The 288358-nt window shown below is 48.1% G+C and overlaps 1 protein-coding gene, 1 long non-coding RNA gene and 1 other non-coding gene across 7 annotated transcripts; 2 read left to right on the top strand and 1 right to left on the bottom strand.

Annotated features, from left to right (window-relative positions):
- Positions 1-74833: 74833 nt before the first annotated feature.
- PHACTR3 (phosphatase and actin regulator 3) lies at positions 74834-280949 on the top strand. Of its 5 annotated transcripts, none has more exons than XM_059892575.1 (13): positions 74834-74897; positions 193230-193391; positions 197132-197209; positions 203367-203549; positions 210820-211032; positions 213629-213803; positions 214610-214857; positions 242210-242363; positions 271124-271179; positions 275391-275452; positions 276473-276613; positions 278090-278166; positions 280248-280949. In XM_059892575.1, the coding sequence occupies exons 2-13, from the start codon at positions 193235-193237 to the stop codon at positions 280261-280263; spliced, it is 1560 nt and encodes a 519-aa protein (XP_059748558.1). In that variant the 5' UTR covers positions 74834-74897; positions 193230-193234; the 3' UTR covers positions 280264-280949. The 5 variants fall into 5 exon arrangements, with proteins under 5 accessions (XP_059748558.1, NP_001095489.2, XP_059748561.1 ...); NM_001102019.2 differs by lacking the exon at positions 74834-74897 and adding an exon at positions 90871-91396 and having other exon boundaries at positions 280248-280946; XM_059892578.1 differs by lacking the exon at positions 74834-74897 and adding an exon at positions 92717-92973.
- Positions 126295-126354, top strand: MIR2285BZ (microRNA mir-2285bz). Its single transcript, NR_162315.1, has one exon. It is a non-coding gene; the product is annotated as a microRNA mir-2285bz (primary transcript).
- LOC112449313 (uncharacterized) lies at positions 253489-256222 on the bottom strand. The gene is made up of 2 exons (XR_003037839.2): positions 255402-256222; positions 253489-255316 (listed from the first exon to the last, which is right to left on the bottom strand). It is a non-coding gene; the product is annotated as an uncharacterized lncRNA (long non-coding RNA).
- Positions 280950-288358: the final 7409 nt, after the last annotated feature.

Here is a 288358-nt window from a genome sequence, read left to right as displayed (position 1 = left end):
GCTGGGGGCCCCAGTCTTTGTCCTGAGATTTCCCGAAAGTCAGATGACCTTGGATGTGGCACATGATCATTGCAGATGTGGCAGGTGGGCTGGGTGAGTCGTCAGCTGCTGCAAGTCCTGGAGAAAAAGCGAGGAGGAGCCAGAAAGACTGAGCAACAGGCTTGGAGTCCAGGGGGAAGGGCCCCCTCCCCTGGAAAGCATGGCCTGTAGCCTTTCCCAAGACTCTGCAGCCACACAGAATCATGACTGGCTGGCTGGGCTGCCGAGGTGGGGGCTTATGCCCAGCTGGACCCAATCTTCCCTCGGCCTGAAATGTCCACATGTAGTTTCAGCCTGTTTGTGAGCTCCCAGACCCCAGCTCCCCACATGGCCCGCACCGCCCCCCCACCTCCGCCTACTCTTTCGATCCCCCCCGAGAAGGCTTTAGGAAAATGAACTTGGACATAAACCCAGGCTCAGTTCCCATCACTGCCTCTCGCTAGTTCTGAAAACTTTTAAATGTACTTAACTTCTCTGAGGCCCTGGCTCCTTGCTTGGGAAACAGGGCTGGCCTCAGGGTCCTCTGCACACGGACCTGGCAGAAACTGGGGCCAAGGGAACCAGAGCTCAGAAAGGGAGGGGGCACTGTTCCCAACCTGCCCTGCCGACCGCAGGCTAAGGTCCTGCTTTTCTCACTTCGACTTCTCTTGGGCTCTGGTTGCTATACATCCCCTCACCCCTCACCCTGGCCCCTACCTCGAAGACACAAAGCATGGCCCCCACACCCGGGAGTCACTCCATTCACTCATTCAGGGGGCACTTCTCCTGCCCCATTGCCGTCTGCACACCCAGGGAAACAGCCTTGACCAAGGAGACAAGCACCTCGATGAGGCTGTGTGTCTGTGGGGGAAGATAGTGAAATGACACGAGTTGGTGGGAGGGACAGTGGGGGTGGTCTGGCAGGCCACCCAAGGAGGAAGTGGTTTTGGAGCTGAGGGTGGCAAATGGCCATCAGAGGAGAGACCCTTCTGGCTGGTAGAGGGAATGGCTGGTGCAAAGTCCTGGTGGCAGGAGGGAGCCAGGCATTGTGACCATTGGGTACAAGTCTGGAGAAGGGGAGAGGAGTAAGGAAGATGGGGGGCATGCAGGCAGGCCTGTTTAGGGCACAGCCAGAGGGGTCAGGCAGAAGGGGTCAATCTGTCTGGGGATCATTTGACAAATGTGATTTCTACTTCAGAAAGAACATCCCTGGGACTTCCCTGGTGAGCCAGCGGTTAAGATTTCACACTTTGACTGAAGGAGGCACAGGTTCGATCCCTGGTCGGGGAGCTCAGACCCAATCAACATGCCAAGAAAGGAAAAAAAAAAAAACTGAAAGAAAGAATTGCTGCTTGGGGCTGGAGAAGGAGCTGCAGGAGCAGACTCACGAGAAAAGAGGCTTTCCATCACCTCTGCTGCCCTGTACTGGGGCGAATGGGGCTTGTTTCCTAATTTCAGTTCTAGTAAATTAAACTAGTTTCATGGGACCTAAGAATTAACTGGAGGTCCGACGACCGCAATGCAGCAACAGACAGAACCAGAAAGCCCTCGCATGGAGATCATGAAAAATGCTTAGGGTTGGGACCTACTCATCCTCAGGGGGGCTTAAAAAAACCAGCACATTGGGGACTCCGTTGTAGTTCTCTTTCTCGAGACGACTCCTTCTATTGAGAAGTGTGGGGTCTCCTGGAGCTGTTCCAAAGCCCCTTCCTGCTTTATCACGTTTCCCAGAAGTCCCTCCTAAGCAAAGCCACAACTCTTTAGGGGAAGGGGCCCACAATTCCATTACTGAGAATTGCTCTAAGACTCGTGTTTGTCCTCACATTACTGAAAAGCGATCATGGTCATAATGAGGACCGCGTGGGTGCTGGGTCTAATTAATAAATCATTAAATGGTTTTATAATTCCTATTAGCAACCTCGCCTAGAAGGTCAGATGAAAAAAGGCAAAAGGACGTTTTTTTGTTTCTTTTTCACTCCAACATTTTCACTTCTCTCCATACCCTTCGCTCTAGCCCAAGGAATGGCAGAGTGGGGGCCAGGCTGGCACAACCAGGTGCCCAGGGTTGGCCTTTGTGGTTGGTGGGAGCCTGGAAGGATGTAACTAAGATCCCTGACAGCTGGAAGCAGGTCAAGGGTCTCTGCTGGGCCCGACTGCTGGTGAGAGGCACTCTCTGGGCCAAGTCTGGGTGCCTTTTCTGATTGGGCCTTCTTGTCTGCATCTTATCCTTGGATCTGATCATGAACCCTCAGGCCCTCCCAGCCCTCCCCTACCTGCTTTCGTTCAAATCCTCCAAAAGGCCAAACAGAGCAGTGAAAGTCAATCTTGAACACAATGTCAATGTTGAACAATGTGCCTGAAAGGTGTTAGCACTCCAGCCAAGGGGGGCTGCAAGTTGCTTCACTCCTAATATAGTTGAAGGGCTTCCCAGGGGGCACTAGTGGTAAAGAACCTGCCTGCCAATGCAGGAGACGTGAGAGACGCGGGTTCGATCCCTGGGTCAGGAAGATCCCCTGGAAAAGGGAATGGCAACCCACCCAAGTATTCTTGCCTGGAGAATCCCATGAACAGAGGAATCTGGCAGGCTATGGTCCATAGGGTTGCAAAGAGTCAGACACAGACGACACCACTTAGCACTCACGCACGCACCTGGCCTTTCCCTCCGAGCATCCTTTTAAGTAGTCTTCTTTGCCCCCTACCCCCGTACACAATATATTCCATCCTGCTTCTCAGGGAGATGATTCTTTGGTGGTGTTTCCTTTTTCCTCTTACTTACTGTTTATCTGGACTTTCAAATTAAGATGGAACATGTAAACAGCAAAGCTCACAAATCTTAATTTTTTGTCTGTATGGATGAACCCTTATAAGGCATTAAACATTTCCATCCTCTCGGAGATGCTCTGATGTTGCCTTCCCGTCAGTTTCCACCCATGTGTCACCATCCTGATCTCTAGCATCATAGCCTCCTGATCTGCAGCAGTGCTTTATCTCAGAGACACTTTCTCGTTTAATTTCCCAAACCCTCTTGGAGATTATTTAGATCCTTAGGAATCATGAACATCTTAAATGAGAGAAATAAAGATAGAACTGTTTTAGATAACTCTGGACTCTGGCTGTGACAAAAACACCCCAAGCTGAAAGGATATCTGAGTCTTTCCAATTGCGCAAGATGCTTTCCTGTTTTGATGATCCATTTCTACAATGAGATACTCGCTTCTTTTACAAGATGCTTTCAGGGATCCGGAATCATATATTTTTTGAAATGATATATTATTTTAAACGATCTTAATTGTTTCATTAACATGAACTTGATATAAAGTAACCTCTTGAAGTGCATTGCTAAGGAGGGAAGGGAGATTAATAACCTAATCAAGCATTTAGAAACAACTGACATGCCCCGTGGAAAGGGTACTCTAAAAATTTCATTTAAAAATGTAATTATACTGATTAGAAAGACATATTCCTTTGTTTTAGAGAGAGGATCTTATAGTTTGAGAGCATTTAGCTGAATGGATAGGATTATATTTAAAATGCTCTCTTCTTAATTGTATAAAATTTCCAGGCTTTTTAGTACAGAATAAGATGGATTTCTGGAGTTTTCTGCCATGTTAATGTTGATTTGGGGGTGACTACTAGGGGTACAGGGGATCAAAACCATAAATATGAGAGAAACAGAACGTATCTAATTTAATACATTTTATTTTATTTATTTATTTATTTTAATTTAATACATTTTAATGTCAGAACCCACCTTGCTCTAGGCAAGGTGGCCACGGATTTGCAGGTTGGGTGGGCTTCCCAGGTGACTCAAGTGGTAAACAACCACCCGCCAATGCAGGATACGCATTGGTTCCATCTCTGGTCCAGGAAGATCCCCTGGAGAAGGAAAGGGCAACCCACTTCAGTATTCTGGTCTGGAGAATCCCATGGACAGAGAAGCCTGGGGGGCTACAGTCCATGGGGTCACAAAGAGTCGGACACAACTGAGCATGCAAGAAATTACACAGGTGTGCAGGAGTGGGCCTGTGTGGGCAAGAAGAAGGGCCCTCTGGGGTGGGGGGTCTCTGAAAAGTGGGCTCCCCCAGCGAGCCTGAGCCCCTGTCAGCACAGCTTTTCCTCTGGGAAACCAAGAACTTGGCACAATTTGAAAATCTTTGTAGTGTCATATTTACATTCTTTGAGTGAGGGCTGGATTTCTTGATCTAAGTCATTAGAGCCAAGACCAGTTAGTGATAAGCTAGGAAACTAATGCTCTGAGATAAGCTAGTGGACAGTAAAGTCTGTTCACAAGGTCCTGAGGCTGACTTTCTTGTGTGCCTTCAAAAGCTCACATCCTTTGATCCTAGGCATCCTCTTTTCTCCCAGTTATTTTTCCCAAGGAAAAAAAGAAAGTACTTTAGAGGGGAAAAAATGCTGTCTGCATGAAGGTGTTCGAACACAAGAGAATCATAGCTGAACAAATAAACAAGCAAGAAAACCAAAAACAACCTAGGCGCCTCTGGCCTGTCCCGCCAGAGCTCCTGTGTCCAGGAGCCCCGACGTGGACATTGTGAAAGCTGCCCAGACATACGGAAATGTTTATGAGATAATGTGGGGGAAAGCCCGAGAACCTACAATTTTTAGGTACCCTCTGCTGTGGGAAAAAGGGAAATGGCTATTGTGTCCGGGTAGCACAATTCTAAGGACAGGACTTCTCCCCTCATTTGGGCTTAAAACTGTGCCTTTCTGACAAATAGGCAAAGAACAAAGAAGAGAGTCCAGGTAAAGACTAAAGCAGGTGCCACTCTAGCAGAATTCTGAAGGAGCAATGACAGCATTTCAAGCAGTGATGTGTCCCTGTTGTTATTGTTCTGTTGCTAAGTCATGTCCGACTCTTTGCAACTCCATGGGCTGCAGCAGTCCAGGCTTCCCTGTCCTTCACCATCTCCCAGAGCTTGCTCAAACTCATGTCCATTGAGTCAGTGATGCCATACAACCATCTCATTCTCTGTCATCCCCTCAATCTCCTGCCCTCAATCTTTTTCAGCATCAGGGTCTTTTCCAATGAGTAGACTCTTCGCATCATGTGGCCAAAAAACTGGCACTTCAACTTCAACATCAGTCCTTCCAGTGAATATTCAGGGTTGATTTCCTTTAGGACTGACTGATTGGATCTCCTCTGTGGAGATCCAGAGAAGACTGAAGAAGACTCTTGAGAGTCCCTTGGACAGCAAGGAGATGTGTCTGTAGATTGTAAATAATTTCTTTAGGTAAACATAGTGGAAGGAGGTCAAAGGTGTTTGGCAGTAGATGTTTTTTACACTGCTAACAATAATAACCAACATTTGGAAAGTCCACAGAAAACCATTCATTTAAAAGCACGTGTTTGCTCCATAGTCGTTTGCAAGCACTGGCTTGCTCCGTACAAGCCAGTGAGGGCATCACCATAGACAAGGGGGACAATGGGTCTAAGAAGGCCATCTGTGTTGACTTTGCCAGGGTCCAAGATAACGTGATGAGGCTTCGCATATGGAGCCCAGTGTCCTGGTCAGAGGCGTCATCAGAGAGAAATGGATGTGAGGACACTCCAGTCGGCTCTGTCCTCTGAGATAAGGAAGCTCTCTCATCCACACCCCACTGGCTTTCCAGTTTTGCCCAGGATTGGCTCCTCAAAATGCCTGGTTCCTGTCTGATCTGATTGTCCTTGGAGGTGGAAGATGAAACCTCAGTTCCAGGCCACAAGCTCACAGGCTCCGTTCCCTCAGAGGCCAGAGCTGGGCTGAGAGTCTTTCCTGTTGTTTGCGAAGTGCACAGAAATGCGGTTCCTTCATTCCTCCATAGAGATGTGTTTTCTTCCATTTCTTGCTTGAAACATGCAGTGCTCTTGATTTATCTGTACCCATTTTTGATGGAGACTATGATCAGGGGAAATATTTCTCTAATTTGAGGAAAATACCCTGCAACTAAGTGATAATTGGCAAGGAAAATAGCCTCAGGGAAACCACAGGGCGTGGTGGAGGATGTGGAAAAAACAGCTGCTTGCTGCCATGCTTAGAAGTGGGTCCCTTGCTGTTACTTAGTCTTATTTTCAAAGGGAGCAGGAGACCTGAATATTTATGTAAACATCTCCCCATAAATGGGTTTTAACATTTAAAGACTAAGAGTGGTTTTCATTTTAAAGAATTTCAAGAAATCACATCAGTTTAGGGTCTTGGTTTGGGTTCCGCCAAAGAGCAGACTCAGAGATGAGGATTCAAGGGCAAGCAGTTCTGTGGGGGAGGGAGTCCCAGGAAACACCCAGAGATAAATGGAAAGGGAGGTTTGGAGGGTTGGTGCTTCTCTGGGGGATAAACTCCACTTGCATCGGTGGTACCTTGCTTGCTAATGCGCAGCTATGGGCTTCCTCCCCTCCATCTCTCATTCTCCATCCTCTTTCGGTGTTTCCCAGAATCACCTTCCAGATCAACTACTTGCATTTGAGTCCCTGTGTCAAGGTCTGCTTCCGGCAGAAGCCGACATGGGTGACATGGGGCATTAGAGCCAGCATGGGTCCACGGATCATCTGCCCAGAGCTGCCCAACCTGCGGTGCAGCTGGGTGTGGCGTGTCATATGTGTCACCTTGGGGTCACAGCATCTCAGAGGCAGGTTTGTCTTCTCATGGTCTCCTCTGCCCCCGAGAGCTGGAGGGGAGGGAAACAACCAAGATGACACCAGAACACAGAAGGTGTGGGTGTCAAAGCCAATGCCAATCGGAGAGTAAAACCATCCCACCAAACGATTCAACTGTGCAGACACACCTGTGGGCAAGAAGCAAATTTTGATGGACAGACATCACTCAGTATTGCCTGGTCTCAGGTAGAGTTCTCCAGAAGCAATTGTTGAAATGGAAGTGTGAGATGGTCATTAGGGACTCGCCCTTGTGAAAGGAGGAGGCAGAGATGAGCAAAGGGGAAAGCAGAATTAACAGCCCGTTGGGAGTCCCCCAGACCCAGCTGATCCAACAGGAAGGAGTATGAGAAGCTGTGCCCATCAGACTGAATGGCCAGGCCTCCAGGTCCTCCCCTTACCATTGCCGGATGGGTATTGGCTGTCCCAGGAAAGGAGTGATGCTGCTGAAACAGCTGAGGCTGCCCCAAAAGGAATGAGAAGCTCCAGGCTGCCTGCTGCCCACCTTTCCTGCAGTCCTGCAGCTGTGAGCCAGTCCCTCTTTGATGGGGGCCCTGGGAGCTTCTATCAGTAAGCAGAAGGGGCATGGCTGGTGGTGGGAACATGGGTGTGCTTGAACGCTCTGTCCTGCCTGCACCATTTATGCGTTATAGTGGCTACTGTGGTGCCAACTTAGCCCCGTGGTTTGGTGGAAAGATAGCTCCCAATGGATAGTCATGACATTGTGTTTACACGATGTCCTGTGGTTAGGCATTCCATCTCTATCAGGAATGGAATTTTTAACACACTATAAACCATTCTGTTTAATTAATTAATGTATATGACATTCACGCATAGTCTAAAGAAAGCATTGGGCTTCCTTGGTGGCTCAGTGGTAAAGAATCCACCTGCCAATGCAGGAGCCTTGGGTTCCATCCTTGGGTTGGGAAGATCCCCTGGAGAAATAAATGGAACCCCAATCCAGTATTCTTGCCTGGGAAATCCCTTGGACAGAGGAGCCTAATGGGCTACAGTCCATGGGGTCCCAAAGAGTCAGACGCAACTGATCAGCTGAGCACACACATGGTGTTCAAAACTGAGGCTTGTTATTTACTAAAGATGGATGTGCATTAGTTTCATGGCCTTTTTGGTGTACCGAGGCACTTTAGGACCTGTTTTCCACCAAGTGTGGGAATCTCCAGTGAATTCTCTCCTCACCACTAACACCTCCAACCCCGTGGCATTTGCTGGATTGTGGGGCCCTACTCTGGGACCCACTTGAAGCTAGCAGCTCCATATAACCAGGATATGAAGACTAAGTACCCAGGTGTGACCCACCAGGAGCTGTACTGCTGCCTCCACGATTAGGACAAGGGGTCAAGATTCAACACTGTCTCCTACCTTAGGAAGAGCGTCTTGGCATGCCTCTGACTGTGGGAACCCTGAAGGTATAACAGGCCCTGCACCTCTTTGTGGGGCCCATCTTGAGCCCCTGAAGCCCGTGTGTCTTCTCATGGCCTTGGCACACTGGCCACCTCTTGCACATTTGGCCTGATTAATGTCATATCACCACTGTCATGGACCAATGGGACTCTCTGAGGATGTCCAGATTGCCCAGATTTCATTAGGAGAGAAAGCGGGGAGGGTCACTCACCCTGGGACAAATCTGCGGGTATATCTTGCTGTCCATTCCAGATGCATTTGTGCAGTCTGGAAAACCATCTCTGGACCTCTTTTCTGATTGGGAGGGAATAGAGCTCAACTGTCCCTTCTGTGGTTCCAGACCTTCACTAAGTTCCTTCACAAGGATTCCACGCCTGGCAGAGAAACTGATTAGGGATCCTTATGAACAGTTATCCACAGTTACCCTCCAGGAATCCTCGTGATTCTGTGAGGGCTGGTTAGACGAATCCCAGCAATATGATGGGAACCTTGTCCCTGGATTTTTTAGCGCTTTTAAGAGTGATGCTCGGACTTCCCTGGCAGTCCAGTAGTTAAGACTCCGAGCTCCCAGTGCGAGGGTCACAGATTCAGTCCCTAGTTGGGAAACTAAGGTCTCACATGCCACATGGCATAGCCAAAAAATTTAAAAAAATAAAAGGGACGCTGACCACATCTCTTCCTGGAGTATGATATGTGGGCTGGAGGGGATGAAGTTCCCGTTTCCACTTGACTTTCTCCACTGATATGGCTTTTATCTTACAGAACAAGGATCAGCTGCCCAGAACAAGAATCCTAAATATGCACCCAGGAATCAGAGCAATGGCCCCCGTAGGGGTGGGGGATCCATGGGCCCTGTGGGCCCACGATACAACAGAGTTTTGCCATGACTCCATTTATGATCCAGGACTCAACTCCCATCTCTGATCAGGAGGGAACCTTGATGAGGTCCCTGTGGTTTCTGAGCATTATCTCAAACGTTGATAAAATGGAATAACCGAAGTGTTTCCTATAGCATCACTGACTATTGCTGTATGCAGGGGAAACTGACAAGATAAGTAGCCTGTGGAGAAGCAGATCCTTTGGCTAAGGGATATAGTTCATGCTCCGGGCTCTCGTTGTGCCATGCTGTGCTAGATTCTCCCTGCCAGCATCCCTCTCTGGACATCTGCCTCCTGACTCTGGGCAGTGATCTATGCTGACAGGCTAACATCTAATCAGCATGTTTGAAACAAGGGGTGGATGTGCTCAGGGTTTGGAAAATCCAAGGCAAAGGTGTTTTCCAACCCTGGAGGGAAAAGGGACCTGATCAGTCAGGTGGGATGAGGACTGAGGCAGAGGGAGAGGTGACCACTGGCTGGAAGATGTGGAGAGTGGGTGGGTGGGAGGGAGGGGGTCCCTGAGGAAAGAAGGTTCCCAGGACATTGTGAAGACACTAATGTCAAGAGGCAGAGAATTCTCTTTGTTCAGGCTTTAAATCTGATGTTTCTGTTCCTGCATGGAAGACACATGAAATTGTTTTTTTGATCCTCTCAGAAATACAAGAGCAAAGCCTGACAACCATAAGGCCCTTCAAATGAGGCTCTGGCTAAAGGCACACAAGATGTCTGTGAAGGGGCTTCAGAGGAGCTCCAAGTCCCCAGGTCGGCTGTTCCTTTGCAGAATCGGGCTGTTGGGACATAGTAGTTACGATCACTGGAAAACCAGCTCTCAGGATGACAGCTCCCACGCTCTGGGTGTATTTGACAAAGCCTATTATTTAGATAAACCGAGCACCCTTTCTGTTCTGATTCTTTGACCAAGCTCTAGTGGAGAAATTGCCTGGGGTGAAGCCCTCAAGATCTTATAAATAATTGAAAGTGACAGCCCAAGGTGGGGTTTTCTGAGTTTTTTTTTTTTTTTTTTTCCTCTCCATCTTCCTCTACCATCAGCATCTTTTTCACCCAGGAGTTGTACTGGAACATCAAGCTTCTCAGGACCATTAGCATCTACCATTCTGAAAAGAAATGGAAATGAACAGACGTCTCATTTTTGTTCATCCCACAATCTGATTAAACTGGCCACTCGTCCAAGGCCCCAGCAGTGGCCCCAGCCAACAAAAGCCACCCACACCAATGCAGGACCACTCAGCAGTAACTTGCACATCTGTTTCATGTCTGATCTCCTGAGCCACTCCTCACGTGTCCCTTCCCTTCATGCGTGTGTCATTATGTGTCAGAATATATTACCGTGCTCAGCCGTGGATCTAAGCTATTCTTTTTCAGTTTAATTACCAAGCTCAAATCACTGACCCCGTGTCTGTTTTATTAAGATGTCACTGAAGATAATGAGTAATTTGAGAGGGGAGAAATTTCAATTTCCTGTCGAGTTGCCTTCGCTTGAGGTCCTTTCCAGGATGGTAACCGCACTCGCGTGGATCTTGTACTCAACCTGTCTGACCAACTCGCCCCAGCCTGAGCCTGTCACCTCCTGTTTTGTGGGCTAAGATAAAGTACTTCCCTTGAAAGGTGTTTATTATTTCTATAAAAACGTCGAGAAAGCTACTGGAACCAAGTCACCTGCTCTGAAGATCAAAAGCCATCACACCAGCTCCCTAGGAAATGGAGTTGTCCCAGCCCTGGGGGCTTGGAAATAGAAGTAACTGGTTCTGCCCGGTTTTTGAAAGGAGGGTAATTCCTCCATGGACTCTGAGAGAGTTTGTCTCTGCCTCAGGGTGCCTGCTCCCCATGGAGTCCACAATTCCATCATGAGAGTGATTTTATGGCTACCCCAACCTTTTTCCTGACAGCCAACTCCACAGCAGGCATGCTGGATGCAATAAATACTATTCCCATGACAGTCCATCCCTCGCTGGGCACTCGGGCTCCGTTTTGACACTAATAAAGTTAGTGCATGGAGATCCGATTACGAGAAGGAGCAAATGAGATGTTTCATGAAGTGAGTCTGTGATGGTCCATTTCAGCTGGGAATAATTGTATCTCCCAGTGTATCCTCAAAGAGTTTACCAAAATGTATTCATTTACACAGAAGGCAGGAGGCAGGCATGACTGCTTTTATTTCTCCAGTTAAGAAACTGGAAAACCTGGTGCGGGGCTCTAGGGAGCTTGTGCACTGTAGATGTTTGTCTTTATTTGGGGGCCGGGATGGGAAGCAGGTGGGAAAAAGAAGAAGTTGAAGGGAGGAGATGGAATAGATCTGCACACTTCTGGGCTTCCCAGTTGGCGCTAGTGGTAAAGAACCCACCTGCCAATGCAGGAGACATAAGAGATGTGGGTTTGATCCCTGAGTCAGGAAGATCCTTTGGAGGAGGGCATGGTAACCCACTCCAGTATTTTTGCCTGGAGCATCCCATGGACAGAGGAGCCTGGCAGGCTACAGTCCTTAGGGTCGTAGAGAGTCGGACACAACTGAAGTGACTTAGCAGGCACACACACTTCTGAGTCCCGCTGACATTTCTACCCTGCTTAACTGCAGAGAATTTTCCCCAGGGCTTTAGAGTCATTGTACATGGCGGGGAACCTAGCATCCTTTGGGTTTTCTGGTTCCACGAAGACCCCTCTGACCCATGCCTCTCCCTTCCCTGCTCTCATCAGCTCCATCTCTTCCAGCCTCTTCGCTTTTAGCTCCTCACTGACCTCTTTCTGACACCCTGCTTTGCACTTTTCCTTCGCCTCTTCTCTTCCTGTCCCCTTCTTCCACTCTGAAGTAGCCCTGTGGCAACCAGCAGTGCACACACTCAATAAAAATCCCTCAAACAGAACTGAACTGTTAGAGCAAGAAAGTCTAGCTGCTTTCGACCTGGTAGCCAGCCCAAGTCCAGAACAGCAAATGCAAGAGCCGGCTTACCCCTAATCCGTATTTCAATACAGTTCGCCTAGTTCAGTTCAGTTCAGTTTGCCTAAGGATAGGGTTTAAACCTTCATTAAAAAAAAATAAATTGCTTGTTTGGTTGCCTAAAATAGGGCCCAGAGATACTAACTAATGAACCCTTGGTAGGCAGATTCCTCCTTCCAGCAAAGACAATGTAGCTAAGACACCCAGCTTCCCTGGTCCATAATACTGTACTCTTAATGGTCGAGACCTACCCACTTCTCCCCACTGTGTTTCTAGTGTGTCCTTTTGTTGATTACAATTTGCCAGGTATGGCTAAGTGCAAAATGGTGCCCACAGAAAGCCATCAAGCCACATTTTTCTACCTTGGACCAGACGTCTCTCCATGGAGGGCGTCCCATGTGTGAAGCAGCATGTCTGGCCTCTACTCCTTAGATTCCATCAGCATCTCTGCCCGTCCCCACCAGAATTCTAACAATGGAAAATGTCTCTAGACGTTAGCCAATGCCCCCCGGCTGAGGGTGAGGGTAAAACCACCCCAGTGAAGACGTAAATAATAGACACAGCTGAAATGCCAAGGAATTAAACTTTCTGATTAATTTGGCCTACTCACTCACAGTTAACGAATATCCACAAACAGCTAAACGTACTCACTGTGCCTTCCTTTGTGTTTCTAGTCTCAGGGCCAATGATCTATTTAATTAAACCTTTTTGGTTTCATCCAACTTATGGTGGTGGTTTCGTTGCTAAGTCATGTCTGACTCTTTGTAACCCCATGGACTGTAGCCTGCCAGGCTCCTCTGTCCATAGGATTCTCCAGGGAAGAATACTGGGGTAGGTTGCCACTTCCTTCTCCACGGAATCTTAGACTCCTGGGTGACACCAACGTTTGTTTTCAATTAATTTATTTATTTTTGGCTGCACTGAGTCCTCGTTACTGCCCAAGAGCTTTCTCTAGTTGTGATGTGCCAGCTTCTCATTGCAGTGGCTTCTCTTGCTGTGGAGTGTGGGCTCTAGGGTGTGGGCTTAGTATTTGTGTCTCATGGACTTAGTTGCTCCTTGGCACGTGGGACCCCAGTTCCCAGACCAGGGATTGAACCTATGTCCCCTGCATTACCAGATGTATTCTTAACCACTGGGCCACCAGGGAAGTCCTGACACCAAAGTTCTGGTGAAACCCTGACAACCCTGCTATGAGATGTGAGGCTGCGGACACTGAGCCAGGCTGGGGGCTGAGCCCACACTCCACTCACTAGCAACTGTTTGATGACTTCAGGAGAGGATGGAGACCGTGTGTATCTGAGCAAATCCATCTAAGTTCTGGTTCAAGGGAGGAAAGAGCATGGGGCGGTGAAGTGGGACCCCACACTCAGCAAACACCACTTCCCCAGCCAGTCCCCCACCACCCTGACTTCAGTCTCCTTGCCGCCCCCACCCCGCCCCCCACCAACCCAGGTGTAGACATCACTGTGCCTTTTTGTTTTTCTCACGTGGCTGCCACCAGGCTCCCTGTGGGTTATACGAAAGCACCTTGAGGAATAGAACACTTGGAGCACATGAAAGCTTTTTCCTTCTTCTTTGTCTGGGTCCCATCTTCTAGACCCTGGAAGTATACCAGACTTTGCAGATGGCATTTCCTGTTTAATCAGCAAGCTCTCCGTTTCAGACAGCTTAATGGCCTGTGAGTATAAGGAAGGTGTCACATTGCAGAAGACAGTTTATCATCTGCCACTGTTGACATCTTCCAGAGGAGGGACTGGAGGAACGGCCCCAAATACAGATCTTCAAAGTTGGACTTGAAAGTGATTTTTATGCATTGGGCTTATTGGCCTGCTTTAAAGAAAGGCGATATGGAGCTTAAGGTTGTATTTATTTCAATAACGCAAACCTTGGGAAAATATGCTCCTTTGAACCCTTTGAAAAAAAGTCACCAAACCTAAAGTTTGAATCAGTTGTTTGTGAGAGCAAGGATATTTCTCCTTACATCTATTTTCTTAAAATAATTTTCTTATTGTCAGTTCCACTGATCTTTTCATTTTTTGTATAATTTTATTTACTTTTTTACTTTTGGCTGTGCTGGGTCTTCACTGCTCTGCGGGCTTTTCTCTAATTGCGGCTTGCGCGGCCTATTGTCCAGTTGCGGAGCACGGGCTTCTCACTGCAGTGGCTTCTCTTGTTTCAGAGCACAGGCTTTAGGGTGTGTGCGCTTCAGTTGTGGCTCCCGGGCTCTACAGCACGGGCTCAATAGTTGTGCCACACAGGCTCAGTGGCTCTGCAGCATGTGGGGGTCTTCCCAGACCAGGTATCAAACTCCTCCACTGCAGGAGTGCACTGGGCCTGCAGAGATGCTGGACTGATGGACAGTTCATGCCCTCGGAAGCAGCCCTTAAGCATGGCGGTGGATAAATACCCCAGGTTCCCTACCCCTTGGATAGGGTCATTCTGAGCTGTGGCTTACAAAAGTCCGACAACTCCAAGTGTGGTCCTGGCACCAGTACTGTTTTCTGAGCTGTTTGTTACTGATCTATGATGAGCCAGGGACTGAAACTGAACGTGAGAGATTAGAAACTTTTAGAGTAATTTGATATTTTAATTTCACGACTGTTGCCATGAATAATAAGGAATATGGGGCTTGGATTTTGCACACTTTTTTCCTCCATCTTGTTGTATTTTACAAAAACATCAGCCCTCCTGAGTTTGCCAAGACGAGTGAATTCTGCATGACAGAAAGTGAAGAGCACTGTCCTGCACCGTCTCTGAGCCTCTGCTGCCCACAGAGGCCAGTGGTCCATCAGGGACCCGCCCTCGGCTGCTTCCTTTCCTGCTCTTCTCCAGGTGTTTTCTGGGACCCCATCCCCGATAAACTGCTTGCCCTCAAATCGGCATCTCAGGCTTTGCTCCTGGGGGAACCCAACTTAGCACACTTAACTGATGGGGATGAGAGCTGCTTCCAGGAACAGTGACTCTGGTCCCTCAGGGGTCTCCAATTGGAGGGAGAGGCAGCCCTTGCGGGTGGAGGTGAGGATGGGGAGAAACAGAACATCTGCCTCTAACACTCCTCGTACAGAGGACAGGCAGTAGCACTTACTGAACATTGCTCTTCAAGGCGACTCACTTAACACATGCAAATAGGTTGCCTTTTGAAAGACTCTGGCACCCCTTCCCTCCTGCCTTTCACACCCCTGGTCCCCAGGCCCCATGCTAGTCACCTGGGATTAACAGTGAAAAAGTCGCAGCTGCCCTAAATTTCTCAGTTCAATGCAGAAGGACAGACAGATTGGAGTGAATGATAAATTCATAGACCCGAGAGGGTACTGAAGACCCTCCTTTCCATGTTTTAGAATACCCATTTAATTTGAGCTTTTGTCTGCTTGCTTTAATATTTATGTATTTGGCTGCACCGGATCTTAGTTGTGGCACACAGGCTCTTCCGTCTTCATCCTGGCACGCAGGTTCTTTTTAGCTGCGGCATGTGGGATCTAGTTCCCTGACTTGAGACCCACTGGACCACCAGGGAAGTCCCTGTTTCTTTTTTAAAATTTACTTTTAGTTTTATTGAAGCATTGTTGATTTATAAAGTTGCGTTCATTTCTGCTGTGCAGCAAAGTGACTCAGTTATACACATGCATATTCTTTATCATATTCTTTTCCATTGTGATTTGTCACAGGATTTTGGATATAGCTCCCTGGGCTGTACAGTAGGACCTTGCTGTTTTTCCATCCTGTGTATAATAGTTTGTAGCTGCTAATCTCAAATTCCCGATCCATCCATCCCCCAAGTCCCTCCACCCCTCCCTCTTGGCAACCACGAGTCCGTTTTCTAAGTTTGTGAGTCTGTTTCTGTTTGGTAAATAAGTGCATTTGTGTTATATTTTAGGTTCCACATATAAGTGATACCATATGGTATTTGCCTTTTTCTTTCTGACTTACTTCACTTAGTACGATAATTTCTGGGTCCATCTACTCCACTGCCAATGGCATTATTTCATTCTTTCTTATGACTGAGTAGTACTCCTCCGTTGTGTATATGTGGCACATCGTCTTTATCCGTTCATCTGTCGATGGACATTAGGTTGTTCCCGTGTCTGGGCTACTGTAAACAGTGCTGTTATGAACATACGGGTGCATGTATCTCTTCCAATGATAGTTTGTACGGGTGTTGCTGTATCATATGATAGTTTGGTTTTTAGTTTTCTGAGGAACCTCCATGCTGATTTCCGTAGTGGCTGCACCAATTTACATCCCATTTTATTTGGAAACAAGACATCTCCAAACACTTTTTTGTAGTGAGTGGAGCCACTCACCCGTGTTCACGTATGTCTGCCTGTACCAGCAGGTGGGTGGGGCCCTGGGGAAACCTGTGTATCACAGGGAAACGAGTGGGGATTGATTTTCTCTGCCTTTCAAGAGACCTCCTGCCTCTCAAATGCAAACACAGCCGATCTCTCTCCTCCAACTTTAATAACAGTTCAGTGAAAACCCTGGGGACTCTTTCCCACGCCTAACCTTCAAACCAGATTTACAAGTCAAGGAATGTTGGAAATGAATTAATTACCTCACTAAATACAAGCGGGATGCAAATGAATGTAAAAAGGAAGAGAGAGGCTCTTAGTTCTCCTGCAGAAAATGTTACTAGAGAGATGCTCTTGAATTATTCTTCCTTCTGTCTCTTCTTCCATACTTGAATGCTGGATGCACCAACTCATTTGCATACATTATTAGAAGACTCCCGCCCTTTGCCTCTTTTCTCCTACAGACAGACACCCAACAATATTTCAACAAAATACTGAAATACATTCCTCTCTGTTGTGTTCAAGGGTATATGGGGAAAGCCCGTATCTTTCTATTCAGCAATGGACTTTCAATGGCTTTGTTGATGTAGATGTGATTTTCCTCTATGACTTCCAGCATCTGAGGAGGCAAATGTTTAGGTGAGATATGAAAGTGCCTACACATTTTGTCTCTTGAACCTCCTTTCATTTGGTTCAGCTTTGATTTTGCCCACTCCATCAGAACCATCTCTGGAAACTTCTCATGGAAATTTTTAAAAAGATAAAAAGAGGAATTTCCTGGCAGTCCAGTGATTAAGACTCCATGTTTTCACTTCTGAGAGTCCCAGGTTTGCTACCTGGTCTGGGTGCTGGAGAAGACTCTTGAGAGTCCCTTGGACAGCAAGGAGATCAAACCAGTCGATCCTAAAGGAAGTCAACCCTGAATATTCACTGGAAGGACTGATGCTGAAGCTGAAGCTCAAATACTTTGGCCACCTGATGCAAAGAGCCAACTCATTGGAAAAGACCCTGATGCTGGGAAAGATTGAAGGCAGGAGAGGGGGCAGCAGAGGATGAAATGGTTGGATGGCAGCAGCGATTCAATTGACGTGAGTTTGAGTAAGCTCTGGGAGATGGTGAAGGACAGGGAAGCCTGGCGTGCTGCAATCCATGGAGTCACAAAGAGTTGAACACAACTTAGCGACTGAACTACAACTGGGAACTAAGATCCCACATGCTGTGTGATATGCCCCCCCCGCCAAAAAATGAGAATAACAACCAGATTTTCACTGTCCATTGCCCTGTGAACTGGCCTTGCTTGGGGTACATTGATTTCAGGGGAGGCCTGTGGGGATTAAAAAAACAAGAAAATCTTCACCCCTCTCCTTTCAAGCATTTGACTGAAAGTTGCACGATAGAAAGAAGAAACATGTGAAAGACACATGCGCAGAGAAATAGGTACCGAATCTTTCCCACATCAAACTGCACTTCTAAAGTTCTGCCGTCGAAGAAATGCTAGAGAAATCAGTTTGGGACCACGAGTGATGTTATGACAACCTTGTAGACTCTGCCACTTTAGAATGAAAGTTTCAAGCTGTAACCAAAAAAAAAAAAAGTCTCTGGAGCCACGGTTTATCCAATATATTGAATCCAGATTTTGTAAACCACAAAAATGTCATCCTAGAGATCATATGTAGAAACATGTTTTCTTCAGAAGTTTTAAAGTGGAAATCAAATATACAATGAAGACAATTAGATGAAATTTGGAAAAAACCAAGCCCAGGAGATCTGGGGCAACTTCAGGCTGGGGCCAGTTTGCAAAGGGAATCTATGCTTCCCAAACATGGTGGAAGGGGAGGGTTCCAGGATGAAGAGGTAAGGGTAGGGTCGCAAATGGAGGGATACAGTTCCCAAGGCTAAAGAATCCCAAGGATTTGAATAAGTGGGAGAGAGCAGGATTTTATTTTATTTTTTAAAAATCTGCAGTGTTGCAATTTTACTGTGTAGGATTTCATTTTATCTAATCTTGGTAATTCCGTGTTGGATGATGCTGGTCTCCGCTGTGTGCTCTGCCGCCAGGCCAAGTTCAGTCCTGGTGAAGGTTTGCAGTCACACAGGGGAAGAGTGATTTCCAAAGTTTGTTCTGAACACAGATTAGCAGGGAGGCCTTATGTGAGCTCGAGTGGGGAAATGCCTGCAGTCTGGGCTGGGGCGGCGGGAGATGGGGGAACGGAGCGCTGGGGTAGCAGCTGCCGTCCATAGAGGCCCCGAAGTTCTGACTCCAGACCCACCATCTCCTTTTCTTGCTGCAGCTCCTACACGTCTGAGTCGAGATACGTTCTGTAAATGGGGAAAACGATGCCCACTTTTCTAGCATTGGTGAGGATTACAGAGAAAGGATGTGAAGTGTGTTGTTAAGAAGTTGGTTTTCTTAGCAATCACTAAGGTGATCTCTCACCTTGAACCTTGTCTCCTGAATCCTGACCAGGCCTGTCCCAGAAGCTGAAGTTTATTGAAGCATTTGCCCCATGCTAAGCACACTCCAGGGATGATCTTCTTGAATCCCCACAACAGGGTAGGGGCCACATCATCTCCAAGATGGGAAACTGAGCCTCAGAGGAGTTGAAAGTTTACACTGCTGTGATGGGGATTGGAGCATACCCAGTTGGGCTCCTGCATCCCTGGACCACCGCACCCCACTGTCTAAACCACACTGTCCTGTTCCCTGCAGTTACCACCAGCCATATGGTACAACTTACATTTGCATGAATGAAAGCTGAATTTAAAATTCTGTTCCGCAGTCACACCAGCCCCATTTCACGGGCCCACCAGCCATGCATGGTCAATGGCCGCCATATGGCCCAGCCCTGAATCTCCCCATCACTGTGGAAAGTTTCCCTGGATGGCACAAGGCCTTCCATTTCTACCTCAACCTTGGGACAGATAGCTTATAAAATGGTAAATTTGGTTTTGATTATTCACATGTAAGAAAAGAATTGTGGACTCTCCAAAGGAGCTGCCCAAATGATTTCCATTAATCAGAGGATTGAAACGTCTATTTACAGATCATTAACTGCCTGACAGATGAGGCCTTGTAGGGGTTGGGGACGGGGTGGGCGTTGGAGCCCGAGTACTGTCTCCAGCATTGGAAGATGCTTTCAACCAAGGAGTGGTTAGAAATGAGGATGGAGAAGAGCCCTCATTTGTAGTGGGTGCCACCAGGTCACTGGGCTCTGGTCACTGGCTCTGAATCTTCCTCTGCTTGGATTTCAGTCTTAAAGACTGAAAGCACTGGCTGATGCTGCCCCAAGGGTTTGATCTAAAGTTACATTATCTTCTCCCCACCTTCTCATCCTGGCTCAGACACCAGCATGCTGTGCAAACTTTCACAGGGCCTTTGACCTCTTTGCCTCTGCCTCCTCATCTAGAGATGGGAGATGGGGGTCCTCATGTAGCACCCTACAAAACTCCCTCGTCCTTTGAGTAACATGAGGTCATCATGGTTGTTAACTTCTTTCCAGTCAAAGTGTGTTTTGATTAAAATACTTATTCTCTTTTTATTTATTTATGGCTGCACATATGGGATCTTAGTTCCACCACTAGGGATTGAACCCATGCTCCCAGCATTGGAAGCACGCAGTCTTAACCACTGCATGGCCAGGGACATCCCCCCTTCTAGTATTTATGCCGGTCCCTAACTAGCCTCTGCTGCATCCTGCCCAGGAAAGACAAGAAGCCATCTGGCTCTGTCTTGAGTTGGCTGGGCCATGATAAATGATGGCACGAAGGTTTCAGGCCACACACACAGAGCAGAAAGTTGCCTCATTAACAAAGTGTATCCTCGCCTATTCAGAAACCATTCCTCCCCAAGGGGGCTGCCTTAATTAGATATATTTTCATTCAACACCAGGCTGTGGCAGGACTCTGGGCCATCTGGAGACAGGAAAGAGACACCCCATTGCCTGGTTCACCGACGTGCTTTGCAAAGCCTGCTAGTGAAGTGCCCCAGAAAGACAAAACCCCATAAAAAGCATGCGTTCTGGCTGATGCAAACTCCTCCACTGAGTTTCAAACCTAGGCTCTTGCCCTATACAGACAACACTTAGCTAATTAGTGGAAACAATCCCTTGTGACAAGACAAGGCAGTCTGGGAGACCAGAAAGAACTCTTTTCCTGCCAGACTAGAGAGAAAGGAGGCGTTTTTAAAGAGCCACTCTTGTCTTTCATGATCCAAGTGGATTGAGTCTGTGTCTTGCCATCTGAGAGCCCTCTGGCTGCAGCTTTTCCATCCTTGAAATCTCAGATGCCCCCTTGTAGCAGCCTAATTAAATATGACAATGATGGCAGTGATCAGAACGTCAGGATGTGCGCCTCTTCTTTGTAAAAGGCTGGGCGTAGAGCTGGGCCCACCCTGGTTTCTCAGGTCTGTAACACGGATACCAAGGTGGGGGGCGGTGGTGATGGAAACATCCCAGGAGATGAGTTGGGGCTGAGATGGATCTGAAGCCAAAATCCCAGCTCTTTGAGACTGACATGTACGCACTATTGATACTACGTATGACTCTTCACTGAGCTTCCCTGGTAGTTCAGACAGCAAAGAATCTACTTGCAATGCGGGAGACTCGGGTTCAGTCCCTGGGTGGGGAAGATCTCCTGGAGGAGGAAATGCAACCCACTCCAGTGTTCTTGCCTGGAGAATCCCATGAACAGAGGAGCCTGGTGAGTTACAGTGTATGGGGTCACAAAGAGTCGGAAACAGCTGAAGCGACTCAGTGTGCACACACGCATGAAATAGATAACTAATGAGAACCTATTGTATAACTCAGGGAACTATACTCAATGCTCTGTGGTGACCTAAATGGGAAGGAAATCCAAAAAGAAGGCATATAAATATAACCATAGCTGATTCACTTTGCTGTACATTAGAAACAAACACAATTTTATAAAGCAAGTATACTCCAATAAAAAAATTTTTAAATAATAAAATAAAATAATGCAAAATTTTCATGCCAAATCCCAGCTCTGCTAGTTTTTGGCCATGGGACTTTGAGTGATTCACTCAGCCTCTAAGCCTCAAGTTCCTCATCTGTAGAATGGGAATACTTAGGTCAGTCATAAGCATGCTCGGGAGAATCACTAGGTGTGCAGCATGAGCGTGTAATAAATGCTGGCTGTTGTTATTATTGCTAATAGCAATCATGTCCTGGCCTATAGTTGACGTGAGACTCAAAGGCAGAGGCCTAAAAAGATATTTTTCTTCCAGGAAAGCAGCTCATTTCGAATGTACTTTCTGGAACTTTCTCACCAGTGTGGACATTTCAGATTCTGGTCTTCACGTTGCAGCAGGGCCTTCTGCAAGGCTGTCGAGGGGATGACCCCACCTGGGAACTGGGCCTGTCTTGTACTTGGGAGAGGTTTATGCAAAGTAGGGGTCTGACTCAGTTTTCTTCCAGGAAACAGGGCCCTCACCTGGGAGATGAGCAGCCGAGAGCATCCTAGACCCAGGAGAGTGTTCCTGGCCTTTTCTGGAAGATGGAAAGGCTAAACATGTGAGAGTGACGCTCAGCTGGTGACCCCAGAGCTCAGACTTCTCGGACTCTGATCCTCCTGCTGATAAGATACAAATGGATGTTAAAAAAAAAAAAAAAAGACTTCTAGCCATCAGGGTTAAGGAGAAATCATATGTTGAGCACTTTCTTTCCCAAATGCTGGTGTCTGTAGGACTTAGAAAGTAAAATAACCTTGATTTTGCACTCCCCTGGGTTACATTTCTTCTGTCTTTGGACGCATTTCCACCTCGCTTCTCAGCTCACATATGTTTCATGGGTTTAATTAAGATGAAACCTCCCTGATTCACCACGATCTCTGGCAATGAGGAAAACGGGCACAGAAGTCAGGAGAAGACAGGAAACCACGTTTTCAGGCAGGGCTCTCTCACCTGGGGATCGCAGAGGCTCCTCTATGGCCCTCAAGAGCAAAGCGGGGGAAATCACCTTCGAGTGAAGGGCACCGAGGTCGTGAAAAGCAACCCCCTGTCCCTGGAAGAGTCTCAGCACGGTGGCTGTGGATAACAGTAGTCTGTTGTACATTTAGAGTTTGCTCAGAGGAGGTCTTAAGTCTTCACACACACACACACAGTAAGTATGTGAGGTGATGGGTGGGTCAGTTAGCTCTATTAGAAGTATCATTTCACAATAATATGTGGATCAAAGCATCACCCTGGACCCTTACATAGAAACATGCGTACCTATCAATCCTGCCTTGAGCAAGCCAGGGGAACTAAAGAGCTCCCAAGCTCACTGCCAACCCCTCCCCCACGCCCCATGCTTCTGTCCTGCTGATCCACGGAGCCCTTTTGTAAGAAGGGAAAAGCCATTAAAAACACTCCCAGAAACCCATCTAATGGGCTAAATGATTGAATTCAACCACGTGTCTCTTTAGCTGAGTTCTCTTGTCGAAACACGGCATGATGAGCATTTGTTTTTATTGTAAATGAAATATTTTCCAGGCTGCTCTAATTTGGAAGACGTGATCAATTATGAGCTTGTCCCCTTAGCCAGGCTCAGGGGTGGGGGTGGCTGTGTGGTTATCAGGTAAGTTGCCAAGCAGAGTGTCTGGCAAGTCACAGAGCCTGGTTTGAAATAGAGGAGATGCCATCCAAATTTCTTCTTCTTTTTTTAATGATTATTGATTTATTTGGCTGTGTTGGGTCTTACGGCACGCAGGACCTCTGTTGCATCATGCAGGATCTTTATCTTGTATTATGTGCTCCGACTCTCTAGTTGTGGCGTGCGGGCTTAGTAGCTCAGTGGAATGTGGGATTCTCAGTTCCCTGACCGGGGACTGCACCTGAGTCCCCTGCATTGCAAGGTGGATTCTTAGCCACTGGAACCACCAGGGAAGTCCTGCCATCCAAGTTTATAAATGATGACACCAGAAGGTAGTCTTTGGACTTGACCATTTTCCCGACCAGATCCTTTTCTTCCCTTGGAGTCAGAATGTTTTTAGGGGATTCTGAAATTAATCAAGGCACACTATTAGAATGATACAGTTTTCAGGAAACAGGCATCCCTCTTGGAGTTTAGAGGAAAGATCAACTTGGTGCTTCTTGTTATTCACTCCTGATTCTTTGGACCGGACCTTAAAGTTTTCCCATCCCTGTCCTGTGGATAAAGGACGTCATGTGTCCAGGCTTGGAGCCCCAGTGGTGTTCTCTGGGGCTCCTCCGTTCCAGAGAAGATGGATCATGGCAACGCCATTCTTGGGTGCTGAACCAAAGCTGTTTAGATGTGAAAACGTTCCCAGATAAACAGAAACAACCCAGTCATCAAATTCCCCCTTGACCACTGTGATCTAGAGGCCATAGTGTCTGGAACGGGCAGTGCTGTCGAGACCGGGGTGCCGTTTTGAATGGGTCTGATTCAAAAGAAGAGAAAGTCTGATGGAGATAAGACTACGGCCATCTTTCTGACCTAGACAAACTGATCCACGGGGTGGACTTGTCTTTTCTGTCCACCACTCCCTCCCTCTCTTCCTTCCTTCTCTCCCCTCCCCTTTCCTTTTCCCATTCCCCCCACTCTTCCTTTCCTCACTTTTCTTCCTCCTTCCTTCATTTCTTGTCTGGAACATTCCAGTTCAGTAGTTTGTATAGCTGAAATCAACTGGCTAATTGTCAGTTTTTCTCTCTGCTTTGTAGCAGGCAGTGTCTCACCTGAGCTGAATGCTTAGTCACGCAAGATAATAAGAAATACAGAAATACAGAAAACCACAGAAGCATTTTGGAGACAAACAGGTTATGAAATTGCCTATCAGGAGCTCTAATTGGAAATCACTTCCGAAAGGTTCTGCCTTTTCCCTCTGCGCACCCAGCTGCCACCCCCTCCTTAAAATTCCCAGCGCTACATATGAAATGGGAATGTTGCAAAAGGTCAAGTCCTCAAGTCTCAATTACATTCTCCTGAACGGAACAGAGGGTGAAAAACAAAGGCACCAACATGACCTTCAGTGGGGATTTTAATTAGAGACCAAAAGGCAAATGCAAATCTCAGATTTTTCCAAAAGCTAAAACGAAATTGTTTACCCAGGATACCTGTTGCTGTGAAAACAGGTCGGTGGCTGGGTTACACACACAAAGAGATATCTATTTGGCATAAGTCTGTGTACATAAAGATACTATTATATATGAGACAAAAACACATTCAAATGGGTTTTGTAACCAATGGAAAGAAAAATGTGTTATTTGCATGTCATGTTAATGTGTTTTTTTTCCCTGCCACTAATTATGCTATTTCGAGAAAATAATTGGAATTGGCTAGAAGAAATTAAGAATAGAAACTTGCAAATTATATAACCTAATGAATGTAACTTTTGGTAATGAACCTAGTTGCTACTTAACACGCATCACTAGAGCCTGCATTAAACAGAGGAGCCCTCCTAATTCTTTTAATTCAACTGAACCATTCTTAATAATTCATAATTAAGTCTGGCTCAGAAATGATAGTCTCCATGGCAATATTGATTTCTTTGCTTTTTGTATCTCTGCCAAATGTTGAAAATGACAGAATCCTGAGTCTCAGAAGGCGAGTGCCATCAACAAAGATCACAGACTTTAGGAATAACAAAGGGCTTTACCAAAAGCCCTTTCTCTCTTAACTTCCAAAAAGATGAGACAGAAAATGGGAGGAAATGGAAAGTGGGGCTTATGGGCTCACTGGTGTGGTCTGAGCGTGACCTAACAACAGCGTGTAGCTGCGGGTAGTGGAAAAATACTGTCTGTGTTACGAGAGCAAAGGTCTTCCTTCTGGTGGCTGTGGAGTCTGGCCCCGCAGACCCCATCCCCGGCTTACTTTCTGCTTGAAAGACCACCCTAGTCTGCACTTCCAGGGAACATGAGTTGAAGGAGGACAAAATGAAAAACAAAACAAAATGCCCTATTTGGTCTTCATCGTCTTCTCCTTGGGTCCTTTAATTGAATACACTATCAACTTGAAAATGTATGCTATTAACATAGATTTGAAAAACCCCAAATTGCCCTCCAACTGTGATCACTTGTTTTGCCTGCTCTTCATAAAAATGTCATTCTACTAGGGCTGAAACTCTCCCTGAGGACCCACCACCTGAACCCTGAACTCTGACCCTGAAGGAAATGCAGTCAGCGCCAACACACAGGTCAGGACATGGCACCATTATTTTTAGACCACGTGGTCATGAAAACAGTAATACTTATAATAAAAGTAACAGACTCAATTGAAGTCTATCTTCAGAGATATACGCAGGAATCATCGTATTTTAAAAGTCTAATTAAGCGCCTGCCTCTAAAGGAGTTAGGAAAAGAAACCTGGGTTACATTGTGCCTGCTCCAATGCCCAGCGTCTTGGCATTCCGAGTCCTAAAGTCAGAACTTCGTTAACTCTTGAGGATCTCCTGTTTGTGATTTACTGTGTTTTTTCTTTAATCCCTTACAGCCAGTTGGGAAATTACGTTTTATTGAATGTGAGTAAGATTTGTGTTGCATCCTGTACTAGGGACTCTTAAAAATGCCTTAAAATAGCTCACGGACAGCAACATTTTCCAAATGAAACCGCTAAAGCATCACACAAGCAGACTGGGGTCTCCCGTTAGGTGAGACCTAACCTCAAATCTTTTCGAGGCAGGTTTGGCTCTCACACATGAACCCATGCACACACTGCACACCTGTGCCCCCCAGGTGTGACCCCAAAACTGAGCGAGCTTGGCCAAGAAGTAGACAGACCTGGGTTTAAACCCGACTTGGCCAACAATGCTGTGTGATCTTGGCTACAGCCGCTGCACTTCTCTGAACCTCTGTTTCTTTGGCTGTAACACGGTGATGACCACCCCTACTCCACACGCTTTCCAGGTCACTGAGAAACTCAAAGTTCATGGGCAATGTGCGAGCAAAGCATAGAATATAAAGCAGATTGCAAACAGAGTCCCAGCTCCTTACATGTATCGACTGTGTGACATTCAACAAGTTACTTAACCTCTCTGTGCCTCCAACTCCTTATTTATAAAATGAAGATAATAGTAAATCAGTGTCTTTGTATTTAGTGATTATTAAGTGAATTAAATGAGGTGCTATAATAGTGCTTCTCGTTACTGCCATTAACAATGGTCTGTTTAATCAGCTACGCTCCAATATAAAATAAAGAGTGTAAAAATATATTTATACTGCTGATTAAAATTTGTTCTTACACTTCAACTAGTATCTGGCAAACAAACAAAAGAACAATGTTTTGTTGAAAAGGAAAGTGAAAAACAGATTGTCCGTTTCTCTCTGAGAGGGACCCAGCTTACATCCACAGAGACATGGAGCATTTATGAAGCTTCCTGGGAAGCCCCTGCAATAAATTCTGAAGGACAACAGGGCCATGAAAAATGGGGTCAATGATGTCATTTTAAAAACATGTCATTCCCACAACAATTGGAACAAACGAGATTATAACTCTCAGATAAATGCATGGCGTTGCACACGTCTGTCTCCACAGGGTCAAAACGTGAAGAAACAAGCAGTGAACTTTTGTTCCTTCCTTTAGAAGCTCGCATCTGCTGGGCTCCTCCTGGGTGTGACATCCTTGCTAAGACGGGGGGAACAGTAACAGGGGTGTCTCGGATCTTTGTGGAGCTCAGCACGTGGCAAGGAGAGTGACGACAAGAAACAAGCATTTGTCAAGAGAGCAACAAAAGGGAGGTGGTGGTGCAGGGACCCAAAGGAGGGGTGGTGGGTGCAGAGGAAGAGGGTGGGGACAGCTCAGAGCCGGAGGAGGCATCTGGCTCCAATGAAGAAGTGTCAGCCCGCATGACAGAGCACAGAGCCCAGAGGCCACCCTGGGGCGAGGAGCTGGCTCCAAAGAGCTGAGAAGTGGGAGACAAGGAGGAGCTGAAGCCCAGAAAACCGTGCTGATAGGATCTGGTGCTGTGGCTTGAGCTGTCACAGAGGCTGTACACTGGGGCAGGATGTCTCACTGATCAGTGCTCAGTCCAGGCGGTGTGAAGGTCAGACCAGGAAGGGGAGAGATGAGCAGGCGTTAGAAGTTTTGGCAAGAGACCACTGGACTGGCTGCCCCCACCTCCCACATCTCATCCTCTGATGAGAGCCCAGGAGGGCAGTGCGGGGCAGGTGCTTCTCCCCAGCATCAACGTCACCTGTGCTGGGCTGGGAACTCCAAGGAAGAGGGAGAAAGTGGAGATGAGGACAACCTCCCTGGTTGGTGTGGGAGGAGGCTGAGGACCTAGACAGGGTCTGAGGACCTAGACCCCACCCTGGGCTGGACTGTCCCTTTTGAAGACAAGGATGAAGAGGTCTGGTGTGAATTCCCTGGGATGAGATACTAGATGAAGTGGCACCTCTTACTGGACCAGTCTGGATGGTCTTAGGAAAATCACTTCCTCGCCCTGGAGAACATGCTACACGTAATGAACACTACTCGATTCAATTCACACCGAATAAATTAATTGACAAAGGGGCATATGGAGAGATGCATAAATTCCTCATTGAGATGCATCATCGAAAATAAGGAACTGATCTGGAAAAAGATTGTGTGAGCATCTTCAGTAACCCTGTGGTGGTCAGAAAACCTCAGACGCATCCATAGATGATTAGAAAACCTCCCACGTATCTCTGGTCCCTGTTCCTCTGGCTACCACTGCTGCTTCTACTTTCATTTAAAAAGCTTTCGATGGCCTGGTGCAGAGATCCCTGTTTTTCTATTCAAACAGCTTTCTGGAAGTTTGGAAAACAAAATATTCCCCTGGGGTGTAAAGAACACACACGTTTCAAGAATGAGTAACCTGGCAGAGAGAAATTAAAAAGTTGGCTGTGGGTAACACAGCTGTCAGGCACCAGGGTTTGATTATCAAGGTTTAAAACTACATGCTAAGTAAAAATTCCTTCCACTGGGGTATCAGGAGGGACTGTTAGCTCCCTCTCAGATTCAGGCTTTTTTAGCCCCTCAAACATCAGCTTCAACACCTGTTCAGCTTAATATCTTATGCTTTTCCCCCTCTCTCTCTCCTTCCTCTTTTTGAATAAGCAAAGCTCACTGCGTACTTGCCATTTCTCCTCCTCTGAAATAGCTAAGATTTCAAGTGACAACAAAATCTGAAATACAAAACAAATCAGTCACTCCCCAAAGTGCCAACAGCAAAGCTGCTGAGAGTTACCAAGGGGCCCCTCCTCCATCACCACTTGTGAGATTCCGGTGCATCGCATCAGGGGCCAGTCCGCGGGCAGCCTGGGCAAGCGGACCAGCCATACCAGAGCCCAAAACCGCGGACAACAGAGTGACACTTAGAGCATTTTTCAAATTTCCTAGGAGATGATTATTGCTCTTGGCATGGGGACATCTGGATCCCCTTTCCCTCCCGAGGACACAGTTCTGCTCAGACAGAGCTGGAATAAACGTTCAGCTGGGGAGGGAAGGGATGAATTTATGGTTTTGCCTCACACAAGATGGGAAGCATTTGTACACAGGCGGTGCGCCCCCTGGTGGTCATAAAAGGCAACTGACTGTGGAGTCAGAGGGCTCAGGTGGGAAAAGGCTTCTTCCTGGTTTTACAATTCAGAGGCCAAGCTAAGCCACCTCGGGCCTCGGTGTCTTCATTTATAAAATAGACTAATATTGTTCATGGATGCTGTCAAGATCACATGGGAGAAAGGAAGGGTAAAACCGTGGCATGATGTCCAGCCTGTTTATCCCCAGCTCTCCATTTCTTATCTGTTCACTCTTTCACTAATTCATTCATTCACTTATATGTCCTAAGATCAGTTAAGGTCAGGGTCAGAGTCAGGGTTAGAATGCAACTAACCCTGTTAGGGACCAGGCACCACAGAGGCACTGGGAAAGGAGCCATGAACAAGAGAAAAAGTTTCTTTGCATGAGACTCTCACGGCCTGAAGAGGAGCAAGAAAAAATTCAGACTGGGTTCCATCCTGGGAATAGACCACAGCTGTAGTGCCTTAAGGAGGGCTGGGCCAGGAGGAGATGGTCAAGGCCAGCGCTCTGTGGTTGGGGTCACACCCAGGCGATTTTTCAGGAGTTGAGCCCTAAAGGCAGAGTAGGCAAAGAGCATCCAAAGAGTGGAGGGAACAGCCCGAGGAACACCTGCCAGCCCAGGTGGGGCAGTTCAGGTCCCCAGGAGCAGAGGGGAGAGCACTGGGAACCAGGAGGAGATGGAGATGGAGGGGAGGCAGGCCACCCAGGACCAGGCCAGGTTACCCACTGCAACCTCTTTCTTCAGAGGTGAGGGGCAGGATGGAGCACTGGGCGACCACTGTGAGTCACGCAAATTATCGGGGCAAGAGCCGTATCTGCCCTCAGGATGCAGGCCTGGTCCTCTGGATCCTTCTGCTCCCCTCCCCCACACTTCTAGTCCTCCTTGGATCTGAAAGGACCACAAGGGGTCCAGTGTGTCGGAAGAGCCCAAGGGGGCCGCTCCCCCTGTCCCAAGCAAGCACTTTCCTTGTGTCACCTTCCAGAGGTGTCTTATCAGGATAGAGGTGTGTTCTGCCTTCGTTCTTGGTGCCCAAATGGTACCGGACTGTCTGCATCACTGGTTACATTCACCCACAGCAGAGGAGCCTACGTGTGAAAGCAGTTATGGCAGCAATGTTGCTAACAGCAAAAATATTTGGAACAACATGGATGTCCATCACTAGGGAGGGGTTGAGTGGGTTATGGCTGCGTCTCTCGACCCTGGGAATATTGATGTTCAGGGCCGGGTGATTCTCTGCTGTGGGGTGTCCTGTCAGTTGTAGGACGTTTAGCAGTATCTCTGTTCTCGGCCCACTAGATGCCAGTGGCCCCCCCTTCCTAGCTGTGACAACCAAAATGTCTGCAGAGTTGTCAAATAGCCCTGGGAGAGAAGCCCTGCTCCCCCTGGGGTTGAGACCCCCTGGATACCCTGTCACATTACACAGCCCCCCAAAGAAGGGAGAAAACCTTTACTGATTTGGAAGACCCTGAGAAGGGCCCAGAAGAAGCCTCTCTCTTGAAGTTAGGGAACAACCATGGGAAGAAGCCCCAGGCAGGCTGGATGAGGCCTGGGGGCAGAGAAGATCACCCCCTGCGAATGGCCAGCAGAGCAGACAGAGGCCTCCCAGAGAGAAGGTCCCCCTGCTGGTTGGCTCTGCAGCTGCAGAAAGCATCCAGAAAGCTGGTGAAGCCAAGAGAAGCCTCCAGAACATGCATCCCTTGAAAGTCTGCCTCCCCTTCAAGTGTGTGGGGCAGACCCTGCCCTGGGAATTCAGAGGCCGAGGGGCTGAGGGGCCGCTATTTTGCCCATCTCCTCAGGATCCAGACACAGGCCAAACCTTCCTGAGGACCAGCCCTCTTGGAGTCCAGCGGGCACCACTGGGCAGATGTCAAGCCATTTAGAACATTTAGAACTCCCCCCCGCCACCCTCCATCTCCAGAGTAATCTGAAGCCCCCAGGATCTCAGTGTGCCCAGCGGATTCCAGTTGGCGGCAGACGAACACATTTTCCCTAACAACGTTCAATATTTGCAAGTGGTCCTCATCAGCTTTATTGACAGAAACTCAGAGTGGCCCCGAGAAATGGACTAGATGAACTGGCAGAACTGTCCACGTTGGGGAAAAAAAAGTCCGCTTTTGTGGACATTGAATTGACGTCTGTGTTTCCATAAACCCAGGCGTGGGAGGAAGCGTGCTCACGGCCGCCTTGTCCATTTTCCATGCCGTGCTCTCTCTTTTTTTAACACATAAATGCGCAAAGAAAACACATCTTTCGCCTCCTGTCCTCCCCCGCCTGATGGACGGCCGGAGCGTTGCTGATTGCTGGCTCAGCGGACGGCGGGGGCCCAGGCCTTGGCCTCCTGTCCTGGGCTGCAGTGTCAACCAGGTGGCCTGAGCTCGGCTTCTTCCCTTCTGTTCTTCCCCTCCTGAAAAATGGGGAAATCGGTTCCTCTTAGGTTAAAAAAAAAAAACAAAAAAACTGTGGCTTAAAAACCGAGAACATCTGGCTGGAGATGATTGTTTCATGGAAACTTCTCCAGGAGTTCTGTGCATGCCAGACCCCCTCCAGGGCTGCTTGGACATGAAGTTTCTGCAGCCCAGCCAGGAGAGGGAGGACGAACCAGGACTCGAACTTCCAGATCCAGCCAGCACCACATCCCCAAATGGGGAGGCCAGACACCTACTCCCCTGCACAGAGACAGGCAGTCAGTGTGCAGAAATGCCATCTGAAGCTTGAGGCCCCACGGCCCCCAAACACTGTTAAGGGAGTGCAGAGGCCCATCGACCACTCTGGAGCCACAAAGACCCGGGTCTGAAGGCCACTCTCTTTCTGCCTGGACACCCCAGGTCTTGGGCAAGAGACAGATATTTTGAGGTTCTGCAATGCAGAGACCACCCTGTCCACCCACTGGGGTGACTGCAGGGAGTCCAGGAAATGTCTGGAAAGCATTTAGCACAGGGTCAGGTGTTGCTACCCTGTGACACATTGTAGAAGTTTGTGATAACTCAAGGCGGGGGCACATTGACTTGCATTCCCAAGCTTTGGTAACTCTCCCCCACTTCTCCCCAGCCTGTGAGGGTCTGGAGGGGGCCTTTCCTGGCCAGTAGGAGAAAGGCTGAGGCTGTCAGGACTCTCTGTTCCAGCTGCCTGTGGATGGAAATTTCTCGTTCTTGGACCACAGATAGAGATTTTTTCCAGCCACCACCTTGGGCAACTTATTTGTGAGGCAATAGCACCCTCCTCTGGTCAGAGAGTGGTATTTCCTCTAGAACTTTCTCTGGGTTTCAGACAGTTATTCAGTTGCTCAGTTGTGTTGGACTCGCTACGATCCCATAGACTGCAGCACGACAGGCTTCCCTGTCCTTCACTGTCTCCCAGAGTTTGCTCAAACTCATGTCCATTGAGTCAGTGATGCCATCCAACCACCATATCATCCTCTGTTGTCCCCTTCTCTTGTCTTCAATCTCTCCCAGCAACAGGGTCTTTTCCAGTGAGTCAGCTCTGCATCAGGTGGCCAAAGTATTGGAGCTTCAGCTTCAGCTTCAACACAGCTTCAGTCCTTCCAGTGAATATTCAGGGTTGATTTCCTTTAGGATTGACTGGTTTGATCTCCTCGCAGTCCAGGGGACTCTCAAAAGTCTTCTCCAACACCACAGTTCAAAAGCATCAACTCTTCAGTGCTCAGTCTTCTTTACTGTCCAAGTCTCACATCCATACATGACTAATGGAAAAACCATAGTTCTGACTATAGGGACCTTTGTTGGCAAAGTACCTATACCCCAACAGTAAGAAGACAGTTGCTGAGTTCCTGGTGGGGGAGTCTTGCCAAGGGCAGGATTCCTCCAGGAAAATAAAGGCAGCCTGGGTTCCTGCCCCCATAGTTGTGGTCATGGCCCCCTGCCTCTTGATCTTGCTCCTGAACTCTGATGATGGGGAAGGACAGGGGGGCAGAAGGGTCAGAATCTGAAGGGTCCATGGTTCACCCTCCTGGTCCTCCCCCACCCCTCTCCCCTACTCCCCCACCCCCAGCACTGACTGAGCACAAGCTCATTGTGGACTTTTGCCACCCTAGGGGCTGCCTGGACCCCTGCTGGCACTGATGCCTCCCCAGCAGGCACAGCGACCTTGGAAACTTGTGTGCTGTGTGGTTTGGAAAACTCCAGAGAGCCAGGCTTACTTGGGGTCTGTTCATCTGTCAGAGACTCCATGGGCAATGTCTGAAGAAAAGGGAAACGCAAGGTCCATCCATTTGGTGGCACCTCCCTCCCCGCACCCCTCCCCCCGCCGCCCACTCCGTCCCCCTGCCCCAGATTAGCAGGGTTTTCAGTGGCTTCCAGGAAGGTCTGAGAAAGGGCGCAGAGGTGGAAGACGTGGCCTCCACTGGCGGGCTACAGTCCATAGGGTTGCACAGAGTCAGGCACTACCTAATTGAGTTAGCACACACGCAGGCATGGTTTGAAATAAAATGACAAGTTGATGCGATATTAAAAGTCATCAGGAAAGAGGAAGGCTAGATGGGGGTGAGGATGGGGGGCGGTGTGTGTCAACGGAAGACCAGAGACCCAAATAAGGAAGCGTGAGCTGCTTGGCAGGGATCTGGGGGGAGGCGCCTCTACTGAGGAGACCAGGGCAAGTGCAAAAGCCCTGGGGCAGGGACAAACCCTGCAGGTTCCCTGCCCTGGTCTTCCAGGCCTCGTGGGAAGGGAGACTGTGGAGACCCAGAGAGAGCCAAGGCCCCACAAAGTAAGGCAAAAGCCAGCATCAGGGCTGTGGCCTCTGCCCCACCACTTGACCCTGGCCTGCGCCAACGGGCCATCACGCAGGGTCCCGGCTTGTGGGCGGGGGACCTTGGAGCCCACCTCGCCCCTCAGCCCCCTGAGCCCGAGGACCAGCTGGGATGAGCAAAGCAGGCAGGCGTTTGTGACATCGCCAGATGATACGGTGACTAACGGCTTCGCCAGGTCCAGAGGACACAAGGCAGGCTCAGGGTGGCAGATGTTTGAGATGATGAGGGAATGGAGGCAGGTGGAGGCCCCAGAGCCAGTGGCTCTGCACCCGCAACTGGCTGGACCGGCGCCTGGGGGATGGAGCCATCCTGCGCATGTGTAGGTGGAAAGGCGCGGGAAGACGGATGGATTTGTGCTCAGGCAATCTACAAAGAGGCCCCCCATCTGCTTCCCATTAACGACACAGCCTTGCTCTGTCGTAGTTGTAAACTTAACCAAAAATTCATTTTTTTTTTCTTAAATGAAGTTAATAGTTTTTAAAGCCGCCATATATCAACTTGGGTTGATCCCTTTGCAGATCCCTTTGCAGAAGTTTATGTAACCCCACCTTTTTTGAAGACCAAGCCCCAAAAGTGCCTTTGTCAACCTGAGATGAGTATATCTGAAAAGGGAGTCCCTAAAGGAGAGTGGTCCCTTCTACTTCCCAAAGAAGGGGCCCTGGGCTCAGTGGGCGGCAATCTGGGCCCACTGGGCCACCTGCTCTTTGAATTGGTTGTACATTGGAATGATGGGGGAGTTGGAACAATGCAGATGGCCCGGCCCCCCAGGGTTCTTCTGGTCCCTTGAGCCTGGGAATATGGTTGCAAAAATCTCCCTGCTGCTGCTAAGTTACTTCAGTCGTGTCCGACTCTTCGCGACCTCTAGGTGATTCTAATGAGTTTTCAAGTTGGCAAACCATGGTCCTACCTCCGAGGGCGGCTGTAAGGATAAAGCACTTACAAACTCTGCTATTGTCCTCATCATCATAATGGCAATTATTACTTTTATTTGAGCAGAGAAAATTGAGGCTCAGAGAAATCAACTGGTCCAGCCAATCTGGGCTGAGCACCTGGGTTTCTGTGATTCCAAAGCCCCATGCTACGATGGAAGCTATTTTAACTTAGCCAAAGTAAGAAAATGTGTATTATTTCTGTCCTAGCCCATAATCAGCAATCACTTTACAATTTTGTGTGTGTGTTTCAAGCAGATGACAGTTTGCAGGGTTAAAAGAATCAGAGGGAAATTAAAAGTTTTTCCCTGAATTGTGCCCCAATTCCAGATTCTGGAGCAGTTTGTGGAACCTGGAATCTGTGAAGCACTGCTGTAGCAGAAGGTTCTCGACTTGGGGGCCTGGGGGGAGAGGGCAACAGGGACCCTGCCCTGTGCACAGGTTCAGGCTCAAGGGCCTGGAGCCAGGGAGAGAGGCAGGAGCCTGCCGGAGCTTTAATGTCTCCGAGGTTGCAGGTGAGCACCCCCGGGCCAGGGAGGGAAGAACCCTGGACCTTGTGGCATGGTGATCAGCAGCCTGGGCCTCCCACAGGCAGAGGAGGGGTCTCAAGTCAGGGCTCCTGGAACTAAGAGGTGGAAGTCCAGGATTCAGGAGTCGGTCCTGGAGGCTTATAACTAGCTTTCCTTTATTCATCTTTTTACTTCTTGCTCTTGACAATTGTTACCTTATATCTGTGGTTGGGCATGCATCTGAGTCATTGGGAGGGCTTATTAAAAATAGACTGCTGCTCCTCCTCACCCTGAGGTCCTGCTTTACAACGCATCCGGGTGAAGGAGAATTTATGCCTAACCATCCCCAGGCAATGCTTGTCCAGAGACCGGTTTGAAGGCCACCATTTTGACTGACATTAACAACAGCCTTTTGAGGGAGAGAGGAAAGAGCAGACGTTCAGAGGGCAGAGGCAACGTTCTGGGCCCCGTGGCTAGACACTGACAGAGGCAGGACTGTAACACAGGCCCACTGATCTCGAACCCAGCGGCCACAGCCAGGCACCCTGCTGCTCACTCCAAGGCTGCTTCTCAGAGAGGGTCCCTGAGTCAGGGCAGCCTCTGAGGGGGCAGGCCTCAGATCAGACTGCACGGTGAAGCCCCTGGCCAGCTTTGTCAGGGCTGTCTCCATGGTTTTCAATGCATGTAGCAGTGAGCAGTAGTTTGCAGTGAGCAACGGCTAAAAGCAAGACCGTAGTTGCTTGACCCAGAATCAAACCCTGGTCATCTGGGTGGAAACCATGAACCCTAACCACAAGACCTCAGAGGCCAGTGCTGCAATCTAAGTCCCTAGTCCTTGTCTACCTTGAAAGGAGGAATCTGACAAGGAGACAGAAGGTATTGAGGGAAAGAAAATATTTATTAGAAAAGCAGAGTATATGGAGAAAGAAGCTTGGGTGAACTCTGTGAGAGAGTCGCCTTTGGAAAGTTTAAGTCCTTTATAAGGGGGCAGTCTTCTGGTTCTTGGTCTTCTTCGTGGCCAATCGTCCCATTTTGATTCCCTGGCTGCCCTGCCTCAGGCCCGTCCACTGGACGCATGCACACACCTCGGTCAAGATGGACTTCGTCGCAGAGGCAGATGGGAGGAGAAGACCAAGACGTACTCGCATCCTCTGCCTTTTTGACCCTGTGAAGTCTTCTTGCACGTATGCAGTGTCTGCCTTGCCCCAAGGATGGGAAATGTATGACCTCTTGATCTTCCAACAGGGTCTAGCCCCTCTCTGTTCCTGCCAGAAAATGTCCAGTGTCCGGTTGTCCGCCCTATTCCTGTTGTTGTTTCTTATATCCACGCAGATTTTGAAATGTAGTCAGGAGTCTGGTCATAAATATGTAGCCTGGAGCCCATTTGTCTTTTGCCTCAGGAAATGTAGATAGGGAGCTGGTAGTCAATGTCCGGCCTGGAGCCCATCCTTTTGTTACCCCAGGAAGTGTGAACAGGAGGCCAGTTGTACATGTCCGGCCTGGAGCCCATCTATCTCCTGCCTCACTCAGACCAATTCAATCCAAACCCCTGGGGTGGCACCAAGTGTCCGGTGATTCTACAATGCAGGCACGCTGGAGACCCTGAACTCCCGGGGAACCCAGGCTGCCTTGGAAGCCAAGCTGGACTTCAGGAGGGGCCAGGGGCTTCCCTGGTGGCTCAGACAGTAGAGAACCTGCCTTCAATGCGGGAGAGCTGGGTTTGATCCCTGGATCAGGAAGATCCCCTGGAGAAGGAAATGGAAACCCACTCCAGTATTCTTGCCTGGAGAACTCCATGGATAGAGGAGCCTGGCAGGCCATAGTCCATGGGCTCACAAAGAGTCAGACACAACTGAGCAACTAACATACACATGCAGGTAGCTGACCACCACCCAGCACAGGGCAGGTCTTGTACGGTCAGCTGTGCCCTCACACGAGGCTTTGGGGGCAGTCAGGCCCCTTTGGTGACCAGGGTGATAGAGGAAAGGGTCACACTGGACAGAGGTCCAGCTGGGGTTGGCAGATTAAAATACAGAATGATAGATCTGAATTTCAAAGAAACAGCATTTTAAAGAGTACAAGTTTGCCCCGAATATTACATGGAGCAATCTTCTACTAAAAAGAAAAAAAAAAAAAAACATTTGTTGTTTATCTGAAATTCAAATTGATCTGAGTGTTCAGTATTGTTGTTTGCTAAATGGGGGCAACTCTAACCAGGACCCCACTCAGAGGACGGGCCCCAGCCCCTAGGGGGTAACTGCAGAAGCAGGAATTCAGCCCCCTGGACAGCATCTGACAGTGGGTACTTCCTACCTGCCTCTGGTGTGCTGAGATGACACAGGGTAAAATTTAGTATTTTAACCATCGTAAACGTGTACTATGCCATTAGAACTATACGCCATCAGAACTACAGGTTTTTAGAAATTAGTTAATTGATTTTCTGCTGTGCTGGTCTTCGTTGCTGTGCACGGGCTTTCTCTAGTTGTAGCAAGCAGGGGCTGCTCTTCAATTGGGGTACGTGGACTTCTCTTTGCGCTGGTTTCTCTTGCTGTGGAGCATAGAGAAACCGGTGGGTTAGAATAGCATAGAAACCCTATGCACATGGGTTCAGTCATTGCAGCTGGAGGGCTCATTTGTTGTAGTGCGTGAGCTTAGCAGGTCCCCAGCGTGTGGGATCCTCCTGGACCAGGAATCAAACCCATGTCCGCTGCACCGGCAAGCGGACTCTCAACCCCTGGACAACCAGGGAAGTCCTGACAACTGTAGATTTGTAAAGGCACAGTTCTTTTGCATGAAGTACATTCACATGGTTGGGCAACCACGAATAGAACTTTTTCATCTTCACAAAGTGAAACTCTGCCACCATTAAACAACAAAAGTGAAAAAGTGAAAGTGTTAGTCGCTCAGTTGTGAATTTGCTCTTTGCGAATCCATGGACTGTAGCCTGCCAGGTTCCTCTGTCCATGGAATTCTTGAGGCAAGATTCCAGGAGAATCTTCCCAACCCAGGGAACAAACCCAGGTCTCCTTCATTGCAGGCAGACTCTTTACTGTCTGAGTCACAAGGCAAGCCCCTGTTAAACAATCATCCCCCCCCATTTCCCCCTCTCTCCAGCCCCTGGTAACCCCCATTCTACTTTCTGTCTCTATGAACTTGACTTCTCTAGGAATCTCATATAAGCAGAATCATACAGTATTTGTCCTTTTGTGACTGGCTTATTTAACTCGGTATGATGTTCTCAAAACTCATGCATATTGGGGCATATGTCCCACCTTCCTTTTAAAGGTGGGATAATACTCCACTACATGGATATACACCTTTGTTTATCCATTTATAACAGGGAGTTTGGTCCCCCATGTTGGCTGTTGGGGATAAAGCTGCTATGAACGTGGATGTACAAATATCTCTTTGGGTGCACACACAGAAGTGAAATTTCTGGATCATAGGATAATCCTATTTATTGTAAGGTCTCACCATGTTAATTTCCGCAGAGACTCCCCCATTTTGTATTCCCATCAGTAACACACAAAGATCCCAGCTTCTTCACATGCTCACCAACACTTATTTTCTGTTTGTTTGTTTTTTTTGATGAGTCACCCCAGTGGGTGTGAAGTGGTATCTCATCGCTGTGGATTTAATTTAATTTTAATTTGTGTAGTTGGAAGACTAGAATAATATTCTTCATTATGATATTCAATTTTGTTAAGATTTCATTTCACTAAATTTTCAGAAAAGCAATTTTTATATTAAAATAAACAGTTGTATCATCTAATAATTACAAACCTTAAATGTATTTTATGGGAAAACAAGGTACTTCACAAAGAATCGGTGAAAGTAGTGGCCAGGGGCTGGGAGGTGGGAGGAGTGGGTAAAAGGTACAAACTTTTAGCTGTAAGATGAATCAGGTCTGAGGATCTAATGCGAAACAAGGTGACTGCAGTTGATAGCATTATTATAACTGAAATATCCTAAGAGTGTAGAGCTTTAATATTCTCTCTCACGATAAATATACACTGTGATGGATGCTAGTTAAGTAGACGCGAGGAACCCTTTCACAGTGTAGACATACATCAAAGCACCACCGTGCACCCTTTAAACATCTTGTCATTTCACTTGTCACACTTTAGCAAAGAAGAAGAAAAAGAAACGGTGCTAATGTTAAACCCCCTTTGGCTTCTTCCTCTAAGTTCGTGTAAGAGCTGCTTGGGAAAGCTCATCAGAAATTTTCAGGAATTGTATAGGCTGCTTATTAACGTTATTAAAAATCAAAAATTTCATGGTACTTCCCTGGTGGTCTGGTGGTTAGGACTTGGCGCAAGGGGCATGGGTTCGATCCCTGGTTGGGGAAAACATCCCACATGTTGCATGGCATTGCCCAAAAATAATTAAAAATAAATTAATACAATTGTTTTAAATTAAAATTTTCACACATCGTGATTAAACAAATTATATAAAAAACAAAGAAAATAATTGCTTTAAAGCCATCACTTACTATTTGACTACACTTTAGTACGCTCTGTGTCTGTGGGCTGTCTGTGTCGGTTGCATCAGGATAGTAGAAACACTTCAAAGGTGCACATCTCTGCCCAACTCCATTTCAGCAATGTCACTTCATAGCTCTAAATCATCGATGGTGGGAGTATTTACACTCTGGAAATCAGCCCTTGTTATATTGTTTCGTTGATTGTCTAGACTTAAGCAAGTGGTTGGGAAAATGTTAATAATGCAAATTAACCTCCAATCTGTGTCTTGTCTGTGGCTGTTGCATTGTGAACAGCACAAAACGTGGAGGAAATATTCTATCCATACTTGAAAGCTATTATCTCCTTCAGCAAGGAAGTTACTCCCATCATTGTTGAGTGAGTCAAGTCTTGATAGCTGTCTCTGCTAGTTCACTTTTGTATTACTCGTTAACGTAAATGGAAATATCAACCAAAATTACGGTCAGAACTAGAGTTGTTTGTCAATGATGTGAGCCAAATTCCTTGCTAAGTCAGATTTCAATCAAGCGATCCTTTGCCACCTGCTCACCTGCCTCTGCGGTTGGCAATCAAATTTGAAAACTGACAATGGATTTTGCAAGAAATCTGACTTATACTGAAGCTAGAGTTTCATGCAATTTACAGTAGAGACTTGTAACATCATTTGTGGGTTGTTTGCTACAAACTATTCAGTAAAATTTATAACAAACATAAACATATATACGTACATATATGCACACATTTTTTTTTCCCCCTGGAAAGCCAATACTTAAGCATCTGCCAGTGAGTTATGGGTCCTGCCCCACTCCAGAGCTCACAGATAGACATCACTTTCTGCTGGTTCCAGGAAGGCATGAGAGGAGTTTGGAGAAACATAGCTGAGACCCAGGGATGCTCCTGAAGGACACAGCTACATATCTAAATCAGCCTCAACTAACAGAAGGTTCTTGGGCTCTGAGGTGACCAGCTGGTCCTAGAGCCTTTGGCTTCCTTGATTTTGGCCTGGAATGTCCTATATGCTTTTGTGCTTGTTTCCTGACTGTGGAGGGTGCTAAGTCGCTCAGTCGTGTCCGACTCTTTGTGACCTCATGGGCCATAACCCACCAGGTTCCTCTGTGCATGGGATTCTCCAGGCAAGAATACTGGAGTGAGCTGCTGTGCCCTCCTCCAGAGGAATCTTCCCAACTCAGGGATCAAACCCAGGTCTCTTTAGTCTCCTGCAGTGGCAGGTGGGTACTTTACCACTAGCGCCACATGGGATTGCAAAGTTAGTGACTTCAAACAACACAGATGTGTTCCTTTGGCATGCTGGAGGTCACTAGTTCTCAAATAAGTCTCACAAATAAGTTAAAATCATAATTATAGCAGAGCCTCATTCCTTCTGGAATGTTCTGGGGAGAATTCCTTCTTTACCATTTTGAGCTTCTGAAACTACCTTCATCCTATAGCTTCTGGTCCTTCTCCCGTCTTTAAAGCATCTCTCTCTCTTTCTGACTCAGTCCCTCCTGCTTCCCTCTTGTAGAAGCTTCTGTGATTCCTTTGGGCCATCTGAATAACACAGGATAACCTTCCTATCTCAAGATCATAAACTCATTAATATCTGCAAAGTCCCTTTTGCTGTCTAAAGTAACACATTTACAAATTCCAAGAATTAGGATGTGGACCTCTGTGGGAGCTCTTATTCAGCTAGCTCCATCCAGGAAACCCTACAATTCTGGATAAACCAGTATGGTTGGCCATCTATTAGGCCACTCCACCTTCCCCCAGAATCACTGTTCCATTAAAGCCATTTTCCTGGGAACCTGGATACAGGATGCAGCCTGCCTCTCTGCTCCCGGGACTGCCAGGAGCCCTGGATCCCAGTCGACAAGCAGGGGCAAACGATTTATCACCCAATTCTGGTGACCCCTGTGTCTTTCCACTTTGGATGTGACCAAAATGATTCATCTCTGCCTGGCAGTGTGACCTTGTGAAAATTAATTAACCTTTAGGGGCTACGATGGCCTCTATTAAATGAAAATGACAGTAATAAACCTTCACCTTTCCATCGGTGTGGGATGAAGTGGGGGAGGGCGTGGCATCCCTCACAGGCCATGGAAACTTCTAGAACACGGGGCTTGGGTTTCAATCAAATCCCCATTGTCGTGGGCTTGTTCACACACTTTGTCCTTTCAAAAAGGGCTTCTTGGCTCCTAAAGAAGAACAGCAGAACCAAGACCGGTTTGGAGCAGGAGAGAGGCTGCCCAGGGAACAAGCCCAGGGCGAGGGGTGGAGCTGGCACCCAGGAGGTCCTGTTGGTCCCCACTTGTGCCCCGGGTCTGGGCCACATGCTGGGCTCTGAGCCTGCCCCTCCAAGGTCCCTAACTCTGTGTCCCTGTGCTGGGGATTATGTAAAGCCAGGGGACAAACCCAGGCACTTTTTCATTAAAAAACTGCACGTAGAAAATCTATTTCTAGTAAAGGCTGCCACCTGGTGGACATCAGGTTACATGACACAAAGTGAAGTGAAAGTGAAGTCGCTCAGTCGGGTCCGGCTGTTTGCGACCCCACGGACTGTAGCCTACCAGGCTCCTCAGTCCCTGGAATTGTCCAGGCAAGAGGACTGGAATGGGTCACCATTTCCTGCTCCAGGAGATCTTCCCAACACAGGGATCAAACCTGGGTCTCCTGCACTTCAGGTAGACACTTTACCGTCTGAGCCACCAGGGAAGCCCCACAGGACACAAACCTGTCACAAAAAGACAATTACTGTGTGGTTCCACTCATTCATTCTTACCTGAGAGAAATGAATTAACAGAGACAGAAAGTAGAAGGGTGTTTGTCGGGGCCAGAGAGAGGGGGAAATGAAGGATTGCATCTAGTGTGGACAGAGTTGCGATTTGGAAAGATGAAACAGTTCCGTGGACAGCGGTGATGGCCGCACAGCAAAGTGAATGCAGGGGATGCAGGCGAGCTGTACCCTTATGAACGGTCAAAACCGTCACTTCTTTGGTAATTTTATTTATTTATTTATTTTGGGCTGTGCTGGGTCTTTGTTGCTGCTTGGGCTTTTGTGTAGTTGCGGGGATCAGGGGCGGGTGGGTCCTAATTCAACATGACTAGTGCCCTTACAAGAAGAGGAAAAGAGACACAGGCACACACGGGGAGAAGCCGCATGACAACAGAGACAAGAGAGGTTGGGGTGATGAGCCAGGGAATTCTGCGGACTGACCCCACTTCCCTTCCCTCCCCGCTCCCCCAGCCACCCAAAGCTGGGAGGGAGGGTCCAGCCAGGGGCTCAGAAGGAGCGAAGCCCAGCTGATTTCTGGCCTCCAGACTGAGAGACTCAGTTCTTATTTTTTTAAGCCACTCAGTTGTGGTCCTTTGGCCACCCAGGGGACAAACGCAGAGCTGCACCTTTGGGGCTGGGACAGGGAGTCAGGGTTTTAAATCCCTCCCTTCCTCCCTTCTCATGATTCCAACACAGAGTCAAGCTAAGTGCTGCCCAGGGAGTCGCGGGTGGGGAACGGGGCCCCTCCTGGGGTCTCAGTGTGTGAGAGCAAGCAAGCCATCTTGGGAATCTTGCTTATTCTTGTCATTGTTATTTTTATTCTCTTCTTTCTCTGTTGTTCCTCCGGAGATAGGTGCCCCCAGGGTGACCAGCCATCCTGGTTTGCCTGGGACCAGAGTTCCCAACCAGTATGTGGACTTTCACTGCTATGATCAGGGAAGTCCTGGGCAAACAGGGGTGAGGTGGTCCCCCCAGGCCCTCCCAGGCTCCACCCCCTGAATTCTCTCTCTCTGTAAATGGGGTGACCCGCTGTCCCAGCCTGCCCAGTACTCGCCAGTTTAAGCCTATAAGTCCCTTGCAAGCCTGAAGTGCAAGTGGATCACCCTAGTTGCAAAAGCCTGTGATGCCTGTGACCTCTTACCTGGGAGAAAGGCTGCCCTGCAGACCCAGGGGCCCAGCCCCAGTTGCCCCAGTGGTCTCCAACAAGAGTCTGGAAGCACATGCTCTGCAGGCCCCAGAGGGTGTGATGTAATAGCCCTGGGGAGGGGCCTGGGCTGCTCATTCAGATTTTTTGTATTCTTGCCTCAATTTTAATTAGGTATGTCTATTTTTAAAAAATCGTCCATTATCAAAATGTTCAAGTTTCTTGGCATAAACGCTTTCTAGTAACCTCCCGTCATCTTCTTAATGCTGACAACAGAAAGGTTCTATTTTTTCGTTCCCGATGCTGGATGTCTGTGCTTTCACTTCTCTCCCTCTTGCCTGTGTCACACTGCGTGTGTGTGTTTATGTGAACAAATGAATGGATTTTTTTTCCTCTCTGCTCTCATTTTCACCTTTTCTACTTCTCAGTTATATGTTTGCAGGTAGATTATACAAACTCTTTGGGCACATGGATCAGTGTTGTAAAACACGGGCGGTGATTTCCACCTGAGCCCACCATCTTGAGAGTGTGATGGAGTGGATGGACCAGCCTGGCACAGTGCTGTCAGGAAAACTAAGCCATTATTGTTTCAAAGCTGGCATTCAGTGGTCGTGAAGAAGTATAAAACAGAGCAACAAAAAATTAGAGGTAGGTAATAGAGAAAATTTAAAGTGAGGCAAACCAGGAATAAGAAATGTATACCTGCTAGAAGGGACCACTGATTTGTTTCTAAACCGTGTGTGTGCTCAGTCGTGTCAGACTCTTTGTGACCTCAGGGACTGTAGCCTGCCAGGCTCCTCTGTCCATGGGATTCTCCATGTAAGAATACTGAAGTGGGTTGCCATTTCCTTCTCCAGGAGATCTTCCCAACCCAGTCATTGAACCTGCATCTTTTGCATCTCCTGCACTGGCAGACGCATTCTTTACCCCTGTGCCTCCTGGGAAGCCTCTGTACTGAGCTTGATCCTAGACTAAAGGCCTAAAGACATTCTTGTCAGACTGAGGCTTGTCCTGCAAGGAGCACAGGCCACACACCAAGAGCTGGGGAACCTGCGGGATGATGTGTTGCACCTTCTGGGAATACCAGGATATGAACAGTTATGCACCGCACTTGCTCCACCCAGCGCAATTCCAGATATGGTATATGGATTATGTCTTTTCATCCTAACAATGGTGCTGTGATGTAGATTCAGCTATCATCCCAGTATTACCACTGTGCATAGACTGAGACACAGTGAAGTTAAGGTTTTCCTTAAGGCTTTAAAAATGGAACTAATGAAAACCAGAGCCAGGGTTTGGTCCCCTGTTGAGGATCTCCCAGTTCATACTTTCAATCTGTATGTACAGCCCGGTATTTACCTTCAACCTACGTACTCCGCTGCCTTGACTTTACTGAGAACTTGTATTATATGAAACCTTATTTAGAAATGCATTTTCCATGTAAAGAAAATCAGTTGTTTAGTGGAATACACACTTTGAATGCCTTTTGAAGAAATAGTGAAAATGTCGGGACTTTTGCGTCCCGCTGTCCCACGTCAGATTCCTCCACCCCTCCCCAGACCTCCTGGAGGAAGTTGTTTTTTTCCCCTTGAACCTCTGAGACACATTGACAGAGAATCTAGAAATGCAAAACTGTCCATTCTCTTTCCATCATTATGGTGAAATTTCATCCGTTCCATCAGTATTTCTGAAGCTCAAGCCAGTTTTCTTTCAGAGGCAAAGAAATTGCACCAAGCTTTCAAGGTATCTGAAGACCCCGGCTGAAATCTACTGATTTAAGAATCTCACATTAAAAAAAAAAGAAGAACCTCATGTTTCGGAGGATGGAAAATGCCTTTCAATTGTAAATGAACAATTCAACAGAGCAGATTTCTTTCAATTTGTTTAAAAAAATTGTTAAAAGATTATTACTGAAAGAAACCAGAAAATGACAAAGCATATTACAGAGTGCCCCAAAGGTCACACAGTTACAGGGTCTGCAGGACCTGTCTGAGAAATACTAGGATGCAGGGATGACACTGTCGCTCTGGATAAAGCAAATCTGATGCTCAGGAAAAATGAAAGTGGTGGCCCTTGTCAAGGTTGATGCTGTTAATTCAACCTCTTCCCTGGCGACTCCCTTGGCTGAGTTGGATGCCCTAAGTCTGTTAATTCAGTGTCACTAAGGAAGGTGGAAGGGCTGCCACCTCCACCTCCCCTACTCTTGGCAGACATCACTAATCAATCATAGCCCAACTGCCCGCAGGCCTGAGGAAACCCAGCCATCCTCTGAGATGTGCTCCCTGTAGATGGAGCCTGCTGCTCTCTATACCTACGTGATGGACACAGATGTCTGTGCTGGTTGTTGTCTGACCACTGGCAAGATTGTCTGGTTCAAGTTCAATTCCACCAGCCCCATGACCTCATGTAAAGGAATTAGCCTTTCTGATGTCAGGGTCCTCTCTCAAAAGGGGATGGACACTCCCAGTGAATGCTGGGGGCTCAGCAAGGAAGCGAGTGAGAAGCCCTCATGCTTTCCCAAAAATGGGAGCTCCTGGTTTAAAGAGGGGAGACTGGAAGCTCACCGTGGATATGAACTTGAAAGGTAAGTGAGAAAGTGAGGCCTCAGCAATGAACTCAAGGATGAGGGCCCCAGGTGGCCCCAGGGGAAGGCAGGAACCCAGATCACACCCCCCAACCCCCAGCCTGCCTACTATCTCAGGGCAGGCCCTGCTTCAGGGAGGAGGGTCACCTGGGCTGTGCACCTGTGCTCTGCAGACAAAGACCTCTTAGCCTTGGGCTACTTGGCCCCCAGGCTGGGGTGGTATAAAACCCCAGGACAAATGTGGTTCATCTTCTAACTCAAAACTTTGAAGATTAAAAAAATGCCATTATTTTATACCCAAAGAAACATGCCCATATTAGGGAGTAAAAGCTGAAATTTCCATTAATTTTAAAGCTCAAGGGGTAAAAAATGAAAGAAATTAAATGCTTTCATGCTATTACTCCAGAACCCAGCAGGGCAGATGCTGAATTCTATTTGTTCGACTTGGGAGGACTTCGATGGGAAAACTGGTGAGGCTTTGCTATAGTGCCTCTTGCCGCCTTTGGAAACATAATCACCTCCATGACTCACAGCACCCAGGGATGCGGAGCACGGCAATCTCACAGAAGCGTGAGTGTTCTGGATGGGTTTTGATTTTAGAATTGCCGCCGCTTTCCTGCGCCCCTCCTCCTAGCGTCAGCCAGGTGCCAGTACCCTTCCTCCTCCTATTGCCATGTTACCATGAGGCGGGGGTTCTTGCTTTCTGTTGCAGAGGGGGCTGTTTTCTCACCTACGTCCTGAGCTGGCCACCCGCCAGGCACTTGTGAGCTGGATTTGAGAACACTCTGGTACTGAGTTTTACCCCCACAGAGCCTGGCTTAGGTGGACAAGGGGACCGAGCACGGATGGTCCACAGAGTCTCAGGTTTGGCCGAAGTGAAGGAACTGCTCCCCGACCTGAGCCAGACAGTCAGATCATTCTAGTCACCCTTGAATGGGGCTCACAGTCAAATCCCCCATTTATTCACATGCTCTCTTGTCTTCAGGTGGATTTCAGAGGGTCACGATGGCACACAGATCAGAGCAGGTCAGGCTGGGGGGCCGTCAGGACATGAAACAGGAGAGGCCTCGGCACACCCACCCTGCACCCAGGCCTGGGCACATGCCTGGCAGGAGAGCTGCACATGGCTAGGAGCCCAGATGGGGGTCGCTGACCCTCAGGAGTCCTTGCTCCGATGCTGGGACCACCTGGAGTCAAAGGATACAATTGATGCTCCTCTATCATCCAGTTAGAGGAAAATGACATCAGTTTTCACAAACATCTCTAGGCCATGGAAGCTAAGATGTGATGTTTTCATGGATTTCACAGCATGAAGCAAAATAAATCAAAGACATTTAGGCAGTGCACCCTTGACTCAAGGGGGCCGACCTCTGCAGGCCACCTGGGAACCTCTTGAAAGGACTGATGGACCAAGAAGCCGAAAGAGTTGGCTGCAATTCCTGTAGCATCCACCAGAGGGCCATGCTCTCGCCTCCCAGGACTGAGCAGTTACCTGTGAGTACTAACAGGACTGTGGTGTTGGAAAAGACTCTTGACAGTCCCATGGACAGCAAGGAGGTCAAACCAGTCCATCCTAAAGGAAATCAACCCTGAATATTCATTGGAAGAACTGATGCTGAAGTTGAAGCTCCAATACTTTGACCACCTGACGGAAAGAGCTGACTCATTGAGAAGACCCTGATGCTGGGAAAGACTGAGGGCAAGAGGAGAAGAGGACGACAGAGGACGAGATGGCTGGATGGCATCACCAATTCAGTGGACATGAATTTAAGCAAACTCAGGGATATCGTGAAGAACAGAACAACAACAAAGAAACTATTGTCCAACATGGATACCATTTCTGTTTTCATTTTTGTCCTTTTTTGTCTTTCTTCTTCCAGTTTTATTCACATATGACTGACATACAGCACTGTATCAGTTTAAGATGTACAGCATCATGATTTGACTTACACCCATCATGAAATGATCATAATAAGCTTAGTGAATATCCATCTTCTCACGTATATGCAAAATTAAAGAAACAGAAAAGAAAATTGTTCCTTGTGATGAGAACTCTTAGAATTTATGCTGTTAACAAATTTCAAAGATAACAGGGGCAGTGTTAATTTTATTTATCATATTGTGCATTATATACCCAGTGTTCATTCATCTGACCACCTTCATCCAATTCCATTCCTCCCACCACCTCTGGTAGCCACAAATCTGATCTCTTTTCCTATGAGTTTGTGTGTTTTGATTTTGAAGTATAATTGACCTCCCACACTATGTTAGCTCCTGTTACACAACATCATTATTCCCTATTTCTATACATTTCAAAATGATCACAGTAAGTCTGGTTACCATCTGTTATCATGCAAAGATATCGCATAATTTGTGACTATATTCCCCGCACTGTACATTGCATACTGGTGACTCATTTATTTTGTAACTGAGAGTTTGTACCTCTTAATCTCCCTCACCTACTTCTTTCTTGTTCATATTTTAATTGTTAATATTATCACTGTCCTTAACAATTCCGTTATTTGGGTACCACTGCTTGCCTTTCCCCCCTCCTGCCTCCATCAGACGCCACTGATTCATTGCGGACTTCCCGCCTCCCACAGCACACTCGCACTCCCCATGGCCTGGTTCCCTCCCGAAGTTACAGGATGCTCCTCAGCCTGATCCATCACACACGTCACAGCACAAACGCACAGGCATGTGTGATCTGTGTAAATGCATTATCCTTTCTGGCCTCCGTGTGTGAGAGGAAGGTGGAGGTGCAGAGACAAGCCACTGTCCTGGCACACGATCTCCCAGGTGCAGAGCGAGCTCTCATCTAATCACATCACCTTTGTTGTGAGTTTCCAGGCTCCCTCTTCAAAGGTCAGGACGTGAAAGGAGCCGCAGAGAGGCTGGAACTCAGATCATTTCCAGGAGCCGCGGAGCAAACGTAGGGGCTGGACACCGGCGGGCTCCCAGCTCCAGCCTGGGGCCTGGGGCATGTGTGTGCTTCCTGTACTCTGCCTGTTCTGGGCTTCGGTCAAGCGCAGGGAAACCAGACACACATTTGACATCAAGGCTCTTAAAATAAAATTTAAAAAATCCGTCTTTCCTTCTTTCTTCCTTCCTTCCCTTCCATCATTTGTCAGCCAGCATCTATTGGGTTGGCCAAAGTTTCATTCTGGTTTCTCCTAAGATGTTACAGGAAAAAACAAACAAATGTTATGGCCAACCCAATATCTGTCTGTCTGTCTATCTGTCACCTACCTACCTTCCTGGCACTTTTGGTATTACAAGGAGCATCCCTATAGTAGGGAGTGCAATGTGAGCATCTTCTAAAATTTAAAACAAACAAAAATGATTATCAGAAAGGTAATGCTTGTACCCCACCACTGATGGGGCTTCTGAGGGTCCCTGGTGAGTTTGCTCTGTCCGCCTTAGCTGAACTGGAGGGAGGAGCCCTGCTGTAATCTTGCTCACAGACTCTGCTCCCTGGAGGACTTGGTGCCCAGAAGAGACAAGAAAAGCCGCTGGTCTGACTCAGCTCTTCCTGATTAATTCGCATAAATTTTGTCATCTCCATCATCTGACGACTCTTTCTTCTTCTGCTCATCCACTCCACCAGCCATCTCATGCCTCAGCCCCTGCCCACCTGAGCTGTGTCCCAGCCTCTGGGAGATGAGTAATGGTTCTTTCCTCTGGGAAACCATGGTGCCACCTTGCGTACCTATCAGACATGTATGGTATGTGGTGGGGGGAGCTTTTACATATGTTGATGATCAGTTATTCTAATTTAACTATTCTGATATGAACTCAGCATCTACATTTTCTAAAAACTCAACCCTGGGCTGTGTTTAGTCACTCAGTTGTGTCCGACTCTTTGTGACTCTATGGACTGTAGCCCGCCAGGCTCCTCTGTCCATGGAATTCTCCAGGGAAGAATACTAGAGTGGGTTGCCATGCCCCTCCTCCAGGGGATCTTCTAACCCAGGGACTGAACCCAGATCTCCTGCGTGCAGGTGGATTCTTTACCAACTGAGCTACCAGGGAAGCCTCAACCCAGCTGATTCTAACTGAAATCCTATGTTGAGAGCTGCTGTGTTAGTCACTCAGTCGTGTTTGACTCTTTGCAACTGTATCCCTCCAGTCTCTTCTGTCCATGGAATTCTCCAGGCAAGAATGCTGGAGTGGGTAGCCATTCCCTCCTACAGAGGATCTTTCCAACCCAGGGATCAAACGCATGTCTCCTGCATTGCAGGCAGATTCTTTACTGTCTGAGCCACCAGGAAAGCCTGAGAGCTGCAATACCAGGGCAAAATGTATAAATGAACAGCTCATATACCACCATCCCCACCTTGTCCTGTCCGACGGAGATCTCTAAACCAACCACTGTGATAGGCAGACTCTAAGGTGGTCCCATGATCTCTGTTGCTTGGAGTTAAGCTCTGTATAATCCCTTGCCCTTGAGGGAGGGTGGCAGCTGTGACTTGATGGTAGTCAAAAGACTACACGGCAGTCCAGGGGGTCACAAAGAGTCGGACACAACTGAGCAACTGAATAACAACAGACTATAGCAAAGGTGATGGAATGTCACTTCCTTGATTGGGTTACAGGACCTAAGACTCCATCTCACCACGTTGGAGAGAGACCCCCGCTGGCCTTGAAGAGGCAGACAGCCACATTGTGAGCTGTTCATGGAGCAAAGAACTTCAGGTGCCCCCAGGACTGAGAGCCAACAACCGGTAAGGAGCTGATGAGTCTGCGAGCATCTGGGTCACTGAGCTCTGAAGTGTCCCTTCTCCTGTTGAGCCTCAGCTGAGGATCCAGCCCCAGGACGATTCCAGCCTCGTGAGACCCCGAGCAGAGGATCCGCTGAACTCAGTGCCAGGTCTTGTGACCCACAGATCTGTGAGATACTGAATGGGGGCCTCTTTAAGCTGCCAAGATTGTGTGTATTTGTTACCATGTAGGAAACTGACTGGGCTTCCCTGGTAGCTCAGCTGGTAAAGAATCTGCCCACAATCCAGGAGACCCCGGTTCTATTCCTGGGTTGGGAAGATCCCCTGGAGAAGGGATAGGATACCCACTTTAGTATTCTTGGACTTCCCTTGTGGCTCAGATGGTAAAGACTCTGCCCACGATGTGGGATACCTGGGTTTGATCCCTGGATTGGGAAGATTTCTTGTAGGAGGGCAACCCACTCCAGTATTCTTGCCTGGAGAATCCCCGTGGACAGAGGAACCTTGCAGGCTACAGACCATGAGGTCACAAAGAGTCAGACGTGATTGAGTGACTAAGCACTGCACAGGAAACTGACCAAGTCATGAACATCATCTTCACCTGTAATAGATGAGCCCTTGCAATCTTCAAGTCTGTACTCTGGGAAGCCCATTTCTGTATATTTCAATGTGGCCTCTGAGATGACATCTGTTGATATATGTTTACTATGACAATGAATTACCACAAGTTTAGGGGTTTGGAAACAGGAATTTATTTTCTCGCATTTCTGGAGGCCAGAGCCTGAAATTGGCTGAAATCAGAGTCGGCAGGTCTGGTTCCTCCTGGAGGTTTCAGGGGACTCTCTTTCCTTGCTCTTCAGCTTCCAGAGACACCTGCATTGCTTGGCTCCTAGACCCTTCTTCCGTCTTTGAAGCTGGTGATGGACAGTGTAATCTCTCACACCCCGTCACTCTGACTCTTCTTCTGCCTCCTCTTCCTCTTTAAAGGACCCTTGTGATGACATTGGGCTCACTTGATCATCTAGGATAAGGTCCCTGTTTTAAGGCTGAATTCTCCTTTGCCACATAACCTAGCATACTCCAGGTTCCAGGGTTCAGGCTGTGGACATCTTTCATTACGGTTGGAGGGGCATTGTTCTACTAGCCAATGATTGCATTCATCTGGAGCCCTCAATCATCTTTGTGAGCAGTTGTGCATTCAAACCTGGACCCAAATAAGAGGCTTTCATCTCAATCACTTGATAGTTCTTTTCAGTTTCACAATCCATCATCCATAACCTCTTGGAATCTATCTGTTAACATAACCAGGTCAGTTGTCTGGAAAGTTTCCCACAACTTTTTGGATTTTGCTGACTGCATTCCTATGTAATCTCTCTCTCTCTCTCTCTCTCTGGCCATGCACTGTGCAGCGTGTAGAATCTTGGTTCCCCAACCAGGGACCAACCTATCCCCCCTGCATTGAAAGCACTGAGTCGTAAACAGTGGGCCACCAGGAAAGCCCCAGCGTAATCTATTGTTTCTCCCAGTGCAATCTTTTAATACACTCTTCTGTTCTCTACTATTTCTGTATTTCATGAAAACTGATAGCTAGACCTGGAGGCTTGATTAATTTCAAGTTTGCTTCATTCTTGGGGAGATGGAGGATGAGAATCTTTCATAGGTCAAGTTGTCTACATGTACCAGAAGCATATAATGTCTCTTCCTTGTCTCATGATGTTTCAAGACTGTTAGGGCTGTTGCCTAAATCTGCTATTTCATTAGGGGTTGCAACATAGCAATACTTTAATTCCATGACTTCTTTACTTATTACCTGGAGCTGAAATGCTTTATAAAGTTTGCCCAACTGTTTGTTCACCCCGTGGTATAGTTTGTACAGGGAAGGCAGGAAGTCTTGACCCTCTCTCTCTTCTTTAATTAATTGATGTTTTATACTTCCTTTTTTATTTTTCAATTTATTTTGATTATTTTAAAAATGTATATATTTTTTTACTGAAGTATAGTTGTGTTAGTTTCAAGTGTACAGCCAAGTGATTCACATATACAAGTGTATGTACATATATATTTATTCTTTTTCAGATTCTTTTCTTCTCTCTTTTTTTAAACCAATTTCCAAACTACTGAATTGGTTTCTAGACTTCTTAGAATATGACCAGTGAGGTTCTCTTTAGTGCCATGGTGATGCCGTTGATTTAAACATTATTTGAATGTTTCAGTTTATTGAAAGTGAAAGTCGCTCAGTCGTGTCCAACTCTTTACGACCCCATGGACTCTATAGCCCATGTTTATTCTTTTTCAGATTCTTTTCTTTTCTCTCTTTTTTTAAACCAATTTTCAAACTAAAGTACCTCTTGACGAAAGTGAAAGAGGAGAGTGAAAAAGTTGGCTTAAAGCTCAACATTCAGAAAACTAAGATCATGGCATCTGGTCCCATCACTTCATGGCAAATAGATGGGGAAACAGTGGAAACAGTGGCTGACTTTATTTTTTTGGGCTCCAAAATCACTGCAGATGGTGATTGCAGCCATGAAATTAAAAGACGCTTAGTCCTTGGAAGGAAAGTTATGAACAACCTAGACAGCATATTAAAAAGTAGAGACATTACTTTGTCAACAACAGTCTGTCTAGTCAAGGCTATGGTTTTTCCAGTAGTCATGTATGGATGTGAGAGTTGGACTATAAAGAAAGCTGAGCGCCAACGAATTGATGCTTTTGAGCTGTGGTGTTGGAGAAGACTCTTGAGAGTCCCTTGAATTGCGAAGGAGATCCAACCAGTCCATCCTAAATTAGGAGATCAGCCCTGGGTGTTCATTGGAAGGACTGATGCTGAAGCTGAAACTCCAGTACTTTGGCCACCTGATGGGAAGAGCTGACTCATTTGAAAAGATCCTGATGATGGGAAAGATTGGGGGCAGGAGGAGAAGGGTATGACAGAGGATGAGATGGTTGGATGGCATCACCGACTCAATGGACATGAGTTTGGGTAAACTCCGGGAGTTGGTGATGGACAGGGAGGCCTGGCATGCTGCAGTTCATGGGGTCGCAAAGAGTCCGACACGACTGAGCGACTGAAATGAACTGAATTGGTTTCCTAGGCTTCTTAGAATACGACCAGTTAGGTTCTCTATAGTGCCACGGTGATGCTGTTGATTTAAACATTATTTGAATGTTTCAGTTCATTACAGTTTGTATTCATTTCGATGCTTAAATTAGCCCACTTTGGGGTAGAGCTTATTCAAGTCAGCCCCTGAGCCTTTTTTGTACAAACTTCAGTTCAGTTCAGTCACTCAGTTGTGTCTGACTCTTTGCGACCGCATGAATCGCAGCATGCCAGGCCTCCCTGTCCATCACCAATTCCCAGAGTCCACCCAAACCCATGTCCATCAAAGTGGGCTAATTTAAGCATCCAAATGAATACAAACTGTAATGAACTGAAACATTCAAATAATGTTTAAATCAACAGCATCACCGTGGCACTATAGAGAACCTAACTGGTCGTATTCTAAGAAGCCTAGGAAACCAATTCAGTTCAGTTCAGTCGCTCTGTCGTGTCGGACTCTTTGCGACCCCATGAACTGCAGCATGCCAGGCCTCCCTGTCCATCACCAACTCCCAGAGTTTACCCAAACTCATGTCCATTGAGTCGGTGATGCCATCCAACCATCTCATCCTCTGTCATCCCCTTTTCCTCCTGCCCCCAATCCTTCCCATCATCAGGATCTTTTCAAATGAGTCAGCTCTTCCCATCAGGTGGCCAAAGTACTGGAGTTTCAGCTTCAGCATCAGTCCTTCCAATGAACACCCAGGACTGATCTCCTTTAGGATGGACTCTCCTTGCAGTCCAAGGGACTCTCAAGAGTCTTCTCCAACACCACAGTTTAGAAGCATCAATTCGTTGGCGCTCAGCTTTCTTCACATTCCAACTCTCACATCCATACACGACTACTGGAAAAACCATAGCCTTGACTAGACGGATCTTTGTTGGCAAAGTAATGTTTCTGCTTTTTAATATGCTGTCTAGGTTGGTCATAACTTTCCTTCCAAGGAGTAAGCGTCTTTTAATTTCATGGCTGCAATCACCATCTGCAGTGATTTTGGAGCCCCCCACAATAGTGGGTTTTAAAAATGTAATTCTCCTAGGACCATCTGGGACATTTCTTGCCCTAGATCTGGAATCATTATTTCTCCAGAGGTTCTGGTTCAGTTTAAAGGAGAATGGAATCAACCACAGTGTGTGTGCTTGGGGCTGTTCAACACTTGTGTGCATTGTCCAGGCCATTGTTTCTAGGCCTTTCCAGTGGACACAACTAGGAACCACACAGATTTTAAAGGTAAGATACCTTCTGAATTTCCCCTGAGACTTTCAAATCAAATACAGATTTATGTGTAGGAATTTTACTGACCTTATTGACCTTACATCTCTCCCTTCTTTCTCCTACTCCGAAAATTCCAGCTTCTGATGGCAAAGCAATCACTCTATTGCTTTCTGGTACAATACACACCAAATAAATCAAACCCAGCAAAGTTAGGATTACAGAAATCAATTTTTTTCCAGTATTTTTTTCTTTTGGTGTAGTTTACTGGGGCTATTCTGTCAAATAACTGTGTTTAAAGTCAGCAAAGAGAGTTCCTTCATGCAGCTGTTCTACCAACCAATCACTAATTAGGTTTAGTTGTTTCATCTTCATTGCAACTAGTAGGGACTGATTTTTAAAAATAATTATCCATATATAATTACATAATTATTACTTATTGTGTTAATTTTACATAGTTAGGACTAGTTTGTATAACATATAAAAATATTTGCATGGTTCCACAGTCATCTCTGTAAACAATACATCATGAGAAGTCTAGCTCCTAATCCTGTCCCCTCCACCCTGGTCCCCTTCTCTTTCTATAAGGAGACTTATATTTTTAACATTTTTGGTCTTTCTTTTTAAATTATGGACAAGTATACACACACACACACACACACACACACACACACACACACCTGCACTGCCCGTCTTCTTAGATTAATCATAGTATATCATGAAAACTTTTTTCACTTGCATTTTCAATTAATAATACATCCCAGACTCACTCCCCAGCAGTAAATAAAGACACTGCTCATTTCTTTTTCAGCTGAATGATGCTCAATTGCGCGTAGTTGAATTGCTTCCAGATGTTTGACGCTGCAAAAAGAGACGCAAGGAATAGCCTTACACGTATGCCTTTTTGGGGTTTTGCTCATGAATCTTTAGAGTAAATCCTTCAGAGCTGAGTTGCTGGGTTAAAGGATAAATGCACATACCATTTTCGCAAACAAAGAAATGTCAAATCCCCCTTCCTCGGAGCTGTCCAATTTTTCTTTCCAAATAGAAACTTATGAATATACCTGTTTCATGGTCTTGCCTACCCAGAATGGAGTCATATTTCTGGATTTGAGGCAAATTGACCAAAGAAAATGGTGTATCAATTAGTATCAATCAGCATTTCCTTTGTTCCAAGGAAACTTCAGCTTCCTTTTGTTTATTCCAGGCCAATTGCATGTCTGTTTCGGTGCACTTCTCTGCTTCCTGTTTATTGCATATCCATCCCCCTACTCTCTGGTGCAGACACCCCCCACTCCAGCACAGACCTGTCATCTATTCACAGTTGTTGGAAGGACTCACATTCTGGATCTGTGTAGTAACTTACATCTTTTGCTGTATTTTTGTAGTTTGTACGAATAGATAACTAACCCAGAAGTATCACTAGATTCAGCTTCAGTGTATGACCCAAGCATCTTGCACAGGTGGGTGCTGGACCACCCGGCACGCGATTTATCATCTCACTTTGGGGATGATGAACACACGTGGGCTTTCTTCCCACGGTGTTACCTGATTGAGCCGGTAAAATGGTCCCTGTTATCTCACTTCCTGGTTTCAATGTCCCTTGATAACTATTGCCTAGTTCCACTACTATTAGGGGAACAAAAGGATGATTTTTAAAACTCCATCATTCCTCCTAAGTATATGTTAGCTGGCATGCACGCTTGCATGCTGAGTCGCTTCAGTCGTGTCTGACTCTGTGTGACCCTATGGACTGTAGCCCACCAGGGTCCTCTGTCCATGGGATTCTCCAGGCAACAATACTGGAGTGGGTTGCCACGCCCTCCCCCAGGGGATCTTCCTGACCCAGGGATTGAACCCATGTCTCTTACATCTCCTGCACTGGCAGGCATGGTCTTTACCACTGTGCCACCTGAGCATTTTCCTCCAAAGAAGGCTTTTCCTCATTATCTATCTGGTGGCTCTGAAATATAGTCCAGTCCATACAAGACTATCGAGACCATTGTTTTATCATTTCCAGTTACGTATCAATTTTTCAGAATAACAAGATGGGGACAGTATTTAGGGACTAAACTCTGTACGCTAACAGCGCTCATTTTTAAGTACTACTGGGTTCTAGTCTTCTAAGTCTTTTTAGGAGACAGAGAAGATATCTTGCAAAGAAAATACGTGTTTATATTGATAGCTTCACTTTAACACTAAGATTACCGGGAGTTGCTCCTTTTTCTTATAATGGAGTATAGCTGATTTACAATGTTGTTTTAGTTTCAGATGTGCAGCAAAGTGAATTAGTCATACATATTCATATACCCCAAACATCCCGCATGTCCCTAGTGGGTCTGCACATGTGAATTTGAGAAGGACTGAGTTACTCAATTTTACTGTCAGATAACAGCAACCTATGCTCTCTAGAGAAATCCAGCTTCTCTATGTGGGATGGAGAAATGGCTCCATCCCACATTGTCTGCCTCCTTGACTCTTGTGATACTAGAGCATCATATGGTCTTCCCCAAGGGTACGGGGGCAGCTCACTCGTGGCACTGCAGGCAGCCACTCCCTGGAGTGGGCAGGAACAGCTGCAGGACCCCAGGGAACTCCTTGTTCTGAGGATGCGCTGGTCCCTTCATGCCCAGTTGGGCAGACCCCAGGGCAGGGTGACTCGTGAGCTCCGTCTCCTTGTGGCCTCTCTGAGCACCTGTGTCCTCTCCCGAGTGGACAGGGGCCTCCACCTTCAGGGCAGCTGTGACGTCACACAGGGTCTTCAGGAAGCAGAAGCTAATTTATAATCGCACTCCCCTTGCTAGGTGTTCGTTCACACTCCTCTCTTCTGTGGAGGGACAGAGATGGGGAACTGTGAATGAAAACAAGGGTCTGGCCATGAAATGGTCCTGGGCAAGGTTCGGGTGACCCACCGGGTCCCAGGACCAGCCACACGGGTGGCACATGCAGACTCTGAGCTTGTGACTCTCAGTGACCAGGTGGATCACCAACCGTGTGGTCTTCCGCCGGGCCTTGGGGTTATGTGAACCTGGGGTCCAAACCCCGTGCATGCTTTACCTTTAACATTTGAAAATTTTAAATTCCATTTTAATTGCTTTGACCAAACATCCCTATGTAGGCAGTTAATTTGGAATCAGTATGTAGCAGTTAATCTGGAAGCTCAGCAGCTTGGAGTATAGTATCGTCTAGTGCATGTGCACTCAGCCTTCTTCAACTCTTTGCAAGAGACTATCCTGTCAGGCTCCTATGTCCAGGCTCCAGGCAAGAATACTAGAATGGCCATGCTCTGATCCAGGGGATCTTCCCAACCCAGGGATAGAATCGGCTCTTTTGTGTCTCCTGCATTCAGCAAAAGCATCCCATCTTGCTGGCCCACCTGGAGCTCTCTGCTGGGCACTTGGCGTGTTCCTTTTGTGAGATTCTGATGCAAGCTTGCAGAATCTTGACTGCAGTCTTCCCAGCCACCACTAGAGGACAGCATGTGTATATTTAGGATTCCTACGGCTTTCTTGAGAATAGCGCAGGAGTATACATGGGCTCTTGAGAAACCTATATGCAGGTCAGGAAGCAACAGTTAGAACTGGACACGGAACAACAGACTGGTTCCAAATAGGAAAGGAAGTACGTCAAGGCTGTATATTGTCACCCTGTTTCTTTAACTTATATACAGAGTACATCATGAGAAACGCTGGGCTGGAAGAAACACAAGCTGGAATCAAGATTGCCGGGAGAAATATCAATAACTTCAGATATGCACATGACACCACCCTTATGGCAGAAAGTAAAGAGGAACTCAAAAGCCTCTTGATGAAGGTGAAAGTGGAGAGTGAAAAAGTTGGCTTAAAGCTCAACATTCAGAAAATGAAGATCATGGCATCCGGTCCCATCACTTCATGGGAAATAGATGGGGAAACAGTGGAAACAGTGTCAGACTTTATTTTTGGGGGCTCCAAAATCACTACAGATGGTGACTGCAGCCATGAAATTAAAAGATGCTTACTCCTTGGAAGGAAAGTTATGACCAACCTAGACAGCATATTCAAAAGCAGAGACATTACTTTGCCAACAAAGGTTGGTTTAGTCAAGGCTATGGTTTTTCCTGTGGTCATGTATGGATGTGAGAGTTGGCTCCTCTGTTCATGGGATTCTCCAGGCAAGATACTGGAGTGAATAGCCATTTCCTTCACCGAGGGGTCTTTCCAACCCAGAGATCAAACCCGCGTGTGTATCCTTCACTGCAGGAGGATTCTTTACCACTGAGCCACCAGGAAGCCCAAGTGGAAAGGCTGATGTCTACTAAAAATTGTATTGCAGTGTGTTCAAGTAGAGAATGTGCTGGTAAATATCCAACCTCACAGATGATGTGAAGTTCCTCCAGGTGGCAAAATGCATGCAAATTCCTCCAGGCACAGTCAGCCAGTTAAAAGATGGCATTGAGCCTGTTACATTTAGGGAAACACAACCCAGACTCTACAATGATAGCTGTGAGAAGTCAGTTACAAAGGCGATAAAGAGCCATTGTCTGTTGTTCCCACAGACACTGGCCTCATCTGCTGCCGCAGCCAACAGAGCCAACAGCATCTGGGCAACGACTTTAACGGAGTCAATTAGCTAAACTAAGCTGTCATGATGACCTTATCCCAAACCAGAATAAGGCTAAATCCTGAGTTCTGCAATAGTTTTCATCATGTATGTCAAGGGGCAAGGAAAAGGAAGAAGGCCTGGGGAAAGAGTCTAAAATAACCAGAGGCTATTATTAAAGAGGGCTTCACAGGTGGTGCTCATGGTAAAGAACCTGCCTGCCAATGCAGGAGACATGAGATGCAGGTTCGATCTCTGGGTTGGGAAGATACCTTGGAGGAAAGCATGGCAACCCAGTCCAGTATTCTTTTCCCTATAGAATCCAACAGACAGAGGAGCCTGGTGGGCTACAGTCCATGAGGTCACAAAGAGTTGGACATGACTGAAGCCACTTAGCACACAGCACATGGGTGTTAAAAGCAATTGGAGGGAGTTCCCTGGTGGTCCAGTGGTCAAGACTTCACCTTCCAATGCAGGGGGCGTGGGTTCAATCCCTGGTTGGGTAACTAAGATCCTATATGCTTCACAGCCAAAAAACCAAAACATAAAACAGAAGCACTATTGTATCAAATTCAATAAAGACTAAAAATGGTCTAAATAAAACAAAAATCTTAAAAAAAATTGGACTGGTTAGTATACAGAGTTCTGGAAAGATTAAGAAAATGTGATCGAATCTGTAAAATCATGGAAGTTAGGGTTAGTAAGAATCCAGATTCTTGAAATACATGTTCAGTCCTGATATTAGTCTGAGTTTCCTGTTGCCTCAAAGTCACTGACTACAACAAACACATCTCTCATCTTACCCTTCTGTTGCATACAGGGGCTTCCCCGGTGGCTCAGCTGGTAAAGAAACTGCTTGCAATGCAGGAGACCTGGGTGGGATCCCTGGATTGGGAAGATGCCCTGGAGAAGGGAACAGCTACCCACTCCAGTATTCTTTCCTGGAGAATCCCCATGGTCAGATGAGCCTGGTGGGCTACAGTGTTGGGGTTGCAAGAGTCGGACCTGACTTAGAGACTAAACCACCACCACGGTGACATGGGTTTAGCAGGACTGGACTCACAAGTGTGGGCAGAGCTCATGCATTCCTTCCTGAGGTTCTTGGGGGGAATCTACTTACAGCTGCCAGCGTCTGTCTGTATCTTTGGTTCCTGACCACTTCCTCCATCATCAAAGCCAGCCAGAGGGTTGGCTCCATCAGCTCAGGCTGAAATAACACAAAGCTACAGGCTGGGGACTTAAACCACAGATGTTTACTATTTCACAATTTTGGAGGCAGGAATCCGAGCTCCAGGTGCTGTCAGGGTTGGTTTCTGGGGAGGTCTCACTTCCTGGTGGCCACGTTTCCCTTCCCACTGTCCTCGGGTGGGACAGAGAAGGAAACCTCCTTCTCTGCCTCTTTTTTAATGTTTTAAAATTATTTTTTTTAACTTTTTGACCACACCCTGCAGCATGTGGGATCTTGGCTCCCTGACCAAGGATCAAACCCACACCCTCTGGCATCACAGGGTGGAGTCTTAACCACCAGACCGCCAGAGAAGTTCTGCCTCTTCTTACAAAGGCACAGATCGAAGCCCCTGCCCCTCTGACCTCATTTAACCTAATTACTCTCTTCTTGTTGTTGATCAGTCGCTCAGTCTTCTCCGACTCTTTGTGACCCCATGGACTGCAGCATGCCAGGCTTCTCTGTCCTTCACCATCTCCCAGAGTTTGCTCAAACTCATGTCCATTGAGTTGGTGATACCATCCAACCATCCAGCTACCCGCTGAAGTCCTGCTATCGTAACACAGTCACTCTACCAGTTAGGGGATCAACTTGTGTGGGAGGTTGGCACGCAATTCAGCTCATCCTGCAGGACAACTCCCTCTGATGTCCTCTTCAACCTACTCCTTTCTATTTGTAGGCTGCTTGTGCTCAGGCTGGGCTCACCCCAGAATTCATGAGCTCTCTCCACATCTGAGGTCAGCTCATTAATCACCCTAACTCATCAGCAAACTTCACTGTCCTCTGCCACGTTGTCTAACAGGATCACAGGTTCTGTGGCTTCCGGCATGGACAGCTCTGGGAGGTCACACAGTACACAGAAGTGCTACCCAGGGGTCTGGAAGCAGTGGTTTTAGGGCAAATAAATGGAAATTCTTGTTGTTGTTGTTTTATTGTGATAAAAACACACAGCACAAAACCAGACCCCATTTGAGTGTGCAGGGCAGTGGTGTCATTTCTGTGTATATTGCTAGGCATCTGATTTCCGGATATTTTTTCCCTCAAAAAACTGAAACTCTACCCATGGAGCAAGCCTTCCTCCCCCATCTGAGGCCTCAGAGTCAAACTTGCTAAGACTTTGACAGTTGTAGGTCCTCAGGGAGCGGTCTCACGCCGGGCATGTCTCGTGTCTAGTTTGTTTCAGTTGGTGCGAGGGCCACACGGCTCATCCATGTTGTAAGTAGCACAAAGAAAGGCAATGCCAAAGAATGCTCAAGCTACCGCACAATTGCACTCATCTCACACGCTAGCAAAGTAATGCTCAAAATTCTCCAAGCCAGGCTTCAGCAATACATGAACCGTGAACTTCCTGATGTTCAAGCTGGTTTTAGAAAAGGCAGAGGAACCAGAGATCAAATTGCCAACATCCGCTGGATCATGGAAAAAGCAAGAGAGTTCCAGAAAAACATCTATTTCTGCTTTATTGACTATGCCAAAGCCTTTGACTGTGTGGATCACAAGAAACTGTGGAAAATTCTGAAAGAGATGGGAATACCAGACCACCTGACCTGCCTCTTGAGAAATCTGTATGCAGGTCAGGAAGCAACAGTTAGAACTGGACATGGAACAACAGACTGGTTCCAAATAGGAAAAGGATTATGTCAAGGCTGTATATCGTCACCCTGCTTATTTAACTTATATAGAGTACATCATGAGAAACGCTGGACTAGAAGAAACACAAGCTGGAATCAAGATTGCCGGGAGAAATATCAATAACCTCAGATATGCAGATGACACCACCCTTATGGCAGAAAGTGAAGAGGAACTAAAAAGCCTCTTGATGAAAGTGAAAGAGGAGAGTGAAAAAGTTGGCTTAAAGCTCAACATTCAGAAAACGAAGATCATGTCATCCGGTCCCATCACTTCATGGGAAATAGATGGGGAAACAGTGGAAACAGTGTCAGACTTTATTTTTGGGGGCTCCAAAATCACTGCAGATGGTGACTGCAGCCATGAAATTAAAAGACACTTACTCCTTGGAAGGAAAGTTATGACCAACCTAGATAGCATATTCAAAAGCAGAGACATTACTTTGCCAACAAAGGCTCATCTAGTCAAGGCTATGGTTTTTCCTGTGGTCATGTATGGATGTGAGAGTTGGACTGTGAAGAAGGCTGAGTGCTGAAGAATTGATGCTTTTGAACTGTGGTGTTGGAGAAGACTCTTGAGAGTCCCTTGGACTGCAAGGAGATCCAACCAGTCCATTCTCAAGGAGATCAGCTCTGGGATTTCTTTGGAAGGAATGACGCTAAAGCTGAAACTCCAGTACTTTGGCCACCTTATGCGAAGAATTGACTCATTGGAAAAGACTCTGATGCTGGGAGGGATTGGGGGCAGGAGGAGAAGGGGATGACAGACGATGAGATGGCTGGATGGCATCACTGACTTAATGGACGTGTCTCAGTGAACTCCGGGAGTTGGTGATGGACAGGGAGGCCTGGTGTGCTTCGATTCATGGGGTCGCAAAGAGTCGGACACGACTGAGCGACTGAACTGAACTGAACTGAAGACTTCCTTCTTTGGGCTGATACCGTTCTCCTGATGTCTGTACCACGTGGTGTGTACCAGCGTGGTACAGTTTTCTCCTTTGTGAGTGACGCTGGGGTGAAATGTGTGTAGCGCTTTGAGATCCTGTTCCCAATTCCTCGGGCTTTATGCCCAGAAGTGGGGTTGCTGGATCATGAGGGATTGTTGCTAGAGGCAGTCTCATATGTGCAGTTTCTCCACCCAGCTCATCCACTTCTGGAGGGCTTCCCTCATAGCTCAGTCGGTTAAGAATCTGCCTGCAATGCAGGAGACCCAGGTTCGATTCCTGGGTTGGGAAGATCCTCTGAGAAGGAAATGGCAATGTCACGCCAGTATTCTCATCTGGGAAACCCCGTAGACAGAGGAGCCTGGCGGGCTGCAGTCCATGGGATCACAAGAGTCGGACAGGACCTAGTGACTAAACCATCACCATATACTTTCGGACAGACCTTGGGCCTGGAGCGTGTCGTCCCCAGCAGGAGAGGATCAGGCTCCATTGCTCTGTGTCACATGGCACCCAGCCGCCCACTGCTCAGGGGAGGGGTGCAGCCCTTCTGATGGGCACAGGAGGGCTGTGCCAGGCCAGTGGCCCTGGACGGCCTCCCACCCCCAGGGGCCACGTCCGCTGCGGAGGCTGATCCGATGTGTCTTCTCTGCGTGGCTCGGTCCAGAGCTTGGTGTTTTTTCCCTGGCGACTTGGGTACCACACAATGCCAAGGGCAGGATCGTTCAAACATCTGCTCCTGGTAACAGATGACAGAGGCTGTGACATCCTTATTTATTGATGTGGCAAGAAATACTCCATTTCTCACCAGTACACAATGACTGGGACCTTCCCCCAGACCAACAAGACTCAGCGAACTAGCCGGCCAGTTGTGCTAAGTTGCATGTGCTAAGTTGTGCTTAGCATGCATGCTAAGTTGCTTCAGTTGTGACTGACTCTGTGCAACCCCTTGGACTGTAGCCCACTTGGCTCCTCTGTACATAGGATTCTCCAAGCAAGAATACTGGAGTGGGATGCCATGCCCTCCTCCAGAAGATCTTCCCGATGCAGGGATCAAACCCGCATCTCCTGATTGGCAGGCAGATTCTTTACCACTGAGCCACCAGGGAAGCCCAGCCAAGTGGTGATGGACAGCAATATAACCTTCTATGATCTGCTGGCAGAGCCGGTAGCACCTATGTGGTTGCCAACACCGCTTGCTGTGTACACATCAATCCTTCAGGGGAAGTAGAAACTGACAGAAGGTCCTCGCATGGGCAGGTGGTTATCAGCTGCACACCTGCCAAATCTGGGGCTCCAGGTTGAGGTCTGTTCCCTGGAGAGGTCTGAGTCTGATTATCCTAATAACCTTGACAAAGTTCTGACTCTAAATGACAGACTGTGTGAGCAAAGTGCATTCTTACAGGGGTCAGGGCCCATCGAACCAGCTAGTCTCCGAGTCAGAGCAGATGGGGGTCATACAGGACCTGACAGGCTTATTTCCAGTCTTCTCCCAGGTAATGTTGGGGACATACTTATACTGAAAAGTCATTCCTTGTTTACCTGAAGTTCAAACTTAATGGAGTATTTCATCTGACAGCCCTACATGACAAAGCCTTCTCTGCCTAGAGACTAGAGAGTGGGCAGGAATTTATCTCTAAGACCCTCCTGGTAAGATGGCCAGATGTGCACTCAAAAGGGCCCTCAGGGACCATGTGGAGAGCTTTATTTAAACAGAACAAAACAAACATGTCCTTATATTAAAACAAACATGGTTATGTTTTGAATTAATATAAGAAATTAAAATAAAACTTATAAGATAAAGTGGTTTTTAAAAAAATATATTTATTGTACTCCTAAAATGTCCCCCTTGGAAGAAAATCTATGACAAGCCTAGACAGTGTATTAAAAAGCAGAGACATTACTTTGCCAACAAAGATCCATCTAGTCAATTCTATGGTTTTCCAGTGGTCATGTATGGATGAGACAGTTGGACCATAAAGAAGGCTGAGTGCCAAAGAATTTATGCTTTTGAACTGTGGTGTTGGAGAAGACTCTTGAGAGTCTCTTGCACTTCAAGGAGATCAAACCAGTCAATCCTAAAGGAAATCAATCTTGAATATTCATTGGAAGGACTGATGCTGAAGCTGAAGCTCCAATACTTTGGCCACATGATGCTAAGAACCGAATCATTAAAAAAGACCCTGACGCTGGGAAAGATTGAAGGCAGGAGGAGAAGGGGATGACAGGATGAGATGGTTGGATGGCATCACCAACTCATGGTTGGATGGCATCACCAACTCAACAGGCGTGAGTCTGAGCAAGCTCCAGGAGATGGTGAAGGACAGGGAAGCCTGGCATGCTGCAGTCCATGGGGTTGCAAAGAGTCGGACACGATAGAGTGACTGAACAACAACAAAATGTCCCAGGATCCACTGGTCACAAGTTAAGTTCTTTTGGGAAAACTTGTGACATTGTTGTGCAATCCTTCCAAATGGCCACTAGAGGGCACCATTTCATGATTCACAGCATCCCCACATAAGGATGACCTGCTGCTGCTGCTGCTAAGTCGCTTCAGTCATGTCCGACTCTGTGTGAGCCCATAGATGGCAGCCCACAGATTCCCCCGCCCCTGGGATTCTCCAGGCAAAACACTGGAGTGGGTTGCCATTTCTCTCTCCAATGCATGAAAGTGAAAAGTAAAAGTGAAGTCGCTCAGTCGTGTCAGGCTCTTAGCGACTCCATGGACTGCAGCCTACCAGGCTCCTCCAACCATGGGATTTTCCAGGCAAGAGTACTGGAGTGGGGTGCCATTGCCTTCTCCGAAGGATGACCTAGACAATGTATTAAAAATCGGACATCTAAATAAAAAAAAAAAAAGTGGACATCACTTTGCCTACAAAGGTCCATATAGTCAAAGTTACAGTTTTTCCAGTAGTCATGTACAGATGTGACAGCTGGACCATAAAGAAGGCTGAGCGCAGAAGAACTGATGCTTTCGAACTGTGGTGTTGAAGACTCTTGAGAGTCCCTTAGACGTAACATCAAACCAATCAATCCTAAGGGAAATCAACCCTGAATATTCATTAGGGGACTGATGCTGAAACTCCAATACTTTGGCCACCTGATGCAAAGAGCCAACTTATTGGAAAAGACCCTAATGCTGGGAAAGATTGAAGGCAGAAGAAGGGGGTGACAGAGGATAAGATGGTTGGATGGTATCACCGAGTCAACGGACATGAACTTGGGCAAAGTCCAGGAGTTAGTGAGGGACAGGGTGGCCTGGGGTGCTACAGTCCATGGGGTTGCAAAGAGTCGGACACAACTTAGCAACTCAACAGCAACAACAGCAACAAATTAACAGGATGGCCAGTGCTGATTCGACTACTGGAAATTGAATCTTAGCATCTTTCCATCTAATCAGGTCAGAGAACAGATTCCAGAAACCCCAGAACTGATGCAGAATACTCATCCTGAACTTTCTGCTCAGCAGCAGCATGTGTGTTAGTCAGGATCCTGCAGACCCAAGAGGCTAGAGAGAGACACAGAAGAGGAGAGTCATTGTAGGAATTGGTTCATGTAATTATGAGACCAAAGAGGCCCACGGTCCACTAATTCCATACTGAAGCCTGGAGAACACAAGGCCGGGGCTTAATTCAATGCAAAGGCTTGAGGAGGGGGCACACAGTGCCAGTCCAAAAGCCCAAGAACCAGGAGGGCCAATGCCCATGGGCAGGAGCCAGACATGCAGCTCAGAGAGAGGCATTCCTTCCTTCATTTCCATGTTCTATTCAGGCATCAGGAGGCTGTGTGATCCTCACCCACACTGGGGAGGGCACCTCCTTGCTCAGCCTCTGATGCAAATACTCACGTCTCCTGAAAGCCCCTCTCAGACACACCGGAAAGATCCTCCTACCAGCATCTGGGCTGGGCCTCCCTCAGCCCAGGCAAGTTGACGCATAGAAGCAACCATCACGCCAGAAAGAACGGGTCACCCAGACGAGGGCACTGTGGGGAGTGAAGGCAGTGATATTAACGATGAGTCCAGGCCAGCACGCACAGGAGGGGACGGTGTGAACTGGGGTTTCCGGCACAGAGCTGACCATCCCTGTCGAAACACCTGCCAACTCCAGCAGTGGAAGGAAACCAGGGCCAGAAACTGGGATGAGGGAGGGAGAGCTGGCTCTCGGAGATATCCCATCTGGGTTGATCAGAGCTCCAGGCCCCTCACCCTCCTGGGGCCCCTGGTCCAGCCTGGAGACTGAAGAAGGCTGACAACTTGTCCCCAGAGAATCAGTGTTAGGGGAGGATTTGGAGGGAAATTTTCAGTGTGGAGATTCTGCCAAAGTCTCATGGATTTTTATAACAAAAGTTTTTGTCTCTGTGTGTGCCAGAAGTTCTTCCACATCCTCATGTCCCCAGGGGGTTAGACATGACAATGACATATGCTCTCCTAGAGACCAAGAAAGGGGCTATGAGACCATCTGCTGCTCCTGCTGCTAAGTTGCTTCAGTAGTGTCCGACTCTGTGCGACCCCATAGATGGCAGCCCACCAGGCTCCCCTGTCTCTCAGATTCTCCAGGCAAGAACACTGGAGTGGGTTGCCATTTCCTTCTCCAATGCATGAAAGTGAAAAGTGAAAGTGAAGTAACTCAGTCGTGTCCGATTCTTAGCGACCTCATGGACTGCAGCCTACCAGGCTCCTCCTTCCATGGGATTTTCCAGGCAATAGTACTGGAATGGGTTGCCATTGCCTTCTCCGATGAGACCATCTACATGGCTGTAAACCCCAACCACCCTGCAACTTATGGACTAGCCAGGCTGGGGTTCTGGGATCAGGGATGTATGTGTGTTTAGGTTCTAGACCACTGCAGGGCACACCTTGATTTTCTTCCAATGTGGGTTTCAGTTCATTTCAGTCTCTCAGTCATATCTGACTCTTTGCAACCCCAGGGGTTGCAGCAGCCTGGGCTTCCCTGTCCATCATCAACTCCCTGAGCTTGCTTAAACTAATGTCCATAGAGTTGATGATGCCATCCAACCATTTTATCTTCTGTCATCCCCTTCTCCTCCTGCCTTCGATCTTTCCCAGCATCAGGGTCTTTTCCAATGAGTCAGCTCTTTGCATCAGGTGGCCAAAGAATTGGAGCTTCAGCTTCAGTATCAGTACTTCCAATGAACATTCAGGACTTATTTCCTTTAGGATTGACTGGTTTGATCTCCTTGAAGTGCAAGAGACTCTCAAGAGTCTTCTCCAACACCACAGTTCAAAAGCATCAGTTCTTTGGTGTTCAGCTGTTTTTATGGTTCAACTCTCACATCCATACACGACTACTGGAAAAATGACAGTTTTGACTAGATGGACATTTGTTGGCAAAGTTATGTTTCTGCTTTTTAGTATGCTGTCTAGGTTTGTAATAGCTTTTCTTCCAAGGAGCAAGAATCTTTTAATTTCATGGCTGCAGTCACCATCTGCAGTGATTTTGGAGCCCAAGAAAATAAAGTCTGTCACTATTTCCATTGTTTCCCCTCTATTTGCCATGAAGTGATGGGACTGGATGCCATGATCTTCTGTTTTTTAATGTTGAGTTTTAAGCCAGCTTTCTCATTCTCTTTCACTTTCATCAAAGGCTCTTTAGTTCCTCTTAGCTTTCTACCATAAGGGTGGTGTCATCTGCATATCTGAGGTTATTGATATTTCTCCCAGAAATCTTGATTTCAGCTTGTGCTTCACCCAGCCCGGCATTTCGAATGATATACTCTGCATATAAGTTAAATAAGCAGGGTGACAATATACAGTCTTGACGTACTCCTTTCCTAATCTGGAACCAGTCCACTGTTCCATGTCCGGTTCTAACTGTTGCTTCTTGACCTGCATACAGGTTTCTCAGGAGGCAGGTGAGGTGGTCTGGTATTCCAACCTCTTTAAGAATTTTCCAGTTTGTTGTGATCCACACAGTCACATAGTGACTTTGGCATAGTCAAGAAAGCAGAAGTGGATGTTTTTCTGGAACTTTCTTGCTTTTTCTATGATCCAGCAGATGTTGACAATTTGATCTGTGGTTCCTCTGCCTTTTCTAAATCCAGCTTGAACATCTGGAAGTTCTTGGTTTAGACATTAAGAATCTCTGTCTGGAGGGAAAACAGATTCTCAGTGGCCAGGAGAGAAACACACACACACACACACACACATATCCTATGATCCCACGACCCCAGCCTGACTTGTCCATAAGTGGCAGAGTCATTGGGTTTTACAGCCATATAGATGGTCTCACGGCCCCTTCCCAGATCTCAGGGAGAACGTGTGTCATGGTTGTGACTGACTCCTTGGGGACATGAGGATGTGGAGGAATTCCTGGCACACACAGAGGAAATGAACTTGGACAGGCACTACTTTGGGATTGTGCGTCCATGTAATGAGGGGAGGTTGCTCAGTGCCTTGAGCTGCTACCCAGCCTGCAAATGAAATGCAGTGCCCATAATGCACACTCTGTTAAGAGCTGCAGAATGGTGACAGCAGAGCAGTAAACCACGGACCGGCCCGTCTGAGTGTGGTGCGGGTGTGCTCAGTCACACAGTCCTGTCCGACTCTTTGCAACCCCATGGACTATAGCCCGCCAGGCTCCTCTGTCCATGGGATTCTCCAGGCAAGAATACTGGAGTGGGTTGCCATGCCCTCCTCCTGAGGATCTTCCTAACCCCAGGGACGGGATACATGTCTCTTGCATTGGCAAATGGGTCTTTTACCACTAGTGCCACCTTGGTAACTGCCCAGGTCACACACCCTGGAGCGGCTCTGGTCACAGCCAAACTGCCCTACTTATCTCTGAAACGTGGCTCGGAACAGCACGCTCTAGCACAGATCTTTAGAAGCAAGAGGAACTGGCCTGGAGCGCAGTGTTCTGGGCCAGCACTTGGGTCCTCTTGTGCCCCACCCCTCCCCCAAGTGGTTGGAGCACCTCCCTTTCCCCCATCTCAGATCCTGAGGGCCAGGTGAGCAGGTCCTACCCCATCTCCATCCCTTCCCCTGGGCCACCAGTCCTGACCAATCAGTAAACCTTCCATCCCTTGGGGATAACAATTGGTTCAGAGGCAGTCCCTGGCCATGGGTGTAAGACCAGCTACTGGGCTCATGCAGAGGAGAACAAAGGTCTCTTGATATGAACTCTTGGATCTAGTTGTGCCTCCTCGCACCCTCCTCCTGGACTCTCGTGAGCTCATGCATCCCCTTTCTGATCCAGCCTGATGCTCTTGGACTTTGGCCCCTTGGAGCTGAGTGAGTGGACTCCAGTGTGGGGCTGGACGGCTGGGCCAAGTGGATGTCCATTTGTTGTGGCTGGAGGGAGCCCCAGCTGCCCCGCCCCTCGTAGCCCTGGCCTGTCCCACCCCGCATCAGCAGGGCCTCCTGCTGCCCCTCCTCTGTTCCATGGTCCAGTCACATTCACGGACATTCCAGGCCCTTCCATTGCTACAGTCTGTGGGAGGTCCTAGGGTGTCTGTCCACTTTACCAGGAAGGGGCTGTTGCGGGGCACCTACTGCCAGCCTGCTGGGACTCTGGTCTAAATCAGTACACCTGTGGGCCCTTGTGGACGGGAGATGCTGCACACAGGACTGGTCTTAATGGGCCTTCAGGGGCCTGGGAGAGGGCTGCTGGGGTCTTAGGACTCTGGGTTCCTCACAGGGCCTGACTAGCCTATATTCAGCCTCCCAACTGCCTACAAGTAACATGTTCCGTGGCCAGGAGCGTGGGTCCCGGAGCCCAGCTCCCAGGCTTGAGCCTGGTCATCCAGGCATTAGCCGTGGGGCCTCAGTAACCTCTGTGAGCTTCCGTTTCCTGATTTGTAAGAGGGGATAAGTCGTAATCCCTTCTTTGGATTGTTGTAAAGATTAACTGGGATAAAGTGTTTAGCACGGCCGGCAGTAGGAAGTGTTCCATAAATGTGAATGATCGTCATGCTTTCCCCCGCCACCCTGTCACATGCTCTCCTGAAAGAAACTGCTCAGCCCCCGAGAGACCAGAGACCCATCCCCAGACCACAGCAGCTGGTACGGGGCATGTGCTGGCCCCAGATGAGGCTGGTCAGCTGCACTCCCTGTTGTGCAGGTTGAGTAAGACCCTGCGGTCCTGTCCTGTGGTCTGGCATGATGTCACCTGCAAAGAGATGCGAGGTGTTGAAGGCACTGGTCTGTGGACAGGCAGGGGAGCCCAGGAGCTGAGAGGGAGGGAGAAGGAGGGACAGAAGGACAGAGAGAGGGCTGGAAGGACTGGGAGGTGGGGAGGGAGGAGAGAGAAGGATATTGAGAGAGGGAGACCTGTCCTAGTACCTTTAATTTTTTTTTAAATGACATCTTTACTATTTCACTGTCAATTCCCATCAACAATATAGAAAGCTTGCAATTTCCCTACATCCTCACCAACCCTTGCCATTTATTTTTATCCCATAGTAGCCATCCTAATGGGTGAGAAGTGATGTCTCATTACAGATTTGGTTTCTATTTCCCTAATGATGCTGAACACCTTTTCATGTGCTTCCTGGCCATTGTAAATCTTCTTTGAAGAAATGTTTATTTAGTGAAATCCTTTGCCCATTTTTGAATTAGGTTGTTTCATTTTGGTTTTCAATATTAGGAGTTCTCTATATGTTCTGAATATTAACCCCTTACCAGATGTATAATTTGGAAATATTTTTCTCCCATTCTGTGGATTTCCCAAAGTACACTTTTGACTTGTGATTACGTTAAACATCTGTCTACTTACTCTCTCTTTCTAATGACTTCTTTCCCACAAAGGATGAAGTGGAAAGGAGACTGCAGGGAGTGTGACTGTAAATTCTAACCCTACATGGATCTGCCTTCAGGCAAAGCTGGATCCAGATACTCAGCCCCAGCACCTCTGGAATCCTCCCCCTTCTGTGTCTTTTCAATTTTGAAGCATGTGATGGCTCTCAGAATCCCTGATCCCAGAATCAGGGCCAGTGGATTAAAAAGGTTTCTCTCCCCACCCACTGAAAGTCTCAAGAGTATACCTCTCTGAACAAACTTTCCTGATCATCGAGGTCAGATGGATAGACTATGCTGATTGTTCAGAATGGGTCATGAGCCCACCCCTGGCATTTGGGAGGGAGGGAACTTGGCTCTACCAGCCCTGGGGAGGAAGCTTCCCAGAGGCAAATGGATTTTTTTCCCTTTTTACTAGCAGAGAAAGACAGAGGCTGCAAAACATATGCTCACTGACCCTGAGTGGGCCTTGGAAGGCAGTGACTAGGATCAACACCTGTCTCCTAGAAGACCAGCCCAGTGGGGATGGGGCAGGTATGTGGGTATCTGATGGCACAATGCCCAACAGAAAGTGAAAGTGAAAGTGAAGTTGCTCAGTCATGTTGACTTTTTGTGACCCTATGGCCTATAGCCTGCTAGGATTCTCCGTCCATGGGATTCTGCAGGCAAGAATACTGAAGTGGGTTGCTATTTCCTTCTCCAGGGGATCTTTCTGACACAGGGCTCAAACCCGGGTCTCCCACACTGCAGGCAGACTCTTTACCATTGAGCCACCAAGTGCCCAACAAAAGGTGCACTCTATGCTGGGGGCATGGACACAGGAGAACCAAGTGCATAGGGAGGAGAAACAGGGATGCTGAAGAGCAGAGGCAGTGCTAAGACTGAGCCTTATAGAATGAGTAGGAGTTCATCAGGGCATGCCCAAGTGGGCATGGCGGAGAGCAAGGGCACTGAGATGTCAACTGGGAATTGAATCCTGATGCTTTCTCACCCTAACTTCCTAGGGAAAGTTCCCTCATTTCTCTAAGACTCAGTTTCCTCCTCTAAAAATAGGCGGTGATTATTGTGCTCTCTTACAAGAGCTAGTAGATGAAGCAATAGATGTGACAAGGTCTCAGCTCTCCTGGAACTTGTATTTTCTCATCTGTAAAGTGGGGAATTGATGTTTCCAAACTGTGGTGCTGGAGAAGACTCTTGAGAGTCCCATGGACAGCAAGGAGATCAAACCAGTAGATCCTGAAGAAAATCAACCCTGAATATTCAGTGGAAGGACTGATGCTGAAACTGAAGCTCCAATATTTTGGCTACCTGATTCGAACAGCCAACTCATTGGAAAAGACCCAGATGCTGGGAAAGATTGAAGGCAGGAGGAGAAGGGGATGACAGAAGTTGAGATGGTTGGATGGCATCACTGACTCAATGGACATAAGTTTAAGCAAACTCTGGGAGATAGTGAAGGACAGGGAAGCCTGGCATGCTGTAGTCCACGGGGTCACAAAGAGTCGGACACAACTTAGCAACTGAACAACAACAGAAGTGGGGATAGTAACTGCAACCTGCTCAAGGGTTTGTCATAAAGAGCAAATGAATGTATGACTACACATCACGGTGCCACATAATGTTAGCTGGTAACTTATTATTCTCACAAAGTTCTGAAGATGAGAGTGAGTTGCCTTCCAGTGGGGGAGATGCTGGAAGCAGCCAGTTGTGTGTGTCCCAGGGAGGATGCAGATGGGTGGGACTGCTGGCTCCATCCCGGTGCCCGCAACTGCATTCAACATCCCCATGGCTGTGGACCAGGCTTTCCTTTTTGCTGCCTACCCTTCTGCATCTGTTAAATGGACCTGCTCATGTTTGCTGCTGGGCCTGAATAGGAGGACCTCTGAGGCCCTGAGCAGAGCTGCACGTGGAAAGCTCTCAGTGATGGAGATGGGGTGGAGGTGACCACCTTTGGGGCTCTCAGGACCTATGCCTGTTACACTGAGTGAGTCAGTCTGATGGCTTTGGTGCTGACGCGGTCCCTGAGCCCATTTCAGGCCAGAGACTCTACCTCACAGGCAACCTCCACCTCAAAGTGAGCTGGACATCCTTAGCTTTTCGGGACTGAAGGCTCCCAGGTGCTTGAGAGTGGAGAAAGGGTTGTGATGGGAGGAGAGCTAAGAGGGCCTTGGGAGGGGGGCCTGGGCACTTAGTTCTCATCAAGCTAAATAGTATGTTGTTATTACCTTTTTAATGAGAAGCTCATTCTGCATTTCACAGCAGTTACACCAAAGGCGGCCAAGGTGCCGCCCACATCCGGAGGGTCAGGCCCCGTGTAGAGCTAGGCTCACTCTCATCTTTCACCTTCCCCAAGCCCGTGAACACTGGGACTCAGAGAAGTCAAGCGACTCGGCGGCCAGCGTCGCACAGCAGCTCAACTGGGCAATTTCTTTACAAGGTAATTTAAGCGGGCGGTCCACCTCCGGCCCGGCTGTCTTTTTAACGTGTCCAGAGCGTCCTGACACTGAGGTCCAGCATCCTGGGCTGCGGAGCGCGAGGGGTCCCTAGATCAAGGTCACGGCGGCGCCCCCGCGAGGTGGAGAGGCTGGCCTCGAGTGGCGGCCCCGCCCCCGGCCCCGCCCCCGGCCCTCCTGCAGCCCCGGCTTCGCCCCGCCCCCGCCCCGCCCCCGGCCCTCCCGCAGCCCCGGGCTCTGCGCGGCGCTGGGCTGCCCCGTGGACGCCTCCCGGAGCTGCCCTCCGGTGGGATGCGTGGGCGGGGCGGGGGGCGCGCCCGCTGGCCGGCGCCAGTGCGCTCGCTGCTGCGCGCCTTCGGGGCCCGGGACGCCGCCGCCACCGCTCGAGGCCCGGCGCAAGGTAAGCGCGCGGCGCGAGGGGCGGGCGTGGGGCTGGGGGCCGGTGGGCCGGGAGCCTGCGTCCTGCCCTTGACCGCTGCGGGGTGTCTCGGATATCCGCTGCGCCCCCAGCACAGAGGTGGCGCCTCCTGGCTCGGGCTGTCCCGGCAGCCAAGGTGGGCGACTCCGTTCCCAAACAACAAGGGCAGGCAGTGGGCGCAGTGGTCCAAAGCCCTGCTGGGGTCGGCGGTCCCGGGATGAGAAGGCTTCTGTGGCTGCGTGACCCGGTGCTCACGGCACTGGACTTCACTGTGCCTCAGTTTCTGCGTCTGTGAGATGGGGTGCGATCCAACACTTAAGTCTTGGGGCAGTAGCTGGGATCACGTAAGTAGCGCTTGCCACCTGGTGAGAGTTCCACATGTGTTCATTGTCCCCCCAGGGAGGATCGCGGGCCTCCCTCCACTTGTGCAGGCAGGCGCTGCCAGGGCCCCTGCGGATAGACACCTGCTCCTGGAGCCGGTCCAGCCAAGTTAAAGGGACAGGATCTCCGGAGAGGAGCTAGTGACTGGGCTGAACACTGGGGCAGCCCAAAGAGAGTTAGTCCAGTGTTCGAATTCTCTGGGGAATCCAATCCTAGGCCTGCCCCTTAGAATCTCCTGGAATCTGTATTTTTAAGCCGTGCCCCAGGTCATTTCAGGCCGGTCTGGGAACTCTGGATTAGAAACACCGGTGGTTCTCAACAGGGGGATGTCCCCGGAAGCATCTTGTGGGAGAGAAGCCTGGGATGCTGCCAAATATCCTGTGACTTTCGGGAAGCTCCCCTCTCCCCAACACCCCCCTCCCCGGAAAAGAAAGAAAAAGAATGCCAGGGCAACCGTGCGGAGGTTGGGGAACTCTGAGATACCTGGAGTTACAGGGTCGGGAAGGATGGGATTCTGGGGTTGTTGAGACCAGCAGGCGTCATTTGAGAGCCTGTTACGTGCCAGACCCTCTGCGGTGCCCTGAAGATGAGAGGCCCACACAGAAGCTCGGGGGCACCTCCGTGTGGTGAGTGGAGCCCCATCTAGGGGTTGGACGGCCCTTCTGTTGACTCCACCCAGCATTAGTATCAAGCACCTGCTAACGGGAGACCTTGCGCAGAGCCCGGGGGTAAGGTGGTGAACGAGAGGGGGCGCACTCACCCTCTAGTGGGGTCGAAAGCGCCCTCAGCCCCGTGGCTGCACAAGGGGAGTGTCGGCACACTGCACCAGTGTCAGCTTCCTCCCCTGAAAGCAGCGCCCCCGCAACCCGTGCAATACTTTGGCACTGAGTTTGTAGCGAAGCATTTTGGGGTCAGATTTTGAGAGCAGACCTTTCACATCCTGACCTTCAGCTTGGCAGCTTATTCAGAGCTGTCACAAGTGTATGACCTGCCTGTGGACATGATGCAATTCCTGCCCCACATGCTCATTTCAGTTTTTTGGCATTTTTAAAATAGTTCTATGGCTTCTGCCCGGGCCTTGAAGGATGCTGGGCTCAGCCGCTGCTAACCCACTTTCGCCAAGGAGAAAGCCAACTGAGAGACGGCCGGCAGATGTTTGTATTAATCCCTGAAAATGGCTCAGGCGCTGACCTATATGCTGGGGATGCGGCAGAGCAGGGGGTCAGCTCCCTGCCCTCAGGGAGCTTTAATTCTGGTGAGGGGAGCCCAATCTGTCTACAGAGAAATGTTAGAAGAAGACCGGGGTGGCGGGTGGGGGGTGGCAAGGGAGGGTCTTAAAGAGGAATGTTTGGGTGCAGACCTGAATGGGGAGAAGCAGGAGCCATGTGAGGAGAGTGGGTGAGAGCATTTTCAGCAGGAGGAAAGGCAGTGGCCCTGCATGGAGTTGGCTTGGTGGAGTTGGGGGCCAGAAGAAGCTCATGAGGCTGGAGACCCCAGGCGAGGGGAGATGAGGACCCATGCCTGGCCAGACGGCTGGTAGGCCCTGGACCTGTTGATGAGTGGTGGGGGTTCCACGTGTGCAATCTAAGGCCATCAGTGCACTTTAGCCTCAGAAATGGTATGACCAGCCGGTGGTGTCCTGTGGCACCAGGCTCCTGGTGGGGAGGGGCCACCTGCAGTTGAAGGGAGGACAGTGGTGGTGGAAGTGGGCAGCACAGGGGCTGGAGCCCATAGGGCCTGCTGAAGCCTTGGGGGTCTGAAATCCAGGATTGCCATAGGTTTTGTGTCTTAAGCCTGGTGGGTTGGGGTTCCATCTATGAAGCTGTGGTAGGCTTGGTTGGAGGAGTGGGGAGACTGGTCAGGGGGTGAGGGGTTTGGGGAGAGGAGGCCACGTCCACTTGGACAGGCTTGTTGACGTCTTCAAGGATGTGCCAAGTAGGCCTCTGCCTATCTGAGTCTGGAGCTGGGGTGGGCAGGCAGCCTGCAGCCTCCCATCTGAGAGTCCCTGGTGTGGGGCTGAGGCTTTGGGTTTCACTGTTGCCTTTCTCTGTTGGTCCAACTGCCAAGTTTCAGAGCGAGGTTCCAGAGACCAGGGTACAGCTAGGCTGTGTGCCCACCACTCTGGGCATTCTGATGGCTGGACCTTGACGGGGGGTTCTCTCACCTCTGGAACTGGGAGAATTTGTCGGGCTGCCACCTGTAGTTCTACCCTTTCAGTCTCTGCAGCTGCTTCCCAGAGCTTGCTTGGGGCAAGTCCTTACTCCCAACCCTGATGGGCTCTTGGACTATTTCTGTGGCCAGCGTGAATTTAGGAACAAATATTCTTCTGGACTTCAAAGTTGATTTGGAAGCCCTGACTCATACTAGGATATTTCTGTACCAAATTAGTTTTTTTTTTTTTTGAAGGGAAAGGAGTGATTGATGAGAGCATGGCATGTCCCAGCTGGTGTTCATTACAGGCTGTGGCTTTAGGGGCTGCAGGAGGCAGTTGGAAATGCAATGCCCCATCTCCCAGGCTCACACAAGGGCTCAGAGTTAGGAGACTGAGCTGCTAAACTCTTTTGAAATTGTCAGGATGACCCCCTGTACTGTGGAGGCCTTCCTGCTAACAAGTGACAAGCAATTCAGGAAGCTGGAGATTCAAAGGGTGACCTCATAGCTTCAACTAGTGTCCTCTTGCCTGTCTGGGGCTCAGGCTGGGTCACACCACTTGCCCTTGGGAATGGGGGTGGGGGTGCACGGGCGAGTCCCAGGCAAGGATGGAGCCTGCATCCCTTCAGTAGCCAGACCTGAGACCCCTCTTCCCCCAGCCCCAAGAAAATCAGGAAGGGGCACCCTTTCCAGGACCCGAGAGCGGGCTCTTATCTAAAACTCGGAAATGAATTGTCCGAGGAGGCACATGTGTTGATAAAGCAAGAGACTTTATTGGGAAGGGGTGCCTGAGCAGAGAGCAGCAGGATAAGGGAACCCAGGAGCACGGCTCCACCATGTGGCTCACAGTCTCAGGTTTTATGGCGATGGGGTTAGTTCCCGGGTTGTCTCTGGCCAGTCACTCTGACTCAGGGTCCGTCCTGGTGGTGAACACATTGGTCAGCCAAGGTGGATTCCAGCAAGGAGGATTCTGGGAGGTTGGTAGGATGTACAGACTGGCAAATTCTCTCTGCTTTCCCAAATTCTTATGGTTGATGGTAGCTTGTTGGTTCCACGTTCTTTTCCAGGACCTCCTATTGTTAGGATAACTCATACAAGTGGTTATTCTCTTGCCTGGCCAGGTTCCAGTCAGTGTTTCCCCTAACGGGATGACAGCGGGAGGAGAGTCGGTGCTGGGTGTTGCAAACCCCAGCATGTTTCCAGTGCCCCACCCCCAGCAATATGCGAAGCCCACACCTGTGTGCACCTGACCTGAGAGTCCCCCCTCCTCCCAGCATCTGGATCATCCTCCAGCCTCAGTCGTCTCTCTTGTGACAGGTGTGCACTGGGAGGCGAAGGCAGGGTTTGCCACCTCCAGGCAGCAGTGGAAGACCCTGTGAGGGTCTGGCCAAGCTCTTCCCTCTCCTCCTGTCCCCTTCCCTGGGGCATTCTCCTGCCACGTATTCTGCATCCAGGCAAAGTGGTCCTCACCCCCTTAAGGACGGCGGATGAGCTTGGCCAGATTAATTGGTCTATGGCTCCATTTTTGGTTGAAGGGAAATGAGTGATCCTCAGGTTTTAGAATGGGTCTGTCTGTAGCTGGTAAATACTTGTCAGATGAACGCCTGAGGTGTTCTAGGCGGGCAACAGGTTTCTTTGGAGAAAAAAATTATATATAATTACTCTAGTATTTCATGAATGGGCTTCCCAGTTGGTGCAGTGGTAAAGAACCTGCCTGCAGTGCAGGAGGCCCGAGTTTGATCCCTGCATTGGGAAGATCCGCTGGAGGAGGAAATGGCAACTCACTCTAATATTCTTGCCTGGAGAATTCCATGGAGAGAGGAGCCTGATGGGTTATAGTCCATGGGGTCGCAAACTTTCTCCAAGTGGGAAGTGAAAGTGACTCCTTCCTCTCCTTCCTGGGAGAAAACCCCTGTTACCGTGAATCTTTTCCCACCAGACTGTCTTCATGTGTGTGTGGGGGATCTTGATAGAAGCTGTACAGAATGGTTTCCTGTACATGTTTTAAAGAGATGGTGTCTGAATACAGCCGTCTTGTTCTGAAACTTACTGTTTTCATTCAGCAGCATGTCTGGGAGGTTTATCTGGGTTTCGTAGAGTCTTCCTATTTGATTTAGAATATTCCACCATTTGCAGCCTTTCTGTGGCTGCTGCCCATGGAGGGCGTCCCCAGTCCCTCTTGTTACAGGCTGTGTCTCTGAGCATCCTCTTCGTGCACTTATACACGAGTTTGTCTTGAGGGCTTGTTCTAAGGTGTGGAATTTCTGAGCCTGTAAATTTCTCTTGGTTTAGCAACATTTTTCCCCAGAGTGGCTGTATCACTCCCATCTGCAGTGTCTGAAAAGTTCTCTCGTTCAATTTCTTAAATATTGTCAGTCCCACAGCAGAAGAGGGGGATTTTCTTGGTTTCATTTGTATTCTCTCAATTTCTGGAGAAGGTTTTTCTTATGTTAATTGGCCATGTGGATTCACTTTTCGTGAGTTGCTTCTTTTCTGTGGGGTTGTTGGTTTCTTTTTTGTAATTGGTGTCTTGAGAGCTCTGTGTGTATTCTGGGTTCTAATCTGCTTGCTTGCAGAGATATTTGCTCTCCCTGTGGCTGGCTTTTAATTCTGTTTATTGTGTCTTTGGTTGAGTAGAAGTTTTAGTTTGCTCTTTAAAGGTATAATTGACTATAACATGTACATTTTAGGTAAATGATATAATGATTCACTGTATATATTGCAAAATGACCACCACAATGAGTCTGGTTAGTGTTCATTATGATAAATAGTTATAATTTGTGTGTGTATGTGTATGTGTCATGAGGATGTTTACAATCTGCTTTCTTAGCAACTTTCAAACCTATAATATACTTCTGTCACCACCAAGCTGTACATTTCACCTCCATGTTTTCAGCTTTGACGTAGTCAAGTTCATTAAGCTTTTTCTTTACGTCTTTGCCTTTTGTGTCTTCTTCAAGAAGTCTCTTTCTGCCTCAAATTTAGAGTGAATGTCTTGTCCCAGGATGCTCAGGGTGGTCCTGGTTTTCGCGCTGAAACTCCCATGTCCTGAGAACCGCTGAGTCCTGGGCAAACCAGGATAACTGACTCATGAACACCTCCACCCGTTTCCTTTTGATGAGTGTATAGCTTTTTTCTTTACATTTGTTTCTAATCTGCTATACTTCTGTGAATAGTACGAGGTAGAATACAGATTTTTTTTACATTGAAGTATAGTTGACTGACAATGTTGTGTTTGTTTCAGGTATACAGCAAAGTGACTCGGTTACACATGTAAATAGATGGATGTATTTCAGATACTTTTCCATTTTCCAATATTACAAGATATTAACTATAGTTTCCTGTGCTATACAGGCAACTATCTGTTGCCTTGCTGTTCTTGTTGTCCTTGCTGTTCGTATATTTTATATATAGTAGTGTGTATCTATTAATCCCAAATTCTTGATTTATTTCTCCTGAATACAGATTTTTAATAGGAATTCCAGAAGTCAAAATGTTTAACTCAGGGAGTCATTGGTTCTGATGGAAAGCTCCAGCCATGTGTTAGCAGAGAAGGAAAGGTGGCCTGCGGGAGGGGAGTGGACATGTGACCCCAAGGCAGCCTATGTCTCCTGAACCTTAAACTGAAGCAGGTTTGGGGCAAGAATTTGCTTTCTGATTCGATAACTTATATGGTTTTATTGATCAATACTTCATTTTGCATTTAAGAAACCCCTTTTACCCAGAGAACCTCCCTGGTGGCTCAGATCATAAAGAATCTGCCTTCAGTGTAGGAGACCTGGGTTCAATCCTTGGATTGGGGAAATCCCCTGGAGAAGGAAGTGACAACCCACTTCAGTATTCTTGCCTGGAGAATTCCATGGCCAGAAGAGCCTGGCAGGCTACAGTCCATGGGGTTGCAAAAAGTCAGATATGACTGAGCAACTAACGCTTTCACTTTTACCCAGAAACACCAGCCCACAGGGTCAGGTGTTTGGAGAATCCTAGGTGCCCCTTCTTGCTGCTCAGCTGCTGTTGAAGGCTGAACTTGCCCTGCCACCCGACCCCGGAAGGAGCCCCTCCCTGTGTACCTGCACAGACATGCATCTCAAGACTTAATAAGCCCAGGGCACTGGGTCCCCAGACCCCTCCTCTGTTTGGGCTTCATTAAGGCAACCTGCTGCCTTTGGGATTTCTACTGAATACAGTTGCAATTTATTTTAAGGAGGAGCAGTAGCAGCAGTGTATACCCTTTGCACACAACTCCTCCCAGCTGGGCTTGGGTGTTTGCTGGGGCTGTGGTGACCAGAGGGGCCTGCAGCCCCGGAGACCCCATACCACAGCCCTCTGTCCACTCCCTTGTTAGTACTCCGTCCTCCGCGGCCAGTGTGGACTGGTCCTGCAGCAATCTGCTCACTGCTCTGGGCATGCCCATGTCCTGCCACACACATAGCAGGTGGGCTTCTTGAGTGCCTGGACAGCAGGTGGGGCCTGGGAAATCCTGCCTTTTCTCAGCCTCTGGAGAGAGCTGCCCTCGGGCTCTAGAAGCTTCTTCCTTTGGGCAGCATCTGATCTTACGTGGAGCCTCTGGTTTCTCCCCAGAGGAGACCCATTTTTGCAGAAAAACCCCCCAGTTTGGCATTGATTTCCCTCCAGAGTTATAGGAAGCAGCTCGCAGCATCTCTATTTGAGTCTGCCCTGTTCTTCTGAAAGCACATCGTATTTCTAGGCTGTTTCCAATTATTAACACACCCTTGCTGTAGCAAACTTAAAACAGGTGAGTGGAGGCCCGCCTGGGCCCTCTCCTCCAATACTGACCCCTTGTACTTTGTATAGGTACAGACAGGCACCCTTGGCAGTCACCTCCTCCCACCCTCCTAATTTATTACACTTACTCCTAATTTAGAAGCTCCTATCAAAGCGTCTGCCTCACCTGCTTCCCTGTCCATCTGTGTCCCATTCTGTCACCAGCAGGTCTCCTGGAAGCCAGGCAGGCGCCCTGCTGCCTGCATTGTGTGCGTTGGGATGGTGGGGTCACTGCCGCTGCCCCGCAGGGCAAGGACCAGAAGTAGACCCTGCCCGCGATGAGGTTTCTGGTACGAGTGAAGGACTGCCTCTCTTTCCACTTAAGAGTGTCCCGAACATCTGTGTGAAGAGAATGTTATCTTTCATCTGTGGCCACATTTCTTTTAATTCTTACGCACTCAGATAATGAGGATGTTGGCATGGGTGAGGCTTGTTGCAAATTTCTATTTTTGCTTTAATCGCTTTTCTGTCTGGTGTTTTTCCTATGAAAAAGTGAGTGTCTGACTTTTTGTGACCCCATGCACTGTAGCCCGCCAGGCCCTCTGTCCATGGAATTCTCCAGGCAAGAATATTGGAATGGGTTGCCTTTCTCTTCTCCAGGGGATCTTCCAATCCAGGGATCAAACCCAGGTCTCCTGCATCGTAGGCAGATTCTTTACCATCTGAACCACCAGGGAAGCCCCCTTTTCCCTATAAGCCACAGTAAAAACTCATGGTAAATTAGCTTCAATATTTTACCTCTTGATTAAACATTGGGATAATAAAAATTAAGAGGAGGTATTCTTTCATTTATGGAACAGAATGATTTCTAACTTGGAGAATTACGGTGAAAGTGACAAATATTTGGTAACAGTCATTTGCATTGGGTCTGCGTGGGAGTTACCATGGTGGGAGAGGCCAGGTTGAAATCTCCTTTGTGGGAATGGAGATGATCCAGCAGCCAGGGCTTGACCTGTCCTTAGCTCTTCCCCTTTGTCTGCATGTCTCCATGGGAGGCGTGTGCCCACTTGACAGATGAGGAAAACCAAGGCTCAGAGAGATGGAGTAAGTAGCCCAAGGTCGCACAGCTGCTGGAGCTGCCCCTGAACCTGGGTGGTCAGCTTTGGCAGCCTCTGGATTCTTAGCCTTTGCTCTCCTGCCTCAGGATTTATGTTCTCTGCCTTTTATCGTGGAAGACAAGGCTAGTTCTTGGTGCCTCTTGGGGGAGTCCTTTCTGGGTGCCCCAACTTTGGCTGCACCTGGGAGATGCCTGATTTGGAAATAAGGTGGCTGGTGGGAGGAGCGAGCCCTGCCCCTCAGGTGGATGTCTGTGCCCCGTAGGTGGGATGCCAGGGCGGTTCTCTCCCCAGTCCCCCGGCATGGGTCATACCCTTCATTTGAGTCTTGGGTTGACCTTGGATGTGCGCACATCCCTCTTTGCAAATGGTCTGTGTGGGGTCACCCAGGGCTGTGCAGCAGTGGGAGAAGGACCCTTGGAGAGCTGCACGACCTTCCCCTCTGAACCTCACCCTCCTTGTGGCTAGAGGATGACACCGGGACTGGAGGCCTCAGACACTCAGGAGAATGGATGGGAGGATGTGTGACTGCCGAAACGGAGGACCACAGACTTTGCAGGCAAAGGGACGCCTGTTTATCGTCATGTGTCCTCCCCTGGGCTGGAGGTGGACTCAGCCGGTGCCCTGCTCTGAGTCCCATGGGCTGGAGCTGAGGTGTGGCCAGGTCTGTGGTCCTTCCTGGAGTTCTGAGAGGGGAGCCAAATCCAGCTCATGAGTTGCAGGACCTGGGTCCCCGTTTCCCTGCAGGCTGTTGGGGGATCATTTCCAGAGGCCACTGTGTTCCCTTGTGGCTCCCTCAAGGCCAGCAGTGGTGGGTTGCATCTTCCAATGCCTCGTCTCTCCTCTGCCCACTCCTCCCCTTCTGTCTTCCCTCTGCCTTGAGGGTCCTGTGATTACACGGCCAGGTCCGATCATCTGGGATAATCTCCCATCATCAGGAGACTGATGGTATCAATCAGGCAGCTGATGATAACCCAGTTTTTGTTCACAAAAGCCTTCCCTGTAGTGCCTAGAGTCGTGTTTGCATGAGTAACTTGGGGCTGGAATCTGAGGGTATTCCCGTCTACACTCTTGGGTAAGTTGATTAGCCCAGGGTCCAGCCCACAGTGAGCACTAGGTAAGGACAGGGTGAAACCACTGTGGTGGGCCAGGTTATACCAGCTCCATGAATTTGTGTTGGGAGAGGGGGCAGTCACATCCAACTTCAAGGAACAACCCCCTTGCCCAAATTACAGAGCACAGGAATCAGCTGGTAACTGTCTGAATTGTAACAGTAATCCTGTGTAGGAATTTTCTTTATTACAGTTCAGCTATTGGGTACCTTTGCATCAAGAGTGGCTGGAACATACACAGTTACAATGCACGTGGGCTCCGTCCACCACTCTGCATTCCAGGCTGCCTGTGTCTCTCCCAGTCCAGTGCAGCAGCCCCTAGCCCACCCCCTCATCTCCCGGCCCCTCTTTGCCTCCCATAACCTCCCCAGAGAAGAGAAATTCATTCTTTCTTTCCTGGCTGGGGACCTTTCTGGGTTTATCGTCCCAGGATAAAATCTGTGCTTTGCACCATGGGTCATGAGACCACTTGGGTCCTGGGCCTGTCCCCCACCCTCCCTGCATGCCACCCTGCCCTCAGCGCTTCAACCACCCAGCCCCTTCTCAGCCCTTCTGACTGCCCAGTACTTCCACCCCGGGGCCTTTGCATGGGCTGTTGTGGGGAGGGACCTTCCCCTCCCCTTCCCTGCCCCCTACAGTGCCTGGTATGTGCTGTGCATGAGTGAATCATGCCTTTTTGAATGCAGTGCCAGCGGCCCCACCCCCTTGGGTCTTTGCTGTGTGTTTCAGGTTCTGGTGGGAGACAGAACCCACTTCACTCGAGATTTCGGCCCCTCCACTCTCTCCTGCTGATAGACCCCCAGAGCCCATTCTCCTAAAATCCTGGGTCTCCCAGGTGACCCTTCAAAAAAATGAAGTAGGAGGGTGAGCAATCCCCCAAAACTACAATGTGACGTACCAGGAGTAATCTTCGTTGCACCCCAACTCGCTGAACTGATGAAGCCTCTGCTAAGCACATTTATGAGTGCTGTCTCCCCGTGTGCCATGGAAGTCATAGGAGCTCTTGCTAATGTTCCAGAATGGGGCCTGGTGAGGATGCCAGTATCTAATTGCCTAAATAACTTCCCCTTCCCCACGAAACCCCAGTGGACCCACCAGCTTTAACCCACATACGAATTTAGTGAATTATGGGCCCTGAAAGAGATCACGGCTTCTGTGAAAACACAGACAAGCCATCATTATTTATAGGTTTGTACAAGTGGGTTCTTGGAATTATCACTCCAGCTGCAGAACTTAAGATGTATTTTTAAAGTACTACCGATAAGCCTTGTGCTATGGATTTTCTGTAATTTATGGACTGGGCGCCATGCCGTGTTTGAACTATTCTACGATGAAGTACTCTGTCTCCCATTCCTGCTGCGATGGGGTGTTGGAGGCATAAATCTGTGTGTGGTGAGGCAGTGAGCCCGGCTCTGGGGTCTCCATGGGAAAGGAAACCAGTCCCTTTAGAATATAAATCCAGCAAACATTACAGTGTACACGCTGAATTGGAGGAAAGAGCCAGTGTTTGGGTGACAGTGACCTTTATTTAAGCGTGACTTATCTCCTTTTAAAAGAGTCAAGTGGCCGGATGGTCGAGGCGGTGAGCGTGACTTCCGACGAACGCTGTCCTTTTCCCTTTTACTTGTGGTCAGCATTCTAAGCATCCATGTCCTTCAGAATCCCTTTCTGCACAGTTTGGGGCATCCCATCCTCATGTGTCCCCCAGGCTCACAGGGGGCCGCTGGGGCCCCAGGGCCACACAGGACACTCAGGCAGGGAGCAGGGACAGTGCCATCAGCGTCTGCCAGGCTCATGGCGACAACTGCCTTTTCTCTGTGTGACTCTCCATCAGCACGTTTCCCAGGGGCCCTGCACCAGCCCCTCTCCCTGCGTTTGTTGCTGCTGTTCAGTCGTTCAGTCGTGTCCGGCTCTTTGCGACCCCATGGATGCCAGGCTTCCCTGTCCTTCACCATCTCCCAGAGCTTGCTCAAACTCCTGTCCATTGAGTCGGTGAAGCCATCCAACCATCTCGTCCTCTATCGTCCCCTTCTTCTCCTGCCTTCAGCCTTTCTCAGAATCAGGGTCTTTCCTAATGAGTCAGCACTTCCCATCAGGTAGCCAAAGTATCAGCGCTTCAGCTTCATCATCTGTCCTTCCAATGAATATTCAGGTCTGCTTTCCTTCAGGATTGACTGGTTTGATCTCATTGTACTCTAAGGGACTCTCAAGAGTCTTCTCCAACACCACAATTCAAAAGCATCAAATGTTTGGTGCTTCCCTCCATTAGCTGTAAACATCCTCCAGCAAGGAAGGAAAACAGGATGAACCAGGACAGGACGGGAGGGTCCATGACACAGATGAGCCTGCCTGGGGCTGTTTTCTGTCTTTCCTGCAGCGGGCACCCCGTCCCTCTCCTGGTCAGGCGTCTTGTTCCCCATTCTTCTGCCTCCATCACTTCCATCCTATGTGGTCCTCCCTGGTCACCTGAAGGTGCTCAAGGCACTTAAGGTGTTAGTAGGTCAGTGTCTTGCATCAGAGGACTTTTGTGTCCTGAGAGCTGGGTGTCCTGTCGAATGCCCTCACCCTCTGAGCAATGCTCTTCCCCCACCCTCACCTAGAGGGGAGACACAGAAAGTGATCAAAACCCTTCTCCTGCCTGGATCTCAAACTCTGGCCTGGAAGGGCTTCTGTAGCAACCTGAGCACAGAAGACACTGCGAGGCAGGCTAAGCACATTTCTCAGGCCAGCTCTGGCTGCTGTGCCTTTCAGGGTGGGGACCATGGTTGCTGACATGAAGGATTTTGTTTTAGAAGAGTGTGTTTAGAAAACAGCCTCAGCTGGCACTACATGAATCACCACCCTGGGTAGCCTAATGGGCAAGGCCAGTGCTGGAGACCCCACCAAGGGCAAAGGGCAAAAGAAGCCAAGTTCAATCAAGGCTAGGTCAGCCCTCTGGTCAGGGAAGTTCCCAAGGGCCACAGTTGGGTGCAGTTCCTCCTGTAAACAGCAGAGGGCAGGGCTCCCCTCCTCACGGCAGGTTCTGGGGGACCTGCTTTGTCTTCACTCTCCCCTTTCCTCTGGTCTTGAATCCCCATCCTGGGGTATGACCTCTGGACCCTCTTTCATTGGTTCCCTATGAGCTTGGCTAGAATAGTTATTTTTAAGCATTTGAATTTGCTGGTTTAATTCTGTTCCTGTGATGGGGAAGGACAGTTCCCTGGAGCCTCAGGAGAAACATCAGGATGGGGGAAGGAGGGTCAGGAAGTGACCACCTCTGTCCCTGAAAGCCTGGAGCTACTGGGGTTCTGAAGATGCTGAGCCCCTTTTCCTGGAGCAGCTATGTCTTGACCCCACTGTGTGCGTACTCATTGGTTCAGTCAACAAACACCTGTTCCCTGGGCCCCTGCAGAAATCTTGAGGACAGACAGTTGGTGACTTTCACAATTTATTGGGGATCCTGCAGGCTGGAACTTGCAGACAGCAGCCTTGTGCACACTTCGGGGGCCACATCTTTGCAGACTTCCTGCTGGCCCCAGTCTCAGCGTGGATGACTTGAAAGGTCCAAGTTTCTCCTTCTGGCAGTTCATTGGACTTTTATTTCTCCTGATCAGTAGAGGTCAGGTCACTAATTCGTTTTAAACCTGAAACTGTTTTTATAATGGAACATTTCAAAGCTAGAGAAAAATACAGTGGCTATCTCTTTCCCTACCTGGCTCAAACAAATCAATAGGGTACTGACATATGTGTTTGACAACTACACTTTGGTTGTTCCCTCTGTCTTCTGCCCGCGCGCCACACCTCCCCCCACCCCCTGCCAATCTCCATGTGAGCTCCTGGAGCAAATGCTAAGTCTTATCTTTTTCTGTGCCTTCAAGTCTCACCATGCACTTAAGGGGAGCAGGCACAGCTGTGTAGACCACCCAAAGGAACTAGAAATGGTTTTGGGTAGCATATACTTGGACAAGGCATTGGGGGAATATTGGCAACTATAGATAATCCTTGTGTCCTTCATCCTCCGCAGGTGTGACAGGGAGGCTACATTTCTGTCGCTGGAGTGATGCTTTCCTTTAAAATGCATTTAAGTGCTGAGCCATGCTGTGCTGTGCTGAGTCACTTCAGTCGTGTCTGACTCTGTGACCCTGTGGACCATAGCCCACCAAGCTCCTCTGTCCATGGGATTCTCCAGGCAAGAATACCGCAGTGGGTTGCCCTTTCCTTCTCCAGGGGGTCTTTCCAACCCGCGAACAAACCGATTGATTAAAAGAAAAATATTGTCAGTAGCAATACAGGTTCTGAGTAGGGAAAGCCCCAAAGCATGAGGGTGGGGGGTGGGGGGACACAGCTGGAAGCCCGTGAGTCCACCTTCCTTCTCGCCTCCTTTTGCCCATGACCCTGGGCTGCTGTCTCCCCCACTCCCCTGCCCACCTCAACCCCGCTGGTCCATCTCTGCATCTGCTGCTGGCTAGCCCGCTGCAGGCCTTGTCATGTAGATGTGGGAGGCACTGATGATGAGGTTGAGGGCGTCCTGAGACCTGCCTGTGTTTGGGCCAAGACTCAGCAAGGCTCTTGGGGCTGCCTGAGGACACACTTGGAGAGACCCCAGACCAGGGGCATCGGCCCTGCCTATCCTGGCTTATGACCTGGGCAGGTACACTCACCTCTAAGGTAGCTCACACCTCCGAGGCTTGTGAGGAAGAAATGATACCCCCTCCTACCGCCACCCCAGAAAAGGGCTCAGCCCGGAGCCAGGTATTCCCCATCCAGCACATTTTTATGTGGATAAAAAGTGTTTAGTAAAATGTCCTACCAAGTTCCTCTTTGCCTCATGGTATGTGTTGATGCTGAAGCTCCAACACTTTGGCCACCTGATGCAAAGAGCTGACTCATTGGAAAAGACCCTGATGCTGGGAGAGACTGAGGGCAGGAGGAGAAGGGGGCAACAGAGAATGAGGTGGTTGGATAGCGTCACCAACTCAATGGACATGAGTTTGCACAAGCTCTGGGAGATGGTGAAGGACAGGGAAGCCTGGCGTGCTATGTCCATGGGGTCGCAAAGAGTCAGAGACCACTAAGTGACTGAAAACAACAACAACGTGTTGACAACTCCAGTGAAATGTTTTGGGGTCCCCTGTTGATTTATTGGCCACCATTGTCGGCTCTGTCCTCCTGCCGCCTGGAAGACCCACTGCGAGGGTTTCTCACTTGTTTCTGTTGGATCCCCAGTGTCTGGCAAGCCCACCACCTACACAGTGGGCTGTGGGGGTTTTTGGAAGGAAGGAAGGTTTGGTTTCTCTGAGGCCCCTGCTCCTAAGAGCCCAAAGCCCCGTATGCAGTGAGGACCGTCATCTCCTGTGTCTCAGTTCTGTCCTTGGTCCTTCTCCCAACGCTGCCAGGTGCCCCTCCTGCACCCCAGCCCTGCTCCAGGGCTGGGCATGAACGAGCAGCCCAGGAAAGTCCCTGGGCCCTGCCCAGCTGCGGGACCCCTGGCATGCTCCTGCTTTGAGCCCCAGTTGGTTATGTCATCGCAGTGGGGCTGAGAGCCGCACCTGCTCCCTGGGTGGTTTGAGGGGCTGAGATGGGATCCCGCCCATTGGAGCTTGATGCACGCCCCCGCCCCCGTGTCCCTGGGGGCCTGCGCTCTAGGCGTCTGGCCCCCTTCCTAACCCAGGCTGTTGACACCACTCCCCACCATGTCCCTCTCTGTGCACTTTACAAGGCTGGCCTCTTTTTCCTTGCGCTGCCTTAGCTGATGTGGGAGTTGCCTGTGTTTCCCCGCCCCCTGGCACCCGCCCTCCCCCCCCCCCCCCCCCATCTAGCAGGGTGAGAATTGCTCGTTAACACCTCGGGGGACACCTCTGTAAGTGGCAGCCCTAGCGGGTGTCACCTCCCTCCCCTGGCCTCCTCAACTCCATCAAGGAATCTGGGGGAAGCCTCCCTGGAGGAGCCAGGCACCCCTCCTGCCTCTCTCCTCTGGGCAAGGAGGGGTGGGGCAAGAAAGGGTGGGCAGAGAGGACGAGGATGCGGTGGGCGGGGATACAGGTTGGGAACGCCCCGCCCCCTCATTCCAGGGGGCTCCTGGGCAGCAAGACCCCGGTCTAAATCCCCAAGAGTGCAAACCCGGGCCGGGAACCTCTGGGAAGCTGCTGGGGAGATCAGGCCCTGCCTCCACCGAGGGAGGCACCCTCTCCAGCTGGGGGAGGGGGAGGAAGCAGTATGTGGACTCCTTGTTTCTAGAGCCTGGCTGGGGTGGTGTTGGGCGATCCAGAACTCAGGAGTAAGCCCCCACTTCCCTCAGGGCTGGCGGCGTGCAGTTCAGGTATTTGAGACCCCTCCCCATCACGGCGCTGGCTCTCACTCCCCTCTCTCGTGACGTCAGGCTCCTCTCGCGCGGCATGATGGGAGAATCCTAATGTTTTCCAACAGATGCTCCAAGAACAGCTTTCAGATTAAAGCTATTGCCAGAGCAAAGATTCTTCTTTTTTCCTTTCTTTCCCCGGGGGGTGGGGGGTGGGGTGGGGGGAGGGAGCGCCCCCAGAAATTCCTGGACATCACCCCCTGCCCCAAGCACGCAATAAACACTGACAAGAAAAAGTTTTTATTTCCTGGTTCAACTTTTTTTTTTCCTGGAATATAGACTGAAGAATGGGAATAAACACGAATAAATAACGGAGCGAGGCCGCGCGCGCCGGGATGCGCCTGGCTGCCGCCGCCAGGCTATTGTCTCACCGCCCTGAAGCCAGCCCTGGCCTCGTCCTCCTGCTCCTTCCCTTTCCCTGTCCTTTTTGATTTTCCTTTTTTAAAAAACGCCCCCTCCAGCCCCCTGGCCAGTGACCTTGGCCGCCTGGATGCTCTGATTGCACGCGGCTCCCTCCAACTTGCCCCAGCGCCGCCGGGCCCATGGCTGCGTCCGAGGACGAGAGCAGCTGCCTCGTGTCGCGGGGCCGCTCTCAGAGTGACCCCAGCGTCCTCACCGACTCCTCGGCCACCTCCTCCGCGGACGCCGGGGAGAACCCAGGTAATGGGCGGGCGGGGGCGGCCGGGCAGGCGGGGAAGGCCAGGGTAGGGGGCGCTGGGCTCACGTCCCCGGCGCTGCTCCGCGTCGGGTCTGCGTTTGGGGAGCCGCGGCAGGACTCGGGCGCTCAGGCTCCCCGTAAGGCGTCTGAGAGCCCTTTGTCCGAGGAGGAGCCGGTTTTCCTGGTAGAGACCGGCGCTCCGCATCCGCCCTCCTTGAGGATGGGTGGGTTCTGCTGTCCTCTCCGAGGGGCTGCCTTCCTTTGGGTGCTGACCACCTGGGGGACCAGAGGCAGAACCGTAGCCGCCTCCACCAGTGCCGGCTCCGAGCTCTGCCTCCCTCCCCCGGACCGCAGCTCCGGTCGCCCCGGCGGCCTGGCTGGGGCGTCCCCTCGCGGGCAGGGAGCGCTCGGTGCGGCCGCCGCGCAGAGGGGCTTCCGCGGGGCTCCCAAGTCGGCGGGGCCTGGCGCACCTGGGCGCGCCCACCCGCCTCCCGGGACAGGTGTGTTGGCGGAGCTGCCACGGGGAGATGAAGGGCGTGCGTGCGCCAGGACGGAGCCCGATTTCATTAAATTATATGGACTTCGTTCACTCCCCCACCCCCACAGCAACGTCGATTGTTTAGGTGATAAATCCGGTCACAAAGGCGTCCATAAGGCTTGATTGATTACTTTCCAGAGAGAAGAAAGGCCTAATAAAGCGGAGGGTGGGGGGGAGGTGGGGTGGGCTGTGCGCCTGTCACCATGGAGACGCAGGAAGCAAAGTGATCATTAAAACCTTTCTCCACCAGAAGGCAATTTTCACTTCACAGGGAGAAGTCTGAGCTTCTGAAATGTAGGGTTCAAAAAAAGAATCAAAGCTGGTGTTTTGGTATGGAGCCACAGGACTCCATTCGTATCCTAGGGAAGCAGGGTCCCTTCACACGTTCTGTTTTGACAATAAGTTGCCCTTACCTTCCTCTGATGACTCTTTCTCTCTGAAGGCACCAGACCCAGATGGGGACTTGATCACCTTAACTGGTGGGCGTGCAGCTCCACAGGGCCCCTGGGGCTGGGGTGATCCAGCTTTGTGGGGAGATTCCTTCACTTCGCTGGAACACAGAGCAGCTTCACTATTTAACTGCAAAGAAAGACCCGTTAGAGGCAGCTCTGTGGGCGCCAGGGCCCAATCTGAAATTTTAAACAATAAACCCATACAAGGCTTGTAAGATTTCTTTGTTAAGACTGTTGACAGTGTGTCATTTGGTCAAACTAAGGTACCAGCCTGAGGAAATCCCTGGCTTTTTGTTTTTGGTATCTGGGAGGGCAAGTTAATTTCCTTGGAGTTTCAGGCAGAGGCAGCTCTAAGCAGACCCTTAAGGCTTTAATTAATCCTTTTATTAGAAATCAGGGATTAAGCCTTCAGCACTCCATGATGGATTGGTTTTCTCTGTGTCGGAGATGCACATCCATGATTGTTCCAATTATGGAAGTTGAGTGGCTCGTCAGGAGAGAATCCTTCTCAGCTCCTTTTGTCTCCCTGGCAGTGAGAGGACGCAAACTTGAAATGGGAATTATGCAGGATTTAGCTTTTCGGCTGTCTGTGAGTTGATGTCTCCGTGGGTGGGAACACGGGGCTTGGCAGGTGACTCGTGCCGGTCCACTTGGGGGAGAGGGGAAAGGGCTTGGATGTCGGTGATGCAGTGACGGCGTGGGAGGATGAAAGCCCAAGTTAGTCTCAGGTTCACATGCACAAAAGGGGACCCAAAGAGCAGAGACCTGGGGTTAAAAGTCTCTATGTATAGAATGCTGCGAGTGGTAGAACCTTACTGAAAAGGAAAAATGAATGAAGTATTTAAGAACTGGGTTAGACACAGGAGTTCCGGTGGAAAGAGATTCAGAATCTTCAGGTCGGAAGCAGCCTGGGAGCTTAAAGTGGGAAGGGTGGATTAGGGGAGCATTTTCTACAACTGCTTTGCTTAGTTGGCTCGGCGGGTGCTTGCATACCTCTTTTGATGGGGAACTCACTTCTTTCTGAGGCAGTTCATGCTTCTCTATGGGCAAACCCATTTAAAAATTCGTTTTCAAATGGTTCGAAATGGCCTGCTCTGTTAGTCGTGATGGGATCGTCTCCCGATGCATGGTACCTTGGCTTCCAGAGAAGCTGGTGGTGGTGTCACACCCACCTGAGGCATTTCTTCACTAGACTGTAGAGTCCAGCCCTTCAGTCCTCTTTCCTGAAGAACCTCTCCCATTCGCCCATCTGCTGCTCTGAAGTGAGGCTGGTGAGCCAGCTGTGGAATGACCTGGTGTGCAGTCACCTGCCTCCATCTTTGGAAACAACAGTTTCTTTGTTTTTATAAAACAGCTCGCGATGGCATTTGCCCTTTTCCCCTCCAAAGTGCATTTTTAGGGCATCAGTATTCTCACAAACTGATCACAGAAACTCAGAACATCACAGGAAAGTAAGCAGTGACATCTCTCTCCCTCCCTCTCCGGATGTTATCTCTGTGATGAGCTCTGTGGAGCATCTCCACCTTTTCCTGCGTGTTTATATCTACAGGTTCTTGGGGAAAGGCATTTAAGAGAACACAAGTGGTTTCACACCACATGGAAGGTTTTCCAGTTTGGGTTTCTACTCAACACTGGATCTTGGAGGTGGTCTCACCACGTGGCAAGTATATCTCCATCTCCTTTTCTTAATAACCGCATAGTATCCTGAAGAATATGTTTTTCTCAGTTGAGCTATATGTGTTTCCATTTTTTACCCATTACAAGCAATACAGCAGTAGTCATACAGGCAAAGCCTCCTTGTGCTCCCATGTGAATTTCCTATAGGGTGTGTCTAGGTCACAAGAGGCTCACATTTAAAATTTTTCTGATATCGCTTCCCCCTGGAAAACGGACCCATGATGCTTCTTCAGAATCTGAGCGCATCCTTTCTCCAAAGCCTTCCCGATGCCTGGAGTGGTCCATCTGGTTTTCTGTCTCGTGAAGGGTGACAAGGGGCATCTCGTTGTGTTAGTTTGTAGCTCTGTGATTGATGGCAAGTGTGAGCATCTTTTTGTGGCCTTATTACTGTGTTAAATCTCTCTGTGACTGCACCTATGGCTGTGGACTTCCTGGCAAGGGTGAAGGCCTTTCCTTGAGGACCGACCCTCATGCTCTTTCCATATCGTTGCTCCACTCATGATTCTGTAGGCAGCTTTCCAGGGTTCCTGTCTGCAAATCCTCACTCTGTGCCCACAAGTATGGTCAGGATTTTTCCCACAACTTAAAATTTTAAAAAGGCAACTTGGCATCCCCACTGCCTTTCCTCCTCTGAGTTCCTAGTCACAAGGAATTCTATCAGCTCTCAGACTGTGGCTTTGGCCCTGTGCGGACCTCCTACCCATCTAGTCACGTGCCACCTCCTCATTTCGTCCCTTTGCTGCTCTTCTGGTCCCCTCTCCCCACCACTCTCTCCTCCCTGGGTTTTCGCTGCATTGCCTTCTCTCGGCTCCCTGCTCCTCCCTCTATTCCTCTCCCATCCCAAAACACAGCGGTCCCTGCAGGGCCATCCCTTGCTGTCTTTTCCCTCCACTCTCAGCTCTCTTTCTGGTTTCCAGAGACTAAATGAAGAGTTACCAGGGTCAGCTGTTTAGAATGTTTCCGTGGGGACTTGCAACTTGTCTTTTTCTGTGCAACCAGATAGGGGACCTTTCGATCTCAAGTGGGTTTCTCAGCACCACTGACATTGGTAACGGGGTCCTTCTCTGCTATGGGGTGTCCTGTGCATTGTCAGATGTTTAGCAGCATCCCTGGCCTCTGCCCTCGAGAAAAACAGTAGCAGCCCAGCCCCTGGTTGTGACCATCGAAAATGTCTTCAGACTTGCCAGGTGTCCCCTGGGGGCAAAATCTCCCTGGAGGACTGCTGATGTAGCTATTTCATTCTCAAACCCTGGTGTGGATTAGAGTCACCTGGAAGTCACCTGTTCACCCCACCCCCTTTGTTTCTGGTTCAGCCTGTGGTGGATGCCAGTGAAGTGCATTTCTAACGAATGACCAGGTCATGCTGATGGTACGGGTCAGGGGACCAGATCCAGGGACCCACTGAGTCTAGTCCTCCCTGAGCCACTGTCTCAGTCTCTGCTGACAACTTCTGTGCGCATGTGTGTGTGTCTAAGTATGTGTCCAGTGGGTTCTGCCCTGACCTGTCTGCCTCCTGAGCCACAGACCGCTGTGTCCTTCGACTCCCTGCTTGCCCGGGTCTTGATCTGATGTTGCCTCCTCAGAGGGCCCTCTTTGTTCATCTGATGAGATTAAGTAGCTGCCTTGCCCACGCTACCCAGCTCTCATCCCAGCTTGTTCACGATGTTCATTACTGCCTGGGATTTAGGTCTTCTTATTCTCAGTGGACTGTCCCCACTAGGCTGAGAGCCCATCGCCAACTGCTCACTGGAGGCTGTGGTAAACATCTATGGGACCAGGCACAGTGTCTGAGTGAATGAGGCCTGGGGCTGGCCAGATGGCTGGATGGGCCCACTGTGGGCAACCTGCTCAGGGGCAACTTGAGATGGCTGGAGGCTCAGTGTGGAGCGGGCAGGGGCCATGCCCCTCTGCAGGGACAAGTCCACCTCTGCTTATGGCCCAGAGAGGGTGAAACCCTCAGAGCATCCACTCCCGTCCTGAGCTGCAGACAGACACACAGACACAACCCCACCTCAGACTCTAGGCTTGGCGTTCCTTTGCTGTTTATGGGTGCCCCGCGTGGGGTGGAGATGAGGAGTCTCAGCCTGCTTTCTCCATGGCCTGGTTCTCCCGGGCTTCTTTCCTCAAATGCTCTCTTGCTCTGAAGTCCTGAGTTTTGGGGTTCTCCCTCTGGCCCCTTGCAGAGCGTCTCCATGGCTTAATTAGCAATAGAACTCTGCAGTAATTACCTCATCAGCTTCTTCTTTGGGGTTATTAAACATAAAAGCTGGGTGCTTAAAAAAATACAGAGTTTAAAAACCTAGAATTTTTCCTGGTTATGAAAACAACTGCACATTCCTCGTAGGAAGTGATTGAAAGCTTTTGAAACTTTTGTTCCTCATCCCCTGCTCCCTTAACAGGACACAGAAGGCAGTGACAAGGGACAGCTTTGTCCCTGGGACCTTCCCAGGTGCCAGGCGTGGCAGAAGGTCAGACACAGTCAGGGTCCAGGGTTTATGCCCTGCCCCCACCCCATCCCTTGTGGTCACTTCAGCCACTTAGCATCTCCTCACTGATCACTCTTTGAAATGATCTCACTTATTTGACCCACTTGCTTATGCTCTGTCTCTCCTGCTGGGTAGCACTCTCCGATACAATGGTCATTAGCTACTTACAGCGATGTACATCTAAATTAAATAAATCAACCTTAAAATTTCCTTTTCTCGGTCACACTCGTCACATTGCAAGCGCTCAGTTGCTACGTGTGGCTGGCAGCTGCCGTGTTACATAGCATGGATCTAGAATATTCTATCCTTGTGGGCGGCTCAGTTAGTGCTGCTCTGGAGTGGAAGACCCTACGGGTAGGTCCTTATCCCTTGTTCCTTGGCTGTGCAGCCTGTGGCTGTTCCCCAGTGGTTGTCTGTTGACTGAGCAGACAAGTCAGAGTGCAGACAGAATGGACATGGTCTAGGAGGCCTTGTGCTGGAGACCCTCAGCTGATCATCTCACATCCTTAAGGGGAGGACACCCAAGCAGAGTTCATTTCTTATCCACACAAGATTAATTTATCTCAATTCAATGAGCTCCTCCAGAGAGCCTACAATGTGCCATGGTTGGCTCTGGCTGGATGGGTCTCTTTGACAAAGAAAACAATGACATCCAAAGAGATTCTTTGCCTGGAGTTGGATGGAGTCCCAGATCTGGCTCTGCCACATACATGCTGTGTGACCTTGGGCAAGTTGCTTCACCTCTCTGAATCTCCATTTCTTGTTTGTAACATGGTGGTCAGTATTGTCCATTCCTCCAGGTGGGTGAGGATCACTGAGCTATCATCTGTAATAGACACTGTCATTGGTTCCCAGCTTTGAAGGGGCAGCAGTCTCCTCAGACATCTCCTAATCACCTTGAGACCATTCCATCCTCTGGGAATAAAGTTGGGAGGCAGTGGACCCTGTGATGGAGAGGTGGGGACAGCCTGTGGGTTGATCTGCAGCCCCTTCTCTAACTGGCTGATAACCTGGTAAATTTTCAGTGGCTGAAGTGAAAACATGCTTGTCAGCTCAGTGTTACACTGGGGTATCTTGCTTCCTTTTATTTAATCTTCCTCCAAACCCTTGCTGCTGCTGCTGCTGCTAAGTCACTTTAGTCGTGTCTGACTCTGTGCGACCACATAGACGGCAGCCCACCAGGCTCCCCCGTCCCTGGGATTCTCCAGGCAAGAACACTGGAGTGGGTTGCCATTTTCTTCTCCAATGCATGAAAGTGAAAAGTGAAGGTGAAGTTGCTCAGTCGTGTCCGACCCTCAGCGACCCCAGGGACTGCAGCCTTCCAGGCTCCTCCTTCCATGGGATTTTCCAGGCAAGAGTACTGGAGTGGGGTGCCATTCCTTCTCCACCAAACCCTTGAGGTAGGGTCAAAGGGCCAGATGGCCCTAGGGACGTTTGTGTGGAGAGGAGTTAGAATCTAAGTGAGTTTCAAGCCTGGCCCACTCTGCATGCCCCACCAACTCTGCTCTGCCCACCCACCAGCCCCTCCCACTCTGCCCCAGTCACTCTACGCCCTGCCCACCTATTACTGGCTTCAAAATGCATCTTTTTACAGGAAGGCCTTCTGTGCTTTGGGCTTCCCTGGTGGCTCAGATGGTTAAGAATCTGCCTGCAATGGGGGAGACTGGGGTTCGATCCCTGGGTTGGGAAAATCCCTTAGAGAAGGGAGTGGCTACCCACTCTGGTATTCTTACCTGGAGAACCCCATGGACAGAGGAGCCTGGCGGGCTACAGTCCAAGGGGTCACAAAGAGTCAGACATGACTAAGCAACTAATACTTTCACTTCCTGTGCTTTAGATGAAGCGGATTCATGGGTTTATCCCATTTCTGTTTCAAGCAACCTGTGCCACAAATACATACAAATCTGTAGTCACATAAACACACAGGCACAGATGTACTCTTCCCTTTCCTAGTTCATTTAACTAGAATGGCCACCAGGATAAGATTTATTTACTGGAGGTCAGGCAAGGAGCTGGCAGAGAACCAGCCATGGGCAGAGTTGCTGCAGGTCTTGTCTTAATGGGCTGGGGTGAGTGTCCATGTGTGTTAAAGCAAGTCATTTGGGTGGGTCGCTTGGCAACACACCTTATCTCGTGGCTGGGACATAAGTAGACTTGGGCGTCGATTGGTCAGCTGTCAGAAAATGAATTTGCCAAGATCTGAGTAGAGAGAGTGGCAGCTGTGGCTACAGACTTAATAAATGTATTTATCACACATTGTTATGCAGTTGTTTTAAATGTAACAGTTTGTTAAAGTTGCTTTTGGTCTTAATACTCTTACTATTGCGTTGTATTGTCATTAGTTAATTTTTTGTTCCCATTACTTCTTGGAAGTTTATAGCCATGTGCAGAGAAAATTTTTGCCTTGCTGTAATCACTAGCTCAGGAGATTTAAATAAAGGCAGGAAGACCTGCCAAAAATGATCTTTCTGCTTCCCTTTGGCAGGAAAACTTTGTCTTGGCAATGTTAATTGCAGGGTGACTGCCTTTCTGCAGTCACATGGGGCAAGTGACTGCTGACCTTGGCTTGTTTGCTGGCAGGGTCTTTTGTGCAGAGCTCCCCAGCATCAGAGATGTCCCCATCTGAGCACTGCTCTGTAGGGTTCCCTCAGCCGCCCCCACCTTCTAATGAAGAAGGGAAATGATTCCTGTTATCATCCAGGTAAATGGGGATGCACTTCCATAGAGACTGGTAGGTTGCAGTCCTCCTTTAAATCAAATTTATTTGCAAACAAAAGAAGATGGGCTTCAAATATTAATGAAGTAGTTACGGTCATCCACTGAGGAGACACAGGTGTGGCGGAAATCGCTGAGATGGGGTGGATTTCTGTGAAGTGAGAGATGTTCTTGTGCATTGTCGTCTTGACCTGTGACTCTCCCATTCTTATTTGTTTATCTGCTGATGTAGGAAATGCCCCTGTGTGCACGGGTCATGATGGGTGTGTGGGGGGTGATGTAAAGAAGGATTGCTTGTCCTGGAATCTCACCCTCTGGCTACGGGGTTGGGGGGGGGGCGGTTCATATGGTGTTGACTTGTGAAATGACAGGACACATGGATAATAAATACCAGGCCTCCCAGATCTTTCCTCTTCTGTGTGGCATCCAGTGTGTCCTCTGATCCTGTAAGGACAGTCTGCAGACCTTTGTGCTGCAGGCTGGGTGCTGTCTCCTCTGCTGTCTGCAGGTTGGCAGGGTTGACCATCTAGGCTGGGCTCAGCTGGGTGGCTCTTCTTCACCTGTACCTCATCCTCCTTGGACCCAGAAATGTTGCCTCCTGGCTGGGGGGATGGATGGGCCCTCTTAGGCTCTGTGGTCCTCACTTCTGCCTGATTCTGTTAGAGTGGGAACATGCCCAGCTTAAGGTCAAGGGGAGGGAATACAGTCCACCAGTTGATGGGAGGGGCTTGGTCACATTCATGCTGGGATTTCCTGCAGCCTCTATTCTCCCATGGTTGGGCCTTGGCCTTGGGAGGCCAGCAGACAAGGTGTTCAGGGGAACTGGCAAGTGCGTGGACTCTTTGATGTTACCTGGGACTACGTGACTTTGACAGTCCTACCTAACATCTCTGAGCCTTGTTTCCCCCCTGTAAAGCGTCCCTGCATGGACATTTGTTGGTGAGGAATCAATGGGTTGGTTTCTGTAAAGCATTTAGCAGAGCGCCTGGAATACAGGGAGACTGGGTCATGATGAGCTGGTGTTTATCCCCACCTGTCATTATGGAGACATTTCCACCAGAGGCTGCTTGGAGGCCCTTGAACGTTTTTGTTGATAACAGTGGAAATCCCTGATTCTGTGCAGTTCTGAGGCTCCCTCGTCGTGCCTCTCGATGTTGAAAGAAGGGTCCCTTCTGGCCTAAGGTCACTCTTGCTGAGAGATATCAGGTAGCCTTGTAGGATTCCCCCACCCTCCCTCCTGCATGGCCCTGGAGCTGGATCCAGGGGTTGCTAGTGTGCGCTGGGGGCTCCTCTGAGGGGATTGTGCCCATCTTCCTAATCAGGGAGCTAGTCCAGGGGAGCCAGAATGCAGGGCTAGTTTAACTGGCCCAAGTCAAAGGTCAAGGTCAAAGGCTGAGTCACACCCTCACAGACATGAGGTTGCCGTGTGTTTAGCTGACTCCGGGCTCCTTGAGGTTGGCTTTGGGCTCAGGAAGGAGGGCATGTGGATAGTGGAGGCAACAGCAGTTTGTTTTTCAACTTCTGTGTTTTTTTCCCCTAATTTTTGCAACTAGAAGCCTCTGCCTTAATAGGAACTAATGCAGGATTTAGGGATAATTTATTATTTATCTCATCCTTTTCAGAGGGAAGGGTGAATAAGGGGGGGGGGCATCTAATAACATACCACATGGAACAAACCAAGCTCTGCTTCTTGCCTGCATTCTCCTGGGCAGGCGCTCTGGGTGGGGGATTCAGGGGCCAAACCCTGTTTGTCTTCCCCTGGAATCTCATGGAGCTTGTCTCTTCCTTAAGACCCTTATTGCAAACAGCACTGGCGTTTTAACGTGATTACTTTCCTCTAATATTTTTCAAACTCTTTCTGGGAAACATATTTGCATCTTTTTACTTTAAAGATAGGTCTTGTCCACTTTTGTGTCTTTGGCTCCAAAAGCCAAAGTGTGAGTGTCTTGCTCATAGAAGGTGCACAAGAAACCACTTTTATTGTAAAAACATGGTAACGACACCCAGCAGCCCTTTCTTATTCCCAGTCCCGTGTACCCATAAGGAAAAGTAAAACGGAGGGGAAAAGATGACCAGAAACGCAACAGCAAAGCACGATGAGCAGGTTAAATGGTCTTGCCCTGTTGGAAATTCCTGGAGCTGATTGACAGGCAGAGGGGACAGTAGCTCAGAGGACAACTTATCAGTAATACGCCAGGCTAAAATAAGCCTACAGATTTGTTAATAATTGGTCTCTGTGTGGTTTTTTAAATTAACTAATAACGGTTTATTCCAGGAGGATATTAGCACAGAGCAGCTGTTCGCTCGTAGGAAATAGAGATTCTAATCACTGGTGTGTTGGTTTGTTTTTCTGTTTCCTTTTTCTGACCTGGACAAAGCTGACTGCTGCATCTCACTTGCTGACCTCTTCAGGCGGGAGGCGGTGAGGGCCCAGTTAACACTGCCCAGGGTGACATCCCGGGAGCCAGTGCAGGTTGGAAGGAGAGTGTGAGACAGGAGATGCAGGATGATGCCCACAGCTCATGGCAAGTGAGATTCCTCCCCACTTCCCACCCACCAAATCAAGGGCCTTCTGTTAGGCCACAGAGAGCAGAAATGTGGCCCACCCTGTGGGTTGTCTAGTGGGGGTGGGCTCAGATGCTACTCTCGGGAAAGTGGGGAGGGCTGCTCTGGGGCTGGCAGGCTGGGGTTGTTTGAGAGAAGGTGTTCAGGGGCAGTGAATTGAGACCCAAAAGGTAGTTTGAGTCCACCAGGCCGAATGAGCAGGAAAGGTGTGCCAGGCAGAGAGAACGGCTGGACAGAGGCCAGGAGGCAGGAGGGAGCTTCTGGAGTGTCGTGGGCTGAAGTCAGCTAGTGGCTGGAGGAGGATGGAGGGTGGATGAATGAGTCATGGCATGTGTGTGTACACGTGTGTGTGTGTGTGTCCTGTTGTAACTTATCATTTGTCAAAGCCACAGGCGGTCGTGGACACGGTCAGTGACATGGCCCTTGTCCCTCCTGCAGGCAGCTAGAGTCATGGTGCCTGGGGCCTTGGAGCTGGCCTTGAAGTCAGTCTGGAACCGTGACTCAGGTCCCTCTAGCAGGCATCACCTCACTTTCCTCCTTCGTAGAATGTGGGTGGTTGTGAGGCTGGGTGAGGTGTTTGACCGCAGCCCAGCGCCTGCAGCTGGTGTAAGGTAACTGTGTTCCTGCCCCCAGGTGTGTGGTCCGTGAATTCAGCTCATAGAGCAGAAAGCTCAGCCTGGGGGAACGATACTCTCCACCCTTCTCCTGGGTCATGCTGGGCAATGGATCTGGCGAGGAGGTCACCTTGACCTGTCTGCAGAGGGTGATTCTCCACAGTTGCTAGGAGACCTTGACCTGGTGTAGTTAACCATCTCACCACACACAGAAGGGCTTCTCATGTTTCTAGCCCCTCCAGCTCCAAGAGTCAGAGATGTCCCATGAGCTGTTCCGGGCGCCAGTCCCACAGGAAGGAAGGTGGCCAGGCAGCCAGGGTCCTCTCTCTGGCCAGGCTCTGGTTATTCCTGGTGCCTCCAGGAGAGGCATGTTCCTCCTGGAAGCCATGAGCTGCCCTCTGGAGAAGTCCAAGCTTATCCTATTGGAAGCTGAGTGACCTCTGCTGGGCACACCAATGGCTTGTGTAGGACTCAGAACTTGAATTCCAGGGTGGGGGCCGTGGGGGTCAGAGGGAGGTTGCCAGGTTATATTGTGGGGCTTCCCATCCTGACTCTGTGTGACCTCAGGCAAGTCTCTTGCCCAGTCTGTGCCTCCGCTGTTCAGTTTGTTTCTACAGGTGGCCACATTGTTCCCTCCGACCCCACTGCCCGTGTGCAGTGTGACTTTGTCACGCCTCCTGTCAGGGGTGGGGGAGACTGTCTCCTGCCCCCTGGCATCCACATGTCACACTTGCTCACAGTGTACCAGAAGTGACACAGTGTGACTTCTGGACCCGGGATTTGGATGCCCAGCAGCCTCCGTTTGGCCCTCTCACCTGCCACCAGTTTGGATCATCCTGCTGGGGAAAACTGGGTGCCCCAGCTGATGGTTCTTGAGAGGGGAGCCTTCCAGGTGTCTCCAGCTTGGCTGGCACCCCGTCCAGCAGAGGGGCCCTGCCCAAGCCCTGCCCACAGCAAGTGAATGATGTAATGGTTATTAATCAGGGCCATTGAGTAGTGGAGTGGTTTGTTACGCCTTGTAGGTAACTGAAACCCACTCCGACCAGTACATGTTAAGAGGCTAGAGCCACTTCTTGCCCTGAGTTACACAGTGATCTTCTGTTCTGAGCTGCTGGGCAGGTGCTGAGTTTTAAATGAGGTTTCTCTGTGCCTGGCGGGCTCTGACTCTGCATTGAATTTGGAGCAGGTTCCCATTACATCTATGGCCATGTGTCCCTGTGTTGTGGTGGCAGATGTGGAGGTTTCTTTCCTGACAGCCAGGGTCTGGGAGATCCTGGGGCTTGTTCAATGCTGGGGCTGGCTACCCCCTCTGGGGGCTCCAGGGCTGGGCTGGATTTGAAGGGTATTCAACCCAGGAGTTCTGAGCCAGGAGTGGTCTTCATGACTCCCTCTGGGGAGCTTAAAAATGCAGTCAGTCTAAACTTTCTCCCTGGACTTTGTGATTGCCAGGCATTAATGAGTATTTATTGGGCACTTACTGTATACATCAATGCATACACCAATGCTGTATGCCTGTCATTGTTTTGGGGGCTAGGAAGGTCACAGTAAGGACTATGATGTCTTTCCCTTCAAAAGGTGAATAGTCTCCTGGGACAAGGGGAAGTAGTTAAGAAAGAAATAGGTGTGTGATGAAATGCCAGGTTGTTTTCAGTGCCTGCATCCAGACTGGAGGAAGGAGAGTGGTTGGGAGGGGTTAGAGGGCCTCTAAGCAAGGGCATCTGTAGAGAGATGAGGTGGAAAGGAGAGAATCAGCCGTGTAGAGACCTTGGAGAGTAGGCTTCCAGGCAGAGGGAGCAGCAGGTGCTGTCTTTCTGTCTAATGCTCATCACCTATCGATCTATCAGGTACCCTTTTGTCCATGCATCACTTGCTTACCTCCAGCAGCCTTGGCGTTCCTGCACAGAATCTAGCCCCTGCTTTAATGCCCCAGTGATAGAGAAATCTCCCCTCCCCCACCCTGAGTTTCCAACTCCTGGGACCACTTCCGGACCGTGCCTCGCTCCTGTTTCCTCCCCCCAGGGTTTATTTACACTCTCCACTTGCCAGGAGAGGCACTTAGGAGTTTGGAGCTGTGCATGCTCCCAGGCCCCCAGTGAGAGGGGGGCAGGGGGAAGAATGGGGCCAGTCACTGGGGAGCAGGGGGAGACACCCCCATCTCAGCTGCAACTTCCCTGCTCTTGGCTCCCGGGCAAGAGCCTCTTTGTGCTCCTCCAGGACAAGGCTTGCCATTGAGACAGGCCAGGGGACGCTGTGCCTGAGCGAAGGATGGCTAGAAGCTAGAATTAGGCATTTCACAGGGAGTAAGCCCCGCACCATCTCCCAGTGGGCTTCCGAGAGCCTGGACGAGTCCTTGGCCAAGGGGCTGCAGCTTGAGCAGGCTCCTCTCACTGGGGCGAAAGCCCACACTGTTCTTTCCCCAGTGAGCCCAAACACCGAGCATTGAAAGTGTGGGAGAATTGTTCTTTTTCTCCTGGCTCCTAGTGGGCCTCCAACCCTGTTCAGGGGTGCAAAAGTGTCCTGGAAGGTTCCCCACAACTCATATTCAGAGGGGCCAAAAGAGGCTGGCTTTGAGAAAGACTGATGGGCTGTTAATAAGGCAAAGGAGAGTGGGAGCCACACGGAGGAGGTAAGACTTTTTACATTTTTGTGTATTTCCTTTGTTTTTATTTTGAAATACTTTTAGGGACTTCCCTGGTGGTCCAGTGGTTAAGAACCATCCTAGAATGCAGGGGATGTGGGTTCCATCCCTAGTTAGGAAACTTAGATCCCATAAGCCTGGAGCAGCTTAGTCTATGCACCACAGCTAGAGAATCTGTGTGCTGCAATGGAAGATCCACATGATGCAGCCAAGATCCCGTGTGCCCCAACTAAGATCTGATGCAGCTGAATAAATATTCTGAAAAATAAATACTTTTAAATTCACATGGAACTTGCAAAAAAGTAGTGCTTAGAATTCCACCAGCTTCTCTCGATGGTGACCCCTGACCTGGCACAGGACGCTAGTGGACGCAGGGCACAGCACTGTCACTAAACCAGGGGCCACAGTGAATGTCACCAGACTGTACATGCACCTTTTGGGGTGTAAGTTGCAGGACACTCTATTACACTTATAGAATCACCACGATCGGGTGAGGAGACTCGACTCTTAGATAAAAGCCCTTTGGCCCTTTGGTCAGGGATGTTGGTGCCCAGGCAGCAGGTGGTGGGCCCTTCCCCCTTGGATCCTGAATCTACGTTGTGCTCCCTCCATGCCCCTGGATGGGGAGCCGCCTCCTCTGGACCCCCAGGCCCCACTTCCTTGGTTCCCAGCAAGGCTCAGTACCCCTGCCCCTTCTGCACATTTGAAAGGCTGGGCCTTGGGGAGGCTGCTTTTTCTCTATCCCTACCCCTTTAGGGGCTGCCACGGTTTCCTGGGACAGTCCTAACAAAGAGCTGCAGACTGGGTGGCCTCAGGAAGGGAAATGGATCCCTCCTGGTTCTGGAGGCCAGAAGACCCAGCTCCAGGTGTCGGCAGGGAGGATTCCTTCTGAGGCTGTGGTTCATTCCAGGCCTCTGCCTGCTAGTGTGCAGACGGCCGTCTCCTCCCTGGGTCTTCACATCTCCTTCCCTCTGTGCGTGTGTGGCTCAGGGTCAGCTGTAATGTATCAGGCCCACCTGAATGGCCGCATTTTAACTCATCATCCCTGTAAAGACCCTCTCTCCAAATAAGGTCACATTATTAGAAACTAGTGGTTAGGACTCCGGCTTGTGAATTGCATGGAATTTTAGGGACACAGTCCCAATATCACAGTGGCCCTCTCTCCCATCCCAGAGGGCAATGGCAGCCCACCTTCTTGAACCATCCCCTCCTATTAGGCCTCCTTGCCCCACCCCAGATGCCTCTCAGGTCTCTGTTCCCCCCTCCTTCTCCCTTGGATTCAGACAAGAGGTTCCTCACCTTGGCAACAGTGACTTGTGACCCTGGCTACCACCTGTGCCACCAGGGTCTGCTTCCTAGCATGTCGTCCCTCTCAAAGCTGAGCCAGTCGGCCTTCAGCTGCAAGTAACAAACATCCCAATTCAACTTGGCTTTCCCTAGGGAGGTGGGGGGACAGTGGGAGATAAGCCTGGCCTCCTGTTTCCTGACCTCAGCCATGTCAATGGAATCTCTTTCTCTCCCTCCCTCCTCTCTGCCCTTGGACTCCTTCTCAGGCAGGCTGTCTTCATAGGCTGGCTCTTGGCAGTTCCACACTCATAACCTTCCAGCTCAACAATCTCAGCAAAAAACAAGTTCTCCAGAAAGGCAAATAAATTGCTTGGGGTTGATGCTGATTCAGCTTGCCTCAGCCCTGTATCCAGCCTTGACTAATCACTGGTTGGGGAGTGAGGATGGAAAAAGCTCACTGGCCAGCCGGGTAACACACCTGCCCTGAGCACCTGCAGTGGGTCAGCTTCACCAAAGCCTGAGGACTGAGACGGGGAGGGTGGATCCCAGGGGAAAGCTGGATGTGGCCAGATACAGGGAGAGTAGGGGCAGGGGGTAACTGTCATGGCCACTCAGTGGAGTGGAGGGTGAGCTTTTGAGGGCAGGTGTCCAGCCTTTGTTCCTGGGTGATTCCCAGCTGTGTTTGTTGCAGCTTTCGTGCCATCAGCCACCTTCATCTTCAGAACATCTCCACTTTGGACTTTGGCTGTGCTTCCATCCCTGGCCCCCTCTCTTCCATTCTCTCTCTCAGAGCCTGTGAGCATTCTGTCCTAACATCCTGTTCCTCCATTAAATACTTTTTTTGCTTTTATAATTTGTCCATGCTTCTAGAGATTATTTGTTTACCATTTCCCTCTCCCCCTGCTAAGTCGCTTCAGTCGTTTCCGACTCTGTGCAACCCCATAGACGGCAGCCCACCAGGCTCCCCCGTCCCTGGGATTCTCCAGGCAAGAACACTGGAGTGGGTTGCCATTTCCTTCTCCAATGCATGAAAGTGAAAAGTGAAAGTAAAGTCACTTAGTTGTGTCTGACTCTTCACAACCCCATGGACTGCAGCCTACCAGGCTCCTCCATCCATGGGATTTTCCAGGCAAGAGTACTGGAGTGGGGTACCATTGCCTTCTCCACCCTCTCCCCCTGCTGCTGCTGCTGCTAAGTCGCATCAGTCATGTCCGACTCTGTGCAACCCCATAGACAGAAGCCCCCCAGGCTCCCCTGTCCCTGGGATTCTCCAGGCAAGAACACTGGAGTAGGCTGGCATTTCCTTCTCCCAATGCATGAAAGTGAAAAGTGAAAGTGAAGTCGCTTAGTCGTGTCCGACTCTTAGCGATCCCATGGACTGCAGCCCACCAGGCTCCTCCGTCCATGGGACTTTCCAGGCAAGAGTACTGGAGTGGGGTGCCATTGTCTTCTTGCCCTCTCCCCCTACTACCTCTCCAATTATGAGCTCCAGGGAGGAAGAGAGCACATCTGTGTTGTTCTGCTATAGTGACCAGCACCTAGGACAGCGATGAGCTGCTTCTCAAATAGCTGTGTTGCCTGGGACAAGTTACCTAACCTCTTTCTGGTCTTGGGTTTCTGTTGATCATGGGTCTCACTTCACAGGTTTGTTGTGATAATTTCATGAGACAGCCTATGGAAAAGCATGTAGGGCTTGGCACTTAGGAAGAGCTGAACAAATAGATCCTGTTACAATACATCCTGTGGCTCTTGTGGCTGGCGTGGCTGTGAGAGGCAATAGGATGTGGTGATTAAACTGCCCGGGTTCTAGTGCAGCTTCTACCACTTACTAGTAGGGTAACCTTCTGCAAGTTCATCAACTTCTCTGTTCCTCAGCTTCCTCATCTGTAAAATGAGAGTAGCGGTTACACTAACCTACAGGAATTATTTATTAGCAAAGCACCTGTGACCTTGCCGACTTCCCTGGTGGCTCAGATGGTAAAGTGTCTGCCTACAATGTGGGAGACCTGAGTTCAATCCCTGGGTCGGGAAGATCTCCTGGAGAAAGAAATAGCAATCCACTCCAGTATTCTTGCCTGGAAAATCCGGTGGACAGAGGAGCCTGGTAGGCTACAGTCCATGGGGTTGCAAAGAGTCGGACATGACTGAGTGAGTTCCCTTCCACTTTCACTTTCGTGGCCTCGCCTGGCTGGGTGAACCTACTGAGCGACTTCACTTTCACTTTCACTTTTGTGGCCTCGACTGGCTGGGTGAGCCTACAGAAGCGGTCAGTGCTGTTCTTGTCATTGGGTGTCTGTTACTTTCATGTTGCAACTCACATGTCGCTTCTCTGGAGCTAACTGCTTAGAAGCAAGGTTATGGCATCTTGTAAGAAGTGAACAAAGTCCTTAGGATCTGGGTTCTGTTTCTACATCATGTTACTCTGCTTCAGTGCTCAGTCGCTCAGTTGTGTCTGACTCTTTGTGACCCCACGGGCTGTAGCTCACCAGGCTCCTCTGTCCGTGTAATTTTCCAGGCAAGAAAACTGAGTGGGTTGCCATTTTCTATTCCTGGGGATCTTCCTGACCCAGGGATCAAACCCTCGTCTCTTGCATCTCCTGCACCGGCAGGCTGGGTCTTCACCACTGCGCCACCTGGGAAGCTTTAGTATTAATCCCTGAAGATCTGCTGTCACTCTCCCTGTCATCCTTTTCCCCAGGTCACGTTACTGGGCTTTATCTTTTGCTGTGAGAGATGAAGTGAGTTCTCCCTGTTTACCTTTTGAGCACATGTCCCGCCTCTGTGGTCTTTGCTAAGAGAAGTCCCATGGGCATGAAAGCTACATGTCTGTTACCAGTGGATCCCGAGGGTCTAGGCTGCTGCCAGACGCTGCACAGGGGCACCGTCTAAGGGAACCTTCTGTTTCATGTCAGAAAATGGAGCAGAATAAACACAATTGTCTCTCTGGATTCAGAGATTAGCTCTTATGATTCTGTGTAAGTCATTCAAAACATAAAAAGAAGAAAATCCGGTTCCATGGTTGTCCTCAGAACAGTCCCAGTGGGTGACACTGAACGAGCCTCCTGCTCATTAAGACAGCCACTGCGGATTTGAGTTCTGATGCCCATGACTGATGGAGAGTCGTTGAGGGGAAGCACCCCAGCTCCTGATGACAGTGATGATAAATGACACCCACAAGAGTGGTTATAGACCAAGATTTCCCTGCAGCTGAAGGAAGAAACACTTGGGCAGGATTAAGAACACTGGGCAGTGGTTTAAATCCCAGGCCACCACGGGGAGGTTTCGATGTTCACCGGCTTCCCAACCAGCCCATTAGGAGGTGAGGACTGATTTCTGTGGGCAGAAATTTCATTTCAGTCCCGGATCAGTTGTGAGTGAAGCTGGTGCACCCCTGTGTGTCTCAGTGAATTACTTATAATCCCTTTAATGCTTCTGCTGGTTGGACATGGGGTTCCATCACTTACAACCAAGAGCTCCAATTGTCTCAGGGACTTAGAGGGTGGAAGTGGTTTTGTCCAGGTCACAAGACTAATGGAAGTGCTGGCGCCAAAATCCAAAGACCCTCCTGCTTCCTCTGCTTTATGCTCTCCATCCTTCTCCCACGCATCTGCCCAACCCCAGGGAGATGCCAGAGCATGACCCTTCTTCCCCATCAGTCTTTGGGGTGCCTGGCTAGCTGGAGATCCCTGAGGATGTTGGAAAAAAAGAAGTGTCCTTGGAGGACTGTGGGAGTTAATGGGGGCCTGAGAGGAGGCAACTCTGGGGCCTCTGCTTCTGGGAGGACCTGTCCGACCCCTGTGACTTCAGTCATGCTGGGGGTTCAGGTTTTTTTCACGGATGTGTGGCTTTGCTTGGACACTTTTATGTTGCCTGGTCTTGTGTGTCATGGAGGGCTCTGTAAGTCACCGAAGGGATATTCTCAGGAGTTGCTAATGTCATATTTAATTTCAATAATGAGACACCTCTGCTCACTATTTATTACCCACTGTGGCTTTTGACTCTGGTTCCTTGAGTGGTTTAAGAGTTCGAGGTTAATGGATCACACAATTAATTATTTAGAATGTGGAGACAGGAGGCTCTTAGAAAACCAAGACTTTGTAATAGATTAATTAATAGGTTCCTAACTTAATTATCATTTTGAATTTTGCAAAAAATACTTTCTCCAAAACCACTCAGCTGTAGAAAGTTATTGGGAAACATCTGATTTTTACATAATTTCTTTGCAAAGTTTAAATATTAGTATTCTTATTTTTCCAAAGCCATTCAGTTCACAGCTTTTGGTCCTCTTTTTATTGCTTGTGAAATACATAGAGTGGATTCAGACTTTTTGAAGCCCATGGAAATGGTTGCAACACGAGGCAGTATTTCAATGCTCTGGAGGCCAGAAATCCCGTGGTGAAGTTTCCTTCCATTCTCATGGGACTGTGGGTGGTTTCAAGTGCAGCCTTTAGGGCCAGGGTGACCTGGGTTCGGATCCCAGCCCCTCCACTTGGGTTGGTTACTAGACCTGTCTGGCTCAGTTTCCTCCTTTGTACAATGGGGATGCTGCTGCTGCTGCTAAGTTGCTTCAGTCGTGTCCGACTCTGTGCGACCCCATAGACGGCAGCCCACCAGACTCCACCGCCCCTGGGATTCTCCAGGCAAGAACACTGTGGGTTGCCATTTCCTTCTCCAATGCATGAAAGAGAAAAGTGAAAGTGAAGTCGCTCAGTCGTGTCTGACTCTTCGCAACCCCATGGACTACAGCCTACCAGGCTCCTCCGTCTATGGGATTTTCCAGGCAAGAGTACTGGAATGGGGTGCCATTGCCTTCTCCGGTACAATGGGGATACTGGTAGTCTTAATCTACTCGGATCACGTGTGTGTTAGTCGCTCAGTCGTGTCTGACTCTTTGCAACCTCGTGGACTGTAGCCCGCCAGGCTCCTCTTTCCATGGGATTTTCCCAGGCAAGAATACTGGAGTGGGTAGCCCTTCCCTTCTCCAGGGCATCTTCTTTACCCAGGGATCGAACCCAGGTCTCCTGCTTTGCAGATTCTTTACCATCTGAGCTACCAGGGAAGCATAGTGAACAAATTAAAGCATAAATTTAAAGATGTAGTTACAGCATTTCCAGTGGTACCCAACATGGGATAACAGGCTGTTGGCTATTAGTGATGATGATAAATACTAATGTTCACTAGAGCAGGCATTGGCAGACTGTGACCAGGGAGCCCACCTCCTGTGTTTGTAAATAAAGTTTTATTGGCACACAGACATGCTCATTCATCCACATATGGCCTGTGGCTGCTTACATACTTCAATAGCAGAGTTGAATAGTTGCCCGGAGATGTCTGACTCACAAAGTCTAAAATATTGCCTCTCTGGCCTTTCATAGAACTTGTTTGATGCCCCCTGCACTAGAGACATCATTCATGCTTTTGTCCTTTCTGGTAACACTTGAGAGGTGTCCTCACAGATCATCAGCAGCAGCTCTCTGCATTTGTGCTATGCTTTCTATGGCACCCACTGGCCACCGGTGGCTACTGAATACCTGAAATGAGGTCAGTCCATATGGAATGGAATTTTACATTTTATTTAGCTTGAATTAATTTAGATTTATTAGTCAAAGCTATGGCTTTTCCAGCAGTCATGTATGGATGTGACAGTTGCACCATAAAGAAGGCTGAGCCCCAAAGAATTGATGCTTTTGAACTGTGGTGCTCGAGGAGACTCTTGAGAGTTCCTTGGACAGCAAGGAGATCAAACCAGTCAATCCTAAAGGAAATCAATCCTGAATATTCATTGGAAGGATTGATGCTGAAGCTGAAGCTTCGATACTTTGGTCACCTGATGTGAAGAGCTGACACATTGGAAAAGATCCTGATGCTGGGAAAGATTAGGGCAGGAGGGGAAGGGGGTGACAGAGGATGAGATGATTGGATGGCATCACTGACTCAGTGAACATGACTTTAAGCAAACTCTGGGAGACAGTGAAGGACAGGGAAGCCTGGCGTACTGCAGTCCTTGGGGTTGCAGAGTCAGACATGACTGAGTGACTAAGCAGCAAGAGAAAAATGCAGTGTACACCAAACAGCATATTTTTTGCCCTAGTATTGCTGAAGGCAGAGGTGGGGTAGAGATGGCAAGTCAAATGATAGAAAGAAACAGAAAATACGCATGGCCAGACTGATGAGCGCCTCAAACCAACAGAAGGCAGCAAGAGGGGACGTGTGCTTGGTTTCTAGGGAATCACCTGGGTGGCCGTGGTGGTTTTGCAGTTGTAAACTTTCGCCTTGCCTCTTCGAGGAATGCAGTACAACTTTAGAACAGGGGTGTTGCAAGTGTAACAAACTATAATACTGAAAAATATACCTGCCATGCAAAAGGCCCATGAATGTGTCTTTGGAGATAAGGAACTCAGCTTATAAGTTACCAGAAATGGACCAGCAGGGTAGGGACACATAACTGAATGTACAGTATTATTCTTAAACCTCTCCTCCATCTCCCTGCCCACCTCCACCCCTTTCCTCCCCCCTCTGTCTCTGTTTTTCTGTGTCTCTATGTCTTTCTCTCCCTTGGTAGAGAAATAGATGGATAAATAGATCTATGGATATGTGTGAATCCAGCACATATGTATATAACATTTAATTATCTTGTCAAGGATATCTCAGAATTTTCAGGGAGCAGTTAACTCTGACTTGGTGGTTTTCAGTGTCTGTTTATGTACAGATAAATTATACAGTGATGATGGCGTAGTTCTGCTTTATTTATTACTCCTCTGTTAGTCTGTGTAAAGTCAATTAAGCTTCTCAGAGCCCCAGTCTTCCCATGAAAATCAGGTCCCATCACTTAGGAAACCTGATGATGAATGGCTGTTCTAGTCTCACAGAGAATGTGGACAGCTTCCCTTGTGACCGACTCCCTGGTTGTCTGGATGACCTTGTCCTGCTGAGGTCTGGACGTAGAGTAGACTGCTTCTCTACAAACTAGATTATGGGAAGAAGAGGTCAGAATTACATAGAAAAGGGGACTCAGATACGTGGACAAACTTGCCAACCCCCATTCTGCCTTCTTTGGTGTCCTTGATGTGGACGAGTGTTGGGTTATTTCACCATTTTTAAAAATTAAAAAAAATTTTTTGGCTGTGCAACACAGCATGTGGGGCCTTATTTCCTTGACCAGGGATCAACCCTGCAACCCCCTGTACTGGAAGCATGAAGTCTTAACCACAAGACCGGCAGGGCAGGCCCTTCACTATTTGGTTATTTGCTTGTTTGTCTAATGCCCCTTTATTTTGTTTTTCTTTTCAGGCGTTTTTTTTTTTTTTTTTTTTAAGAAATACTCATTATTGAAAATTCAGAAAACACAAAAATAGTGCGAAAGAAATAAGAACCATTCACAAACTCTCCACTACCATCCAAAGATAACTGTTAGGACTACTTTTAATGTTTCCTTCCAGACATTTTTTGTGTAAAAATACTTTACACAGGATAATTCTTACTGTATTGTGATCTTTCAGTCTCTCCTTTATTAAATTAGGCTTCCTTGGTGGCTCAGATGGTAAAGAATTTGCCTGCAATGCAGGAGACCCAGGTTTGATCCCTAGGTTGGGAAGATCCCCTGGAGAAGGGCATGGTAACCCACCCCAGTATTCTTGCCTGGAGAATCCTGTGGACAGAGGAGCCTGGCGGGCTATAGTGCATGGGGTTGCAGAGTCGGACATGACTGAGCAACTACCACTTTATTAAATTAATGTGTCATACCATTGCATTGTGTCTCTCTGTATACTTGAAACTATGGTCTCTAATGGTCTCCTAACATCCCAGGAGACAAACTTGCCAAAATTTATTGATTGCCCATTTGCCTTTCATGGAAACTTAGTCTGGCTTGAGTCTTCCGTTTATTTTTTGTTTCTTGCTGTAATAAAGACCTCCATATTGGACTTCAGACTACATATCTTTTCTGGGTATCTTTGATGATTTCTTTAGGAGAAATTCCTGGAAATAAGATTCCTGAGTACCGGGGAACAAAGCTAACATGTAGATATAGTGTACCAGCATGTTCTCCAGCTAAAGGTGGAGTATTCATGGAGAGAAAGCAATCCTGTTGAAGCAGATAGCATTAAGTGGCTTAATTCTGTTCCTGAAAGCTGGGGTTCAGAGCGGGTGGAAATACCTAGCCCCACACCCAGCATGCAGCAGACACTCGATGAATGCCTTTCCCCTTTATTTCTAGTAACTTTCCCCATCTGTGAGAATTAAAATTACACCTGCTTTCTTTATCTTTTTAAATTGGCCTTAGGTGAGGAGCCCTGGGGGGATTCAACACACACACACACACACACACACACACACACACACACACACACACACCGCGATCTGTTTTTGTTATTATTTCAAGCATCTTGATTTAACCAGTTTGGTTAAGTTTTGCCTATTTTTTGAGCAGTTTTGCATAAAACTGTGTCCTTACTCCGAGAGGAGAACAAATATTTGCCTCAATCTTCATGGGATAATTAGACTCTAAAATTAGAAGGCAAACGGTGCACGTTCAAATGCATCTAAATAAAACCCCAGGCGGGGGGACTCAGCCTTCCTGGCAGCGCTGGTGAACTTTGGTGCACGCCTGATGGAGCAGCGCGAGGCTGAGAGGGAGGCATGGGGGCTAGTCCTCATGGGGCGCTCAGGGCACATGCCTGCAGGTTGCTGACACAATCCCTTTACTTTGTCTAAAAATACTGGGTTCCAAACTTAAAGGAGGAGGGGTTGGAGACCTTCCAGAATGTCTTGCGTTGGCCCAGTGTGCGGATCCGATGTGGGCAGCCCCGAGGGGGTGTCAGTCCCATTTCCTATTGCTCTGTGAGCTCCTTGGAGAGCATTCTTGGCCTCGGGGAAGGAGGGTGGTCAGACAGCTCTGGGCTGAAGTACCCTTTTCTGCCTTAACATGTTGTTTAGTCACTCAGTCGCGTCTGACTCTTTGTGACTCCATGGACTGCAGCATGCCAGGCTTCCCTGTCCTTCACTATTTTGTGGAGTTTGCTCAAACTCACGTCCGTTGAATTGATGATGCCATCCAACCATCTCATCCTCTGTCGTCCCCTTCTCCTCCTGCCCTCAATCTTTCCCAGCATCAGGGTCTTTTCCAGTGAGTCGGTTCTTCACATCAGGTGGTCAAGGTATTGGAGCTTCAGCTTCAGCATCAGTCCTTCCAATGAATATTCAGGGTTGTTTTCCTGGTTTGATTAACTTTGATCAAACCAGATTGACTGATCTCCTTGCTGTCCAAAGAACTCTCAAGAGTCTTCTTTAACACCACAGTTCAAAAGCATCAATTGTTTGGTGCTTAGCCTTCTTTATGGTCCAGCTCTCATCCATACATGACTACTGGAAAAACTATAGCTTTGACTATGTGATCCTTTGTTAGCAAAGTGATGTCTCTGCTTTCTAATACACTAAGATTGTCAAATATTTTCTTCCAAGGAGCAAGCACCTTTTAATTTCATGGCTGCAATCGCCATCCACAGTGATTTTGGAGCCCAATAAAATAAAATCTGTCACTGTTTCCATTGTTTCCCCGTCTATTTGCCATGGAGTAATGGGACCAGATGCCATGATCTTAGTTTTTTGAATGTTGAGTTTTGAGCCAAACTTTTTCACTATGCTCTTTCATCTTCATCAAGAGCCTCTTTAGTTCCTCTTTGCTTTCTGCCACTGGAGTAGTGTCATCTGCATATTTGATGTTGTTAATCAATTAATCTTAATTCCAGGTTGTGATTAACATAGTCCCTGAATGTTCCAGAGCAAACCCTCCATCCACCGGTCCACTCTGCAAATGTTTATTTCATGATTTCTAAAGGTCGTGGATGCAATGGCAGCTTACAGTCTAGTGGGGTGGAAAAGACTCCTTTAAGAAGTTAAGGTCCATCAGAGGCCTGCTACATGCAGGCACAGAGCTGGGGCCGTGGCTACCCCAGGATCAAAAGGGACATGACATCCTCCTCATGGGGCTGGCCCTCTGATGGAAAAGATGACTGTTTATCCATGAATCACCAGCAAGTTTATAGTGAAAGGGAGCTCTGTGTGCGGTGTATCTGGTGTATGTGCTGTGTTTTGTGGTGAAAACAGCCTTGATGAACTTCTGTGTGAGTGCGTGTGTGCTCAGTCACTGCAGTTGTGTCTGACTGTGACTTTATGGACTGTAGCGTGCCAGGCTCCTCTGTCCATGGGATTCTCCAGGCAAGAATACTGGAGTGGCTTGCCATGCCCTCCTCCAGGGGCTCTCCCTGACCCAGGAGTTGACTCTGGGTCACCTGCGCCCCCTGCATTGCAGGCAGATTCTTCACCCAGTGAGCCACCTGGGAAGCAGACTTCTGTCTCTTGTGATGTAAAATGAAATGAAGGATGGAGAAAAATGCCCATCGCATTAGTTGTTCAGTGTCAAGTTCCTCTTCCCTTCCTTGTCTCTGCCTGCCCATAGCCCACTATACTGTAAACTCTGAAAAGTTGGGAGCCCAGGGTCTAGTCCAGCACGTAGTAGTGGGACCTGTGTGTCTGGGATGGCTGGACAGGGAAATGTTAAGTCTACATAACACGCCAGGGACGTGTTGAGTCTACTACTCCTCCCAGGCAGCAGTGTGTCTGGGCACCTGGAGGTGGCGCTGTGGAGAAGAGGTGTGTTCCCAGCCAGAGCTGATTCCTGTCACTGCCTTTGCACCTGCCACTTCCCTTCATATCAGCTGCTCCACCTGGCTGGGACTGCCTAGCAGGGCTGGGCTGACCTCCCTTCTTCCAGATAACAGGTGCTCAGTCTTTTTAGAACAAACAGAAGTCCTGTTTAGACTCAGCAGGGAGGGGAAGGAAGGGAGGGAGAGAAGAAAAGAAGGAAGAGCTTGCCTGGAGCAGCCTTGCCTCGGATCTTAGCATCCCTGGCTCCTTCTCAGTATTCCCATCCCTCCCCAGCCACCCCTGCACTCCCCTCCTGGTCCCACTGCATTCTATCTGGACACACTTAGCACCATCCAGAAATAGATTATTTATGCACAGTTGAATATTGCTTCTATCGCGTATATAGGAAATGCAAATATATATGATACACATCATGTGTGCATGCCTGTTTTCATCACCTGAAGCTCATTTGAATGAAAACAGTCTTTTCCAGCACCAAGTGCAGTGCCTGGCATGCAGTGACTGCTGAGCTATGACTGGAATGCGTGAATGACTTTCCCTTTTCCCTCCACTTGCTGTATTTTTCATGAGACTGTGAAGCCCAGAAACCCTGCCCACCACTCGAGCCCACCCAGCAGGCCCCGCAGTCCAGAGGGTGGGGAGTTGATGATGGGGAGAACTTCTTTCAGTGCCTTGTGGGCCATTCCAGGGTCTTAATGCCCCTGATTTTTTGAGGGGACCCCATGTATGTCTCAACAGAGATGATGTCAGGCCTGCCTGAGTCCCCTGTGATCTTTTTTCCCTTCCTTTTTCCTTTTCCCCTGATTTCCCAAATCCCTTTGATGGACAAGTTCCACAGTTTCAGGAGGGTAGAAACATGTTATCGTCATGTTTCCACACATGGGCACACATGCCATGTAGAAAGTCATCTCCCACAGCATCCAGATTCCTAATCAGGTTTCCCGAGTGTCACCAGGATCAGGGTCCCTGAATCCAGGTTCCTGTCCCGTGTCCCACGTCCCTGTTGCCTGTGACCTTGTGGCCTTTCTTGGTTCTGATACCTCAGATCTAGGACTTGAATCATGTCATTTCTGCATTTTCTTCCAGCTTCAAAATTTTCCATGTGACACTGTTCTCTGTAGCCTGTTGATGGTGGAACACGACCTTGGGATTAATTGTGGGTGATGGAGACAAGATGCCTTCCATTCAGAAGGGTTTTCATCTCATTGGTCAAGATTCTTTGTTTGCTTGTGGCTTTAGTTGCTGTTGTGAAACCCAAGTACACTGGCTTCATGTAAAGGGTATATGTTGGCTATCAAATCTGATGAGTCCAGGGGGAGACTGACATAGGCCCATGGATCCAGAGGATCTTATTTCATCAGCCTTCGGTCCCTCTCCATCTCCTGACCAGGGACCCTATGCTGGGCCCACTCCTAGGCCAGCTCTTCTTTCCTTTGGGCCTCTTGTAGGCTGCAGGCTCCAGCCAACTCAGGAAAAGAAGAGACTTCCTTTTTTCTATTAGTTCAAAAAGAAAAAACAAAACTCTAGGAAATTGTGTCTTGTTGGTTTGGAGGTGGTCAACCTCTTTGAAATCATATGAAAAGAAGGGGCAAGGAATGGGTCCCTCAAATGAATGGGTCCCAGGGCTGCAACCAGGAAAAGGGTGTAATGGCTGTTGGGTAGGAAAAAATAAGTCCATCTCGTGGTCTTCAAAAAAGGTGTCCTTTAAAGGTGTCCTTTAAAACTTCCTGGGACTTCCCTGGTGGTTGAGTGGCTAAGACTTTGCCTTCAAGTGCAGTAGGTGGGGTTCAGTCCTTGATTGGGAGCTAAGATCCCACATACCTTGTGGCCAAAAAGCCAAAATGTAAAACAAAAGCAATGTTGTATATCAAATTCAATAAAGACTTTAAACATGGTCCACATCAAAAACAATCTTTAAAAAAGAAAATAAAACTTCCTAGTGATGCCTTAACCCTTGAGAGGCTGGCTTGAGTCGGGGGATGGGGGAGGAGTTGGGAGACTTGACCTTCTGGGGCCGGTGGTCCTATTTGCTTTCCTTCCTTGAAATGTACTTGTGCTGACCTTGGTGCTTAACATGGGCTTGTCCTTTTCTCAGCTCACCAGCATCTGTCATTGTCACATCGTCTTGGTGCTAATTAAAGGGGACACATTCGGATTAGTAGGATGATGGATTGGGTCGATGAGATTCAGTGTGGGGTGAGTAAGAGCGGGAGAGGCTTGCTCTTAGAGAAATGACCTCCAAGGAATGATAGAGAACCTGCCTCACGTGTGGAAGAGCTGGGGATGACTTTGGAGCTACCGCCTCCAAAAGGCTTGCTTTCCTGGTGGTCTAGTGGTTAAGACTCTGCACTGCCAATGAAGGGGGCGTGGGTTCGATCCCTGGTTGGGGAACTGAGATCCCACATGCTGCATAGTGTGGCCAAAAGATTTTTTTAAAAAAGCTTGCTTGTATTAGGGGGACCTTCTTTTCCTCTGTTTGAAAACACCTGGGATGGAAAGATGAGACAGGAAGTGTGGCCATTGAGTCTTCAGTTTCCCTTGCTCCATCCAGCTCAGTAATGTCACTTAAGAGTACGATCAGGAGTCAAGTGATTCCCCCCACCCTCCCAGGGTTTATGTGCTGGGTAATTGCTTACTGAGTTAATTTCTGAGTTTTCTTTATATGACTTGACCTCATATTTTTTAAAAAAAGGCTAATGAGAGTGAAATTTTATGCTAAGCATACTGAAAAGCAAATAGCAAATAACCCATCTATGAAATTGTTATAAGAAAAGTTATTATGGTAATGGTTAGAGTAAAACAACTCTATTTAATGCTTGATGGTTATAGAGATTCCAGCCAAGATACGGAATTATATTTTTCTTAAAGGATTTTTTGAGTGCATGAATTTTCATATGAGCTCTTCATACACAGTCACTTGCATTAGTGAAGTAAATTCATCAAAGGGTAAACCATATACAGCAGCCTGCTGTTTTCTTTCTTTAGATACAGTGTATGTTTCATGTTGTGAATGGGGGCTAAATTATACAAGGTAGATTTTGTGGTCATATTTTTATTTGGGCTTGAAGGACTTCTCTGTACCTCATTAAGAAGAATCATCCTTTTAGAATCACAGAAATGCTTATTCCTATTAAGAAGTCAGATGCCAGTACAAATGGATGATTTGAAGACTCTACTAGTTCAAGACTCAGTAATATTCAGTGGTGTCTTTCCTGTAGTGCAGAAGCGTTACTGTTAAGTTGGCATGTACCTTCTATACAAGATGCAAATGTCCTGTATGTATCTGGTCCATGTTCACCTTCACATGTGCAAAATAAGAAACAAAAACCTCATAATGTAGTTTTCCACGTTATCTTTGTTGGTATTGATAATACTTTTACAAATTAGCTTTTATTTGACTTCAGTTCAGTCGCTCAGTCATGTCCGACTCTTTGCTACCCCATGGACCACAGCACGCCAGGCCTCCCTGTCCATCACCAACTCCCGGAGTTTACCCAAACTCATGTCCATTGAGCCGGTGATGCCATCCAACCATCTCATCCTCTGTCGTTCCCTTCTCCTCCTGCCTGCAATCTTTCCCAGCATCAGGGTCTTTTCAAATGAATCAGCTCTCCGCATCAGGTGGCCAAAGTATTAGAGTTTCAGCTTCGGCATCAGTCCTTCCAATGAATACTCAGGACTGATCTCCTTTAGGATGGACTTGTTGGATCTCCTTGCAGTCAAGGGACTCTCAAGAGTCTTCTTCAACCCCACAGTTCAAAAGCATCAATTCGTTGACACTCAGCTTTCTTTATAGTCCAACTCTCACATCCATACATGACTACTGGAAAAACCATAGCCTTGACGAGACGGACCTTTGTTGGCAAAGTAATGTCTCTGCTTTTTAATATGCTGTCTAGGTTGGTCTTACTTGAGTTATTTTAGAGATATTATTGTGTCTTAATTGCTCATTTGTGTCCGACTCTTTATGTCCCCAGGGACTGTAGTCCGCCAGGCTCCTCTGTCCATGGGATTTCCCAGGCAAGGATACTGGAGTGAGTAGCCATTCCCTTCTCTAGGGAATCTACCCAACCAAGGGATTGAACCCAGGTCTCCTGCATTGCAGGCAGATTCTTTACTGTCTGATCACCAGGGAAGCCCCAGAGATATTATTTCCTATTATTACATACTTGCTAATAGGTAGGTTTCCAAATTCTTCAGTATTGAAACTCACGTGGCATTTTCCTGCATACTTTTTCCCTTAAGGTCAAAAGGTAAATTTCTCAAAATATAGATGAATAATTTGTAAATGTGAATGTATTTTATTTTTATGGGTATAGAAATAGATATCAAGGGATTTGCAAAGCATTTCTTTTGGCAAATGAGCATAAAAAATCAAACTATAAAAAATGAAATACTAGGCTCTGGGTACAGGAAAATAGTCATAACAGAAAATGTGGAGAATTTTTTGGTCATGTTTTCAAAGACACCATTCTTAGAAGTCTATATTTCTTCTGTGAAACACAGAAAACAAAGAAATAGTTAACCATCAGCAGAACTACCAGTTAAAACAAGCAAATCAGGGGAAACTCCAAATGGATCTGGGTGATTATCTTTGCATTTCTCTAAAATTAATGAAGTATATTCTTTCTATATATGCACATATCCAAGATTTATATAAGGGGTTATAGACATAAAGATGCTAAGTTCTGAAGAATGAGAATAGATATATAAGCTGTTCCCTGTCTTTTGCATTATGCTGATTTTTCCTGTAAGGGGAAAAATTAATTTTAAAAAGCCAATGGAAAGTAAATTTTCTTATTCCATGAACATTTAAAACAGTGAGATACTATTTCCACTCATGAGACTGGCAAAAGTAGAGACATATGACGATGGCAAGTGTTTGTAAACTTTGCATAAACAGGAAATTTTATGCACTGCTGATGTTAGCATGAATGAGTACAACCAGTTAGGAAATTAACATGGCATACATTCTTGAGTTCAGAACACTGACCTAGGAATGCCCAACCACACCTTTGCCCTGGAGAAGATCACATCATGAGTAGAAGAACAGTCATCAAGGGATATTTATCATAGCATTGATTCAATAGCTAAAAAAGGGGGATGTGTGTGTGTAATAGAGAAACAGGAAATCATGAGCAGGAAAATTGACAATTTAGTCAGTAGAGTCATTGCACTGCAGTGCTGGCAGAGTTGGGAGTTGTGATTGGGTTCCTGAGGTTACTGCAGGGGCTTAAACTCCGTCTGTAATTTTTTTTTGTTGTTCTAGTAAAAAGAAAACCCATCTTAAGCATCTATGTTAAGTGTTCATCTTTGCACATTTTGGCTATTGGATACATGTTTCTTTTCTGTGCATGTGTATTATTTACAAGAAATCAATCCATTCATACTGCATCCTCTAAAGTAGTGGAACTTATTATATTAGAAACTAGAATAAGTCAAAGCACTGAAGTATGTTGTAAATCATGAACTACTGCATCTATAGTTAGTTGTCAGAATGTCCTGCTAGTGTGTATTACCTAATAAACCATATAAAAATAGTTAAAAAAAAACACTTTTCTATTGTCATTACAAAGCAGCTGCATAAAACTTATGGAAGGCAACAGGACTGTATTTAGCAAAATTACAGGCACAGATGGTAAAGAATCCGCCTGCATTGCAGGAGACATAAGAGACGTGGGTTCAATCCCTGGGTCGGAAAGATCGCCTAGAGATGGGAATGGCTACCCACTCCAGTATTCTTGCCTGGAGAATTCCATGGACAGAGAAGCCTGGCAGGCTATAGTCCATAGGGTCACAAAGAGTCAGACATAACTGAGTGATTAACACTTCACTTTCACCCTTTGAACCCAGTAATCTCACTTCTAGGAATCTATCCCAAAATATCTTGGCAAAATATAAAATAGCATAAATGCAAGCCTCTTCATTTTGCCATTACTCATTGTAGCAAAATGTTGGAAACAACCCACATGTTCATGATTAGTGGATTGGCTGGATAGACAGTGGTATATCCACACACTGGAATGTGGGATGGCTGTAAAGAAAAATGAGGCTGCTCTGTGTACCACCATGGGGTGATCCCCAGAATATTTTGGCAGTGGAGGAAAAAATCTAGAACAGTGTTTATAGTATACTGCCTTTGAAGGGGGATTGTGTGCATGCATATGTACATGTGTGTATGTGTATTTAGATTGTCCAAAAGAAACTCTGGAAGCACAAAGCAAAAACTAAGGAAGATGGTTGCTTACTGGGGAAAGAGCCATGGAGTACAGGAGATAGCTACTAAAGTGAGACCTCTATGAGTGTACTTTGTTACATAATTTTAAGCTTTGAAACATATATACTTTATATATTCAAAAATTAAATTAAGGGGAAAATTGAATCAGATGTAATCATTGAACCTAACCCTAACTGTATATCAAGTTGGTGGCTTAACCTTGGGGAACGTAATTTCTCCAAGTGACTTTAAAACCACTGATTTTAACTATCCATCCCTAGTGGGGTATAGTTTAAGGACGTGTGTGAGCGTGTGCTAAGTCGCTTCAGTCATGTCCAACTCTTTGTGACCTCATGGATTGTAGCCCGCCAGCCTCCTCTGTCCATGGGATTCTCCAGGCAAGAATATTGGAATGGGTTGTCATACTTTCCTCCAGGAGATCTTCCTGATCCAGAGACAGACCCCATGTCTCTTAAGTCTCCTGCATTGGCAGGCGGTTTCTTTACCACTAGCGCCACCTGGGAAACCCAGTTTAAGGACACACATGCTTATATAAATGCCAAGAAACCATAAACTACATTTGTTAATCTCATTGTGAGCTGTGACATTGATATTGTTACTTTGAAATTATTATGGGAATAATTTTGGAAAAAGCGAATAAGAAATACATTGCTGTTGTTAGGAATCAAGATTCTTAGCACAATAGAAAAGATACAATTTTTAAAGCTACCTAGAGTCCTATAATATTAAATTTGAATGGGAAATACCAATATGCATTCATAATTATCTTTAGTCTTAAAAAGTCTACTTTATAAATCTGTTCACTGAAAAAGACCTGCAAGTAGTGACAGCCCTGTTGCAATGAACACCCCCTACTGCCCAGATTTTGCTAGCTAAGTCCCATTTCTCATTAAAAGGGAGCAGTATTTCTTGGAGAAATGACTGATTCTTGGTCTGAGATGCTTTATCACACCAGAAAGCAAAGAAGCTATCAAAGATTAACAAGGTTATGTCAAAAGAATATAGGACTACTCTGGTGGTACAGTGGATAGGAATCCACCCATCCATGCAGGGTACATGATTTTGATCCCTGACCCGGGAAGATTCCACATGCTCTGGAGCAGCTTAGCCCATCAGTGTGCCAGAGCTGCTAAAGTCTGTGTGCTCTAGGGCCCGCAACCGACAAGTACTGAGCCTACGTGCTGCAACTGCTGATGCCCGTGTGCCTAGAGCCGATGCACTGCAATAAGAGAAGCCACCACAGTGCACCGCAAGGAACAGTAGCCCTCTTTTGCCACAACTGGAGAAAGCTTGCACGCAGCAACAAAGACCCAGAACAGTGAAAAATAAATACGTAATTAATTAAGAATATAGGAACCAAATTGAATGATTTTCTGCTGGCTAAACTGAGGTGCTTGCATATCAAAGAGAATAATGGTTAAAATGGATTGAAATACATCAAAATTATTTTTTTTAAAAAACCCATGCCCTCAGAATGATACTTGTAAAGATTATTGGTCACCATTATATGTTTCTAGGGCACCAGCACAGGCTTCTCTGGTAGCTCAGCTGGAAAAGAATCTGCCTGCAAAGCAGGAGACCCCAGTCCAATTCCTAGGTTGGGAAGTTCCCCTGGAGAAATGATAGGCTACCCACTCCAGTATTCTTGGGCTTCCCTGGTGGCTCAGCCAGGAAAGAATCTGCCTGCAATGTGGGAGACCTGGGTTTGATCCCTGGGTTGGGAAGATCCCCTGGAGGAGGGCATGGCAATCCACTCCAGTATTCTTGCCTGGAGAATCCTATGGACAGAGGAGCCTGATGGGCTACACTCCACGGGGTTACAAAGAGACAGACATAAGTGAGCGATTAAGCACACGGCACGGGGCGGCAGCACGCTATTCTGAAAGTCACTAAGTAAGAATCAAGCATTTATTCTGCCTTCTGTATATTTCAGGGTATCCGAATAGTTGATGAGGCAAAGTTTTCCTTTATCGAAAAGTTCTAATTAATAAATATAGAAAGAAAGATTAAATTAGAAAATTACCTTTTGGCCACCTTAATTAAAAAACTGGTCTATGTAATTATCATTGAGTGTTAACATCTTTTCCTACCCTTTTACACTCAACCTATTTGCATCCTTGATCTAAAGTGTTTCTCTTGTAGACACGGTAGAGTTGGATCTGATCTGACTTTTTATTCAGTCTGTCCGTCTCCCCCTTTTGTTGGGTTGTCTCATCTATTCGCCTTTAATGTTGTTGACATAGTTGGTTTTGTATCTGGTATTTCACTTTTTGTTTCCTATGGCTCATGTCTTTTTTGTACCTCTGTTCCTCTTTCACTGTTTTCTTTTGAACTGGTGAATTTTTAGTGTTACATTTTTATTTCTTTAATTGTTTTTTAGCTCTTTTCTTAGTGGTTTCTCTAGTAAGGTCGCTCAGTCATGCCTGACTCTTTGCGACCCCGTGGACTGTAGCCCACCAGGCTCCTCTGTCCATGGGATTCTCCAGGCAAGAATACTGGAGTGGGTTGCCATTTCCTTCTCCAGGGGAACTTCCCGACCCAGGGATCGAGCCCAGGTCTCCCGCATTGCAGGCAGACGCTTTAACCTCCAAATACATTTTAATTTATCAGAATACTTCAGATTTATGTTAATTTCAGTGAGGTAGAGAAACATTACTGCTATAAAGTTCTTTCTTTTTCTGCTATAGTGATTATACATATTATATCTGTATATGTTGCAAACCCTGTGGAACAGTTTGACAATTATTGCTTTATATGAACTTATATATTTTAAAGAAGCTAAGAGAATAAAGGATATCAAGTGGATATTTATAATGTTTGTTATATGAACCTTCTTATTTACCATTTATGGTTCTCTTCCTTTGTTACTGTGGATTCAAGTTACCATCTGGTGTATTTTTCTTCCCCATACAGCTTTTCCCACACACTTAGTTTGTATTGTTATTGTTATGTAATTGTTTTTTAAATCAGATAACAAAAGAAAGCAGAAGAATATGCATTCATTCTGTCATATATTGGGTTGGCCAATAAGTTCGTTTGGGTTTTTCCATAAGATGTAATGGGAAAACTTGAATGAACTTTTTGGCCAACCCAGTATAATTACTAACACACATTTATAATTACATAATCACTGGTGCTGATGTTCTTTGTTTTTGCATGTATGTTGATTTGAATTATTGTCTGGCATCTCTTGCTTTCAGCCTGAAAAACTTTCCTGGCATTTCATATAAGGCAGATATGCTAGCAATGAGTCCTATGCTTTATTTATATAGGAATATCTTAATTCACCTTCATTTTTGAAAGATAGTTTTGCTGGATATAAGTTTTATGGTTGACAGTCTTTCTCCTTTTTCTGCAGTTTGAATGTGTCATCCCACTGCCTTCTGGCTTCCATTATTGCTGATGAGAAGTCAGCTGTTAATCTTGGGTCACCTTATTTGTCACTAGTCAGTTTTCTCGTGCTACTTTCAAGATTTTCTCTTTGTCTTTCTCTTTCAACATTTGTATCTGGATGTGGATCTCTTTGAATTTATCCTCTGTAGGGCTTTTTGAGCTTCTTGGATTAATTTTTTTAAAAATCACATTTGAGATGTTTCAGCCATTATTTCTTCCAGCATTTTCTTCCTGTTCCTCTCTCACATGGCTCTCCTGCTGGTACTCCTGTTATGCATATGTTGGTGCACTTAAGGGTGACCCCAGACTTTCTGAGTCTGTTTGTCTTTCTTTGTTCTTTATCTTTACTTTTTATCTTTGTTTTTCAAATTGAATACTTCTCACTTTCAAGTTTGATATTTCTTTTTTCTGCAAGTTCAAAACTATTATGGATCTCCTCTTGTAAATTTTTCATTTTAGATATTGTAATTTTCTGTTCTAGAATTTCCATTTGATTCTTTTAAATAACGTCTGTCTCTTTATTGATAATCTCTTTTTGGTAACACATTGCCATTAGATCTCTCATTTCCTCTCAAAGAATAGTTTTCTTTAGTCTTTGAACATCTTTATAATAGCTGCTTTGAAGTCTTTGTTAAGTCTGACGTCTGGGTCCTTTCATAGACTGTTTTGTTTGTCTGCTTTTTTCCTTATGTACTGGTTACATTTCCATGTTTGTTTATACATTTCATAACTTTCCACCCCCCCCCCACCCAACTGAGGGTTTTAGATAATATATTTTAGCAACACTGGATACTGATTTTCCCTTCCCTCACTCTTGCTGTTTTCTTATTTGTATGTTTTGTGACTTAGGGAGGCTAGTTTATTGTTTTACCACCCCCACCCCCACCCTCACAACCATTGTGGAGCCCTTGATGTTGTTTCTCAGAGGATGCATCCTTGGAGCTGTGCACAGCCACTCTGAGATGATGGTACTTTTAGTAGGTCTCTCTTTGAGGGTTTCTTCCCTAATTTTTCTTTTAAGCTGTTGGCTTCTGTTGGTATCACACCAACCCAGCTATTAGGCTCCACTAATTGCCAGCTGATTGCTCTATTATTTCCAACAATATACAAGGGCTTAAGTTCCTCTGTAGTCTGATCCAATTATATTTGGATTCTTTTGCAGAAGAGCCAATCTTTGGCCAAAAGGGCTATTTTTTAGCCTGTGTCTTTCTTTGATAATATATCTGATCTACAGTTTAGCTTGTTGCTATCATGGAGCCTTGTATACCAGTCTTTAGATTCACTGCTCATTTCCATTGCTCTACCTAATCCGTCATTAAGCCCATATAAATAATTCTTTATTTCTGACATTGCATTTTTCACTGTAGCATTTCTGCTGGGATCATTCTTATGGTTTCCATGTGCTTCAGTTCTGCATCTCTTGAGACATGTTATCTACCATATACACACTATTCTTTAGAATTTTTTATCATAGTTACTTTAAAGTCCCTATCTAATCATTTCTATAGCTAAACTATTGAAATTAAGAAGAATTTATAATTGGGTCCTAGTCAGATCTTTTATTGTCTATTTCCACTCTTGATCATGGGTCAAATTTTCTTGCCTCTTCGTGCATCTTATTTTTTACAACCTGTATGACATTTTGTACCAAACAACATTATATTACTCTTCTTTCAAGCTGTCAGAGTTGGAGCGCCAAGTCAATCTCATTCATGGTTGAACTGAGTTTGGGCTCTTTTTTAGGTTTGGTTTGATTCAGTTCACTACAGGTTTCAAGTGCTTTGAAAGGAGGGTCAGGACTTTCCTTCCACATAGCTTGGGCTCTGTTCACTAAGAGGCCTCCTTGTGCTTTACATCTGAGGTCCCACCTCTCTGAACCTTGAGAGTTCTGTCTCCATGTTACAGCCCAGCTAGCAGATACAGGGGCCCTAGAGACTAATGGTTGACCTCTGGTTCTACTGGAGAGTTTCTCAGATCTGCTCCTGCGCCCCTAGACTTTGGAGGGCAGCTGTCTCACACTCAGTGTAGGTCTGCATTGCCTTGAAGTGGTTTCCTCCAACTCTCTCCTGTTCTCTGGGTCTCAGTAGCTGAAAGCCTGGAGTTTTTTTCCAGGTTGGATTTCTCTTGGGTTTCCTCCTCAGCCCTCCACTTCCATAGAGGGAAGACCCTACACATCTCAGGGGTCTTTCAGTTTTCTGGCTTCAACTGTGGGAAAGAGTAGCCCATTTGTACAAACTCATTCTGTGACTGGAGCTTCTTCACTCTCTAATTTGTCACCTGGCCATCAGAGATTCCTTCAACTATCAGAATGTTTTTCCTCCTTCTGTTCTTCCCTTACTGCTCTCTCAGAGGTGAAAGCAGTCAGCTGGAAAACTCCTTAAATAATCTTTTCTGTCACTCCACTTCCATACTCTGGATTTCATACAAATGTTAGTCATATGTAAACACTTCATATTCACAGTAAGGGCATCATTTTCTTGGAGAGCCAGAAAGTGAGTTGTTTTTTTTGAAACATCTCTAATTTAGTCAATTTTTTTTTTTTAAGACATGGAAATTCTGCAGTAGTTGTTGCCTTTGTCTGTGAAAATTATAGAAAAGAGAAACCAGGAGACTGTCACTTTACTTCTGGAAAGTACTTTCTGTTTGCACTGCTTATGTCATTCACTTTTTCACAATTCTGATGGACGAGGAAGAGAATGGGGCTGTCTGAAAGTCTGTTTGACCAGATCTCCTCACGTGATATGGCTTCTCATTTTTCTAATATCAAAGTTTCAGAATTTTAAAGCAGGCAATGGCCTGCTCAAGTTTACAAAGCTTCTTATTAACCTGGTAGTGAGAGGAAAATTGGGCTGAAGGCTGATCAGAAAAAGAGTTCACCCAAGTACCATGACTTTGTTCTAATTTAAGGAAGTTTAAACCAGAGAAAGTGGTCATTTCCAACTGGGCTGTTCTTGTATTGCTGTGGTGTGTGGTGTATGATCATAGTAGGGACAAATCCATGTGGTCACTTCTATCATGATGCTCCATGGATAGTTGCCAGGATTCTTATTTTAGGGCTTGATTCTTTGGCCCCATGACTGCAACGTGTGTCCACCAATATGTTTGGCTGAATCTTCTTAACCGTGTTGGGAACTGGTCTGGCCTGGCCTCCTGTAGGGCCCTCTTTCTGTGGCCAAAGATGCCAATACAAGTAGTTTCCTACATGCTTGTGGCCTCGACTCCCTTGGACGACAGGCTGGCCATGCAGTGACAGACCTGCCTCTCAGTGGGAGTTTTCAGGATGTCTAATCGGATGGAAATCTGATCTGGATGCACGACTGGCCTTGGCAGTTGGATGGTGCAGAAACCCAAATCTGCCCTGGCTTTACTAGCTCATAAAATGACCACCGCCATCAGTCCTGCTTTGTGGGCCCATTGTCTTCTGGTTGGATGGCTTGGGTTGGATCCATTTCTCAGGAACCTAAAAAAGGGAAGCAGTGCTACCAGGATGTCATGTGGAGGCACAAACCTGGAGCTCCAGGGACCTTCCGGGTGCATCCACTTTCCAGGTGAACCATTCATTCATTCACACACTTATCCACATCTGTTGGGGACCTACTATGTACCAGGCTTCATGCGAGGTCGTGGGATGATGGGGGTAAGCAAGCAGGAGACAGTTCTGCCCACAGGGGACTCATAGTCTAGAGGGAGAGATGGGCACTGAACAAGAAATGTCAGATGGGAGTGTGTGCAGAAGCCAGGGTCTGATGGGCACTTAGCAGGGAGGCTTGACCTAGCCTGGGGTGGGGGTGGGAACAGAGGTGTTTTCCCCCAGGGGCCCTCCAGGCTCCTCTGTCCATGGAATTTTCCAGGCAAGAATATTGGAACAGGTTGCCATTTCCTTCTCCAGGGGATCTTCCCAGCCCAGAGACTGAACCCACATCTCTTGCATCTCCTGCATTGCAAGTGGATTCCTTACCACTAGTGCCACCTGGGAAGCCTTTTTTGTATAGTGGGGTTGAAAACACCAACAAACAGGGCCACAGAAAGAATCCCATAATGCTTGAAAGTGCTCAACACGTAGTCAGTCTGGTTTCTGTTTTTAGTTTTAATGAAGGAATTCCATATAAGGAGTCTATTTCATATTTCACCAAATATATCAACTGAGAGTGTCCATAATTACGTGATGCTTGTTGAGACATCCACATTTCTCTTACATGTGAATTACTGACAGGTGCTTGAGGTTCTTCCTTTCCTATGCTCAGGAGAGAAAAACCCCATTTCATTGTAAACTCTTTTTTTTTATTTATTAAGGAAATACTTGATTTGGGAGCTTGGGTAGTTGATGGATAAATATGGGGTTGGACAAAACGTTTGTTCGAGTTTTTCGTAAGATGTTAGAGAAAAACTCAAATGAACACTTTGGTTAACCCAGTAATAAGCAGATAGATAAGAAAAAACAGTAAGCTACCCCATAAAAAGAAGACAAGGAAGTGAAAAAAAATCCCCTAAAGGAGTGATAATGCTAAAGGACTTTGCATTTTGAGGGAGATCAGAAGCATAGCTGTCGGTTCCTTCATGCATGCACACTCAGTCGATTAGTCATGTCCGACTCTTTGTGACCCCATGGACTGTAGCTCTCCAGGCTGCTTTGTCCGTGGGATTCTCCAGGCAACAATACTGGAGTGGGTTGCCATTTCCTTCTCCAGGGGATCTTCCTAATCCAGGGATCGAACCCGAGTCTCCTATGTCTCCTGCAGTGCAGGCAGGTTCTTTACCACTGTGTATCTCTTCAGTGTCCTTCAGTTCTTGGCTTCATTGCCACACCCTTAGAAGGGTTCTTCCTCCAGAACTAAACTCAAACAGCCAGTGCTCTGTCTAGCCCCACCTGTTCTCAACCTCCATGTGACACTGTCCTCCAGTCCCCCTTCTTGTCTCATAGCCCTTTCCTGGCACAGTTTTCTCACTGACCCAGCCTGGAACCCAGGACCGTGTGGGGTCTCACTTTCCATTAACCTTCCCTTTCTTGGTCCTAGGGATCTGGCTTCTCATTAGTGGCAGAAATCACAGCCATGCTTTGGCTATTTCCCCAACCTTGACCAAGGTCAAAGGGCTGCTTGCCCATCCTCTTGTATATCCTGGTGTCAAAAATTATGAAGACCTTGATTCAAGTCTCACAAGCATCACTTACTGAAAGCACCAGACATCTTCTGCCAACTGTCTGGCTGCCAAGACGCCATCTTTCACAAGTCAGCTCCCGGAATCTGACCTCCCCTGTGAAACCTTCTGCCCTGATTCATCAGAGGACAGTGAATGTCCTTCTGTTGACCATCATAGCCTGGGTGTAGACTTCTTCTGGCCACTTTCACGTTCTCAACCCTCATACTTGCATTGTGTGCTTGCTCTCATCTTCCACCCTGAGAGTATAACATGCTTACTCTGCACCTGGTTCACTTTGTTTTATTTTCTTTTGTCATCGCATGAAAGGATTCATTTCAAGTAGTTGAAATTGGAGTTTAGTTTCCAAAATTGCAGGCATAAGCAGGGTTTCAATGGAATACTCACTTTAGTGAAATTTACTTAACTGGCCCTCCTCCTGTTGGATAATTTCAGTGCTTCAAAATCTTCAGCCTGATTACTAATAAAACTGTGTAGCCCTCACACATGTGGTGTTCTCTGTATTTAGGGCCCTTTCTTCAGGATAGATTCTGAGACATGGGTTAAAGGAGTTCAGTGTTCTGTACCTCTTGAAAAATAATACAGAATTGCCATTCTGGAGGGTTGCGTTGATCTACAGTGCTTCTAGAAATACACAAAGGTGTTTGATTTCTCTGCTTCCCCTGGAGGATTGGAAAATGAGATAGAAGATCAGCTGGGGATGAGGAGAGAGCCTGTAAGTGCTTAGTGTCCAGTTGAAGTCAAATAAAATGAATTTGCCAGGGAGCATGGTTTTGGTCTTTTTCTCCATTCAACTTGGAAGCAGAAATGAGAAAGAGAAAAAAAAAACAAAACAGAAGGCAGGGGCAAGGAGGGTGTGGTGGAGGTCAGGGGAGTGAGACAGTCTTGGGTGCTGGCAGGACATCCTGGCCATGGGGCCCCAGGTTGAATCGGATGGAAGCAATACTTGGGAGGGGCTGGCTGAGGGGCCAAGAGCAGGAATGAGAACCTTGTGGACTTGAAATCTCTATAGATGGAAGGATGGGTGATTCAGGTGGAGGTGAGACATGGGAGCTTCACATGTTCAGTAGGGGGGCAGATCTCTGGGGAAAGCCATCCTATGTTGGCCATGGTCATGGTGACTGGAGGTGGGGTTTGTATTGGGAACATCAAGGATTCATGACGCCAGGGGCTGGACTGGTCCTCACATGGGCATCGGAGCTGTTTGGGTGATGGTTGGGAGGATCCTGAAGCCATCTGCTGGGCACTGATGCCCCTGCGGGAGTGTTCAGGATGAGGGTGAGGATGGGTGGAAGTTAGGACTCATGGAGCTGCATGTCTTGAGCTTCCAGGAAGGAGGGATGTTCAACACAGGTTGGTGGGAAGGTGGGGTGACCTGGGCAGAGGATCACAAAGATGCATTCAGTCCACTGGGGCTCCAGACCCCAGGGCCAAGGGAGCATCTCCACTGTGAGAGGAGAAGGAAATTGGTTAGAGTTCAAGCTTGAAAGTTAAATGGATCTGCTCTAGGCTGTTTGTCAGTGGTAGTTTGGGGGTCCTTAGGGACTTCTTAGGGACTTCTCAGTGGCACTAGTGGTAAAGAACCTGTCTGCCAGTGTAGGAGAGGTAAGAGACATGGGTTCGATCCTTGGGTCAGGAAGATCCCCTGAAGGAGGGCATGGCAACCCACTCCAGTATTCTTACCTGGAGAATCCCATGGACAGAGGAGCCTGAAGGGGTTCAGTCTATGGGATCACAAAGAGTTGGACATGACTGAAGTGAACTCAGCATGTAGTGTGCACTTAGGGCCCAGTAAAAAGAGCAAAAGGTGGCTCAGCAGAGCAAACGTGGTGGGAGAGAGCCTGTTCTGGCTGGATGAATCCAGCCCTCTTGGTCACAGAGGGATGGTAGGAGCGATTCTCTGACCTTCCCCTCTATCCTGAAGGTCAGATAGATACCAATCTCATAACAACTCAGTGGGTCACCTGTCTGTGGGGTTTAGTCTCGGACACCAGAGGATGTGGGAGTGCAGTGCTGGCCACGCTGCCAAGCAACTGTGCAGAACTTCATTATCAGCTGCAGAGTCCCTGTGAGTCTGACCAAGAGCGTGTGCTTGGAGAGTGAGCTTTGCATGAGTCAGTCAGACCCTGCTATTGCTTCAGAGTCAGGGTTGTCTGCTTAATTAACAGCTGGAAATGACCAGCGGCTTCTGCTGAGTCGGCCGCAAGAGGAGTGTTAGGCTCTTGGCTAAGTCCAAGTGGGGCTTGTTAGTTTTGTGGAAGTGGTATAGCCCCTTGCTTCCAGTCCCCCATCAAAGATATACATCCTCCCTTTTCGTGGAGGATCCTTCTTCCATATGAGACTGGGTTCTCTCAAAGTCAGGTCCTTCCTGAAAATGATGGAGAGATGGACAATTCAGTTGAGCAGTGGAAGCTTAAGCGTTGTTAGAAGACACATGTCTTCAAATTCTGCCTCTCTCATTGTCTCACTGTGTGAGTTCAGCCTGGTGGCTGAAACTCTCTGAGCCTCACTTCCTGCATCTGTAAAATGGGGACAGAGGCTGTCTCTACCTGCTGGGGCTGCAGGCGGAACATTTCATTCGCTCTCCTCTCCTCACCAGAGAAGGTCAAAAGTAAGAAACAGTTCCCCCTGAGCTGTGATGTGTTCCCCTCTCTCTCTTAAGCGTGGGTTGAAAGCCACAAGGTGTAGAGGCTGCCCCGGGACATGACCCACCTCTGCTCCTCTCTGAATCTAGTGGAAAGGATAGAACCCTGAGGTCCAGGCAGCCTGGGGGCCATGTTTAGCCTGTAGATGTAGTTGTTTGGGGTTTCCCAGGTGATGCTAGTGGTAAAGAACCCACCTGCCAATGCAGGAGATATGAGATGTGGATTTGATCTCTGGGTGGGGAAGACCCCCTGGAGGAGGGTGTAGCAACCCATCCCAGTATTCTTATCTGGAAAGTCCCATGGACAGAGGAGCCTGGTGGGCTACAGTCCCTGGGGTTGCAAAGAGTCAGAGACGGCTGAGCGAACGAGCACGCACTCACTCAAATCTTTTTAGTTGGCACAACTGGGAGGGAAGTCCTGTTGGCCTCTAGAGGGTAGAGACCAGAGGTGCTGTTCAGCATACTGCAGTGTGCGAGACTGCCCCCACTGCAGATAATCGCTCGGCCACAGCGTCTGCAAGGAAGTCCTGTCCTGGAGCCACGACACGGGGGTGCTCCCCCAGCTCTGCTTCCTCATGTGGCCTTGACCTGTTGCCTCTCTGAGCCTCAGTTTCCCATCTCTGATTTGGGGATGATAGAAGTGTCCATCCTTGTGGGCATGTGGGCTGTAAAGGAAGTAATCTGTGTGCAGACACATTCCCAGTCGTCCAGGACTGGAGCTCTGGTTTTCAGAGAGGTGGCAGTCTTCTAGCCCCCTGCTGCATGTTAACCATAACCTTGGGCTCGTCACATGCCCTCCCTGAGCCTCAGTGTACCCACCTGGATATCACAGAGAATGATAGTATACCCTTCTAGGATGTGAGATAAAACAGGACTCTGTTGCTACCTGGCAGATGGGGGATGAAAATAAGTGTGAGCATCCTGTGGTCCTGGCCTCCCCAGGCATAGCCGGGCCCTTTGTGCAGCTTCCACCTCTCTCTCTGCCCCACATCCCTGTTCTTTGTCCACAAGGCAGGTAAACCCACCCCGACTCCACATCCCTGTTCCTCATCCACGAGGTGGGTAAACCCACCCTGACCCCACTCTCCAGGAGGATTCAGGAATTCTGCTGTGCCTGGCCTTTGGTGAGTGGACAGTAAAGGGGTTTCTGGGGGAGAAGTAGGTGTGGCTTAGGCTAGGCTGCTGTTGATGGGGAGGTAGGGATGGAATTGAGAGAGACCCTGGAGGGTAGAGCCCAGAAAGTTGCCAATGAGTCGATCAAGGGGTCTGTTCCAGAATTGGGAGGTATCTGAGGACAGGAGGGCACCTCATTTCACTCATGTCTCCTCATCGTCTGAATCAATACGGTTGGTGGATTTAAGTCAGCTTGGAGCTATTGGGGCATCCCTCTGGGACGATCGTGATTCATCTGTCATCTCTCGCTTGATTTAGGATCATTGTGATCAGATCAGATCAGATCAGATCAGTCGCTCAGTCGTGTCCGACTCTTTGCGACCCCATGAATCACAGCACACCAGGCCTCCCTGTCTAAGACTCGGTTGGGGTCTCTCTCCCCACCTGAGCCTCTTTGGGTCTCAGTTTCCCTATCTGTACAAGGGGGATGGAGTACCTCCCTCAACAGCCTCTGAGAGGACTCAGTAAGACCTGGTACAGGGAGCCCCAGCAGCGGTGATGGGCTCCCTAGTACAGACGGGAGGGCGTGACTATGGATCATCCTCCTGAGAGCTGGTCCCAGGGGGCTGCATACCTCCTGGGAGCCCTGCACTGGGCTAAGCGGCATTTCTGTGGTTAACCCCGTCTAGCTCGGTGACTTGGCCTGGGGACTACCTTGAGTTCTCATTTTCTGCTCACAGCTAGGTCTGGGGCCCAGCATGTGGCCAGTGCTCGGCTGACTTGGGGGCTCACGGGAGCAGGCCTTGGATCTGACCTTATTTGGTGCTCCCTTGGGACTACCCCTGAGCTGGACAGTGACTTGTGGCCCCTTGATGTTGTGCCCTCAGTGCTGCAGTGGTCCAGGTCCACTTCAGAGAGAGGTGGTTTCTGTGCCTGGCCCCCCGCCCCCCCGACCAGCTCCTAACGTGTGGCCTGGGAGCAGCTTATTCTACCTGTCCAAGCCTGAGTTTCCCCACCAGACAGAGGGGTCACAGAAGGGCCTGCCTTGGGATCATCAACAGTGAGGGTGAGACCAGGCCTGGCTACCCAGTGAACTGTAAACTGTTTATATGCTATCCTCTGCCTTCGGCCAAGATTCTAGTCCTCGGTTTTCTCGATGCTGAAAAGGGGCAGAAATCAGCTGCCCCTCAATTGTAAGAGCCTCAGGCTGGCTCCTCAGTGCCCAAGGTCTCCTCCCCACGTCTCCCAGCAGGAGAACAGAAAGGTATCATTAGCAGGGCCAGGCCTCTTTTCTGAAAGGCAGAAGCAATGTATCTGTGTCTGCTGGAATTAGAGGTTTTCAGACAGATACTGGAAGGGGTTGCCATTTCCTTCTCCAGGGGATCTTCCCCACCTAGGGATTGAACCCCGGTGTTCTGCCTGGTAGGTAGATTTCTTTAACTGAGCCACCTGGGAAGCTCTCAAATGTGGAGTAACTCCCCAAAAGTGTTCCGTGTTCACGTTCAGTGCGTTCACTACAGGGCTGTGGGAGGGGCCTGACTCCCCTCTGGGCCCTGCTCTTGGGGTTGCCCTCCTCCCTTGTTTCCCCTCCCCTCCCCGCCCCCCAGCTCCTACGCAGTGAACCTTTATTGCACTTTGCTCACCTGATCTCAGCTCACCTCACTACAGCCCTGGGAGGTGTACACTGGGGTAAACCCCAGCAACAGTGTGGTGGATGCAGAACTCGCACCTGGGTCAGCTTCACTCCAGAATCCAGCCCTCATCCCCGGGTTTATCTCCATCCTCAGGAAGGATCTGGGCCCCTCTGGGTGCAGTGAGGCTGACCCAAGAGCAGGACCTTCGCTAATCAGTTCCTGGCCCTAGACTGAGTGCTGGACAGCCTGTTACCCCACTTTGCAGATGAGAGCACCAAGGCTCAGCACAGTCGCTCTCCTAAGTCCACACTGTTGTGAGGTGGTGGGACAGGATCCAGACCCACAGCTGCCATTCTCTGGAGCAGAAATGTCAGCCAGGGGCAGTTCTGTCCCCCAGGGGATATCACAGTGGCTGGAGAGTCGTCAGAACTGGGGTTGGGGGCTCCTGGCATCTCGTGGAGCATGAGAATCAGGAGACCAAACATCCTATGATACTCCGGCCCACAGTGGAGAAGGGTGTGGCCCCTGATGTCGACAGACAGTGCTGAGGCCCAGTAACCCTGTTCTGGGTCCTCCTCGCTGGGCGGAGCCCCTGAGCCAGTCACACAGGTACAGACAGAATAGATATTGGGCCTTCACGTGCGCCCCTTACCTATCTGCTGCCCATCCCAGGCCTGGGATAGAAGGTGCAGAGGGGTCCTGCCCTCAGCATCCTTGGACTGAGGTTGGAGGTCAGAGTCCTGTTCTCCCACTCTGGTCCCTCTGGGCTTGGCTCCAGGCTGCCTCCTGACCTAAGACTGCAGCGGCTGCCTCTTGGCTGTGCGCAGCCAGGGCGCCCTCTCCCCAAGGTCAGCGAGAGCAGTGGGGGGTGGGGAGAGCACCCCTGTAACTGATTGACCGTGCCTGAGGCCAGGAGCAGTGGCTGGAGCAGTACAGTTTAGGGGCTTGCTTCAGATTCTGGCCAGCGCCGGCCGGGCAGTCTCCTGACAGTGCCGGGGGGACAAGCCGTGGGGACCAAGCAGAGCAAGAGGGACTGGTCCCGGCTGGTTCTCAGCCCTGGGCCGTGCTCCTCACCCCACCCCCGGCTGCACTCCTGCAATGTCTATATTTAAAAATGTTTTACGGATAATAATGGTGTTCAGCCCCCAAAGGCAGACGGGAGCGTCCTGACAATTGCAGTGCTGCTCCGGGTTGGAGGTTTTTTCGGGGAACTGAGCTAGTCCTGAACGCTGCAGGGCTGTTTGCCAGCCACTCCCTCGAAGGGAGGTTTGGGGAGACGGGGATCTGGGCGCCAGCGGGGAGGCAGAGTTTCCTGGGAGGATGAGGGCCTTAATTCCCTACCATTCTTTGACCATAAGGTGAGTAGGATTCCCCAGACACCACCACGGGAGGGAGGGCAGTGGGTGTCTTTCTTTGGGGGGAGGCCTCTTAAAGGCAGACTTTGCAAATGAGAACAGCAGCAGGCCCAGTCAAAGGGGGAAGAGTTCCCCTCCCCACCCCCACCCTCCAACCTTTTGAATCAAATGGTCAAATTGGAAGCCTAGGGTGAGGGGTGGGTGTGCCCTGCTCCCCACAGATAGGTCATTTTTATGCATCTTATGCTTCTGGTGGGTCAGGCCAGAATTAGCCAGCTGTCCTGCCCTCCAGCCACAGAGACCAGAAAAAGAGTCTATTGTTGCCACAGCAATGCTATTTTAACCTATTACTTCTGGGCTAAAAATAAAAATTTCACCTGGATGCCTTTTCATCTCCAACTTGTAAGATAATTTCCAGGAAATAATAGATTGAAATCGATATGCATTTTGACTGCACCGGGTCCTCTTCTACAGCCGGGTTTTGTCGAAATTCAAAGTAGGGGAAGTTCCCAACCATGGAGGTTTAAAGCTTCGTTTAGCATCTGGAAAAAAATGTTGCACCCGCAGAAGTCATTATCCCTTGGAATCTCCTCCACAGAATCACTGCTTGGGAGGTGGGGGATGGGGAGGAGCCTGCTTTTCTGTGAGTTTGCACTGAGCACCATTTTTGTACTGGGGGGTTCAGAAAAATGGCTTGCCAGTGAGGTTAGTTGTCTGGAGTTGGGGCCAAAGAGGGAGATGGGAAGGCTAGTTCTCAGTGTTAATGTGGGTCGTGGGAAGTTTTTGGAAGCAAAGGTGGCTCCCGATCATCATTCCCTACTGTCTTTCTAAACAGCAAGTTTTTGGGCCCGGAGGGAAATGGTGATATAGACCCTAAATTCTTCAGGAGAGGGTGGTTCTCTGAATGCCAAATCCTATCCCCCAAATGCTTGCTTTTTTTCTTAGCTGGGCATGTGGTGGAGGTGGGGGGCACATGGGGAGAGGGTGTGGGGTAAAGATGGTAATGTAGCAGTCCTTTTGTGGGATGTCTTTGGCATGTTATATTGTGAGGATGAATTACAGATTTATGCAAATTCATAATGATGGTAACCACTTACAGAAATCTAAGCATAACACATCATAAAAAAAACCCAAAGCACCATGCTTGAAGTTCATTCAGAAATCATTAAGGGTACATGGTTTGATTAAGCAGAGAAAGGGAACAGTTGTCCTGGAGCAATCATTTTAGCTGTCACCTCGGTGTGACTCTCCAAGAAGCGAACATTCCCGGAAAAGCAGACACGCTGCAAAACTGCTGCTGTTTAATTTCACAACTTTTTCCAGGCGAGCTAACAGAAGAAGCTCTCATGACAATGTACTATTTCCTTACCATAAATGACCTTCTCTCCAGAGCCATACCCATGGGCAGCTTGCAGTTTGAGTTCTCTGTCTACATGGAATAGATTTAGACTTTTTTCCCTTGGTTATTATTATTATTATTTGGTATTAACTCTTTGGTTGCCAAGCAATTGAGCCCTGAGTCTTTGCGATCGATTTCACAGCCTATGACTTACAGGATTGTTAATTACATTGTTGTTATTACATAAGGCGATAGTTTTGCTTGTGGGGTGACTGTTCATACCTTGCACACACAGAACGTTCTATTTTTAAACTATAAAATATCATCGTTGGAGCAACCTGCTCACTCCTGCCTCCCTTGGAGTCCTCCCCTTTGCACCCATGTAGCTGTGGGCATGAGGGTACGTGGCATATGGACAGGCCTCTGTCCGGGGCCTCCAAGGACCTGAGGCGTGGCCAGAGGATGTTTTTCTTTCTGGTCCTGGAGTTGATGAACCAGAACCCTTTCTGCTCAGCCTGGTGGTGCTATTTTTAGCTCTCTTTCTTCACTGCATCTTGACATAATTTGACATGTCACAGCTGAACCCCATCTACTTGCAGAGCTTAGTATGTTTTGCAGTCTGTTTTTTTGTGGGGCAGGAATAGTCTTTGCCTGATCATATCACATTGTTATTACTTAGGCAGGAGGTTAAGGTATTACCCATTTACTTCTAAAGATACATGCAAAATAAAATCTAACCAATTATTTTATTTCTTTGTTAATTTCCCAGCCGACACAGTGAGTACCAGAGGGGAGGAAGTATTCTTTGAGATGTTAGCTCAGAGAGCAGGGAGCAGTGGTTCAGAGTTTGTGAACCTGCATCCGAATTCCCCAGAGAGGGGGCAGGGCTTGTCACACCAGCCATTGCAGCCCCACCTGCAGAGTTTCTGATTCAGCGGCTCTGGGGCAGGTCTGGGGTGACTGCAAGGGTTTCCGTTTCTAGTGCGTTCCCAGGTGATGCTGCTGGTCAGAGCCACTCTTAGAACCACTGCTGTAGAATCACAGTGAAGGTCAGGGAGTAATTAGAGTGGGGAGAAGAGGCCTGGTTTTAGAACCATTTTAGAAAATGTTCAGACAGCAGAGTGGGTGATTTCTCTTGGTTTGTATCCTGTCTACATGGATGAAGATGAACTCAGTTGAAAAAGAAATGCCAAGTTTAGAGAAAATTTTTATTTGATAAAGGGGCTGAGTATTACATGATCCAGGGAATTGGTTCGATGTGACATTACTTTAGGGCAGCAGTCCCCAACCCTTTTGGCACCAGGGACTGATTTCATGGAAGGCAATTTCTCCACACACCAGATTGAGGGGATGGTTTTCAGATGATTCGAGAGCATTACGTTTATTGCGCACTTTACTTCTATTATTACATCAACTCCACCTCAGATCATTGGGCATTAGATCCTGGAGGTTGGGAACCCTTGCTTTAGGGGGCTGAAGACGGAACTGTTTAGAAGTGAAGTGTCACGATTTTAGAAAACTTACTTCTAAGATGGTTGAACAGGGCCCATGGTCTATAAGAGACGTATGTGTGTAGGAATATATGAAATACATAGAGCAAGATATTAACTGTTGCTGAACCTGGAGGGTGTTTGTTACATACTCTTACCACTTTTCTGCAAGAGCAAAAAAATCATATTAACACATTGGGAACCATAGTAGGACTGAGGGTTCCTTAGTCTTTTCTTGCACGTGCACCACGGTGGGTTTAGAGCTCAGTTGCTGTGGATGTGTCAGGCATGTGTGTGCACACACATGCAGCTCTGTTGTCACAGTTAGTCCCTAGGACACCATTGCTCCCCTGGTTTGTTTCTCTTCCGGGCTGTCTTACTGGCGCTGGTATAAATGTCCTTCCTGAGCTCGGCTCAGAGATGTTGATTCTGCCCTGACATATAAATTCCTACTGCAGTTGTGCCCCTGTGGTTTAACCCTGATTGTTAACAGGAGAATTCCATATGCTCAGGGCCTGTGACACTGTGGGGAAAAGCTCCTAGAAGCTGACTGGGGACAAAGAGATGGGTGGAATTAGCAATAGCTGGAGAAAGTTCCAGAACAGAAGGGAGCATGCAGTGAAGGCTGCAGGGTGCTGACCACGGGCCCCGGGGGGGCGGGGTCACTGCCCCCTGATCCTGAGGATTGTCTGCTTCCTCCCTTCCTCGAGCTCCCTTCTGTCCTTGTTTCTCTCCTCCTTTCCCCCACATGGCTCCTGATCCAAATAAGTAGCACAATAGGAATCCAGAATTGTTCAGTTTCACCATGGTAAACAAACAGCTCACCTGTGACTTCCTGGCAGCACCCTCGGGGAGCACACATCACATGCCAGCCCTTTGCACATCCCGCCTTATCCTCACCAGGGCCTGGGAGGATGGTCCTACCATTGCTGCCATTTCACAGATGGGCAAACTGAGGTTTCAAAGCTTAAGGAAGTTGCCCTCATCCTGATCATGAGCCCATTGACCCCAAACACACAATCTTCCCCAACAGTGTGGTGGAGAGAGCAGAGCAGGGTGAGGGGGTCTTCTAGTGTGTTCTGGCCTCTCCTGCCCACCCTCAGGCCTGGCTACTCACTCCCTCCAGGCAGGGTGACTGAGTGCTAAGCCTCTGGGCTTGGAGGCAAACTGCCCAGGGCTGCGTCCCCAGCAAGTAATTCATGTGAACCTCTGAACAGGAGTGGTAGACAGACACCGTGTTGCTCAAGTGCTCAGTCTTTTCCGACTCTGTGACCCCATGGACTGCAGCACACCAGGCTTCCCTGTTCTTCACTGTCTCACGGAGTTTGCTCAAACTTACATCCATTGAGTCGGTGATGCCATCCAACCGTCTCATCCTCTGTTGTCCCCTCCTTCTCCTGCCTTCAATCTTTTCCAGCATCAGGGTCTTCAGTCTTTCCCAGCATCAGGGTCTTTTCCAATTAGTCATCTCTTCACATCCAGTGACCAAAGTATTGGAGCTTCAGCTTCAGCATCAGTCCTTTCAGTGAATATTCAGGGTTGATTTCCTTTAGGATTGACTGGTTTGATCTGCTTACTGTCTAAGGGACTCTCAAGACTCTCCTCCAGCACCACGGTTCAAAAGCATCAGTTCTTTGGCACTCAGTCTTCTTTATGGTCCAACTTCCACATTTGTACATGACTGCTGGAAAAACCATAGCTTTGATTAGACAGACCTTTGTGGGCAAAGTGATGTCTCTGCTTTTTAAAACAATATAAAAAGGCAAAAAGGTAGAGACCATAGGCCCATTCAGCTGAAAATATTTGCTATCTGGCCTATTGCAAAAAGTTTGCTGACCTGTGATTTTTCCTATGAGGTCGCTCTCTGGGTGGAGGTCAGACACACACACAGACTCACACACACTCAAAGGATATGCAGCAAGATGTAACAATTTTGGAGTCTCAGTGGTGTATATGTAATTGTCCATTTTACTATTTTTCTCTACCTTTTGCTATATTCAAAAAAATGGTAAAACATTTTGATAACTGCAATAGTAATGACCCCCAGTTCTCTGGAGGAATGCCACAGGGCTGTCTCCTAAGTTGTGAACCATCAATATTTGCCTTAACAACCTGGCAGGTTAACAATTGGGTAGATGATGGAATTGATAAAAGCATTCGCGGTGTGACTAAGCGTCAAACTGTCAAACACACATCTCAACAGGCCACTTGGGAGGCTGAGCCAACATGGAGAAGTTTAATGTTGATAAACTTCAAGTCCCCAGTTGGATTCACAAAGCCCAGGTGCCACTAGGAACAGACACGGATAGGAATCAGGTCTCTTCGTTGAGCTGAGCTGCTGTCTGTCACCCTAGAGTGTGGGCACTGTTCTGGCTGTGGGGACGTCAGTGAGCAGAGCAGGCATGTTAGCTGGTCCTGGGGCCTGGCGTCCAATGGGGAGATCAGCAGCAGCTGGTACCCATCATCAGTAGGGAATCACCCTGCCTGCAAGGGGAGGGAGGCCAGGGGGAGGGAGGTCAGGGGGAGGGAAGCCAACCTGCGGCACAGCTGAGCGTTTGAATGGAGCATCAGGGTGGGCCTCACTGAGGAGGTGACACTGGAGCCAGCACTAGAAGGAAGGGAGGAGATGAGCCATCAGATGAGGGGGGAGAGGCTTCAGGGGAAAGGCCCCCAGTGGGAGCCCCTGGAGGGTCAGGGAGCAGCAGGAGAGAGCTGGACAGGTTGTGGGAGGGGGCTACCAGGAATTTGGGTTTTGCACCCAGTATGGCAGGAGCCATTGGAGGGTTTAAAACCCAGAGACTAGAGACTGGACATAGGATTTCGGGGAACCCCAGGCCCCTGAGTGAGGGCAGGCAGGTGTCAGGGTGGCACACCAATTTAGAGGTCACTGAGGTGGTCCAGGCCGAGATGGTGGTGACTGAGTACTGTGGGGGCAGTGGGCACAGGTAGAGGGGCAGCCAATAGGATCAATCGGGAGACGGATCAGGAAGAGGGGGACAGTGCCGACTGATGGTGACCCTCGGGTTTTGTCCTGAGAATCAGAAGGATGCAGTTCCCTTCCTGGCCTGGGAGGGGACAGCTCGGGAAGGAGCAGGCTGTGGGGAAAGAGAAGTTCACTTGAGGCATGAGTGGGACACCACGTGGACACGGCAAGTGGCGCCTGGTGGCCTGAGCCGGCATCCAGCAAAGGGCTGAGCGGCGGCTCTACATCACAGATGTGGCAGACAGACAGACACCGTGTGCTCTGATGCGCCCTCCTCAACCCACACATCTGCCACCTTTAGTGACTTTGCTGAATATTTTCTTTTAATTTTTATTAAAAGAAAGTGTGTTTTTACCTAAAACCCACTTTAAAATGAAATCTTTTGCTGCGACTTCAAGTGGAAAACCAGTATCACTTGCTTTTGATAAAAGTTAACCATAAAAGTTAAACAATGAATATAAAATAACATTTAGTTAGACATGGTCTCCCTTTGGGGCTTCTCAGGTGGTGCTAGTGGTAAAGAACCCACCTGCCAATGCAGGAGGCATGAGAGATGTGGGTTTGATCCCTGGAGGAGGCCATGGCAACCCATTCCAGTATTCTTGCCTGGAGAGTCCCACGGACAGAGGAGCCTAGTGGGCTACTGTCCATAGGGTCACAAAGAGTTGGACACAACTGAAATGACTTAGCACACACATTCATGGTCTCCCACTAAGGTTTCTGACCCAAGGGACCCTCTCTGCTTGTTAAAACACCAAGATCTGCAAGGGTCTGGGGGAGTCAGCATCATCTTAGCACGAAACTAAGGTTCTCCCTTAATGTTGTCTGGAAGCGTAGAGGATAATTGAAAAGGGACTAACTTCTGTGACTTTGCCTCAGGTCCCTGAGCCCCTAAAACCACCTTATCACCCTCATATCTGTGCCTGGATCTTGCTGAGCTGAGCAGCTGATAAATGGAGATTGTATATAGTAATGGAGCTTGGGGTCCACCTTGACCCTCTGCTCAAGGTTGAGTTCCCTTGAGACGCTATGTTTTCTAAAGGACTTTGGCAGACTGGAATTTGCAAGAATACTGAGAAGGACTGTGGCTGTTTATCAACAGGCTTGGGAGATAATAATCCTAAAAAAGAGGGTGGGACTTGTCAGTCCTGGTTGCAGAAGGTGGCCCGGGACATGCAGTGGTGGGGGTAGTACAGCAGACAGCTTTCCATTCCCTTAGAGCACACGCTTTCACTGTGAGAATCCTCATTGGCGTTCGTGTTTTTAAATTAAATCATCCGCTTCCTGACTCATCTCTTTCTTCTGCGGTTTTTCTTTTTTTCCTGTTTCTTGTGGTCTCTTCTTCACAGTGCAGGCTTACCTCCAGTGCCATGGGTGACCTTTTCTGCTTCACAAAGAAGCCGCAGAGAGCTGGACAAGCACATGGGCCAGGTGCTTGCCTCAGGGTAGGGTGCTGTCCTGATCTGGAGCTGACTTCTGTGCTGAGGGCACCTGCAGAGTCTTCTCATTACGGGTGGTCTGGAGGCAGGCAGAGGAAGATGGGAACTGTCTGTGCTGTTTGGCTGACGGTGAGAGAGGAGTTCACCGTCACAGGTAGTATGTGAGCTGAATGAGGCTTTTCTCCGTGATAGCAGGGCTTCTGGGCCCCTGAGGTCCTGCCTGTTGTGTGTCTGTGTAGTTTTGCCTCTGCAACCTCTCCTGCAAGACTCCTTCCCTGGGTGGGGAGTGCCTGAAGGGTCACACCTGCTGACCTGCTGTCACATCACTCCCAGCCCTGGTCAGGCTCTGAAATGCTAAATGGGTGGACGGGTGGTCGGATGAAGGTATCTTCCACTGAAGCAAGCTGTCTGACTCAAGGTCACTGAGCCCAACTTGGCCCCCAGGTCCAGCCCCTATCTTAGCTGGAACATCCTCTCTGCTTTCCCAATCCTGCCTGTGTAGCCAGGCCCCCGTGATGCATGAAATCTTGACCCACCACTTCTACCTCTGCCCCCTTTATGGCCCCTCTGCCACCATCCAGTTCCAACCCACTGTCACTTGGCTTCTGGTGGTCTCTCTGCTTCTGTGCTTGCCTCTGGGGAAGCCAGATCAGTTCAGTTGCTTGGTCATGTCTGGCTCTTTGTGACCCCATGAACCACAGCACGCCAGGCCTCCCTGTTCATCACCAACTCCTGGAGTCTATCCAAACCCATGTCTATTGAGTCGGTGATGCCATCCAACAATCTCATCCTCTGTTGTCCCCTTCTCTTCCTGCCCTCAATCTTTCCCAGCATCAGAATCTTTTCAAATGAGTCAGCTCTTCGCATCAGGTGGCCAAAGTATTGGAGTTTCAGCTTCAACATCAATCCTTCCAATGAACACCCAGGACTGATCTCCTTTAGGATGGACTGGTTGGATCTCCTTGCAGTCCAAGGGACACTAAAGAGTCTTCTCCAACCCCACAGTTCAAAACCATCAATTCTTTGTCTCTCAGCTTTCTTCACAGTCCAACTCTCACGTCCATACATGACCGCTGGAAAAACCATAGCCTTGACTAGACCAACCTTTGTTGGCAAAGTAATGTCTCTGCTTTTTAATATGCTGTCTAGGTTGGTCATAACTTTCCTTCCAAGGACTAAGCGTCTTTTAATTTCATGGCTGCAATCACATCTGCAGTGATTTTGGAGCCCAGAAAAATAAAGTCAGCCATTGTTTCCACTGTTTCCCCATCTATTTCCCATGAAGTGATGGGACCAGATGCCATGATCTTAGTTTTCTGAATGTTGAGCTTTAAGCTAACTTTTTCACTCTCCTCAAGAGGCTTTTTAGTTCTTCTTCACTTTCTGCCATAAGGGTGGTGTCATGTGCATATCTGAGGTTATTGATATTTCTCCCGGCAATCTTGATTCCAGCTTGTGCTTCCTCCAGCTCAGCGTTTCTCATGATGTACTCTGGATATAACTTAAATAAGCAGGGTGACAATATACAGCCTTGATGTACTCCTTTTCCTATTTGGAACCAGTCTGTTGTTCCATGTCCAGCCAGAGAGACTCTCAAAGTGCCAATAGATCTTATCCCACTCTGTTTCCCATTAACTCTAGTAATAGAGTGTTACTCACTCAGTCTTGTCCGACTCTCTGCCTGTAGCCCACCAGGCTCCTCTGTCCATGGGATTTCCCAGGCAAGAATACTGGAGTGGCTTGTCATTTCCTTCTTAGGGGATCTTCATGACCCAGGGGTTGAATCTGGGTCTCCTCCATTGCAGGCAGATTCTTTACCATCTGAGCCACCAGGGAAGCCCCAGTACCCTTGGATAAAGCCCAAACCCCCAACATGACCTCCGAGACCTGCCTCCCTCAGGCACCACATCCTCCATCCCGTGAGCGGTGACCGTGAGGCCCTGGTTGGGAGTGTGGAATTGGAACCCTAGGCTGCCTGGGCTTGAACCCACTCCCTGCATGCTAGCTTTGAGACTTCCTTCCTCATTTGCTTCCTCTGTAAACTAGTGATGCTGGAAGTACCCACCCCCTAGGCTGTCCTTCAAGTCAAGGATGAAAGACAGTGCAACTCCAGGCTCATGGTTGGTGCCACCCAAGTGTTTTCTTGCTTCTCTCCCTGCTTTGCACAGCCTTCTTGCCCCTTTAGCTTTTTTTTCCCGTGTTCCTTGAACTTGTCAGACTATTTCTCATGGTTGCTCCTCTTGTCCTTTCACTAAGGACAATGTCCCCCAGCTTGTTACTCACTCAGCCCATTATTTTGCGGGTTTCAGGTCAAATGTCACCTCCTCTCTGACCACCCCACTTAAGGTAGGCACCACCCTGCCTATGTGATGCTTTTGTCTGCTGGTGAGTTGTGTTTGTGCCAACCAGAATGTGCTTGTCACAGGGTGGGGTCCTTGCCTGTAGTTCCCTCCACTGTTTGGAGGGAGGCCACCGATGAGTCTGTTTGTTACCAAACCAAGTACATCCAGTCTGGTGGCACCGGATTGTGGTGAAGGAAAATACAGCATTTATTGCACGTGCCAAGCAAGGAGTTCAGGCAGCTAATGTTCAAAAAGCCTGAACTCCTCGATGGGTTTCAGCAAAGCGTTTTTTGAGGCCAGGTGAAGTGGCCGGGCTGTGGGATCAGTTTGTGAACAGTTCTCTGATTGGTTGATAGGTTACAGGGCGAGCAATGTCACAGTTAACATTATCCTCAGTGCCAGTAGATCTGGGGACTACATGCTCATGGTCATCAAGTGGTTAATGTCTTCCATTTGGTGATGGTTTTGGCATCTGAAAAACAACTCAGGAGATGTGTATTAAATACTGTTATCCAGGGACTTGAGACAAGAGCTAAAGAGGAAGACATGCGGGAAGGGTCTGTCCTGGTAGGGCCCCAGAGGGTCCTGCTGGGTTACATGTTGGATGGATGGGTGAATGAATGGAGGCGTGAACACACAGACACTGAACAGTGGTGGGAGGGGCTGTGTCACTCACGCGGCATGAGGTGTGGGCTGCACCCTGTGCGTAACTTTTCCTGTGTGTTTTCCCTCTGATAAGCTGCACGGACAGGACTGCCAGCTTGCACCGAGCAAGGTGCCTGGTTCATAGGTGCAGCCTCATGTTGTAAGACTGAAAAGGGATGAGCAAAGTGGTGAGGATCATGGACCTAGAGGTCATGTGATCCTGATCCCTATACCGCATTAGCTCGATGCCCTCAGCCAGCTTTATCCCTCAATGCCATAGCCTCCTCATCCGTAAAATGAGAGTAATCGTGCCTGTCTCAAGGGTTGTTGGGAGGATTAAATGAGTTATGTTTAAAGGTTTGAAACAGTGTCAACATCTGGCACAGTGGTGATTGCTGTGTACATGGGCGCTGATTCAATGATGATGATGATGCTTTTTAGTGGATTTCAAAAGGCAGAGTAGCAGAGAATTAAAGAAAAGTCTAATGAACTAAAGAGAGGAAAGCCAGGACCCGGGGAATGTTTGCCAGGGAATGAACGAGCCCTGTGTGCAGTATCAGTTGGATTCAGACTCATGAACTTCACTGACACTGAAATGCACTGAAGCTGATGACGGGACCCATTTCCCAGAGTGTGGACACTGCCCCCCGCAGATATCAGAGATGATTCTCCAACAGTGCTTTTCATATTCTCTGTGGAGTAGGACCTGTTTGTAAATTTCCAGTATGTTACAAGCTAATGTCTTTAGTGTGCAGGGAAACGCTGTGGCACTTCGCTGTAAAGGGAAGAGGGTGGTGCCTGGGACAGACCCTTACCTGTTTGCCACTGGCCACACACACTTGCCAAGTGGGCAGTGGGCAGGATGCCCTGTGGGCACTGTTGTTTTTGATATAACTTAGATGGGGCTTTGACTGTCATATGGGAATCCCGTGGTGAGAGGGCTATTCTCTTTGAATTGCCTTTCAGTCTTCTGGTTATGGATCAAGGAGAAAATTTTAGTTTGTGGCTGGTGTGTCTTTGACACTGGATGCTGGCTGGTTTCCCTCTTCTAACAAGCAGAGAACAGCCTCAGGCACGGAGCCCTGCAAGGGTACAGTGTCTGCCAGAATATAATTACATTGACTTGTTTCCATTGTATTTACTTTGTGGCCGCTTAACATTTCTGGAAATTGATTCTGACTTTCTTATTAAAGCGGAGGAATAAAGTTTTATGTAGGTCCAAAAAGTCAGTAGACCTAAAATATAAATTAGCCCACAGCTGATTGTACTTATATGACAGAACTAATGAAAACTGTACAGGAAGGATTCTTGACAAATTTTCAGAAGACTAATGGAAAGCAGGGTCAGGAGATGGGAATTGATGGAGTGAAGTTCGGGGGTCATTTGGGGCTGTGTGAGCCCCTCCCCCTCCCTGGTGGGACAGCATAAAGAACATGCCCACTCCATCCTGAACATCCACTAGTGAGAAGCCAGAGGAAGACGTTATTCTTAGTACCAGAGTTTGCTTCATTTTTCAGGTTCTGAGAATGTGTCTAATTGTGTTTCTGTCTTCACCAGGGTTGCTAGGAAGCCCAGTGTCCAGCTTCATCTCAAATCTCCAATCTCGGCACAGAACCCTATAGTGTGTTTTTTTTTTTGTATATCTAAGCCAAAATCATGTGTTTTCTTTCCTCCTCTTGTTTTATCTTTTTTTCTTTTTAATTGCCATAGGCATTTTTGTAAGCCTCTGTACCTCCTTTTTTGGAGCACAATGGAGGTAGTGAATAAATGCTGAATGAATTAATGATGAGCCCTCATACTGTGAGGTTGGGGGCAGCTCTGTTACTGGAGTTATCTGGAAGTGATCAAGACCAGAGGCAGCAGAGCCCTGTAGGCTGCAAGCCTTTGTTCTGGGAATCGGGCTAGATGACGTCACAGTTGCTGTGAAGGCTAATTTCTATTATTTGGTGGTGTTCATATCTCAGGCCTCTATTTAGGATACAACATAGATTTCAAGGCATATATTTGCATTCTGTGTGGGCTGAGGTGCCTGGCTTCATTCTCTCTATATATACCCACACCATCCCATGGGTATTTTTAAATGCACATCTTAAGAACCAACTTTTCTGCAGGAGCGGGCTTATCATTGTGCCAGGAGAGTTGCCATGTGGGTTTGCGAGGGCTGAGGGCAGAGACCTTAACCCCTGGGGGAAGAGAGGGGAGCTCTTCCCCCTTGTAACCCGTGGGAGGTCGCTCCTGAGCAGGGCAGGACTAAGTTCCTAGTGTCTGTCCTCACAGTTGCTGGAATGGCCAGGAGGCCAAATGGCCTGAAGGTCATGTCTGAGGCCAGGTAGAGAGAATGACTCAGGAGAAAGACAGCTTGTCAAATGGTGGAGTGTGACAGAGGCAGCAGGGCTGGGCGAAATTGAGTCCTGTGTCTTTTCACACATGTCTGAAGATGGTTCAGGGTTTTGCAGGGGTGGTCCCCCAGGGGAGCCTGCCAAGCTATGTGGGCTGAGTGCTGTGTCCCTTGTGTCCTCCTGTGTGATTTGTTTGGATATTAGAGTGCTGTCTGGATTGGTTGGAGGCCCAGACTTGGGTGATGAGACAAGGGGGAAACTCCGCAGTAGCCCAGCCCCCTGACTTGACACTTGGGGAAACCGAGGCTCAGAAAGAGACCCAAGGCTGCAATTTCTCATCCTCCTGGAGTGTTCCCAGGAGAGGCTCTGCATCCTACCTGCTAATAGAAGCCTGGGAATCCACCTGACTCGGCCTTTTCCCTCCTCACCCCACATACCTGCAGTATTCCTGCATCCTGCAGGCTCCACCCCTAAATATCCATCTGCTTCTCATCACCTCCAGCCCCGACCACCAAGGTCCAGGCTTCCTCCTGCCTCCTCTGGAAGGATGCGGCTGCATCCTGACACCCCCCTCCACCCCACCCGCTTCCTCTGGTAGGCTCACTTAATTGGGTTTTACTGGGTAATTGGAGTCATCTTTTTAAACCTTTAATCTCATTATGGCAATATCCAACCACCCCAACCCCACCCCCTCCGCCATGTTTTTATCTTGCTTAAAATTTCTCAGGGGCTGCCCATGACTTGTGAGACTAAAAACACCCCAACTCCTTACTGTGCTGGCCCCACCTGCCTGCTCTGGCCCCTCCCTGCCTCTCTGGCCTCATGATGGCGTGGCGATTCTTCCAATCTCATGACCTTACACCTGCTGTAACCTGCACTGGAACCACCCTCTCCGACATGTACACACACATGTGTTTCCTGGCAGGCTCCTGCTCTCCCTTCCCATCCTGGCTCAAGCCTCCCTTGCTCATCTGGCCCCAGTGCATTCCTGGTTCCTTGGGACACCCACAGCCAACTGTCAGTGTCCAAGCTGGGGCCCTCTCCGTCTTTCTGTCTCTTACCCACTGGACTGTCAGCTCCATGGAAGCCAGGCATACCTGCCTCATGCTCCCCAAATTGCAGCATATTCCAGCGTGCAGTCAGTATGTGCCGAGGAGACAGAGACCTTAGATGTTGTGCAGTGATGGTGTGAGGTACACAGAAGTCTTAGGTCCAAGCAGAAAGTGTCTTCCTTCTCCTCTTCATCCTGCTGGTAAAATCTTTGTTCGCCCGGTTACCAAAGCATCATGTTGTGAGCTCTCAGATTTAGGGACCCCAGGCAGGGGGACCATCTTCAGTTCATCATCCTCAGAGCCCCTGCCCTTTGCACACTAGAAGAGTCTCCGATGCTGCCAGGACTATGGCCACTAATCTATATTTAATTTATAGATTTATATCTATATTAAATTTATAATTTAATATATTACTAAATTTATATCTATATTATATCTGATTGTTTGCTATCTGTCGTATTGCCAGAGCCTAGCCATCAAAAGTCACCAGCAATGTTCTGCAGTCAAACAAAGCTAGGTTGATTGTGGGAGGGTTTGTGCAGGAGGGCATTCACCCAGGGGTCTTGATAGCATACTGGCCTGGAGGGCTGGGAGGGGCTTCTTACAGGGTTCAGGGCTTGAGATGGAGAGGAGGAAGCCAGGGCCAGCCCGAGACTGGGTATCGTCAAGTGTGGCCTTCCACTGTGGGGATCTCGGTGGTCTTTGGTGAGCAGCTGAGAGAACAAATTGGACGGGTTGTCTTGGTAAGGAATCAGGATTCATGCATAGGAGGGGTCTTCTGCGCCTCTCCTGTGGCCTCATGCGTGTCGTGGTGGAAACCTAGTCCTTCTCCGGCTGGACTTGTCCTTCACTTTGCTCACCTCTCTACTGTTTCCCACCCCCCGCTTCTGTCTCTATATACTCATATATTAGGGAGCTTAGCTCTTTGTTTGAGATATGAGTTGCAAATATTTTTTCATAATTTTGACACTCTTACTTACAGTGATTTTGTCATACAGAAATTTTCATTTTTATGTAGATGAATATATCAGGATTTTCTTTCTTTTATGGCTTCGGAGTGTCATGGCATTATTAGAAAGGGCTTCTTTAGTCTGGGTTTTTTTTTTTTAATGTTTTAGTAGGAATATAATATTATACACGTGAAGCTGATATAATGTTATAAACCAGTGTGACCTCACTAAAATTTTTTTAAATAAATGTTTTCTTTTACTTTTGCTGTCATTTTCTTTTTATACTCAAGCCTTTCACAAATCTGGGATTTATCTGGATGTAAATGCGAGGGACAGACCTGTCCTACTTTTATTCCAGTTTGCCAGCAATGGTCCAAGCTCCATGTATCAAGTCAGCCCACTTTCCCCCAATTTTCATTGCCTTCTCTATAAATATATTAAGTCTCATGTGATCTGAGGTCTATATTTGGTTTTTCATTTTGTCCCATTGAAATCTGTCTATTCTCACAACGAAACCACATTGTTATAATTATCGTCACAGTATTATATGTTTTGATAGGAAGGAAGTCTGTTCCCCTCATCCTTATTCTTCTCTCAGCCTTCTCCTGGTTCTTTTTGTTTATTATTATATTTTTGTTTGTTTAAATTTTTGCTTGTCTACTGTCTGGCCTTTTTTTTTTTTTTAACTCTCTGTCTTTTAAATCTCTTATAAATTTAGCAGGATTTTAATCCCATAGGAATGACTAGATTTAAACCTGAAAGAAGGCTTGGACAGCCCTTGTCTAACTCTCTCATTTTCTAGACAGGACAGAGATTCTTCCAAGTGATGCTGTACACTAGGAGTGGTGATGAGCCAGGAAGTGCCCCCATTCCTGCTCCCCACCCCGATTCCCTACTCCCCAGTCAGAGCCTCCAGCTCCAAGGCTGGTCTTGTCCGTGGTCAAGGAGATACTTCATCAGTGAGGCTAAGTGCACCTTGATGATTTAAATTTGATCTAAGTCAAAGCATTGCCTTCTGCCAGTGCTGATTTCAGAGAGGATGGAGCTAAGGGTTCCACCTGATCTTCATTTCGCTCTTCACTATCTGAGCAAAGCTACAGTGTAGCCACCACCACTTTTTTGTTTCAGGGTCGAACTTCCTTCCACTGGAAGGGTCAGCTCCACTGAACTTGTGGGCAAAATTTTAAAATTACCCAGAGCAAGGCATTGAGCAAGGAAGCGAGTTGTGTGAGACCGAGTCTGAGGAACAAAGACATCGCAAGCATTGACCCAGTGGGGCCGCTGGACTGGAATCGTAATAAATAGAATTGGGTGAGGATCCAGAGGTCACACGTGGCTCGGCTCTGGAGGTGTCCTTGTTTGTGCTTGCGCAGAGTGCGCGTCAGCTTATAAATAGCATCTGGCCAGCTGCCCGATGATGATTTGGACTGTCCCTTGCTGGAGGCCTGTGCTGGTCGTGAGTCTCTGTGACCTCACTTGGAGGGGGAGGGGAGGCAATGACAGATGCTGCTGATATTAACAATGAACATTCTTGGACCGCATGCCCAGCGCCATCCTCCACACACTCTGGGAATTAACCCTTCAGTCTTCACATAACCCTCTGAGGCAGGTGGTGTTTTTATCCCCGTATTACAGATGAGCAAACTGAGCCCCAGAGAGGGGAGGGCAGAGCCACTTGCTGCCTGTGGCTTCATGCTAGGATGTAGGTATGTGAAAATAAAGACAGCATCAGACAAAACCCCACAACCCAAAGATGAATGCTGTTGACATCCTGGTCAAGCCTGTCACAGTGTTTTCCTCTGTGTGTGTGTAGGTACAGATTCTATCGGCGAAACTGCACTCATGCTGCATCCTGTGTCTTTAACCTCGTGTTACTTTGTGAACATTTTCACATGAATATCTTATTGGCTGAGTATTTTTGGCTCAGGCATTTGTATTTTATCTCTTGAACTTAATTTCCATCTAGAAAGTTCGGATGGTAACAGGATCTACCTGATTGAAGGTGTCTAGTTTGCTTTGATTTGGGGAGGATTAAATGAACTCATGCACTTAGCCCCGTCCTGTGAAGCTCTAAACTTTTATACATGTGTGTTTATTTGGGATGAGGGCAGACAGGATGCTAGGCTATGTGAAAGGTCCATGTCACCATATTATATGTAGAGAGAAGGGCTTCCCCAGTGGCTCAGCAGTAAAGAATATCCCTGCAATTCAGGAGAAGCGGGTTTGATCCCTGGATTGGGAAGATCCCCCGGAGAAGGAAATGGCAACCCACTCCAATATTCTTGCCTGGAAAATCCCATGGACAGAGGAGCCGGGTGGGGTACAGTCCATGGGGTCACAAAAGAGTCAGGTATAACTTAGTGACTAAACAACAAGTGTAGAGAGAAATGTTTTGAAGGCTTTGGTATTAGCACAAAGTAAAATTAATTGGAGGTTGAAGCAGAGAGCACTCAGGGATTCCCAGCGTGTCCAGAACAGGGGTTGGCTGTAAATTACAGAAATGGTCCGGAAGTGCTGCCTTTAAGATTCTGAACACAGCATCAATTAGCACCAAACAATGGACAGCCAGCCTCTTTCAAGGCTTACCGAGCGCCTCTAGAGAGTGGCGACAAAGGAGGGAGAGATTGAAGTGATGACCTGAGTGCCTCCTGTAAGTGTGTGTTGACCCACCCAGAGGGAGGGACCTGCCGATTCTTCCTAAGTGGCTGATTGTGGTGGGAGTCCGCCGCAGGCTGTATTTTTTGCTTCCTCGCTGCTTTGGGATGCTCATCACACCTCATTGGAGTTTGTGCATTCAAGTTGGGGCGTTTGTATTCCAGCCACTTTGCTCAGAAGGCGCAGGGGTGGCTCTTTGAATACTAAGGAACAACCCCTGCTTTGGTCTAGCCTGGGCCCTCCTCCCTGGGCAGCTGTCCAGGGAAGAACACATGCCAGTGGTCTTTGATGAGAGGCTGGTCAGCTTCTGACCACTTGCGGTTGACAGGTCCCAGAGCAGCCCCTTGGCATACCCAGATCTGCTTTGGGGAGACCTTGAAGGTCATGAATTTTGTCTTTGCTTCATTCGTACTTTTGTCATTGTCATTGAGTTGTTAAGTCACGTCCGACTCTTTGTGACCCCATGGACTGCAGCATACCAGGCTCCCTTGTCCTCCACTCTTTCCTGGAGCTTGCTCAGATTCGTGTCCATTGAGTTGGTGATGCCATCCAGCCATCTCATCCTCTGCCACCCTTGTTTCCTTTTGCCTTCAATCTTTCCCAGCATCAGGGTCTTTTCTTGTTGTGAGATATCTGGCTCACCATGTGGATGGACACTGAGGCTGTCAGCAAGGATAATAAAATAACCACAGAGTTGAACAGAGGATGCTGGGGTTTATCCCAGACGTTTGCGCTGAGAGGAGGAGCCAGGCTGGGGACGGAGTCAGAGGATGATGTGACAGGAATCAGTCACGTATGTCTTCCCTTTTGCGTCTCGCTAGGGACATGTGAGGTTAGTGTTGCCCCACTTACCAGGTTATGAAACGCAGGCTCAGGGGTGGAGGTAATTGCCCCCCAGACTTGGCCAGGACCCAGGAGCCATTCTCCAGAGCCTTCCATAAAAGCTGTAGGCACATGTGGTCCCAGTGGGGATCTCCTTGCAGCTTTTCTTCTCAGTGTGTGCGCTCATCGTGTTTGATAGATTGCCACTGGAAGACTGAATTCAGATGCTCCCTGGATCCATGTCATAACTATATGGAAACAGGAAAATCTTACTAATTTTTATGGCGATTTAGACCTACTTCTTTATTCCTGCCCTAGACCCAGAGGGGCCTAACAAATATCAAGTGGGGAGAGGGGACTTTGGAAGCCAGGAGACTTGGCTGTAGACCTAGCCACTGTTTCTTTGTTATGGGGCCTTTGGCAAGTCACCCCCCTTTCCTCAACTTCATAGGAACTATGGCTACTAGTCACGCCACCCCCTACTAGGAAGGAGGGGGAGGTGGTCATGTGTGTTGTGGATGTCTGGACTGGAAATGGTTAGAAGGAAGAGGGGAAATAAAGAAAGGGCAGGGCATCTTCCACCCGAGAGATCAGCAAAAAAACCTTTTAAAATTTGACAGTGTCACATGTTGGCAGAAATGCGGGGAAACAGCTTTTTTACGTTTCAGCTATAATTTGGGATGGCCATTTTGGAGTGGCAACCTGGCAACATCAAGTGAAACTGGCAATGTGCATACACCCGCTGTCTATTTCTAGGCAAGTATAAGCGGGCGAGGAGGGGTGGGCTGTGGTAGTCTAGATGATTAGAGCGTTGTGTGTGATGATGAAACGCTGAAAACACCCTGAATGGCTACTAGCGAGGGGTCAGATATGTCAGAGGCGATGTGTCCCTACCTTGGGACGCCAGGCAGTAGTTTAAAGCAATGAACTAAATTTCTATGACCAAAAGAATTTGCAGGACAAAATTTACAGTGTGATATGACGTGTGTGGGCTTCCCAGGCGGTGCTAGTGGTAAAGAACCAGTCTGCCAATGCAGGAGAGGCAAGAGATACCAGTTCAATCCCTGAGTCAGGAAGATCCCCTGGAGAAGGAAATGGCAACCCACTCCAGTATTCTTCCCTGGAGAATTCCATGGACAGAGGAGCCTGGTGAGCTACGTCCATGGGGCCTCAAAGAGTCGGACACGACTGAAGCAACTTAGCATACACATGCACATTACATACATACATGCGTTATGTATGTAAACCTAACTGCCCCCAACAAAACAATATGATGCATGTCAGATAAGTGTGGTATGAGGAAATGGGGAGGGGAGAGAAGGAAGGAGGTGGGGAGGAGAGAGAGAAAGAGAGCGAGCAAGTGAGAATAAGTGAGAGTGTGTTAGTGAGCATTCTAAATATTGAACAAAATCCCATGGACAGAGGAGCCTGGCAGGCTGCAGTAGTTGGCATGGGGTCACAAGAGTCAGACATTACTTCGAGTCTAAACTACCACCAGAAGGACATATGCCAAATCCATGACAATTGTCACTTTTGGGAGTGTTGAATGGAGTAAAAGAGGATTTTACCTTAATAATGCTTCATTGTATATATTATAAATATAAGTGTGTAGTAGCAGTATTATTATACACTGAATATATTATATATGTCATTATATGCCATATATATCATATACACTGTTATATTAATATATATCATTGCACACTATGTATTACTATATTATTACATAATATCTATATTATGTATATATTTTATATATATATATATATATATAGCTTCCCTGGTGGCTCAGCAGGTTAGGAATTTGCCTGCAATGTGGGAGACCTGGGTTTAATCCCTGGGTTGGGAAGATCCCTTGGAGAAGGGAATGGCTACCCACTCCAGCATTCTGGCCTGGAGAATTCCATGGGCTGTATATTCATGGTGCCCCAAAGAGGTAGTCATGACTGAGGGACTTTCACTATGTGTGTATATCATAAACGCATACATGCACACACACCAAATGACAGCTTTAACAACTCCCAGTTTTATATTAATATATTTGATATGTTATTCTGTGTACTTTAAATTTTTAAAAACTTATTCAGAGAAATTAGAAAAACAGTTTTAAAAGAAAGATTTATTTGGGGAGGGGAAGAGGCTGGATACGTGAAGATTCCTATTTTAAGTTCAAGGTCTAATTTGACTTATTTTGGTAATTTTCTTTTCTCCTAGAGAGTGTTTTTCAGCAGACACTTATTAATTGCCTGTTGTGTACACAGTCTGCAGAACTGTCCGTGGTGCTAGTTCCTCGACTACTAGGCACACAAAACCCCTCGTTACATGAGCTCATCTTTGATGGTCTTTTTTCTGATAAGGGTTCACATCGTCATGTGTGGCCCACATAAGCTATGGAATATTGAAAACAGACGATCACCACCTGGGACATACTTTTAGAAGCACGACTTTCCCAGATGTTCCAGTATTTCTGCTGATCCCAAATTCCCAAGGCCAAAAAATAAGTACAAAAAGATCATAAAATTGTTGGCATATTACATGGAAAGGGATGTCATTTCTTACTTTCTATGAGCCTAGAAGACTCCAAGAGTAGGGAAACAGCTCAGAAGAGCACAAACGTGCCAGGCGCATGGCTGTCACCTTTATCTGCTTCCATGGCGTGGGGTTTGGGGTGTGGCTTGCAAGGAGACAGCAGTACTTTCTGATCTTGTTTTAAGTCCTGGGCTGGAACCAATATGGCTTCCTCTAGATTGATGGCCCAGAGCTACAGGAAACACGGCCCCAACCAATCACTTCCAATCCAGAAGTCACTGGTTCTTGAGGAATCCGTTGATCCCCCACTTAACCTTTGTGACTGGTGAAGACCTGGCATTCCTTTTTATGCTGTTAAAACAAGGCTACCAGTTCTGTTGATGCTGGTCTCCTGTATGTTGTGATTTCTTTCAAATGTCTGTATGTGCTTGGCTATTACATTTGGTCTGGCACATATTTTTTTCCCTTCCTCCTTACATTTATTTTAAAAATATTTGACTAGATAATACATGTTGTTGTTGTTCAGTCACTAAATCATGTATGGCTCTTTGTGATAATATATGCCTGTAATAAGAAAAAAATTAAGCATCATAAAAAGATGGGCATTTCTATTGTGAAGACTATTACTACCCTCACTTTTATTAGACAGTAGAAAGTGAAACGGAGAAGGCAATGACACCCCACTCCGGTACTCTTGCCTGGAAAATCCCATGGATGGAGGAGCCTGGTAGGCTGCAGTCCATGGGGTTGCTAAGAGTCGGACACGACTGAGTGACTTCACTTTCACTTTTCACTTTCATGCATTGGAGAAGGAAATGGCAACCCACTCCACTGTTTTTGCCTGGAGAATCCCAGGGATGAGGGAGCCTGGTGGGCTGCTGTCTATGGGGTCGCATAGAGTCGGACATGACTGAAGCGACTTAGCAGCAGCAGCAGCAGCAGAAAGTGAAAGTCACTCAGTCATGTCCAACTTTTTGCAATGCATGGACTGGAATTCTCCAGGCCAGGATACTGGAGTGGGTAGCCTTTCCCTTCTCCAGGGGATCTTCCCAACCCAGGGATCGAACCCAGGTCTCCCGTATTGCAGGTGGATTCTTTTACAGCTGAGCCACAAGGGAAGCCCAAGAAAACTGGAGTGGGTAGCCTATCCCTTCGCCAGTGGATCTTCCTGACCCAGGATTAGACAGTAGAAAGGCTCCCTTCTCTGCTTTTCTGGTGGTCCAGTCCTCCCCACCCAGGGAACCACTGTTATGAGTGTCGTCTTTGTGACTCTTGGCAAATATCCTCAAGTCATGTATGTGCATATGTGACTCTGCTTTTCTCACGCTAATGATGGTGTGCGTGCATGCTAGGTCACTTCAGTTGTGTCCGACTCTGTGCAACCCTATGGACTGCAGCCTTCCAGGCTCCCTCTGTCCATGGGATGCTCTAGGAAAGAATGCTGGAGTGGGTTGCTGTGCCCTCCTCCAGGGGATATTCCCAACACAGGGATTGAATCCATGCCTTTTACGTCTACCTGCTTTGGCAGATGGGTTCTTTACTGCTAGCACCACCTGAGGAGCCCTAATGATGGTATCCTTCACATTATTCCATCAGGGTTGCATGGTGCCTTTTCTTATTCACGAGTATTTTTCATAGATCATCCCGTATCTGTTCAGGTCGATCTTCTTTACTCTTTTTACATGTTCCTAGTATTCTAAGGAGAACATGTAGCAAAAACGGCTCTTCTGCAGTACCCCACTGGCAAATAGGCTGTTTCTAAACATTTGTCGGTAGAGTCAGCTCTGCCATGAACAGTCTTATCCCTGTGTGTGCGTCTTTCTTCTCAGGTTCAGACTTATTTGTGACATCTGTTCTGATGATTGTAACTGCTGAGTCGAATCATGCATGCGTTTTAAGTCTGAATAGATATGAAAAATTGGCCTGCAAATATATTATGCCAGTTTATAATCACACCCAAATTAACAGGCACTCTGTTTTCCAACCCCCTCACTAAGCCAGGTCATTGAAAATTTTAAGAGATGTGTCAACTAGGGTGGTCCTTAAAAAGACATTTTTTACTTAAATTCAAGCTGTATTAACCATGGAAATGATATAATGGCTTGCCTTTTCTTCAGTATAATGCAGTGGGGGTGGTGAGTGGGGGTTGGTAGGGGTGTATAGGAGAGGCGATCACCCACGTATTAGGAGTCCTTGAAGCCGAGCCATGGGGATGTGGCAATTTGTTTTTTTCATGATACATACTTTTGTAGGTACTTGCATTTCTTTGTACTTTTTATAACGGGGATTTTCAAGTCACAGGTGAAACAGTTTTACCATCTGACCTACACAGAAAAAGTTTGGGCGGTAAACTATCATGGATTTTTATTTTTCTGCCTGCATTTAGTCAGAGCCCATCGTGTGCCAGGCAACAGATGAAGTTCCTGGTGTGATCATCTTACTCACTCTTGGCATCTCTGCAAGGTTAGGAGGTGATGATTTTATTTCAGTTTTACAGATGAGAAAACAGAGGTTCTGAGAGATTCACTGGGTCCAGGACCAGGAAACCCAGACATCTAACACAGTGCCACACCATGTATGACTGGCAGTCCCTTTGCCTGGCAGCCACTGCTGAATGCCACCTGCCTGCCAGGCTCTGGAGACACTGGTCACTCTTGAGGTCTAGTCAGTAGATTGACTCTTAACAGGACAGGAGAGACTGGAACTAATGTGAATGGATTATTCAAGCATCACAACAGCAACTCATCTTTTTAAAGAGATCGGATTTTTTTTTTCTTTGTCCACAGAACTTTTTTTTTTTTAATTTTATTTTATTTTTAAACTTTACATAATTGTATTAGTTTTGCCAAATATCAAAATGAATCCATCACAGGTATACATGTGCTCCCCATCCTGAACCCTCCTCCCTCCTCCCTCCCCATACCATCCCTCTGGGTCGTCCCAGTGCACTAGCCCCAAGCATCCAGTATCGTGCATTGAACCTGGACTGGCATCTCGTTTCATACATGATATTTTACATGTTTCAATGCCATTCTCCCAAATCTTCCCACCCTCTCCCTCTCCCACAGATTCCATAAGACTGTTCCATACATCAGCATCACTTTTGCTGTCTCGTACACAGGGTTATTGTTATCATCTTTCTAAATTCCATATATATGCGTTAGTATACTGTATTGGTGTTTTTCCTTCTGGCTTACTTCACTTTGTATAATAGGCTCCAGTTTCATCCACCTCATTAGAACTGATTCAAATGTATTCTTTTTAATGGCTGAGTAATACTCCATATCTGATTTTTTAAGAGTGATTTCAGGTTTGCAGAAAAATTGTACAGAAAGCACAGAGTTCCCATAGATCTTCCCTACTCGCCCACTTTTTAAAAAAATTAGTGTCTTGTGTTAATGTGGTTCATTTGTTATAATTAATAAAGCGACACCGACACACTGCTATTAACTCAAGTGCACATATGAGGGCTTGCTCTTAGTGGTGCATGTCCTATGGGTTTTGACAAACGTGTCATGTGTAGCCACCACTGTGGAATCATACAGAACAGTTTCATGGTCCTGAGAGTCCCTTTTGTGCAACCTGTTCACCACCCCCCCCAAACCCTGTCACTTTACTGCCAGTGCTGTTTTGCCTTTCCCAGGGTGTTGTATCATTGGAAACATGTATTTTGCAGCCTTTTCTTAGCACACACTGAATTCTTAGCAACACACCTGTAAGTTTCCACCATGTCCTTTTGTGTCTTGATAGCTCATTTTATTTTTATCACTGAAGAACACTCCATTGCATGGATGCACCACAGTTTTCCCATTTACCTATTAAAGGACGTCTTGATGGCTTCCAATTTTTGGCATACAAAAAAATTTTGAAATTTACATTTTCATAATGGTTAGGTTTTATTTGTGAATCTTGTTGCACTTAGAGCACCATCAGATGCTCCCATGATCTGAGGTCCAAATGGCCTGGTCGCCATCGCCCTCACCACCCTGCCTGGCTTCATCCCTTCCCACCCACAGCTACTCTTCTTCCTGTTTTTCCACCTGCCCTGCTGGATCCTGCATTAGCACCTTCCTGCTTTCTCTGCCCTCTGTCCAGACAGCTCTTACCCCAAGCCTCGCTGTTTAGATCTCAGCTCAAGAGACACCTCCTCTGAGAAGCCCTTCTTCACTGAAAGAAATCCACGCTGTCCAATAACCTTCCCTCACAAACTGCAGTTCTGATTTTCCTTAGTGTGTGTTTTGCTCCCTGAAATGGTCTTATCTGTTTGTTTGTTTGTTACCTGTCTCCCCACAGAGCACGGAACACCATCAGGTTCCTTTCTGGTCATATTGACTGTGCTAGAACGATGCCTGGGGGTGCAGGGAACAAAGAATATTTGTGGGATGAGTGAATGATTCATTCCCTGGTATGACTTCTCTAATGCCCCTCAAATTGTTAGCCTTACCTCTACATGGATCACATTCACCCGTTAAAAATAAGATAGGGACAGCGCATCTTCAGTGACATGAATTGTGTTTCCAGTAGCTTGTGGGGAAACCGTAACTCGTTTTCATGCAGCTTCTGCTGGAGGTTAGTTTACGCATCCCCTCCCTTCATGACAGAAGGGATGGAGCCATCAGTATAACAGAAGGGATGGAGCCATCAGTATTGTATCATTCATTCTAAACCACCATGGTGCAAGAATCAATTCCAAAGAGATTCTTTAGAAATGCCTCTTCTCTCCTTTTCCTCCCCATCACTTTAGACTTTGAAAGGTGTTTATGTGGATTCTGCCATTCTCCATTCCTGAGGTTCAGATAAGCACCATAAACATGTTAGTATTGAACGGGTCTTGAAATTTACTGACATAATTTCCATTGTCCTGTCAGTTCTCACAAGCACGAATGGCCTTTTTTTGGTGTGGTGAGTGATCCACAGTTGGGGACGGTTTAAAGGCATTTTTATGAGGATGTTTAGTCACTGGGGATCAGTTGTTCCTGACTCATGCATTTATTTTAAGTCTAAATCTTTTGAAAGGTCATTTAGATTTTTCAAACATAGTAGGCAGATTCCTGTCTCACATTCTTTCTCCTTGCCCATTCTTTCTTTTAACAAAGGAAATTATTTTCAGGGAAAGAAGATTTAGATGAAACACAACCAGCCCAGGAGGAATATAGCTTTATACACACGTTGGTGAGGTGTTTGCATCTTTTCTTAGAAGAAGGATAGTGTTCAAAGTAAGGAGTGATGAAAATTTTAACTGAAGTCTCATTTTTTAGTTATGCAATTCAGACATGTGTATTTTAGAAACATTTTCAGGTAAGTGTAAGAAAGAAAATAATTATTATGCAAGTGTATCTAAATATCAGGAACATTTTGGTGTGTATGTGTGTGTGTGTAATCTCATTAGACTGTAAACTCCAACCAGGCAGCCACTTGTCTGCTTTTTCATTCTCTATGTCTATCCCTGAGAAGATACTCAATGCCAATTTACTGAATGAACTTAGGTATGTGTCACATCTTTCAAAGCAAAATTTGGATAGTTTTCTGTATTTAGTTTTGTATTTTGCTTTTTTTTTTTTTCCTATTCAATGCCAGCCATTCCTCACTTTCAAAAGGTTTTTTTGAAAACAAGATTTTTAATGGTGGAATGTTATCTCATTGAATGAAAAGCTGTGTTGGAAATCCTCTTCGTACTGCAGAGTTTGAGATCATTTTCATTCGTTTCCTTACAATCCATCTCTAGGAGTGGAATTCTTGGGAAAAGGGCCTGAACATTTTTAAGGCTTTTGTACATTTTTGCTAAATAACTCTCCAGGGAGAAAGTGCTGAGGCTCCTTTTCATGAGCAAAGAAGAAACTCGTTCCTGTACTCATGCCTTTTTGAAATGCAGGGCGTGGGGGGTCCTCTTACCATATTGATATATTCCTAAAATGTATGTTAAAAGCATTTTCTATAGTGACTCAGGAGGATTCTGGGTTGTCTTTTAATGGTATATTTTCACGCTCAGAAGTTTTAAAAACTATTAGAGCAAATATATTAGTATCTTTTCTTTATGGCTTTGTCAATTTCTTTTATACTTAAGGTCATCCCCACCAGAAAGACCTTCTTCTGGTTCTTTTTCTTAATTTAATTTTTTCTTTTTATTTTTTAAAAAAATTATTTATTTTTAAATTGAAGGATAATTGCTTTACAGAATTTTGTTGTTTTCTGTCAAACATCAACGAGAATCAGCCATAGATGTAAAGAATTTTTTAAATTCTGTTTTTTTGTCTGTGCCACACAGCAGGTGGGCTTTTAGTTCCCCAACCAGGGATCAAACCTGGGCACCCTGCATTGGAAGTGTGCAGTCCTACCCTCTGGACTGCCAGGGAGGCCTCTAGGTTCTTTTTCTTTATATTTGACCTTCAGCTCATGCGTTTTCATGTGAAGAGTGATGTCCTGACCTTCTGAGTTAGGTGAGAAACTCAGCCCCATCTTTCAAATAGCTCATATTTGTCACTGATTTGAAATGCATGTTTTATAATATACGTACTTCTTTTATTTATATTAAGTTCTCCTCCTCGACTTTTAACTTTCTTTTATTTACCTGGGTCTGTCCTTTTAATTGGAGAAGGAAATGGCAACACACTCCAGTGTTCTTGCCTGGAGAATCCCATGGATGGAGAAGCCTGGTAGGCTGCAGTCCATGGGGTCGCACAGAGTCGGACACGACTGAAGTGACTTAGCAGCAGCAGCAGCAGCAGCAGTCCTTTTAATAACTACAGTTTTAATATGTATTTTAATATCGAGCCTCCCTCAAAACATATTTATATGTTAAAATTAATTGTAATTATACATTCATTAAAATATATTTAGTATATACTTTAATAGGAGGCCTCCCTCATTCTGTGTTTCTCAACATTTTCTCAACATACTATATTCTATAGGAATTCGTATTCTATGAGAATTATTATGAGTTATATCACACTAGATTGTAATATACAGTTAGAATTGCTTGAGATTTGCAAAATCATTTTAGAGAACTGATATCTTTACCAAATTGAATATCCCATTCAAGAACCAGATACATATCTTTGTTTTTTGAGACTTAAAAAAATCAATGTAATTCTCAGTTTAGATGCTATCATTTCCTCCTGAGGAATTCAGCATTTTTTTATGAGTTTTATGTCTCTGTGTTTAATATTTTCAATTTGTTACTGTGAATGGGATTTTCATTTTCTTTGAGTTAGTTGGGTGACTATTGCTAACTAATTAGGAAAAAACAGTGGTTTGAGTCCATTTTGTAACAAATTGTTTTGAAAACTCTCATAGCATTTGAAATAGTTTTCTAGTTGGTTCTCTTCCATTTTCAGAGCATAGATTGATTGATGAGCTGCCCACATAGCCAGTGATGAGTGGCTCTTCCTGTAAAACATTCAGCCGTGTCCACTCAACTGAGATGGCCCTGGTTCAAGGGCAGCTCTGGTCCACAGCTCCTAATACGTCTTCTGTGAAGATGCTCTGACTAGCGTTAATGTGCTGTTTCTCTCCTGTAGTCTGTAAGCCCCAGGATGACTGAATAAAGTTTAAGCAGCTCACCTGCGGTCAGCAGTGTGGTCATGTAGGGCTGGAACCAGACTTCTGAGGGCCAGGGCATTTTCATTTCTCCCCACAGGACTGTCAGCTCCCGAGGGAGGGGCACTTGTGTCTCGTCCACGGTTGGGGACCAGTCTAGAGTGAGCACTCTGTGTTTGCAGCATCTACCTGGCAGGTGTCTGGGGAATAATGAGAGAGTGACTGAGAATTCAGGGTTCCAGGCAGGTCTGTTTGTTATCTGAGTTTGTCCCCACTCAACAGGCAGACAGCTGAGGGTGCCAGACGGCAGTGTCTCTGTATCCTCAGAGGGCAGTTGATTGGGGAATTTCTGACCATGGGTTTCTGTCACTTGTATCCAGAAGAATACATGTGCTGCTGACGAGGCCCCTCAGAGGGTAGCTGAGGTCTGGGCTATTCAGAGGAGGAAATGACACAGAGGTTCCAAAACTGTAGCTTTTCAGACTAACTCCTCCTCCGTGCCTCTCTGACAGTCTTTTCTGAGGATTTTGAGAACATGGCAACAGTGACAAACAGCACCCTGACCCCACCCCAATGGCCAGATGGAAAGATGTGCATCAGCGCCCACCCCCCACAAACCAGAAACCAGGCATTTCCGGCTCCCAGAAGCCAGAGGGCCTCAGCCTCCTGCCTGGATCCCATTAGCATTAATGGACATCACACTTGGGCCTGAAAAGATAATTGAGCTGTTTCCCTGAGAGCTGTTAATTGGGAAGGGAAGTGTTTGTTCTGCTTTGCTTGTTCCAGTCTTAACGTTTTGCTTAGAATGTGAACATATACGCTCACACACATGTGTGAAGAACCAGAACAACTGAGCCCTTCTGTGGGAGAACCCAAGCTAGCCAGATGGGAGGGGAGCTGTCCTGAGCCTCGCTCCCTAGGGCGTGGCCCTGGGTTCTTCCTGGAACCAGATGACCTGGGGGGAGCTGGTCAGCATCCTCTCCTGGGTGTAAAACACCCACCACTGCTCAGGCCTTCAAAGGTCTGTGGGCCTTTTCCTCAGAGCTTCTCTGAAAGTGTCCCACTGCTTTCTTTCTTGCTGTTGTTCAGTTGCTAAGTCGTGTCAGATGTTTTGTGAACCCATGGACTGCAGCACACCAGGCTTCCCTGTCCTTTACTGCCTCCCAGAGTTTGCTCAAACTCATGTCCACTGTTGAGTTGGTGATGCCATCCAACCATCTCATCCTCTGCCACCTCCTTCTCCTCTTGCCTTCAATCTTTCGCAGCATCAAGGTTTTTTCCAATAAGTCAACTCGTTACATCAGGTGGCCAAAGTACTGGAGCTTCAACTTCAGCATCAGTCCTTCCAATGAGTATTCAGGGTTGATTTCTTTTAGAATTGACTGGTTTGATCTCCTTGCTGTCCAAGGGACTCTCAGGAGTCTTCTCCAGGACCAGAATTTGAAAGCATCAATTCTTTGGCGCTCAGCCTTCTTTGTGGCCCAACTCTTACATCCATACATGACTACTGGAAAAACCATAGCTTTGACTAGACAGATCTTTGTCAGCAAAGTGATGTCTCTGATTTTTAATACGCTGTCCAGGTTTATCATGAGAAATGCTATCTGTTTGTGTTTCCTAACCTGTGCCAGGGAAGAAGGGTCTGCCTTGAAGTGGTGGGAATGAGACAGGCCACTGATGGGGTCTCAGGGCTGTGTCAGGGTCCCAGTCCCTGCCCTGATTACTCATGGTCACTGGAATGTGGTCTTTTATGGGATCCTCACATATATTGTATTGTCTGGTCCTTTGCAGAGCCCGCTGGGTTATGGTTTTTCTTATCTGGGAGGAGAATCAATCTGGTTTCAGGGAAGGCATTGATGAATTGCAGAGTGTGGACTAGTGACCAAGTCTTCCTGGCTTTGAGTTTTCCTTCTATGTTTACAGATGGTTACTGGAAAGGTTTATTTAAATCTTCAGTTCAGTTCAGTTCAGTCGCTCAGTCATGTCCGACTCTTTGCGACCCCATAAATCGCAGCATTCCAGGCCTCCCTGTCCATCACCAACTCCCAGAGTTCACTCAGACTCATGTCCATCGAGTCAGTGATGCCATCCAGCCATCTCATCCTCTGTGGTCCCCTTCTCCTCTTGCCCCCAATCCCTCCCAGCATCAGAGTCTTTTCCAATAAGTCAACTCTTTGCATGAGGTGGCCAAAGTACTGGAGTTTCAGCTTTAGCATCATTCCTTCCAAAGAAATCCCAGGGCTGATCTCCTTCAGAATGGACTGGTTGGATCTCCTTGCAGTCCAAGGGACTCTCAAGAGTCTTTTCCAACACCACAGTTCAAAAGCATCAATTCTTCGGTGCTCGGCCTTCTTCACAGTCCAACTCCCACATCCATACATGACCACAGAAAAAACCATAGCCTTGACTAGACGAACCTTTGTTGGCAAAGTAATGTCTCTGCTTTTGAATATGCTATCTAGGTTGGTCATAACTTTCCTTCCAAGGAGTAAGCGTCTTTTAATTTCATGGCTGCAATCACCATCTGCAGTGATTTTGGAGCCCAGAAAAATAAAGTCTGACACTGTTTCCACTGTTTCCCCATCTATTTGCCATCAAGTGATGGGACCGGATGCCATGATCTTTGTTTTCTGAATGTTGAACTTTAAGCCAACTTTTTCACTCTCCGCTTTCACTTTCATAAAGAGGCTTTTGAGTTCCTCTTCACTTTCTGCCATAAGGGTGGTGTCATCTGCATATCTGAGGTTATTGATATTTCTCCTGGCAATCTTGATTCCAGCTTGTGTTTCTTCCAGTCCAGCGTTTCTCATGATGTACTCTGCATAGACGTTAAATAAGCAGGGTAACAAGATACAGCCTTGATGTACTCCTTTTCCTATTTGGAACAAGTCTGTTGTTTCATGTCCAGTTCTAACTGTTGCTTCCTGACCTGCATACAGGTTTCTCAAGAGGCAAGTCAGGTGGTCTGGTATTCCCATCTCTTGCAGAATTTCCCACAGTTTATTGTGATCCACACAGTCAAAGGCTTTGGCATAGTCAATAAAGCAGAAATAGATGTTTTTCTGGAACTCTTTTTTTTTTCCATGATCCCCTAATTTTTGGAGGTTGGTTTATTCTTTGGGAGACAGGATAGGGCCAAGTTGGGGTTCAGAGCATCATCTGACCTGGCAAAATGAACCCAGTAACAGCTGAGTTCACTCTTCACCTCCTTCAGGCAGACACACGCTTTCTAATTCCCCACAGTCTCCAGTTAGCCTTTTATTTTTATTTGTTTTTTTCACTGAAGTATAGTTGAGTGACAACATCGTGTTAGTTTCATTTCATTTGGCAAAACGATTCGAATATATATATATATTTTTTCAGTTCTTTTTTATTATAATTTGTTACAAGATATTGAATATAGTTCCCTGTGCTATTAGTACATAAGGGATATGTAAGTATATAAGGCATATATAAGTATATATAAGGGGCTTCCCAAGTGGCATTAGTGGTAAAGAACCTGCCTGCCAATGCAGGAGACATAAAAGACATGGGTTGGATCCCTGGGGTCGGGAAGATCTCCTGGAGAAGGGCAAGGCAACCCACTCCAGTATTCTTGCCTGGAGAATCCCATGGACAGAGGAACCTGTCGGGCTACAGTCCGTAGGGTTGCAGCACAGAGTTGGACACGACTGAAGTGACTTAGCAGATGCTATAAGTAAATTTTTGTTGTCTATTTGGTATATAGTAATGTGTATTTGTTAATCCCAAATTCATATTTTATTCCTTCCCAGGAAACCATAAGTTTGGTAACCATAGTTTGCTTTCTAGGGTAACAGTTTGTTTTCTATGTCTGTGAGTCTATTTCTGTTTTTTATATAAGTTCCTTTGTATCGCTTCTTGTAGACTGCATGGATAAGGGATATCATATGGAATTTGTCTTTGTCTGACATTTCAGTTACTATGATAATCTCTGGGTCCATCCATGTTGCTGCAGATGGCGTTATTTCCTTCTTTTTATGGCTGAGTAATATGCCATTGTATGTATATACCACATCTTTATCCATTCCTCTGTCATTGGACACTTCCACATCTTGGCTGTTGTAAATAGTGCTGTCCAACTAGCTGTTTAAATTCTTTCTCAACTCTTGTTTCCTGGAAATAGTTGACCTCTTTCAATAGAGCCTTCAGCTCTGCCAGTTTCACAAGCGGTTCCGTCAGTGACTTCCCAGCATCTTTTTGCCTCTTTTCATCCTCATTAGCTGTTATTTTGGCATTCATGTCTCTCCAGGGTCTGCCCCCACCTTCCCATCTCATGTCTCTCTCCACTGCTTCCTCTCACCCCCCCAGCCCAGCATCTTGGGATTCCTACATCACAGCTTTCCTTTCATCTGAAAGCTCTTCCACACCTCTCAGGATTCTATCCAGCCTTCAAAGGCCAGGTCAAATGCTACACCTTCAGGAAGACTTTAGGGGGAAAACTGGAATTCTTTTTCCTGCATCTGAGAGCATCACAGGCTTATTGTAGAATATTTATAAATAAAACAAAAATCATCTTCCATCGTGTCACCCGAAGTTAATCACTGCAAATATTTTCATATATCCCATTCATCCTTTTAATCCAAACATATAGAAAAACTCCTTTATAATACTGATACCATATTTTAGAATAATTATAGATATTTATTTTAAATATAGGATTACATCTTGAAATTTTTCAGCATCATAGCTATTTTTTAAATATGTGATTTTTATTGCTTGCTTGAAATCCTGTCCTCTCTTATCCAGTGTGTCTAAACATTCCTCTTCCTGTGGGACTGTTTAGGTTTAGTGTTATGCATGTATGTGCTTAGTTGCTCAGTTGTGTCCAACTTTGACCCTGTGGACTATAGCCTGCCAGGCTCCTCTGTCCATGGGATTTTCCAGGCAAGAATACTGGAGCAGGTTGCCATTCCCTCCCCCAAGGGATCTTCCCAACTCAGGCACAGAACCCACAGGCATGTCTTATGTCTCCTGCATTGGCAGGAGGCTTCTTTACCACTAGCGCCACCTGGGAAGCACGCGTGTTATGTTATTTTGATTTTAGAGATTCTTTTGGAGTTCCCAAAAATGTTTCTCTAGGGAAAAAAATAGTTTCATTTCTTCCTAGCCAGTCCTTAAACTTTTTGTTTCCTATTATACTGGTTAAAGATCTCCAGTACAATTTTAGAGAAAGCCACTTTTGTCTCATTTACAATCTCAGAAAGAAAATTTTCAGCATTTCGTCATTATGAGTTTGTGACAGCTATTTTGTATGTATTCTTTTCGAGATGAAGGAAGTTTCCTCCTTGTCCCAATTTTCCATCATTAACTTTTAATGATGAAAGGGTGTGACATTCTAGAAAATTCTATTTTTATATCTATCAAAATGATCGTGTGACCTTTCCCCTTCTAGTTAATGTGCTTTATCCACTGACTGATTTTTGAATGTTGAACAAACCTTATGTTTCTGGAATAAGCCCAGCTGGTTTGTGATGTTTGTCTTTCTACACATCTCTCTGATTTTAACTTCTGTGTAGGTTTCTGTGTCTGTTCACAAGAGAGATGGGCCTCCTGTTCTCACTTCAAGCGATGCCCTTTTCTTGTCCTGGCATGGAGGTAGGATCCTGGCCTCCTAAAATAGGTTCCCTCTTTTTCTATTCTCTCCGATACTGATGTTATTCCTTCTTTAAGAGCTTGGAGGGATTCTCCATCAAGCCAACGCATCCTTCAGCGGATACTTGAGTGTTTAGAAGAGGTGACATCATTCTGAGATGATTGCACATTAAGAAAATGAAAAGAGGCAAAGGCAGAGGTGCCTGTCTGTGTTCCCCTTAGTAGGAAGGATTCATTCATCCAGCCGGAACGTTCTGGTTGTTGGCCTGTACCAGGCCGTGCCAGGCATCAGTGCAGTGAGGGAGCCACACACAGAGGCCCTGCCCCCAGAACAGAGGACTGTTCTCAATTCAGAGCTAAGCATGTGTCCATGCACTCAGGACCCCTCATCCTGTCATTGAGTCCAAGCTCATACTGCTTGCCTCGCAACAGGCCAGTAAATTGAGAGACAGGTTGTTGGGGCAAGGAATAGTGACTTTATTCAGAAAGCCAGCAGACTGAGAAGAGGGTGGACTCCTGTCCCAAAGAACCATATTGCCTGATTTGGAATTCAGGCTTCTTTTATACTCAAAGGGGAAGATGTAAAGTCAAACACTTCCTGGTTCTGGTTAGGTTCCAGTCAGTCTCTGGTCATCCTGTGGTGGGGCCGTGTTAATTTCTTCCTCTCTGTAGCCGTTCACAGGTGGGCCTGCTCAGAATGTTTCCTGTGGGCTAAGTGAGTACTTTAGCTTAAGGTTCATTACCTGGGAGGCAGGGGTTCCAGAGATGGGCCATTGTGTTTAAATTTATAGTCATCATGCCTTTAGTGATGAACTTGTAATAGAAACTTTTTTATTTGTGGCTCTGTGTAGAATGCTTTATCTCATTTAACTGTCGTGTTCTAAGGCCTCATGAAGTAAATTGTCCTTGGCCTTGCAGATGCAAAGCAGTAAAGCTGAATTCACGCCAAGAAGACTGACATTCCAGCCTGTGCTTTTAACCATGTTGACGGGAACCATAATTTGGGATCTGCCCCTCTTTAGAGAAGAAAATGATTTTGGGAAAAAAACAACTGTGTTGTCAAGTGTGTGTTTTTTTTAAAATATTCCTTCAGAGTCATATTCTCTTAAAGCCTAAAGAAAACTTCCAAAATTCAAGGCACCCAAGTATCTGAAGAAGCTCTTTTGAGTTGATGTGTGTCCAATTTATAGTCTTTCAACTTAGCGGGGTTAAGTAGATGGAGTTCTCCTCCTAGGCAGTGACTTCACATCCTGGTGGAGCTCCCCATTCCAGGTTTGGGGAAAGGTCCCAAGTGGTAGGTAACCTGGGTTGGCAGTATCCTCGTGTGTTCTTAGATGCTTGGTGGCTGGGGCAACCTAGAAGTTAGGTGTGTGCATGTGTGCCCCGTCGTGTCTGACTCTTTGCAACCCCATGGACTGTAGTCCTCCAAGCTTCTCTGTTCCTGGAATTTTCCAGGCAAGAATACTGGAGCAGGTTGCCATTTCCTTCTCCAGGGGATCTTCCCAACTTCCCAGGGATCAGAAGTTATGTGGCCAAGAACAAAAAGATAGTTCTTCTGTTTTTCCTCCAAGCACTTTGTCACTTGGAAGGTTTGAGATGGCTCCTGCGAAGCCTGAGGGCCGGGCAGTGGTGTCAGCGGCCTGCGTAGTCTCCCCTGCTCATGGAACGCTGTCCAGGGCCACCTGGTTCCTCTCTTGGCTGCTGTGAGGCTATGAGTGACCCTGGACAAAATGCTTCTTGCTGCCGACATTTGTGTCAGTCCCATTGGGGAGGGGATATGTGGACGCTATATTTCTGGCAAAGCGTCATTGGGACCCCAGCCCCAGAATCTCTGGCTCTGCCCGCCTGGATTTCCTGCAGGAATCTCTCCTTGTGTGTGAGAATACCAGTGAAGGACAGTCAGTGAAAGTGGAGGCCCCTCTTGCTGATGGAGAGAAAACTCTCCTGCAGATAGTTCTCATCCTTTTCCATCTTTGTTCATTTACAGAATAAGATCTAATTTTAATTTCTGTTAGGCTAGTCTGTATGAAACTGCCATTTTTGTAGGTCAGCGATGGCCGGATTTGGGCAGTTCCAAATGGCTCAATCTAATCTACAGCAAATTAAATTAAACTGGAGGAATATGCAAATCAACTCTTCGCCTGGCTCTGGATTTTCAGAAGGCCGTCAGGTTATTTCAGCCTTGGTTCTGCTGTGTGTTGTGATTCACTGTTGATGGTAACATCATTGTGGTCGCTCTACACGTGGCTTCCTCTTGTCACTGAAAACCTCCCTGCTCTCCAGGTGGCGGGAATCTCATCTGCAAGGGATGTTACTTATCTAGATAAGAAGCCATCACATCTCATGAAAACTTAATGTGGCCAAGTGTCTAGTTGGATAAGGGTTTTTTTTTTTTTTTTAAATAAGTTAGTTCTTGCTGCTGCTGCTGCTAAGTCGCTTCAGTTGTATCCGACTCTGTGCGACCCCATAGACGGCAGCCCACCAGGCTCCCCCGTCCCTGGGATTCTCCAGGCAAGAACACTGGAGTGGGTTGCCATTTCCTTCTCCAATGCATGAAAGTGAAAAGAGAAAGTGAAGTCGCTCAGTCGTGTCCGACTCTTAGCAACCCCATGGACTGCAGCCTACCAGGCTCCTCTGCCCATGACATTTTCCAGGCAAGAGTACTGGAGTGGGGTGCCATTGCTTTCTCCGAGTTAGTTCTTAGCCCTTGGTAATACCAGTTGCTGTTGTTCAGTTGCAAGTCATGTCTGACTCTTTGTGATCCCATGGACTGCAGCATGCCAGGCTCCTCTGTCCTTCACCATCTCCCAGAGTTTGCCCAAGTTCAAGTCCATGGAATTGGTGATGCCATCCAACCACCTCATCCAGTAACACCAGATAAATATATTAATAATGGACCTCCCCCAAGGCTGTGGTGCTGATAGCAGACTGGGGTGAAATTCATTCTCTCTCTCTTTTTAAAAAATATTTATATATTTATTTCTTTGGCTACACCGGGTCTTAGTTGTAGCTTGTGGGATCTAGTTCCCCAACCAGGAGCCGAAGCCAGACCCCCTGCATTGGGAGCTCAGAGTCCTAGTTACTGGACCACCAGGGAGTCCCCACTCTCTCTTATTTGTGGTTTTTCCATAAAGGGATTTCCTGTCTTTTGTTTTTCTTCCTGAGGTAAATTTCAAGTTTGACAGATTCTTGGGCATTTTGACTGGATTCCATGCTTTTACCCTGCGGGATGGAGTAGTAGAGCCTGTCAGCTCACCTCCCCAAGGGACGTGGATGAATCAGACTGGCAGTCCCCAGCTGAGCCTCAATGTGGGGGGCTTTAAACAGGCTTTGAGGGATTTGCCAGGCTCACCCATGCATGGGCCTTAGAAGCTGGCTCCTTTTCAGGCCCATCACAAGAGTGACTGATGTTGACACAGCACTGTCACATGTCACCGTCAAGCATCCCTGGGAGACCTGGAGAGGACTGGGACCTGCCTGCAGTCATGGGGCCAGTGTGACATGGAGCTACCCGTCTCTCCTGCCTCTGGAGCCCAGGCTGCTTCCAGGATGTCAGATGGGACCGTGCGCTCCTTGAAGGCAGGGGCCCTGTGCTTACGTGTCTCACTCTCCCCGCAGCCCCCAGCTCTCTTCCAGGAGGCTGGCGGTGAGTGTGGAAGAAAGGCACACTTGTGCTGGGGTGGGGTCATCCAGTGAGGAAGAGGCAGCACCACCAAGGTGCCACAGGAGGCAGCGCGTCTGACCATTTCTTTGGGGGAGGCTGACACAGAGTGGAGCCGCCACGCTGGGTGCACACATGTATCAGTAAACATTAAAGCCACCCACAAGGAGCCCAGGGGCTCACACGGACAGGTATGTGGAGCCTAAATCAGGTGGAGGCCACGGCTTCTTACGTCTCCCGGTTCCTGTCCCCTTTTGCTTTTGAGGGCCCGATATTGCAGCGGTCCAGTGATGCTGGTGACGCACAGCTGCCTGCATCCGGTCAGCACGCTGCCATCACGTTAGACGGTCCCTGTGTCTGTGCATTGGGGCTGGCCTTCCTTACTCAGCCCGAGTTCTCAAGGAGGGTGAGCCACACAGGGTTTTCTACCTTCCTTTGATCTCAGTACTCTGGTTCTTCCCAGTTTTGTTTGCTGTTCATTTTCCCTCCAGATCTTTAAAAATAATTGTTCTTCCAGGTATCTTAAGTGTCCTGTCATCATGGCCACTTCTCCTGAAAGCTTCCAACCCAGTCCTTGCAGAATCCAAAAGGAACCACTAATCTTTTTTTTCATTTGTCTTTGGTATTTTGCTCTTAGAAGGGAATACCCATTCTGTTGAAATCGAAAGACTTGGTAAAAGTGCTTTTGATGATCCCCTTGAAAATCATGAGATTTGGGCCAGGTTCTCTGAGGTATCGTTACTCATCCATCAGGTGTTTACTGAGTGCCTGCTGTGTCCCCTGAGACTGTGATCCAGGACGCCCAAGGAGCCTAGAAAACGGATGGCAGAGAAAGGTGCTGATGGGAGGTGACGTTGATTAAACCTTGCCATGTGCCAGGCACCATGTTAAGCCATCCACACGTGTGAACTCATCTAATCCTCCCAAAAACCCTTTGCAGTAAGTACTAATGTCATGCCCATGTCATGGATGTCAGGAACCCAAGTATTGGAGAGGTGAAGTACCCTGTTCAAATTTCAACGGTTAATAAAAACTGGGTGTCTGCGCACCCAGCCCATTCTGACTCCTGGAACCTGAGCGTGGCAATGCTACACTGTGCTTTGTAGGATAAACCCACATCGGCTGCCGTCACATCGAAGGCCCTTCCTGAGGACTGACTTTGTGTGATATTCTGGCCTGATTGGTGTGAGTGGGCAAGGCCCACGTGTCTCTCTGTCTTGCAGTAGTCATTCCAGCCAGAGAGCCAAAGAACCAACAGTTCAGATGCTGTGTGTGAGAGGTGATGATGGTGGGTGGTGATGGAGGGGCTGAAGGTGCACAGGGCAGAGCCCCCACTTCTGAGCTGTGAATGGCTTTTGTAGGATGTAAAATTTAAACTGTGACCCAGAACAGGAGTTGGCCAGGCCAGGAGAAGGGTTTTCTAAAGGAAAACCCAGGTAAAATCCTTGAAGCCCCACCCCTCCCCCCCAAAAAAAAGACCCTGCAGAACAAAGTCGCGGCCGGTCTGGTTAGGGTGGTAAGTGATGAGGTGGAGAGAAGGCAGGACCAGATGCTGTGGGGAGAACACTCTGGGCCTCTTGCCATCCCCGTTGTTCCTGATATTAATGCTGGTAAGATGAATGGGCAGTGAAGATGTTCAGAGAACGGCGTGACTGTGAATAGACCAAGCTGCCTCTTTCCAGGGAGGTTTGCACATTTTTTTCCCCTGGATGAAATTCCCCAGCCTAGCTCATCCTTCTCATCTGGTCTGGATAACCTCCTCTGGGAGATTTGTCTAGTCCCCCATCACATGCTCCCATAGAGCTCTCTTATGTGTGTGTTCTAAATAGCTTCAGTCGTGTCTGACTCTTTGCAACCCCATAGCCTGTAACCCGCCAGGTTCCTCTGTCCATGGGATTCTCCAGGCAAGAATGCTAGAGTGGATTGCCATTTCCTTCTCCAGGGGAGAGTGGTTTTGATTGTCAGATAGGGTCTTGCCTCCACATGGCAAGGGCTTGAGCCCAGCTTACGGTCCCTGCAGCCAGAATGCTTTGAAATGTGTGATCCTGAATGAGTTTTTAATTTAGGGGGATTGCAAAGTTTGCACATTGCATGAGGCTTTTTGTTTTTACTGCTCTTTTACGGCGTGAATCCCAGCCCTGATGTGTGTGGGGGTTATTGTTGGGCATCCTGGCCAGTGTTCTTCTGGACCCCAGGGTCCTGATTCTACAAAGAACTGGGTTAACACGTGTGAAAGACGGCCAGGCCTGGAGGCAGCTCGGAAGCGAGCTGACAGAAGTCCCCTGGAAGGCTGCTCTGCCCGGTGCAGACCTGCCACGGACGGAATAACCACATCACTTACTCCCAGGGACACCGGGCTTCCTCGGCACGAGGCCAGGCCCCACTCAGATGTGGGCAGGCGGGCGGGAAACCACATAACTCTCTGCTCCTGGCTCTACCGAGAAACCACTGCTCTGCTGGGTGGGCTTGGCAGGTCTGTCCCTGGCTGCAGGACATGTCAGGGAGCTCTGCAGGGCCAGGGCATGCTTTTTGGAGTTTTGTAATTGAGATAAAAGGCCCATGACATAACATTGGACATTTTTTAGCTATTCTAAAGGATACACGTCACATTGTTGCATAGCCATCCCCACTCTCTCATTCCACAACTTTTAAGCGCTAAATGGAAACTCTAGACCCATTTTAATGGCACCCCGCTCCAGTACTTTTGCCTGGAAAATCCCATGGACAGAGGAGCCTGGTGGGCTGCAGTCTATGGGATCACTAAGAGTCAGACACGACTGAGCAACTTCACTTTCACTTTTCACTTTCATGCATTGGAGAAGGAAATGGCAACCCACTCCAGTGTTCTTGCCTGGAGAATCCCAGGGACGGGGGAGCTTGGTGGGCTGCCGTCTATGGGGTCACACAGAATTGGATACAACTGAAGCGACTTAGCAGCAGCAGCAGCAGCAGACCCATTTCATGCCCCTTCCTTTCTACCCTCAGCCCTGACAGCCATGCATTTATTTATGTTCTGTCCCCGTGGATTTACTTCTTCTGGGCATTTCATGTCGATGGACTCAGATGCTATGTGGTCTTTGGTGACTGGCTTTGTGTATCCCGTGTTCATCTGTGTCGTAGTGTGTGTCAGTGTTTCATTTCTGCTGGAGATGTAAACAGTGCAGCCCCCGTGAAGCACAGGCTGGCACTTCCTCAAAAAGTGAACCTGTACCAAAGAGGGAAGTAGGGTGGGCAGAGGGTAAAGTAGGAGTTTGGGATTAGCAGACTCATAGATTAGATATATTTAATATAAATAAACAATTAAATATAAACATTTAATATAAAATAAACAATGAGGACCTGCTGTATAGCACAAGGAACTATATTCAGTATTTTGTAATAACCTGTAAAGGATATATGGGAAGCCCCGGTAGCTCAGTGGTAAAGAATCCGTCTGTAGTACAGGAGATGAGGGTTCGATCCCTGGGTTGGGAAGATCCCCTGGAGAAGGAAATGGCAACCCACTCCAGTATTCTTGCCTGGAGAATTCCATGGACAGAGCAGCCTCTCCATGGTGAGCTATAGTTCATGGATGTGCAAAAGAGCTGGACACCACTCAGTGACTAAATGACAGTAAAGGATATCACTGAATCACCTCGGTGTACACCTGAAACTAACAACATTGTAAACCAACTGGCCTTCAGATTTTTTAAAAAGTGATGCTTAAAGCTGCTGTGTGCTGCTGCATGCTAAGTCCTTCAGTCGTGTCCGACTCTCTGCGATCCTGTGGACTGTAGCCCACCAGGCACCTCTGTCCACGGGATTCTCCAGGCAAGAATACTGGAGTGGGTTGCCATGCCCACCTCCAGGGAATCTTGCCAATCCAGGGATCGAACCCGTGTCTCTGTCTCTTATGTCTCCTGCGTTGGCAGGTGGATTCTTTATTGTCTGAGTCACCAGGGAAGCCCGTAGGATCCAGCGATTCCATTCCTAGGTATATATCTAAAAGAATTGAAAATAGTTGTTCAAACAAAACTTGTACATGAATACTCATAGCATCACTATTCATAACCACCTCAAGGTGGAAACCACCCAAATGGCCATCAGGGGATGAATGAAGAAACAAAACTCTATTCATATGATGGAATATTACCTTTTTCCCCCCGTATTTATTAGAGCTCACCGAACTCCTACTGATGCTTCAAAGCTTACTTCAGGTGTCCTCAGTCTCCCAGGAAGTCTTCCCTGAGTCCAGAGACCTGTCCTTTTTCTGTCCACAGAGTCCTGTCTCACTCTCGGTCAGAGTGCCTCGTCCATCATCAGTCTGTTCACTGATTGCTTCCGGCGTATCTCAGGAGCCCCCTGTAGCCAGGCCTGCATCTCCCCAGTGGGCAGAGGCTGGGAGATCAGCTCATCTTGGGAGTCGGGGGGAGTGTGTCTTGCTGGGGTAAGGTGTGCTGGGCCTGGGCTTGGTCTTGCCAAAGCTCAATGCACCTCCCCGTGGAGGAAACCGTGGTACCAAGACCCAGGAGAACAGAAGGAGGCAGCTCTTTGCAAAGGTAGGAGGGAGAGGGGTCCTTCAAGGTCCACCAAGCACAGGGGTCCGGAGGTGGGAAGGAGCGAGGGGAAGCTGATGACCCCCAGGGCCAGAGCTAGTGGTGAGGGGAGGGGTCATGGGGCGTGAGGAACCATGTGGGATTTTATTCCAGTCGCAAATGGAAGCCATGGGAGGGGTTCAGGCAGGGAGAAGTGGGCACCAGGGGACATGACCCATGGAGGACATTGCGGGAACCTGGGAGTGATGGGGTTGACCAGGACTGGGGTGGGTGGCAGGGGAGGGTGGAGTGGTAAAGCCCACTGTCCTAATTGTCTATTTACATGACTGTCCCCTCCCTCACCTCTAGCCCCTGGGACTGGATGGGCAGGGGCTGGGTCTCAGGTATGGTGGAGATGCTCAGGAAAGCGGATTGTAGTGTGAGTGGGTCCATCCAGTGCATGTGTGGTGGGGAGTGGACAGAACTGGCTGCAGCCCCTACCCAGGGTGACTCTCTGGTGGCCCAGAATGTCAGGGAACGGTGGCTGCAAATGGGGCTACTGGGGCTAGCCCTTGCTGGGGGTGCCAGAGGGGGCTGTCGTCCAACAGCAGCAGGAAGCCCTTAGGGATGGTCTGGGCAGACAGATGTCACCTGCAGGGGCAGGTTTCCAGGACTGGCCCATCACCAGCTGATGCTTGTTCCCAGGAAGCGTGCGTGGTATGGCTACGAGCTTGTCTATTGTCTCCCTCTCGTTCTGGTGCTTCCATGACAGTCACCAGGCCCTGGGGAGAAGCAGGGGCCATGGTGACATGCAGACACTTGTAGGTGTTCAAGCGTCACACTGTTGGCTCTTGGGTAAAAGTTGTCGGTGAGTAGCTGCAGAAACATATTAACAGTATAGCAGGAAACCTCATCAGATTTGCCAGGGAACTCTACTTGGTAAATCCTGAGAACCACGCCTCATTGTGGTAGGATTATAGCCTTCAGATGTTCCTGGACAGGTCCCCATGGGCAAGGGCTGTGAACTTGAGCACAGAAAAAAGAAATCTTCAGCTTCTCTCAAGTACCTGCTGAACCCACCTGGACTGTTTGGGACATAGGGAGGCAATTATACAGGACACATTGCGTCTCTGCTTGTAATAGGGAAGAATCTTTGTATTCTGTTACAAGTTCATCACTAAGGGGATGCTGCCTATAAGCTTAAAATGATGCATAATGGCCCATCTCTGGAAACCCTGCCTCCCAGATAATGAGCATTAGGCTAAATGCCTTTTGCTCCCAGGAAACCTCCTGACTAGACCTACCTATGAGTGACTGCAGGAAGGAAGAAATTAGTACATTTCCCTCCAGAGACTGATGGGAACCAGAAAATGCTTGACTTTACTCCCTCCCCTTTAAGTATAAAAAGAAGCCTGAAGGGTACTCTTTCTGCCCCCTTCTGATGCCTATGTCAGAAGCTTTTTCTGTCTCCTTTATACTTTAATAAAACTTTATTACACACACACACACACAAAAGAAGCCTGAAGTCCAACCTGGGCAAGATGGCTCTTTGGCACACGAGCCACCATCTTCTCGATTTGCCAGCTTTCTGAATAAGTCGCTGTTCCTAACTCCAACAACTCGTCTCTTGATTTACGGGCCTTTGGTGCAGAGAACAGTACAAGCTTGGATTCATTTACATGCTCTCATGGTTAAATAGCCAAGATGGACATTAAACTAATGAACATGAAATCAATAGCTAGTTATAAATTGTGTTGAAGATTGTGGTAGAAAAAATAACAGGAAACCTAACAGGTGAGCATAGACAGTGGGGCCATATGGAATGAGTAAGAGTTTTTCAGGGAAAAGTGTTACTGTTAGAGTGATTGGCCTGGGAGGCAGCCCTGTGGTGGGAGGAGCAGAAAGAGACAGAAGTAGAGCACAGTGGGGCATGGCATGGTGTGAAATAAGCAGAGGCCAGGACTCTGGGATCATAGCTGAAGTTGTGTATTTCATTCTAGAAGCCGCTATGACATTAAGCAGGGAAGTGATGCAAAGCCCTGTTTGCTTAGGGGAGCAGGGTTAGTGGATGCCTGGGAACCAGGGAGGAGGCTGCAGAGTTAGGTGGGCAGAGTGATGCTGGCCTGGAGCCTGGAGGTTTGGAGTGGGCTAGAAGGTAAAAGCTCAGATTGGAAAATGTTCCTTTTCTCTCTTTTTCTTTTACTACAGGAGTGTCCTGTAGTACTTTTCCCCTGAAGACATTTCCAAAGGGACCGTTTAAGGCAGCAGTTGGCAAGCGACAGCCCATGGACCAAATCCTCCTGTCACCAGCTTTTGCAAATAAAGTTTTATTTAAATATAGCCACACCTATTAATTTACAAACATCTACTGATGTTTTCCGGAGAAGGCAATGGCACCCCACTCCAGTACTCTTGCTTGGAAAATCCCATGGACGGAGGAGCCTGTTAGGCTGCAATCCATGGGGTCGCTAAGAGTCGGACACGACTGAGCGACTTCACTTTCACTTTTCACTTTCATGCATTGGAGAAGGAAATGGCAGCCCACTCCAGTATTCTTGCCTGGAGAATCCCAGGGACAGGGGAGCCTGGTGGGCTGCCGTCTATGGGGTCGCACAGAGTCGGAAACGACTGAAGTGACTTAGCATAGCATAGCACTGATGTTTTCATGCTACAGCAGAAGAGTTGAGTTATCCTAACAGGTTGTTCGGCCCTCAGAGCCTAAGATACTTAGTATCTGGCCTTTTTCAGAACACATTTGCTCATCCTTGACCTAAGCAAAATTGGGTCTGGGACACACTATCTAAATACATATCTGTTGGTTCAGAATCTTCCCAGAATTTATAACTTGTTTAGTTCCTGTGAAAAATGCTAAAGTATGCATATTTTAAAATTAACATTTGTATATCCTTAAGCATTGACTGACATTATTTAAGAATTTCAACTTGCATTTGAGGTTTGGAAAGTCAGAGTTGGAACTTGGGCTTTGAAGATGTTGGGTGATGTTTTTTGTCTAAATTTATCCTGCGATGCTAAACTCTCCTGATGTCTTATTTCACTGTTTATGTCTTCTCTCTGAAACACTCATTTGTCTCCACTCTGTAAAATAGGATCTTTAAGAGGACGCCTCTAAAACCAGCTTTTAGGCTTTGCAAAGTCTCTGGGCTTCTTGAAGAATCATTTTTATGAGTGTTTACTCATGTGCAGAAAAAGCCCAATGACAACAAAGCTGATTTTCTAGATCCCACCTTTTCCCTTGTGTGACCCTGTCCTCTTCATGTTTCAACTCCTGGTTCTAAGCTCTGTGGAGCCTTTTTGGATCCACTTGATTTACAGATTTGAGCTGATTTCACTTGGAGAATTGGCCATATGTCTGGCAGACACCCGCCACCATTGGCAGAATTATGGAGTTGATGCTAAACAGATGGGCTTTCTAGCTAGATGTGCTGTTTTTTCCACGATGCATATGAGGGAAAAAAGAAGCCACTTTAATAAGGTCTTGATTTTTCCACTGGTGTCAGAGGCATGAATGATGCCCATTTATCTAGAATTAATTTCAGCATCATTGCTGTGCAGGGGGCCTGAGATAACTGGAAGAGTCTTAGAGACTTGGGAAATTTAGAGACACCTCTGCTAAGACCTTAGTGAATCCCGTTACCTTTGGAAACAGATATTGGGGAAAAGACTTTTAAATTCCCTAAATAAATTGTCATTAGTGCAGAATATATTCAAGGGGCTTAATCTCAGGTTTATTGCTCAAGCTCCATTTGATGGTTTGTGTGGTTGTCACTGTCTGGGCAGCAAGTGCAAATAGGGATTGGCCGGTCCTTCTATTTGGGAGAAGCTGGCCAAGTGGTTGAATGAGACTGTTTATTGCAGGACTTCTCAGAGCCTTTCCTACGATGGTATGTGGTGGGGCTCTTCAGGCAAGACTTTCCGTGTAGACAGTGTTTTCCCAAGTGTCTTCATTCACAAAGCATTGCCACTGCTAGGGCTCCATGGGAGACTCTTTGGGCAACACAGTGTCATGCCCAGATGGGGAGCTTTGGGTCAGAGAACCTGGCATCCAATGCCAGACCTACCACTTCCCAGCTATGTGACTTTCCACACGGGCCTCTCGTAGCCTCTGCTTCCTAAATGTAAAATGGAGCGGAAGATGTCCCCACCTCCCGGGGTTGTTTCTTTGGACTGAACACCCAGAAGGGTTTGGTGGCCTTCCTTTGAGCATGCCAAGACATGTTCTTCTATGATGAAGCATTTGTTTAATTCTCAGTATTCCAGAGACCGGTTATTCACTCTAAGCTCAGCCAGGGCCTTGTGTTTCCTTCTGTATGTTCCTTAGCACCTCGACTAATGAGGGAGGGAGAGAAAGGAGGTGCCGTCTGCTTAGGTGGCAGCCAGGAAAAATGATGGGCCAGCATGAGGCCAGGAAGTTGCTCAGGAATAATTATCTGCCCTCATAAAGGGGCACAGAGGTGCTCAGGTCTTTGTTAAGTACCGTTGACCTGCATTCTGATTCCATTTCAGTTTTTGTATTCCAGGATCCATTTCTCATTCATTCATTCTCTTCTTCATTCATTTACTCCTGCACCCGCTGCTGTGCTGGGCACCTGCTATGGGGGTCCCTGTTCCCTCCCAGCTGGAAGGCGGCAGTTTTTCCATCGCAGGGGGCTGTCACTGTTCACAGGTTCTGATGGATATACTTGGAGAACTGTAGAGAGATGTCTGCAGAGTTGCTGGGCATAGAGCCACAGGCCTTCAGGAATTCTTCCCCCTCCCACCCCACCCCCGCTTTAAGTAAATTCATTCTTCTTCCTAATCCCTGCTCCCCTGCCCCACTCAGCAACCAGCTTCTTCCTGCATTCTGAGCAGCGTGACCCTGGGGATGTGGTCTCACTGCTCCCTGGAAGCTGTCCACATGTGGCCCAGTTCTTCTTGGGTTTATCAGTACCCCCCTAACATATCCTGCTCTTGGACTGATACTCCAGAACTTTCCAGGAGGACAGGAGAAGGTCAAACCAAGACTAGTTCTGTATTGGGCAACTTCAAATCCATTTCATGAATTTGGCTTTGGACCTTCGGAGCCATCCAGATGGTGTGTCTATGAAAGCACCCAGCACTTTCTTAATAGACAGCAGCCATAAAGCCACATCTCTTGCAGACTGGGCACAAGTTATTGGTCTTTACACCCTAAATGCCATGATTTTCGTGTACATTGCTTTAATGATGCTCTCTGCTCCATATCTGCTTCTCCTCCTTCATCCCGTATCCCAGGTAACAGCGCTGTTATCATCTGCTCCATGGGGTCTGACATTGGGGTTAGGACGAGGGCTTTCAGAGCAGGTGTCCTGATTTCCAAGCCCAGTCTATCACTTTAGCCGCGTGACCTGGGAAAGTTGTTTCTCATCCCTGCTTCCATTTTCTTTACTCTGATGTGAGTGATGAAGATAGCGACCTGCCTTCTCAGGTCTTGACGGGAACAGAATGAGCGGATCCATGTCAGGTGCTCAGAACACAGCTTGTCACGCAGCAGGTGCCCAACAGATGCTGCTGTTGCTGATGACAGTGACGACAAAACAAACCTTGGTTTTCTGGAGTCTTCTGCCTGTGTTCCTGGCCCCTTGTTTTCTCACCAAGATCTGGTGAAGACTCGGCTGCAATGACGTCCCTGGACCACCCTGCTCTTCCCTGCTGTCCCACGGCCCTCACCCTGCCTGGCCTCTCTCAGCGGGCCTCCTGGCCTTCAGCCTTGTTCCCTGAAGCTGCTGCCCACACTGATGTTCTCTGCAGCCGTTCCATGTGGCTGGTCTCGAACCAGATCCCTACGTGGTTCTCATGCTCTCAAGGCGCCATCGTGGCCACACACGGCTCTTCTTGGCTGAACCCCTCCATCCTCTCCATCCAGAAATGGAGAGCTCCAGCCTAAGGGTTTTCAGATTCACATACTCAGACCCATGCCAGCAACTTAAAAACAATAAGGACAACACTTGCTATTTTTTTCATTTATCCATGTATTTATTGATATAGCAATAAGAAAGATTATTTTCTTACTTTGAGATTATCTTTTCCTATTATTGATAGTCAGTGGTGATGATAATGATGATAATTTTATGTCTGTGTATTTGTGGGTGTATGTTGGTCATGAGTTGGCACCATAGACAGGTGGAATCTCTGTGTAGATCCCAGTTTTATATGTGGAGATTTTATGGGGCATCTGAACCTCAGAGACTGGAGGCGTCAAATCTTACTCCCCCGCGCTCTTTGTTATGCACCAGACACCACCTGCGATCATGCTTTTATGGGTGTGCACCTTTTATTCAGCTCCTAGTTAACCTCCAAGGCCCAGCTCCAGTGTCACCCCCACCCCTGGTAGCCTTCTCAGAGTTTTCCCAGCCCAGGCAGGAAGAGTTGCTTCCTCTGAAGTTATAATTCTCCGTCTTGGTTCTCCCTGGTGATTCAGTGCATCTTGATTTCCCCCATAGTCAGTGAGTCCATCAGGGCAGGGGAGTGTCCGGCATCTCTGTATTTCACCTCACACCTGGCACAGTGCTTTGTTTACATAACGTGGGCACTACATATTGCCAGGCGGATTCTTCGGGGAAGGCAAGGACTCACTGAAGAAACAGAGGCCACACTGCTGACCCACATCCCCACTTCTCGTTTGCTTCTTTCATAGCTCATTTCACGCTCTGGAGTCACTGTTTCCTTGCTTCTCTTCCTCCTTCGTAAGCAGGTGAGCTTCATGCAGAGCAAGACAGTGTATCAGTTGTGTTTACAGCTCTGTCTCAAACTCAGAGCAGCCCTGGCACACAGCAGGCCTCAGCTGATGCTTGATGAATGAATTCATGAATGAATGAGTGAAACAAGCAAAAGGTTGTGTTTCAGTATTGTCTGATACAGATGGGGCCTGTTTCCCCTGTGAGGCCCGTAGCTCAGCACACGGCACCTGGTAATCAGTGAGGGGGGCTTCCCTCCCAGTGTGTTTTGGGGAAGGTGACCTGGGGAAGCAGAAGGAGACAGGGACAGGTCAGTGGATAGAAGACAAGGAAGCCGAAATGCCTGATGTCACTAAGAGGAGGACTTTGGAGTTAGGAGGATGGGGGCTCCAGCCCTGGCAGCTCTGCTTCCCAGATTCACAGATCAAGCAGGTGTTTATTTGAATGCCTCCTGGGTGCCAGTTGCCTGTGAAGATGCCAGGGACCCGTGATGAACAAGATGGCCACAGTTCCTATTCTCATAAAGCTTATATTTGTTCTGATGGGAAAGATAGATGATAACAATAAACAGCACATCCCAAGATGAGATCTGACTGTGATCAGAGCTAGGATGGAAGGGAGTATTAGGAATAAAGGAGCTGGCCCTGAGACAGACATGGAAATTAGCCCATAAGCTCAGTGACCTCCTTGGCCGTGGCATTGGTATCCTTCACTGCCTTATTCTAGCAGTGCCTGACTTGTAGCTTTGTGGGATCTATCAATGGGGGTGGATGGGCATTGAGTCCCGGGGAACAGGTGTCTCCCCTGCTGTGAGCCTCAGAGGGAACCGGGAGAGGATTGGAGTTGTCTAAGGCAGGGGTCCCCAACCTGGGAGCCACAGACCCTTACCGCTCTGCAGCCTGTTAGGAAGTGGGCCTCACAGCAGGAGGTGAGTGGCAGGTGAATGAGAGAAGCTTCATCTTTATTTACAGCTGCTCCCCATCACTCACATTACTGCCTGAGCTCTGCCTCCTGTTCAACAAACTCAATAAATGTGATGTGCTTGAATCACCCTGAAACCGTCTTCTGCACCCCTACACTGGTCCATGCGAAAGTTGTCTTCCATGAAACCAGTCCCTGGTGCCAAAAATGTTGTGGACCGCTGGTCCAAGGGACCAGAGAAGGGAGGGGCTGGGGCCGGCCCCTTCAGCTCCAGGGCAGGGCGCCCGCCCCATCCATCATGTGGGAGCCTGTGAGGTGCTCCCGCCTGCCCTGTTGCTGCAAGCTGTACTTCCTCAGCAGATGTGGGGAAAACAGTTTTCATTAATTAACTGCTAATGCCTCACAGGTGGCAGAGGTGCCCCTGGAACTGAGTGCCACTGCACTATTCAGAGTCTACTAATGTGTCTGCACCTCCAGGAATCCTCTCTGATGTGGGAAGGAGGCTCCCCAGCAACTCCAGGGATGCTGAGCAAATTAATGGGCTGGAGAGAGGGGTGGCAGTCCCCCCAGCCTCTCTTCTCTGTGTGACACATGTGTATGGGTGCACATGTGCACACCCATAAAGGCTCACACATATACACACCCTCTCTCCTAGATATACACTTGCCCACATTCACTCCCACCTGCCAGTGTGAGTGGGCCATGCAGTGCCCAGGAGGACCACCCCACTTTTGCTCACTTGGACCTCCAGTCACACCATCAGTGACAGATTCATGCCCTTGGGTGGCTTGTAAGCGGTTCCTTCGCTGACTGCGCATCTCTTCTGAAGTTTCTGACCTTGGATTGTAAGTCACAGCCCTCACCTGGTCTAACCCTCACCTAGGGGCAGGCAGGGAGAGAGGGAGGTGGAGGCACAGCCTTCAGACCTATGGAGGGGGTCCCCACCAGGGCACAGGGGTCTTTACTCCTCCCATGACAGCAGGAAATCCCCCACCACCCCCACAACCTCAGGGAGTCACTCAGACTAAGGTGTCTTCCTGGTCACACACATTGGATATTTGATAAATGAACAAATCCAGTTGTTTGAGCTGAAGAACCCCGGAGGCTCCTGCTGGGTTTTGAATCAAGTTCAAGCCTCTGCCTGCCTCCCCAGCTCATCCACAGCCCTCCCCTACTGTGCTCTTCCTCCAAGCCCTTGAGCTCACTCCTCCTCTGCCTGGGACCCTCTTCCCTGCTCCACTCCTGTCTACACTGCTGGCTCCCTCATCCAGGCTTTTGCTCCAATAGCCCCGCTTAGAACAGCCTTTCATAACCGGCTGTTTACAGTCACCCACATGTTCTCCCAGCTCCCTGAGAAAGTGCTGGGTTCTGTCAATCCATCCTCGTGTCTGGAAAGATTGCCTTCAGCACGTGGGTTCTTGCCTCATGTATTCTGGACACCAGGGGTTTGGCTGCAAACCAGATGTCAAAGCAGACCCTGCCTTCCAATTAGGGAGGTGACTATGAGCAGCAGGCAAACAAGTAATTGTGCAGGGGTGTGTGTGTGTCTGTGTGCATGCAGGCACATACACACACACGTGTGTGTGTGCTTAGTCACTCGGTCGTGTCTGACCCTTTGCAACCCCATGGACTGTAGCCTGCCAGACTCCTCTGTCCATGGAATTCTCTAGTCAAAAATACTGGAATGGATTTCCATGCCCTCCCCAGGGTATAGTCCCAACCCAGGGATCAAACCCGCACCTCCTTTATCTCCTGTATTGCAGGATTCTTTACCAGCTGGGTCATCAGGAAAGCCCATACACCAGGTGATAAATGTGATGGGGAAAAATCAGGAGAGGAAGGCATCAGGGAACAAGGTGGTGAACAGGGCTGGTTTCTTAATAGCCACACCTGTTGTCCATCTTGCAGAAGATAGACCTTTGTGGGGATAGAAGCCCCACGAAGGTAGGGATCCTTTCTGTTCACTTCTGTACCTCCTCCTCCTGGTGCAGTTCCTGATACATGCCTGGTGTCAGTAGGTTTTTGTTGAATAAATGAATGAGTGAGTTCTCTCAAGAGGAGTGTGAAGTGAAGTCTGCTCAGTGGCCACAGGCTGCCTGTGTCCCAGACTACTGTGAGGACCCAGGTGTGTCGAAGTGAGGTGGGAACCACAGTACCTGCTCCAGCCACTAGGGGGCAGAGGTGAGGTGGGGGGAGCAAGGAGACCATGGATTAAAAGTGATGGTGGTGATGGCGGAGGGAGAGGGGAGGGGGCGATGAGGGAGGGGCTGCACTGTCCTTCTGCCTGCCCCTCATGGGTTCAAGCAAAGCAGACGAGGACTTGGGAAGTCCCCTGTTCCCTGTTCCTCCAGCAAGGCCATGGCAAAGGTGAGGATGCAGAGGGGAGAAGGAGGGTGGTGTGAGCCCCTCAGCCCCAGGGGGTGAGTGACAGAGCTGAATGAGTGAGCCCCAGTGCCTGGTTCTGGCACCTGCATCCTAACACCTGTGACATTCTGGTTTCTATAAGTGCCAGGGATACTAATGCATAGGATGCTGATGATGAAATGGGACAGGGGGGCCAGTGGGCAGGAGTGAGGTGGGCGTGGGCAGGAGCAGACCTCAGAGCCCTTTGCAGGCTTGGTAGTTTTGTCCTAAATGAGAAGAGAGGTCACGGGGAGTACGCAGGAAAGTGATACGGGCAGAGTTTCACTGTCGGGGTTCACAGAGAACACCAGTTCGAAGGCTTGTATGGGCTTCTGTTAGAATGGTTGATGTTGTGTTTTTTGGCAACTTCTTGTGTAGTTGGAAGAGGATCAGCTTCAATGATCTTCTCAACTGGTTGTCGTCAACTTCCAATGGCAGCCATTGTGCTCCTCATCTTCAAGGCTGTCATCTCCTTTGCAAACTTCCCGAATCACCACTGCACTGTGTGTTTCTTAGCATTGAAATCCACCTGCCTATGCAGGAGACATGGGTTTGATCCTTGGGTTGGGAAGATCTCCTGGAGAAGGAAATGTCAACTCGCTCCAGTATTCTTGCCTGGGAAATCCCATGGACAGAAAAGCCTGGTGGACTGTAGTCTATGGGTCATAAAGAATCAGACACAACTGAAGTGACTTAGCAAGTGGGCTTCTGGGATGGAGATGCTGATGGCCTGGGTTGAAGTCCAGCTATTCCAGGTTTGGGGTCTGATTTGTGGTTTATTCTCTGGGCTACTCCTTTTTGCTTTGGCTGTTAGGAAGCTCTGAGTGACACATGGTGTCTAACCCTTGATGCAGTGACCCTGTCCATACTCCTTTCCTTCGGATTTCCTCAGACACTCATTGTATCTTGTCGGGCATGTGTTTATGTAATGGCCACACATCCTTTGTGGAGTGAGATGAGGCATTAATATAAACAAGGTGATGGCTATTCTTCCCCATCCCCATGTACATCTCTGGGGATCTTTGTCTTTATCTTCAAACCAGCCCAGAAGCTTGGGGAGACCTGGCCAATTCTTTCCCCTTTGTGCCAATAATGCCTTCAGGACAGTCAGCTTTCCTGGGGCCACGTGGTTCTGGCCGTTCTGCTCCCATCTGGCATCCGTGGGCGGAGGAAAGAAGGGAGAGGATGTAACATGGAATAAACCTCCTCTGGGGAGAGAAGGACTGTCTGCAACCTGCACGCCTGGAGCATGGAGCTGGGGATCCGCGACCAGTCCTTGGACTGCCCTGACTCACTCCCTGACCCAAAAGTCCTGGGCCCCTCCTGGATATTCAGCCCTGGGGTCTTAGGTGAACACAAGAGGTGAAGACAAGGAGGATGGCCTTGGCTTAGGAGCCTGGCTGGTTCCTTGGGTCTGCGGGCAGAAGTTCTTGAACAAGACACCCCTGGACTGTCTGTCCACATGGGATTGCTTTGTGGAGCCAGTCCCGGGTATATATTTAACATTTGATTAAAAACCACTGGAGAGGGACTTCCCTGGTGGTCCAGTGGTTAAGACCCCCATGCAGGGGGCATGGGTTCTATCCCTGGTCAGGGAACTAAAATTCCAAATCCCCCTTGGTGGTGGTTTGGTGGGGGGGAGGGTGCGGGGACAACTAGAGAGAGAGTGGTTGGCTGGGACCATCTTAGTTTATGTCTCTTGTTGTGTTCCATCCATCCATCCATTTGGTTCCTGCTCTGGGCAATAAATTTGTATCATCACCCTAGAAGCAGTTTAGCAATATGAGAGAGGTTTCTGGAGTCAGACTGCCTGAGACCAGAATTCTGTTGCTCTGACAGCCTCAGTGTGCCCATCTGTAAAATGGATGTAATAACAGTCTCCACTTCATAGTTGTACTATGGGAATAAAATACCGTAGCACCCAGTCCTGAACAAGCAGTGACTTTCACTCCATAAGAATTATTATATTGCTTATATAAATTATTACATGAAAATTTCTGCCGGAAGTCCCCCATGCTGGTGTGCCGTGTTAATCAGAGTGTCTACAGTTTCAAAACATAAATAATAGTACTTTACATGGATTGTAACATGCTATCAATAAACTGTGTATTTCGTGTGGTTCTGTATGACTTCAGACTTCATGACCACGCTATGGTCACACAAAAACTTCCTCTCCACCCTAGGTATGGGGGATGGCCATTGTTTTCCAGATGTGGACACTGAGGCTCAGGGGGCTGAGTGGCTTGGGCTGCTGATAAGAAAAGCGCTTGGGAAGTCAAACCTTGGGGGTTTCTCTGGAGGCTGCTGGCCAGGGGACCGGTCACATGGGGCATCAGGCTGGGTCTGGTGATGACCAGCCCGCCCCAGACCCTGGCCCCTCTGACTGCTGGTGACATCCTCTGGCCTGGTACTTGCTCATTCCAGCCCTGCTCTTCTTGTGTCTTCAGGTCTCTCTGGGGTTTCTTGGTTCTGGAAGAACTCAGGCTCCCAGCTCCTTCTCACGGGGGCGAGAGGTGAATTAACCTGCTTGGTGTGCACTCGAACACGGGCTGGCATGCGATGGAAGATGAGAGTGTGCCCATTGCCTGGACCGCCCTCTTGAGCCCCAGGCTTTGGAGGATCACTGTGGTCCCCAGGGGAGGGGGGTCACCTCAGGCCCCCCAGGGTGTCGTGTGAGCTTGGTCATCACTGACCCCTCTCTGGGTTTTCTCCTTCCAGATGAAATGGACCAAACCCCCCCAGTGCGCTCCGAATATCTGGTCTCAGGGATTCGAACTCCCCCCGTGAGGAGGAATAGCAAGCTGGCCACCCTGGGCAGAATCTTCAAACCCTGGAAATGGAGGAAAAAGAAAAATGAAAAACTGAAGCAGACCACGTCAGGTGAGTATGGGTGTGGGAGACAGGTTGGGGGGTAGGCAGGGTTGGGGTGGAGGCCCAATGTCACTGTCAGCTCGCTTTCTTTTGCAGATGTTGGGAGGGGTGGGTTGTGCTCTGTGGGCCCTATGACAGGAGCTGTTCCGCCTCCTGCAGGTCCCTTCCTCCTCTGGTCCCTCCAGGTCCCTGGCTGGGGCTGTGGCAGCAGCAGCAGGCACACCCGTAGCCCATGCACCACCCAGACTCCAAGGGGCACACGTGACCCCCTTGACCTAGTTACGAATGCAGACTCGGGGTTGGTGCAGGGCCAGCCTGGTGCGAGACCCAGCTGGTAACCATCTCTCCTGACTGACCACACCTGAGCATGAAACACCCTCCCTTCCACACCTGGAAACTCACTTTGATAACCCGGGGCCTGGAGACAACCACCGACCCCAAGAGTCCCCCCAGTGATTCAGATGGTGAGGGCCATCAGTTTAGCTGCGATGCCTCAAGGCTCCTGCCGAAGAAGGCCTCCACTGGCCAGCTCCTAAACTCTTCCTGAAGAGACTTCATATCTGGGCATTCCACCCACTGAAGGTTCTAGAAGCCCCCCTCAGGCACCTTCAGCTCTGTGGGAAGTTGGCTAACAAGAGGCTGTACCTCTGCCCCTGCCCCGGCTGTGAGCCAGACCCACGGGGTGGATTTGGTGACAATGACACAACTGTCAGGGTAAAAGCGACACATCACGTTTCTAACCAACTAAATGCTCAGAACCACCCCGTCGCCCGCGCTCCTGCCATACCAGGACGGGAAGTGGGATGAGACGGGCAGCCGCCTCCAGGGCCGAGCAGTGGTGGGTCGTGGGGCAGCCGGGTTCGGGTCTGGCTCCTGGGTGCCAGGGTACCTTGGGTTAAGGGGAGGTCGGTGCCCTGGGAAGCAAACCTGGGGGAGGCGGGGGAGAGAGAGAGAGAGAGAGAGAGAGAGAGACTCTCAGCTCCCACAGGCCCTGTTAGCTGCGGCTGGAAACAATTAGCGAGGGACGCGCTGGCGTGGAATTAGTCCTGGCCCCCAGGGATCTGCCTGAGAAGTGCCCTTCTTGGGCTGCTGCCTCTGGCGGTCCCTGGGGGTCCCAGCCTTGAAGTGGCGCAGACTCCAGCGCTCAGAGCACGGCAGAGGCAAAGCCACTTGTGAGGAGTGGGGAGCTCCTAATAGCAGCAGCGAGTCTTCCATTCACACTTTGTGTTTCACAAGGATATGTTTCTAACTGCCCGAGTATTTGATTGACAAGCTCTCCTCATCAAGAATGAAAGCAGAATACTGATATTCAATGAATCTGATGCAGCTTCATATGCCAGAGAGCTAGGGAGGGGGACTAGACCCTGCCTGCTTGAAGCTTTCCTCCAAGGGGGTAGTTGGGAGACAGATAGACAAACAAGGGAACGAGCACGTGACAGCCAGGATCTTGGTGCAGGCGCTGGGGAGCAGGTGGTGGGGTGGGCATGGCCTTGGGATGGGTGGCCTGAGAAGACCCAGGTGAGGGGGTGACACTGAGCCAAGGTGTAATTGACCCCTGGAGAAAAGGAAGAGCATCGCAGCTGTGGGAATAGCTGTGCAGGTGCGCCAGGTTGGGCATCAGTGAAAGGCTCGGGGGCTGGAATAGGGTGATCTCTGTGACCCCAGAAAGCCCCGGTGCTCTCTGAGCTGTGGGATAGGAGGGTGGGCTGTGTGCTCTTGGGACCTTGTGCTCCTGGTTCACTTGGCACTGGGCTGCAGGAGGTGACCTGTGAGCTTATCAGAGCGCTGCGGGGACCCTGCCAGGGGACTGAGGGTCTCCAGGTGAACACCTGCAGCAGCCCCACTTTCAGGCAGGCATCCCCAGCACTGGGTCCTTTATCAAGCATTTGGAATTCTGCAGACAGCACTGCATCTTATTTATTTATTCTAAACCATCCTTTCCCCCCAAAGTGTGGGATGTTATTTACTTCAGCGTATCAAATCCTTGATTTCACAGGCATCCTTGGCCAGGATGAGATGAAGTAAAAATAATGATTTAAAGGGAAAAACAAAGCAAACTGTAGTTTGGCCAGAGTGGGGATTGGGCAACACCATGAAGGTGGCTCTCAAAGCCTGAAGTCTGGAAGTGGCATTGCAGCCTGTACCTGCTGGGGGTGAGTGTCCCTGAGATACGGACACTGCCCCTGGCTCTGCCTCTTACATCAGGAAGACTCACAGACAGTACGTGTAATGCCCTGCACCCAGGCCAGCCTCCCGTAAGCACCTCTCAGTGCTGGTCGGACGACAGGGTCCCTCAGTTCAGAGACTCCACTCTGGTTCTGCTCGCCTCTGTTTTTGGGCTGGACAGCAGCCTCTTCGCTTGTCCCTCCCAAAGCCGGAGTTCCACGAGGCTTCCCTGATGGCTCAGACCATAAAGAATCTGCCTGCAATGCAGGAGACCTGGGTTCCATCCCTGGGTCAGGAAGATCCCCTGGAGAAGGAAATGGCAACCCAATTACTCAGTTTTATCCGCACTTCTGGCACCTGGAAATTGGCTTGGAAATTAAGTTCCCTTTGCCCCAAATGTCTCTTTGCTGATACATTTGGGGTTTTCCTAGTCATCCCTGAGTCAACGCCCTCAGGAAGGCCACCGGAGTTCCCTGGATGCCCTGTCCTGGGCTGTCTGGTTCTGGTTGATGCCACTGGCCTGCTTGTAATAGATGTGAGTCCTCTGTGCCAAAGTGCTGGCCCACAGGCAGAGCTCATGCCTCTCTTGCTCCCCCATGCCTACACAGAGTAGGTGCTCAGAAAATATTTTTGAATAAATTCAGTGACTCCTTTGTCATCATCCGTTTGTCATCGGCCACTGGACTTTAAGCTTCACTGGTTGGATGGCAGTTCCATTCCCCATTGTAACCTACATCGGGCAGAGCACTCACACGTGTGGGGGACTCAGGGCCCTCTGTGACCCAGGCTCATAGCTGGCACTTTGCATCTTTTAAAGAGAGGGTCTGAGGAATGATGTGGGTTTGTGTTTGGGAATTGCATTCTACTGTAGGCAAATTGGTTTCTGGACAGTTAGGGGAAAAGGAGCTCATCAAGCAAGTGAGCTTGGCCCCTGGGAGGGGAGAGGCGGAGCGGGGGCAAGTTGGAGTGCTTTGCTCTGGGAGGAGGGCCAAAGGGCTATTCTGAAGAAGAAATTGACAAGGGCCCTTCTGCACATTAGAATCAGTGGAGGGGAATAGGGGCCAGCCCGCCTCCTTCCTATTTGACTGGCACAGTCTTTGAAAGGGTGAACCTGGGATTCATTGGAGGAGCCTCCAGTGGGGCAGTTGTGCAGAAGGCTGATCTGTGAACAGACAAAGGGCAGCCAAGATGTATAAAACCACAGACATGCACCCCAGAGCATCGAGGGCAGAGAGGGAACAGGGCCCTGGGTTGGTAAGTGAAGGCGAATACGGCCGAGGAATGGCCAGTGAGAACTTAGAGGGCGGTGTTTGGGGCATCGCTTCTCAGATGAGCCAGGAAACCACTGCCTTAAACAGAATTCATTCGCCTCCCCAAGGCCCAGCTTTCCCGTACACGATCAGCACACTGCTTGGTAAGGGAGCTTGGGTTCCTGACCGCACCCCTGCCTGGTAGCCCCCTGACCCACGGTCACCTGTTGCTTTACTGCTCTCTTCCCGAACTGGAGGTGGCCTTGGCCGAGGCTCCAGGTGGGGCCTGAGATGCGCAGCCTGGGACTCACCTGATGTTTGTATTTCGTGCAGCCTTGGAGAAGAAGATGGCCGGCAGGCAGGGCCGGGAGGACCTCATCAAGAAGGGGCTGCTGGAGATGATGGAGCAAGGTAAGTGGGGCTGGGCAAGGCTGGGCCCGGGAACACAGAGCTGGGGGTCTCATGGGGGCCCAGCAAGCCCCTCAGGGTGGAGTGTCCCAGGAGTCTGTTGTCCGGATGTAGCGGCTGCACTGGATTCTCTGTGGTTAGAGAAGTTTTCCAAGTCAGGACCCATGGCTCAGCCCCTGCCCCTGAGGACCCCTCTGTGAGTGTAGGAGTCAACCACTCCCGGGGCTTGAGCTGAGCGCACCCACTTGCCCTGGGGAACGAGGGGTTGCTTCCCACCCCAGCCAGGTGTGGATGGAGTTAGTGGTTTGTCCCGATTCCTCTGGAGTTGTAGCGGTGACTTTTGTTTCTTCACATTCGTAGTTTAATCCTTGATTTGTTGAGTCTTCGTTCCCCACGACGACTTAGAACTGCAGCTGCCATTTCTTAAGTGTCAACTGTACACCCACTGCTGTGCTGGGTTCACCTTCATCCTTTGGTCCTCGCAGCATCCTCGGGACTGGGTGTGGTGGTACCCCTGTCTCCAGATGAGGAATGGAAGTACCTGGGAGGTGGCTGCCCTGGGTCATGCAGCTGGAGGCAGGGCCCCGATGCTGTTCAGTCTCTGGTCCAGAGACAGTACTCAGCATGGCATCTGTGTGGTTGCCTGTGTTTGCGTCTTTGAGAAACACCTGGTTTTATCACCATCACAACTAATTTACAGAATGCTTGAGTTTCCCTATCTTCCTCCTTTGGTGATAGTGTGAGGCATAGGACTTGGATTCTGACCTTAAGCTTCTTGCTTTCTAGTTCCCTGAAGCTTGGCGAGAGTAGGAAAAGGGGGTCTCAGAAAACCTCACTGCTGTTTACCAGTGTCTCTGGAGCTGAACCAAGTTCTTGCCCCCTTGATTGAAAGAATTCAGCCTCACGGAGCTAGTTCCCCCAAGGACACATGACTAAATGGAATTCCTATCTCCATAAGATATTAAGATATATACTAAGATAAGACACTAAGATATTCCTAGTGTCTTGGTAATTTGGCCCAGGCATCAGGAAATAGGAAGGGAGCCCATGGAGTCAGTGAACCCAGATTATTAGATGGTCTGCTTCAGGCAGGCTCCTCATATCCTCTCTCTTCTTTGGATTTAAGAAGAAAAGTAGTTTGATGATACTGTTTTCAGGGAAAACTGCATGGGAAATTAGTGCTAAAAATCCAACTTTGCCTGGTACAAGAAAAAAGGGGGGGTTGGTATCAAATCCTGGGACTTTCAGATGCTAAACGGTCTAGTCTGTGTCTCAGATTTAGGAGAATGTCATCGCTGAGATGGGAATCTGGACTGTTTTAAGTTTATTGTTGTTCAGTTGTACAGTCGTGTCCGACTCTTTGTGACCCCGTGGACTGTAGCCCTCCAGTCTCCTCTGTCCATGAGATTCTCCAAGCAAGAATACTGGAGTGGGTTTCCGTGTTCTCCTCCTGGGGATCTTCCCAGCCCAGAGATTGAACCCGGGTCTCCGTGCATTAGCGGGAGGATGCTTTACTGTTCAAGCTACCGGAGAGCCTGACAGTCTGGTGGGGAACAAAGATTGGGTAATCCCACAGGTCAGCATACAGTCACAGCTGAGCTGAGTGTGCTGAAGGAGAGGCACGGAGCTCATGGAGAACGTGAGCGGGGCTGATGCTGGAGGGGCCAAAGGTGGCGGGAGTCAACAGGCTGCTTCTCGAACTTGCTACAATTAGGGTCACCTGGGAGCCCTGCTGGCCAAGGTGCTGGGGGCGGGGCTTAGGCGCCCTGCTTTATAAACCTCCCCAGCTGGCTCTAATGTTGGTGCTGCCAAGGGTGAGACGCGAGAGCGATAGGGAATCGGGTAGTGTCTTCCAGCCCCATGGAGCAGCCTGTGCAGGACCCCACAGGGGAAGGGAGCAGGCACCTCAAGAAGGAGCTGCTGAGAGAAGGTGGGTGGGGAAGTGGGGAGGTCAGGAATGGGGAAAGGGAGAGAGTCTGGCATCTCACAGGGCCTAGCGCCCTCCTGCCTCTTCCTTCAACGTGGACAGAGCCAAGAGAACAAGACTCCCCAGGAAGCAGCTGGGTGACAGGCTCCTCCGGGGCCACGGGGGCCCAGGAAGCCACAGGGAGAGTGGGAGGAGTCTGGGGTGAGCCTGCTGGGGTGCTGCTGGGGGGCATTGCTGGTTGGGGGCATGTCACTGGTTGGGGGTGTGTGTGTGAGAAGTCGGGCAGCAAGGGTTGCCCCAGGAAGGGACCTGGGTCAGGGAGAGGGGGCAGGGATGTGGGCTGAGTACCCACTCGTACCCCTTATACTCTGTGCTGACTGTGTAATGAACACACAGTGATGAGAGGAGACCTGAGGATGTTTGGCTGCAGCCTCCTGGGGTAAATGCCTGTTGGGCCGATTGTTTCAGTCCTGCGCTTGTTCAGAAAATGCCTGTACCCACTGCAGGTGAGGTCCAGCTCTTGGTCAGGCCTGGTCTCTCCCTAATTTGTCCTGCAGCTGGGACAGCGTGGTTCCTGCTGGATTGATAAGAATCTGTGGCCTTGCGAGTTGAACCATCCACCTCCCACACAATTCAGAGATGGCCTTCCCCACCCCACCCGCCCACCTGGGCTGGTAGTAGCCAGGAGCTTTGTAGCCAGAAGTGCCCCCTGTGGCCAGCCGCCCCCACCCCAGCCTGGACTTCACACTGGGGGGTACCTGCGACATCAGGTGAGCCTGTGATAGTGACCCAGGGGCACCGAGTGGCTGGAGTCCTTCACAGCCCCGGGAACTCGTTCTGGGACCCCCTTGGCCAGGCAAACCCAGGAAGGGCCTCTGCCCTGCACAGGTGTGCACTCACGTGTACATGGACGTGCCGCCAGCTCCAGAGTTTGCCCACAAGGCAATTGGATCACGGCAGCATGAGCTGGCTGTGGACGGGCCTGCAGGGGTGCCTGTGCATCCCCAAGATGAGCCTATGTCCAGCGAGTGGGTTTGCCCTCCCCGCTCCTCGTGAGGGGGGTGGTGTGTTATTTTGTGATACTGTGAACTCGTGCTTTGTATGAACCCCTCTGAGCTCGCCTCGGTTCCTGAAGCTCTAAGAAGCTGCCGGATCCAGGAAGGACCCTGTTGGCATTGCTAGGAGACTCGTGAGATGGGACCGGGTCCGCCTGGGTGAGGGGCTGACCTTTCCCTCACTCTGCCTTCACTGCTTTGGCTGGTGACGTGTCTGTGTCAGGCAAGGGCTGGCCGGCATCCTGGCCCCACATGGGGTTCCCTGGTCCAAGCAAATTGAGTAAGGACAGGAGTACCCCCACTTCTCTGTCCAGTTGCTCTGTCTGCTCCTGAGTGACATTCCCTGATCTCCTGTGCGTCCTCTTGGCTTTGTCTTAAATAATTTAAGGAGTTTCATTCTGCATCAGTGGTCTGAGAAGGAGGTGGTAGTTACCCCTGTGCTGTGTTCAAGTGACCCGAGAGACCACGAGGTCCTTCTCCTTGGGGCAGTTGGCAGTGTCAAGTCAGGTCTGGCAGGAACGCCGGGGGCTGTGTGTGTGTGTGTGTGTGCATGCATGCATGCGTGTGCTTTCACGGTGTGTGTTGCATGTTTGTGGTGTGTCCCCTCTCTCCATGGTTGCTCTGTGAATGACCCCGGCTCGTGCTCCTCTCTGCTGCCCTTGGAAGGGCCTGGCGGGGACAGAGCACCGACGTACAGTGAGGGGAGCAGGGGACCAGCTGCCCGCAGCTTCCCCACCCCCCAGCGTTGCTTAGCAACGACCCTGCCACCCGGGCTATTTTGAGAACTGTAACTTTTCATTGAACATGATTATGAGCCGGAGCTCTGAGCACAGCCCAAAAGAGTCATGCAAGCCTGCTAAGCCATAGAAGCAGGTGGAGGAACCCCAGAACCATGTGTTGGGGTGCAGCATTTCTTGAGCCCTGTGGAGGGTGGGGACCTTTGGGTCTCTTTCAGGTTCAGCGTTCTGACCATTTTATTGATGAGGATGGAGATACCTTTATTATTAGCAGGCATCATCACCAGCGGCAAATGAGCCACAGCTTCTAAAATTTGGGGTCCCCATCTATAAAGGACCTAAAGGGGTGGGGGGCTATGATGCTCAGGTAAGCTGGTGCCAGCAGAGCGCCTACAGCCCCGCAAAGCCTCAGTCAGTGCTGGCTGTCACCTGTAGCCAATGGACAGGTAAGCTGGTAGCAGGGACTGTCACAGCTGTGGGTCAGGTGTGTGTACACTAGTCATGAGAGAGGGTCCGAGATGCTGTAGTTCTGAGCCTGGTGACCTCTAATTGTGTCCCCTGGGCAGGTTCTCTTGGCTTGTGTCTTGGTCTTTTCCTGGGGTGGAGTTGGTTGACTGCTGGTCAGATCTGGCTGATGATCTGTTTTTGTAAAGCCCCTTGAGCTTAGAATGGTTTTAAACTTAAAGGATTTTTGTAAAAATAAAAAAGGAGTATGGAGCATGGATCTTGTGGCCTGTGGCCCAGAGAGTCTAAAATACAAATACTGGCCGCTTCTCTTTTCTGGGGAAGGGTCACCAGTACCTGGTCTGGATCCTGCCCCCAGCCGGGTGACGTGGCTGCACAGATGGCATCTTATGGGCCCCAGATCTTCAGACTTCTGTCTTTTCTGCCCTCTCCACCCACCTCCCTCGAGGGGACATGCAGCAGAGGGAACATGAACAACAGTGATGACAAGCGTATGTCCCTCCAGGGTCTCGTCACAGACCCGGCCTGGGTTGGGGAGGGCTCTGTTCAGGGAGCCTGTTGATAGCACGTGGGCAGAGGGGGCCAGGCCAAGTGGTCAGACCATCGCCCTTGTCGCCCTCTCCCTCGTCCCCTTCAACAACAGCAATGAGGGTAACGAAAGCCTGTGCATGGCGTCCGCTTTATGTCAGACGCTTATAGACAGTACTTCACTGAATCCTTGCACTGACTTCTCTGAAGCAAGGAGTTATTAGCCCCATTCGACAGAAGTGGAAGTTGGGGGCTGGAGCCGTTTGCTGCCTGGGCACAGGAACTAGGGGCAGTGGAGAGGGAAACCTTATGCTTTTTGTCCCACTGGGACACCTGGGGAATGGAAGGGGCACTGCCATCTGACAGCAGGTAAGAATTGGGACTGACGTGGGCAGCGGACCTCAGGCTCTGAAATCAACCTCTCCTCCCCTCCACCCACCTGCGTGTTCTCCTAGCCAGGCTGCCCCACCCCTCCCCGCACTGTGCTGAGCAGGCCAGCCGTGTGGATGTGCACAGATTACACTGACACCCTGCCCCATGGTGGCCTGGATGAACCGGCTCTAGGGATTAGGTTGTGCAGGGGGCCGTGTGGGTGCTGCGAGCCTGGAGCTAGGAGCTGCATCTCAGAGTTGACCGTGATTGACTGGCTGAGCCTCCAGCCTGGACCTGTGCTGTGTGGTTCTTATACCTGGACCAGTCAGTCATTATGCTCCAGAGCATCAAGCCCCTCAACGCTGATATGACCCCATGGGGGCGATCAACCAGGCAAGGGCCAGACCCTCAAAGCCTCCAGCCACTGAGCCCCAAGCAAGGGGCGGTGCTGATCCTTCTTGAGGTGTCCTGCTAGGAGTCTGGTATCCTGCGTCCTGGGATGGCCACTGTCTCGACCAAGGACTCCCTGATTCCTGCTCAGCCCTGGGCTGTGCCCTGTTTCTGGGCTGGTGATGCCATGTGTGGCTGCCCAGAGTTTAAGCCTCCTGTGGGAGGTGGGTAAGGATTGTCTTGTTAACCTCCAGATTTCCGGGGTTGGCACAATGTCAGATCTGACATATGAGAAGCATTTGTGTGTTGGGGACCAAATGGTGGGAAGTGGGTGCTGAAATGGAAGGTTATTTATAGCCACAATGGTACAACCTAGCACCTTGGGGATGGACAGCAATCGGCGCTTGTCATCACCTGTGTGGGTGGCCTTGGCTGGTGGGACAGGGACACCACAGAGGCTCAGATGTGGGTTGGAAGTGGTACAGGCAGAGGCCGGGGCAGGTGTGCTGTGATGCTTGGTGCTGCCCTAGGAAGACAGTGGAGATGGAGAAGAATTCCCAGGGTGTGTGGGAGCAATGCAGAGTACCACCCCAGCCTGGGATGGCGTTCTTCCAGGAAGTCACCTTGTGTGAATGCGAGCCGGTAGGAAGGGAGTCAGGCTTGGCTGACAGCTGACATTCTTGCAGATGCTGAGAACAAAGCATGCAGTCCTGATGGAGAGCCCCGTGCTGCACAGAGCGAACCCTCCACACCCCGGCAGGAGCCGCTGACTTCAGAGGAAGCGCCGCCGGGAAGCCCTTTGGCCACAGGGACAGACCAGGCCTCCCCAGATGAGCCGCTGGCCTCGGATAACCATGCAGACGATGCAGGTATTGACTGGACGCTGGGGTTGAGCTGCTCTGAGGATGACTGTTGACCTAGGTGGGACGAGGGTCCCGGCCCGCGCTGGGCAGCAGCCTTGGTGGAAGGTTGTCCTTAGAGGCAGCAGGGCTGGTTCATTCCTTTGAGGTGTGGTCAGCGTATCAGCAGCTACTGATCTTTATCGTTACTCTGGTGACCAGAAGAGCCAACGCGCTTGGCTGCTTGTGTGCATGACGCCGTTCTAAGTGCGGTCACGTATGTTGGCACGTGGAACCCTGGAAGAACACCCAGATGACTGATGCTGTCGCCCCCTTCCACTTGTTGATGAGAAGGGGGTGCACAGGTAACTCATCCAAGGGTTTTGTTGTTTTAGTTGCTCAGTTGTGTCTGACTCTTTGTGACCCTGTGGACTGTAGCGCGCCAGACTCCTCTATCCATGGACTTCTCCAGGCAAGAATACTAGAATGGGTTGCCATTTCCTACTCCAGGGGATCTTTCCTACCCGGGGATCAAGCCCATGTCTCCTGCACTGCAGGCAGATTCTTTACCTTTGAGCCACCAGGGAAGCTCCAAGGGTACAGAACTAGAAACTTGAGAGCAGTGTCTTTGACATCAGCCTGACCTGGGTTTGAGATGTGACTGAATTCCTCACCAAGCTGTGTGGCTGTGGACAAGTCACTTATCCTCTCTGAACCTGTGTCGCCAACCATAGATGGGGTCACGTGGCACACACTTCTTGGGGTTGCTAGAGTGAAACCACTCGGCTCAGTTGTCGCTCACACTGAGCGCTCACCCAGCGTTTGCTGCCGCCGCCAGGGGTTATCATCATCACCTTTATCGTCATCATCACTTTTGTCGTCGTCATTGTGGTGGCGCTAGTGGTAAAGAATCCGCCTGCCGATGCAGAAGATGTAAGAGATGCGGGTTCAGCCCCTGAGTTGGGAAGATCCCCTGGAGAAAGGAATGGCAACCCACTCCACTATTCTTGCCTGGAGAGCCCCATGGACAGAGGAGCCTGGTGGGCTACAGTCCATGGGGTCACAGAGAGTCAGACACAGCCGAGCACACACATACATTATGGAAAAGCAGCCCTTTGGGAGAGGGCGATGCAGTAACTCCTGGTGTTGGGTTGCTTGCCAACGCCCCCCAGAGGCCCTGGCACTAACAGCACACGTGTTTGGGGGTGTGGGTGCCCCTGAGTTTTGCTTTGAATGGGGACTCCCCCGGGTCTCTGGCAGCCCTGTAGGTCACAAACCTTGCACCGAGAACACGGACCAGGACTGCAGCTCCAGTCTCTTCTGGAAGCCTGACCTTGAGCAAAGCCCCATTCAATGAGTGGATTGAAATCTAATGCAGAGACCTGAAACTCGCCACTTCCAACATTGCCTGGGCTTAAAACTCGGGAGCATTCGCAAAAATCTACGTGTGTAGCTAGCTGCTTTTCAGCCATCAAAGTCCACGCCCCCTGGACCCTTGTTCCCACACAGTCACTGTGGCTGGGAGCTGAGAAGATTGGATTCAGTGATTTGGGTTGGCTTTGGGCTTTTGTGTTTGGGGTGATCCCTGGTTTTGTGTGGATGGTGTGGCATCAGCCATAGAACATTCTCCAAAAACCCCAGGAGGACCCGTTGTTTTGATGTTAGGTGGGACAGGATTCTGTGGGACTGGGGCTGAGCGCTGGTGTTCCCAGAAGTACACGAATTTAGAGGAAAAGTGGCATTCAGTGAGCATGTTCTCTGTGTGCTGGATTATCTTAGCCCCATTTTTAAAAATTTTATTTTATTTTTGGTTGCGCGGAGTCTTCATGTCTGTATTCATGTTTTTCTCTGTTTGTGGTGAGTCGGGGCTACTCTCCAGTTGCAGTGCTGGGGCTTCTCCTTGCAGCGGCTTCTCATTGCAGAGGCTCCAGGGTTCACGGCTCAGTAGTTGGGGTGCACAGGCTTAGTTGCCCCGCGACATGTGAGCTCTCAGGTCCCTGACCAGAGGTCGAACCTGCATCCTCTGCATTACAAGGAGAATCCTTTCTCATTTTACTACCAGGGAAGGCCCCCATTTTGTAAAAATTAAATTTACTTATTTTTAATCGAAGGATAACTGCTTTACAATATTGTGTTGGTTTCTGCCAAACACCAGCCTGAGTCAGCTGTAGGGAAGTCCCCCATTTTTTTAAGATGGACCAGAGAGATTAAGTCACTTCCCTGAGGCCGCAGAGCCTTCACATCAGTGGTAAAGCTGGGATTTGATTCGCAGACATGCTCTTAACATTCGACAGCCCCAACTATAGCCAGACTTTGCTGTGCTTCTGGCATGTTCTGGAATGTGGGTGGTTCTGTCATCTAGAAGAGGGTCAGCAGATTGCTGGCTACAGGTCAGACCCAGCCTGCCTTTGTCTGTACCATCAGCTCGTGGGCTGGCACCGTAAACCTGGGGACCAGGCAGAGACAGCTCCCTCCCTGTACCCAACACCAGCCTCTCAGCAGGTGTCCGTACATCACCGATGTGCACTGCTTGGCCTGAGCTGTGGAACCTCTTTTCTGAGAGTTGGCCAGTCTCCTCACCCATGTCCAAGCATGCTGGGTGTCACTGGGGTTCAGTGAAACTGACCACAGCAGCTGTCCCCCCAGCCCACCCAGTCCTCCTCTCAGGCTGGTCTCTGTCTCAGTCTCAGAACGTCTCTGGTGGGTGATAACAGGTTATAAAGCAAGCCCCCCGAACCACCAGTATGTCCCAGGCAGACTTTGGCTTGTAGCTCAGTGGGTGAGCAGCGACCTCTGCTGGTCAGGGCAGGAAGGGACACCCTGAGGGTGGAATTCCAAATGCGGCGAACATGCAAAGCTGACGTCCGCTTTTACATTAAAAAAAAAAAAAAAAGTTCAACACAGTACTTGAGATGTTAATGTTTCAGGGTCACAGTATTCTGGAATACAGTGGTAGCTACACGTTCACACGGGGTGCGAAGGAAGATGCTGATTTAGAGAGGAGGTGCTGAGATACCAGTTCCCCAGACTAGGACCCTTCAGACTGGTTGGGGTGTGAGGGCTCAATGTGTGATGAGTTTTGAGGAGAGAATCACAGGAGGTTAGGGGTGCAAGTGCCTGGTGTGTTAAGTCCCAGATCCCTAAGAGCACGTTGGGGGACCCACATTCCATCTTGGGCTGGTGGGGTGAGGGGACCTCCACAGGTCTGCTGGAAGCTTACCCTGAGATCTCTCTGGTTGAAGGGCTGTGGCCACTGATTCCCAGAAATCCAGAGCCACCCTGTCCACTAGCTGCGTGGTGATTTATATTAATTTAAACCAAAAACAATTTAAAAATCCAGCTCTCCTGTTCCATCAGCCACTGGTCAGGTGCTCACTGGCCAGCGTGGCTGCTGTAACAGAGAAAGCGGAAGCATTTCCATCATCTGAGAAAGGTCTACTGGGCAACCCTGAGGTGACAGGTGGCCCCACATCCACTTGGGTGGGCGGCCAGGGGAGTTTGCTCTTTGTATCCACCAGCAGAGTTTTCTGCACCAACAGAGACCTTATAAGCTGTAAAGCTGAGCCCTTTACAGAGAGGTTTACTGCCCCTATTTTAGACAATAGATTTGGGCCATGATATGAAAGTGTTAGTCACTCAGTCTTGTCCAACTCTTTGCAACCCTATGTACTGTAGCCCTGTAGCCCACCAGGCTCCTCTGTCTATGGGATTCTCCAGGCAAGAATACTGGAGTGGGTTGCCTTTCCTGAGACCTTATAACCTGCAAAGCCAAAGCCCTTTATACAACAGTTTGCCACCCTCTTGTTTAGAGACTGGATTTGGAGCATCATGGGCTGGAGGACAGGAGCTTGAAGGCCACTGCTGAGGCCCATTGGAGTTTCCATGGTGACAGGACCCAGGGGACTTAATATCAAACAGCTGTGGGTGTCTTGAGGGGCCGCCCTCTCCACAAGACCCCACAGAGCATCTCCTCGGAAGTCTGAGTAATGTCTACCTCAAGCAGGGCCCCTCAGCCTTGGGCATCCCTCTGGAGGGGGCACTGGGCAGCGTCAGGAGACAGTCTGGTTGTCTCACAGCATCTGGTGGATGGAGTCCACGGCTGCTGTTCCAAAATGTTTTTCTCCCTGGCAGAGTGGCTTGTAACTGTCCAAAGTGCTGAATAGCTTCTAACAACTGCTCTGTGATCTCATGGAAGTCTCCCTCCCTGCCTGGTGGTGGGCAGAAGCAGGTATTTTATACCGATGAGGAAACTGAGGTTTAGCGATTGGAGACCAAGGTCACACTTCTTGAATAAGTCGATCACAACAGAGGAGAAGGATGGATGTGGGAGAGTGGGGGGCCTCAGGTCAGGCGAGTCATTCCTCTGTCACCTGTCTCCCCTGAAACCATGACATGGGGAGCATGCTGGGTGCTCAGAGGGTAGGAACCAAGCTTGGAACTAGTCCTTCAAGCTCACGCCAGCCCATCTGCTGGTGCTTCCAGCTGCAAGCACGGCCGCTGAGGGCCTGGGCCAGGAGCATGGCGGCCCAGGGATCGGGGTCCACTGCCCTGCGCTGATTTACACAGACCAGGAGACCCAACACAGTCACAGGGCTGCTGCCCACGTGGAGAAAAGGGATGGTTCTCACTTGCTCTCGCTCAACAGGAAACCACACATCTGTTTTTACCCAGAAGCAGAAAATGTGTTTTCATATTTTTGCAAACCTTTTTCACTAAAACAATCAGAATTGTAGACTCTTCGAAGTAACAGGTAACAGTTCATAGGATATAACAATAGTCTTGAAGTCTAGGAGTCTTAAAAAAATTCTGTGAACAAATCATACTTTTGAGGACAGTTTTACTGAGTCAGTTGCAGTGTGGTGGATGACCCTAGAGCCTATTATACAGCGTGAAGTACAGTCAGAGAAAAACAAATATTATGTATTAATGTATGTGTGTGTATATACACACACACACACACACAGAATCTAGAAAAACGGTACTGATGAGCCTATTTGCAGGGAAGGAATGGAGATGCAGAAGTAGAGAATGGAGTTGTGGACACAGCAGGGGAAGGAGGGGTGGGGCAAGTTGAGCAAGTAGCATTGACGTGTGTACACTATGATGTGCAAAATAGACAAGCAGTGCTGAGTGTGCATGCATGCCCAGTCACGTCCTGCTCTTTGCAACACCATGGACTGTAGTCTGCCAGTCTCCTCTCTCCATGGAATTCTCCAGGCAAGAATACTGGAATGGGTTGCCATTTCCTCCTCCAGGGGATCTTCTCCGCCCAGGGATCCAACTCACATCTCCTGCATTGGCAGGCAGATTCTTTATTGCTGGACCGTTAGGGAAGCCCTCTTCTAAGTGGGAAGCTGCTCTCTAACACAGGATGCCTGGCCTGGCTCTCTGCGATGACTTCCAGGGGTGGGATGGTGGGGAAGGTAGGCTCAACAGGGAGGGGAGATATAGATATATAAAATTGTGACTGAACCACATTGTTGTATGGCAGAAACCAAGACAACATTATAAAGCATTTTTCCTCCAATTAAAAAAAATTCAAGTTAAAAGCTAAATAAGGCAGATGTAATAATAATAAAACCGTAGTGTTTTTGCGTGCATATCCATACAGGACATAAAGTGAGGATGATGCTATAATGGCTGTTCTCAGTGATACAAACCTGACTGACACTCTGCAGTGAGTGGGAAGGGGACGTTTCTTTTCTCAGATCTTGATCATCAGGATTTGGGAGGCCCAGCCCTTCTGCATCTCCATGAGCTTCACAAGGGAGAAGGTCTGGCCAGCGAGGTCCTCAGCTTCCAACAGGGACAATGAGAAAATGGAAACGGTGATGACAGTGGGGTGTATGGGACGTGCAGTGTCCCTTCTATAGTTTCAGAGATTTGTGAGGACAGGATCAGGTTTGCCTCAGTCAGCACCATGGACAGCACCCCTCCCTGTTAGGAATACTCCCTGACTGATGGGTGAATCCTTCACAGAGACTTTGGGGCCAGCTTTGCAGAGGGAGTTAGGATCTTCTCTCATAGGTGGTTGCAAAGATGAAATTACAGGATGTGGGGCAATGCCTTGCCCAGGGCTTGGCACCTGGGATGTGGTCTGAGAGGGTAGGGAGGCTGGGGTCCCAAGGTGGGGATGGGAGGCTGCCTCTCTTCTTGTGTCAAGGGAGAAGGAATGGTATATTGGGGATGGTAGGTTTGTGTTTGAGCTCTCCTGCACCACTTGGTCTGATGACCTCAGTTTCCTCTGTAAAGCTGGAGGTAAGGCTGCAAGGGAGGGAGAGAGTAAGAAACTGTGGAGGTAGGCGAGACACAGAGAAGGTCTGAAGCTGAGTGACTGCAGGATGGAGCAGAGCCAAGGGCATAGAGGGAGGGGTCCTGAGATGCCAGGACTGGGACTCCTGTGTCACCGTCTTTCTTCTATAGTGCTCCACAGTGACAGGAGCCAACAGATGGAGGCTGCATCCAGAGATGGGGTTTTCCTAATTAGCTAAGTGGAAAGGAAGTGTGGCATAGGGCCTGAGGGGTGTTGGTGAGATGGTGGTTGAGGGATGGATGATGGAACTTGAGCTGGAGAAAGAGAAGGGGGAAAGAGAGGGTTGATGGGTGGGGAGAAGGCACAGGGGTGGATAGGCAGTGCTCTCGGAGTGGGAGGAACCTGACCAGCCGCTGGAAGAAGAGGGGATGGGGGACGCTGGGCTGGCTGACCCTTCCTCAAAGCTAAATACCCTGCTTCTCTCTCACCACTCAGCTCAGGCTCGCCCAGGGCAGGGCTGTGGAAAACCGGGCACAGAAAATCAATAGCTCAGGGATTTGAGGGTCTGCAATGTGCTAGACATGCATCTCGTTGTTGCTTCTTGGTTAAACCTCACAGCGATCCTGGGAGGGACTCTGGCTGTTACTCCAGTGTCATCTGTGGTGAATGGAGACACAGGAGGTCAGTAACTCATCCAAGGGCACAGAGAAAGTGCAGGGCCAGCTCAGGTCTGATTCCAGAGCCTATGTTGGTGACCAGCAACCCCAGGTGAGGTAGGAGCCTCATGCCACCAGCTGAGGGGGAAAAGGGACAGAGTCACCCACACTCTTGAAGTTGTCTCCCTCTCCCTTCCTTCCCTCCTCTCTCTGCTTCTGATATTTCTGCTGATTTTTGAGCTTCCTGGGAATGGTGTGTGTATGGGAAGTGACCCCTCTGTACTCTGTCCAATGATGACAAGCCCACCCAGCCAAAGCCCCCGCACTGTCTTCACGCCTGCCCCAGTCAGAGAAGCAGTGGTCTGTGTACTCTGTTTTTCCTTTGAACCAGCCAATATGTCGTCAGCATCCAGAGAGGAAGAAGCAGACACCGCCGGCAGCCTCCCACCTAGCACAGATGAGCCCTCTCAAGCCTTAGCTGGGTCCGACTCCCTGGACAGTCCTCCCAGACCCCTGGAGAGATCCGTGGGCCAGCTCCCAAGCCCCCCGCTGCTGCCCACCCCACCGCCCAAGGCAGGCTCCAGAACCACAAGAAGTGTCACAGGTGGGTCTGCGAGCATCTACCCATCCACCCTCTGTCTTTCCTTCCTCTCATCCATCCATGCCTCCCACCGGTCCTGACTGGGCTCTCACTGTGGACTGGCTCTCACCCTTTGCTTCTGTGGGTAGGGCTCTGGGCAGGTCCTGGGGAGCAGAGCTGGAGGTGGGAGGGCGGCCCTTGTTGAGCTTGGTTGACAGGAGCAGGGGCTTGGGCTTCTTTAAGCAAACATGGGGCAATTGTCAAAGATTTCTTCCAGAATCTGAAGGCAGGAGACACAAGCACACCTTTCTATCTGGGTACTCAGGTGTCTGACTGCCCTCCTCTGCTTCTGGGTCAGTGTCTGTCTCTTTCTTCTTACCTTCTCCCTCCCTCCCCTTTACCTCTGGCACCCCCTCTTCCACCTCCCTTCCCCTCCTTCTCTTTCGATCTCTCTGTTCCTTTCCTCCCTTCCCAACCCTGTCTCCCCTCCCTTTCTTTCTCTCTGTCTCACTTCTGATCTCTGCTCACCTCTGTGGGCGCTCCAACCGGCAAAGCAGGCCAGGAATCCACACCAGACTGCAGGGTGGTGGTCAGAGCTGGGAGCCCAGCTAAACAGAGGCCTCCAAGGGCATCTCCTTCTGTAGCTTTGGCCACCCTGGCTGAAAGATCCCAGGACATGGAGACATTGACTTTTCAAGTTTCGGTACATGTTGTCTCATCACTGCTGGAAACAGGAGACACTGCTGCTGTCAGGAAAAGCAGGCCCTTCACAAAGAGCTGATTGTTTTTAAGAATAAATCCTTACACTGCCTCTGAGGGCAGTGGGCATGAAGATGACAGTGGACTGCAGAGCTCAGCAGCATTACTCTAATCCCTGACCGCCAGTGATAATATGACAACTCACCACTTGTCAGGAGCTGCCCAGCCCCAGGTACTCCCAGGAGCCCAGCCCTTGATCCCTGGACCAGCCCTTCTAGGGAGGGAACTCTGCCCTCAGCCCCAGATCCCAGTGTCTGCATACAGCAGGTGCTCAGCAAGTGCAGGTGACTGATCAAAGGAACAGTCAGGTGATGTGACCCCCTTATCTGCCTCCTGCCTCTTTCTGCATCTCTGGGAATGAGTCAGAGCGTTCAGTCCTTGGTTGACGTGGTCACACAGATGAAGTTTTGAGGCAAATAACACTGTCCTGTATTTTGTTACTATCTTCGCAGTAATCCCCATTCCATCCATTGAAACATAAATCAGTGGCTAAGGAAAATCCACTGGCTAAGGCACCATCCCCCCACTTTATTCTGGCTCCTGTGTAATTTGCTTAGAGACTTTCTTCCCACATTGTGCTTGGATGCGATCAGACCTCAGCCCATTTTGTCTCCCATGACCCCTCCACTCTCTCCATGTCTTAAATCGTGGGTCCTAGGGGCCTGTGGTCAGCTCCTCTGACTCCCACCTGCCCCTCAGGGGTGAGGAATCTGAGGACTGGATTAGGAGTGGGAGAGGACAGGAGGGTTACCTGCTGCGGACTTCTGCCTGGATCCCTTGTAGCTGAGTCTGCATTTTGGCAACTTTGTCTTAATTTCCTTTAGGGGCGCGATGTTTGCTTCAACATGTGGCCACTAGGCGGCAGCAGAGGAGGAGGAAGGGCAGAGGAGCCTGGTGGGAGATAGTCCATGGGGTCAGTCCCACTGAGTACACACACGCATGGCGTTTAACACTTTTAAAATATGTTGCCTATTTTTTAAACATATCAAAATATGTCTCAATATTAAACTGAATCACTTAGCTGTACACCTGAAATTAACACAATATTGTAAATCAACTACGTGTGAGTGTTCAGTTGCAAAGTCGTGTTCAACTCTTTTGCAACCCCGTGGACTGAAGCCCACCAGGCTCCTCTATCCATGGGATTTTCCAGGCAAGGATACTGGAGTGGGTTGCCATTTCCTTCTCCAGGAATCTTCCTGACCCAGGGATCGAACCTGCATCTCCTGCATTGGCAGGTGGATTCTTTACTGCTGAGCCACCAGGGAAGCCCGAATCAACTATACTTCAATTTATATAAAAAAAGAGAAGCGTATTAAAATATGATTGGGAACAACCTGTGGGGCCCTGGGACTTGTCATCAGCCCAGATCTTGTCCCGAGGAGAATGGGAGAGCCATGATCAGAAGACTCCCACAAGGAGAGGTGCAGATTGGAGGCAGACGCGAATGGGTGATGGGGAAGCAAAGGGAGGCTATGGTGGTGGTCCAGGCTGAGCAATGGCTATAGAGCTTGGGGAGTTCTTCCAGCTTCTGCAAGAGGAAGTATGGCTTCAGGAGGTCAAGTTTGTCATAGAGAAATAGGAAGGGGGCTTTCCATGCCTGAGACCCCGCCAAGGGCCTGTGGGTACTGCCATCCATTCAGCTCAGGGGTCCCAAGGATGGAGGGGAACCGATCAGGGATGTACCCATCTCCGTCTTTGCAGGGAGGGAGCTGGGCACAGCATCTCAGATAGGATGCTAGTGAGTTCACCTGGCCTGGAGCCCTGCGTCCTCTCTGCTCACGGGCTCCTGTGTTTCAGCAAAGCCCCTCATTTCTGACCCCAAAGACTTATCTTCTTACTGGTTCTTCTCATGCCCCAGGCCAGGCCACACTCTTTCAAGGCTCTGGCGGGAAAAGTACTGACTCTTCCCTCCGAGGACAGCTTTCCACGCCCACGGGGTCTCCTCATCTCACCACTGTCCACCGGCCTCTGCCCCCCAGCCGCGTCATTGAGGAGCTGCACAGAGCACTGGCCACCAAGCACCGCCAGGACAGGTGAGGCCCCTCCTCTGGCAGGGGGACCTGTGTGCCTGAACCCCCCATCCAAGGCCAGTCTCACTGGGGGCAGTCACAGGGGATGGGTCCAGGCTGGCCTCATAGCTCTGCTCTCACTATCCTGGAATTCTCAGTTGTTGAGCAAGGTGCTTCCTTTTTCAGTTTTGCACCGGGCTCTGCAGCTGGTTGGTAGCTGGTCTCAGTGGCCACATTCTGAGAGGGATAGGGTGGGAATTGTACACATGAGAACCAGGCACAAAAGCCCCTGTGTTTCCCCTGGAAGGTCCAGGGACCCAGGGTCGAGTGGGAGCATCACACGAGAGGATTGAGAGGGAGAAGTAGCCGTTATGTTGTCTGGGGACTCTGATCGCGTCCCATTTTCATCTGGCGAGAGCACAGGTAACCTGCCCGGAAGCTGACTCTTACTCTTGACCTCACATGCCTCATAGGCTGAAGACTAGTGAGTCATTGGACGGCAAAACAGATACCAGAATACGTACGTGGCTTGGCAGAAATATTGGGCAAAGAAGATGCCCTGCTTGGTTCTTAGGAAATCCTTGATCTGCACGTTGGCGGTGCTGTCTCAGCAGGTTTTGTTACATGCGTGTCAGCATCATTCAGAGCAACACATTCTGAGCAGCCTTGGGCTGAAAGCCCTGTGAGCCCCTGGCACTTCTTTTCCTGAGCATCAGTTGCACACACTCGGGGGCCGTCTTTGCAAAGCCCGTTATAAGTCTTCAGGTCAACTTTGCAGGGTGTCCAGGTGACGGGGACAGTGAATAACCTGTGCTGCATCTCTGATTCAGCTTCCAAGGCAGGGACAGTAAAGGGTCCCCGAAGAAGCGCGTGGACGTCCGGCTGTCGAGGACGTGCAGCGTGGAGCGGGGCAAGGAGCGGGAGGAGGCCTGGAGCTTCGACGGGGCCTCTGACGGTAAGCGGACTGTGGCCAAGGAGTCTGAGGAGAATAAGGAGAACCTGATCCTGAATTCTGAACTCAAGGACGACCTGCTCTTGTATCAGGACGAAGAGGCCCTGAACGACTCCATCATCTCTGGTGAGCAGAGGGTGGGTCTCTCGGGGCGGGAGCCTCCTTCCAGAGGCATGGAGCCCAAGTGCAGGTTTGGGGGTTCTGCTGCTGCCAGAGCCGAGGGCACAGGGTGGAGGGCATGTGCCAGGGAGTAATGGAGAGAGATGCCCCATTGTATGTGAGCTGCGGCCTGTGGGCTGGCTCAGGGCACAATTAGGAGGAACCCGAGGAGACGTGTTTGATTCTGACAGTCGCATATACATCTTCATGTGTATTTGAAAAAACAAAGGGGCCTCAGCCAGCGACTGACAGGGTCAGTGCTTGGGAGGATGTGGCAGGATGTCGTGTTGGTGGCACTTGGATTGCCAGCATTTGGAGGATGTAGCAGAAAATGTTAATAAGAAAGCAAGATGAGATGGAAGAGGGAGGGCAGGCTGATGCCAGTGGTCATCTCAGAACTACTATAAAGCCGGCAGCGTCTGCTTGTTCAGGACCATGTGTCCACCAGGTCCTTGGAGGTCTGTCTGTCCTCAAAATGTGTTCTCCAGGTTAGAATATTTGCTCTGTTTTACCCTTGAGGATATGGGGGCTCGCGAGACAAAGCACTGTAGACCCTCGTGATAATGGGTACTCAGTCCTGATGTGAGCTGTGCTGAGCACCGTCTCTTGCAGGAGGGTCACGAGTGACACGACTGTAAGGCCTTTAGGGGAGGCTTATTGTTCCTCCTGAAAGCATCTCATGGGGACAATCACGACAGTCTGCAGGGAGCCCCTGGGGACCTGGTCCCAGTGTTGATGGAAAACGGAAGTGTTGGTATTGACTGTGACTTGGTTGGTAATAAGGGCATCAGGCGGGGGCGGCCGTGACCAGGTGGACAGACCAGGAGCCCAGGACTGGATACTGGCCTTGGCTGTCACCCCCTCCTGTGACCTTGCATCCCTCTGGACCTTGTCCACTTTGGGTCTGGTGAAGCACTTCCGGGAGCACCAGCTGTAGTGTGTGTGTTGGCGGGGTCGGGGTGGAATGAAGCTCACATGTGGTTGGAAGTGGCTGACAGAAGTCAAACCAGGGTCTTCATGTCAGAAACCTAGAGCCAAAGACCCTGGACATCTGAGAAGACGCTGAAGCCTGTGGTGTTTCCCAGACTTACCTGGTTCTGGGACTTTTCCCCTTAAACACCCATCAGCCTCCTACAGGACAGGGTGACATCTGAGAATGGCTGATGTAGGCAGGGATCAGGGTTGAAGCAGGTCCCTCAGCCTCGGCAACACTGAGGCCTGGACGATCCTCTGTGTGGGGCTGCCCTGTGCCTTGTATGGTGTTTGGAGCTCCCCTGGCCTCTGCCCACTGCTCAAGGGAAGGACCTCCCTGCCTGTTTGAGCTGCGAGGGGCTCCAGCTGGCTTTGCCTGTGGCTGCATCAGTCAGATCGCTGCCACCGTCTTGCATCAGCTCTTGTGTGTCCTCTCCTTCCCTTATCTTGGGATTTAGGGCCCATCTGGATGATCCTGGATGATCTCCTCATTTTAAGATCCTTACCTTAATTACATCTGCAAAAGCAAATTACATCTTTTTTTTTCCCCCAAATAAGGTCACGTTCCCAGGTTCTGGGTACACCAATCTTTGGGGGTCGCGGTCCACCTGGAGCAGCTGCTCCTGATGATGTAACATATTCCTCTTCCCATGGAGCCAGGGTCACCCCCAGGGCCTTTTACCCCCCAACCCTACCAACTCCATCATCAGGCCCTCAGCTGTGGGACCACCTGCAGCCTGGGCGGGTCCCCACCTACCTCTGCCTCCTCCTCACTGATCAGATCAAACTCCCTCATCCTCCACTCTAAAGACAGCACTCTGACCCTTCCTTCAGTGCTCCGCACAGTGGTAATTTTACCGTGATTTTTGTGATTATCTATCTTCCAAAGTGAAGTGTTTGTTGCTCAGTTGCATCTGACTTTGCAGCTCTTTGGACTGTAGCCCGCCAGGCTCCTCTGTCCATAGGATTTTCCAGGCAAGAGTACTAGAGAGGGTTACCATTCCCTTCTCCAGGAGATCTTCCTGATCCAGGGATCAAACCTGGGTCTTCTGCGTTGGAGGTGGCTTCATTACTGTCTGAGCCTCCAGGGAAGTCTCTCTGTCTCTTCACAAATCTATCCATTATTCAATTATTATGCGTTTCACTGCTGTCCGCGCGAGGGCTGGTGCCTCTCATCCACACACACCCAGGTCTATGTAGGAGTGAGTGGGTAGCTGCTGGGTGAACGGCTTTGACTGCATCTGCCTATCCAATGGTCCTCCAGCCCATGTGCCCTGAGCTCTAAGAGATCCCCTGTGGACTCAGCACGTCCACTGGAGTCTTGGAGGTGTCTCTGACCTGACCCCTTCGGATCTAAGCTCTCGACCTTTGCCTCCAAACCCAGACTGTTCCTGTCCCCATGAGCAGGACCTCTGACCTTCCATGACCTGGGGCCATCTCACCACTCTTGGCCTTGCACCTGACATGCAGATGGCGCCTCCTTGGAGATGTCAGGCCGATTCTCCTCTGTTGAGCTGCTCCGTCCTCTCTCGCCTGGACTCAGCCTCCCCCGGGCCCCCCTGCCTCTGCCATCACCCCTGTTCTAGCCCCTCCACACAGATGGACATCGGGCAACGTCATCCCTTGCTCACACCCCTCCAGGGGCTTCCTGCGGGTTTAATGCAGGTCCTCACCACGACCCCTGTGGCCTGTCCCCGTCACCTGGCTTGTCTCCTCCTGGGCCCCCGGGGACCTGGCCACAGCCGCTACCTCCACATGCACTTACCACAGGGCTCCCATTCCCACTGAGTAGGAGGTATGTGCAGCTCCACTGGGTTTAAAATGCCACCTCCTCCAGGAAGGTGGCAGGCATAAACAGGTGACTCTTCCCCACCACGGCCCTGCTGGCCCCTCCCTCACCTTCTGTCCCCGAGTCCTCTCCCCACCAGCACAGATGCCTGAAGTCAGGGCTTCATCAGGTAGAGGTTCCTGCCATGTCCGCAGCCCCACGTGCTACACACACAATAAGTATCATGTGTGACTGGGTGTTGGGATGGAAGGAGGTGGTGTCTGTAGTCTCCTGTGGGGATCAGCCACTTTCCTCCTCTGAGGTTTCTCCCAGGGTGTGGGTCAACCCTGAGTCTCGTGTTGTTTGTCTCCAAAAACCGGTGTCCTTAACTGAACTTGGAGATTGACAGTGTTGGGAACGGGGAGGGTAGAACTCATTCTAGAAGCTCTGCTGATGTTATCATGCCCAGGGTCCCACCAGGCTGTGCTTGGGAAGGGCTGCGCTGATTATATTTGCAAACCTGGGCAAAGCTGCCCCTCCTGTGGGTACCAGCACTGGGGCTCAAGGTTGAGGGCTCACATCCAACCCTTCGAGCATCCCTGGAGGGCTGGGCCCGTTGCACACAGTGAGGCATACCTGGAGAGCCCCACATCCAGAGGAGCCCTGACATCTGTGGCTGAGGCCGTGGTACACAATCTGGGATCCCTGAACCCTGAAATCCAGTACAGAATGTGGGCTCTTCACCTTTATTATGCTCTCGTGTGTGTCCGTAGCTCCCTCAGAGTTACGGATCTCTGGGACAAAATGCTTGGAGGGAGAAATTCCATATCAGTTCTGGAAAAAGTCTACACATCTTACTTTCGGGGGAAAATGATTCACCATGGGAAAAACTCATGAACACATTCTGCTTTGCCCGGTAGGGCAGCAGCAAAGATCAGCTTTTCTTGGCTTCTCTCGAGTTCAAACCCCACTCCTAGGGTCACAGCTGGCATGTTATTTGTAGATCTCTGAGGTGCAGAAGTGGTGCTAGTGGTAAAGAACCTGCCTGCATCCTAACCTGCAGGGATTAAATGCAGGAGACATAAAAGACGCAGGTTCAATCCCTGGGTTAGGAAGATCCCCTAGAGGAGGAAATAGCAACCCACTCTAGTATTCTTGCTTGGAGAATCCCATGGACAGAGGAGCCTGGAGGGACTACAGTTTATAGGGTCACAGAGAATCGGACACAGCTGAAGCAACTTAGGACTGACAGACGGAGGTGCAGAAGGAGAGAAGTGCCAGGCGGCAGCTTCATCGATTATTCATCACAGACACTGCACTCAGTTCAGTAGCTCAGTCGTGTCTGACTCTTTGCAACCCCATGGACTGCAGCACGCCAGGCCTCCCTGTCCATCTCCAACTCCCAGAATCACTCAGACTCATGTCCATTGAGTCAGTGATACCATCGAACCATCTCATCCTCTGTCATCCCCTTCTCCTCCAGCCTTTAATCTTTGCCGGCATCAGGGTCTTTTCAAATGAGTTAGTTTCACGTCGGGTGGCCAAAGTATTGGAGTTTCAGCTTCAGCATCAGTCCTTCTAATGAACACCCAGGACTGATCTCCTTTAGGATGGACTGGTTGGATCTCCTTGCTGTCCAAGGGACTCTCAAGTGTCTTCTCCAACCCCACAGTTCAAAACCATCAATTCTTTGGCGCTCAGCTTTCTTCACAGTCCAACTCTCACATCCATACATGACCACTGGAAAAACCATAGCCTTGACTAGATGGACCTTTTGGCAAAGTAATGTCTCTGCTTTTCAATATGCTGTCTAGGTTGGTCATAGTTTTTCTTCCAAGGAGCAAGCGTCTTTTAATTTCATGGCTGCAATCACCGTCTGCAGTGATTTTGGAGCCCCCCAAAATAAAGTCTGACACTGTTTCCACTGCTTCTCCATCTATTTGCCATGAAGTGATGGGACCAGATGCCATGATCTTCGTTTTCTGAATGTTGAGCTTTAAGCCAACTTTTTCACCCTCCTCTTTCACTTTCATCAAGAGGCTCTTTATAGTTCTTCTTCACTTTCTGCCGTAAGGGTAGTGTCATCTGCATATCTGAGGTTATTGATATTTCCCCAGGCAATCTTGATTCCAGCTTGTGCTTCATCCAGCCCAGCTTTTCTCATAATGTACTCCGCATAGAAGTTAAATAAGCAGGGTGACAATATACAGCCTTGACATACTTCTTTTCCTATTTGGAACCAGTCTGTTGTTCCATGTCCGGTTCTAACTGTTGCTTCCTGGCCTGCATACAGGTTTCTCAAGAGGCAGGTCAGGTGGTCTGGTATTCCCATCTCTTTTAGAATTTTCCGCAGTTTATTGTGATCCACACAGTCAAAGGCTTTGGCATAGTCAATAAAGCAGAAATAGATGTTTTTCTGGAATTCTCTTGCTTTTTCAATTATCCAACAGATGTTGGCAATTTGATCTCTGATTCCTCTGCCTTTTCTAAAACCAGCTTGAACATCTAGAAGTTCATGGTTCACATATTGCTGAAGCCTGGCTTGGAGAATTTTGAGCATTACTTTACTAGTGTGTGAGATGAGTGCAATTGTAAGTTAGTTTGAGCATTCTTTGGCATTTCCTTTCTTTGGGATTGGAATGAAAACTGACCTTTTCCAGTCCTGTGGCCACTGCTGAGTTTTCCAAATTTGCTGGCATATTGAGTGCAGCACTTTCACAGCATCATCTTTCAGGATTTCAAATAGCTCAACTGGAATTCCATCACCTCCACTAGCTCTGTTTGTAGTGATGCTTCCTAAGGCCCACTTGACTTCACATTCCAGGATGTCTGGCTCTCGGTGAGTGATCACACCATCATGATTATCTGAGTCGTGAAGATCTTTTTGTATAGTTCTTCTGTGTATTCTTGCTACCTCTTCTTAATATCTTCTGCTTCTGTTATGTCCACATCATTTCTGTTCTTTATTGAGCCTATCTTTGCATGAAGTGTTCCCTTGGTATCTCTAATTTTCTTGAAGAAACTGCACTGGTATTTATTTATCCTCATAACTTGGCGTTGACGGATCCTTTGCATGTGATGTCTGTCTGGTGTCACCACTCCGGGAAGTGTTTGTTATCAAACATCTCATCCACCAGAATCCTCCAGTAGCATCTACATTAGGGCTTAATTCTTGAGGTGGTGGGGGCCCCGTCTGAGGCAGACCTGCCCCTGACTCAGCTGTCCTGATCAGACTGTCCTGTTGGTTCTGGTTGAAGTGAAAAGTGTTTGCTGTAGTCTGGGTCTGACCGTTGGATTTCCATGCAAGGCAAACATGGTGCCTTGATCAGTTCAGAGAGATGTGTTACGGGCTATGTGTTTAAGTCTCCTGCCACGTGTACATGCTCTCAGACACGTTTTCACACATACCCGGGCACATACCCGATACCTTTATGGGCATGTGCAGTCAGCGCCAGACAACGGCAGGACACGCAGCATGTTCTCAGGTCCATCAAAGGTAACTTTTAGAAAAGATTTTGCTTTTTAGTCCCTGGTGATCTAGTGGTTAGGATTCGGTGCTGTCACCGTCATGGGCCAGGTTCAATTCCCCAGTACGGGAAGCATTTGTTTGGACTTCCCTGGTGGCTCAGACGTTAAAGAATCTGCCTGCAATGCAGGAGACCTGGGTTCAATCCCTGGGTCTGGAAGTTCCCCTGGAGAAGGGAATGGCAACCCACTCCAGTATTCTTGCCTGGGGAATTGCATGGACATAGGAGCCTGACAAGCCTGTGATCCATGGGATCACAAAGAGCCGGACATGGCTGAGTGAGTAACCCAACAGCATGCTTTTTAGAGCAATTTTAGGTTCATAGCAAACTAAGAGCGAATAGTTTTCCCCTATCCCCGGCCCCATACCTGCACAGGCTCCCCACCCCAGCACATCATCAACACCCTCTCCAGAGTGGCGGCATCTGTTACAACCAATGAACCTACATTGACGCATCGCCCGAAGTCCGTACTTTAATTCAGGTTTGTCCTTGGTGTGTATGTGCTGTGATTTTGAACAAATGGACAGTGACATGTCCATCTTTATGTTGTCAGTAGAGGGTTTTCACCGCCCTGACGATCCTCTGTGCTCTGTCTGCTCGTTCCTCCCTCTCCTCGACCCCTGGCAGTGCTCATCCTCTTTCTGTCTCCATGATTTGCCTTTTCCAGCGTGGCACAGTCGGAGTCACACAGTAGGCAGTCTTTTCACCTCGGCTTCTTTCTCGCAGGAATATACATTTTATGTTTCTGCTGTGTCACTTTGTAGTTGGATGACTCTTTTAATTTTTTTCCTTCCCCCCCTTATTTTTACTTCTTCCTAGTTTTTTTTTTTTTGTGATATAATTGATAAATAATTAGTAAGTTAGGTGTGCAGCATAATGTTCTTCACTTACCTACATCCTGAAATGAATTTCACAAAAGCGTAGTAAACATCTATCATCTCATATAGATACAAAATTAAAGAAGAAACATTTTTTTCTTGTGAGGAGAACTCTTAGGACTTACTCCTTTAAAATTCATATATAACAAACATCAATGTTAACTATTGATCATATTTATCATGTACATTACATTCCTTGTTTATCTTATAGCTGGAAATTTGTACCTTTTGACCACCTTCATCCAATTCCTCTTCCTTCCACCCCTTGCTGCTGGTGACCTCAAGTCTGATCTCTCTTTCTGTGAGTTTGCTTTTGAACCTACAACACTATGTTAGTTCCTGGTACACAACAGAGTGATTCAGTATTTCTGTACATTTCAGAATGGTCTCCGTAGGTCTAGGTACCATCTGTCACCATACGAGGATATCGCTTAATTATTGGCCATGCTCCCCACACTGTACATTTCCTGCCTGTGACTCACTCATTATTTAACTGGGAGTTTGTGCCTCTTCATCTCCTTCACCTGTTTCTCGCCTCCTCACACCCTCATTTCTTTTTCACACAGAATAATATTCCACTGTCTAGATGTACCACAGTTTATTTACCCTTTCCCCTACCAAAGGAAGTCTTGGTTGTTTCTAAGTTTCAGCAACTATGAACAAAGCTGCTGTAAGCATCATGTGTAGGTTTTTGTGTGGATAAGTTTTCAAATCCTTTGGGTGAATACCAATGCATGCAGTTGTTGGATCATGGGGTAAAGAGTTTGTTGAGTTTTGTAAGAAACCCCCAGTCTTCCAGGATGACTGTACCGTTTTCTGCTCCCACCAGCACTGGGAGAACGTTCCTGTTGCCCCACATCCTGACCCTCATTTGGTTGGCTGTTGGTGTGCTGGATATTGGCCATTCTGATAGGTTTGTAGTGGTATCGCATTATTGTTTTACACATTTCCCTGGTGGCACATGACATGGAGCATCTTTGGCAACCCACCCCAGTATGCTTGCCTGGAAAATCTCATGCACAGAGGAGCCTGGTGGGCTACAGTCCATGGGGTCGCAAAGCGTCGGACAAGACTGAGCGACTAGCGCACAGCGACACATGAGATGGAGCATCTTTTCATTTGTTGATTTGCCATCTGTATCCAAACAGTGAGGTGTCTGTTAAGGTTTTGGACCATTTTTTTAATTGGGTGGTTTGTTTTCTTATTGTTGAGTTTTAAGCGTTTTTGGTATATTTTGGATGACATTTGTTTATCAGATATATTTCGAAAATGTTAATTCCCAGTCCATAACTCTTCTCATCATACTCCTAACATTGTCTTTAACAGAAGTTTTAACTTCATGAACTCCAACCAATTAATTGCTTTATTCCTTGAAGTGTGCCTTTGCTCTTGTATATAAAAAGTCATTGCTATGCTTTAGGTCACCTTGGGTACTTCCTGTGTGATCTCGGATTTTTATCATGTAATAGTTTGTATCTTGGTCTGTGATCCACTCAATTCATTTTTGTGAAGGGAGGAAGGTCTGTGTCTAGGTTCATTTTTTGTTTTCAGTTTTGTATCTGGGTGTCCAGTTGTTCCAACACCATTTGTTGAAAAAGATTATAGAAGTCCATCTTTGTCTCTCGTTACTTTTGTGACTTGAAGTCTGCTTTCTCTGATATAAGTATGGCTACATCCACTTCCTTTAGCTGCTGTTTGCTTATAGTATCGTCTTCTATACCCTCACTTTGAACCTGTGTTTGTCTTTAAAGCTAGGACATGTGTCTCCTGGAGGCAGCATATGGTTGTCTCGTTGTTTTTTGTCTTTCTGCCAAAACAAAAGGCTTTGTTGAAAAGGGCCACTTGAGCGGAGAGCAGCAGGGTCAGGGAACCCTGGAGAAGTGCCTCGTGGGTCTTACTTTTCAATTCAGTGGTCAGTCTGTGTCTTCTGATTGGAGAGTTCCATCTATTTGCATTTAGGGTGATTCCTGATACAGGAGGATGTGTTGCCGTTTTGTCCCCGGTTTCTCCCTTGTGTTTCTGGTATTTGGGGTTGGTGGTTTTCCAGGACACTTTTTGTTTTCTCTTTCTCATGCTTTGTGTCTCTGCTCTAGATTCGCGTTTTGTGCTCACCATGTCCGTGTTAATCGTATCATGGGTACAGTAGTCCTCTTTCTACTGGTAGTGTTCTCATCTTCTTTGGCCTATATGCTTTCTGTCCTTTTTCTTCTTCCCCTTTTATGTTCCAGTTTATTTTGGGGCTTCCCTGGTGGCTCAGATGGTAAAGAATCGGTCTGTAATGCAGGAGACCCAGGTTCGATCCCTGGGACAGGAAGATCCCCTGGAGGAGGACATGGCAACCCACTCCAGTCTTCTTGCCTGCAGAATCCCATGGACAGAGGAGCCTGGCGGGCTACAGTCCATGCGGTCACAGAGTCAGACACAATTCAGCAACTAACACTTTCACATAGTTATTTTTACTAAAATTCTCTTCTTTTAACCTTTATGCTTAGTTGCTCAGTGTGTCTGACTCTCTGTGACCCCATGGGCTGTAGCCCTCCAGGCTCCTCTGTCCATGGGATTCTGTAGGCAAGAAGACTGGAGTGGGTTGCCATACCCTCCTCCAGGGGGTCTTCCCAACCCAGGGATCAAACCCAGGTCTTCTGCATTGCAGGTGGATTCTTTACCATCTGCTGCTGCTGCTAAGTCACTTCAGTCGTGTCCAACTTTGTGCAACCCCATAGATGGCAGCCCACCAGGCTCCACCATCTGAGCTATCTTAAAAAGCCACTCTGATACGGAGTTGCAGTTTCTGACTCTGCCTGTTACCATGTTACTCACATAGGTGTGTGCTGTCCCCTTTTTGCTTCAGGTGGAAGAGTTCCTTTCAGCATTTCCTGTAAGGCAGGTCCAGAGCAGGTCTGACTCCTTCAGCCTTTGTGTGTCTGGGAAAGCATTTACTTCTCCTCCCTATTGGAATGATAACTTTTCTGGATAGAATCTTGGGGGCCAGTCCCTCTCTTTCAGTATTTTGAGAAGGCCAGGCCACTCCCTTGGCCTGTAGAGTTCTGCTAGCAGCCTGATGGGGTTCTTTTGTAGGTGACTTTTCTTTTTCCTTGGGATACTTTGAAAACTCTTTGTTACTGACTTTTGACAGTTTTAATACAGTGTGTCTTGGAGAAGAAGGTCTCTTTTGAGGTAATTAGGTGTTCCCTTAGCTTCATGGGCTTGTCTGTTCTGTTCCTTACCCAGGTCTGGGGTGTTCTCAGCTATTATTTCTTGTTAGAATTTTATTTACTTTTGGCTCTGCTGGGTCTTCATAGCTGCAGCGAGCAGGGGCTGCACTCTCGTTACAGTGCGTGGGCGTCTCATTGAGGTGACTTCTCGTTGTGGAGCACAGACTCTAGGTACCCAGGCTTCGGTAGTTGCTGTCACAGACTCAGTAAGTTGTAGTGGATGGGTTTATTTGCTCCGTGGGAGGTGGAATCTTCCTGGACCGGGTATCGAACCCATGCCCCCTGCATCGGCAGGTGGATTCTTAATCACTGGGCCACCAGGGAAGTCCTCAGCTATTATTTCTTTAAATAAAATCTTGCCTTCTCACTCGCCTAATATCCCTCCTAAAAGAGTCGTAATAATGTTCTTTTAGAATTTCCTCATTTTTTGAGATACTCTCTCCTCCTCTGGGCTTCCCTTGTGGCTCAACTGGTAAAGAACTCACCTGCAATGCAAGAGACCTGGGTTCGATCCCTGGGTTGGGAAGATCCCCTGGAGAAGGGAATGTCAACCCGCTCCAGTATCCTGGCCTAGAGAATTCCAGACTGTATAGTCCATGGAGTCACAAAGAATTGGACACGATTGAGTGACTTGCACTTTCTTTCACTTTCTCTCCTCCTCTAGAGGACCTGAATTGTTTCTAGATTTCCATCTCCAAGCTCACTAATTCTCTCTTGCCTGTCGTTTCCTCTATCTCCAGTGCTTTTCACTTGCATTCTCTATCTTATTTATTGAATTTTTCAGCTCCATAATGTTTGTTCTTTTCTAGAGTTTCAATCTCTTTGGTACAGTATTCTGTCTGTTCTTTACTTTTATTCCTGAGCTTGTTGAACTGCCTTTCTGAGCTTTCTTGTAGCTCATTGCTTTTCTCCGTGACAGCTGTTTTGAATCCCCTATTGGCTGGATCACAGTATTCCATGACTTGAAGTTTGGTTTCTGGAGAATTGTCGTGTTTTGTTTGTTTGTTTGTTTGTTTTGTGTGTGTGGAGCAACATTACTGTGGTTCTCCATGGCACTTGATGAGTTGTTCCTCTGCCGCTGCATTTGAAGCTGTGAACAACTTTCTTCTCTAGGTAAAGCTTTTAAATTTTTTTTAAACTTGATTCTAACAATCCAACGGACTTCCCTGGTGGCTCAGCAGTAAAGAATCCGCCTGCCAATGCAGGAGACGTGGGCTCCATCCCTCGGTCAGGAAGATTCCCCGGAGAAGGAAATGGCAACCCACTCCAGTATTCTGCCTGGAAAATCCCATGGACAGAGGAGCCTGGTGGGCTACAGTCCATGGGGCTGCAGAAGAGTGGGACATGAGTTAGCCAGGTGAGAAGTAAGAAGCTTTTCTTTCCTTTCCCAGTAGGTGGTGCTATAGCACACGTTTCTGGCTTCTCTTACTGCACTACCTCTGTTCCTAGTTGAGAATCAGCACTTTCCACCCTCCACCTAGTGCCCTGGTTGCCTCTGCTTGTATGTCTGGGGTCTTAGTACCTTGTTGCTTCTGGTCATCACCCGGGACACACATGACGGACACTTCCACTGCGTGCAGGGTCTCCTGAGTCCCAGGCTCCACTGTGGCAGGGGGAGCCTGGGTCCTGAGTAGCTCTGGTGTGTCTGGGATCTTGGGGTTTATGTGCACTGCTGCTGCAGGTTGGGGGAGGTCATTTATGGGCACTTCTGTGACCAGAGGGAGGAGGTCACCAGCCCTGACTCCACTGCCATCTGGTTCCTTGTGGCCGTGGGCACTACTGTGGCCAGGAGACTGGAGTTGTGTATGTTGCCTCCTCTGGTGCTACTACTGGGTTCTCTGGGGCTGCAGGCTTGGCAGCTGGGGGTCTGGGATCACAGGCCCCACCTCTGCTGTTGCCCAGGTCCCATTGCCTCTATGTTTTCCAGCCCACCCCCCTGTAGATGCACAGGTGTGTGGCATTTTCCAGGGTCCTGATGTGGTGGGCAGAGGCAGCTTTCTTGAGCTGTGGTTGTAGATTGACAGGGACAGACAGGAGCTTCTCGTCCACCATGCTGCTGACGTCATTCTTTGCTGTTGTAGTTCAGTCGTTCAGTTGTGTCCGACTCTTTGAGGCCCCACGGACTGCAGCACACTTGACTTTCCTGTCCTTCACCATCTCCTGGAGCTTGCTCAAACTCATGTCCATTGAGTTGGTGATGCCATCCAACCATCTCATCCTCTATCGCCCCCTTCTCCTCCTCCGTTCAATCTTTCCCAGCCTCTTTCCCAGTGAGTCGGCTCTTCACTTCAGGTGGCCAGAGTAGTAGAGCTTCAGCTTCAGCATCGAAGCTGAAGCTTCGATTTCAGCTTCATTCATCTTCCAGTGAATATTCAGGGTTGATTTCCTTTAGGACTGACTGATTGATCTTGCAGTCCAAGGGACTCTCTAGAGTCTTCTCCAACACCACAGTTCAAAAACATCAATTCTTTGGCGCTCAGCCTTCTTTATAGTCCAACTCTCACATTCATACATGACCACTGGAAAAACCATAGCTTTGACTACATGGACCTTTGTTGGCAAAGTAATACCTCTGTTTTTTAAATGCTGTCTAGGTTGGTCATAGCTTTTCTTCCAAGGAGCAAGCATCTTTTAATTTCATGGCTTGGATTTCATGATGCCATTCTTTACTAGTTTTTAAAGTCATAAATGGGTGGTATTGGGTCTGTCAGATGCTTTTTCTGCATCAGTTAATTTGATCATGTGATTATTAGTTCTTAGCCTGTTGATGTGATTCATTATATAAATTGACTTTCAAAAGCTGTACCAACCTTGCATATCTGGTAAAAGTACATTTGGTTGTGGTGTGTAATTCTTCACACATTTTTGTATTCAGTTTTGCTAATCTTTTGGGACGTTTGCATCTGTGTTCATGAGGGATTCTGGTCTTTGATTTTCTTTTCCTGTGACATCTTTGGTTTTGGTGTCAGGGTAATGCTGGCCTCATAGAACGAGTTGGGACGTAATCCCTCTGCTTCTAAACTGTGAAATCGATTATAGAGAATTGATGTAATACTTCCTCACAAGTTTGGTAGAATTCACAAGTCAAGCCCTCTGGGCCTGGTGCTTTCTGTTTCAGAAGATTATTGTTTATTGATTCATTTTATTTAGTAGAGGCTTGTTCAGATGATCAATTTCTTGTGTCAGTTTTGGCAGATTGTCTTCTACGAATTGGTCCATTTCATCTAGGTTATCTAATTTATGGGCACAAAATTGTTTGTACTGTTCTTTTAGTATCCTTTTAACATCTGTATTATCTATACTGATAATATAATATACTGTTATCTGTACTATTATAGGTAGTATAGTATAGAGAATATACTATAGCTAATATTCTATTATCTATACTAATAGTCCCTCTTTTATTTCTGATTATTAGCAATTAGTGTCCTTCATCTTTTTCTCTTAGTCTGGCTAGATGCTTATTGATTTTATTGATCTTTTCAAAGAACCAGCTTTTGGTTTAGTTTTTTCCATTTTGTTCTATTTTTAATTTCCCCCATTTCTGCTCTAATTCTTACCATGTTTTCTGCTTGCTTTGGATTTAATGAACATGTCTTACTTTTATCATTAGCAAACCAATAAGCATAGGTATTTTTTTATTTAAAAATTTTTATTGACATATAGTTGATTCACGATGTTATGTTCATTTCTGCTGTATAGCAAAGTGACTCAGTTATACATATTCTTTCTCATATTCTTTTTTTTTAATTTAAATTTATTTATTTTAATTAGAGGCTATAGGTATTTTTTAGAAAAGCCTTCATTCCTGCTTTGGGGGAGTTCTCAGTCTTATAAACACACAGATAGGCAAGAGTAACACAACAGAGCCTGCAACAGAGGGGCTGATGCCTGGGCTAAGAACAGGTTAGGTGGTGGGCAGATGTCAGGAGGAGGACCAGAGGCTGTTTCATAGGGTTTTGAGGAGTAAGTAAGAGTTTGCCAGGCAGGTGAAGTCTCAGAGAGATGGCAGCGGTGGGCGCACTTAGGAAACTAAAGCTGGCGTGGACCACCTGGAGCCCAGAAGGGCTCCAGTCTGGAGAGTCTTTGTTGGTGTGGGCGTAGGGTTGATGTGAGAATCTCCTCCATCAACGCTTTGCAGTTTCCTAAGTAATCTGAGAAGGCTGAGAATCCCCGCTGTGATGTCACCAGTCAATATTGCTAATGGTGAAAAATATCACTACTGAGTGGTACATTGCATCTGTTTGGGGAAGAGGACTTCCTCTATGGCTCGCTGAGTAAAGAGGCTACCTGCAGTGTAGGAGACACAGGAGACCTGGGTTCGATCCTTGAGCCAGTAAGACCCCCTGGAGAAGGAATGGTAACCTACTCCAGTATTATTACCTGGGAAATCCCATGAACAGAGGAGCCCGGTGAGCTGTACAATCCATGGAGTTTCAATGAGTCAGATACGACTGAGCAACTAAGCACACATCTGTTTGGGGAAGAATGTAAGTAAAACCTGAGATTCTGAGTGCAGTGATTTTTGAGGGGGCCCAGCAGCACAGCCCGGGCAACAGCCGCAGGAGAGAGAGGCCCCGGTGCGGCTCAAGGGCAGCTCCCACACCCGCCTGATCCATCAGCTGAGCTGTGTCACCTGTTGGGGGAGGAGCTCCTGGGAAGCCATGTGACCTGCTTTGAGGACTTGCCCAGTGGGAGCCCTGGGGCTGCCCTGTGTCCTGAGCAGACAGGTGTGGCATCTAGTCTGCTATAGTCTTAGGATTCTAAATGTTTGTTGTTGTTCAGTCGCTCAGTCATGTCTGACTCTCTGCAACCCCATGGACTATAGCCCTCCAGGTTCCTCTGTCCATGGGGTTTTCCAGGAAAGAATACTGAAGTGGGTTGCCATTTCCTCCTGCAGGGGATCTTCCCGGCCAGGGATCAAACTCACATCTCTTTCATTGCAAGCAGTCTCCTGCATTGGCAGGTGGATTCTTTACCACTGAACCACCAGGGAAGGCCATCCAGATGTTTACTTGAACCTAAACAGAACCCCCAAGATAGGCTCTACAGCTGAAGACACGCAGGGGCAGGACTTTACCCTGGAAACAAGGGACCTAGCAAATCATTCTCAGTGAGGCTGTGACCAGATAAGCGTTTAGAACCAAGTGTCTAAAGAGAGGGTCACCAAGTTTTCTGTTGGTGCATCCCAAGAGCATACACACACACACACACACACACATATTACATTTGTATGTTATTTCATTATGTATTATATTTATTTTCATTTATTTATTTATAAACTATGCTGAAGCTGAAACTCCAGTACTTTGGCCACCTCATGCGAAGAGTTGACTCATTGGAAAAGACTCTGATGCTTGGAGGGATTGGGGGCAGGAGGAGAAGGGCACGACAGAGGATGAGATGGCTGGATGGCATCACTGACTCGATGGACGTGAGTCTGAGTGAACTCTGGGAGTTGGTGATGGACAGGGAGGCCTGGTGTGCTGCAATTCATGGGGTTGCAAAGAGTTGGACACAACTGAGCGACTGAACCGAACTGAACTGATACATGAGTTGCACCCTACTAATATATTGCTAATATATTAGTATATTATATATATATATATATATAAAATATATATACTAATATAAACGTTATAAAATGTACACGAAAGTAGTAATGAAGGAAAGATGACATGAAATAGCCATTGTGTAAATATTTTTATTTTCTACCACCGCCTGACTTCCTGAATCTTTAAAGTGAGGCCGAGAGATTGGCATTTCATAAAGAACATAGATGGGGTGGGGGTTGGGTGGTTAGTGATTCTGGAGCACTTTGTCCAAAATCCATCCTTGATTGCTGTGGTTGTTCAGTCTCTTGGTCACATCCCCATGGACTGCAGCACCAGGCTTCCCTGTCCTTCACGGTCTCATGGAGTTTGCCCAAGTTCGTGTCCATTGAATTGGTGATACTATCCAGCCATCTCATCCTTGATAGGTCCACCCTAGTATACAAGCTAAAATTTGCTACAGTGTCTTATACAAAAATCTGCTTTGTTGTTTATTGGACAAGCATTGCATGTCCCAGCTCTGGGTCCCTGGGTATTCTCGGAAAACTGGAGCACCCGAGGGAGCCCATGGCTACACTGAAAGCTGCCATGAAGGCAAAGAGGAGGAAGAGGGCCACGTCTGGATGAGAAATCCTGACATATCGGGCTGGACGATGAGATGACACAGGGACATCACCGTGGGGAGCGGCATGGCCAGGCACTTGTGATCTTGCCTGAACTGAAGGAAGGGGTGGCCCTCTTTGCAGACTCTGACAGCCTTTCCCCTGGGACACAGCTGGTGAAACATGAAAGCTAAAGTGTGTTATGTTATTTGAATCCTATTTTAAATGTGGTGGAGGGTCTGTTGAACAGCCCCTGGCAGTGAATCCTCTGATGTGAAGAGTCACCTGCAGTCTGATGAGGTGAGAACTCGCTTGTCCTCACGAGAGTGAGTGCACAGACCACCACTGGTCACTGCTCCTGCTTGGCCTGGGGCTCTGGGTTTGGCGTTACCTGGAAACTGGCCATTCCCCACATGCACACCAGGTGGCGCTGCAGAAAGTCACTGGGATGCAAGATGCTCCCAAGACCAGCATCCTGGGATGCTTGGCCACCAGCTTTGGGACAAGCGTGTGGGCTGTTTGTGGTGGGGCCTGTGAGACTCTGGTGGTTCTTGCCAAAAGCACCAAGCAGCAGAGTTGTGTGTGGGACTCATAGGCCCAGTGATAATCTGATACAACAGAGCTCCTATTGTATCTACGACCAATCCAAACTAGGCTCCAGACTCCAGAGAATTCTGGGGATGTGGAATTATAGTAATGCACAGAATTATCCACTGAAATTGCAGTACTAGCTCACATTTGAAATTCACTCTTATCGTTGGATGACAGGGGAAACAGTGAGCCCCACAACTGACTGTCCACTTTCTGCCTGGAGCATCTTCCTAGGCTGGAGGGTGCAGGGAGGTGACCTCCAAGCAGAGTGGTGGTCACATTGATATGGGGAACAAATCACAGTTCTGTGGTGCTGAAGCAGCTGGAGTTTGTAGGACAGGGTCCTGAAAAAGGGGGATATGTGAAGGGGCCCCGGAAGTTCATGTGGAAATTCAGCCAGCCAAAGGCAGACAGAATTCCTCAGGACTTAGCAGAGATCACCTGTAGGAGCAAGGAAGGTGTGTGATCCTGGAAACTGGGGATGCTGGGATCAGTCCAGACCACAGAGAGATTTCAGTGAGCACAATGGACCATCTTTTAAAACCCTAGAAAGGCCAAATCTTGCAGTAAGGAGTGTGCTGTGGAGTAGACAACCATGTTCAAAACTGAAGTAGACCTGCCATGGTTGCAAACATGTTGAGAGCCTTAAAAAACAGGATGAATGAACAGATGGAGAATCTTCACAGAGAGACAGACACTATAAAAGAGAACCAGATGCAAATTCTAGAATTAAGAAGTATAATATCTGAACCAAAAAATCCACAGCAGCTTTAAGACGGCCCCACAGCATCCATGCTGTGCCAAGGCAGGTGTGAGGGCTTCTCACCGGGCCCCCTATAGCTCGTGGCAGGTAGGGGGACATTCATATCTTCCTCCTCCCACTCATGTGGCCTGAGGCTTCCCCCCACCCCCCGCCCCCCAGGATCACCAGTCTGGACATGCAGTTTATTGGGAAAAGGATATGCATCTTTGTAGCTAAGGCTGTGTATGTCTCCATGAGTATTTCCTTAGGATAAATTCTGAAATGTAACTAATTGAGAAAAAGATCTCGTGTTGAGTTTATTTTTAACTCCTCAGCCTTCTGTTCATATTTATACACGACCCCATTTACGTTCCTCCCTCTTCTCAAGATGGTACTCAAGACTGGGTTTCTGGGAGGAATAGCGAGGAGATGATCCAGGGTGGAGAGGGGAGAGGAGCGTCTGTCTAAACCTAAAATACACAGCAGCTTTGGCTCAGGAATGCTTGCCTTCCAGAAATGGAGCTGATGGGAATATTCATTCATGCGCAGGGAAACACAGAAATGAGGGCAGTCCCTGAAGCTTTGCTTAAAAAAGCCAGAATAAGCACTAACCTAGATGTCCATTCACAGGGGAGCTGGATCAACAAGTAATGGGATCAGGGGACATCCACTCTCGGGGAGTATCTGGAGCCATCGAAGGGAGAGAGTTGGGTCAGGCCGTCCTGCTTTAGAATCGGATGTGGGAGCGAGCCAGCCTTTGCTGGGCTGTGTGTGGTGCGATCCCACTTCTGTGAAACAGTTAAATGGGGCTGTCAGTTGTTAATGGCAGACAAGTTAGGTCTGGAAGCAAGTCCCACAAAATATCCACAGTGGTTTCTGCTGGAGATGAGTGGTTTCTGCTGTGGGTGGGGGAAGGGGATCCTTTCCTCTAACTGATGCGGTTGGGCTTTGGTTGTTTGCACTGTTCTCATAGTTGAGTGAGAGATCAGGCTTCTTTGAGCCAGAAAGCAGCCTGCCTGAGCTCTGCCTGGGACAGCTCCCACCTCCATGAACCTAACCTTCCCTCTTGTTAACTCACCAGTAAGACACCAGGCAGAGCCCAGGGGGGCCAATCTGCTCTGATAGAGTCGGCACCCCATAAATCAAAGGGTGATCTAATACTATATTTTTTCTTTTCTAAAGTTTGTTAATTTGGCAAATGACATGGGTTGCTTTTCAAATGTTAAACCACCTTGCCTCCCAGTTGGTCATTTTTATCAATTGTTGGATGTGATTTGCTACTGTTTTGTTGAGAATTTTACATCATTGTTCATGAGGGCAATGAGTCTTTAGTCGCCTTTATTAGGGTATCTTTCTTAGTTTTGACATCTCTAAATTCTAGCCTCGTAGCATGAATTTTACCATCTATCCTTCTTTTCAGTGTTCTGAAATATTTTGTATAGAATTAGAATTATTTACTACTTACATGTTTCACAGTGGCTGCAGGTTTGTTTGTTTTTTTTAATAGAAGGTTTTAAAGTAGAAATTGTATTTATTTAATAGATACAGATCTATTCTGGTTGTATGTATCTTCCTAAGTGAGTCTTAATGGTTTGTGTTTAGATGGATATTGCCCCTCTAATTTCTGACACTGATAATCTGTGTGTGTGTGTCTGTGTGTGTCTCTCCGTGTGTCTTTCTCTTCCCTTCTCACTCTTACCTCCCCACTTCCCCTGAGAAGTCTGCCTAGAGTTTAATTGGTTTTATTGCTCTTCTCAAAGCATTAGCTTTATTGTTTTTCTATTTTCTGTTTCATCAGTTTCTGTCCCAATCTTTATTATTTCTTCTCTACATCCTTGGTTTTAATTTGCTCTTTTTCTGGTTTCTTAAGATAGAATCAGGGGTCATTGATTTGGGCCTTTTATTCTCTTCAAATATAGGCATTCAATGCTGTAAATTGCCCCCAATATCACTTGGACATGCTGTATTTATTTTTACTTCAAAATACTTCCTAATTTCCCTTGTGATACCTTCTTGGGACTGTGGGTTGTTCAGAATTTTAAAATTTAGTTTCCAAATATTTGGGTATATTTCTAGAGATCTTTTGGTTATTAATTTCCAATTTAATTTCACTCTGGCCAAAGAATATACTTTGTATGACTTGAGGACTTTTTAATTTACTGAGACTTGCTTTACGGCCCAGAGTATGTATGGTCTGTCTTGGTAAATATTGCCTGTGCTCTTGGTAAGAATGTGTATTTTTCTGTTGTGTTAGGGTGTTTCTATAAGTGTTCATTGGATCAGATTTCTTGATAACAGTGTTGATCACATCTTCCATATTCTTACGCATTTTCTATCTACTTGTTTTGTCAATTACTCAGAGGTCTGAAATCGCCAACTATAACTATAGATTTATGTATTTCTTCTCTCAGTTCTATTGGTTTTTGTTTCATATATTTGAACCTCTTATAATAGGGTCATAAATATTTAGGATTGTTTTGTCTCCCTGATAAGCTGTCCCCTCTGTCATTTGGGATGATCCCATTTATCCCTGAGAAGCCTCTTTGCTTTGGAATCTCCCTTGTCTGATATTAATGGACCACTTCAACTTTCTCTTGATTAATCTTTGAATGGTACTTTTTCCCTTTGTAATGTTCATCTCTTTGCATCTTTTTATTTATTAAAATTTTTATTGGAGTATAGTTGCTTTACATGAATTTGAGCAAACTCCAGGGGATAGTGGAGGACAGAGGAGCGGAGCCTGGCATGCTGCAGTCCGTGGGGTTGCAAAGAGTCAGACACAACTTAGTGACTGAACAACCACAACAATACTTGCTTTAACATGTTGTGTTAGTTTCTACTGTACAGCAAAGTGAATCATCTACTTGTATGCATATATCCCCTCTTTTCTTTTAATTTCCTTCCCATTAAGGTCACCACAGACACGGAGTAGAGTTTCCTGTGCTGTACATTAGGTTCTTATTACTTATGTATTTTATACATAGTGTATATATGTCAAAGTCAATTCATCCCACAGCCCCTTTCTCCCTTGGTATCCATATGTTTGTTCTCTGCCTCTGAGTCTATATTTCTGCTTTGTAAAGAGGATCGTCTATATCAGTTTTTGCAGATTCCACATGTATGCATTAATATATGATATTTATTTCTCATGTTTTTATTTAAATGCATGTTTTATAGGCAGCATGTAGTTTGTGCTTGCTTTTTTGTCCTTCCTGGGCATTTTTGCCTTTAGTTAAGCTATTCAGAGGCTCAGACAGTAAAGAATCTGCCTGAAAACAATTCAGGAGACTTGAGAGCAATCCCTGGGTCAGGAAGATCCTGTGAGGAGGGAATGGCAACCCACTCCAGTATTCTTGCCTAGAGAATCCCACGGATAGAGGAGCCTGGAGGGCTGCAGTCCATGGGGTTGCAAAGGGTCAGACATGACTGAAGCAACTTAGCACCCACGCATGCGCCCTCTCCAGTATTCTTGCCTGGAAAATCACATGGACAGAGGAGCCTGCCAGGCTACAGTCCATGGGGTTGCACAGAGTCGGACACGGTCATTTTCGCTTTCAAGCTCTTCAGACTGTTTACACTTCACAGATCCCTTGATTTCATTGGGTTTAAATCTCCTCTTTAGTTTTGCAGATCTCCAGCCTCTCTCTGTTCCCCCTTCCCACCCCTACCCTGCAGACTCTCGCTGTCTCCATCTCCTTGGTCTTCAGGCTTCGTCTTCTTCGCTCAGGGGCTTTCCAGGCTCTTCCTGGTGCCTCTCCCTGGTCCATGACCTCAAGACCTAGTCAGCTGGGTGATCATAGAGCTCACTGTTTGGTTCCCATCTCAAGGGTCACTATCCTTCCCAGTATCATCAAAACCACTGTTTCATATATTTTGATTTTTGTTTATTTGTGGGTGGGAAATTCAGCATGTATTACTCCAGAAGTAGAAGTCAAAATCATCGCTTTTCCTTTGGAGCCCTGGATAAATTTTCATGGCACATCCTTCCATGGAAAAAAACTGTGTTCTGATATGACAAATCCCCCGAAGGGAATCCTTCCTCCAGGATCCAGCCCCAATGCTGCTTCCTCTAGAAATCCTTCCTTGATCTTGACTAAGTCCCCTTCCTTGTGTGGCCTGTTTTCTCTTGCCTGCACTATGGAACTCAGCAGACATTTCCTGAGTTTGTGCAGGAAACAAAGTGAAAAAGGCAGAATTCTTTCCGTGGATGAGCTCACCAGATTTGTTTTCCTCCATTGAGTGAAATGTTTCAAGCTTGGATAATGACCATGGTTAGAGAAAGCCACACAAACAGATAATTGGGATATGTTGTGAGAGTGTGCAAATAGGAACACACATAATGTGTTTGAGATCATTACAGGTGCTTGTTTTCACATCTCCTTCACCCAAGTGAGCTCAGCAGGGTATGCCCCACCTGGTCATTTCTCCTCTTGGGCTAGGTGTGCAACAGGAACAACAGGCCCACTAGAAATGGTGCCTTACTGAACCTAATAGATCCATGAAGGGCGCGGCTAAGAGTGTGGATGCTGGGGTCAAGCCCAGGTGTAAGTCTTGGCTCTGTTGCTTAACCTTCAGCAAGAAAGCAGGAGCTCGGTTATGGCCATGCTAAGTTTGAGATGCTTGATTGGGACCTGAGTGGAGACAGCCTGAAGATGCAGCATGGATTCAGGAGAGAAGATGTGACTGGAGAGGGAGAATCTGAGTTTTAGTAGTTGGTCCCTAGTGTCATGGGGCAGGTGAGGTCATGTAGGAAGCAAACATGAAGGAGGGTTTGAGGGCTGAGTCCTGGGCACACCCTCATCTAGAGAGGGGATGATGAAGAACCAGCCAAGGACACTGATGGGAGGACGCCGGCCAGTGCAGTGCGTAGGGAGAGAAGAGGTAGGCTTGACAAGGAAGAGAGTGGTCCAAGGCCTGACATCCCGCACGAGCATCCTTTCCCTACTGGGTGGATAATGGCGCTGATGATACAGGGCTGGGGGATGTTCTGCATTCCACACTCGCTGGTGGTGAGCCTGCATGGAGTCAGGAGGTTGCCCCCTGCCCGGTGAGGTGGAGTCCAGAGCTCTGGGGTCTGCTGCTCTCTGGCCATGCTGGGCTCTGGGAGAAGAGCCAGCTTTGCCTACCATGCCTGCTGAGCCCTGTCTGCCAGCCAACCATGCCTGGGAAAGGCTCTCCAGCATTGGCTGGAACGGAACTGGATCTGTAACATCCTTTTTTATATATAATTTTATTTATTTCTTTTTGGCTGTGCTGGGTCTTCATTGCAGCGTGGGTTTTCTCTGGTTGTGGTGTATGGGCTTCTTGTTGCAGTGGCTTCTCTTGTTGCGGAGCATGGGCTCTAGAGCACATGGGCTCCAGTGGTTGTGGCTCCCAGGCTCTGGAGCACAGGCTCAGTCATTGTGCTGCATGGGCTTAGTCACCCCATGGCATGTGGGATCCTCCCATACCAGGGATCAAACCCGTGTCTCCTGCATTGGCAGGCAGATTCTTTACCACTGAGCCGCCGGGGAAGTCCAAGGTTTTACTTTTAACTGACTTAGTATTTTTGGCCCATGCGTTGGTTTTTATTCACTTTGGCCAATTAAGAACTCCATAGAGTATTGAGCAAGAGTGGTCTGAAGATAAGTGAAAGCCTTGCACTTGGAAAGACAATATTGTTTCAACCAATGCCCCCAGGGAGAAGACATTTTGCACTGGGCTGGCTCTGAGTCAGATCCAAGGCAGGCAGCCTTGGATGGGGTGGGGACTTCAGGGTACCAGTGGCAGGTCAAATGATGCCGCTCTTTGGGGATGAGGGCCGTTCCTCTCCCCACAGTGGCTCCCAGGCACCCCGTCCTCAGGAAACAGCTAACTGCTGCAAGGGTGCTCCAATCTAGAGAGAGGGGCAGGGGACGGGATGGAGCAAAACATTCTCACTGAAATTCCACCAGTTCCTCTTGAATAAAGACCCCCTGTGCTGCTTTAAATTACTTTATGGAATTCTGAAGACGTTGACCCTGATGATATTTGCAATTTTCTTGTTGTTCTTATGGAGGGGAGAATTTTCTACCATCTTCACTACTTTTACTCCACAAAGGTCTTTCTTTTTAAACAATTATTTAGAGATAAGGAAACTATGTTGATGATAAAAATAAAATACAGATAAATTAATAGGTAAAGTCCATTTCTAGGGTCTATGCCATTTATAAAGATTGTATATATTTACAAAATTAAATGCAAATGTAGATACAGATATATATCTATATCTATCTATCTATCTATATATATAAGGTGCATAATTTTCCTACAAGTTATTTTTCTTAGCAATGTATCGTGACTGTCTTTTTGTCTCTCAATAATGAATGTAGCACTGTTTTTAATCGGGGCTTCCCAGGTGGTTCAGTGGTAAAGAATCTGCCTGCCAATCCAGGAGATACAGGTTCTGTCCTTGGGTCAGAAATATCCCCTGGAGAAGGAAATGGCAACCCACTCCAGTATTCTTGCCTGGAGAATCCCATGGACAGAGGAGCCTGGTGGGCTATAGTCCATGGGGTCACAAAGAATCACACACGATTGAGTGAGTAAACAACCACCACCACCGTTTTTAATAGGTTGATGATATTCAGATGACGCACCATCATTTGGCACATGCTGTCTTGCTGGGATATGTTGGCTGTGTTTGTTGTTGTTGCTCAGTCACGAAGATGTGTCCAACTCTTTGCAGTCGCATGGACTGCCACACACTAGGCTTCCCTGTCATTCACTATCTCCCAGAGTTTGCTCCGACTCATGTCCATTGAGTGGGTGATGACATCCAACCATCTCATCCTCTGTCACCCCCTTCTCCTCCTGCCCTCAATCCTTCCCAGCATCAGGGACTTTTCCTATGAATCGACTGTGTTTAATTTCTTTATTTTGTAAGTAAAGGCTGGGTGGACACCCTCGTATGTGTGTTTTATGTGCTTGTCCCGTTTGTTTTGGGAGCAGACTCTTGGAAGGGGGATTTCTGGCTCCAAAGATAGGATCACAAGTGTATTTGGGGTCACTTGCAGAGACGATGGTCCCCACAGTCAGGAAGGGAAGTTTCCTGGCCTCCGTTTCTCTGCATCACACCCTACTCTGGATCACCTGCTCATTTAGACTCATGCTGTCAGTATGGTAGAAGTACCACTCACATTCATGTAAAACCTTCATTTTAAGCCATTTGTCTGGAAATTTCTCTTTGACTTTTAAGTAACCAAACCTGGTTACTTAAAACCTGGTAACCCCCGATAGCCTGGGAAAGACTGTCAGCCCAGACATTTTCATAATGGCCCTATAGGTGCCCAAGCTGTGCTCATAGAGGATCGAAGATTAAGCAGAGAATTACCTGCTCTTAGAACTAAGACTTCCTGTGTAGTGAATTCTCATCACATCTAGAAATCTCTGATGGAAAGGGTCTTTCAGTTAAGAACAAATATGCTTAAAGTTTGTAATGACAAGCCTGAGACATTTGCAGTAGGCTTAAAGACGTTCTTTATCAAAAGCTGAAAAGATTAAACCGCCTTCAGTGTCATTTCATGGTTAAGCATATTACACTCGTCTGAAATGGCAATCCCTCTCGCCTTCCCGCCATGTATGAGACCCTTGACATTCACGAAGGACGTGTCCCGAGACCTTTGAGGCTCCCTCAATTCATAAATGCCAGTTTGGCTTTCAATTTTCCCCAGACCATGCAGCAGAGATCAACAGAAAAATGCATGTGATTGCTTTAGGCTTTTATGATTCTATAAATACAGGACTCCAATCATGTATAAAGCTATTAAAGCAAATCAGGCTGGAGTCCTGGCCAAAATGGTTTCTGGGGTCATTATTTTTCTCTTTGTCTATAAAACACATAGTAAACAAGTTCACATTAGAAAGTCAAGTTTCAGTCAAGTACGATTTTTTGTATCTTACTTTATCCCAAATTTCTGTTAAACTATCACTTTGCTGGACATATTTCTTACTTTGCGTATCTGTACCCCATGCCTGGAATTGACTTTCTTTAGGGAGAGGCAATTATTAATACATAGTTTGCCTCCAGCTGTGGGATGACCACATTGGATGATGGTTTGAACTCCAAGAATTAAACCTATCCCCTAATAAAAGTGCAAAACCACACACCCTCAGAATTGCAGTCTACGTTGTATTAATACTTGGAGTTTTTTGCCAGTTGTCAGCATGCACACTGGCTGCTGCAGGTAGGGACTCTGGTGTTCAGGAAGCTCAGTGCCATGTCCTGGCACCTAAGGCGTGACCCTTCTCTGACCCTGAATGCAGCCAATCCCCATTTCTGCTATTAGCGTCTTACTGACGAGAGAGATGTTACTACTACTTCTGTTACCCAACTTCCGTGGTGGTTCAGATGGTAGGATCCATCCTGCAATGCGGGAGACGCGGGTTCAATCCCTGGGTTGGGAAGATCCCCTGGAGAAGGAATGTAACCCACTCCAGTATTCTTGCCTGGAGAATTCTGTGGACAGAGAGGCCTGGCAGGCTATGCAGTTCATGGGGTCGCTAAGAGTCAGACTCGACTGAGCAACTAACACTTTTACTTTCTTTTGTTACCCGAAAGTTAGTGACTGGAGTGTTTCAATGTTCTCTTACGTAAATTGCCAGCTAAAGGTGCTAGTTTCTGCAAAAATCTCCAAGTCAATAATGCGTTAGGTAAATCTGAACATCATTCCTTAAGATCTTACATTTTATGTGCACTCAGATGTCACTCTGCTGCTTCTGGACATGGAGAGAGATAAAGATCAGTGTCAGCCTTCTAGACCCTGAGTCAGGCTCACTCAAAAGGATAACCTGCTGCGTCAACACTGTTCCAGGACCAAGGAGAACAGACTATCATGGAACTTTCAGTCTAGTGGAGGAGACAGATGATAAACTAAGGAACCAGAAAGATCAGATAAGGGAGGAATTGATCCTGAGGGTGACGGAGATCAGAGGACCTATTGGGTCTCTGAGGGCCGGGTTCCAGGCCAACGACATGGTTCAGAAGGTAGCCAGCCCAGGATGGTCCAGGCAGAGTGGGGTGCTCAGCACTGGATGGACATGTTGCTGAGACCCTGAGCTGGGATGTTCCAGGAATGAAAGGGGATCCAGGTGGCCATGGGGTAGCAGGCAGTGGGGAGGAAGGGAAGGGCCACCATGGATAAAAGTAACTAATTTATGACCCGAACTTGGACACTTTTGAAAGAGAAGGTGGTGCTATTGATAATTGCTCTGGGACAGCAAGTGTCTCTCACGATGGTCAGTGGAGACCTGCGTGCACAATCGGTGCCCCACCCATGGAAGGTGTGGGACGAGGAGGCTTTGTGAAGGAGGCCCCATTCTCTAGGGAGCACTACAGCTGCTGGACTCACCCCTGTGGCTCTGGTGCAGGGTTTCCCTGCAGTGGGGATGGGGAGCGTCTCCCGCGGCAGCCGGCACCTCCTGACACCTGTCATGTCATCGCCCCTTTTCCCAGGGACCCTGCCGAGGAAATGCAAGAAGGAGCTCCTAGCGGTGAAGCTGAGGAACCGGCCCAGCAGGCAGGAGCTGGAGGACCGAAATATCTTCCCCCAGAGGACGGATGAGGAGCGGCAGGAGATCCGGCAGCAGATCGAAATGAAGCTCTCCAAGTAAGTGTGGGTGCGTGGGCCCCAGAGGGGCTGGTCCCACCCGCCCACAGCCCAGCCCTGTGTTGCACCCACCACCATCAATGTTTGGGACTGAAGTCTCTTGCTGTGGGGGCCATTGGAGCATCCGATGCTTGGCGGCCTCCCTGGCTTGGACACACAACATCCCCTGTGACAACTGACATGTCCCTAGATACTGCTGAGTCCCTCCCACCCGGGGCCAGTCTTCCTTGTGGAGAAGGACTGGTTATAAAAGCAGGGCCTGTGGTTTGGATAAGCTCTGGGGGGACGGGGTAGGGTCTGCTGGTCTGTGGCACCCTCAGAGAAGCGGGGCTCTAAAGCAGGGGCTCCCGAGCTCAGGGGTCCCAGTGTTTTGGCCGGGTGTCTCTGGTGTCCTATGCACCGTGGGACATTTAGCAGCATCCCTGGCCTCTGCCCTGGAGATGCTCACAGCCCGCCCCCCCCACCCCCCACCACTGTGACAACCACACATCCCCTGGGGACGGAGCCACTGCCACCCCGTCTAGGACCACTCCCCCAAAGGTCTCCCTGGGCTTCCCCTCCAGGTCGTCCCTCTGCCTGAGGCTTACGCCTCCTCACTGCAGGCAGATGGGCCCTTGTTCCCCATCCTGCTGGGGGCTTGGGCCCAGTGTGTCACCCTCTGAATGCCTTTACTTCCGCTTTTTCAGGGCCGAGGGCAGTGAGTGGAAGTGGGTAAAGCCCAGCACCCAGATGTTGCATTTCTCTGGGTCTCAGTTTTCTCGCCTGTGAAATGGGGATGACACCAGCTGTGGGCTCACAGAGAAGGAGCAGTGGGGTCACATTTCTGCAGGCTGTGAGGTCCCCGGCTGGGGTCCTGAGGGCCTGGAATCACATAGTCCCAGTTTGAATCGCCGCTCTGTGCTAATATGCTGGGGATCTTGGGCCAATGGACTCACCTCCCCAGGTCTTGCTTTTCTCATTCATGAAGTGGGGTGCTGATGCTGTCAAGGTCATTGTGAGTTGCAGGGAGGTCCCATAAGGATGGTGCATTGCAGACCTGGGGCATGTAGTGGGTGCTCAGTAAGTCAGTGCTCAGGCTTTCCTGGTGGCTCAGATGATAAAGAGTCTGCCTGAATGCGGGAGACCTGAGTTCAACCTCTGGAAGATCCCCCAGAGAAGGAAATGGCTACCCACTCCAGGATCCTTGCCTGGAGAAGTCCATGGACAGAGGAGCCTGGTGGGCTAGCATCCATGGGGTCGCAGAGAGTCAGACATGACTGAGCAACTAACATTTTTCAAATCAGTGCTCACCATAGCTGGTGTGGCCTGGGAGCCCCTCCTTTTGTGTTGGCTCTGAGCTGTGTGGCGAGGGTGTCCACTGTGGATGGCTGTTGAGGTGCCCATGGTGACCAGTGGCCCCAAACCCAGAACAGGGCTCCCTGTGGAGAAGCTTTTTAAAATACTGATTGACGAGCCCCGCCCCCCACCGCCAACCTGGATCAGTCTCTGGGGAGAGAGGGGACTTTAATGAATTCCCTGATTTTAATGGGTTGAAGGAGTGTCTCCAAGTTGGATGTTCCTAGCCTGATTGCAGTGAGACTGTCAGACCCCCAAGCACTTGTCTCTGTGTCTGGTCAGTCAACAAAGGCTTATCTCACTCGAATGAGGGGCAGGCCGGTGCTGTGGTTGTTGCTGCAGATAGAGCTGTGGGAAATGAGGGAGAGAGGTCCCCTGAGCCCCACACCCCTGAGAGCATCTTCAGACCTCTTCCTGTGTGGTGGTACCCACTCTCGGGCTTGGTACCAACCAGATGCTCAATGAGTGCATGTGGGTGGGAAGGAGGGAGGGCTGGGAACACGGCTGCATGTATCTCATGACCGAAGGGATGTGCCAGCCGATCAGGCTCTGTGTCCCGGCTGCCTGTCTCATAATGCCATGCACTATCACAGGAGGCATGGTTTTTCATCTCTCTCATTTCTAGCGAGATTAAACTTTTTTTTTTTTTTTTTAGTGCTTATTAGCTTTTTCAGTTCCTTTCCTGCCCATTACCCGAAGTTTTCTTTATCTTACTGACTTGAGGAGTTTACTCTGGAAATCGCAGCTCCCAGCCCTCTCTGGGTCTGCACATGTTACCTCTTCTTCCTCTTTGGGGCCGGCCTCATCATTTTGTTGATGTTTCCTTTGCTTTGTGAAAGCTCTTCATTTCTAAAGTCACCAGATGATCGATCATGTACTTCTGGTGTCAGCAGATGTTCTCCATGAAGAGCTGGATACGAGTATTGCTCGGGGACCTACCGTGTCTACCGTGACCACACAACTCTGTTGTCACACTCACTCAGTCATGGCCTGTGTGTGGTGAGTGAGTGCGGCTGGGGTCCAGTGGAGGTTTATGCACAAACATAAACAACAGCCCACCCGGCCCCTGATGTACTTTATGGTTCACACTATTTGTGCCCAGTCTTAAAACATCCTCCCCTGTCCAGATGTAAAAAAAAAAAAAAAAAAGAAAATGATTTTTACACACGTTGCTTTTGCAGTTGTCTTCTTTGCCAGTCGATAATGGTTTTCTATTTGCTAAACAAAACCAGGGGCTTCCCAGATGGGGCAGGTGATAAAGAACCTGCCTGCCAATGCAGGAGATACTAAGAGATGCGGGTTTGATCTCAGGGTCCGAAAAATGGACCCTGGAGGAGGAAATGGCAACCCACTCTAGAATTCTTGCCTAGAAAATCCCATGGACTGAGGAGCCTGGCAGGCTATGGTCCATACGGTCACAAAGAGGCAGACACAACTGAAATGACTTAGCACGCACATACTCAAACAAAACCAAGTTTTCCTTCAAAATGAGATATTAAGCAAATTAAAGAAAAAATAGTAAGCATTTTAAGTACATGTGATTCAAGGAAAACAAAATGATCACGATGATGCTTGACTTAAGAGAACTCTGGGGACTCCACTCCTGTCTCCTAGGGCAGACAGGAGGTGGGAAAAGGTAGGGTGCTGGGACCTCGAAGTCCCTCTGATTAAGTGATACCCCAAACCCAGGCTCTGGACTGGACCTCCTCCATTAGTCACTGAGTCTGTAGCTTGTTTTAAATCTTGAGTAGAACATAGTAGCTCTTTGGCTGTTTGTCACCATGTTTAAAAATGGAAAAGCAAGCCTGGAATTAGACACGGAGGGGCCATGGCTGAGAAATCACATCCCGGGGGGCAGACACAGCCCTCCCGGCTGCCTGGTTTGTTTCCCTACAGAAGTGGTTTAATTGGATCCTTTGTCTTTGTTTTGCCTCCTTTCAGAGATTCTTCTGCCTTCACTTGCTGAATAATTCAGCCTCTGGTTGCCATGGCGACCTGCCATTCACCATATCCTGAAGTGCAGTTGGTGTTTTCGTCTTGTGTATTTTTTTTAAATCTCCAGACCCTGACTCTCTCATCTTTTGGGCACTCCTAGAGCGTTTTTGGATGAAGTGGTCTTGGTCTCCCCCACTCTATGTGCTGCTCCTTGTTGTGGAGGCGGGGGCGGCATATGAAGTCAGAGTCAGCCTGGGGGGAGTGAAGCCTCGTGGTAGTTCTCACCCCCTTTCTGTCCAGCAGCCCAGCCCACCTTTACTGTGTGTGTAAATGAATCTGTAGCGTCTCACAGACCCAAAGCTCCAGGGCCTCGCACAGTGGGCGAGTTCTGGAAGTTACGGTCTTGCTTCAGTACAGTTGTGTGCTCACCGTTTAAGAGGAGCCGGTGATAAGGGTGCCTGACAGCTTTCTTTCTTACTGTTGTTGTTATAAGCTTGAGGTGTCCAGCACTAGAATTCAGCATTTGTTCACAAAATTATCAAATGACAACTTTGCCTCTAAGTGCAGAGCCCGTGCAGTGAGTTTTGCTTGCTTTCCCTCATTTCATTTAATCTTTGTAGGAACCGATCGTCATCATCTCCATTTTACAGATGAGAAAACTAAGACTTGATGAGAGAGGTTTAGAAACTTGCCCGGGGTCACACAGCTCTGAGGAGGTGGGCTAGGTTCCTCAGAACTCCCAGCCTGGGTGGCAGGGGAAGCAGGTTCTCAGAGGCGGTCTCTGGCTTATCTGAGTCTCTGGGTTTTCTCATTTTGTGTGGCTTCCGTCAGGACATTCAGGCCTCCAGCCAGGCCCGGAGCCTCTGTGCAAAACGCTTCATGCCTGTGTTAAGGTGGGGATTACTGGAGGGGATGCAGATGTGCCCCCTATCCCTGAAACAGCACGGTTAGTGAAAATATCCAGAGAGAGACTCTGGGCCAACCATGGGCTTTGGGGAAAGGCAGCCAGGAGGGTTCAAATCCCAGGCTTCCCTCACAGTGCTGTGGGCTTGTGTCAGCGCCGCCTTCTCCGAATCTCCCCCGGTTTGTAAATTCAACACCGTAGCAGCACCTTCCTCCTGGGACCTTCGGAAGAGTCTAGGATAGTCCCTCTACAGACAGGTGAAAGTGTGTTCCTGGTGGGGAGCGGGGGGGCGTGGAGCTGCTGCTGATGGTCCTGGCTGGATGCACTTAACTAGTGGTCATCTAGGAGGGGCGGAGGCCAGGCCAGGGTGCTGAGCTGCTGTAGAACGCAGGTTGTGTTAGTGTAGTTGTTAACGACCTTGCTTTTGTTCCCCGTGAAAGTGTTAGTTGCTCAGTTGTGTTTGACTCTTTGCAACCCCATGGGCTGTAGCCCATCAGGTTCCTCTGTCTGTGGGATTTCCCAGGCAAGAATATTAGAGTGGGTTGTCACTCCCTCCTCCAGGGGATCTTCCCAACCCAGGGATGAAACCCAGGTCTCCTGCATTGTAGAAGATTCTTTACTGTCTGAGCCACCAGGGAAGCCCTTATGGTGCAGTTTGCCTGGAGCTGGGGGGCGGGGTGCCAGGAACCTCCAGAATGCTGCATGACCTTCTATTAAGTCTCCCTTGGGGGCTCCTCTGCTCTAGGACCGCCTTGTGAGAAGCTGATGAATGCTCAGTAGTGTCCTCCAGGAGCTGGTAGTTAGCACGTTTGTGTGGGCATTAAGTGCTCCTCGAGCTGGTTCCTCTGCACGTCGTGTTCTCCCGTTTCCAGAACAAACTGCTGCCACTCAGGCCTCCAGGAAGCACAAGATCCCAGAAAACAAGTGTTTTGTGCTACTGCTCCCCTCCCCCGCACCTGTTTTGAAAACTGCAGAACTTAAGGAGGCGGCTTGCTGCTTTTAAGGATGGTGGTGGAGATTGGCACCCCTGATAATCATGCCGTGGGGCTTTGTTTCTGCTAAAGGTGCCAGGAAACCTGGGGCAAAGAGCAGGGTCTCAGTTCTATGGACACAGGGTTTTGAAAATATTGAAACCTGACTTTTTCTGGGCTTAGCAGGAAAAAAAAGACTTAATTGCTGGAAAGGAAGCTGCTCCTTTGGGAAGTGTTGAGGCATCCTTGCAGAGGGCGGGGGATTGTATAATAACGGATATTGATAAACACTTGCTGATTTTCCTCTTCAGCAGTGCTGGGTAAGAGCCCAGCTCCTCCTGGGTGTCTTGAGTCCAGCCATGCAGACATCATATAAGTGGGGACAGAGAAGCATGGTTATTAATGATGGTCATTGTTAACACTTATTTAGTGTCTTCTGTGTACCAGCTTCCTGCCAAGTGTTTCAAACACATCACCTCCTTGGAGCCTTGTGAGAGCTCTCTACGGTAGGAATTGTTAATAGTCCTATTTTTGGATGAAGATAACTGGCTCAGGACAGTGCAGTCCCTTGCCTGTGCTCATACAGCAGGAAGTATGGGGGGCGGGGTCATCGGTCATCCCATCCACGCCAGTCCCCACATCAGAGCGTCCATCCAGGTCACCAGGGAGTTTTGTGAAAGTGCTGATTCCGAGGCCCCACCCCAGATCTCCTGAACAGAGCCCTTCCCTTGAGTCTCGCTTCTGTCTTGCGCTGAGCCCTATTCCCTCCCTCAGGACCCTTGGGAGACTGTTCTCGGAGACCTTGGGACCAAAATAAGCCACACTTATTACATTGGTTTTTTAAGGAGCGTGCATGTTTGTAGATAATTGTGTTTCCCTTTTTGTCCTGGCTACCAGGAAGCTCGGAGCCAAGTGTGCAACTAACTGCCTTATATCATTTGGGTGGTGTGTCTATGTTTAACCTTCTCTTGTATGGCCTTTGTCTTAATTTCATCAACTTTTTTTTGGAAGGAGTCTCACATTTATTGATCATACTATGTCTAACTCACCTATTTACATTTTTGTCATGGTTACCAGAAACCAAATAGGTATTAAAATAGACTCCTGTCATTTGACTTAACATTGGAGATTTTGGATAATTGCCAGTAATTTCTAAAGTATAGAACTTGAAGTTTTTCTAAAGCATTCATGCAAAGCCGATGCCCACCTGAGGCTGAGGCTGTGGAGAGAGTGAGGAGCCAGGAGTGAGACAGGATTACTGGGGAGCATCTCTGTTTCAGTTTGAATTTTCTTTTCTTACCTCTCTTTCCCATCTGTTGTAGTTCTCCAGATGTGCTCTGGTTGTATTCCTTTAAAAATTTGTTTTATTAGAGTATAGTTGCTTTACAATGTTGTATTTTCTGCTGCATAGCAGTGAATCAGCTGAGAGTGTGTGTGTGCATATGTGTATATGTATCCCTTCTTTTTGGGGTTTCTTTCCCATTTAGTTCACCACAGAACATTAAGTAGAGGTCTCCATGCTATACAGTAGGTTCTCGTTAGTACCTATTTTATACATAGTGCTATATAATGTTAATCCCAATTTCCCAATTCACCCTGCCCCTCTCTTTCCCACCTTGGTGTCCATACATTTGCCTTTACATTTGTGTCTCTCTTTCTGCTTTGCAAATAGGTTCATCTGTACCATTTTTCTAGATTCCACATATATGTATTAAATATATGATATTTGTTTTTCTCTTTGACTTACTTCACTCTGTATGCCAGTCTCAAAGTCCATCTGTGACTCTGCAAAAGCACGGTTTCATTCTTCTTTATGGCTGAGTAATATTCCATTGCATATATGTGCCACAGATTCTTTATCCATTCTTCTGTTGATGGGCATTTAAGTTGCTTCCATGGCCTGGCTGTTGTAAATAGAGCTGCAGTAAACATTGGGGTGCATGCCTCTTTTGGAATTATGGTTTCCTTCAGGTATGCTCCCAGGAGTGGGATTGCTTTGTTGTTTTTTCTCAGTGTTACTTTAATTTCCTCAACTCTTAATTTTATCTTTAGAAAGTATATTTTTCTATACATGATTTCAAATCCAGTTCTCAACTTTAAATATAAAAGTATAACTAAAAATACATATTTTTGTGTATACACAAAATAGCATACACGAGATTTTGCCACTAGCATCGTGGCAGAGGGTTTTCCATTCTTCTGCTAGTGTTTAAATTTTCATTTGTAATAGTGGTCTAGTGTGTAAGGGACAGACGGGCACCTTTTCCCTCTTGCTGTCAAAATCTTTACTTTTAATATGGAACTACATACAGTGCTTACTTCTTTTTATGTGTTATTCATAAGAACAGCATTTCTAGAGGGTTTCCCTGCTGGCTCAGTGGTAAAGAATCTGCCTGCCAATGAAGGAGACGTGGGATCTGGATCTCCCTGCATCAGGAAGATCCCCTGGAGGAGGAAATGGCAGCCCACTCCAGTATTCTTGCCTGAAAAAATCCCATGGACAGAGGAGCCTGGCAGGCTGCAGTCCATGGGGTCGCCAAAGAGTTCCACACGACTAAGCAACTAAAACAACAACATCATTTCCAGAAATGAGAAAAGAGGAGGGAAAACGCAGTGAGTGAGATGATTTCATCATTCATGAATGAAGACCAGTTGTTAGCAGAACTCCGTAGATCACTGGGAAATAGCCTAGAATTCATGGTTTGGGAAGGAGGGAGCAAAATTTCTAAATAAACATATGAAGATAATTCAGCTTCACTAGTAACTAGAGATGTGAAAAATTTATAATAACAAAGAAACTTTCATCCCCAATTAAAGTGACTGGAAAGTTTTTAAATATTTTAAAATATTTTTACATTATATTTTGCTAGCATAAATACTGATAATGAACTAAAAACACCCCATCCTAGAGGGTGGTGGTTTACATGCCACCCACCACTGGCAGGCATGTGACTCAAAAACAGCCAAGCGGGTGAACAGCCAGGATGGCAAGTCGAATATTTTAACCAAACACTCCACTCCAGGGCAATGGCACCCCACTCCAGTACTTTTGCCTGGAAAATCCCATGGATGGAGGAGCCTGGTAGGCTGCAGTCCATGGGGTTGTGAAGAGTCAGACACGACTGAGCAACTTCACTTTCACTTTTCACTTTCATGCAGTGGAGAAGGAAATGGCAACCCACTCCAGTGTTCTTGCCTGGAGAATCCCAGGGATGGGGGAGCCTGGTGGACTGCCGTCTATGGGATCACACAGATTCGGACACGACTGAAGCGACTTAGCAGTAGCAGCCACTCCAGGGAGCATCCCTTTCTGGTGCATCAGAACTAACAAGCGGATAAGGTCCACATCCTCCTCTGGTCTTTTGTCTGCTTCAGTGTCAGCAACTCTAGAACCTTCCTTCTTGTTCTCTGCCATGTGGGGCCATGTACACCTGCTGTAGCATCACTGAGGGTGCAGCTCCTGAGGGCCCGGTGCAACCACCCCCGGCTCGTGTAATGACAGCTGTTAGCACCACACTTCAGTACCTTGTAGATTTGCCTCCTACCCCACGGTGTACGCACACTCACTGTGATGTAAGGGGATGTTGTGATGACTTAACGGGGAATCTGGTTGAGACTGCAGCAGAGCAGGCCTGTTTCTCCCACGGCATCGCTTCCACGCCCTTGCATGTCTCCGGGGAGCACAAACCCCGTCACAAACCTCGGGTCCCTGCAAAGCGTAGGGGCTGGGTGCCGGGGTGCAGAGGCGCATCAGGAACCATCATATCTAATCAGATACGTACAAAATAGACATATGAATCAGCCACGGAAGCGAGGGTCTAGGAGGAAGAGATTAAGCTGGCAGGAGGGAGGCAGAGTTGGGGTGAGGCTTTGAAGAGTGGGTAATGAGGAGCATGGTCTTGATACGTGTCAGTCCACATGGTGGGCTGGCGTGCAAGGATGTCCCAGGCAGAGAGCAGCTGCAAGAGGGTACCGCAGCCTGAATCCGCATTGCCTCTTGGAGAATGTGGTGTGGTTGTGAGGAGCTGGGGTGGGCAGGGTGGGGGAAGCTGAAGGGCTCAGCAGGACCAAGGGGTGGGCGCCCTCCTGCTCCTGGGCCACACGCAGCCACCTCTGGTCCCTCCCAGAAGGACCCTCCCTTGATGCCCCCACCCCCATCCTCCCCAGGGTCATGGCCTCATAGCCTTTCTCTCCATCCCATCATCCCACTGTTTTCTTCCCTGCAATAACTGCTGTCTGAAGTTACCCTTTATTCCTTCCTTTGCCAGTTTGGGGTCTGGCTCCCTACTAGAATGCCAGGATCCTGTCTGTTCTCACTTGATGGTCCCTCATCCATTGAGCAGCCACTCCATAAATTGGTGCAAACAGTGGCCAGAGACATCTGGCCTTTCCTGAGAAGCAGTGAGGGTCCCAGAGGGGTTGCAAGCAGGGGTGTGGCAGGGCGAGGGCATATCCGAGGACCCCTCTGCCTACACGTAGGGGGTCAGCAGGGGGCCTAAAGCAGCCACGTGACTGGTCTGTAAGAGCTGAGGAGAGGAATGTCAGCACATGACAATGGGACTGGAGAGGGATGGACTGAGAGCCGGGAGAGGACAGGGAGCAGGATGTGGGTGAGGGCTGGAGGAGGTGGCCCCAACAGGATGGAGTTGATGCTCTGCGCTGGGGGAGGGAAGACAGGAAGAAGGCAGGCAGGTGCAGGAGGGAGGCTCTGGATCCACGTTTGGACACGCATCCCTGGCACTCTTCCTGGGGGTCCAAGCCATGAGCAGGAGTGGGAGGACCATGTGGAGGCACCTCCCCGGCGGTGTTGAACTCAGGATGCAAGTTACCAGCAGCACCAGCTCAAGATCAGGGTCACTGAAGCACCAGCACATTTTCCGGGTTGTGAGGTTCCTTTGATCGTGGGTGCGTTTCCTACCGCAGGGTGTTCCCTCCAAACATGCAGCACAACAGAGGGACAGCAAGTGGCTGGCTGTTTTCCTGAGAGGGACCCCTGGGGACAGAACAGCTGTGTTGGGTTTAATAGGTCCCGTCCATCTATGGGAACTGGGCAGCATTAAATGTAATCCAAAGGAAGTGAGGGAACTTGAAACCCACATTCCTCTGTTCCATCAGCCTGCAGGCCTCCAGCCACGAGGTGATGCTGAGTAATTTGGGGATTTCGGTTGGTACACTGGGGCAGGTGTTTCTGCTTGGATGCAATGGGACAAGGGCAGCTGAGTCCTTCCTCATGTTGCTGAGGAGGGGCCAGGCCTGGGCTCCCTGACTTCGGGAGGTGGAATCTTGCAGCCAGGCTGGGACTGCCGCTGGGGGCCCAGCTGGACTGAGTCAGGAGAGGCCGCTGTTGAAGGAGGCTGCTGGTTAATGAGCCGCCGTCCGCAAGGAAGGCACAGGGTGTTCTCCTAGCCCAGCTCGACTGCACGGCCAGAGCCTCAGAGGGCTGGACTCAGCATTCCAGGGCAGACACAGGACAGGACATGTGTCTGCCCTGGCTCTGAAATGGCCGGAGGGACAACTTCTAAAGGGCTTTTCAGACAATAGAGGAGAAGAGGGAACTGATGGTCAGCAGTAGAAGCATCGAGAGCTGGTGTGCACCAGCGTCCCGTGCAGCCCCGACGGGTCTTATCGTTGCACCTGGTGGGCGAAGGGGCTGACCTGGAAGACCTTGTGTGCGACCCCCTTGGCTCTCATCCTGGTCAGAGGAAGTGTCTCTGTGTGGTGGGGAGAGCATGGACTCTGGGCAGGATGTCTTGCTTCCTGTCTTGGCTCTGCTGTTTTCTGGCTGTGTGACTACAGGCAGGTGACCTCTCTGGTGTGTGCCTCATTGTTCTCTTCTGTAAAATTGGAATGATTACAACAAAGCCTATCTCTTAGGGCTGCAGAAAGGATGCAGAGAGACGGGATACGTAAAATGTCTGGACTTCTGTGTGGTAGGGAGGAAGCACCAGAGAATATAACAAATAAATATGGAAGTAGGGAATTTCTTTTAAGAGTGTGAAATGTAATTTCCATACTGTACAATCCACCCTTTCAAAGTGCACAGTCGAGTGGTCCTCGTATATCCGTGAGTTGTGCGTCCATCACCACTAGCAATTTTAGGACGTTTTCATCACCCAAAGGAGCCCCTCACCCCTGAGCCTTATCTCCAATCCTTAGAACAGTACCTGGGCCTTGTGGGCACTTGGTAATTTCTCAGTTACTGTCACAAGGGTTGAGGGATATGCTTGTATGAAGGCCCATTATCATGATCAGTGTCACCATCCTGTTCTTCACTAACTTTATTCTCTTCCTCAGCATCTTCATCACCATCACTGTCTTGATCCTCTTCACCATCTTCATCACCTCGTCCGTCACCTTGTCCATCTTCATGACACCATCATTTTCATCAGTGTCTTATCCATCTTTTTCTTCTCTTTCTACATCATATGTCTTCATCATTTTTGTTGTTATCTTCTTCTTCATCTTCTTTCCCACCATCTTTAGCAACATCTTCACCTACATCTCTATCATCACCATCAGCATCTTCATTGTCCGTCTTTGACACATGGGAAGCACTTAGGAAACAGTGGCTCTCGGTCTCCTTGAGGTCCAGGTACCCCACTTCCAGAATTGAAGCCCACATCTGAGCTTCACGCTGACTCTTGCTTGGAGAGAAATGGGGTCTGAAGTGGTGGAAGGCTGAGGGAGGGGCGAGGACCCCTCAGACCCTGCCAGTCCAGCTCAGGGTGCACCCAGTACAGTAACTGGTTGGGGTGGTGATCTCGAGTTACCAGCCACCCTGAGAGGTAGAGGGTCCAGGTCTCTACAACCCTCCGAAGAGGATTTTGAGATCCCAGGAGCAAAGACCTTTGTATTAGCAGTTTCTCTTCTTTTTTTGTGTGGAGAAGCAAATTTACCAGACTTACTTCCCCAGCCCTCCAGGGACTCTGGGCATATTCTCGGGGCTCTTAGTCTCCCTCTGTTTAGAAACCTCAGGGGACACAGAGGCCTGTTCTACCCAGATAAACCATCCCAGCCCCTAGCTTGGTGCCACCTCCCTGCTCCACTGCTGTGGCAAGAGGCCCGTGTGAATATGATGTAGCCTCCAAGGTCAAGAGGAATGCTGGGGTTAACTAGGCACCTGCAACGATTTGTTGCAAAAATACAGAAAGGACTCGTAGGGCAGGGCTGAGAATGGGCCCTATGGGATGTTGGGGGGGAGGGTAAGACGAGACCTCCCCCTCCCGACTCTGGAGGGAGAGATGCGGTGGTCCCACAAGGTCTGGGAGGTGGGCGAGGCCAGGACAATGCAGGCAGAGCAGTGGCTGTGAAGCCTGGGTCTCACGTGTTCTGCTTTTCACTGGAAGTAGCTAAGCAATAGAAAATAGCACTTCCAAATCAGGAAAGGTTTAACAAAATCTAAGCCTCCGAGGATATATGCGTACAAATTGGACTTGGGGTGGAGCACATGGTGTCCAGATAACCATGTTGTCTGGCTCATTATGGCTTTTTTTTTTGTATAGTTCTGTGTATTCTTGCCATCTCTTCCTAATCTGTTCTGCTTCTGTTAGCTCCTTACAGTTTCTGTCGTTTAACATGCCCATCCTTGCATTATGTATTCCCTTTGTATCTCCAGTTTTCCTGAAGAGATCTCTAGTCTTTCCCTTTCTTTTGTTTTCCTCTACTCCTTTGCAGGGAAGGAAGAGCAGCATCCAGGGCCCCAGGCCCCCTGCAGGTGGGGCTCAGGCCCCCTCGTTCTCATCAGCTCATGGCCTTTGAGACTTCCCATGGCGTCAGCTGCTCTTGGTTTTCCTCAGTTGCTTGGGAGTCTGTCAAGGAAAGTACAGCATGTTTTATAAGGAAATGCAAAGCAATACCAGTCTCCCTTCAGCATCAATAAAACATGATCCATACCCAGGGGCGCAGGTGGTCTGGTGGTTGAGAGCTCACGTGGCTGGGAGGTGCAGACTGAGGGAGCCCAGGGTAATCACTCCATCTGTCTGAGCCTATGAAATGGGTGGTGATGCTTGCCTGCTTTACCCAGAGTCTGAGCTTATCCTGCACAAGTTATAGTCCCAGTAGTAATAGTGCGGTGGTAGCTTGGTTGTTGTTTGGTTACTAAGTCATGTCAGACTCTTTGTGACCTCATAGACTGCAACACGCCAGGCTTCCTTGTCCTTCACTATCTCCCGGAGTTTGCTCATATTCACGTTCATTGAGTCAGTGATACTATCCAACCATCTTATTCTCTGTCACCCCCCCTTTTCCCTCTGCCCTCAATCTTTCCCAGCATCAGGGTATTTTCCAATGAGCCAGCTCTTTGCATCAGGTGGCCAAAGTATTGGAGCTTCAGCATCAGTCCTTCCAATGAATATTCAGGGTTGATTTCCTTTAGGATTGACTGGTTTGATCTCCTTGCAGTCCAAAGAACTCTCAAGAGTCTTCTCCAGCATCAGTTTTTCGGTGTTCAACTTCTTTATGGTCCAACTCTCACATCCTAAGCTGTCTTGATTTGTCAAAGCTTTCCTTCCAAGGAGCAAGTATCTTTTAATTTCATGGCTGCAGTCAACATTGGCAGTGGTTTTGGAGCCCAAGAAAACCAAATCTGTCACCGCTTCTACTTTTTCCTCTTCTATTTGTCAGGAAGTGAAGGGACTGGATGCCATGATCTTAGCTTTTTGAATGTTGAGTTTTAAGCCAGCTTTTTCACTGTCCTCTTTCACCTTCATCAGTGGCTCTTTAGTTCCTCTTCACTCTCTGTCATTAGAGTGGTATCACCTGCATATCTGAGGTTGTTGATATTTCTCCCAGCAGTCTTGATTCCAGCTTGTGATTCATCCACCCTGGCATTTCACATGATGTACTCTACGTAAAAGTTAAATAAACAGGGTGACAATATATAGCCTTGTCTTACTCCTTTCCCAATTTTAAACCAGTCCATTGTTCCATGTAAGGTTCTAATTGTTGCTTCTTGACCCACATACAGATTTCTCAGAAGTCAGGTAAAGCAGTCTGCTCTTTCCATTTTTTTAAGAATTTTCCACATTTTATTGTGATTTACACAGTCAAAGGCTTTAACATAGTCAATGAAGCAGAAGTAGATTTTTAAAAAAATTATCTTGCTTTCTCTGTGATCCAACGAATCCTGACAATTTGATCTCTGCTTCCTCTGCCTTTTCTAAACCCAGCTCTTAACATTGGGAAATTCTTGGTTCACGTATTGCTGAAGCCTACCTTAAAGGATTTTGAGCATAACCTTATAGCATGCGAAATGAGCACAAGTGTAAGGTAGTTTGAACATTCTTTGACATTGTCATTCTTTGGGATTGGATGAAAACTTTTTCCAGTCCTGTGACCACTGCTGAGTTTTCACAATTTGCTGACATAGTGAATGCAACACTTTAACAACATTATCTTTTAGGATTTTAAATAGCTACGCTGGAATTCCATCACCACCACTAGCTTTGTTTGTGATAATGCTTCCTAAGGCCCACTTGACTTTACACTTCAGGACATCTGGCTCTTGGCGAGTGACCACATCGTGGTTATCTGGCTCATTATGACTTTTTTTTTTTTGTATAGTTCTGTGTATTCTTGTCATCTCATCTTAATCTGTTCTGCTTCTGTTAGGTCCTTACCATTTCTGTCCTTTATCATGCCCATCCTTGCATGATTTGTTCCCATGATATCTCCAGTTTTCTTGAAGAGATCTCTAGTTTTTCCATTCTTTTATTTTCTTCTACTTCTTTGCATTGTTCATTGAAGAAGGATTTCTTATCTCTCCTTGCTAGTCTCTGGAACTCTGCATTCAGTTGGGTATATCTTTCCCTTTCTCCCTTGATTTTTGCTTTTCTTCTTTCCTCAGCTATGTGTGAAGTCTCCTCAGACAACCACTTTTCCTTCTTGCATTTCTTTTTCTTTGGAATGGTTTTGGTCACCACCTCCTGTGCAGTTACAAACCTCCGTCCATAGTTCTTCAGGCAAGTTGTCAACCAGATCTAATCCCTTGAATTTATTCGGCACCTCCACTGTATAATCATAAAAGATTTGATTTAGGTCATACCTGAATGGCCTAATGGTTTTCTCTACTTTCTGCAATTTAAACCTGAATTTTGCAATAAGGAGCTGATGATCTGAGCCATAGTGAGCGGCAGGTATTGTTTTTGCTGACTATATAGAGCTTCTTCATCTTTGACTGCAAAGAATATAATCAGTCTGATTTTTGTGTTGATCACTTGGTGATGTTAATGTGTAGAGTTGTTGCTTGTGTTATTAGAAAAGAGTGTTTGCTATGACCAGTGCATTTTCTTGGCAAAACTCTATTAGCCTTTGCCTACTTCATTTTATACTCCAAGGCCAAACTTGCTTCTTATTCTGGATATCTCTTGACTTTTCACCTTTTGCATTCCAATCCCCTGTGATGAAAAGGACATCTTTTCTTGGTATTAGTTCTAGAAGGTCTTGTAGGTCTTCAAAGAACTGTTCAACTTCAGCTTCTTCAGCATCAATGGTTGGGGCATAGACTTGGATTACTGTGATGTTGGATGGTGTGCCTTAGAAACGAACCGAGATTATTCTGTCATTTGACATTGTACCCAAACAATACATTTTGGACTCTCTTGTTGACTCTGAAGGCAGCTCCATTTCCTGTCAGGGATTCTTGCCCAGCAGTAGATAAATGGTCATTTAAATTAAATTCACCAATTGCCGTCCATTTTAGTTCACTGATTCCTATGAAGATGTCAATGTTCACTCTTGCCTTCTCCTGCTTGATTGCATCCAATTTACCTTGATTCATAGACCTAACATTCCAGGTTCCTGTGCAAATTTTGCTTTACAGCATCAGACCTTACTTTCACCACCAGACACATCCACAACTGAGCATTGTTTCTGCTTTGGCTCAGCCACTTCATTCTTTCTGGAGCTATTGGTAATTGCCCTGAGCTCTTCCCCAGTAGCATATTGAACACCTTCTGACTGGGGAGCGTGGGGGCTCATCTTCTGGTGTTGTGTCTTTTTGCCTTTTCATACTATTCATAGTCATGGGGTTCTTGCAGCGGGAATACTGCAGTGGTTTGCCATTCCCTCCTCTAGTAGACCATGTTTTGTCAAAACTCTTCTCTATGGCGTGTCTGTCTTGGGTGGCCCTGCATAGCATGGCTTATAGCTTCATTGAGTTACACAAGCCCCTTTGCCATGACAAGGCAGTGATCCATGAAGGAGGGTAGCTATGTTAACATTTATTAAATGTGGGTTGTATGCTAGAGACTGTGTTCTGCCTGCATTCGCTGAAGCCTAAGATGTAAATGCTATTGTTAGCTGTCTTTCATAGCTTAGGAAATGGTGGTTCAGAAAGGTTAGGTAAGATGTTCAAAGACATATAGCTAGTATGTCCTATAGCTGAGATTTGACCCAGTCAGGCTGGTTCTGGACACTGGGTCTGGAGGCACCCTGCTTCGTGCAATGGTTGTAGACAGACAGGCTGGCATGTTTGTTCCATAGTCACTGATGATCCAGGCTTCCCTCTGTCTTCCTGCCCAGTTATGCTCACACTGACACTTAACCCTGTATGGTCCAGGATGGCTTCAGGAGCGCCAGACATCACATTCAACTCTCAAAGGTACATAGATCCCAGCTGAGTCAGCTCTTCAAAAGGACTCTCTTTAGAGGCTTTTTGGCACACTTCTCCCTACGGCTTCTTCGTCAGAACCTCTTTCATATGGCTATGCTTAGTTGGAAAAGAGGCTTCCTTGAGTAGAATCGGCTTTCTGATACTGTGTACATAAGAGGGGAGAATGAAGACTGTGTAGGTAACTAGAGGTCTCTGCTGTTGTTGGTGTCCAAGCTAATTTTGTTGTGAGAGAGACTGAACGAAGTAGGGAAGTGGGGGAGCAAACAGATGGACGAGTGAGTGAAAACCCTGCATCTGTGAGGTCACAAGCTGGGGAGTCCCTTGGAGCCCCTGTAGTCGGCATTTCTAGGTGCCTTGTGTTCCCCATTGTGCAGTGCTGGGCCCAGGGATTTCAGAGGTGGCAGGAAGCTGGGGCTGGGGGTGCAGACTCTGAGGGGCCCCTGGGACGACGGGGTCAGACACCAGTGTCCCTTCCTCACTGGTGGTGTTGATGGTGGAAGTCACTCCCTTGTGTCCGGCTCTGTGACCCCATGGACTGTAGCCTGCCAGGGATTCTCCAGGCAAGCATATTGCCAGTCCATTCTCCAGGGACTCTTCCCGGCCCAGGGATCGAACCCAGGTCTCCCGCACTGCAGGCAGATTCTTTACCATCTGAGCCATGGGGGAACCTTCTCATTGGTAACCCCTAAATGACATTGAAGCTCAAGGAGAGATACTTTCTGGGCAGCCTCGGTGTACCCACCTTGGCACGTAACGCTCAAGATGGAGGAGGGAATGGGAGAGACGCAGGAGCCACGCTCAGGACATGGCGTGGGGAGGGAGGTCAAGCAAGAGAAAGAGTGGTCCCTGCAGCACGAGGGAGACACAGGAAGTGGCCTGTGAGGTGCTCAGGGCACTGTGGAGGTCCCGTGTTGCCTCCCACTCACCCCCGGGAGATCCTAACCTCCTCTCTCCCCAGGCTGGTGAGGCCATGGCTTCTTAGCAGTGCTTGGGCGGTTCTGTCTCCTGTTGAGACTGTTTGGTGTGTGGGGTGATGCCCTTTCCTTTTTTTAAACCAAGGGCAGTTTTGTGGAGTTTGTGTGTCTCTTTGCCCTGCTGTTTCCTCACCTGATATTTGCTAGTTCACTGCAGTCTTGCTGAGCCTCCGCCCTGGGCCTGGGGCACTGTACTAACCTGACTTCCACTCCCGGACCTGCTGGGTGGGGGTAGCAACCAAGAGATGCAGCCCCAGCGCATGGTTAAGATCTTGGCCAAGGAGGAGCCTGGGGTTCAGGGCCCTGGGGAAGTAGCAGGATGTTCAGGATACCCCAGTTGGGGAGACGAAGAGAGGGATGCAAGGGGGTGGCCTTCCACCACCCACCACCCAGGAGAGCTGCCCCAGGAAGGTGGAAGGGAAGGGAAGGGAAGATGTGGGGAGGGCAGGAAATGCAGTGTTGGAGGATGGGGAGGGGCAGGACCTGGTTCCAGCAGGGGCTCCATAAATGTGTGGACCTGAGACCAAGTGATCCTCATGCTGGAGGCAGCAGCGGGAAGCATTGTGTATTACTTTAATTTCCCAAAACTGAATAAGGGATCAACACTCGTGATAGATCTTAAATAGCGCGTCTCACTCCCACCCCATCAGAGGCTGCCAGTGTCCAGGGGCTGTTTGGAACCACCCGGAGGCAAGTCTCACCCCCTGTGCTCAGTGGACACCCTCCCCATACGGGGGCCGAGCATCGCTGAGAAGAGACCACAGACCCATGAGGGAGGGGAGCAGAGCCCTGTCCTCTGTACGCAGCACTGGTGATAAACCCCAAAGGTGGCTAAAGGAAGGAATGATCAATGTGACCTAAGGCATACGGATGTGCATTTATTCTGCTGTCTTTTGAGGTGGAATCAAAGACTTCTCATTGCAGAAGCCTCTACAATTAGTGTTCTTTCTTTCTTTTTTTTTTTTTCTGTGTTTTTTTTTAATTTTATTTTATTTTTAAACTTTACATAATTAGTTTTGCCAAATATCAAAATGAATCCACCACAGGTATACACATGCTCCCCATCCTGAACCCTCCTCCCTCCCCACACCATCCCTCTGGGTCGTCCCAGTGCAACAGCCCCAAGCATCCAGGATTGTGCATCGAACCTGGACTGGCATCTCGTTTCATACATGATATTTTACATGTTTCAATGCCATTCTCCCAAATCTTCCCACCCTCTCCCTCTCCCACAGAGTCCATAAGACTGTTCTATACTGTTCTCTACTGTCTCTGCTGTCTCGTACACAGCGTTATTGTTACCATCTTTCTAAATTCCATATATATGCGTTAGTATACTGTATTGGTGTTTTTCCTTCTGGCTTACTTCACTCTGTATAATAGGCTCCAGTTTCATCCACCTCATTAGAACTGATTCAACTGTATTCTTTTTAATGGCTGAGTAATACTCCATTGTGTATATGTACCACAGCTTTCTTATCCATTCATCTGCTGATGGGCATCTAGGTTGCTTCCATGTCATGGCTATTATAAACAGTGCTGTGATGAACACTGGGGTACACGTGTCTCTTTCCCTTCTGGTTTCCTCAGTGTGTATGCCCAGCAGTGGGATTGCTGGATCATAAGGCAGTTCTATTTCCAGTTTTTTAAGGAATCTCCACACTGTTCTCCATAGTGGCTGTACTAGTTTGCATTCCCACCAACAGTGTAAGAGGGTTCCCTTTTCTCCACCCCCTCTCCAGCATTTATTACTTGTAGACTTTTGGATCGCAGCCATTCTGACTGGTGTGAAATGGTACCTCATAGTGGTTTTGATTTGCATTTCTCTGATAATGAGTGATGTTGAGCATCTTTTCATGTGTTTGTTAGCCATCTGTATGTCTTCTTTCTTGTGTGATGCATTGTCTAGGAGTGAGAGTTAGACTCACGGAAGCTGAGTCCTTCCCGAGGTGGAAGCCCCACCATTTACAGCTTCCTCTCCCACACGCCTGCATGGCCATGTTTCAGCATCTCACCTTTACCGACTCCAAGGCAGCCAACTCAGTTCTCCTAGAAAGAATGTTTTCTTTTTCCATCCATATTGAATCGTTTAAATCAATGTACATAAATTCTGATTAAATCACCTAATTACAGATACATGTTCACCTGGTTCGCATAGATTTGGGAACACGGGACCTGTGTTCCTGACAGGGACCTGCTTGCTGACACGGGGCCCGGGGTGCCAGTCACGTGTGCTCAGTGGGGTATGCTTTTCCAGAAGGACTGGGAGCGTCGGTTAATCCAGGTTAGGTCAGTGGAGGTAACTCGAGAGATCTTTTCCCACGGTATTGTCATCTTTGTTTATGGAGAAGGAGGCTGTGCCTGTGACATAGAAACCCAGCTCCAGGGGAGGTGGTGGTGGTGTTTACTTGCTCAGTCATGTCTGACTCTGCAACTTCATGGACTATAGCCCACCAGTTTCCTCTGTCCTTGGGATTTCCCAGGCAAGAATACTGGAGCGGGTTGCCATTTCTTCCTCCAGGGGATGTTCCCGACCTAGGGATTGAACCCACATTTCCTGCTTGGCAGGCAGATTCTTTCCCAGTGGAGCCACCTGGGAAGCCCCAGGGGAGGTGTGTATTGAGAGATTTATGGCAAGGCGTTGGTGGCAGTGGTTGTGGGGCTGGCAGCACAGGTCTGGCCCACCAATGGGGCAGGTAGTCAGGAAGGGCCGGAACTCCTGTGCATGGACTGAAGCTGGTGTCCACAGGCAGAATTCCCTCTTCACCAGGGAGCCCCAGCCCTGCTCTGCACGTCCTTCCACTGATGGGACCAGGCCCACCTAGGCCATCTAGGACTGTCACCTGCTATGGATGTTAACCTACAAAACACCTCCACCATGGCTCCTAGATGAGTGACTGACTGAAGAACTGGGGTCGGGGCCTCCTCAGGTGAACTCCACCGACTGATGGCCCGAGAAGGTTGTGAACAGACGGGGTGGCGGTGTTCGAGTTCACTCCATGACTGGATTTAGAGCTCCAGTGCTTAATTGTGGCATGATTTTGCATCTTCTGAATTGATTTATGCTCCAGAGACCAGCCAGATGGTCCAGGGAGGACCAGTCTAGACATGCTCATGCTTTTTTACACATGCCTGGAGCTGTACTGCCAACTGACCACAGCATCTCCACCCAGGCCCTTAGTGGGTGCCAGAGCTCTGCCCTGAATCTAGCTCTCTCACACTGTGTCCATATGAGCTATCCAGAGAACATCCTCTTAACCCTCAACTGTTGGGCAAAGGATAAATACCTGCATTTGTAGCCTTGTACTGTGCTATGTTGCCTCAGCCATGTCTGACTCTTTGTGACCCCATGAACTGTAGCCCACCAGGCTCCTCTGTCCATGGAATTTCCCAGGCAAGAATACGGGAGCAGGTTGCTATTTCCTTGGATCTTCCCTCTATCAAAACTCTATCTCTTACGTCTCCTGCATTGGCAGGTGGGTTCTTTACCACTAGTGCCACCTGGGAATCCCAGGTGCAACCTTGGTAAAGACCAAAAAGTCATCACCAGAGTTCACCCGCTCAGCACACCCCAAGGCCCAGAGTTGGAGTGAAGGTTGGGCCTCCTCCTCCAGCCTGGGGTCTTCCTGGAGGAGGACAGGTGTCTGCCTGGGAGCACAAGGTTTAAGCCAATGGTGCCCCTGGCTCACCTGGGGAGATTTCGTGGGCTGTCACTGGAATGAGCCAGGCCCCAGCCCGGGAGACTTGCCCCCGCCTCTTTAGACGCTCAAACAGAACCATCAAAAACAGGACACAAACAGTTTCCCTTGGACACTCAAACAGGAGGGTCCGGAGCTATTAGTATGACTTGAGCCTGCAACCCGGGTGTGTGGTGGACATGCATGCACAGAGGGGTTTGGCAGAGCTTTGTTGCTGAGTTTCCCTGAGCATTAGTGTCTTGGAAATTGATGGAAAATGACACACCTTGTTTCATTCAGAACTTTACCAAGAATCACTCATTTCAGGAACAGCTCCCCCAAGGTGGCATCTCTGTGGGTGTGTGAGTGACCAGCATGGACCCCGTCTCTCTGTTTGTAGTTGATGTTGTTGTCATGGCAACTGTTTTGTGTAGCCACCTTCACCACGTCACCTGATGTGCTCCTGTTGAACAAGTATGTGTTGAATGGATGCTATTGGATTAAAACTTCCCTTCTTCCTCCTGCATGTTACAGCCAGGTGTCACATCAATTTTTAAAACAGTATGCATGTTCGTGGACTGGAGTAAGGGAAATGAGACCGAATTCTTGTTGTAAAGAGGATGTAGCATCTGAGCTTGTGGCCCTGAATTAGGAGAAGGATGGCTGTGCCTGAGGGAGGCAGTGTGGGCAGCTCATTGTGAGGGTCACAGTGCACAGAGTCTGGGGAGGGGACCCCGCAGACTCACTGACCTTGTGGGGCTTGTCTTGAGTTTGGTGGGGACCCCAGGTTTGAGGTCATGGTGAGAGTGGGGGGTCATGTTTCATGACCAGCCTGCTGCCATAGGGCATCAAGGAAGCCGGGGGCTGGCAGAGGCTGGTGGCCTGGGGATGGAGAGACAGATGGACATATGAGGTATTGGCTCTAGAACCCAGTGGACTTGGAGATCCCTGGGGGCTGGGAGTGTGGAGCCAGAGGGACAGAGGGTGGCCCTGGGTCTGGGATGAGTGTATGACTGGCAGTGGGCACCAGCTTCTGAGTTACGGATGCTGGACAACGGGGACATGTGAGGAGGTGGGGTTGGGGGTCCTGGGTTGTGAGATGCCATGATGGGGGACCAGCAGTCAGCACCTTGCTGGATGAACCCTCAGTGGGCTGATAATTCATCCTCACCAAGGTAACTGCAAGGACAGAGGGGGGCTAAGGTCTGGGGGTCTACTGTTCCCAGCATGGATGAGCTGCACCCCTCAGAGCCTGTAGCCTGGCTCTGGTCTATCCATGGCCTCATCTTCATGTTACCTCCTGGAGAGGGCTCCCCTCCCTGATTCTTTCTCCCTGGCCCATCCACATGTCCCTGGTGGTCTCATCGCCCAGACAGCCTCTGTGGGAACAGAGGAGCTGTCTTCTCGTTCACAGTCCTTGAGCCACATGTCTGGATCAGGAGTCATGATGATGATGGAGGGAGATGCACCCCCCGCCCAACTCCCACCTGCTGGGGAACCCTGTCCCAGGCGGAGACACCAAAATCCTCCTTGGTGACTCAAGGCTGGTGGTGAAGCAGGATGGTATTCCCAGGGAAGAGCTCCCAAAATAGCAGGCTTCTCTGGGGGCGGAGAGCTGTCTGTCTGCCACTACGGCTTTCCCTTCCAGGAAGGCGTTCTGCCTTGCTTAGCGAGATTGCGGCTCAGTTCTGTCTGATGCTGTTGTTGCTCAATCACTTGGTCTTGTCTGATTCTTTGCAACCCCATGGACTTCAGCATGCCAGGCTTCCCTGTCCTTCACTATCTCCCAGAGTTTGCTCAAACTCACGTCCATTGGTGCTATCCAACCATCTTCATCCTCTGTTGCCCCCTTCTCCTCTTGCTCTCAATCTTTCCCAGCATCAGGGTCTTTTCCAATGAGTCAGCTCTTTGCATCAGGTGGCCAAAGTATTGGAGCTTCAGCATCAGTCCTTCCAATGAATATTCAGGGTTGATTTCCTTTAGGATGGAATGGACTGGTTTGATCTCCTAGTGCTGTCCAAGGGACTCTCGAGGAGGGGTGTACAAAGGACAATTCAGGCATGGCCACTGACATAGACAGGCCTGGAGTGCCAGGTACCTGGTTGGTGCTTTTCGGGCCATTTATCTTACCTCACAGCAACCCCAATGGGTGCCTATTGTCGTCAGTCCATTTTAGGAGAGGAAACAGGCTCAGAGAGAGGAGCTGGCTCTGCCTGTAGACTGTGTGAGGCAACTGATGGAGACGAGTGTGCCTGGAAAGAGTCTAACTGTGTGTTGAGCCTCCCTGAGGGAGACACCAGCTGCCGGATGCTCCCTTGGGTGGCCAGCCAGGGCCACTTGTCCACCACTGGCCTCAGAGCTGAGCTTTGGACCTGCTGTCCTCAGGTCGCCTTCCCACCATGCCTGGTGCTCCCAGGAATGCAGCCACTCCCATTCCAGTGTGTATGGGAGGCAGAAGAGGGTCACGGGGTCCTCAGGACAAGGAGGGGATTCCTGGGGCCCCACTCACTCAGGAGCCTGGTCCCATGGTGAGGCAGGTGGAGTGTCCACAGGGGAGCAAGGCCACTGGAAGGTGTGGGCCGTGGGGACGGTGAGGAGCCAAGTGCCCCCTCAGCCCGGCTGCTGCTCTGCGGAGCTGGGGGTGGGGTAGGAGTGCTGATCGATCTGAGGAGCCAGCTCTCCCATGTCTTCAAGGGGAGCTGATGTTTTTAAGAGTGAAAACTCCGATTTGATTAACATTTGCTTCACATTCACATTCTAAAAAGTATCATGGGGGCAGCGATGAGGCTGCTGGCTGGATTTGGACCACGGTCATCTGATAGGGCTGGTGACCAGGCTGTCCCCCCTCACCGCAGGTGGGCTCAGGGAGTAGGGAGCTTGCATACGACTTCCGAGGCTCCGGTGCCCTGATCTGCGCTCGGGAAGGCTCCAGGCTGGACCTGGCTGTGGGCAGCAAGGGGGAGGTGGCTCTGGCCTTGGTTGCACGGTGCCCTGGGAGACAGGGCCAGCATCATGGCCAGCTGTGCATTCGTGTACTAGGTTAGGTGCAGCTGTGCTGCAGTGGAAACCCCCGGATCTCAGGGTCTTTACCCAGAAAAGGCTTATTTCCTGCAGGAGAAGTCCGCTAGTCTGGGTGACCCTCCAGGGCAGCCAACCTCATGCACAGGCCAGCCAACCTCATGCACAGGCCAGCCTGGCTGCTCCGTGTGGAGGGTCTGCCATCTTGCCGTCTTGCCCATGGCCCCCTGGAGGGAGGGGAGGGTTCCCTCTCCTATGTGCACAGGTGGGGACCAGCCAGGGATGGGGCGGGAGGATGGGCAGGTGCCTCTCTTTCTCCTGGTTTCTTTTCTTGGTGTCGCTCCCACGCCCACGCAGTGCTGTAACTGGCTGCCACACTCGTGCTTTCTCAGAGGGGAGAGTCAGAAATAGACTGTGGCTTCCCCAGTTCCAGGCGGCACCTGCTCATCACCCACAGCAGCAGCTTCTGAATCAGGAGGGAGCGGACCGCGTGGGCAGAGCTGGGGAATCCCTCAGGGTGCTGACCCTGCCCACCCCTCCCGAGGCTCCTCCCCTGCCTTCCCGAGGCTCCGCCCCTCCCCTCCTGAGGCCACGCCCCCTCCCCCCTAAGCGCAGCCAGCCTGGGGCTATGTCTGTCCCGGTCCCGGTCCGGAGAGCCATCTGCTACTGAGGCTCCAAGGATGTTTTAGCAGCACCCTTCCAGGGCCACACGGAGGGAGGGGAACCGGCGCCCATGGTTTTCTGCTTTGTTCAGGCCAGGCATGTTTGTCTGTGCCAGGCTCTGGGGTCTACACGAGGAATAACACCTGCTTACAAGTTTGTTTCTCTGAGCCCCGCCGATCTCACCTGTAAAATGGGCATAATCCCGTTGTCTGTCCTTGACATTAAGGTCGTAGTCACTCCTGCTTTGGGAAGCCCCATTACCACATGGAGAATGGAGCCCAGTCTCAGGTAGTAAATGAATGGAATATTGTGTTTAATATATATTTAGTCCAATGTGTATTATGTAATTTGTAGTTTGCACCGTTCTTACTCTGGAGCCAGTATCTCCCCCTTGTCTGGAACACTTCACTGGCCTTTGACCACTTGTGGGCCTGGCTCCCGGAGGTTCCTGTCTGATGGGGATCCCTCCCCACCTACTCCACCCCTGGCAGCTCCACGTCTTCTGTGGGGAGGTTCTGCCCTGTCCTTCCTTGGACTGTAGTCCAGGAGAGTCTGGAGGTGCTTCCAAAGACAGATCCTCTCCACCCCGCACTGTCTGCTTCACACCCTTCAGCACATTTGGGGCTCCAGAGATCCAGACTTGCAGGCTGGGTGGGTCCTGACCCCTGCCCCATAGGTGCACACACACCTCCACTCAGTCCAGTGACACTTAGGAAACCTCATCTCAGGACCTGTGCTCCTCCCCTCCCTCTGGGCTCAGCAATCCCCACTAACCCTTCTGATCTTGACTCAACATCAGCTTCTCAGGCCACCTGTCTGTCCAGGTTGGCCCACCTACCCCCTACGCTATCATGATGCTGTAGGATCCTCCTCTTAGTGCTGGTCACTATGGAAATGAAAGGTGGTTTGTGTGACAGCTTCACACTGATGCTGAAGCTCCAATACTTTGGCCACCTGATGTGAAGAACTGACTCAAAAGAAAAGACCCTGATGCTGGGAAAGATTGAAGGCAGGAGAAGGGGACAGCAGAGGATGAGATGGTTGGATGGCATCACCGACTTAATGGACCCGAGTTTGAGCAAGCTCTGGGAGTTTGTGATGGACAGGGAAGCCTGGTGTGCTGCAGTCCATGGGGTTGCAGAGTCAGACAGGACTGAGCAACTGAACTGATTGACTGACTTGTGTGATAACAGACTGAATGTCTGACCCCTCTAGAGCCTGTGCTCCCTAAGGGCAGGGCTGGGTCTAACTTCTTCCCATGATATCCCAGGACTGGGCATGTCCTTTGTGCTCACTAAACCTCTGACACAAGAGGCCTGGTGAACCCAAGTTAGTTCTCAGTCTCATGAGCTGGGGTGTCAGGTACAGTTAGGTGTGAGTCCAAATGGGGACTCTTGACCTGCAGTACTCGCTTCCCTGTGATTGGGGTCCCCCAAGGAGCAGCTCTGGCTGGCAGTCCAGCTGTGGGCTCCTGGGGTCCCTCTGGGTAGAGGGGCAGGTTGCTGACAATCCAGCAGGCTGCATGTTGTTCACAGCTGGTGGACTGCCCCTTCTGGGCCATTTGGGCCATTTGGGCCATTTGGAGGTGCTTTGAGGGCCTGCTGTGGCCCTCACCCTGGCAGGCCTGCCTTCACCCCTAGAGCTAACGGTGGAGATTTTGGTGGTGAGATATCCACACTTTTCTGAGACATGCAAGTTGGATGAAATGCCTCTCTGGGACCTCAGTCCATGATCAGCTGACAACGCACAGGTTGGGTTCTCTCCAGACATTTCTTGAGAAATCTCTGTCCCAAGCAAGCTTGGTATAACAGATGTATTTGTGCATTTCCTCATTCAGTTCTCTCACCTTTGTGAAGATCTATGACTAGTCCTCGTTTTAGAAGAGAACACAGGGCTCCAGTAAGAAAAAGCCCTCCATGGGGGCAACGTGAGTAGAGTTTTGGGGTACTTTTCAGGCTTGAGGAGATGCATGGTCTCCATCCTCAGCTGTCCCTGCGGGAATCATAGCTGGTCAGCTGGCATCCCCTGAGCAACAGGCTCTGCACCTTTTGTGGATTCTCCACAACACTGCCAAAAGTTTCCTCTTCCAGGAAGTCCTCCTTGATCACTGCCCCCACGGCTGTCTCCAAGTCCAGCACCTGAACAGTTAGGAGACACTGTCTAGAAATGTGAGCTTCTCAAGGCTGGTTCCTTGTTTTCTGCTGTCTCTTAGGAAATGGACCTCCCCTGCCCCTGCCTCCTCCCTCCTCCATCACGTCCCCACCCCTGTTTTCTCTTCTCCATGGCATTGCCCACTCCCTGGGATGATTGCTCACTTGCTGTTTGTCTGCCTTCCTCTCTAGACTTGAGTTTTTCAAGGGCAGGACCACTGTGTCCTGGGGCTTGGGACAGTGCCTGGTGCAGAGCAGATACCCCCGCCCTGCCCCAGTCACTTAGTGAATGAATAAATAGCATCTGGGGGGTTTTGACCAGGCTGAGGGAGCCCCACCCAAACAGCTTGGTTTTGTGCCTGCTGCTTGCCAGGGAGCGGGAGGCCCTGGCCCCTGGGTGCCAGCCAGGAGTTGTCTGAGGGCACGCTGAAGTCTCAGCAGACATGCAGACAAGATTTTAAGCAACCACCCACCAGCCCGCAGACACACAAAGCCCGCCTAGGAGTCCGACAGCACAGTGTCGCCTAGAGTGTGGAGGGAGGAGCAGCTGAGCACCCGGGGGCCCTGGGCTTTGTGCTGGGACAGGGGTTATAAATAGGATTATGGCTCCGCATTGTGGGCATTCAGAGGCTCCGCCTGTCACCTCCCTGCAGTGGCAGAAGGATCCGGAAGTGGGGACGTTTTTGGCTCTACCCCAGGGATAACATTATTGGAGTTACAGAAATAATTGGAGCTTGGCATTAATGTTGACTAATTATGCCTCCCTCTCCTGACAAGCCTTTTATTTGTGTATGTATTTCTTCTTTTTGGCTACGTCCTCCAACTCCCTCGATGAGAAGCCATTTAAAAGGAAATGATAATTTGTCCTCCGATCTCACCAAGCGGACGGGCAGAGCAGGCGGCGGGCGGGCGGCCGTGGGCGTGGCCCGCGCGCGCTCAGCCCAGGAGATTCCCAGCTAGGATTGGATGCGCTTCTTCCCTACGCGCCTGGGCTCCGCGCCCGCGAGAGGCAGGAGCTTCCCCATCGCCTCCCCGCAGGCAGGGTCGGGTGAGGCCGACCGCGGCTGGAGCAGGACCGGGGCGAGTGCCAGTGTCCGGGTCGCTGGGAGCTTGGGACACAGAAGCTGGAGACGCGGCTGCCCGCCCCTCCCTGCGACCCCAGACAGGGGACCATCTCCCGGCTAGATCTTGGAACCCGCGCCTGGGGAGCCATCCAGCCTGCCGGGCTGGCAGCAGATCTGGACATGATGAGCTGCTTGTCCGGAGTGGGAGCGGGAGCGCGGGCTGCCCCAGCCGCCCGGTGACAGAGGGCCACGTCCCTCCTGCGCGGGGGTCGGACTCGATTTGCCAGCAAGAGGCTGCCTCCGACGGAGGGCCCCCCACCCCTCCACCTCCCCCGCTCCCGTTTTTTGGGAGGCGATCTTCAGGGGGTGCGCCAGCCACCTCGGACCCTCACAGACCCTGGATGCAATTCGCTGGCAGCCACCATGGTGCAAAATGTAATTTTGGTGTTTTTCCGCAGACGACTGAGCCAAAGACCCGCGGTGGAGGAACTGGAGAGAAGAAATATCTTGAAACGTGAGTAGTGGCGGCCCCCTGGGGTTCCCCTCACGTGTGCTCCACGGAGGCTGCTGCGGGAACCTGGCTCTGCAGGCTGGCTGAGCCCTCCTGTGTTCCCCTCGCCCTGAGCTGCTGGGGAACTCTGAAAGCAAGCCCCCGGGAAAGTTGAAACACCCAGCAACATCCCATTGAAAATTAAAAAGGAAAAGGCTCTCCTGGCATCATTAAAAATGTCCCTACTTCGGGGTTGTGTCATGAGTCAGCTCTGTAGTTGGAAGGGAAATGATGTCTTTTGGCAGGCTGGGTTTCAAGCAGGTGTCCCTGGCAATTTGGGACTAGGGCTCCCTCACGGTCACGGACATCACAGGCAGGTGTGGACAGAGTATAAAACCTACCAGGGAAGAGCTCAGCCCTCTGTAGTTCCCTCCCTGGGGAGTAAAGCAGCAGCTCAAAGGAACAGAGAAGCCTAGGAAGTTGTCTGTGGCTTAGAACTCTACAATTTTAGATCCTCACCTCCTTCACATCCCCTGGGTTTTCCCAGGGAGGGCTGTGGTTGCAACATGTGCTGAGCACCAGCATCCAGGAAGAGCCTCCCTGGTGTAGAGAACACTGTTCCATCTCATTAAAGGCATTCAGGATTTGGGTGGTAGAACCCTCTCAAAGGTGTTTCCCAGATACTTCTTACGTATCTGGTCAACAGACTTCGTTTGCGAGGTATTTTCTATAGCATGTTTTCTAAGGGCCTGGATTTTTTAAATGTTTTCCTCTCTTTAAGAGTGAGCACTACAGACATTCTCTGAATTTGGTTTTTCATTCCATGAACGTCTTTTTACAAAGTTAAAACAGTCCCATGGCTGACCTTCTGTCCAGAAGTAGAAGACAGAAACTCTGGTCTGGGTGCTGAGTCCTAACTGACTGCTTCCTCTTTCTTGACTTTATTAATTGCCTGGAAGACTCCCCCTTTAAGGACTGTTGGAAATATTTAAACCCTAAGATTATTAATTCTTTGTTTTAGGGACTTCCCTGGTGGTCCAGTGGTTAGGACTCTGAGCTTCCCCTGCTGGGGGCACAGGTTCAATCCCTGGTCTGCTGCTGCTGCAAAGTCGCTTCAGTTGTGTCCGACTCTGTGCGACCCCATAGATGGCAGCCCACCAGGCTCCTCTGTCCCTGGGATTCTCCAGGCAAGAATACTGGAGTGGTCAGGGAACTAAAATTCTGCATACTGAGCAGTGCAGGAAAAAAAAAAAGTTTTCTTTTTAAACTTGATACGGTGACTGCTATTCTATATTACATCAACTAAGCCGTATCTGAGAATTTCAAGAACATCTTTTCATGGATAGCATACTTAATCAGGTGGGCATATACAAATGTGAAGCTGTTACCGAATATTTGAATTTTAAAAAATTAAGTCACTAACTTATAAAGCTCATCAGTCACAGATGCCCCCTCAGGTAGTGATCTAAAACTCAAATGGGGCAAGTTCAAGGCCCAAGTAGTGCTGCCTTCAGCCTGGTTTGCTGCCCAGAGTGGGCAGAGGCTTTTCTCTCAGGAACCATTTCTCCTGTCAGTGGTCACTTCTTCTTCGCTCTAGTGGATGGCCAGGTCCTCCCACCAGCAAGTGCTTCTAATTGTGTTGATCTTTGCACATAGACACTTGGACATGAAAGCCTGAATATCAGAACTGTGCCTGGTGAGCAGAGATGGCAGGTGGATCCCGGACTGACGGCACTCATCTCCAGGGCAGGAAAAAGGCTCCCTGTGTGGCCCTGACAGTCCCTTCCTTGCCACTCAGCCAGTCAGGTCCGTCCCTAGTTGGAAACTTCCTGAGTGCCCTGGGCAACATCCTTGAGAATGTCACTGCTAGTTTGGGGTGGGTGGGTGGTTTGGTTTGATTCTGTAGAGATGAGGATCGACTAACTATATATAGTTCAGCCTAGAGCATCATCCCCACAGCCCTTGACACTGGCTTGCACTCTTGCTGCATTTTCTGCTTTGAGTCAATGGCTTAGAATATCAGCACATTGTATCTGCTCCCCTTCAAGTAGGGAACTCATGGCTAACTGAGATCATGTTGGAAGAACACTTGGGCCTGTGCGTTTGTGGATACGAGTGTCAAGACACTAGTGGCCATATTTTATATGGTTGTATTAGAAGTGGTCATTCAGAGGGGGGCCCACTCTGTGCCGGGCATTGTACTCAGTGCTTGCTTCTCTTCCCTCGCTGAATTGTTACCAGACAGTCGTGAGGTTTGCATGGCTGTTCCCATCTTCCTAGTGAGGAAGCTCAAACTTCGGGAGGTAATAGGACTTTTTAACATGAGTGTTGGCAGAGGGAAGGAGCTGAAGTTCATGTGCAGGTGAATGGCTCCATCATCCACGTTCTGACCACTGCCTTAGGAGCAATAGTGCATCTCTGATTATTTACAGAAGGCACTTGTGTGACTGTCCAAGCTACTGGCACTATTTCCAGAAAATCTGGGTATGGAGGCTCTGATTATGGCTCCCTTGTTTTGTATAAAGCACAGGGCTTTCTGAGTCTGAGAATAAGAGATCTATAAACCCATTGCTCAGGGGAGCTCAGAGTCTGTGGCTTAGGCTCTCAGGAAGGACCTTGGAATTGGCGCCCCACCGAGCACCTGGCCTGCAGGGGGACACTCCCGGGCACCTCCAAGACCCCTGCTGTGCTCCGATGACCTTGTAATGATGCCAGTGTTGTCCACAATTTAAAAAACAGAAAGATCTGCTCTTGTTTCAGTGTTTTTATATGGAGGGTGTACTTAGGATTTGTTCATGGCCTATTTTTAAGACATATGAAGAATTATGGGACTTCCCTGGTTGTCCAGTGATTAAGACTCTGTGCTTCCACTGCAGGGGGCACAGGTTTGATTACTGGTCAGGAACTAAGATCCTGAGTGCCACGTGGCATGGCCAAAATTTTTTTAAAAATCTAAAGAATTAGTTTCGTATCATCATTTAAATCTCTTATGGTTGGCCTTCTGTGTGGTATTTTCACATTTTTTTCTAATTGTATTATCAGCTTTCAGATGAGAGCTTATAATTATGGTTTCTTCTGGTTTTTCACTTAGATTAAGAACAAGGAACATAACAGGGATTGGTTTCTTTTTCTGAAACATCTGAATGAAAGATGAATCTTCCTTTTCAAAGAAAATTACCGAAAAGTACAATGACTAGTATGTTAAATGCCCATACACCAAACCTCCTAAATGCACAGATGTTTAAAATGTTTCAAAGAAAGACAGGTAACGTGAGCTTATGTTAACGGCGAGTTGCAGAATTTCCTTTCCTCAAACCTGGCGGTGTTTCTAGGAGTGCTGACAGATGAGGTCCCTTTCCCAGGAATGGAATTCTGGGCCCCCTCCAGGGACCTGAGGCTTTATTTAGCAACAGTGAGAGCCAGAAATAGGACATCCATTATCTCTTATCCCAGGGCGGAGCTTACGTTTTACACTAAGTCTCAGCATTCTGCTCCATTTTTAGCTTCCAAGTGTAGGTGTAAGCACGGCTTGCATGTTAATAGTGACACTCACTAGGCAAAACCAATTTTGGTGAGAGACTTGGTTCCTATAAAAGGCAGGTCATGTGTCTCACTTCTGCAGTGGAGAATCAGCTGGGTTCCTGGGTATGTTTGGACTTGAAATGTATCCAGAAAATATGAATTCCAGGCAGGCATATGTTGCCCAGAATCTGAGGTGAATGTTCCTTATCTTATGTTGGTTGGCTAAAAGTATGAATCCCTTTTACATGGAAAAGCAGTGACAGTTCTAACAATATTCATTCATATATACTTGAATATAGTTTATATATATATATATAAAACTTATCCTACTAAAACATTTTTGTTTGCCATCTATGTTCCTGGTTGTAAATATACACAGAGATGATATTTGATTAGGAGAGAATTGCTTCCTGTTTCTCCTGCAAATCAATGCCCAGCATCAATCTGTGTGGTTATTTCTAACACAGAAAAGGGCCCAGGAGAACCAGGCTGTGATGAAGGCAAAACTTTCTTCTACAAGTGTTTCTGTGGAACAGTGAGACCATAGTTTCCTGAGCAGTGACTGGCAAAGTGCAATGATATGGAAAAAAGTGTCACTTGTCAGGCGTCCTTCCTGTTATACCGGTAGCCCCCACAAATGTCCAGATCTGAGCACGTGTCCTTGCTAAAGAGGAGAACGTCTCAACCTGCTTCTTTGTTTTCATCTTTCACAGAAAGGAACGATCAGACAGAGCAAGAAGAAAGAAGAGAAATCAAGCAAAGGTTGACAAGAAAGGTATGATCATTTAAGCATCTTGCCTGAATATTAAGGTAGGAAAGACTGAGATGGGTGAGGCAGGCCATCCCTCTGTGATGCTGACCTGTGACTTCTTGGGCAACAGTGAATTTTGACTGGACATTCAAAAAGCAGTGCCTTTTGCATCGACCTGGGGGTGACTGATGGCCCTGTGGACTATGTGCTCACCCAGCCATGGAGTACACGACTGCGGCCGTGTGGCCTCGATGACATTGCCATTTGTTTCCGGGAAGTCAGATGCTGACTGGCATGCTCTTCATTTATTTGAGCTCTTTACACAGTGCTCAAGCAAAGCATGCCTGGATATCAGTGTGTCAGTTTACCTTTCACACTCTTTGGTTCCTTCCATTTGTCTAGAAGATCCTGACTACAGAAAACTTGATTAGCTTCAAGGGTTTGTGTCTGAGATTCAAATAGTTAAGTCAAAATGTATTATGGCCGATATAGGTAGCAAGTCTGTAAAGTTTGGTCTCCTTCTAAAGCCCTGACCATCTCTAAATTCAAGTCTTCTGGTGTTCCCTTTCTCTACTGTATTCTGTAATAATAATATAATAAATTCTTGTCCTACTTGAAGTTAGTAGAATATCCTGAGCTTATGAGTGCTAGTGGTACTATTTAGTATTTCAACTTTATCAGTAGCTTTTTTGGGAAAATCTTACCTAATGATAGTTGAAAAGCAACAGCTGGTGCTGTAAAATTTTTCCTTAGATAATTCACCCAGCTTTCCTTGAGCTGTGCTGTGGTCAGGGCACTGCTAGCTTCCTGGGGGTGTGAGTGCTCATGACAAGATATGTTAAAGGGAAGGGATTGTCATTTAAGAGTGTATAATTTAAGCCCTTCATGTTAGAGTTTTTTTTTTTTTTTTTGCATTAGGGTTTTATTTCAGCTTCAGAGCTTACATTTATTTATAGACAGGTCCTGGTTTGCTCAGGGTACTTAAACAAACTAAGAAAGCTAGTTTGGCATGTGAGACCTAACTATGGTGATCTTTTATTTTAGCTTAATCAGAGACCCACGGTTGATGAACTGAGAGACAGAAAAATTCTGATACGATTCAGTGATTATGTGGAGGTGGCGAAAGCACAGGACTATGACAGACGGGCAGACAAACCCTGGACGAGACTGTCGGCAGCAGATAAGGTACTGAGCAGACGTGTGCACGTTGGCTCATGGGTGTGTATGTGTCAGAAGACAGTGGGCACCATCAGCTGTTGAAATAAGGCCATGCTTGACCGGATGTGGCATCACAAATAGAACCTGGGCTTAGGGTCGTGTTTTCAACTAGGGGATGGTTTTGCCCTTAGGGACATTTGGAAATGACTGGGACATTTTTGGTTGTTACCAAGTGGGCTTCCCTCATAGCTCAGTCGGTAAAGACTCTGCCTGCAATGCAGGAGACCCGGGTTTAATCCCGGGGTGGGGAAGATCCCCTGGAGAAAGAAATGGCAACCTACTCCAGTATTCTTGCCTGGAGAATCCCATGGACAGAGGATCCCAGCAGGCTACAGTCCATGGAGTTGAAAGTCGGACACGACTTAGTGACTAAACCACACCAAGAGCCCTCAGGCTGTCTGGACTGAACCCAGCCTGCCAGGTACTTAATCCTCCAAAATATTCCTGAGAGAGGTGTTGCTATTATCCCTGTAGAGGTGCCATCAAATAGGTGGCTGGGAAAAGACTGACAGGGCTTAGACCCGGGGGCCTCTGTCTACAGAGTCTCTCCTACCTCCCCACTTTGAGTGACTTCCAGAACTTTTAAAGCCTCCCTAAAGGAGAGGAACATAATACATTCAGCCAATGAGTGTGCTGAAATTGCTAATGGTTCCTTGTCTTCATAAGCTGAGTGTGAGTCTGTGAGGTTATATATGAACACACATAAGCAGTGCATCCTCTTGGAACAATGCAGACAGGCTATAGTTGGTTACCCAGGGTGGACGTGCTCAGAGGAGCCTGGCCGTGAAGGGAGAAATTCAGGCATCTTTGGCAGCCTTTCCTTGCCTCTGAAGCTGTGTCTGCTGTTTGTCTACCCTGGCCTAAGAGTTTATCGGAAAGACGCACACGATGAAAGTGGGCGTTGGGAAGCTGGAGGAGGGCCAGATGAGAAGCCCTGAAAATACTGAGATGCACATCTCACCCACATGTAACAACAAGATTATGTTTCAAATGACACAAAATGTAAATGTATCCTGAAGTTAGAATAACTTCTAGATTAGTTGTAAAATTCCAAGTAAGTTCACCAAAAGCTGAACCTCACTCATTATCCTAAGGTCCTTACTTTATAAGTGCCCTGAGCATGTGCTTGATCTATCTGTTATGTATCCTGGTGACATGGGATGGGGGTGGGGCGGGGTCAAGGCAGGGGGGTGATATATTCCCACTCGAGCACAGTAAACAAATTCACTAAATACTTCCAGAACACCAGCTCTGCACTAGGTTGGTAGGGCTATAAAAATAAGTAAAGGCCTAAATGCTAAGCACAAAATTTTTTTTACTCTATCACAAAATAACAAAATCAGCAAGTATTACGAATGGCTGTCAATCCACAACCATGATACTCATTTCCCATGCTAGCTTTCTAATGTCCTGAAAAATAATGTGCTCTTTTTTAAATTCCAGGCAGCAATTCGTAAAGAACTGAATGAATACAAAAGTAATGAAATGGAGGTACATGCATCAAGCAAGCATCTGACAAGGTCGGATTTCTATTTGTATGAATTTCATGATACTTGCAATATGGTATTTTTTTTTTAAGAGAAAATAAAAATGTCACAAATCACTGTGTTCGGATAAAAAGCAATTCAGTATGTCTGCAGAGAATTGTCTTGAACAGACAGAATGCAACTCAATTGAAAGTGCTATTGGTTCCTGTGGTTTCACATAGGGCTTGGCAGGCTTTCCTGGTGGCACAGATGATCAAAGAATCCATCTGCAATGCTGGAGACCTAGATTTAAGTCCCTGGGTTGGTTGGGAAGATGCCCTGGAGAAGGGAATGGCTGGTTACCCACTCTAGTATTCTTTTCTGGAGAATCCCATGGGCAGAGGAGCCTTCTGGGCTACAGTCCTTGGGGTCAAAGAATTGGACATGACTGTGGGACTAACACTTTTGGTGAAGGGTGGGATGTAGAACAGTACTACACATTGTTTTATTTAAGTAGTTAATGTGTATTTAAAGACATTAGTCTCAAAGCACTGAAGGTAATTTGCCTGTATTCCCCTTCTCTCATATTTAGAGACAGAATATGAGAGACTGCCCGCCCCCGCCCCTCCCCCAATTTATTTATACGTAGAGGAGTGCTATGAAATTACCGATCTCACTTGTCGCCCACCTTATTTAAGTTTATACTCACATCTTTAACACGAGCTCATGCTCCCCTGAAGCTCTTCCAAACCGCCTTTGTTCCTTCAGCAAATACATATCACTGTGTGCCATTCTTATGCTGCGAGTCAGCTGTAAGTAAAGGAGGGTCCCGTCTCCAAGTGGCTGATTCTTCCATAATCAAGACTTTTCATACAAGGGGAACACACCCATGAACAGAGGTGGCACAGGTTGGCCTGCTGATGCCAGTGTGCTCACAGGTGGCATATTCCCCCAGCACTTCCCCTTCCTGTCCATGAAGAGCCATGATGAGGGTCTCACACACGTTTATCCTCAAAGGACTGCCTGATGCCACAAGCTGTTTGTCATCTCTCCCTTGGTCTAGAGATGCTCAGGCCCCAGACACAAAGAGAAAGGAAATCCTGAGTGGAGATACTGCCTTAAACCACAACAGTGGACTCCTTTTCTTTTCTGTTTGGCACAAAATGGCCACTGTGGTTGTTATTTATAAGATTTACTCTGTAAAGTGTAATATGGCTATGGAATAGAAAGCAGGCAAACAGAATTCTGTCCTATGAGATAGATGACTTTGAATATATCAAAGGGAGGAAAAAGAGGTTGGAAGAGCAGGAAAAATGAAGCAAGTAGTTTGTTTAAAGATGTTTAAGGTTTTCCCCCATGACTGGCACACTTTGGGGCAGGAATAAATCATCTTACTTTTGAGTGTTCAGAACACTAAAAAGTGTTTAGGAAATAAATACTCTGTAAAATATTCAGTTATTTTTAATGTTCAATCCTGTGTTACAGAAAAAAGATGTAATTACTGCATATTCTATCTATGGTAATGTGAAAATATTTAATACATTTCTATTTATACATTATTAAAAGATATTTACTAAAGATATGTACTTTCTCTCATAAGTCCTTGATAGCTTTTTTAGATGACAGAATTTTAAGAGTGAGCCCAAAACTTACACATCAGGAAGTGTTAAGATTTTTATACCACATTTTAGCATTTAATGTCAGCTTTTAAAAGAGCAATGATTTTAGTCATATGAAATTTTAATTGCATTAAACAGTACCACAAACACATTTTCAACTCTACAAGAACAAAATTATAACTCTACTATATCCAATCATTTGTTAATCAGTTCATTACCTCTGCTGCTTCAGCAAAGCCCTGCTGTTTTTGTGAACTTCAAGGGCCTACCTAGCAGTTTTCAAGCTAAGTTTTAGATAGGCTTAAGAATTCACCATCTGATTCCTTTTGTGTTATGATGGGGCCTGAGCGGTGGGTGCCCTCCGAGGCTGTACACCACTATAACCCAGGCAGGTCCATCCTCATGTTTTACATGTTGGACTTCCACAAAGATTTTAATAGCAACAGAATAATTTGTGGAAAGTTTTTTGCAATTTAAACTTAGATATGTATAACCTTGTCTTTTTACAACTTCTAGATTCCACAGGCCATAGAGATTTTCTTCTGAGAAGAATTGTGCTTAATTTTTGATACCAACACTGAACATTCATCAGGGAGCTTTCCTGAAGTTCAGCTCATGACTACCTGCTGTGTTTGCCAGAGAAGCAGGACCACACACACAGGTGAAATCCTGGCCATGCTCACCTGTGAGAGAATGACCAGAGGACACCCTTCACTCTCTGGGGCCTGAGGAGTGTCAACTGTTGGGGTCAGAAGAGACCCCAGGGACTCAACCTGAAGAAAACTGTTGTTTGCCTTCCTGCCTTGTTTTGCAGTTCTGCGGTATGACTGAGGATGGTGACGTGCGTGTGCAGGGTCACCACACTGAGGCTGTGACCAAGGGATGTGTACGCAGTGTCTTCAGTACCATGTGGAAAAGACCTTTTTATTCTCATCACAATTAGAGAACTCTTTAAGTTCCTGTTATACAAAATGATTTACTGTATTATACTTTTTCTTTTTTTATATAATGTCTAACAAAAAATACAGCTGCAACATTTTGATTCCTGTTAATTTTGTTCTTTAATTAAATGACTACTTATTGCAGGAAATTAACCTGGGTGTTACAGTTTCTTGGGGTGGGGGTAAGAGATTTTTTTAGAAAAAGGATCTGTGAAACAAGTCAAATCTTATTATTTTTGAGCCATCAAAAGCCAAATACAGGAGAATTCAAACTTTTCGTGTGTTTTGTAAATTCTTTTAGTATTTGTGGTTTGTGCCTTAGGAAATCAAATTATCTTTTCAAGTTAAGTTTTTAAATCATTTGAGTAATAAACCTAGAAATAAGTAACAACTTGTTGAAAAACTACTCAAAGGAAAATGACGACCTCTAAAAGTATTTTTAATTTCTTATTTGCAAACATTATTATAAGACTCTGTTGTAAGAGACAAAGGTTTAGATTGAGTGGAGCTCTAAGAGGATATTTATCCCAGCACAAACGTAAAAGGTAACCTTGGCACAAAGAGGGGAAAGTAAGTTAAATAAGAATAAATGTTCCCTGGAATATATTTTTACTTAGCTTTTGAGTAAGTATCATTGCAAAAATGAGCCTGCCCTCCTGGTCCACTGAGTCCAGGAGCACAGTGCTTCCATCACGCCGTTGGGATCTTGCAGAACCTGTGCCCAGATCCCAGCTCTGCAACACTCAGCAAGGTGTTTATTTCCTCTGCGGAAGCTCTCCCACCTGCTCCCCACCCGACCCCGCCCCAGTCTCTCTCACACACACATACCACAATTGGAATCTCTAAATGAGAAAAAGGAGGGAAGTGTGTGTGTGAAGTACCAGCAAAGTGCCCAGTCCATCATGTGGGTGTGGTTGTCAGGTAGCTGTGGAGCAGCTGAATGTCCTCTGTGACTTCTCACCACACAAGCTACCTCACTACTTCCCATGACCTTTCTTGTGCTGCTCTGTGGCTGCAGTGGGTCAGGAGCCCACTGCTCAGCCCTTGTGGCAGTACTCTGTCTTAAGGGATTTGTGATCAATCCTAGATGTAAGCAAACATACTGTTAGTTTGCCGAACTGTAGTCTTTTTATAAGAAATCAGTGTACGGTAGAAAAATTCTAGCTCTGCCTCTTCATGCTGTGTAACCTTCTGTGAATCGCTTGACTTCGCTAAGCCTCAATTTCTGTGTCTATGGAATGATATCTAAATCTTTTCTAACTAGAAGCCAATCTCTTAATTTTATAAGCATTTATGTGTGTGTATATATATATATTTTATATTTATGTATGTATATTTTATATGTAAGCTGTTATTTGTGGCCAGTCAACCCTCTAAATACTTAATTTCTATTTTAAGCTACATAGTAGCAGCTTCCTATTTTATATTTTATTCAATTAAAAATATTAATTGGAGCCAACCTATATAAAAATAAGATTTCAATCTTCATCACATAGAAATATCCTGGCCCCCAAAGCAAAAAGGATCACTGCTGAGAATATATCTAAACTGTAGCTTTAGTTAAAGACAATCTGATAGATGGGGCACAAATTCAGGGTTTTTGCCCAACTAAAGACGCACAACTAATAGATAAATAAAGATTTATGATAAAGTACAAGATACCCAAAGCAGAGTTTGGTTTGGTTCTAGACTCAAGGGTTCTAAAATATAAAACTGGAAGACATTTTCATTGTAATCAAAATATTTGCAAAGGTATCTAACTTCTACTACTGTATTTGTATTAATCATAAACTATTACCCTAAATTATATTTCCATATTTCATGTTCTTAGCAGGTATTTTAGAGGTTGAGATAACCTAAAACTGTGAACCAAGTATGCATGTTTACTCGGCACCTAAGTGTGTGTAATCCTACACTAAGTAAGTATATGATGTGGCACATCTCTAGTCTCTCATCCTAGTTAGCTGGAGGAACAGAAACAAAAAGCAATTCATTGATCACATGATACTGGTGATATACATGCATATGGATATAAATTTAAATTTACATATATTGTGTAAATTTGAAGAGAAAGTTTATATACTTAGGAGCTGAAGACTTAGGAAAAAATAATTCTTATTCAATAACAATTAGATATAGTATCTGAATTATCATACTATTAGTAGTCATTAATAAGGTTCTTGTGCATTGACTTGACAATTTGATTTTAACAGAATAAAATGACTATTAAAGTAACAATATTAAGTCATTAAGGAAATTATTTTTAAGGAGTTAAAAATTTTTTTTAAACTTAATTGGTAATTTTGTGACAAGAAACTGAATCACAGCCAGAAGCATCAAGTTTTAAGCCAATATGATAGGAAGAATAGTACATCCTATGACTTTGTAAAAAGTACATTTAAAAAATTTTAAAGGGGCTGTGGACAACTGAATGGATTAAAAAAACAGCTAACATAGAGGGTCCACCTTGTGGAAACACAAGGTAATTACAAGTCTAAAAGGTATCCTATTGTACAGTCGAAGTTTGAAAGTCAGATTTTAGCTATATATACACAGTTCTTCAATGGCAAAGTCAAGTTCAGAAATGCAAAATTCTAATTATACTGCTAAAATTACTAGTTCAACATTATTCCAATACCTATTTACCCAGTGTTTTTTTCAGAATATCTTTTCAGAGTTCTTCATGTGAAAGAAACATCTCAGAAGATGCTCATAAACAACTGAAAATACAGAAAGTCAAATTTACTTCAGGTCTGACAGGAAGGACCTAAGAGCTTGCTCCAATTTTTACAATACTAAGGATCATTTCTATTTTTTTTTTTTTTAATGGCCACTCCTCACAACCTGTGGATATTTGTCCCCTGACCTGGGACTGAAGCCTGGGCCCTCAGCGGTGAAAGCTTGGAGCCATAACCACTGGACCTCCAGGGAAGTCCCAACAGTGCTTAGTATTCTAAGTGTTTATTCATGGCACTTATGATTCTCCCATGCTTACTGACATTTTAATCAATATTAATGAACCCAGACCTAACTGTGACTTGGTTATTATGTGGTGGTGATGGGATGGCTAAAGAAAACTACCTCTAGCATCTGTAGAGAGCTTCACCCTAGGCCCTGAGGCCATAGAAAGCAGAATTCATCACCCTAGACTAGTTTTAAGAAGGAATTAAATGCTAGATAAAAACCACACAGTCTACTGCCCACACGTGCTGGGCATCTATGGTGTCAGGAACATGTGGCTTTTAAGTCTCTGTAATAATGTCTACAGAGTTTAGTATTTAAGTTTCTGCCTGGCGGTACTAATGCTGCAAAATTTTTCTCTCTTCCATGTCCTTTCCAATGCCTTCTGGAACAATTTGACCACAGTGTGGTAAACCTGCACCAACGTGGTGTTAAACTGTGATCCAGGTAAGACATAGAAGTTATTAATTACAATGCTTATTTATTTTTTAATATGTCTGAAATGGGAAAATCAAGAAGTGTTAGCTATGTTAATTAACATGATCATTAACCTCTGCTAATGCAAAACTGCTTTAACTCACTACAGTAAGATAAATTGAGGAATAAATTTTGTAATAAAGAACAGAGATATCTGACTTTCAAATGTTTCTTCTAAAAGAGGGGTCTTGCAAACTATAGCCCACAGACCAGATCTGCCTTTTTTTTTTTTTAATGGTCTGCAAGGTAAGAATGGTCCTTACATTTTTAAATAGTTATATTTGACAAGTTTATACAAGTACATACATGAGATCTTTAAATTTACCTTTTAGCCCTTAAACTTTTTTTTTTTTTTACTGTATAGCCCTTTAAAAGACAGTTTGCCTACTCCTGCTCGAAAATCTTTTTTTTTTTTTTTTTTAAGTAAAGAATAGAAGATGCTGAGTTACACAGAACAGTTAGGTTTGTTTCTAAGCTTAAAATTTTTAACATCAATTTTGTTACAAATTTCAAACTCATTATAAGCTCACATTGACAATAGTACTTTGACATGCGTAAAGTGCAAGTTGGGTAAATAACAAAGGCGCTACTGATATCAAGGGCATATGTTTCATTAGTATGACCACTCACTGTTCCAACTTCCTTTTATTGAAAATTATTGTTATCAAATCTTAAACCAAAACTATGTTATCTACAGTTCAAGGCAGTACAACACACAGATCTCATTCAACAATCTGTATTCCTGAAGAAAAAAGATATTGAATTGTTGGTCCAATCCCTGGGTTGGGAAGATCCCCTGGAGAAGGAAATGCAAATCCACTCCAGTATTCTTGCCTGGAGAATCTCATGGACAGAGGAGCCTGGTGGGCTACAGTCTATAGGGTTGCAAAGAGTTCGACATGACTGAAGCGACTTAGCACCACATGGCAAATGTTGTTTTAGAGTATTTCTATTGGCTTTTTTGACCCAATGTATGTTTTTAAAAACAAAAACTAACCATTACAAATTTATTATCTTCTTTGGTAATGAAGCCTGTGAATATCTGATTTGCCTACACAATTTGTCAAAGGTGCCAATAAAATAGAAATCCCTGTGATTTTACATGACTTTTAAAAATACATTTTTAAGTACATGGAAATAGTTCATTTATTATCTCTGTATCTAGAGCTGAGTACAGGCATGTCATATAATAAGATGCTCATATGACTGGCTGGCTAATACTTTGTTATTAACTTTGATAGAAATACAAACACTATACAGGATTTGAGGAACTGAAAGTTTTAGAAGGCACGCTGGTCCTCCAGGAACATACTACATCTGCTCACTCACTTATTCATTTTGTGCAAGCCTATGTCTCCAAGCACTCTTTTAGGTTCTAGAAGTAAATATATAAAAGTTGGCTTTTAGGGCACAGGAAACCTCTGAAAAGGTTTTTTGTTGTTTTGCTGTTATTTTTAACATTCAGGTGAAATACAGGTAACATAAAACTGACCATATTGAAGAATAAATGATATTCAACACACTTACAAATTCATATGGCCACCACTTCTGTCTGGTTCCAGAACATTTTCATCATACTTGAAGAAGATCCCATGCCTAATTTGCTGTTTCTATGAATTTATACATTCTGGATATTACAGTAAATTAAATCATGCAACATGTGACCTTTTGTGTCTATTTTCACTTAACATGTTTTTGAGATTCATCCATACTGTCAGGCTAATCAATACTTCTTTCCCCTTACAGCTAAAAAATATTCCATTACATAAATATACTACATGCTTACTTATTTGATTGCCATTTGGGCTGTTTCCACCTTTTGGCTATTGTGAATAGTGTGCTATTTTGAATATTCCTGTACAAAAGTATTTGTTGAGTATCTATTTTCAGTTCTTTTGGGTATATAACTTAAGAGTGGAATTGCTGAGTCACATGGTAATTGTTTAACTGAGGAACGACCAAACTGTGTTCCATGGCAGCTGCATTATTTTATATTCCCCTGTCCCGACCCTCCACCAAAAATAAGACGCACAAGGGTTTCAATTCCTGCCCATCCTTGCCAAACTTGCTTTCTGGTTTCTAACTATCATAGTGGGTATAAAGTTGGGATCTAACTATGGTTTTGATTTCCATTTTCCTAATGATGCTCAGTGTGTTTGTGTGTTTGTAAGACATTTGTGTGTCTTCTCAGGAGAAATGGTAGTTCAAGTCCTTTGCTGATATTTTAATTAGGTTTTTTGGCATTTTGTTTTCAACCTATAAGAATTCTTTGTATATTCTGGCTACTAGACCCTAATGAGATGTGACTTGCAAATATTTTCTCCCATTCTGTAGTTTTTTTTCCTTTTATGAAAGTATTATTTGCATGAAAATCCTTTTTAAAAAAAAAATTTCTTAAGTCCAAATTGCTTTTTTTCCCCTGTTGTTGGTGTTTTTGGTGTCATATCTAAAAATCCATTGCCAAATCCTACGTCATGAATCTTTATTCTTATGTTTTTTTCCTATAGGTTGTGTAGTGTTAGCTCTTACAGGTTTTTGATCCATTTAAATTTTATATATGGTGTAAGGTAAGGGTGTCCCATTTTTGCATGTGGCTATCCAGTTCTCCCAAAACCAGTGGCTGAAGAGACTATTATTTTTCTATCAAATGGTCTAGGTACCCCTGATGAAACTCAACTGGACTACAGATGAACAGGTTTATTGCTAGACTCTCAAATCTATTTCATTGGTCTGTATGTCTGTCCTTATGTAGGTACCACATTATTTTAATTTAGCTTTGTAGTAGTATGGAATTGGGAACTGTGAATCCTCCAACTTTATTATTTTTTTTCAAGATTATTTTGCTATGTTGGATCCCTTCCATTTCCATGTGTTTTTCAGGACTGGCCTTTTCATTTCTGCAGGAAGGACTTGGGATTTTGATAGGGACTGCATTAAATCTGTAGACTGTTGCCATTCAACAATATTAAGTCTTAGAATCAGAGGGGATGACCATGGGATGTCTTTCCACTTAAGTGTTCTTTCAACAGTGTTTTGTAATTTTTAGTTTTCAGATCTTTCAACTCTGCTTTTAGAAATTTTAGTCTCTATTACTTAGTCTAACAAATGGCTTATCAATTTTCTTGATATTTTCAAAGAATCAACTTTTGGTTTGATTTTCTGTTTTTCTATTCTTTTTAAAAAATCTAAAATATCTATTGTTTCCTTCCTTCTGATACTTTTGGGTATATTCACTCATTTTCTAGTTTTTTAAAGTTGGGTTATGAACTTGAGATCTTTCTTCACTTCTTAAAAAAAAAATATATATATATATAAATGTACAGTTATAAATTTCTGAGCACTGCTTGGAGTATGCTGCATTTTCATTTGCCTCGTGGTATTTTCTAATTTCTCCTGTGATTTCTTCTTTGACCCATTGGTTATTTAAGAATGTATTGTCACTGGAGAGTTTTACATACGGAAGTCATAAGCATGGTATAATTTATGAATTAGCAAGAATATATTGGCTGCTAAGTAAATAAGAGGCTGTAAATTACAAGGCAAGTATGAATGCTGGGAAGCTATTTAGGAGGCTGTTGAAATTGTCCATATGAGAAATAATGCTGCGACTGTCAAAGGTAGTGACAGTGGAAGTGACAAAGTAGGTATATTTGTAGAACATCTTTTGGTAGTAAAATCTACAGGACTTGTTGATCAATTAACCAGCCAAAGAAAAAGAGGCAATCAGGAATTACTCTTAGGTTTTGGCTTGTCTAGTTAGGTGGATAAAAGTGACATTTACTGAGATGGAAGAAGAGGTTTATCTTTTTTTTCCCCCCTTTGGTGGTGAGAGAGACTGCTGAGAAGTTGGAGTTGGAGAAGCAAGAGTTGGAGAATTGAGATGTTTATTAAAACTGTCAGTAAAACAGTATATGATGTTTAGTTGCTCAGTCATGTCCAACTCTTTGAGACACTATGGACTGCAGCCCACCAGGCTCCTCTGTCCGTGGAATTTTTAGGCAAGAATACTGGAATGAGTTGTCATTTCCTCCTCCAGGGGATCTTCCTGACCCAGGGATTGAACTCACATCTCCTGCATTAGCAGGCAGATTCTTTACCACTAAACCGCCACGTAAGCCCTAAAACAATGTATATAACACACTAATGTCCAAAATAAAGGTCAGAATGTTTCTACATTTAGAAGTTATTAATATGGAAATGGTTATTAATTGGTACCAGATGAAAACACCTAAGGAGAAAGTTTAGATT

Source organism: Bos taurus, chromosome 13, assembly GCF_002263795.3.
Source record: "Bos taurus isolate L1 Dominette 01449 registration number 42190680 breed Hereford chromosome 13, ARS-UCD2.0, whole genome shotgun sequence".
NCBI classification, from domain to species: Eukaryota; Metazoa; Chordata; class Mammalia; order Artiodactyla; family Bovidae; genus Bos; species Bos taurus.
This window is presented reverse-complemented; position numbering and strand designations above follow the sequence as displayed.

Excerpts from the sequence above, each read along its gene's own strand:
- PHACTR3 (NM_001102019.2), top strand. The coding sequence starts at position 91,279 with ATGGCTGCGTCCGAGGACGAGAGCAGCTGCCTCGTGTCGCGGGGCCGC. Across the intron at positions 242,364-271,123 it reads ATCGAAATGAAGCTCTCCAA|ACGACTGAGCCAAAGACCCG; the intron begins GTAAGTGTGGGT and ends GTTTTTCCGCAG. Across the intron at positions 271,180-275,390 it reads GAGAAGAAATATCTTGAAAC|AAAGGAACGATCAGACAGAG; the intron begins GTGAGTAGTGGC and ends CATCTTTCACAG.